We start from the raw sequence: 288,358 nt of genomic DNA on the forward strand, positions 1-288,358 counted from the left end.
AGCAAGCAGTTGAGAGACACTGGGTTCACGTTTGGAACAAGGACAACTCAGATTAGACATCAAGAATAGATTGCCTGGGGCATCTTCAATGCTGAAGGTCTGTAAGAAGGAATTAGATAAATATCTGTCAGAAAAGCAATAGATGTGGCTAATCCTGCCTTGGTGCAAATGGCTGGACCTCCAGCAGCTTTCCCAGATTTATGATTTAAAAGACAAAGCTATGTATACAAAGTCACAGCTTAGGTCAAAGCTGTATATTCCATAAACAGTAATCAGAAATTCTTCCCTATTATATTCTTTTAACACCTTAAATTAATCCCAAATAAAGATTTTAATTGTACTCTTCAGGTTTTAAATTTGACCTAAAGCATGTACTCTCCTATAAGTAAATACAAAGATAATCACAAATTCTTTATGTTTTTGAACATGGATGCCATTGCTTTATGCTCAGAGGTCTACAGTAAACGTTTAGAATTCCACTAAGGGCAAAATCTTTCCCTTGCATGCAGTGTTCTCAGAAATGAGGTCAGGCATTTCTCAATCCCTGGCAAGAAAACTTTCTGACTCATTACTCCACCACAAAGCATCCAGAATTTCCCCTTGGGTCCCAGTTAAATTGTTCAAATGCTTTGGAAAAATATATCTTCGACATCCTGAGAAAGGGAATATAGAAAAGATGTCCTTATAGCATGAAAGGATTAGAGTCCTCTTAGATTTGAAGCGGAATGCCTTACAGTTTCCAAGCTATTATTATTTACTAATTCATGCAATGGGTTTCACAAGCACTGAAGTACTTTACAGAATTACACATTCTACCATAAAAACACAGATGTGAAAGTCCCATTGTTATAGACACTGCTGACACATGACCAGTTTTCTTGTAGAACCCAGAAATCATCAGAAATCAGCACTAATTTGATATGGAGATGATTGACCTCCCTCTCCATGATTGCTAGGGACTTCCAAATTCCCCAGAGCTTCTTGGCCCTGAGTTTAAGATGTCAGGTGCTTGCTCACTTCAAGCACTTTGAAGACCTCCTGCGTTTTCACTTATTGAGTGATCCTATATGCTTATGTCCTGAAAATAATGCAGCTCATCCAAGCCTGCCAAGAAGTACCTGTCTTTTGGGAGCTCTAGGGACTTTTTCTGAATCATGAAGCCTCTCATTCCTTTTCCTTATGACTAGACAAGATCTGAGCTGGGCCTGTCCATTACAAAAATATGTTGATGCATTTTCACTCCATCCCTCCTTCTACACTCAGACTCCAGCAGGTTGGACAGGACTTCTGAAGGTCCTCTGGTCCAGGCCCTGCTCAGAGTGGGTCCAAACATAAATCTGCCCTTCCAGTTTTTTTCCTGGGAGTCTGGCTTAAAAACTATCTTTGTTCACTTTGTCTACTTTGATTTTTTGGTTGCTAATACATTGTTTAAGACTTCTTAAAGACTTCTTGTGGACAGAAATGGACTAGTATCTCCCACAGTCATAACCAAGAGATCATCTAACTCAGGTAACTGGCACTGCTATTCACTTAGGTCTTTACCTAAAGAGCCTATATACTCTGAGAATGGCTTACACAAGAGGCATCAGAAAAAAACACTGTGAGGACTCAGGTCTAGAGCGGAGGAAAGACAAATGGCACCACTGAGTTGGTGATGGATTCATATTCCTATATCATGTATCCACCTCAAGCAAAGGGGAAGAATGAGGTAAGCAAGGGCCACTCTCACTGTCTTGGCTGGGAGAAAAATGGAAACCTACCCCTCAATAAAATGGCAATACTGGAGTAAGCATGCAACGTTTTTGTTAGTGAGAAAGCAGGCAAGATCTCCTGCCCTTTGAGGTGCTACAAAGCACCATAAACCAAGACAATTGTCAAGAAGAAGCTTTTCCTGAGAAGGGAAGCTCTTGTCTGTGTACATGGCTGATCACCATCTCCCTTCTTCTGTCTCTTCTGCATTGCTCCTATAAACTCTAACATTGACTTTGGTACTGCAAGGCAAGGATAAAATGTTTGTAGGATCCCCAGGTGTTCCCAGATATCAGACAAGCCTCTTCAGAAGCATTTGTGCACCTAAATGATGACAATTCTGTTTAAGCTTGAAGTAGGTAAATATACTAAATCAATTAGATCAATTTGTAATCTTAAAAATGCAGAATTATGGTTACACAATTAGCTGTTTCTGAGCTATATTTAATAAGGCATAAGACAGAAAGAAAATAACACTGCTTTACTTCTTGCACAGCACTTGTCCTGCCGTTGGAAAGCCCGAGGACTGGAGGGCTTCAGGGTGGCTTAACACCATTTCATACCTCTAGCCCCACACGCTGTGCAGGCCAAGCCCTCCATAGGTACCCCTGCTTCTGCCACCTCCAGTAACCCCATTATGCAATCTCATCTGCAAATTTCTTCCTCTCTGACAAAAAGAAAGCTTTTCCACCCCATTCATTCCATACTGCAAAGTGGTAACAGAAAATAATTTGTTTAGTGCATGATTATATATCAAGGGCAAGCGGTAACAGGCTGCTTTAGAGAAGGTGAAGTGTCATGTTAACATATTATATTTTAATACAAATAATTTGATTTCATATTTAATATTTCCTTTTTGTGCTTAGATAAGAATTCATCAAGCTTTCTCAATCATCTCCCACACTTCAGCTTCTTGAATATTGTGTTCCCTGTCCCTCACAGCACTTATTCACATATGAGGAAAATATTGACATGGTGTTGTTATCCTATTTGTGCAAAGGTCTCATCTGCTGTTGACACGTCTGTTCCTTTAATCAGCCATAAGAGTGCCAATGTGTTGTACAATCAGTGACAGACATTTATGAGCCCGACCCAGTAGCTCTTAAGTATGCACAGCTCCCATTGAAGTGGGATTTTTGTATCTTTAAGGGCAGCAGGATCAGAGCAATTCAAGAAAATGATCCCTGCCTGCATTCAAAAAGGACAAAGTGAAAACTCTTGACTTTCAAACAGAGTTTCACTTACTGGGACTTCCTACTCTACATTTGTCATTACTTTTTGGCTTTATATAGCCAATGATTATCCTAATTAAGAAAGTGCTTGACTTTGTTTTCATTCAGCATGGCAGAGAAACATTTTTTGTCATCATACTATACAGTGGTTTCTGGGAACTCAACCCCTTCCAGGTTTCCAGGATCAGGCCCTAATCGATCTTATTTCAGGAAATCTTGAGACTAGAAAAACTGTCATTCTGCCAGAAAATGAAAAGCATAGATTTTGTTGCGTAGACCAAAAAGATTAGGCCCACCCTCCAGAGCCTTCTGATCAGTTAAAGATGTGCCTCTTCAAGACACTTTTATCCCAAAACAGCATTAATGTTTCCCCACTTTTTACAGCTCTGCATTTATCCTTAACAAAATCTGGCATATATTTGCTTTCTCTTTCTGAAAGAGCTTGTTTCCTTATTTAAAAAACTTTGTCTCTCCACTACCTCTCACTAACGCAGAATTGCAGCCCAGACAGCCAAGCAATTGTAATCTGGCCAGTAATTCACCGAGTTCCTGAGCAGACAAGTCAGACAGAGCTCTCATGGCAAGCTACGCTGGTATCTATTTCTGAAGCAAGGCTTGCAGGAGAAAGCCATAAAACCAGGAATATCAAGCTGTTCCACATTTCAGCTTCTTCTCCTACTCTCGCAGAAGAGATTGTTCTTATACTGGACACCGCAGAAGACAGTAGTGGGTATTTGCTGCGCCCCTAGTGACTTTTATAGCTACTGAGATTTTTCAGAAATTTATATGAGAATGAAATCTCACCAGTTTATTACTATTGTAGTTTTGCTGCATCATGATAAATGCATGAGCCATACCACAAGGCAGACACATTACATGTTGTTTGTGTTAAAAAGGCAGGGATACTCCTCCCACCTTAGGCAACAAACTGAGATGCTTAAGTTAAAAGCTTAATTTTCCCCTTCTTACTTAAGCAATGGATTCAGGCAGACATCGGGGGGGGGGTGGTCCCTGGATTTTTGGGTGAGCTGGATAAGCTAATGGAAAAGCCTCTCTCTCTTCCCTAACAAAGACAGCTTTGCCTTCTAACTTATTTTTGGTGAGCGACTGAATACTTTAAGCTCTTCCCCCACATCCAAACTGGGTTCAGAAGTTGTGCAATGCTGAAGCAAATTAAGGGAGGAAAGAGGGCAGATAACGATGGAGTGTCAGATAACAGACTTGCATATACCATACTGAACAAGTACTATTTTATTTTTATGGGGGGTGTGTGTGTGTGTGTGTGTGTGTGTGTAATTTAGACTTTGTTTAGATTTTGAACTGCCAGTGAAAGGACAAAACAGGGAGCAACTTGAAGTACACATTTACTTGGGCTCATCTCACCATCAGAACTCTTTTGGTGCTTTGTTGCTACATTTTAAGAAGAAAAACTACCATAAGAATGATTTCAGAGCATAAAGCTTAGATATGGAAGTGAAATTTCTCAGAGCTTCAGAGTATGTGAAGTGAAAATGCTTCTCACTGTTGTGGAGGTGAGGAAGGAGAGTGATTCAAAGGTAGACCTCAATTTTCTTCACGTCCTGGCATAGTCAGGGAGCTGGGTTTTCATTTAAACGCACACGTCTGTTCAGCTGCTCTTTTCTCTCCTGGGCATGCAAGAAGTGGAAGGGTTGAGGGGAAGAGGAATTTATTTCATTAACAAATGGAGAAATTTTAATTTTTTTTTCCCTGAAGTGTCACAAAATTAGAAAATGAATGGAGGAAACAATCATTATGACATCTTGTCATTTCTACTCTGCCTTTCCGCCAGCTCTCATAGGCCGTACTGACATCCAGCTCTCTGCAAATCTGTAAGGTATGAATCATATCACACATTGCCTGGGTGAAACCTGGCAACTATTTAACAGCACCGCTGCAACACTATGGAACATTTTAAAACAGGAAATTAAGACTACCCGAGCCAACTAAAGCCACAGGGGGAAGTTCAGATGGACAGAATTTAATTACCTGTGTTGGAATTTGGCCAGGACACCAAAACTTACACCCCAACCCTCTTGTAAAGTGTCATCGGACCTTTAATACTAACAACTGGTCAAAACATCAGCTTTAGATCTGCTCAGAACGAGAACAGCACTAAAAGTCAGCTAGAGCCTGCTGAGGTATTCATTTACTACTGACTGACAGGAAAGGGTACAACATACTGAATCACACAAGCCAGCTATAGCACAACAAGAAAAATACCTTTCCTAGCTGCACTGGAGGCTTTTCTTCTTTAGACCTCAGCTTAATATTTTTAGGAGAATTTGGTGTATTTTCAGAAATGCATCAAGTGACTTGGAAAAAAACCCAACACATTTCATTATCTCGGAAGTCAAATTATCCTTGTTCTCCCCTTGCAGAGCCCCCCAAAACACTTCAGTGCTCAGCCTCATTTATTGCCATTTGTAGTGTGGAAAAGAGACACACTATAGTGAATAACAGTGTGTTGACTTTAAAGGGAAGTTTAAAGCCTGAAAGTCTATACTTTTTCACTTCTCACGTTATTTTTCTAAAGAAAGCTGTATACTATTTAACATTTATTTGTGGTGAAGATTAAAACTTCTGTGGGTTATCTTTTCTAGAAGAGTAGGATTTCTACAAATCACAGTTCTTGAAATTCCTTAGGCTGAGGAATTGTCAGCCCTGAAAAGCATGGGTTCATTATTCACATCGCGTTACTCTGTTGACATAATTCCCTAACAGGCTGGGACATGAGGTGTCCCAGTTTGATACTTCGACCTACAGTCACTGCTTTTGCCTTCTCTAAATAGTAAACACTTCTGTGTCTGAGTTCCTGTTTTAAAAAATCCTTTGAGCAGTATATCTATATAAAAAAGAAAATCTGGGTTAGCTGTGGGCCACCAGCAATTTATCAAGCAGTATTAGTTATATCTGTGGGATATTTTTCATTATCTGAGGATTATTAATAGAGACACTATATACATAGTGATTGTTCCTTGACTAATAATTGAGATAATATCGATATGAAGCCTAGTTTCATTAACACCTGAGTAAAGGGACTATGATATAAAAAGTATTTTTTCCCTCCAATTTGTAATCAAAATTTATTTAATAGTAAAATCAGTCTTTACTTATAACACAGATGCGGACTTTGGGAGTTGGCAGAGCCAGCTGCTGGGCTGCTGGGAGCCAGACTCTTTTTGATCTTCATATTGAATGGTTTCCTTTGATCACCTAGACAATAGATCATAAAAGAACAGAGCTTTTACCCATATCTCCCTAAATTTGCAGGTAAATAATGAGATGGTCTGAACTGAAGCTGGAGTGTAAGATTTTTAACAAACAATTCTCCCCTTTGAAGTAGACTTAGTAAAATTAGCATATAAATGAGCAATGCTGCTACATGAGGACATGTGGCTGAAGAAGAGGGATAATTGGACTGAGGGGGTTAGTTTCTAAATGAGGTCGTTTGCTAAATGACCGGCAGTTAGACTACAGGTGTGTTCATTTTGTGACTTGGAGATGAGATTTGAACAATGGGGTATGCTCAAGCTGGGTACCCCTGGCAGCATGGGCAAAGACTGGAGCTTTGTAGCTGTCCTGGAAAGCACAAAGTTGGGTGGGAGGCAGGGCAGACAGAGGCCATGCCTCTGTGGGAAGAGGTGTTCTGAATGATGCTGTAAAGTCAGGCTGTGGTCCATTGCACCAATATTTGTCTCTATCAGCTTCAAGTATGCAATGATATTCAATACATTCATCCATAAACCTCTTCAGAGCTCCATTTGCTGTGCCTGTGAAGAAGGACCATTATGCTGAAGTATCTGCACTGGTGGTTGCTGCCAGGGGCTGAACTCACTGAACTTGAAAGGATCAGAACAAGGGTTTAGTGTGGTGGTAGCAGGTTAACACTGGGATCTTTGAGCCTCACAGATTTTGATTTTACCAAAATCAGCAGAAATACCTACCCCAGTAGGAATCCCCCACCTCATTACAGGGTACCTTGGGCTCTCTCTCTGCACGGCCAGGACAGCCCCCCTGACACAAAATGACCTTCCATGGCAGTGACACATGGCTGGAGCTCTTTCAGTAGTGGTGCTCCTTAATTTACTAAATGAAAAAGCGGTTAAATTAAGCAATATGTGTTTGAGTTGGCTTTTAATCCAAAGTTGTTCAACCCAGAGTTCCGTGTGCTTGAAGGAATCATGCTCACTCAGTTCACTGGGACTTACTTCTTTATTCAGTCTAACAAAAAACGAACTTGAGATTGACAGGGGAAAGTAGATGGAAGGAAGTGTGATCCCAGTGGCACTTGAATAGCCAACAGAATAGTGTTTTCTGTGCAATAAAAAAAACCAAGCTCAAATTCCTGCTGTGACTGGTTTGGAGGAAAGACATGGACTAAGTTTCTGGAGAGAGTGACAGCCTCCTCTGGAGCCACTCACTGTCCTCTGGCTCAGGTACTATTGAGATAGTCTTTGCTCTTCAACAGAAGATGAGATTACCCTCACTCCAGTGTAACCCTCATGTAACATGGGAATCTGAGGACCGAATTCAGCTCTTTTACATCTTAAGTGCATGTTAAGGGCAAAATTTTTGCCAAGATATAAATGGTATTTCAGTCTCTTGTGAATGCAACCTGAAAAAAGAGGTTCTGTACATCAGATTTTTCCCCATCATAATTCCCCATTCCTGCCCTTGGAGACCTGTTAGGACAGGATTCTGTACTACTGCTTTTGATCGCTGCAGGAGCAATCAGAAACTCTTTCAGGAAGTAAAGATGGGCATAGTGAGCTGCAGCAGCCAACAGGGAAGAGCCAAGTACCTGTCCTGACATGGATGTCTGAAGCAAGAAGGGGGTTTCAAGAGGTTTTGTAGAGGTGGTTGAGGTTGAGAAGCTCTGGGTGGGTTTGGGCAAGGAGAGTTTCATGCAGAGCTTTAGAAAGAGAGGCGTGGCATGGTAGAGGTTGGGGGTACTCTAGCTGGGACCTGGGCATTTTTATGAGAATGACCGAGGGATGTGGGAGATTGTAATGGATGGGTTTGAAAATAGAAGCTTTGGCACAGGAAAGTGGGAGAGCTGGGGTAAGGGCTCAGGTGGAAGAGTGATGGGCAACAAAGGAAATGGATTTATTAAATGCCTCTGCTTAGATGTTGGGTTTGGGGCAAGAGAATGTCCTGCCCTTTCTTCTTCCCTCCCTCCTTTTTTTTTTTTTTTTTTTTTTTTTTAATATTGGCAACAAGAGTAGCCTAACCCAACTAAACAGCTGATTTGTTTCAGAAAAATTGATATGAACTTTTTCTGCACTTCTGAAATGTTTCTGTCCTCACCTCTTATATTTATTAGTTCAAAGTCATTCACCAAAAGTTGACCTGAATTCTCAAACTACTTTTCTTCTGGCAAATAAACTCTTCACTAAAAACATATGTGCCCATCACTACACTAAATATGTGCAGTCTATTTACTTGCTGTTTGGCTGATGGCTGGCCCCTTCCCAGCAGTGCAGAGGAGATGGAAGGCATTAAGAAAAGCCTTGAATATTGCTGGCTGACTAGTCTGCAAAAAAAAAAAGGATAGGGATGATAGGAATGAAATTCTAGCACTGTTAGGCATCACTTGAAAGATTCTGCTACAAAGTTTCTATTAAAAAAGAATAGAAAATCAAGGGAAGTCACACAAATAAAAACCATGCACAGAACTTCGAAATCACACTAGTGTGCCTCCATAAATGCATGAGATTTAAAAAATAAATAAATACAAAAAAGGACCTTAGTTGTAGGCAATGCACTTTAATGGCTCAGCTCAGCATGAGATAACCTCATGAATATACATTCCAGAACTGGTCTCTCTATCACATGGAGGAAAGGGTCAGACAGAGCTGCAGATACAGAAGCACAGCATCTGCTAAGGCTTCACTGCCTGGCTACTGCTCTAGCACACCTACCTTCCATGCTGAGCCCCTTACATGGCGGGACCGAAGCCAGCCTTGCACTGCTGTGCTTCTCTGCAGGCGGAAAGGCTGGGCAACGGCATCGCTTCTATGAAAGAAGGTGGCAGAGTAGCTGAATGTGGAGCTGCTGTTCAACAACTCCCTCGGGACAAGATGTAGGGGCCCTTGACGAAGCTACTGGGTTGGCTCAAAGTATTTAAAATAGCAAATAGGGGGTGAGGAGGCAGAAAGTAATAATGGCTTCAAAAAGGGACTGAACTAAGCTGTGCTAACAGCCTGGTTTGGAGGCACCAACAGGAAGATTTGTATAAGGGTCTACCTGTCATTAGGCTAATGCAGTAGAATTGGAAGAAGGGTGTATTTCCTCTAGATACCTTTCCCAGCGCAAAGGTCAGGCTGGTGGCTCAGGCAGGTAGGTGCCAGGGCAGAAGGGGGAGTTTCCATTCAGTGAGGTACGAGGTGTTTTTATGAGGGGTTTAAATCAGGTGACACCTGATCTTGGGGCTTCTCTGGAACTGAAAACATATCTCAAGGGATGATGAAGAGTGGAATAGAAAAAGAGTTGTTTGGTTTTGGTTTTTTTTTTTGTACAGGAGGATCCATTTGGTGGTACAGGGAGGGAAATGTTTCACTAGGAAATAGGAATAATCAAGGGAAGATATGAGAAACAGAGAAATCACAGTCTGAAGTAGGCTTAGTAGGAAAAAAACTGGGGGTTTGAAAAATTACCAGAAAAGTGATATTCTCAAGAGTGCAAGCAGTAGCACAAGTTCCACTGAAAATGAGGTTAGTTTTGGAAATTAACATCACATCTGTCTAGTTCCAATAATCATTGTCCATTTTAAAATGGAGCTCACGCCGCAAGATATCTGCTATAAATAATCAAATACATTATAACCTGGACATATCCTCTACATCGAATAATCCTGCTATAAAAACTGAGAATAAAGGAATTTGCTGGATGACTAGCACTTAAGAAATTGTTCCCTGGTGGGTTATTTGCAGCCTATTCTCTACTTCAGTAGGAGTTTATGTTGAATAACTCACAGCTGTGGAAATACCTGCACAATGGAATTTAATACTGCTAATAACGGGATCCAAATTGGCACAGATCCACTCAAGACTCACTGATGTTAAGACATACAAGTGTCTTGGGTCATGTAAAAGGCTGAGTGGCTTCAGTGCAGAACTGTGGATGCTCTGGTGAAGGAGTGACACCAACTGAAGAAGGCTGGGACAGGGGCAGCTAATGGGATGGGCAGCCCCATGCTGCAGGAGCTGTGCACAACAGGCTCCACACCAGGGACTGCGGGCTCCCCATGACGTTCCACGGATGAGCCACAGGGCCAGCTGAGCTCTGAAGACTTTTATCTTTGTATGGAAAGTGGGGTCTCCCACATAGTCCTTTTGTGGGAATTTTAGGGAACTTTTTTTTTTTTTTTAGGAACAACAAAGTGCTTGCTGCGCTGCACACAGAGAAAAGGCAGTAAAGCCACCTGGGTACACAGTGGCCTCATTACAGTCAGGTTTGTTCACTTCTGGTCACATTTAAAGCACCAGCTGCCAGAGGAGCATCCCGAGATGTGCAGTTGTAGCTGGAAAGACAGAGTTGACAACTCTTTATGTTGTTGGGGGTTATTTTGTTGTTGTCGTTGTGTTTTTTTTTTTTTTTTATTGCAACTCTCCTGGATTAGTCTATTTTCAAATATTGAAGGGAATTGGGGGAGGAGAGAATAAAGATGGAATAACCGATGCTTTGGTTGATCTATATAATTTGTACATCCTTCAAGCTACCTCTCTGCAACGTTTACAAGCATATTTCTGTAGAGAGCTGGGCAGGACGTGATCTGTGTAATTCACTCTGCAGTGTGGTGGCTGAGTCAGGAGCCTTGAGAAGGGACCCTCATTTGTTCACCCTGGCTAGATCAGAGGTGCTTGTATTTGATATTTGACTTTTAACTCCAGCATTTTTTAACTGTTTGTTTTAAATCAAACCCAAATTTGTAGTGCTTGTAGCTTCATGAAAATCAGATCTGGAAAGAAAAATGATCAAAGCATAAGTTAAAATTTGAATACCTGGAAGGAATCAAAAGAAAAAGTGCATTTAAACCAAAAAAACCCCTTCTGGTTTAATAAAATAAAATATTTAAAATCATGATTTTGAGGGTCAATATTTCTGTACATCTATTCTAGATGTTTTACAGTAGTCTGCAGTCATGTAGCCAGGCATTCGGCAGTGAAGGTCAAACGGCCACAAACCTTCCCACGAGGAAGGCACTGGTGTGGAGGAGATTACAATGTACTCAGGTGGAGGGGGGGGTGTAGGTGGACAGGTATAACAGTCCTGGAAAAGCTGTGACTGCAGCCAGACCTTTAATGGAACAAAATGACTACTGGTTTCAAGGTAGGACTGTCCATATGTTTTGTTTATTTTACCTCAAATGTTATTTCAAGTTAATCCATCTGTTAAAGGAGATTGTTGCAGTTAAGAAAACACAACAGTTTTGGCACTGACCTGCATTATCCCAGATTACTAAAAAATAAAATAAATTAATGAATAAAAAATAAAATAAAATCATTTTTACAGTTCCCTTTTGAGTCTTGACCTTGCAGCTATGTGCCCACCCTGGTACCTGGCAGTGCCTGCATGAGGCCCATCTCTGGAAGGTTTCCTTCATTACTGATTGCAATTTTCTTCTCCGGTATATGGGCTTTTCTTGGAAACTGCTGTCTTGTAGATTGCCACTTTCTGAAGTGTCAGACTGTTAGAAGGCAATTACTATACAGACCACTCCTTCCTTCCCCAACAGTTCCCCTCCCTACTTGAGAACTGGTTATGCCGCAGGTCTTGCAATAAAATCATAGGACTTGACAACTCTGTTTCTATTTTAAAAGCCCACATCCCACTATTACATGGTCTTGAGCTTAAAAATGTTGCCTCCCTGTGGAGTGCCACTGTTCAGTCACTTATTATAAACTGGTCATTAGTATTATTTTTTTCCTCCCTCACAGGAATGCAGCTGGCATCTACAGTAAAGCCAAATCCTACTGCATGAAATTTGTTAGACCCTTCTCAAGGGAGTTCTGACTTAAAAAAAAAAAAGAGGGGGGGATATTTAAAAATATTATATTTTCTGTGAGAAAGAAAGCTCATTTAGGTTATATTTTTCTGGGCCCTTAGGCTGAAACAACAAAAAAACTTGGAAGTTTGCTAACAAAGGCAACTTGAAACTCCCCATCCCTGTTGACACAATAGCAAGCAGAGGAGATAGCTGTGATACGCAAAAATGAAATTGCATTGCTCCTACAAAGCTCAGGAACCACAATAAAAGTTCTTGATCACTGTCCAGGGACACCTTAGCTCTAAGCCCAGCTCCTATAAATTGAGCTTCTGTAGCACTTCACACCTGATTCACATCAGAGGAGCTGGTGATTTAAGCACAGAGACAGTCATAGAGCTGCTGAAAAACCTGTATGAAAAGATACCTGTCTCAGTTGTCCTTTGGAACATCAGTTTAACTTGGAGGAGAGACTTCAAAGAAAATAGCTGAAAATTCCCTTTCAAAATGGAGTTTGCAGTCAAAGACAGACACAACCCCCAGTATCCATCACAGTTCCTAAATTTCACACCTTCTGTCTGCTGAATTTGATCTCTCTTGGCAACCCAGGAGCAACCCACCTTGGCTTTGATGGGTTTGTCTGTGTGGAGTACAAGTGAGTCCTGCGTTTTGTTTTACACATAGCCAGAAGATGGAAAGTTAAAAACTTTGGGCAAAATGGCAAAGAAATTTTCATAAGCTATCAAAGAGATGAAAGAAAATTGAATGGAAAAAAAACCCTCAACCCAGCATCTGAAAGCACCAAACACAATTCTTAAAAGCTTTTCCAGTACTCAGACTCCCCAAGAGATCACTCAGGGAGGATGAAACTTCATGTGTTGAAATGAGAGTTGCAGTTGAATGTGATAAGGAGTGTTAAATGCCTGCTTCATATCACGCATTTGCTAAAACATCTCCTAATGCACTTAGAAAGGAGATGCTAGCCTTACGCATTATAGCTGTTCAGTACAAAATTGTACATACTATCTCAGATGAATTCAGAGTTGTTGAGACAGAGCTATTAATTAAACCAGGGCGATACACAACTTGAGGATCTCCAGAGATCAGGCAGAATTCCTTTTAACATAATATAAAATACAGCTCTCACACACACACTCTCTAATGACTGTTCTGCATGCCACCTTCCAACTGGCAAGATCCTGGACACCCGAGAAGTATTTATATCATAGAGCACTGTACACATTAAAAAAAAAAAAAACAAAACAACAAACCCAAACAACAACAAAAAAACCCCTGATGAAATCCCACAACCACACAAAGAAAGAAAAGAAAAACAACCTGAAGAATTTTGGACTGCAGCTATGAGCTCAGACCTACAGGATCCTAAATTTGGGTGTCCAACATGAATGGAGGCACGTTAGGTGGGCATTTACCTGGGTTGGGCTGAAGCACATTCCTCTGCTAATGTGCAGTAATGGCATTCAGCACCTGCACTATCAGGGATGCATTTAGTAACTTATCCAAACTGAAGCCTATCAATCTCATCTTGCTCCCTGTAAAACTGATGGAAGCACAATCAGGAGTTTCTTGGGAAATCAGAGTGTTTGTGATCTGTTGTGGCTGGATGCTTTTTATAAAGTTTTTGATTCTGTATGCACAAATGTATTATTCTCTGATGTCGTCTTTAGTGCATTATGGTCTTTTAAAACATGCTTCTGGATTAAGACTGCCCATAGAACCATTATTTCTTGCTGTAAGGGATATAGTTCTTTTATTTCAGAAGTGACTCATAGGGTCATGGTAGAAATGCTCCTACAGTTAGATTGTTCCATCACTGTTCCTAATAAAACCTCTCCCTTTGAAAGTACTGGTACTAGTCGCTGTCAAATTATCATGCTAAATTAGAACAGATTTTAATACTGTGAACATTCCACGGAAATTCTTATTTTCTCATGAAACACAGCAGCATGGTCTATAAATTTAGAGACTACCATAAGTGACTCTTTATCTAAAGGTACCATCTGCCATTCTGCAATGCTGTGGTACCACTAGACTTCCTAATAGAAGCATAATGATATACTAGAGTAACATCAGCTCTATGGGATGTTAAATATTCAGTAGTTTCTCTTACATAGTAGAAGATTCAGGCCTTAGCCCCGTATAAAAATATGCTGTCACAAAGATAGAAAAAACATACAAATCATCCAGTCTTACACAGTAAAACCAGCTGCTGGGGTTACTTGTGCCCCAGGGCAGCTTTAATTTGGACGTGCAATATATCACCATAGGGCTACTTGATCAGAGTTGCAGTCTCAGGAAATATTTTCAGGACTATTCAATTTCCATTAGCAGTTTCTCCAGGATATATTAGGCACAAACTGGGTTTCCTTCAATATCAATCATTCATGCTTTCTCTTTCATCCTGTCTTTACTAAAATAGGATTTTCATGGAGGCCATGAAATTGCAAAATTTAGTCTGTTCTTATGGCTGTTCTATCATTTAGGCTCCTTTAATGGTGTGTCACAGCAAAGGCTGGGTAAGGAACATCTCTCCATCGTGGTGTTAGAGAACATTCAGTAATGCTCAGTATTTTGCCTTTCCATGTGCTAGTTCTTTCCTCTCTACCCCCATCTCTTTCTGCACACTTCAGGACTGATTCTTTTGGCAGTTCTCTGGTCAGGGGTGCTTTCACTCTGTTCCCAAGGACACAAGTTGGTTACACTTCCCAAATGTGTGAGAGTAGTACCTACTCCAGGACCAAGGTTAAAAATTACTTGCTTACGACTTCCACAGAGCCCTGTGATGCTGCAAGCATACAAGCACTAGCTATACCTCCCAAGGTCCCTTTCAAATTGAATTATCCCACAGTGTTATTACATTCATACACACCAATGCATAGATGATGAAACCTGAGGACACCTTCTTTCTGAAAAGGCTACAAAGCTGCAAATATTGCTTATTTTTGCTTGTTGTGAAAGGGGAGAAAGAAGGAGCTTTAAGAACTGAAATGTTCTCATGAGGGGCACCTGGTGAAACCAGCTGATGACTCATCTGAGTTGGAAGCTCTCTGAGAAGTGGACTTTGCTGACCCAAGATCAAAAAATATGAAATTCCCAAAGCAATTCAAAGAACAGCCAAAAACCACTAGTGCTTATGATTCTTGCATGTTCCAAGTCCTTTGTAAGAGCAACCAACTTAGTTATCAGTGTTATTATTGTTACTCTACTAATTATATGATTTTTCTTTCCTAAGTAAACTCATGGAATTTCCTCCCTCTGATTTGTCAGGGCACTTCTCAGGGCCAGTATTTCCCTCCATTTAGCTAAAACAAACAAGAGCTTTCTCTTTGAAAGTATTTCAGCATCATGAGATAAGTTTCCTTCCTTCTTTCAATAACTGCAGGGCTTCCCAGAGGAAAGTGTCAACAACATTATTTCCTTCCAAATTCTAAGAGAGATACAATGTTCTTGTAGGTGGTGAGATTAGATTACAGTAAAATTAATTGTTGGTTTCAAGCTTTCATTCTTCAGGCAACAATCTCGACTTTCATGGACGTGTTACTTCAACTCACCTGTGATCTTTACTTACCTTTCCCACATCTCTGCATCAGGCAGTCACAAAGCACACAAATGCTGCAGTGTCATTTAACTGCAACCCACAACTGAATGGTATAAAATCCAGGAGTTAATGACATTGCCACACCTTAGTTCTCTACCTGTAGGGAGTGCTCCTAAGGGCAGGGCACAAGCATATGGGAAGACACAGCATCACAGGTTCTGTCTTGACAAGTTTACCACATCATTTGAAACACAGTAAGAAAAGCCTGTGCAGCAGCCTGGGGCGTGGAGATGAGGGAAGTAGCAATGATGAGAATGTGTGGTCAGCTGCTGTGCATCTCAAACCACTTCACTGAGCTGACCCATTTGGACATTTTCTTTCATGAATAAATAAGTGAATAAATAAAATCAGCGAGCTTCGTCTGTTATTCATCCTAACCACAATAGGATGGATTGATAGCTTGTAGACAGGGTTTTTGAGGAGATATGGAGAAAGCGTCCTTCCAGATTAATTCAAGGACAGCACTCTAAGGAGTCTGTTAGCCATTTTTCAAGTGTTCCTATGTTTATTTACTGAAACAACAGGGTAATACAACATCATAAATCTTTTAAAAATTGAAATAGTAGTGCCAGTCTTGAAAGATTAATAATAAGGAACGCCTTTTAGAGTGTGTTCATGGAAATGTAATATGAATGATTAGTGTTTTTGAACATTAGAATTACAGCGTGTAATTGTAATGTTATAGCAGATATATAGGAGCCAGTGATTCCTTAATGGAATACAGTGTGAATTTAATTATTGACATGGAAAAATCAGGGCTGATATAGCCAGTGAATGATAGACCTAGCGTTTCCTGTATCCTGGAAGTGTTATGAAGGAGCAGCATTGCTATCTATGCAGATACACTCAGTCCACATTTGTTATTTAGCTAGATTTAAATTCTACCCTGAAGTTGATATCCTTTGTGCTCTAGATCCTACAGAAACCTGATATGTCTTTCAGGCTGTCTTCCTGTGAGCTCTACCTTAGGTGCCAAAATTCATCAAATGAGGAGTGAGGAGTTTGCTCGCAGGAGAAAGGTGCCCACATCAGAGGCTGAGGTTCATTCTTCAGCAGGGAGGGAGCTGCCTCCCACGGAAGAACCAAGTGGCAACACAGGGTGCTTTGCCCTGTATTTCTTCTGTGATGGTGGTTTCAAAACTATTTGGTGGAATCACATCCAGCAAAAATATGTTTAAAAAATTTGTACATATGCTTGGGAGACACATTTCCCTAGAGTGGCTTCTGGGTACACTTAGGAAAAAAAAAGTGTTCTTCAGATACTTTTATAATGTCAGTAGTATTGAAAGTACAGTTTCAGTCAAGAACAAAACATCGCTCCACTGCACAAAAGGCAGGATCATGTAGATTCAGTATCTCTGTGTTGGTAATTCTCTCTGCAAATACTTGCCACCCGCAGGGTGCACCTTGCAGGGCTTCTCAGCCGTCTCAGGATGCAGGCGTGTGCCTCGGTGCCTCCCAGCTCAGCCGAGGGGCTTTACACACCAGGCTGCATTCAGAGCGGCTGTGCCAGTCCAGAGGTTTTGCTTGCTCCCATGAACAATTGATTTGATAGCAAAAGGAAGAAAGAAGGAGAATTTTTAAAATCCTCTCAGCCCCAGTTGAGGGACTCATCGTAAAACTATCAGATGCAATTCAGCAGAATGGAAATCCCTGCTCTGATAAGCCCCAGTCCTGGAAAGCAAGGGATGCAAAGTTCAGGATGGAGGTGCACTTGCTGGGTGCCCTGCGCTTCCTCATGCTTGGCTCTCATCACTGTTACTGACCCGTGCTGTTACACGTCATTAATGTTAAAGAAAGAGCATCTAACCGAACTGAGCTATAAGCAGTTCACACCTAAACTACAGACGTCCCTTTTTGCTGGAAAAAGATCATAATTCAGTGAAACCCTAATTCCAAAAATTCATGGTGCATGATCCTGCACATGGGCATGTGTCTTTTGCATGCAAGTAACTGTAAATGCACTATATAAGAGCACATTTTTTAACACAGTTTATTGGCACACTTATTGGCAAAGCATACATAAAATACAGTTGTATTATATAACACACTGACTCACTGTGTCTTTACATGATGAGTTGAACATATTAATATGTAAAAGAAAAAATTAGTTTCTTTTATAAAGTTTCACATAAATACACCGGAATCAAAAAAAAAAAAAAAAAAAAAAAAGGTAAAACAAAACATAGTTTGAGGGCTTTACAAAAATATTATACAAGAAATATACTATGAAAAGAAATAACAACAAAGCCAACTCAGATACAATAATAAAAACACAAAAGTTTTAGATTTATTAAGCTGCCCACAAAGTTAATGGATTACATGGCTTTAAAATATCTGGATCGACAGCAATTTTACAAAGCATAAACTCTCATAGGACTGGGTGTCTTTTTCCACATAAAAATATTTCTCATGTCTTTGATGAAAAAAAGACATTTCTTGTTTCAGCATTTTTATTAAATGATGGAAAGAGTATCTACTGGCATCAGCTAAACGTAAATTAAGAATGCTGGATCCTTTAAATGATTAACCGATGAAAGAAAAGTTAAAGAAAGAATAAAAGTTACTTTAAATTACTTTTCCTTAAAAGCTGATTTTTTTCTGAAACAAGAAATTTCAGGTGCAAGTTGAAAAGCAGAAAATATATTACAATTGTAAAAAGTTTTACATAGTTACGTTAATGAGATCCTGAGCACTGATGATTTGTTAAAATATGGCCATTGTTTGATGAGGAAAAAAACAACCCCTTCCAATAAATGCATTGTCAGAAATTTGCCATGAGATGCTATTTAATTTTCAATTATTTTCATTGAGGTCAGTGCCAGTATCAGGTTGTATGTGAAGCTTCCAAGTAATGTATATGGAAGATTATATAAGAGTTTTCCCTAATTAAAAAAAATCAGATAGCTTTAGTTTAGAAATAGATACTGTATCCATTGAAAGGTGGGTTTTTAAATTTTTTTTTTTTTTAGAATGATGTGAAGCAGTAATTAATAACCCACTGACATACATTGCAGTGGGTACTGCTGCAGAATAACCTATTGGGAAGCTTGTGGTGTGGGGTTTTCAGATTTAGTCTCCTGGTTAGCAGGAGGTTTGCTGTTCCACGGGCTGTTATTTCCCAGTGCAGGTGAATTGTTGAAATCTTCTTCATCATCCATGCCATTTGCTGCATCATACTGTGTATTCTCTAATCTAGTGATAAGCCTTTCGTCTTCATCCCCAAATTCGCCTCCCATCAGAGTTGGTTCTCCTACCACCATCACATCCTGTGAACAGCACCCAATATTTGTTATATGGAAACCTTGAGAGAGAAAAAATCAACTTAAAAAAATTATGTTAGAGAATTTGCATCTCTTAACTTTGTGATATTTGAACAACAGGTTAAAAGTTTCTGCATAGTAGGAACAAGGAGACAGGCTTACACTTTATTTCTAATTTAAATGAAAACCTGTAACACATCTCTCTAGCTGCATGCTCAGGCTCTGGATCTCAGAAACCCCAGAACTGAAAAGCAGGTAGACTGAAAAATGTGTATGATTTTAAGCAAATAAGCAGGCTATGAAACTACCTTAAACTCCTGCTTGAAATATTTAGCCATTATGCAATAATTCTTTCCTGAGCCATTTTATTTGGAAAGGCACCAGCGTGCATCTCAGTTGGAACTTGGCAATATACGTATTTTGAAAGTAGTTTAAAAGAACCGCATTTCTTATCCTCAGACTTCTCAAATGTGGAGCACGGCACTCTAATAAAGATGGTAACTCTCTTATCCATAGCCAGCCAAGCCCTTTTACGCATCCAATATACTTGACATTCTGCTACTTAATTATGGTAATTAATTTAGGTAAAGTTTTCGATAAAAACAATGTTCACACTGATTTGACAATTTGCATAGCTAATTAAGTCATTAGCAAAAACCTGCTGATTGCCAACAAGCCCTGAATTTACCATCTGTTATTTCATGGTGCCTGTCACCTAACTCCATGTAGGCAACCCTGCCACCAATCTGTGCAGTAAGAGGACCAATCTGTCCAGCTGGTACCGTAAAAGAAGATGAAGAGTGCTAATTATAATTACACTGATGAAGCTAGTAGTCATCAAAAACTGAAGCATGCAAGAAAGAAAGAATTCATCTAATCACTGCTTTAAGTACAAATTGTCCTTCCATGAAAACAAGTAAACCGCCTACTGTACTCCAGTGCATCACACATTTGCTGCAAAAAACCTAACCAGCATGGGATAGAAAGGTGCAAACTTGAGATTGGAAAGCAAAGGTGCAAAGCCAGAGAGCTTGCTTGCTCTCTCTGTTCAATAGAGAATCAGGCTGCTGTGCTAACTGCTGAAGAAATATGTGGGATGCATCTTTTCATGCAGCTCAGGTGGCAGGGCATCAGCTAGCGTCTGGTGAAAGTGCAGTAATTCCAGATGTCTAGCTTTGTACCTGCTGATTTAACAATCCCTTCCACGAATCCTAGCGAACAACAGATTCATATTTTAAAGGATCTGTTCCTCCTTTTGAATGTAAAAACATTTGTAAAAAGCAAGCAGAAGACAAATGTTTGCATTCAATAAGGTTTCCTTTTAATCAGATATGTACTTCCTTCGCACAATTCCTTGAAACAATACAAATTATTGCCTGTAAGCATACTGTTTCTCAATATCCCTCAGAAAAGGCTGACGTGCTACAGAAGAATGTTTATATCACATTTTCAGCCTGTGCTATGTGAAAAATTTGTGAGTAGATGGAAACTGTTACATGATTTCTTCTTTACATTGTCTATATTTTGTTATTCCATATATCCATAAAATATTTGGTTAAATAAAACTCACACACAGCTTTGCGACATAGAAGTTTAAAAGACAAAGGTGTTTATAACCAAAAGTTTATTCTAATTTATTGAATTCTTCTAAACAACAGACAATGTATACTGTGCACTGCTGAACCAGAGCTGACCCCATTGTATTGCGAGAGCATTAATGACAAGAGAGACCTGGCAGAGGACAGCAAGTTGGGTTTGAGCGTGCAGTGTGATACGGCAGGCAAAAAGAACCACAGTGGCTGAAATACAGAATTACAGATCTAGGTGGCAACAGTTCCTCTTACTTAATGCTCTTGAGCATGGACCTGAAGTTCTCCCTGTTGCCATACCAGCAAAGAGGTCAGCAACTTGGATGAGACTTAGAGAAGTGCATCAAAAATAACTATGGGGCTAGAACAGCTGGCTGGGGAGGCCATGTAAAAGAATTAAATATGTATTACATCCACCAAATGATTGGGAGGGGCAAATATGCTTAATAGCTGCAAGTGCTGAAAGGAAGAGGACCGCTTTAGGCCAATCTGATGAGATGTGAGCTAGGGTACTAAGATGACATTAAGTAAACGAAAATGTAACCCCCACTGCTAAGACAATATTCCTATTACTGAGAACTGCAGACTGAGGATTAATAACCCCACTAGAACAGTGCTAGCTTTGCTGCTCAGGTCACCTAACACTGGGCTGGGAAAAATCTCAATCTGTGGTAGAAAACATTCGTGCATCAGCGGGGAGATGCTCAATGACCTTGTAAGTATTTCCATCTCTAATTTCTCAGATTCTTTGCAAATATTATTCCTTTAATATAATGACACCCACTGAGAGGACAGTTTGCACTTATATTTCGCTCCATGCTATTGAGTATCTCTCTCTCTCTCTCTCTGGGAATTAAACTACAATTATGTTGAGGTTAGTGGAGTTTTCCCTCATGCTATTTAAAAGATAGATATCACAGCATTAGTTACAGGACATTTAAAAAAAAATAAATATATATTCTTGACAATCCTGCCACTTATAGTTATGTCAGGCAAAAATAGTGTCTCAGGAAGCACACATGCTGGTTCCTCCCCGGAGAGGATTCTGCTCCTCAGACTGAAAGCTGAAGACCCCACCAAGTGCACCCCATTGAACCTCCACTCACTAGTTCCCGTGCAATGACCACCAACCTCTGAGGAGGACTGGAAGTGACTCCTTTTAGAGCCCCTCAATGCTTCTCCTTAAATTGGCCAGTGGGGGTCACTGCTGTTGAATGACACAAGGCTCCATCCCTCCCAGGGTTGAGGCTGCAGCTCTGGAGTGCTCCTAGCTCCTGCTCATGGAGTGAGAAGCAGAATCCAAGAATTAAACCCTAGTCTCTTGCATGGCAGCACACACTGCTATGGCCTAGTTATGGTAGCACATATTTGACTAAATTAGTTTAAAAAAGATTTAGACTGTAGTCACTCAATCTTATTAATTTATTCTGTGATTAGAAACAACATTTTTTGGTCAAGGAATTTCTCATGATAGTAAAATATGGTTGCAGTGAAGCACTGTAAATAAAGCAGTGGATGTTTTGCATTATGTGATAGAAATGTATTATTTAATAATATAACCACAAAAGCAGCTTTCATGTATATCATACCTTTCATCCTGAAATAACCCTAATTGCCATCCAAACTTAAATTGATGCACATAAACTATACACAGAGATCACTTCATACACAACTCAAATGCAAGCACTTCTATTTAACAGACTGGTTATTTCTCAGGCTTCATCTTTTTCATAGCTAGCCTCAAAGTTTAGCTCTTGTATGCCCAGTTACATAACTAAACTTTTTGACTTGGGATTTTAAAGGTCATCCTATGGCTAAACAATGTTTTACTGGAGTCTGGAGGTAAAAATGTCTGGTGGGCCATGTAAAATTTCCCAACCCTATGACTGTCATCTTTGCAGCTGTAAATACCTAGCTCTGATCAGTGTGTTACAGTGATTAGTTTGTAGCTCAGGTGTCACAGTCCCCAGAAGTAGACAAACAGTGCTTCATGAGCCTGAGATAATTAAAAGTGTCTGAAACTATCAAGTATATTGTTCAAGCAAGTCTCATACTCCAAGGATTGAAAGTTGCACTAGTTTTAGCAGCCAGCATATCTCTAAGTGCTCAGTCAAAAGACGAAGGGTACCTCCTCCTGCCTCCTTTCCTTCTTATGGAATTGTGTTAGTGGTGATTATTTTAATAATTGAATTCTTAGTTCCTTGCCACAAAAATTATTAATGACTGAGAGCCTCATTGCTGCCCACACCTATAATGGTCACTGCTTCTAAGACAAAAACATCAGACTGACACTGGTGTTGAAATGATCTATAGAAACAGAACTGACATTTTAATTAGGTTTCAGAGTAAACACTTTCTAGAGGAAAATGGCTATCTTTCACATCTCATCATAGTCCTCTCTGTTAACTTGACATTCTTGGCGTATTTTTCCTAAAGCACAACAACTGGAAGCCATTTGTCCACTCTCATCTCCTTATGGCTAAATCTTTGATTCTGTATTGCACAGTTCTGAGACGCAGGATAATTTCTGACACTAATCTTCTGGCCCTGGAACTGCAGCTCTGGTACTACAACATCCATTACAAACCACCTAAATCTAAAACCTGTTTCTAAAACATGTAAGAGATTGTATTTCTCCCTTCCCCATTAGCAGGTTTATTTATGGATTTGGCTTTTGAGGAGCTTACAGAGAACTACAAAGAGAAAGAGAGATTACTGAGGTATGTAACTTGCTTAAAGAGTGCAAGGAGGCTCTAATTAAGACTCTGGCTGTAACAAAGAACATTTGATTTACTTAGTGGCATGTAGTGATGCTTTATTCTTTTCAATACAAATCATATTTCACTGGGTTCATGGTTACAGTATTACACTCAACAGGATCTTCATTAGTAAATGAAAGCAAAATCCACCTATTAATTTCTATGGTTATGACTGGGAGCAGCCTAGAGTGATGGTTCTTAGAGTTTATGAGAGTTGTGTATTGTTGTCAAATTTCCAAATTCAAATAGATGAAAATGGATCAATGTGCACTATTTTTATTAAACTTAACAGAAAGTGATATTTAAGTGATAATGGCTGTATGAACCCCTTCTGATAATCGTGCATACACCTGTAATCCACAGATCAGAGTGTACCAGTCACTGCTCTACGTACAAAGCCTGGGCTTGCAAGAAAGTTTAATTTCAAAGAGAAGAATATGAAAAATGCAAAGGAATAAAATTTCAGCCAGTAAAGAGACTTGAAAACTGAGCAAAGACTTGGGAAAACACTTCAAATATTAGAGGAAATTAGTACTGTGTAAGTGATAAGGCAATGACACACCTAAACTAGATAACTAATTTCTTTGAAATCATAGGAAGGCAAACATTAATAAGGCAGGTTTTCTCCGAACCTTTAGAAGGAGCCTTGCCCATGTTTACTCTTCTTTTAGAGGAAAGGGGAAATCAGTAATTCCAGTTTCTGCACAATGGGTTAACATTTCTTCCAAAGATCAGATGTGATGAAGAACATGGACAAATCTAAGAAGAGTTCAGATGACTGGCATCTGCTGAGACAAAGACAGCTGAGAACTACATTTCTGGATCCCTGTTCTGTCAACTTTACACACTGAAAAAAGCCAACATGCTTGTGGAAACTACTGGCAGTATTGAGACTGCACCAGTGAGAGCCTGAGAGAAGAAAGACTTCTGGTGAGAAAAATGTTTCTGTATTTGTGCTATTGGAGTGACTTTAGTGGCACCTGGATCTACTTCCAGCACACTACAGTGTGTTGCCTCAGCACCTACAGATTCAGGTCAAAAACATCACTGGACAGGTAAATGACCAACCTAGGCATGAGTTGTGCAGTGTAATCACGTAGCACATTGGCTAACTACATTTGTTTTAAGAATGTAGGAAATCTGTAATATGTAGAAAAGGTATTAAACAAGAGACTTGGGCAGGAAGAATCATATTGACAGGAGATGCTGAAGGTCTGCTATCAGTAGCATGAGAACTAACAGAATCACAGAAACCACTGTTTTCCCCACCATTATAACAGAAAATGAGTGTAATAGAATGAAAGTGACTGTCAAAAGGGCAAAACTTTGTATTTTATTGAGCAGGGTTGAGAAAGTATAAAAAATAGTTAAGAGATATGAGGACAGACTGAAGCTGACCCTTCAAATTACTGATGAGAGGGAAGATGCATACCCACCCACTGGCAGAGGCCCTTACGATGTTTTTGAAGACAGTGTTATTAAAGATGTATCAGAATGTGTCAGCCCAGTCAAAGTGCTAATAAATTTAAGGCAACACAAAGGGCACAAATGATCCTGATTGATTAGGCTTTAGCAACCAAACTTCAGGGTGCAAAGCCAGCCCGACCCACACGTGGAAATACAACCACATCGTTTCACATTCTGGGCTTGGCTCTCTATTGTCAGTCCCGTCCCTGACTGACGAACTGATCAGAAAAATAACATAGGTAGAGGGAATGGCACAACTTCCTATTACAGAAGAAGAATGTGTATGTGACAAATACTGTTCCATCTCATTGATCAAGGTTTGCTTAGCCCCATGTATTTATCTGAAGATCTGTAAGGGACTATGGGGAAAATGACAAATCTCTCTGAAGTTTCAAGCTTTGTCATAGCTGATGGTACCCCAGCTGCTTTCCAGTCGCTGTCCTGAACATGGAATATTTGCCTCTCCAGACATGAAGACTTCATTAAAGAGACAGAAGTTAATGGTGTGAGTGAGAAATGTGGATGAGGTATACGGTAAGTTCACACATTTGCCAGAGTGTACACAGCATTACTGCAGGAACAAAACAGAATAATTACTAATATTCTAAACCAAGAAATGTTACATAGAATAGCGGCTAAGAAAACATTCTCTAACTGGGATTAATTTACTATCAAATAGAAAACAACACAGAAGCATAAAAATGACAGGAAATTACGACTTAGATTCTATTACGGTGGAGAGACTGTCTGCTGGCTGGGAAGAAATCACTGGAGAAAAAGAGAAAGCTGAAGTACATGACTGTATTAATCCAGGTTTGGTATGGATATGAGCTCATTGTTGGGATTCTCCAGAGAGGAGAATGGTAAAAATGGAACAGAAACTAGCTCTGGTTATGTGAGTCATCTGGACAGAAGATGCAGTGATTTTATTCCTATTCTCTAATAATGAGGGGGAAAATGCTTTTAACACTGAAAATGAATTACTTTAGTAGTGGTTTTTCTACTGAGCCAGAAAGTCCCATTCACAGAAAACTCTATGGCCAAATTAATCTTTTGGTTAGTTGAAAACTGTCAAATTGTGTTTGAAGATATCTTGTCTTCTATTGCATATAAAGGAAATCAAACATTAACTACCGAATGACTCTCTTTAAGGAAAAGTTAACAGAAAGAAACAGAAAGCAAGATACTGCTACCTGCAGCTACCTTCAGAAAGCAGTGGCATGCCTGTAATAAGGCCTACTTCAAAGAATGCATAATTTTGAAGAAACATGGTAACATCTCTCCATTTAACTAAAAAGTGTTGAATCCTTTTTACACCAAAATATCCTACTGCTAAAATTATTTTGAGTTCTGTCTACTCTACAGGGTGGCCCAACCACCAATTCCATCTGGTTTACTATCTTTGCTGTGGGGAAGATGGGAAGAACTGTTAGTATGTCAAATCTAACAGCTAAGCATTTTCCACTTCGCTGAGAGAAAGGAGAAGCACCCTAAAATTGGAACCTGATCCTCCATACAAAGGAGTTTGGACCATCTTGCTACTCTGGTACAGAAAGTGAACCATATTGAAAAATATTGACTATGCAGCATTCTGAAAGTCAGTGAAGACTATAAATCCATCCCTCATACCATGATAAACTTCATCATTATGTCTCAGATGCTCATGTCCATCAGGAAGAGCAGCCTTGACTACATCTGTCAGAAGTAGCCTTTCAGTACCTGAAGTCAGCTTGAGTATCAGTGGGAGTGACAAGCAACTATCAGAGGGCTCAATTACACTCAGACATACAAGTACACATGGCTACCACTGAAGCCAACAAAAGTCATCTCCCCAGGGAGGAGCAGGCTAAAGAGAGGCAGGGGGTCAGATTCTGGTCCTACTGACCTGAACTCAAGGCAGGGAGTAGCCACGATAAAGTGATTTTACTGTCTTTTAAACTTGGAGACAGCAGGGATCTAGCTGGTTGCTCAGTTTTGCACCTAATTGCTGTTTTTTCTTAAATACAGTTGATTATTGATCCAAGGGGTTTTCTGGCAGACATGGTCAGTGAGGCAGAGTGGTCCCTGCCACCAGGGGATCAGGTAGCTGGCCTTCTGACTGCTTTGTGCTGCCAGAAAACCCCAGAGATGCCTATATTAGGGAAAGAATCTGACTCCAGGGATGCGAGCCATGTGAAAATTTTAATATGACAAGAAGAAAATATGAGTTTAATGTACTGAAGCCCAAAGCTTCTGTAAGCTAGTGGATTGCTGAATCAGTTGCTAAACAAAAATCTTCATTTCATTTCACTGGTGTTAGTCTACTCTTCTTTTTTATCTGGGTATTCAAGCTTCGTAGGAGGTGCCTGCTTTCTGCTATCAAAAGGCCTATATTCTTTGACAGGCTTCAGAGGAGACCTGGCCCTTTCCTATCTGCTGATCAGAAATCCAATAAAAATCCCTGCATGTTATTCCCAAGATACCACTTTGTAGTTCCTACAATATCAAATTAATTTCCTTAGCTTTAAAATGCATAAGCTATCTCCTTATTGACTAGGGCACACTTTGTCACAATTTGGGGTCTGATTACCCCTATATTGTCACTAAGGCAATAAACATGACATTATTAAAGTGCTGGTACAGTTCTGGAAATGACTTGGTGTTTCCTTATATAGTTAGGATGTCAACAGTTACATCTGGCAGGGTGGATAAGCTGAGACCCATATTCCAGGGGATCTATCCTCTGCAAGTGGAGTGGTTGGAAAAAGAGATAAACTTTGCAGGTCAGTTATTCATAACCTGTTCCACTGAAGCATCTGAACCCAGCACCAATTAGGAGTAAGGCACTAATGTACAGAGACCAGCACTCTGCCCAGGTTTGGCTGTCCTGTTCCACAGGGACTCACCCTCACTTAGCACCTGGCAGATGGAAGTCTGCAAGACTCATGCTATGTCTAAAAACACCAGGCCCAACCTGAGCACCACTGACAAGGAGGGGAGCTGGCACAGCCCTTAAAAAAAATCACATCTGGTCCTCAGGATACTCCTGCTTGAAGGTCATTTGTTAAAGCTGCACTGCAGAATGGCTTTTCTTCACATCTCTCCACAGCACACTGTGCAAGATTGCCTTTTGCTTGTGATAGTTTAGGCTCAAGAATGCACCTTCTTTACAATGTAAGGAAAGAATTAAAGCACTGTAAGAGATTCAGGCCTAAAAGGAAAGTGAGACTTACAGGTACCTGACTTGATAGACTCAGGTTTGCAGCAGCTGACTTTTTCTTGCTGTTGGTACTATTTGCGTTGTTCCCAGCACTGCTGTTGGAAGTGCTGCTGGTAGAGTTTTTCCTTTTTCTCCGTTTGGTTGTCGGTTGTCTTGTGGGTTCTGCTGCAATAAAATGGTAAGAAGGAAAGCAAATGGCACATATTGTAAAGCATGTTCTAAAATGATCCATAAGTAGAAGTGCTGAAATATTTTTCATCTAGATTTAAATTTCTATGTTTACTAGTAGTAGTACTAGTAATACTAGATTTAACATATGAACCGTAGAATAATATTTGGACCCAAACCAATGGAATCTGCTTTTAATTGTGTATAATGGACTAATGAAGCTTATTCTCCCAGCATTATCTATAAAGATATTTGAAAGCATTTTACCAATGGGAATATCATGATAACTATCATGATGCTCAAAGTGACCATGTAACTTGCTGAAGGTCACACAGCAAGCAACAGTGCTAAACAAAAATCCAGGTCTTATTCTGATCTAGGGTACAGCCTCAGCTGACCCAGCCAGAGGCAAAGGCTAAAGGTAGCTTTCTACCCTACTGCTGCCATCAATGCAGCATACAAGCAACTACCATTTGAGTTGCTTCCACGTCTGATCTGGGCTTCATCTTTAAAACTGCCACTCCCAAGAGAACACATTAGAGCATGCTGAATGCCACTTCTCTGTGAGTCTTCAAACTCAGATCGAATCAGGACAATTACATAGCTTTGCTTAAATTGGCAAAGAACAGAGGGGCAATTGTACTTCTCAAAATTTGGCCTGGGGACCCACGTGAATAGTCTTAGATATACAAATCTTTAACAATATGAAAAAAGAATTATTATTTTGAGGTGTAAGAGGAAGGAGATTAGGTCCAGGCCTGTAAATAACATTATATTAGTCTCAAAGACAATTAATTATGAATTGTAGCTGTAATTTCAGAGTCACAGCAGGAAGCTGAATTACACAAACGATGAATTCTAATGGAGCCAGTAGGCATTTTGCATTCCATCTACACATATTTTTGTACTAAATTATATCCTAGTCATAGTGAAACCATCTGAATGTGCACATCTATAAATCAGTTGGGTCAGACTGAAATCATAAAACATCAGAATAATTTTCAGCCTCATTTTTGGAACAATGCTAATTCTTATTACTTTCCTTTGTAAGTAAATTTGCAGTAAATTTTCCCATTTAACTAAAAAATAAGTAAAACACTGGAAATGAAACATACCTGGTGGGGCCACCATTCTCTGCCATTTTTGAAACAAGCAAGTCTTCAAGCAGTCTCTAGGACTTAGATTGTATGTTTTATGTCTTGACATCAGTTCCTGCATTGGCTCCAGTATTACACACAACTGAAAGAAAAAGTCAGAACAGAATTATTTCATCCAAGCAAAAACTCAGTTGATCAGTATTTACATAACTGGAAAGTATATTCCTGGCTTTTTTTTACCCTTGCTAACAGATTAAACCTTGTAACAGCACAGTTTAATCTGCACTGGGATTGCAGGATGAAAACTCTGAACTGAGAAAACTTTTGCTCACAATTTGCTATCTTAAGTATTTAAAAAAAAAATCAGATAAACTTAAACTCTGGTCTTCCAGACTACAGATATTTCAAAAAAGTAAAAAAATTCATGCTTGATGGCCAAAGCTGCAAAGATGAATTAATAAATAATAAAATACCCACAGCAGGTTATCATTCCCATATAGCAAAATGTACACACAGTGATCTTCTGACCTGCTGCACTCCACAATGAAGACTTTTCATAAATGAGGATTGTAAACATGATATTTTATCTTGCTATTGCATGCAAAATAATTCAAATAATTTTGTTCCTTTCTTGTTATGACAACTGTACATTCTCTTCCCATCACATGAATAACATGTCCAAGAAAAAAGAGAAGCATTTTATTTTCCTCATCAGCTTGAACGGCCTATTATATCAAAGCTGGAGATTTCTGAAAACATGATATTTCAAGCAAACCTCTTCCTTCAATAGTCTTATATATTTTGTATCTGTTCACTTAGTAATTAAAATCACTGTTCACCACTTTTTGCTCCTGTTAGCACAGCAGATCTAGCATAAAGAACAGTGAGATGGTTTCTATTCCCTCCTGTTTATCACCACAGAATCATTTCCAGGCAGTAAAACCTTACGCAAAACCATGGAAGACTACAGAATTGCACATATATAACTGAGGGCTTACTCTCTCTTGCAGGATCCTTGTTTTTTTGGTCATCCTACATGAGATGAAAAAAATCCAGGCTGACCTCTAGGTTCTACCTGAAATTTGCAGGGCTGTCACATAGGAAGAAAAGATTTCTTACTTGCTAACTGAGCACATTTGATAAGAAAATAGCTGACACAGAATAAACATGGCGCCTGCATGCCACTTCTAGTCACTTTTCAAAGCAGAACTGCATTAGAATCAGGGGAAGGGTTGGCTTTTTTTACCAATGGAAGTAAAGCAAAAAGTTGGTCAAATTATTAGAAGTCAGAATGGCAACTGCAGAAAGGCATAACTTAAGCCGAGACTTGGTTTGAGTTATTTACTTAATTTTAGCAAGTCTTGCTGAAGGAGAATCTTGGATTTACTTCAACAGGCGTTGTTTTCCTTCCACACTTTTACAAATATGTAAGACATGAAGCAAATTCTTTTCTCTGGGCTGCAGAGCCAATCAATGTTTGCTCCATTCTCCCCATGTGCACCCCACTCTCATTCATGTAAATGGAGATGCAAAGTACGTATGGAAAATAGCTGAAAGGGAGCTGCCATGAGGACTAAGAGATTAATTCAGCATTTAAATATTATTGTGTATTGGCACTGCCTTTTGATGAGCCTTTCATTAACAGCAGTTGAAACAGAGATAACATAAAGCAGCAGGGAGAATGAAGAGCTTCATATGAAGAATTATGTTTTTTCCAACTGCAGAAATTGCATCTGCAGTTGCCTCATTGACTTTTTTCTTACATAGACTTTTTACATATATTTCTGTAGATAAATATCTGCAAGGTAATCTACTAGACAGAGAGCTGCTATCCGATTGTGCACTTTGGGCTCAGGTTTTCCTCTGGTTCAATATTGTACCAAAAATTAAGAGCATCAGGTCCTCAAGTACAGGATCCAGTTTATGCTGTGAAAGAGGTGTTGTATTTTGAGTTCTTATTCAATTTATTCTGAAACCTGCAGGCACTTGCTCAGGTTTTGTGTGTGAGAGAGAGAGGTTTGTGATCATAATTGATACCATTGCTTTGGTTCTCAAAAGTCTGGGTTTCTGGCAGGGCTGCCTAAATTGTCTCATTATGAGCAGATAGTGACTATCATGAAGAAGAGAGCTGTGCTAATTCTTAACAAACCAGTTGGCCTGGGCAGAGCACTACACTCACACAGTTCTGCTGCTGCTTGGACTAAAACTATGTAAATATACATGTAGGGTCTTCCAAGATTTCCTTAGAGACATTTTATTCATGACACATTTACTCCTCCATATATATTTATTGTTGGCAACAAAGAGAACGTTTCTTTATCATCTGGCAATGATGTTTCCTATTGTGCTCTAACTGTAATGCGCACTGAGAACTACACAGTCCCTGCTGCCTGGGGATATCCTGACTGCTAATCCCGTCTATAATATCTTTCACTTCACACACGAGATTAAAATGTGATACGGACCCAAAATGTAGCAATGCCTAACTGATCTCACACACAGGAAGTCAAAATTACAAGCGCCAGGGTCCCTACACTGGGACATGGGACACTGTCATCTTCAGGGTATTTGGGAGCTGTATGGACTCACGTCACTTTCTCTTCTGGTTTTGGGGAATTCACAACCATTTTCTCCCCCTGAAGTCTGCAAATTCTAAGGTCAGCTTTGGATTCCTGAGTAATAAGAGGGCATTGTACTCTATAGTGACAAGTCCATTTTAAATGCGTCTAGATCATGTGAATTGGGTACAAATGTAAAATGGAACTGGATTAATGATTATTGATACTAGATCTCACAGTCTTTTTCAGTGACCTTTGAGATATATTTGAAATCTAAAGTGACTCAAAAACAAATCCCTGAAAGAGGAAAGGATTGTGGTTCGATTATCTTAAGTCTGAGGAACCTGGCAGTGACAATCAGGAGCTTGTTTTTTTCAAAGAGCTAGATTAAAAATGTGGGGACAAAATGCATTCTAAGAGCTAAGTTGGCCAAAGCCACCTGACATCTTTACCTGCTACTGAGCAGGGTAACTGGCAGGATGGTTTGACTGCATCATTTTACAAAGTGACTTCTTAAAACAAAGCTAACAAAATGTTTTACATACTTTTGCATTCACTGGCATATATAGAAGAAGCCTGAGGCTTAGACTGCCTATTTCCCACAGATCACCTAAATTCACTCTGTGAGATTCCTTTTCAAAAAATCTATTTTAACATTTTTTCAAGCATTGGATAATATTAAAATGTACAAGTCTTTACTGTAGTACTAGAATAATAATATTTGGAACACCAGCATAACCAATCTCTTCTACAATCATTCTCTGCACAACTCAGAATCAGTCACCCAGGAAAACACCCTAAAGACTTAAAGACTTTAGTGCAGTGAGGATGTGTGATCACAGAAATAATTTCTACATTTCTAGGGACCCAGAACTTTTAATGGCAATGTTTGACAAGACATAGTTAGAGATTTCCAAGCTCCATGTTTTGACAACACAAAAGGTGGGACTCATTTGTCCGCCCATAGTTGTCTAGCACCAGCTGAAATGCCCTGAATTATCCTGGATCTGATCCATCTGATCGCTCTGGCTGTCCCAGAAGGACACAAAGCTCCATGTGAATGTTTTCAAGCACTAGAAGGTGTCATTAGTGTGTGGGCAACTGAATGAAGCCCGAAGTCAAAAGAAAAATTATGCTTCTTTTAGCTTTTAAAACATATTTGGAAGAATGTGTATCACAACAGATCATGTACTTTCCCTCTGCAGTACTAAAACATACTGAAAGAACTCCACATGATGCTGAGTAACCCAGTATTATTAGAATTAGTTTCCAGTCATGGTTTCTTATTTGAATGCATCGCAGTGATGTCTGACCATTGCTGTTTCACTGTGGATAGCTGTGAATTGGATCCAGTGCCAGAGACAAACACAGTGCTTTACAGTGAGAGAAGTCATTGGCATGAGAAGTTTATACTTGTGGGTACCCAGCACACACTGGGACACGTGCATGCAGTGATTTCACTAGAGTTCCATATGGACCCTATGGACAATTCATCAATTACAGGGCTAGGATCCAACTCGAGAAAATGGTAATGTTATACCCTTGGGGCTCAGGGAAGTGAAAGTAGGGAACATAATAAAGCACATGGGTTTTTTGCATTAGTAAAACACATCTGGAAGGATTTGATTTTTTTAATGACTTTTTTTTTTTTTTTTTTTCTTAGACGAAAAGAGTAGCATTTATAAGTTTCAAAAAGCAGCGTGTTTTAAGAAGGGAATTATATGAGGAGATACTGGAGGCACTGCAGACAGGAGTTAGAGGGTTCTGAGAATATAGATCCACACGTAATTTCCTGTAATACTTCAGTTATTAGCAGAGCCAAAATCAGGCTTCATAGGTAAGGGGTCAGATTGAGCTCTGAGATCACTCCAGTCACACCAAGAATGGTTTTAGCCTTATGATTTTTGTTTTAACTCTGTATTCCTATTCTATTCTGAGAATAGACATGCATTCTCATAGCAGTGAAGATTAGCAGAAAGACCAATGTGAAAACTCTCTTTTGCCTTACTTTTCATACCATAAGCTTATGTTGCTTATTGTTAATTTAATTAGCAGTTACCCTCTTGAGTGAAACCTCTTGTCTCCATAAGAATTTTTACATTTCCAGTAGCAAAGGTTTGTTACGCTGCTGGTGAAGACATTGTGGTCCTGCCGGCTCTGAGCTGCAGGTGGCAGAGCCAGCCCAGCTAACAGTCTTCCCCTGCTTACAGGCTAGGAGCACAAAAGAACTGCAGCCTTTCAGTCTTTCAATGCCTTTTGCATTTTAAAGAGAATTCAGTGGGACCGAGCCTTGCAATACCTAGGTGGTGAGACTGACATAACTACCAGCCAGTTTCTTTAAAGCATGAAACATATCTGGTCAATAAGTGGTTGGCAGCCACCGAGTCCCAAAGTCTACCAAAAGAAGCAAGTTTTGAGAACTGTATCTTCCCATGGTAACCAGTTTTGTCTGTATAAGTTTCACTAACCACAATTTTAAAAATGGAATTATCTAAAATTTTCATGTAGATGACACTTACAAATGTTAATGTATAATGTAACATCAGTTTTTCCGAATAAAACCAGCAAGGAACCTGACAGTGGTGAGTGTTTTCTGAAGTTTTACTGAAATTTAGTTTTAATTGAAATTTCTCCTGGTTGAATGTCTGTATTAAATCACTTGAAAAGTATAGAAACTGTTGCATAGTCAAAGCTCACAGAGATCTACAACCCTTCCTAAAAGTGACAAAAAACATTTGAATGAGAGTATTAGTCACTGTCTAATGTTCAGGTAGGATGTTGACAGTGAAGGTTATACCTGGAATACTCTATGAAGCCTTGAAGGGGTTCAGTATTTTCTTTTAGAGATCAATTTTTATCCTCCACAAATATTTCGAGTTATTAAGTAACAAACCTGAACACAATGCCATTTTATTTCTATGCTGAAATGTAGTCTTCCCTCTGCATGCCCTATATGTGCTCTAGAGACAATAGCTCCAGTTAACGCTGCCAGTGAAAATTCTGATGCCAGTGCATTTCTCTGGGAAAGATCCCATTGATTTCAGTGGGGCAGGATTTCTGAAAAGAACTGCACACTGTTTTATGGACATCCACAGATATGTATTTCCAGTGGTCCATCATATTTTACTGACACAACTGTGATGAGGAAGGGGACACATTATGGGTATATTTTCAGCCCCTGTGAAAGAGCTATACCTGAAAGTCTGACTTCCAGGAGTGGAGTCAAAGCCCTGTACAAGTGCCTTGCACTCCCAGCAGTATGGCACTGAAACAGTAATGCTTTGCTGCTGTCCTTGATATGGTTCATACTTTGGTGTTAGAAATAGCGAAGGCTTATAGCCGAGTTTAAATTTCTCTGCTCATGCTTGTTTTTCACAATTAATGTAAGTATCATTCCTCTGCAGAACAGAGGGAGGAATGAAAATTTCCTAGGAACATATTGCTGCTTCTTTCACTGGCCGGCTTGCAATTCACTGCTGAAAATAGCTTGTGTTTTTTAAGAATCACATGTGAATACAGAACATTTTCGTCTTAAAAACCATCTTTGTTTTCCATTAAAAACATGGAGATATAAATGAGAAATTTTTTAGGATTTTTATGAACCAAAAGAAATGAGGGTTTTTTTACATACTTGTTTTTCTGGAGGGGATTGCTTTTGCTTTGTTCTAAGCTCTTGCCCAGTATGTCAAGTCAAATATAAGTCTCTTCCATCAATGTGTTTCAGTGGATCAACTATATCCATGCTCCTTCCCTGCATAATAAACTTTAAGCCAAAATAAGTGGTTTTGAGATTCCCATCACTGAACATACTAGTCTGCTACCTGCTTTCACTTTTGGAAGAGCCACCGTACACTCCTGCTGAGATGTGGACACTAATAAATGTTCATTGTACTTCTCATGCAACGTTATACACGGAATAAATAAATGATCAATTTTGAAATTTTGCAGTACTTAGTGTAGCAAGCAGCAAATTCAGTAATCACTTCGATTTATATTATAAAACTAGTTATTTTAACCTGACTATTCAAAATCCAGTCTGCCCAGGCTTTTAGTTTAGTGAAACCTTAGATGATTTTGGGGACAGAATGAAAAGGCAGCTCTTAACCCCAATAGCTTAAGTAGTCCAATACCATAGGGTAAACCCCTGCCTTGTTTACCATGACTACTGTTCTCTCCATATTTCTAATTCTTTCTGTGCCAAAGATTTTTAAATTGGCAGTGTATAAGCAGATTGAAGTAACTGGTTTTGCTACATAGGTAGGGAACAATATGAGCTTTTGGTATCCAGAAGGAGGTGGGAAACTGCTTGGAAATATGGTATAGGCACATTTACTCTATTTACTCCTAAATTAAGTACATTTGCTTTAAACAGATAGTAATGAAAAGGTTTTAAAACTGTCACTGAAATTTCTTTCTTTAGGCTTTGACTTAAAATCTCATTGAGATGAATGTGATCACACCTCTCAAAGAAACTGTTTTAGACTAGTTCAGGACTCAGCAAGACAGTGTTGCATCAGCTTGAACTTGGCTCATATTTTAAGTACGTCTCCAAAACCATATGGAGTGGATATTTTGTGTTAGCTTTTAAAAATAAGACAAATTCATCCTGCAGCACAATACATAGCAAGAGTAGATTCTGGGACAAATGCCATAACCTGAGATCTACTGGGTCTGGGATATACTTAATAGCCATCACTGCACTGGAGAAGGTTCCACGTTTTGTGACTACTCACCGTGCTGAGTGAAGAAATATTTATACTTGCAATCACCTAAGAAGCTAGGAATTAGAATTTCTAGCTTAACACTTGCAATATTAATGATCATTAGCATCTACAGCTTATTATTTATTATTTATACAATGCCAGAGATATATACAGATATTTTACAAACTACCTTTGTTCTAAAGAGATTCCTATCTCAACTACATAAGAGGGAAAATACTAAACCAGGCGTAATTTGGCAACAGTAAGGTACGCACATGAAAACAACAATTTCATGTAGCTATCTACAAGTCCCTTGAGGACTACTGATATATATTTAAATGGTTCTCACGTGTTGTCACTTAAAAATATAGCTGTTTTGCTATGCAGATTGCCTGCTTCACATTAAGCAAAATGTCATTCATTTCATTGATAATTTGGTTATTTCGGAAAAAATATAAGATCAATTCTGCCACAAGGCTCCTGGAATTTGCTATTTCTTTTCTGTGTACTGACAACCCTGCAAGATGCAGCGAGATGACATGCAACTATTGAAGCTCCATGCTGGATTCACTAGTAAATACTCAGCACTCAGTAATGTTTATTCATCCTATGCTCTGCCCTGAATGCCAGTCTAGGACTCTCCAGTTTCTCACTAACACCCAGAGGTAGCAAATGATTTCTCAATAATGCAGTATTCAGCTGCTCAATTGCTCCCAAGCTACATAGCTCATCATGTTTTTACACTGCTCTGTATCTGCAGCCATTTCAATTCCCAGCAACAGTGAGAATGGAGAGAAGCAGCATTCATTTCAGGTAAGGCTAAGCTTAAAAAAAAATTTGTGTTTTTCCAAGCAAATACTATGAGTGGGTAGGAAACAGAAACAGTTCTTAACATAGCACAGCTATCACCAGTGCTGCAGCTAATCCTCATAATTGGACCCCAATTTAATTTCTTTCTCTCTCTCCTTCCCTCTCTTTTTTTTTTTTTTTTTTTTTTTTTTTAAACATATCAGCTAACATTTCAGTTTCTACCAGTGCCCTCTCCTCCACACACTCCCGAGCAATGCAGGTGATTATGGAAACTTTGCTAGCTCTCACGGCCACTAATTCTGCCCTTTTGTATGGTGGCATCAGTAGCAGAATCAAAACCATGTGCCTGGTCAGCAAGGAACCCAACCTCCTTTACAATTCAGAAAGCTTCTCCCTCGTTTCCTGCATCCCACCCGGGACTCCAGGTTCCTCACTCCCTTGCAGCGTGCCCATACTAGCAAAAGTGCTCCGGTTCAACACTTCTGTAAGCAGAAAAGCATTCCTGTAAACATTCTTGTTCTTGCAGAACTGCTGCTGAAATGCTTTGCAGACAGCTGAGCACTCTCTCCCCTGAGGAGAACCTCATTTGAGGGCCACCTTAGCATTTATATTGTACCACCCTAAGTATTTCTTACACCGGACATGAGCAGTAACATCTTCAGTTTATATGTAATGAATGGTGTGAAGCACCTTCAAGATGCTTCGAGATTTCATGTAATGAATGCTGAACTGGACAGATGTGCTGTCCTTTCCCTGTCTGAGGGGAAGCGCTCATGCTGCGGTTGCATTTGTGGAGACAAGTTTGACATCTGCCTTATTTAGTTATCACTTTGCCAGTATGCTCATCATTCCAGTATGTGCTGGAAAGAATTCTGTTTCACAATACTCTTAATCATTAAAAAAATTATTAAGATACAGCAGTCATCGCTGTAACTATTTGATAACCCTCTCCTGTCAGATTTTTTTAAAAAGTAGCTCTTTTTACTTTCCTTGTGATTTTGCTTAATATTTCTATTTAAGCCTACAGTTTATGGGTTTAAAAAGGAGCTCTATTGTTTGTATTTTTGCTTTTATCTTTGAAGTTTAAATACTGTTTTTTAATAAATTAATATTTTTTGGATTCTTTGCGATAACTTTGCAACTTTCGATTATTCACTCTTTCTCTCATTACCCAGCCATTAAAAGAATGTCTTTTCAGTAAATGCTCTTTTTCCTATTCAACCTCTGTACAACAAACATCTCTCTGGGAGATATTTTGAAAACGCCTTCCTTCAACAGCATCACACAAGTCTTATGAACTTTTAATATTGCTTGCACCAGCTGGGCTCATGTCTCTTCCTAGATCCTACACCAAAGTGAAGTGGTTCCTTTCCTTTTCCCCTGATGACAAATCAGGCAAAGTAAGGGCAGTTGGTTTCAATCACACAAGTGGATATTCCTGGAATCCCAATGGCAGAGGCAAACTGCATCCAGTTGCTGTATGTATTTTCAGCTAATGAAATCAAAAGGATTTGCAGGAGAAATCTGATCTTCCTCCTGATGGACTTAGTTCTGAAGGCTGTGAAAACCCAGAATCTGAATAATTCACCATCTATCTCTTCCTTATGGACTTCTTGGTGCAATCTGGCGTCATCCAAAGAATATAGATTCTTTGGTGTTTTCTGCAGTGAGGTTGACCTGCTTAAGCCTTCTCCTTGAGCAGAGATCCTAACTACAGAAAAGGATCAATACATCAATCACAAGCCTGTATCATAACAAAAAGTCTTGTACAGCCCATCATATTGTGTGATTCTTCTCTCACGATTATTTGTATATTCAGTGATCAATAGGCAAGATTTGTGTCTTACACAACTCAGATCAGAATTAAGCTCTTAAATGATTTTGAGAGACTATAAAATTAATCTTTGTAATTTAATTTAACATTAGTGTTAAATTATATTGCAAAGTGCATCATGTTGACTGCATGATAAAATCCTTGATACTGCACTTGCTATTACAATGAGTATCAATTTCAAAGAGCTTGTCAGGACAAAATTAAATTTTAATGTAAATCGGAACAGATCCATTGATTTCAGCCTACACTGGATTTGGATGGAATTCCACCATTATGTGGGGGTTAAGGCTGGTCTAGTAATTAAGAGGAGAACTAAGCACTTTGGACCAAATATTTTTTACTTGAGCCTTGTCCTGTGAACTAATCTCTCCTTTTTTACATCCAATTATAGGTTATGAATCGACACAGAAACCTGGCAGCTGTTGTTTTACCTCACTGTGTTTTGGTGGCCTAGTGCAAAGCACATGGCATTTGAAAGCTTTCTTAATTTCATTTTCTCTAGATAGTTCAAAAATCATACAGCTTACAATTTATTCTCATTTCATTATTACTGCTTCTGCTTCTAACACAATCACCAATTTTATTTCTTACTCAGTACTGAGTTAAGAACAAAACAAGGGTGACATCGGAGACTGTCGTGCACTTCAAAAGAGCTTCATCTTATTCTTTGCCAAGTGCAGATATTTAATAATCAGAATTCCTTAATAATCCACCATAACAGCCAGTCCAAACAGTATCTTTAGGAAACAGCATGGGAAAGGTCTATTTCCCTGTTTGCCATCTCCCATCACTATCACATGTGATGTTGCTGCATGACATTTCCTTCCTCTCTATTTCTCCAAAGGCAGACAAGCTACTATTCAGCAGTTCTGAGTCAAATCCTAACACCTGATATTTCTGATATGCAAACTGTTAGCTTTTTCTATTTGTGCAACAATGAGACCTTATCAGTTTTGCCGCTTTTCATTTTGACTATGAAATGCATCCACTATCACTCTTCACCTGTGTCCCTGGCAGCTCCCTTAGGTTCAGATGGAATCCGGTATGTTGTTTGTCTTGTTCAAACTACTGCTGATCCAAAACAAATCACAGCATTATAAAAAAGAGTAAGAGTGTAGGGGACTGCATTTAGCGTGCAGTTGTATTACAACTTGGAAATAAGTTTAGCAATGTTTTCATGGTGAAATGGTCTGTAGACAGCAAATGCTGCCTTAAAAGATACTGAAGGCAGAACAATAGGAGAGGCTATGCTTGGCCAAAATACAAGCCAAAAAATTTAGTGGTGCAGTTGAAGTTTCAGTTCAGTGTATAATTTTCCAAGGATACGTCAAAATATGTGCCACAGATGAAGATTGTCTTTATACTGGAAAACAAGTATCACCTTTGCCTTTGATTTTACAAAGTTGCTTTTGTACATTGCACTATTTTCAGAGTTCCTCGTACAAGAAATCGGCTTCATACAATAGATACACATGAAGATTCATACATACTGAGGCAATACCACAACTGTGATTCATCCTTCAGAGTAAGGTGTACATAGCAACTCTAATCTTATTTACAACCATGCAAAAAGAAAGCTTTTTCCAGAGTATAAGCAGCTAGCTCTTCTGTGTCATGAATCTCTTCCCCCGTCCATATAAAATCCTCTTGTTTCTATACTGCAGCTCAAGCACAAATGCAGTGTTTTTCACATAACCAGTTCTATTTTTAGCCTGAATTGTAGGAAGTCTGCAGCATTAATAAATGGAAGAGAAGTACAGAACTACACCGCATGGTAATGTGCCAATGCAAAAGCTAGCTTGGCCTTTAGCCAATGAACTGTGGTTTGATGTTAGAGCAATGAAAGTAAAAACACCACTTATAATGGAATGATTAATAAGCTGACAAATTTCCACACATTTATTTCATACTTTCTGAATGCCAACCTTATTAATACCAAAATATTTTCTATTTTATTAGTGATATCTCTCAGCCTGAAGCATAGATAGGTAAGAGATATATATATATATATATGTATTTTTACATATGCAATTGAGGTTTGCTTAATTCTGTGTTCAAACAGAAAGGAACAATATAAGAAGCAGATGATACATCGCAGTGCAGAGCTTGACACAGGAAAAAGGAATAAGGAAGGAGCTTTTCTATATAAATTAATAAAGCAACTCCACCAGACATTAAACCATTGTTTCATGATTTTCTCTCCTATTGACTCTGCAATTCCCTTGTTTGGTATCAAAATTATGAAAGCAAAAATCCTCCAGAGCCATGAGGACAAAAGTTCACAGTTCTTACAGGGACACAGAGTCTTCTGTAATCTCTCCACTTCTCACCCAATCCACAAAACTTGTCCCAGCACTGTTACACTGTGGACAGATGGATGTTTATATAAAAGACCTTGAGCCTCAATAAAATTCCATTTCAGGGTTATATAAAACCAGCAATTACTGGAAAATGGAACTTTCTAATTAAACGTATTCAAAGAAAGTAGGGATTAATGATTTTAAAGGAGACAGTATTTAATGCTTGCAGTCATAGATCATCCACTAGTGAAGCTGTATTACCACCATCAGGCAACAATGCTTTTAAGTACTGATAGTGCATGCGTTAACAATGCTTAAACTGTTTTCATAAGAATATCATTAGTAACAAAACTAATGTATAGTATACCTATTATTAAAATAATGTTTTAATAAACTTAATTCACAGCAACATCCTCAAAACTGATCAGGATATACTTCGGATCAGGCTAGTTGTCCCTCAGTCCAGTGAACTGCAGGTAAGCTAAATTTTGAATCTTTTTGCTAATGCTGATATAGTTGGGTACAGATCCTGACGACTGCCCCAGAAAAATGTAATAACTGCCCATCTGATTCTCTGATTTATAGGTAGGAGCAAAATTATTACTTTGCACTTCAATTAAATACAGGCAATAAAACATCGGCAAAATTATTTACTGGTTCTGAAATTGTGCTTGCAGAGATCAGAGCCTGGGTTATGACCATCTTAGAAATCAAGCTCTAACTCCGTACTTCACATGGATCAAATACTATATGGTGAGTACAGAAACCTACGCACAAAAGTCGAAAGAGAAAAACAAAAACAAAAACAAAACAAACCACCAACATTAGGTTTGTTTTTCTGTTACAAATTCTGTTCAGGTACAGCAAAATCAATACTTTTCCTCTGACTGTACACAGTGTACTTGAGCTGTTCTGTCAGGATCTATACAAAAAACAGGGATGGGATTTAAGGTGGGTGGATCTGACGGTCAGGTGGAGGTATAACACACCGGCATGTGTGGCCCCTGCTTCCCAGAAGAACTGCACCTCGCAGTGCCATGGGGGCACCGTGTATGGCGATGGCACCGCCTCACATCACCCGCTCACAGAAGCGCTCGGTGGTCTGTTGGTGCTGCAGAGGTAGTCCCTGGGAAACACATCTAACGTGCCCCTTGAGAGGGAAAAGTGCCATGACACAGTGGCCATAGTCAAATGGGGACAGTCCAGCCTCTTCCCACCCACCCTGGACTGCAGCATAGCATAGACAGAAAGATGGAGAAGTACCAACCAAACTGACAGTCATGCTGCACTTAGAAAAATCAGATAGCCCAATCTGCCTGGTATAACACAACTCAACTTCACCTCCCTTGCACCAATCTTCAGTGATGTGAAATGACTAAGATCCTTGCTCCCTCTTTCCCCATGTATGTAAAAAAGTGAGCTAAAAAGCAAAACAATCTTCTTAACCCTTTCCCTGCTTCTGCTTTTCCCTCCCCAGTTTTCTACAAGCCCATCCTGTGGCAGTTCCTGAGATGCACCAGCATCATCACATGCTACTTGGTGTGGTTGCTGTCCGGTCTCAGTGTGTGTCTTCACATGTCTGTGTTGAATTTCTGGGTTAGTTGTACAGGTGAAATGGAAAATGGAGAGAGCAATAACATGCAACTGTTTCTCAAAAAGAAACCTTTCAATGGTCATCAAATTACTTAAATCCACAGACTACTTAGATGAATAACTGAGCTGCCAGCTGAAAAGGAAATGTATTTTCTGGGAAGTCTTTCAAATGCATCCATTCATTTGATGTTCTCAATAACAGCAATATTGAAAAAGGTCTTCTATGCGTGTGTGGGTGCTACCAACTGCACTGCAGCACTGCTCTCAATGCCGTTAATGTGTGACTGAGGTTGTGCTTCAGCAGCACCGGAACCCTGGTGTTAAAGCTCCTGAGTACCAGTGATGCAGAGAGCTGTGCTTGTAGAAATTAACTTGACCAGTTCAAATTTTTTCAAAAATATTTGACAGATTACTTTTGTAAGAGCATGCTGTATGCCATAAAAGGAATCATCTGTCAGTTCCATTCCAGCATCAGATCAGGTATTGCCCAACACAAAGAACAGTTGGTCTAAATTCCACAACGGATGGTCTGTTAATATAACAGAAATGTAATTTTGCTCCCATCTGATCCAGGCTAAGTTTATATGACTTGGTTATCCAGCACACAAAGATCCATTACTAATGGGCATGGAACCACAGACTTACGGGTACATTTATGCTCCTAAATAAAATGGGTGAGGCCCATTCTCCAGCCTTCAGGGCATGTGACAGAGGAGTACTTGTGTGCACACAGTCAAAGTGTGTCAAAGTGCACTTGTGTGCACACAGTCATAGGCACTGGAATGGGCTGCCCAGGGAGGTGGTGGAGTCCCCATCCCTGGAGGTGTTTAAGAGTCGGGTCGACATAGTGCTGAGGGATCTGGTGTAGCTGGGAACTATCAATGTTGGATTACTGGTTGGACTGGATGATCTTCAAGGTCTTCTCCAACCTAGCTGATTCTGTGATTCTGTGAAAGTCTGCCTGCTGCCAGTGGAGGGTGGCCCCACCTGCACTTCTTACTGGAAACCATCCCTTGTCCAGGCTGCTCTGAGAATGGTACCAAGATGCCGTCTGGAGAGAGCAAGGTGGCATGGGATAAATTGTCTGAGAAAATGTGTCAATAGCTCACTTGGGTGAATATTTATATGCCAGTTCTTGCTCAGTGCTGTAGCTCTGTTTGGTTTACTAGCAGAAACGCAGCCAGAGAGACGTATGCCAAGAACATTGTCTACCTAATGACAGCTACAGGTCTGGTGACTGGGATGACCTATATATTTTCCATGGTGAAGAGGAACTGGACTAATTGCACAGACCTGTGCTTCTGGATTGGGACGCTGAAATCTGTGATCACTTGCAGATAGCACTGTCCATACGTTACTGATGCACACAGACAGTATGCAGTGGTCCTGGTGCTGCTGGGGACGGTGCAGCTGTTATTTCCAGAGTGGCCACAATGTCCCCGGAAGCTCACAAGACACGGTGTCTCTCTGGAAACTCAAGCCACAATAGTTATGACTTGGCTTTTTATACTTTATTTATAAAAAATAATTACAATTTACATCTTCTTACATGAGCAAGACAATGTGAATTTTACTTCTGGCACATGGTTTGAGTAATTTTGCTTATGCTAACACATCAATTTTCTTCAGCTAGTTCAGTGCTTTTAGAGAGCAAGGACAGATTTTGAACTTTCTTGCTAGTGTGATCACAGTAATGTATCCTCTATCTTCAAAACAGCTTTTTAATGTGTTCCAGCCAGGACTGAAAATATCACACAAGTCACAGAACAATCGTCAAATTCTCATTATCACCAGTAGTGTCAGGAGAAGTCAGTTTTATGGGAAAGGAGTTACTGAGACCTTAAGATTCCTGTGGTGGTTTTTTGTTTGGTTTTTTTGTTTGTTTTTTTTTTCCCTGAGAAAATACCCTCCTGGTAGAGCATGCGGCATCCAGAAAGACCTTCCAATGGTTCCCTGAACTACTCTATGTCCCATCTATATAATAAGGAAACTAATAATTCCATAATTTCAAATGGGTACTGTGAGGATACTTTCCACTCTTGCCAAACATCAGTTATGTCTCAGTGAAATGGAAGCCACTGGGCTCAGTTTGGCAGTAATTCAGTAAAATATAACGGCCTATGATATACACAAAGTCTGACTGGATTCTCTGATGATGCCTTATGTTTTGGTTGCCTTGATCTATCTATGAATAGATCCTTTTATGAGTAATTTTGAAGTGTTCTGACACTATAAGAACTGAAAATTAAACTATCTAAACAATTACTACTTTTTACTGCATTTTTAAGGGACCCTCCTAATTTTTAGAATCATGCTCCAGCATACTGTCCTATTCAACACCAAAAGAAAGGACACAAAATTCTTTCTTTTTTTTTTTTTCTTCTGGCAGCTAAACCAGAATTTTCCAAGTCTTTAAAGACAGGACAGTATTTGCAGCTCTTGTATGTCATCTCACATTGGAAGTCATTTATCACCAAGTTAAACTTCTGTGCAAACGCCTTTTGACTTCCACAGCCATTATCTTTTGCAGCACAGATTGTTAAGTACAATTATTATCAATTAAATACGTAACAATTCAATTATAGTTCTTATAGCAATTTATATTACAAGGGAAAAACTGTAACTTCCAATATTTAATCAGTCTTGATGAAGAAAAATAAACACATATTTTCAGTGGTTGAAATGGGTTGGTATATGCTAATACACCATATGACACTTCAGAGAGATACACCAGCACTTCCCAAACTACTGAAATACTGGGATCTTTTTTCCTTATATTACTGTTCCTATGTTTGGCAACACATAAATCCAATATAATCTTTTGACTAATACACATATTTCACAATAGTACCTGAACAACTGAGTTTCTCAGCTTTTGATCATATTTTACAGGAAAGCATCCTCAGTAACTTTATTGATCCAAAGATCAGCTGAAAGGATTCAAATGCCTATCACTGCTCTGATCAACACAAGACATTCTTAGTAAACAACTGCACTGTCTAAACCACCTAAAACACAATCAGTCTGTGGCCGTATCCCGGTGACTGTGTTTAAGCCCAAACTTTGCATGCACTCACTCACAGTAACCAAGCATGTCTGAAAAACCTATGCTTCTTATTCTTTGCATAAATTCTACACTTGAGTTTCCTACAGTTAAATAGCAATTCCTATCTGAGTCTGAACTAGACTCCAGAGTAGATAATATTAAGCTCCACAACCCTGCCCACTCCTAAAAATGGTAAATGAAAAAATCAAATCTCTGAGGTCTATGAAATGACATCATTTTTCCTTCCTTTTCCTGGCTGCAGACTTGTAAGCACCCAGATTTTTGTTTTCATAGCTTTCTGAAACCATTTTCTTCTTCCAAATGTATTTCAACACACAGTCCCATGTGTCTACTATCCTTTCCCCTTCTGATGCTTGGTTCAGCAGATGGTGCAAATGAACTGGCATATACAGTATTTGCTTAATCCTATGCTCCTTTGAATTGCTGTTTTGAGACTAATGCAGCTACTTTATTATTGTGAATTGTCTGCATTATGTCCTTGCCTATGTTGTTTGATTTATCTTGTTCTTCCCGAGTGGGTTCATTCTGGGAGCTGATGATGAAGAATCGTACAGCTTGGAGAGCCCTTTAGTTAGCTCCACTGAAAGGTGGAAACTCTTGCTAAGAAATTTCCTGGTCTAAGAGATGACACAAGGCATAAAGTACAGCCAGAGCCAGAGACTTCCAATCATTAAAAATATTCTGAGATTGAATGGGAAAAGTATGAGATCATTATGGCATGAGTCAGCTGATCAACTCATGAGGATGTTAGTCTGCACTGACCAGCAAAGCTTTAGTAGGAATACGGTCTTTTCAGACCCCTTGTTTTTAAGCTTTTAACTGGTTTTGCAGACTGCAAAAGAACCCTAGTCTTGGTGTTTTGGGAAACAATACAGTATGTTCACCATGGAGTGAACATTTATGGTGTGGAGAACACAGAAAATGCTGGCAATGTTTTTATATTCTCTAAGTATGCCCCAGTTTCCCCAACCCTTCCATAATCTGTGGCTAAGTGGATAAATGAGTTAAACTCAACTCTTGTTGAGAAGCAAGAAGACTGCAAGTATTTGTATCCAACTGTATAACCCGTGATTGAATGACCCATCAAATATTGAATAAGTTGCTACTTAGGAAAAATCTTGTTTCAGAGACATTAGTACTAATTTATTTCTCTCCCTTCTCCCCCTCTCCCAGAAAGCAAGGCCAGAAGAAATCATGTGGAAGCTTTAGGAAGGGACAAGATCCAAAGGACACTGCACTAAGGCTGCTGTTTCTTAGGTGGCAATGACAGCTTAAGCAGCACCATGCTCTCCCCACTGCTGTGCAAGCCCAGCTATTTGTGTGGCTGTGCAGCAAACCAGCTGCGGGAACAGATCCATCCAAAAAAATAACCAAGAGAATAGGCAGCATGTGGGCAGAAATGTGTGGCTGAAACTGGTGATGTGGGACAAATGCTGCTTAAGAAACTGGTACAGACGGCCAAACCATGTGTGGGTTTCTGAAAGCAATTGGAGAAGGTTTTTTGCTTGGTGATAGACAAAGGCATTTTTAGGACTGTGTTCTGAGCCAGATCCTTGCTGGCTTGTTTAAGGAAAGCTATCTTACTTTAGCAATAATTACTGCTGATTATCTAGCTCCCCAGAAAGGGTGATTTTGGAGCAGAGACTGATGGTACTGTGAAGTCTTGTGGTTCTCAGGCCCAGACTCAGAAGAGCTCTTGTGGATCACTCTCAACTCTGCTATGACTGGGCTGCATAAGTAAGATGACATAACAGCTGGGGACCAAATCTCTTTGGCTGGAAGCCAGGATAGATGACAACAGAGAAAACTACATCTAGTTCTATATTGTATTTAAATTTCTTTTTATCTGTGTATGAATCTTTTAGATTTTCCAGTAGCCAAGTATGGTGAAAAAGAGAAAGTGGTTTTTAGAAGAACCATTTTCCTCATGAAATGCCAAAGAATGGCTATTTATCTGTCAGGCTGAGCTAAAGCAGTTTTTTCTTCTTATTGTAACAGAAGCTGTCCCTTGACCCTGGCAGAGTAGCAGCACTGGGAATTTACCTTCTGCCAGGGTTTGGTATTACAGTACCGTGTAAAGTATTAGAGACATGTAAACAGACCATGGAAGTTCAGCCATTTAAGATTCAAGAGACTGTGACAAAGTATTCCCTGAGCCTTGATACTCTGCAAATGTTGTGTTCTGTCTGATCCAAGATTTAACAAACCTCTGGGTTCATGCCAGGATGAGAAGAGGCTGCACCTGGGCGCAGGTAAAATTAAATCTTTACTTTCTATGGCAATCGTTTGTAACCCTCAGGTCTCCCCTGTACTTATTTGTTTAGTACCAAGAAGGCAAATTAAAACAGGTTGGCCATGGAAGGAGCATAAGCATAGCTGAGGATGCACAAGCTCCTCTCCCAATCACTGGGTTTTACTGCATGCACAACACTTCATCCACTCTGAGGAGGATTAAACCCTATGCCAGTGCCGCTGACACCCATGGAGTAACAGGTTTGCATAGCCCCTTACATCTGGCAGAGGAAAGCCCATCTTCTGGGCATGACCATGTCAAAATATCATTCTGAGGGGGATTCCTGGAACCTTCCCTCATGCAGAAAAGTCAGCTTATGTCTGGCTGCCAGTGCGGGCAGCACCCAGCAGATTGTCAGCTCCACTGAGTAATGGGGGCAGCAGGCAGGGCCACAGTGTGCTGCTTCACCCCGTCAGCAGAGCAGGGCCCTTAGCTAGGAAGACTGCTGTGTGTTTGTTACAAGATGTGTGTAAGATGTCTAAATCAAACATTCAGGGAAGAATCTAAATCGTGAATGCTCCCTACCATTTTATGTGGGGAGATCAAGCAACACTCTCTGCTGCTCACAGAAGAAAAAAATACATAGAAACTCTGTCACAGTCTCTAGATAAGACTTTGAGCCACCTATCAGACTAGCAGCAAAAAGAAGCAGTTTTTTTTTACTTCCATTGACTATAAAATAGCCCAAGGTCACCAATAAGCAAAATGCAGGCTCAACATACTGGCTCAAAATACCAGCTCCATGTGCAGGCTTGAAACAAAAGTTAAAATTATATCAAATCAACAATAACTCATTCCCATGGTGTTCCACCTGCCCTCATTAGGTTATAGAGAACAAATGTCAAAGAGATAACACTCAGGAAAAAGGTGTTCTTCTGATAAGGAAAATAGCTTTGTAGCAGTTCCTTTGGGGGGAAATAAATAGTCTTCCTTCCCTCCTTTTAAAAACAGACCAGCTGATCTATTACTAGATTTGTGCAAAGTTTTGCACAACAAGGTCCTTAAACTGCTGTTATACTTCATTTGTGTCTTGGTAAAATAACATCATAAGGTCCCAAGATTATTATCTCACAGTGATTTCCAGGTAAGACTTGCAGTTTACATGTACAAATATCTTTTTCCTAATTGCTAGCACTGCAAACTCTTGCTTGGAGTTTTGAAAGTCAAGCTGTGTTCCTTCTGTCTCATATATCATCACAATAAAACACTGCACTCAGTGCTTAACAGTTCTGTTGTAAAGTGCGACTCAGAAAGAAGGAACCCCTCTAATCTTTGCAAGCTGAATGACTTTGCAGCAGGAACAAAAGAAATCAAAGAGTAAATTCTTTACTCAGGCAGGCACACAAAGACCAGTGGTAGTCAAAAAGGAGCAGGCATTTTTTTCAGATTTTAGCCCCATTTTGTGGATCCAGATACACACTTCCAAGAGTTACAGGTTCTCCATGGCATTCAGGAGCTGTCCTCACATCCTGGTACATGTTGTGCTATGGGCACTTTGATACTTGGCCATTACATTCCTGCCTCCAATCTAGGCAGCTGGCCTCTTCCAGAGAGGCAAGTAAAGGTATCTCTGTCACTACTAGAAGTGTATGTGGGAGTGGAGTAAAAAGAGACTGCCATTTCTCCTGCTAGCTGACAGAGCAAATTGTTATTACCAATTGAGATCCCAGTACACAGCACAATAGTAGATCTTTCCCTGTGACAGAAAGAATAGGTACAGGCAAACGTGTATTTCTGTTAATATAGAAAAAAAAGAATGTAATAGTGGTACTGGTATCAGGCAAAAAATCAGAAGAGCTGGTCTTCAAGCTTATTCTTGGTCTATGACCATGGTCATACCACTAAACGCAACATCAGACAAAAAAAACAGATCCAAAAGTACCTACATTTAGGCACTCAACTCCAAGAGTTATGAGTCATAAAAGTCCTGCTGAGGCACCTGTGTTTCACCTGCCTTGGTTGAGGTGAGCCTGGCACATACTCAAACAATTCAGAATTCACAAAATAGTGTGCATAAACTCCCTGAAGACATAGCAACCTTACTAAACTAAATGTACCAGCACTGTTCTCTGGCAGGGAATGTCCCACCTTCATAATGTTAAGCCTTCTCATGCACCAAGACAGAAGACCACATACAAATTGCCTCCCAGAAATGGACTCCACATCATGCCAACTCGTAAACTGTGGCCAGAAATTATCTGAGAGTCAGCAAAGCAGGCCAGGGACAGCTCTAAAAGAGTACAGACATTGCATTTGGGTACCTAAGAACATCGTTAGATGCTGTTTAATATACGTGTAAGTATGGACATAACCCAAGGGTCTTGAATAGACAACTGAACTCTAAGTATGACAGAAATGGATGGCTTAAGTACATAGAAGTATAAGTTGAGTACACAGAAGAGCAACCACTGGCACCTTCATTCCAACTTGCTGTTCAGTGGCTCTTCAATAAAAAAATGAATCCTGAGAGCAAAGACTGGAGCATAGAAGTCCTCATTCTTAGTCAGACACGTTCCCTATCAGCTGAGACAATCTGGCTCCTTTTTGTAGTCTTCTTTCTGACCCAGGGAGACATGCCCTCCTGGCTGCATCGTGGCCCAACTTCAATAGGTTTATCATAGCACACACTATTTTTTTAGCCTGTTTATGGTGCAGCAGCACGTGAGGCTTTGAACTCCCTCAGGTTGATGAGGACATTGACCCATATGCCAAGATTTCTGGGCAAGGGTTCTGGAATACCAGATAAAGCCAGGCATCACTTACCACCTCCAATGCTGCACTGTAAAAATAAACAAAAGAATGGCTGCCTGAAACCGGCATGGCACGGATGCCTGTGGTGTTGCAAGCAATGAACTCCAGTCAGAGATAAGCCTCTAGCTGAAGGCTGCAGTGAAGCCCGGATGTCTGACTGTGGCTTTATGTCCTTCTGATCATCCTAAAGCTCCTCACCTGTGCAGTGGTTATAAAGGCTTTTATAACAATATTGATAGAATAAAAATATAAAAATTGCTAAACGATCAGATACTATGATGATGGGAGTGCAGGTAAATGTAGATTTTCAGAGTCCACAGGAAATATGAGAAGGCATAACAAAATTCATTATAGAAAACGGCTTTACTATGCTAGAACTTTCAGGCATGTTTTCAATGATGTCACAGACATATACTTTCGTAAATGTACATGGATGAACTTTTTTCCCTTCTTCATAATTATTTCTATTTTATAATAGCTGCAAGAGCCTGCAGGCAATGCATTTTCTTGTACTTTTTGGATGGCTGAAGTCATCTGGTTTTCCTGATGCTATGCAATTCATTCAAGGTGTTTAATACTGATAACCAACCACAGATGTACTCCCTGGACTTTCCCATCGTCTCAGTAACATGCTGCCTAAAATGGCCAACTAATATAGCAGGGTTTTTTCAACTAAAACTGGGGAAAACATAGAATTTATATTCATATAAAAATATCTATGTGATAAGCAAAAAACAAAAAAGTCATCACAGATTAATCCCTTCTCGGTTTTGTTTAATTTTTTTGAGCACTCCCAAGCGGGAGGTTGAATTGTTCATCACCAAAGGCGTTTTCTGCACAATCACAATTTCTGTGATATTCTATAGATTCATACAGCCTTATTTATTAAAACACAGAGAGTTGAGTGTTATTAAATGCATGTTACTGACAGCCCCTGCAGATATGAATAAAGTAGCTAATGAGAAGAAAAACTGTCCATATTGCCTTATTCCCAAGGCACAGATCGTCTTTAAGCTAGGTTGTGATGACAAATGGTTGTTTTCACCTTTATATACATCACCTTCCATGATTGCAAATACAGATGAATAAGTTTTTGGACTGTATCCATAACTAGCCTCAGACACTGTCTCAAGAAGTTGATTCCAGCAAAGATGAACTGTATTAATTGTTTGGGAAAACATATGTTTATGTGCCTGAAAGAGTGTGAGCAAACTTTAAGCATCTCACCTTTTAAAAGCTTTGTCAAAGCAAGCTTGAAGAATATTAAATGCATGTACTCTTCCTCTAAGTTTTTTTTCTTTGTTTTAGCCTGATTTTTTTATAACTCAGTATAATTCCACTGAAATCAACAACCCTCTTGCAGTTGATATCCTCTGAAGCTCTTTCTAATCTAATTCTTGTCCAGAAAGAAACTATAAAAGAACAAAACTTTGAACAATGAAATCAAACACTGAAAGTTAAAAATGTAAGCTCCCTTTAGGTTTGTGTGAGAATATAAATTAGGGGTAAAAGCTGGCGTGATACATCCATCTCAAGAAGAACTAAACAGCCACAACTTCCATTTAAACAACGGCATTATCAAGGACTAATAACTGTCTTCATAGCTGGTGTCAAAAAAAAGACGCTTTCTTCTTTAATTTCACTTAAAGGAAATGGAGAGAAAAAAGCCTAAAATATCACTCCAAACCAATTAGTATTTTAAAAGTATTTTGTTTTATATTTTGACCCTTCCTATGATTGTTCTGGTTTTCTATCCTTTCAAGGAAATGGTCTTTAGCAGAATTTGGTGCAAGAAACGTGGGAGGACAGTGTAAGCAGAGAAGTGAGAGCATCTTCATAGACAGCATCCTTCTCAAGCCCCCTGGAGGGCTACTGTGCTTTGGCTTATGTGGGTAGATTTTGTTTCTGCTTCTTTTGCTTCATGTACTTCTAATCCTTGCTGCAGCAGTCAGTGAAAAAGAAAAAGAAAGGTCTTGAAGCTTTCGTGGTCTTTTTTTTTTGTTGTTCTAGAAGGGAGGCAGCCTTTTCCCTCTAAACTGGGTTCATACTCAGAAGTCCTAAGCAGTGCACAGCTGTTCCCTGTGGTCTCGGCAGAGCTGGGCAGATTGGCAGAGGTGTGGGAGCAAGCCTTAGGGGTCAGAATATGACAATGTCCACGTGTCCTTTGCTGCTGTGAAGTTCACTGATTAATCTGATAGTGTTCATACCTTGTATTTCAAAAGGTAATGAAATACATAAATACCACAGGAGAAGCTTTGCACCTACTTATGTCACTCTGAAGAAAGGCCACCGCTTTCTGAAATGTTATTCTAGTTTGCATACTTGTGTAATTGAAAGTAGAATTCTTCCTCATTATTTATTACAGCAACAGGAAGCTTTGAGTAGCAAAGTAGCCCACAGTAGGAATCTAAATATTAAAATAAGACTATAGGAACCAACCTGTCCTTATGCTAAGATAGAAAGAATTTGAAGCTGAAGCTGAAGCATTCGAGGCTGAGAAATAAAGAAACCAGATGGTCTTCAAGATACAATTAGCCACCAAGAAAGTGCACAAAAGAAACAAAAAGTGTCATGAATACGATTTTAGTGATAACATTGAAAGACTCCAAGAACATACATTTGGGTCTGAATCACTTTTCATTCTCCTTACACTGTTAGCTATCATAATGAGCAAGCTGTATTTCATGTTCTATTTCCTACTGCAATTATTTTCATAAAATTAATTAATTTTTAAAATTACATTGTTCAAGGGCACTTAGCAGTAGAATATATGATATTCTCTCTTTTGTGTGGCTGAACATTTCTTCTCACACACTGGGAAAGAAAATCAGTAAGGCATCCAAGGATACACTGGAATACCACCACAATATGGGAGAGTTATAAAAGACAGAGACTTACTATTAAATAGGTCATAATATTTCAAATGACACCACAACTCTAATACATCCTGTCAAAAGCTAATCAGTGGAAAGGTCCAGTGTAGTGTTTAGAAGACTGAAACTTTACTTCCTTCCTTTGCATATTACTATCAGAAGACTATTCCATTTTATATTTTATTAAATTGATTGGAAGGTCTCTCGAAAGAAACCTCTGTCCTAGACTTGGGATCTACCTTACATTGTGATATACAGAGTGGCAATACTCCTGATGAAGCTGGTGCAGCGAAACACCAGAGTGAGAAAGGTCTGGTTCAGAGAGTACTGTGATCTCTGCCTAATCACCAACACCATTTTGTTTAGACAGTGCTTGTGTTTACCTTGGAGGTTTTGATCCAGCACGGCTGGGTCCAGTCCTACTTTGTGAGATGCTATGAAATCTGGGTACAGAATATGGATGTGGACTTTTTTTCAAGTGCCTCATACTTTATGTAAAATCATCTTATCTTGGGTGGAAATGGTGCACAGTCCTTTAATTAAATAAGCTCTAAGTTTTGCCTGAATGATTAATAAAATGAGAAAATTCTGTCTTGCTATGAAAGCTCTCCTCTTTTGTATTCCTTCATTCTTTTCTATTCCTAAACCCTTTCTTCAAATCAGATCCTCAAGTTGATATTTGTTCCTTTGTGTTCACCTAAGAACTATAATCTGTGGCTAAATCAAGTTAATTTTCTTTTGTCACAAAACTCCAAAACAAAACAACAACAAAAAATGCAATAAAAATAACCAGTTGTTGTTGTTCATGAAGCATGGCATTTTCGTGGCTAAAATTGCCCAAGGGAACGGAGAAATTAATTTCAATAAATTGGATTTTATGGGTATAAAAGACCTCTGAATAAATGAAAAACTATGAGATGACATTTGGATCAAAGGAGATATACCCATTGACTTTAATGGATGTTGAACTGGATCTTTGATTAACAAACTGCCTTATTATGAAGTAACGGTGAGGCAGCAACACCAACTGGAAAAGGTAATGAGGCACAGGATTAAGGAAACGATTTGGGGTAGGGACAAATATTCAATATAGCAATTTTCTACCTGTACAGAATACAGTACCAGAACTGACACAATTCAGATGGAAACCCACGCTATCATTTTGATAATGTCTTCTGCCTCCACTCTGCTCACAAGCCTCAGCAGCAGCTCTGCTCATTGGCACTGCCTGTAGACTCTACATTACATCCTACAGGTCTACCTTAGGCAAGGTAAACACAAAATCACGGGCTTCTGAGTATTAATTTGATATACCTCTTGATATTTTCTTTAACATGAACAGAAGGTATGTTTACAAATCAAAGGCAGTGCACAGATTTGCATATCAATGGCCAGATAGACACTGATATTCATATATGTGTCACTGATATTCATATATATGTGTACATACAGCAGTGAAAAAGTTTACTAAAGTAAATGGAGAATATTTGCAATTAATTAGTAAATTACTAAACGGTATGGTTCATAGGGTACCTACAAAAATGTGTGTTCTATTTATAGTCATATGTATGTATATACAGATAGAATTTTGTTTTTCACTCAGAATCAGTGCAATAAATCAATTCAAATTTTCCAAATAATGGTAATCTGGTATGAGCAAGTGTCTGCTCTAAACTGTACCACTGAAAGTCAGCAGTCATTCTACTGAAATGAATAAATTTAGAGTGTTGTGAGGCATTAATAGGCAAGGGAAATGTACAATTTAGGATCTGTAGGATTCCCCAACACTTTCTTATCTTTTCCTTTAAGTGCTGGTAAAGTTGGAGGTGAGGTCCAACTTTAAGACCGATCCCAGCTGATACGAACCCATACTGCTGTTCTCTCCCCTGCTCAGCACACGTAGCACTTGGGGAGCTATTAAGATGGTCATCATCTGGGTGGAAAGGACTAGATTAGCTTGTTCATCAGATTAGTCTCCTGACCTAGGTCTGACAGTGCTTGCACCAGTACAAATGAGGTGACTGGAAGATAAATTTAGCTTTGTTTGTGCCAGTCTCTAAAACCCCCAGAAACCTAGGACTACTATTTGCTTTTTAAATGCCCACTCTATTTTACTGTTTAGAGTCAGGTTTTGATTTTCAGGGTTTCTGCTGTGAACATAAAATGGTGAGATTACAGAAGAAAAAGTGGGAGTATATGGACAGACTGAATGACAAAGCATCCTCCATACAGACAAGGATCACAGGGCATCACACAAGAAAGATGAGAGCTTTTTGGGAACATTCTAGAAATAGGGTCAAACTCGAGAGCCCAAAGCAAACCTTCCAACATAGATAGATGTGGAAAAGCCGTATCTAATCTTGAGATGCAAAGAAAATCTCTCCAGCCGAGATGGGTAAGCAGTAATGCCATTTAACATATAGAAAGAGTGGCAGAGGGAGCAGAAGGGACAGGTAGGCTAACCAGTAAAGTTAACTACATATAGAAAATAATTTAAAAAGACTGTATGACCCAGTTGCTTGTGATATCACAGTAAACAGACTTATGAAATAATCTTTCCGAAGACTAAAAACATGAGGTGAGGGGGTATAGGATTCACTTTCCAAATCAAGGGCAGACCACAGAGCTGCCATAAGCTTTCCACAGTGAATACTTCAGGTTCTAAAATAAACTGCTTCCAAGCAGAAAGATTTGAACACCAGCTTTGCATTAAAGCCTATTTCTTGACCTCTTCTGAGCACCCACCCCTCCCTGCATAACAATTTGCACCAAACACCCATGGATATTCAATATTAAACAACTAATTAAAATTTTTGCTGTTTTCATTGCTTTGAATGAGAAGCTGGTTTTGGCGTTTTCAGGTCTTCATACAAATCGTACCTCTGCAGCTCTCATTCCTAAACTTAATTAATAGTTATTATTATTTATGACTGCACTGCATACTAGTCCAAGCTTTAATTTGGTCTTCTAAAAAGAGAGCCTGTGGCTGTGTTCTTGGACTTTTTGCTTCGACTCTCTTCTTTTCTGAAATAACATTATTAGTTCAAATCTTGTAGCTTGTTTTTATATGGCTCGTGCTTTGTCTTTGTCTCTCTTTTTCTCCCTTTTACCCTTCTGACTTTCTTATTTTTAAACTGCTCCAACCTAACTTCATTCTGATTTCTTACTCACGGATGCTTCAAGGACTCACATTGCTGATTATCATCCTTCTATTCTCATTAGTCCAGACCTTAATTTTATTTCAAAGGTCATATGGTCTGTATGTCCAGTGGGCACAGTAGCTGGCTTGTGTTCATACACAATATATCTTTCTCCTTAACTGATACTCAGGAGCCTGGTAGTGCCCTTTGTGTGAAGGCTGGCCATTACAATCTCCAGCATATTGGTAAAATTTGCCATTTCTGCTAAAGTCTCAATTTGTTCTCTAATCACTTGCGCTGTGCCCATTCCCCATTCTTCACTGACTTCTGAAATTCCTGCTATCCGCAGACACTAAAATCTGTTTCCAAGAGAATCAGAAGTGGTCACTACTGCACTAGCTCACTGTACCCTCCAAAGTCTGGTTTTAAATTGCCATCTGATTTTTTTAAATGCTACTGCATTTGCTCCATCTTGTTCTGCTTCTCATGAATCACAATTTTCCCATCTGTAAAACACTTCATTTGTTTTAATAAAATGCTTATAGATCAATCGACAAAAAGTCCACCACTATTATCGTTAGCAATATGAACATTATATTTCCAACCCATGTCCTATCTAGAGACTGCTTCAGATTTCATCTTCTCTTCAGAACATTTCTAAGTTGGTGCTTCATTCTCCACCAGTCCCATCTTCTGCAGCTTTCTCATCCATGCTTTTAAAAAAATTTTGCTGTACCATTTTCTCTGATCTTTCCTGCTTATGATGGAGTAACTCTTGATATAACTATTCTGTGATGTTGTGTCTTTATTAAAAAAGTGAAAAGCTAACATTTGACTGTATGAGCTATTGCAAAGAATACATTTCTTCTCATTTATTATTCTGAAAGTAGCATATCACACTGTCTTAGATGCATAAAAGGGAGGAACAGAAACCACTGTGATCATTACTAAAATAAATGCTAAGAAATTACATTACCAGAAAACCTTGGCAGAATCAGCTAATTATAACTGGCACAGATAGATTAGGGATAGCCAGCTATTGTCATCTGAATCCTTATGTGAGAACCCTCTGATTTTGACTGCATTTTCCTGGAGAGAACTGCCCCAAGCTGAATTGGTTTAGGTTGAAAAACTCCACCATTTTTAGGAATAAAGTCTACAAAATGTTGCGTCTGCTTTCAGCTCTTCTAGTTCTGAGGATGCTTTAAAATTTTGACAGCTTTCATAAGCAAAGCTCCAGAATGATTAAATGATCCAAACTCGCTCCTTCAAGTGTTTGTGAACCCTTAATAGAACTTTTATTTATATCCATTAGGATACAGCATATCACTACATGAACACATACTCTGTCTCCCTAGCACCCCCCATTCAGTGCACAGCACAAAGTAAATGAAGTTGCTGGTGTAGGACTCCATTCATACCAACGGAATACATGGAAACATCGCAGAAGCATGAAGCCGGGGACTGCAGAAAAAGAAAGGATGAGCTTAGAGTAACCCGCTGCTGCTTTAACAAACTGCTGCTGTCCCCACACTCTACTGTGGTACTAAGTCACGGAAAAAACATTTTCACCAACGTGTTCCCAGAAACACCATCTGCTCCTTTTTCAACTATATAGCTAGCCTGAGACAAAAGACTGCATCCAACAGCAATAGTTTTGTTATTAGTGTACCAGGTGAGATGAAATTCCAAGTGCTCTGCAAAATCAGGCTGTTGCTTTCTCAGAATGGCCACCTCCCCTTAGCTAAGCCCTCAGAGTGCCCTGGTGCTCATCCATGGACCTCAGTGACATATGTGCACTGTTGGGAATGACAGCGCCTCTTCAGCAGGTAGGTGCTATTGCAGCCATTAACATTCGCAGTTGAGATACTAGAATGATGCTGCAGAAAAGCCTACAAGGAAATGAGTAGCACTGGAGCACCTGCCACTGAGTGAGGGTTAGTCATCCCATGCAGTGCGTGCATCGGGGAGTCTGTGGCTAACACAATGAATGATGATGTAGTAAGAAGATGATGACATAATGTAACTCACAAAGGGAAACGAATTCATGTTGCATGGGTGACTATAAATATTAAATATAGCACTTCTTTTCCCTGAGTACTTGACTTTGCATCCTTAACACACTTGCATGCAATCTTTCTCCTTCTTCACTGAAGATACACATGCAGCTATAAAAAACTGACCAGATAGCTGGCACAAATTGTTACATATTAGGAGCAAAACAGCTCCCAAATTATTTGAGCTCATATCCTTTCCATGCATGAAACTGTATTCAGACAAGCAAATTTCCCTGCGCATTAAAGGGAGCCGTTGCATGCATGTCTATTTTGCATGTGCAAAAAAAAATTTTGCATACACAATGGGTATACATATAAATGGCTTCCGATTACAGTGGAAGTATTGCATTTAGAAAATTGTGTCCTATTAAATAACTCATGTTATCCTACTAGCAGAAGAAATCCAAAAATGTCTAGTGAGGAACTAAATTAGTGAAAGTGGGGATTTGGAAAATATTGTCCTCTGTGTTGCAATAGTAACACTTCATCAATGGTTTCCATAGAAAACAAAAAAATGGATAATCTGTAGCTCAGATAAGCCTTGGTTAATATAGGCATACAGGATGTAAGGGGAAATGGGAGTGTGCATTCCCCTGCCTAGATACCTCTCTTGATGCAGAGCGGGTGGGCTCTGCCGCGCTCTCACTTTGCAAAGGGCAGATGCATATTCAGCTCCATTAACACCAATAAACTGGCTACCAGCGCAGACCACAGCATGGGGAGGATGCAATAACTACACCTGGGGAAGAGCTCTAAGAAATCACTCCGACACAGTCAGTGGAAGAAAGCAGACACGAATTTTGACAATCCTCTGGGCAAGATACAACTATCTTTCAAGGCTCAGGCCAGGTAGTCCTGCCTAACTGACAGTAGGGGTTGGCTTTATTCTCTCAAAATTTCTGACATTATAATAAACTATTTTACAGAAGACAGCAAGAAAAATTTGAGCTCCAAATTGTGAATACTGCTGCTGGTATAAAGCTACTGGTTTTGGAGTTCATTCAAATACATTAAGCCTTGAAGATGTAAATAAAATAGCTGAGCAACTAGAAAATTACATAGAAAAAAAATAAGGTAATGTGTGTGGACTAGATTATTGTAGCTTCATGGAAACTGCTCTTCTGAGTCTTATCTCCATCTTCAAACTCTGTACAGGATTCTTGTTCCTGGACTCATACCGACAGACTAGGATATAGGTCTTGGCCTTATTATCTGATAGTTCATAGTATCTACTACTTGAAGACTTGATGAGAAATTACATTTTAAAAAGCTTGATATTAATTTAAAACCTACAAGGTTTTGCTCATTATTTCTGAGACAGCCTATTCAGCTCCTAGTCAGCAGCTACAGCAAAGTATGCTGACCCCATTGATGAGGTAATCAGTTATGCTGGATCAAAACAAACTAGTAACTAGAAAGAAAGGAAGTCTATGGGTTTACACAGAGCCAGAGAAAACAGAGAGAAAGAGCATTTAGCAAATGACACAGGACAAAACATTACATTTCCAGGTTCCAAGAAGATATATTTTAAATTTGTATGAAATATGATTTACAAAATCAATGTTCCTCTACGCTGGACAGCTTTACTCAGAGTGAATGAAGACAAACCAGGGCACACATCCAAAGCTGTGGTTCTACAGACATGTGGCACTCTGGAGCAGAGGTTTACATGCCAGCAGCTGCATATATCCCAACTAGCAATGATTTAGCATTCTGTGATGTCTAGAGCGTAAAAAACACAAGCTATACCTTTATATCACAACTATCGGGAATTCAGGTTTAAATTTTGCCTTTAAAGAGACTGTAGCACAGCTTGCTGCTGTGTGCACATTGAAGAATAAAAATGATTAATTCTGCCCATCAGTGAAGTTTTCGCTTATGAGTATCACAAGCCTTTGCTGTGTGCAGCAGAAAAAAAAATGAAAATCATTTTTATGCTTAGTTTCAAATCCTTATTTAATACCATGTAACAGTGCTAATTACTAAGCACTGGGAAGACTGAATAAAATATCATAAAATGCTGACTTAAAAAAACCAACCACAAAACAAAACACCTTAAGCCTAAATGCATTTACCGCATTATTTTAGTGCACGATTTTACAATCACGAGTTCAGAAAATATTTTAATGTTAAAATTAGCAGAAGAAAGTAATTGGGAAAGAAGTAAATCAAAATGGAAATACATCATGTAATACGAGCTCCCAGATGAGCTGAAAAAAAGAGCAGAATGATCAATTCCTCACTGCAAGAAAGACACGCAAAGATTGGCTTGGGAAAAAAAGATTTCCTTTTGGAATCACCACAGCGGGAGCCAGAGGAAGCTTTGCACCCAGAGACCTAATGTTGTCTGTTAAGCTAACAAAACTAGTCTGGAAGAAGAAAAAAAGTAAGACTTCATCTTTTCATCCCCTTCCACTTCATTGCTCATCTCCCTAGTGCTTATCTTGATCCCGGTTTTCTTTTTCTGAGGATTTTTTTCTCTCTCCCCCCCTTCCTTTCTTGCTTTTTTGATGCTGACAGGGGGAGCAGCATGGGTGCCTGATGCCAGCTGCGTACTAACAGGGACCCTGCCTTTCTCATTTGCATTGTCACATTCAGCAATTACAGAATATACCACAAAGGACCCAGAAGGGGTCAGTGATAGTAACAGCGCTGCAAATTCAGCATGGTCCTCCCAGCCTCACAAAGGATGGGTACTGAGTACTGCGGCTGCTGTAGGCCAGCCCAAGCGCTTGCCCGAGAGTCCAGTCATGCTAAGGGGATTGAAGACCTGAAAAAAAAGTCAATGCCTTGTGCCACAGGACAATTTGGAAAGAAAGCATGGAAATAGCCTACCTAAGCCAGCTGTTGGCTGCCCAGTTTGCCACGAGAATGTGAATGCAAAACTTGGTGTGACTGAGGAGGAATCCCCACTGGGGATTTCTGGAGAAGGTGCTCTGGGATGCCTCACCATGAGACAATGACAGCGTGGCTATAGTGATGTTGCCAAAGCACAACGGTCACTGTCTTGTACCAAACCACAGACTAAACTAACCATGAGAATACAGTATGCACAACATAGACATATTCTTGAATTTATACATGGAAAAATTCTAATGCAAGGTATTATTCCTCTGAAGTTTTATGCCATATTCTTCTTGCAGTTATACTACAGCAGACCTGCCCTGCACATCTCAGACTATAATTTGAACAGTACATTTTACACTAACACCACAGAAGCAACAATCAGCAATGGCTTATATTGGGAGAGTAAGTACAACTACAGGCTGTAAGGATGCAGTGAGAGAGATCTCATCACACATCTCAGTCCAACAAACTGTCACTCCTGAAGTTCAAAACACTCTGGGGGGTAGGACTCCATCCATAGGGAAGGTATTACAAGGTTCATAAGATAGACTGTCAGGTACAGCTCTACGTTAGGCAGAAAATAACTGCATCTCCTAGTGTCTTGTTATCTCAAAAAAGCATACTTACTCACAAAATTAAAAGAAAGAAAATCAGATATTGCTGGCCAAGTTAGCTTGGTGTATCATTGAGCAATTTGCCTCATTTTATCTACTAATGATATGTCTAGAAATAAGAAAAATCTGAATTTTAACCTTGAAATATAAACTCTACAAACCCATATTTCAGTGTATGCATTGTAAGCCCACACCAGGGAATACTTTCAAAAATAAAAATAAACTTCCAAACTTTGCATGCACTTTAAGGGTCAAAAAGCAATGGGAACAAATGCATTATTTAATCCTAAAAACCACACTAGATTCAGTGCAAGGCTGAGGAGCGAGCTCAGGCTCCCAGAGGCAAGTGAGGACTGCTTTGAGGGACTGCTGCAAAAAGGGCTGGAGCTGAGCTTTCTCTCAGCCCTGCCTCTGCCTTGAAGAGGTGGGAAGGTCGAAGAGCTGGAGAAGACAGGCAGCTCTTAATAAGAATGAGCTGCCATTTCTTCAGGAACAGTGAAGCAGAGAGGAAAAATGGTGGGGAACTTCTTCCTTACAAAAAATAAATCCATTATTCAAATCTCAGAACAAAGACTGTTAAAAACAGGGGCTATTGACACATTGCTTCCACTCTATGGTAAAACTTTTATCCTTTTTAAAGAAACATTGTTAACACCTACATTTTTATTACAGTCTCTGTGTTTCTCCTTCACCCTCATTAAGGGTTAGGTCCATTTCTTACCTGACCAACACAGGCTCTGCTTTCATTACCTTGACTCAGAGCTAACAGTAACTTTTAAAAAAATGCTCACAATAATCATCAGCTATGGTATGCTTACCCTGAGGTAGTTGAGGGTGAAGTTTGTCAGACCCATGCGAGTGATGTTTTTGGACAGCTGCTCCAGCACCTGAGGGTCTTGTGCCTAAACAACAGAGGAAAAAAGAATTTTCACTTTTCTTTTGGTCTATTTGTTTTTCTTTATGTGCTTGGTGGAATGCAGGGAGGGTTCTCTGAAAAGAGGTTCCACTCCTATGGAAAAATTACACATTGATGCTAAATTTATGTAATAAGCTACAGACTTCTGTTTGCATAGGAAAATGTAAATATTACGAAACTGGAGAAGAATAAAGACTATTTTCCAATATCTTCCTTCTGTCCCTGCTCATTCAAAAGACAGACCTAGGAGGTCCTGTCATGCACAGAGGTGCAAGTGAGCAGGGCCCCACCAAGGACCTTCCTGAGGGATCACAGCACGCTTTGAGCCTTCTGTTTGCTGGATGGGAAACCCAGAAGACTAAGCAGATAATGGCAGGAATAAAGAAGGTATTGGTTTCCTTTTGTGGATAAGAAACTGAAGCAGAGACAACTCATCAAGGCACCTTCAGCAGAGCTGATCACATAAGTGGCACTAAGCACCGTCTAGAGAACCCTTCTGGTCTAAGTTATTTTCCCAGAATTAAAGAGGAAAAACACCAAGTACAGTCCTCCTCTGACCCCAGCCAAGAACTTCACCTGTGAGACCAGCCTCCTCCTTAAAATGAGATTGATCTCATTACTACAATTAATACCTGCTGGTTGCTGGCTAATCTGCTTCCACTCTCTTTGAATTGCAGCAGCCCCCTAAATACATATTGTTGCTCATAAGACATCCTTGCTGTCCCTTAATGGGATACTGTTGAAGAGTTCAGAAGATCAGCCCTCTAAAATAAAAGATAACCTTGGGACAGAAAGGGTGGAGTAGGTTTTCAAAGGTATTTTCTTCAGGCCTGTAATAGCATTTTCAAAAAACTCCAAGCTTCTTAAGTTATTTAAAACTCCTCACTAAGAATGCATCAGCAATAGCATGGCCAGCAGGGACAGGGAAGAGATCGTAACCCCTGTACTCAGCACTGGTGAGGCCGCCCCTCGATTCCTGTGTTCAGTTTTGGGCCCCTCACTACAAAAAGGACATTGAATGACTCGAGCGTGTCCAGAGAAGGGCAACGAAGATGGTGCAGGGTCTGGAGCACAGGTCGTACGAGGAGCATCTGAGGGAACTGGGGGTGTTTAGTCTGGAGAAGAGGAGGCTGAGGGCAGACCTCATCGCCCTCTACAGATCCCTGAAAGGAGGGTGCAGAGAGCTGGGGATGAGTCTCTTTAACCAAGTAATAAGCAACAGGACAAGAGGGAATGGCCTAAAGTTACACCAGGGAAGGTTTAGACTAGTTATTAGGAAGCATTTCTTTACAGAATGGGTTGTTGGGGGTTTGAATGTGCTGCCCAGGGAGGTGGTGGAGTCCCCATCCCTGGAGGTGTTTAAGAGTCGGGTCGACATAGTGCTGAGGGATATGGTGTAGCTGGGAACTGTCAGTGTTGGGTTAATGGTTGGACTGGATGATCTTCAAGGTCTTTTACAACATAGACGATTTTGTGATTCTGTGAATATATCTTTATCTATGGATATCTAAGTAATTTAAAGGCAGGTGTTTGGGCCTGTGTTCTTACCCTTTATAAAACCATAGTCCTACAATTAATTTTGTACCTAGAGCACTACTAGTTGGTATGATTCTACAGTGCAGAACAGTTGCAATAAGACTCTGTCCTTTATTTCTCTGCAAAGATTTACCTCATAGTATTTTGACTTCAAATTGTAGAATATTTAATATTTTAATGTTCTGTTGTGTGTGTTTTCATTCAATTACAAAAGAAAAGTGCTGAAATGTGAAAAAAATCTGGATTAGAATTCTAAATATTTCTAAGTGAATATATGGTAATTAGTTATTTTCTGCCTCATGCAAGGGTAACATTAGTTTGTTTCATTTAAAGAGTAAATATAATTTATACATACAATGATGAAAATTCACTGACTTCAGTGTAGTTCATATCAGTAAGAACAGATTTTGGACCCAAATCATACAGAACACCAAATGGGATTAAAAGGAAAACTATGTGCTAAAACAAAATGAAAACATAGCAACACTGGCAACAATAGAGCACTGAGAAACAGGGGAGTGATGAAAGAACTTGTAAATGGATGTAGTTGCAGGCAAAACAAAATATTTATAGTTAATTGCCTTGGGTGTGGAATTTGCTGGAGTTCTTCATAAAACTAATCTCATCTCTTTGCATTAGGTCAAGTGAAAAAAGGATTACTTACATGCATGGCTAGAATGCTGCGTGGGACTAGTTCTCTGTACTGTCTAATAGTAAAGTGCCATGTTTTTATTCTCATAAGATCATCAAAAGTAAACTCCAAGATAAGACGTCCTTCTGTGCATACCTAGAATACATAAAATGCATGAAATAAATTCCCAGGAATTCTGTTTTCAGTGGTATTGTATCATCGATTAAACAACATTCAAAAATATCAGAGCAGTATTCTATTGTTCATCTCTGCTAGATTGTTTCTCATTCTCTTGGGGAGAAAAAAAACAAATGTGGGAAAATGACTTCATAGGCCTTACCATGGAGACAGTAACTTATAATACTATAGATTTTATAGCATTCTACAAACAGAATATTGTGTGCGCTAAATCTTATTTATTGCATCAATTCTCTTTCCCTCACAGTTTGCTACTGCTAATTAATGACTGAACCTTGCAGTGGAGGTGGCTGTGGTGCAACTGCATGCACTTGATGTCAAATTGCTGAACCAGTCATTCCCAACCTGTTTCATTGCCCTTTCCTTACAATAGCTTGGCATATAAACCTTCCTTTCATGTCCAGTTGGAGTGTGCAGTATCCTGAATGCCTGTGGCCAAGCCTGATTTTTTTCTTACTTTTTCCTTGTCTTTTCAAAGTGTTCTTATCTTTTCCAGGCATTTTATCCCATTTTTATTTTTCTTACATTTCTTATCTACTTTTATTAATCCCCCCTTCCAAGGAAAGCCAGATGGGGTGTCTGTCATTGGGCTGTATGAGCGGCATTGCCATGGCAGGTTTGAGAGCCAGGGGAGCAGAGGAGAGGTTGCAGTCATGGACAATGGAGCTGCTTCTGCAAAAAGTGGCCCGTGCAGCTTTGAGAGGGCTCTTGTTTAAAAAGGAGAGAAAATATGGAAGGAATAAATGCAGCAAGTGGATACTACTTGGAAACGAAAAATAAAATTAATTACTGGGGACTTTTAAACAATTGTCCACAACTTTATGAGGAAAAAATGCTGCAGCTGTGATCTTCTTTAATGTGCAAAATACACATTCGGCATGGTATCTTGACTAGGGGTACCATGGAGTACTGTAAATGATGCCTGATCTGAAAATTAACTACCTCTGTCGTTGATTTTTTTTTTTTCCTAACAACTCCTGTTCAAAGTAAACTTGCAAGTGCAGAGTACAGAGATACTGTGGAAACAGGGTGTAACAGCTTTCAAAATAAAAGGTTTCTGCAACTTTAATATTCCGCAACTAATATTTGATTGAACAACTAGCCATCCCAGATTCAGTTGAGAATGTTGAGCCTTTTTACAAGTCCCAGCTCAGACTTGGCTAGCTCCCACTTGGGCAACACATGGCTTTTCTGGTTAACAGTTCACTTAACGTCATCATAGTTTTTCCTCTTGGTTGTTTCTGCAAGAACATGTAGGTAATTTTAACAAGCATACTACATAGACAAATTACTGTAGACCTATGAAGGAGAATCTTGCAACAGGTTCTCATCTGCCCTTGTCAACACACCTTAGTGATGACTTCAAATTTTTAATGTGACTTATTTTGTCATTTGACCTTGATTTCGATTTTCACAACGCTTGCACTATGATGAGAAATTACACAGGGGTACACATGCAAACACATAAGAACTCATACAAGAAGAAAAAAAAATTATATTAATGTTACTGTGTTGAGGCCAAAGATCCTGATTACTGACCAGTTATCAGGTTTAAACATTTTTTTAATAATACTTGTGGCTTCTCAAATGTTTCTTCTCTTAAACTGAAAACCCCACAGCTTTTAACAGATTTATTTTATGCACTGGCATTAACAAATTTTAATAGAAAAACTGAAACACATTCCTCATAACACAGTGGTAAAAATTTATATATCTTACAAAGGAATTTAATTTCCTTATGTAGAGCAGAATTTTACGCATTGCTTTTAATCAATAAAATTGGCGCAGTTCTTATTTTAAATGGGCCTCTTTTTTTTTTTTTTTTTTAAAGCTGCCTTTTACATAGAATCCAAAAAATCAAAAGGGTCTCCAATTAAGAAAACATTTTCTGTTGTGCTGAATTCATGTTACCGTACTGTGAGCTCTGACATTTTGTTTCTGTGGTAACCAAAATCAGCTGATTAGTTGGCATGGCAACAGAAAAGATGTAATCCCAGCAGACACACTCTAATCAATGCCCCCAGCACAGATGGTCTCCGGAGGATCAACAAGAAAGAGGCTGGCAGGCATTCAGTGTATCACGTGGTTGCTCTAGACTAGGCCAGGAAAAAACTAAAAAAGAACATTTCTCAAACTAACCAATAGCTTTTTAACCCCTTCACTGCACTTATTAATTGTAGGAATTTCAACTTAGGTGTGAGCAGCACCTGTGAAAACCAACTTTAGTCCTGTGCCTTTTTTCTCAGAATCTCACTTTCCTAACACCAGGGCATGTTTTACAAGTCTTCCCCTTTTATTAACTACCATTTTTCAAACCTGAGTCGTTGCTTGAAAAGAAACCTAAAGCTTATACAAGTCTGGGAAATGCCTGAGATTGTTAGTAAGAATTAAAATCACCGAGTTTCAAGGGCTTCACCTATAAAATCCATCTGATGGCTCCACAGTTGGGCACAGCAAGAGAACCGTTCAAATACGGGCTGCTCACTGCTCTAGTGGTGAAGGCAAAGACCGCTTCTGCCAATCTACTGGGAAATATAAACATCACTAACTGCAGAAAAACAGTTTGCCTGCACATGAAGTTGGACTGTCTGTTAGCATGGTGAAAACGGAGACTTAGGAGGACTCCTAAAGCATTCCTTTACCTGGAAGAAAAAATGAAGCACCTGCCAGGTAAACAAACACAGTAGTCAGGGCTTCAGTCTCTTCTTTTACAACACTTAATTAATGCCATTAAACTGTATTAAATTCTTTATAGTATTTATTTATACCTTGGTAAAACAAGTTTTAACTGTGTGACACTTTACAAGGATCTCTTGCCCTCTAAAGACAAGCTGGACTATTGATATTTTTACATGACATGTTCTAGCAGTATTTGTCTGAGAAAAATTGGAAACACCATTTTATATATTTGTCCAATACTGCAGTATGCAGCGAGTTGCTCCAACTAGGAAAATGTTGAAATGAATAAAGTGCAGCTGTGGGTTCCTGGTGCAATACACGATGAGAACTGTTTCAGTCCATTAAATGAGAAGTTAGTGAACGTGCAGCTTAGAAGTTTTTTGTGAAACTGAAACAGCTGTTAACAAATATAGTTAGTTTTTATTTTTGCATTAAAAAAACCCTTCATGGTAGTTTCACTGGGTCAAATTCATGATCTAAGGAGCTACACAGTCCATTGGAGTGCTGCTTATTATGGGAGGTCTGCTTTGTTCCACTGCTGATGCTGTGAGAGTAGGAGTTTACCTTTGGGTACATGATCTATGCCCTTGGTATCTCTGCTAGAAGTTACACATGCACAGCTGAGACAACATTCAGCTCTAACTTATTTCTGAGAGAGTAATATATTTTTTCTCCTTTATTCCACCAACTACTGTGTTTTATTGCAAATATGCTCTTACTAACACACACATTTTTAACACACAGCTATTAAAAATAAACCCCCCTCACTTTTCTCCTGGAATCCAAATCACACCCCCACCTGAACTTTTCTACTGGGATACAGAGGTTTATATAGGAATCTGCAACAGAAACTGCCAGGGCCGCAGCTGACGGAGAGACTCACTGCACACAACAGGATGGTGCTACGGGAGGCGACTGTGACCCCCCTGACACAAGGAGCGCACCTAGCCTGGTCCCTGCTGCCAGACTATCTTTGACTTGCTGGATACTGGCCTCCTTTCTAAAGTAAAACCACTGTAATGTGCTGCCATGATAAGTAAAATAAGCTAATTGAACTGAAAAAAACATGTTGTATTCACTGATTCAAAAAAACCCTACCTTTCTATTTGCTATTGCATTAAAGCTAACATGAAGGGAAATGACACAGAAGTTGCTTTAAGGAGCACCACAGAGAAGCAACTATTGTATACCCTCATCGCGTCCTCTGCACATGGCCAGCACGCACAACTCCTCATGAGCTGTGAGGTGGCAAAGAGGTGCTACCTAGGAATGTCTGGTCTCTTTGCATCTCTCTCTCTGTTTGTGTCTATGTAAGTCACAGGGGGCTGGAAGGGGAGAGCTGAAACGACGACACCATTAAACACACACCTCCCAGCTCATCAGTGCTCTGCACACCAGCAGCTTCCTCTCCCTCTTCCTTAAGCCCCACTCGAGGAGCCATGAGGATGGCAAGGAAGACCTTACAAAGGGATGGGACTCACATACATGCTGAAACAGTGTAAGCCATGTGGGTCCTAGTCATGATGCTGTCAACAGCTGGTGCCTTTTTTGACTCTAAAACCTCCACAGTCCTGCAGGGCAAGGGCAACATAGATGGGTTATCTCCTCCTGATGCTCCTTTTCCTTTTGTGCTTTTCTCCATGAAAAGGTTAAAATTCATATAGATGAACAAGATAGAAAATCATAATTTCCTCTTAATTTATGAAAGGGGACATTTCCATTTTAAAAATCAGTTTACTGATTTTTTTAATATAAGAAATTTTTTATTTTAATTTGTATTTCCCACTTTTTTTGGTGATTTTTATAAATATATGGCATTCAGTTTAATTACAGGACTAGAAGAGGCCAAGATAATTCACTATCAATTACAAATATTGAATATTCACTAACTGCCTGATCCAGAGCATGTTTAAATCAATTGACTCCCTCCATTGACTTCACTGCCCTTTGGACCAGCGTCCTACTGTATTAAATCACTATTTTCCTAGAGATTTATAGTCCTTGGGCTGGGTAAGTATCAAATGCGACACACACCATCCCAAATGGTAGGTACCTGCAATGCAAAATCTCACTGTTGCTTTAAAATCAAGCCCAGAGAAAAGGAGATGGGCAGGTTGAATTTAATTCATGTACATCTGATGGTTCTGGCAACCTGGCATTATGTGCTTCTCTTGCAATCTTTCTGGGAGAATTGCAGAGGATGCCCACAGAATTTTCCAGTCACGTAATGAATATAGAAAATAGTAATTAAATGGCTTCAAGGGTTTTCAGTATTAGAAATAATCTCAGTCTACCAGAAAAATGCAACAGCCAGTATTTTTCACCCTTATACACACTGAAAAAGAAAAAGAAAAACCAACAACATGCTTTATTGAGTCTTCCCTGTTACCTTGGTAAACATGGGTTTTCCATGCTGAGTGACCATGGTGCATTGATCACAGTCCACTGTGATGGATGAGTTGTGGTATGACTCTTTTGAGTGCTTGAGAATGTAATACAGGTCTGTTACACCTCCTTCAAAGACAGTGCTAAAATAACGAGGAATGAGGGTCCTTCCAATTGCTGTGAGGAAAATACAAAGCAGAATTCAGCAAATGCTCTAGGTTACAAAATCTCAAACCATTTGCTAACAGAACATGAATAATTTTAAGTGCAATGAAATCAAACTTTCATTTAACGAATATAATACATGTTCTCTGTCTGCTGTAGAAATGAAGTTGCGCCTGCTCCCATTGAAATCAATGAAAATGGCTTACTCCATTCAGAGGGAGCAGGCTCATCTTATTTAATCTTTTTACATTGATGGTGAGTTAGAGTCACTCTTGAAACCATCTGCAAGGTTTTTTGTCCCAAAGTAATTATTATACAGAAAGCCACATGGTGTCAATTATGACTGAAAGTTGGATATTACTCATAAATGTATAAATACAAGTGGTGAGCATTTACAGAAATATACTCATATACCCAAAAAGGCAAAGCACATTTATATAGGGGGGTTGTGTACACATATATGTTTGTCTGCATGTGGGCACGTGTATATTTATATATACCCACCCACACATACACACACACACATGTGCACACACACTCTGGAATAGGAGGCCTTACTGCTGAGAAATCAGAGTTCTGGGGATCAAAGAAGGATCAGAGAATGCAATATGATATATGTTACACAATATATGACTACCCAGAGGTCTATCTGAGATGTCTCTTTACACCAGAATTATTTATGTCATAGGCTAGATAGCCTAAACAGATGCCTGAACTAGCCTATATGCACACTTAAACCCCAAACTATGGACTCAATATACCCAATTCTGCAGTACTTACTCAGGCAAAACCCTCACTGAAGTCACACCTCTCACTTCAATAGAGTTTCAAGTAAGTACTACAAGGTCTAATTCCAAATAAGTAATCGTAATAGTGAGCTTCTGAGTGTACTTCAGATGCACAAACAAGCAGAAACACTGACATCAAAGGCAATTATTTCATATGCAACCGATGTTTTCCATCTTCTTTTTTACAGATAAATTTGGATGCAACCACAAGCCTGGTATGACAGAACACTTCAGTTTATAATAGACCGATACTTCCATACCAAATGAGTCATTGCTTTGTATGCATTAATCAACCTACAGTAATTCTGAGTGGTGGATACATAAAAATTGCCTCAATTTTACAGAGGGAAAAACCAAGTGATCTAAGCTGTGTTTTGGAAGAATGGGACAGAAAAGTCACCATCAATAGGCAAGATTAGAGTTTATTAATTCCTAATTCTTATTTGTCTATTAGGACTATGTGGTGACTCATGCCTCCCTCATTTGCGGTGTACTTTTGAGAGTAATTTCTAAAAAAATTATTTTCATAGGAATTTTGCCAGCATATGAACAAAGGCTTCTGACCCTAAAAATGTATTTGCAAGTGGGTGTTGTAAATTAAAAAGTATGGCGTTTTCACAGTAGTTCTGTGAAAACGGTTTCTGCTCTGTGCATTACAATGTGGAATATTGCATGTGCAGTCATAACGCACATTATATAATGAAAATACACAAATATAGAAAATTAGGACTTCTTAAAGCTTTTGCTGTAATATTAGACATTAATGCAATTTAATGTACAAAAATATACCACACTCTCTGGAAGTGGCTGACAATTCAAGGAATATGTTGAACAACTATTTTACGACTCCAGCTCCTAAAAATACCCACCCACTCACCATGCATATATTAATTTTCTACAGTCTTTTAATTTAATTTAGAAAAACTGAAGTCCAGTGTATCAGCATAGGACTCAACTCAGACTTTAACTCAAATTTCTCCATGTTGGTATGGCATATACTAAAACGTGAAATTTACCCATCAATTTAATTTCTTGCTCCCCTAAGGCTAATTAGTGCAAATTAAATTTCCTGCTAATCATCTTAAGCAGCAAATGTGTGATATGAAAATCCAGCATTCCTACTGATTGTGATAAACCTCTATTCACATGACTTACGCACTGCATAAATATCTTGAAACTATTTTAACTGCAGTTTACAGACCGTTCCCAAAGTAGCATGGTCATATGGTGTTGCTTTTTGCCTTGTATTCACAGCTACAACACATTAAAGAAGGCTAGAAATACATTAAATGCCTTATTCTAATTTCTTTTCCTAGTAAGCATTATCTGTGTTTGCCACGGGGATATGCTACTGTGAACAACAAAGTGGAGGACCAAAAGGATGAAGAGGAATAGAGGTGCACACACGGGTATGCCCCATGCAACCTGATTTTCAATGACAGATGCACATGCAGACCCTGTGTGTAGAATTGAAAATAGCTAGTGCAAATGTCCAGTATAAATGATTATAGCTAATATTCAGCTCCAGAAGAAACAATAACGGAAACCTGTATTAAGAAGCTGACCTGTCCTCAGCTCATCATGTTGCCTTACCACAGAAGACTGAAGCAGGTTCAAGGTTTTGGTTCTCTTTTTGAAGCACTCAATGGCTTAAAAAGATCACTTAATTTCTAGCATAAACATGAAACTCTCTATAGCAGTAACAAAGCTTATTTGTGCAGGAGATGGCATTTCCAAAAACAACAGGCTGTAGAACAGCTCTTCTAAAGTCTAGGGATCATCACAAACTTTATGCATTTTAAGTGCAAAGGACTTTTCCTTAATTTTTTTCTCCTCCAAAATACAATTGTGTATACAAGAATTCAAGCACATATGTCTGCACACCCCCATCTCTGATGCATGCATACATACAATCCTTTCCTGGCCATAGGAATATGAATATGGCAAACATGCTTTTCCTTCCTTTTTTGCAGTGGATGGACATGCTCAGGTGTGGATGTACACACTCCACCTGTGTCTGCCACTGTACATCTCAACAGGATTTTAGCAACACCATATATCTTCTGCCTAAATCAGCTGAAGCTACGTCCTAGGAGGACTCCAAGTAATATGAAGGCCACATTATGGGACAACTTGATACTTGTGGCCACTTCAGGACGTAGTTTAGCCACCCTTGTACCAGTGAAGTGAACTCACACCTTGCAGAGCACAGAGCAAGATGTACGCTACCTTAGTCTTGGGTTTGCAATTCCCCAGAGGCAGTTACAGACAATAATGGAAAGTATAGTCTAAAGAGGATATGGTGTAATATCTAATCACACCAACAGGGCTGAATGAAGCTTTACGTGCTACTGCTGTTGGGATTCCTTCATGGTTTAAGAGTGTGGCTTTTAGTCCACAGAATACACTTTTAAGAATGTATCTCTGTGCATGGTTTTGTAGGGCTCTACCTCCTACACCACACTTCCCTAAAGGAGCATCCTATGGACATTCTTAGAGCCAGCACACAGATCTTTGCCATAGGAGCTCCAAGACATTTGCAGTGGCAGCTGGAGTATGGGGAGACTCTTGTAATTTCCTTTCCTGTTGTCAGGGCCCTGACAGCACCCTAAGAGCACCCTTGCTTCAGGGTTGGGCTGGCAGGCAGGTTTTCTTTCCAGCTTCTCAGGGGGGGATCCTTGCCCAGCTACTGCAAGGCTTTTTGCCTACATTCTCATGGAGCTCCCTGCAACCGATCTTCTTCCAGTCCTGTTTCCTATCCAACTGTTGCTCTTCACTCTTTCTCCAATCTCTTTGCTCACCTACTCGCATGACCCAGTCCTACATTTTCTTACCTTATGGTTGGTTGCTTTGCATGGTTATCTTCCAAGTTCACTGTTCAACTCCCAGTATCTCCCTGTCTTTTCTTCTCTTCCCCTCCCTGCATGCTGCCCCTTTTTCTCTTGCTGAAGGAGGCTCACTAACTCTTCCCAAATCCACGCTATTTCCTCATTCTCCTTACTTAAGCAGGCACAGCTATCTAGTCTCAGTCTCCTTGTTCTCCTCCACTCACCCCAAAATGACAGCTTCACACACACTTTCTCAGTGCCCTTCCTACCAAGCCAGGCTGCCCCTGCTTGTTGTCCCAGGCTCCCTGCCTGAGCAGCCTAAGTCCTGCTTCTGGATCTTGATTTTGTGTTTCCCCCCCAGGATTCTCTCTCTGTCCTTTTCCTCACTCTGCCTCCTCCTAACAGCAGATTCTTTGCCAGATGAACTCCATCTCCCATTCCTTCTTCAGCTTCTCATCCAGCCAGGGACCAGACAAGAGGACCTCTTCCTTCTGTGCCCCCCATCCAGCCAAACATCTCCCTGTTCCCGGTCTTTTTCTCATAGACTTCCAACTCTCCTTTGCTTAATCATCCTTCATCTTTTCCTCTCACCTCCCAGTTACTATTTCTCTCCCCTCTCTCACATCACAATGTCACCTTGCCCTGATTTTTTCCCTTCTTTTTTTTCCCCCTCATTTTCCCTCTCTTTCCTCCACATTCAAGTTGCTTCCTTTCGAGGGCCACCTGGATCCCAGGCACATCCGCCAGCAGTGCAGGAGAAGGAAGGGCTTCCTGCTCTCGCATGCAGCACGGGCTGAGCCTTCCCTGCCGGCTTTGCAGTGGAAATGTCCATGACTTCACACAGCCCTGAGGTACAAGCCCCACTGGGCTCCTACGAGGAGCCTTACTATGCTCCTGGAAAAGGGATTCCTTGGAAATTCTAGCTGTCAAACTCTGGTAAAACCTGCACCAAGTACTTGAGAATTGGTGGGTTTTTTTTCCCCAAAAGATTTATAAATTTGCTAAATTCAGTCAGATTTTCACAAAGAGGACAAAAGGTAAACCCCTGCTTCAAAGGTGAGCAACCCTACTCCAAAGCATATGGATTCTTGGGCATTTAAAAAACAAAGTTGCAAGACTTTTTCAGCATGGACACAACAATACTTTTCCATTTAGGGGGGAAGAAGAAAACCCTTTTGGCTTAAATAAAAAAGAACTATCTAAACCCCAAAACAATTTCAGCTTTATTGGCTTAAATTTGGTGATATAATAAATAAGTAGAAAGAAGACCTTTTAATGGGACTTATCAAACAATATTAATAATAGATGCTATATCATCTGCCTGCAAGAATACATTAAAACAGCCATGACTGCTGGGGCTCTGAGCCTAATATTAAGGTTTAGGAAAGCAGATGTAGCTTCATACCTGAAACTATAAAAATACTAACCTGCTCTTACTGTCACATTACACAGAAAAAAACCTTTTTATAGTGTGAAATATGACACTCTTAATTGTAAGATACTGGATATACCAGAAAGAAAATTCACCTGCCCCTCAGCATTCAGGCAATAATTCCAGATCACTGGAATGCTGCTTTAATTTATCATTTTGTTCTGGGCAGCATCCTTCATCCCTAGCTGAGTATCTGAGGATATACTATTTCCCATGAGAAATGGGCACTGCCCCTTAATGTTTGCTTCATTTGTGCTAATAAATCCCGAGACAGCAAAGCAAATTGACAAAGATCAGCTGGATTTAGCAACAGGTAATATTTATATCAAAATGTCTATAAGAAAGGCATATCTGAAGTGACTACTTTGCACAAAACATAACACTGTAATTCACTGGAATGACGTACCTTTAGCCTATTCAGTGCTGTAACAGCTTGACTATATGTGATTCTGTATACTTTTTCAGTGGATCAGAGACCTAAAAACAATTTTGGAACTGAAGTAAGACAGGTAGATTTGTGAGACTCCCCCAAATATGAGTGGTCCAGAAATCAATTAATTCAATCTATGAATATAGGCAAGAAGTTTTATAGGTCAGTAACTAACAGGAATTCTAAAAAAAAAAAGGGGGAGGGGAGGTGTGCACTTAGGTCATGCTCCTGCTTTTTGGCCTGAGCATGCAACAATACTGATTAGGGTGCTCCTCCGTCATTTTGATCCTAGCAATCATTATTTTCATGCTGTCCTTTTATTTATTTCCCCTTTTAAATACGTTTGCCTGAGTGTAAAATACTTTATTCTCTCAGGAATATGTTCAAGTCTAAAATTATTTTTCCACCCCAAATGGAGCCAAAAAGTTCAGTCATCTCTAGGTGGCAACTTGTGAAGTTCAGGGTTTTTGCAAGCCTCAGACTAGCTATCGGCAGAAAGCCAGTTTAAAAAATAGTTTGTAATGTAATTGTGGTACCACCACACACCATGTGGTGGTGATGGCACTGTTGGTTTGGGTTATTTCCCAAGGAAGATTTGAATAAAATAGAAAGTAAACATGTTTTTCTAGTTCACAGGAAACTGGTATTATTTGTGGGCTAGGAATAGAAGAACACTTCCTCCCTTTGTGTCCCAAAGATAGGCTGTCAAAATCTCAATGGCCTCTCTACAGAATGAAGGTTCATGGCCTCTTTGCAGAAGCAAGGCTTGATAGTAAACCCCTCCTTTCTCATTAAACCGCTCATATGTTGCCTTTACAGTATAAGCTCTCATGGGCAGAGACTTGGATTTAGCATATACACCATGTAAGATAACTGCCAAGTTGGTATAGAAGTGAAACAATGGAAGTGTTAATCAGTGAAATAAAAAAATTGAGTTTATTGTTTCCAGGCTGGTTTTTGCAGCTCTGAATCCTGTCAAGCCCTATGTATTCAATTAGAGCTAGGATATAAAATAAGTAATAAAACAGACACAAATAAAAACATAAAATATAAAAAGCCTTTAAAAGTTCCACAGAATCAGCAACAGAATTAAAAAAAATCCTTTGCCTATAGTTTAAACGAGTTCTGTCTGGAAGCTCTGGTGAAGCCTGCAGCTGACTATCTCATCAGTGTGCTATACATGGGCTTGAGGAACTCCACTGGTTGGGGCTGTGGGTTTTTTTAGCTCCCAACACAAAATGTTGAGCTGTCCTGTAAAGCTCTAGGCAGACCATAAAAGTCTCTTGCTTGAGAGATTATCATAGTTTGATCTCAGTAATTAAATGGAGATGCTACAACTAACTCTCCCTCAGCCAGATGTGTAAGGGCTAGGGAAGCCAGGAGATGACTTCCCATTGATTGCAAATGAGCTTTCTTGAGCACCGCAGAAAAAAGCATGAGCATTCTGTTAATTGTCAATTGACATCTCTGGGCATGGCTAATTGACATCTATGTGGGCCAGAGCTTGGCATGTTCCTTTATGTATGTTTTTTTAACTGAAATAAATCAGTACACACAAAGCAAAACTTAATGGAGCTACATAGTGATATCACTGCTTTTATTCTGCCTATACTTCTATTTGCCCAAATTTTTCCCAGTGAAACAGCACATCAGGTGTATTCCCTCCCAGACACAGTCCATCTGACTGGGACGTGGAGGGAGAGATCCCTCTGTGGAGCTAGACAACAGTAAAGCCCCAGTTTTCAGTACTGTGGCTCTGGAAGAGCTGCAAGGCAGGCTGCTTGTGGGAATGCTCCTCCACCTTTATAAGACCTTGTCTGGTGAGTGTATTCAAACCCAAACAACATGAATCTGTCAATTCCCAGGAAAAGCTACTGTCAGATGGCACAAAAGGCAGTGAAAAGACAGTCTAATAAGTCCAAATTCTGTCTCAGAGACGTGTGGGCCATGTTGATTAAACCACCCACATGTATCCAAGACAGAATCTGGCAAACATAGACCTGTCCTTTTTTTTCTCCCTATCTGGTGGGTATGATTGGGCTCCTATCATTTAGACTACTTACAGAATAAAAATTATAATGTATGATTAATTTCCACTTATATGAATTTTCTAGTTATTTATTCAAATTAAATATTAAGTAAAATTAAATGGTTTAAAATCTATTACAACAGTAATAACACACTACAGTATACTAGTAGACTATCAAGAGATGTATACTAGTAATATACTACATTGTATTTAAACATTCTGAAAACTTCTGTATAACCTACAGACATTAAATTCTATGAAAAGCAGAAGACAGTGAAAGTACTACCTCCATATAGGTAATAAAGCACAGCTTTTTAAGAAGTAAAATTTGCTGTATATACATTCTTCCTATGTCCTTACAATTTTGGTTTTATCTTTAATGATCTACTTAGCACTTCATGGAAACTGGGGAAATCTAAGGTTTCCAACCATTTTGCCTTTGTTTTCAGTTTTGTAACAAAACTCCGAAGTGGGATGAGTAACACGGATTCAGCACTGTGACTGAGTGACGTGAATCCTTAACACATCCAGAACTCAATGTTCTGGAGTGTTTTTGTTTTGATCCATGATAATTTAATGGTATCTGCAAGATCTTATTTATTTTATGATACTGCCTACAGTTAAAAGCTATAACCCAAATACTAAAACTTACAAAATTGTAAATGTCTACATTTCCCTCTCCAATCCCTTCTATCTTGTGTAATTCAATCATTGTATTAGGTTTGACTCTGCCTTTTCTCCAATAAGTATTTCCTAACAACATTTTACCCTGGTGAGGATTTGCCTGTATAATTGTGATTCAGTTGACATTGTATTTCCTTTTCTCAAAAGTCTGTAACTAGCACTTCAATCCTCTAAAACACACTTGAGTCAAGAACGAGTAACAGAAACTTCATGACAATGAGACCTCATCTTAACTTCCCACATCTTATGACCCTTATTCTCATAGACACATAATCTGCAACTCAGTCTTATATCTATCATCTCTCTGCGGAGAGACAATATTTTCCTATAATTCATTTTGGTAAAAACAGTCAGAAAACAACTACAAAAAGCTCTATATGTCTCAGTACAAAGTTAAACTGCATCAGCACAGTTTTTCATTAAGGCTCAGCCAGGCTACTTATTACAGTAAGATTTCCTACCATCCCTTTCCTTATTATACTGGCAGCATGCTACCAGTCTTTAAAGAATTGCTCACTCCAAAATCAGTCTTCAGATCCTGAGTATTTCAGCCTCAGGCAGAGGTGAACCAGGGGATGTGGAGAGCAAGCAACAGAGTCCAAGATCCCTTTCACAGGATGGCAGCTGGGCTTGGAGGGCACCTCTGGGGATTGTCTGGTCCCACCCCCCACTCAGAGCAGGGTCACCTGCAGTGGGTTGCCTAGGACTATGTCCAGCTGGGTTTTGAATACCTCCAAGGATGGAGCCTTGGAGTTACTTCTCTGGGTAACCTGTGCCAGTGTTTGACCATACTTGGAGGAAAATGCTTTTTCTTATGTTTAAATGGAACTTTCTGTGTCTCACTTTGTGCCCAGTTCCTCTTGCATTTCACTGGGCAACACTGAGATGAGTTTGGCTCCATCTTCTTTACTCTGTCCCCATTATATATTGACACACATTGATAAGATGCCCCTTCTCCATGCTGATTAGTCTCAGCTCTCTCAGCCTCTCCTCATCTGGCAGATTGTCCAAATCCTTAATCACATTCATAGTTCTTCTCTGGACTCATTCCAGTACATCCATGTCTTTCTTCTAAAGGTGAGCCCAAATTGAATATCCTACTCCAGATGTGTCTCACCAGCACTGAGGGAAAGATCACCTCCCTCAAACTCTTCCCAATGCAGCCCAGGAGGCTGTTGGCTGCTCTACTGCAATGGCACATTGCTGGCTCACAGTCAGTTTAAACTCTCAGCTCCTTTCCTGCAGGTGTCCTAACCAGCACCTCAGATGCAAGCAGAAATAGCAGAGCACCGGCCCTACACAGTCCTGTAACAGCTTCAAGCTTTAAGTTTCCATTCTGTATCCAGTGACAACACTCTAGTAACTCAGGTAGTCTGCTAAACTATCTTAAAGTAAAAATTCAAGAGCCCATACAATTTGTTGATTAAACAACTGAACTAGGTTTTGAGTAATACAGAGCAGGCCAGACCCTTACCTTACATTGAAAAATTCAGAATTTCTCATGGCAGGTACATTTCTAAGGAAATCTGTGGTCTAAGATGATTTTTTAGGCTGGAAGGGAGAAGTGTTTGAGGGGGTTACCCATATTCTTTTTCCACAGAGAAAAGACATACCTTAGATGAGGAAGCTCTAGTTTTAACTGTAAAACTTCCATATCTTATAAATAAAAACCATCACTCCCCAGCAAAGATCTATACACAAATATTTCAGCAAACAAAATATTTATATCTGCATAAAAAATCCACACTCTGAATGTGAATAAAGCCAGAACAAATGTTTTGCCTGGTTGCAGTATACAGCCACTCACAGTTCTGTCTGTGCTAATCATTCTGTTTGAAGAAACAATATTTCAGTTAACTTTGTTCAACAGCTGCAAAGAAGAAAGTTTTAAAGGCAAGCCAAAGAGGTTATTCACAGCTGTATGACAAACCGCTGTCAAAACATAACAAACCACAACCAAACTCAAGCAGAAAATGACAAAATGTAAGACCGTAAAAATGATGGAAATTGTGCAGGACAGGCATTTTAGATGAACAAATGCAATCTGTACCAGCATAAAGGACCAACACAGCACAGAAAATGATACCCAGAAAAGTCATCTCAAGAAATAAAGGCAAAAACATAAAATTCAAATGACAGGATACCAAAAAGAACAGACAAAAACCAGGCAAACCATCCAGTTGTATTAAATCAAGCACACCCCTGACCCCTGACTTCATCTGACCTAAAAGAATACTAAATGCAGCATGAAACAAAAAATTATGTAAAAGCACAAGCAAAATGACATTAAGATAAAGTGATATTGGCTATACCCTCACATACTGCCACAACTCTTTTATGCAGGTACCCAAGCTGGTCTGGGGCAGAACCTTAGCTCAAAACCAAAGCTTAGCTGCTGAAGAAAACAGGTATCTGTCTTTCTGGTGTGTTCATGCTGGTGGTGAGTTAACTGACCAACACACACATTTCACAGCAATCAACTAGATTAATCTCATTGGTCTGAATCCAAACAGTTCTGCGAAAAACAAGCAAGTCACTGGAACAACACCAATTACCACCTGCAAAGAACTTGGCCCTTATGGTGGGGATCTTCCCCCCACACTGCATTGTATAAATATTCAAGCCATTGCCATGAAAGCATGTAGCAAGATCTGTTGTGCTGTATTTGCTGGTGCAAAGTTGTTCTGAAAACAGATGTCTACAAATGTAATTCTACCAGTTTCTGATCTCCACTCCCTGCTCTGAACCATGTTGAGATGGGAAGCTGAGGCAGAGGAAAAAAAGAGATCTCACATGTATTCTAGAAATACTATTAAACATTTACAGCCTATATGAGGTAAGAATAAACAACTGACAAAGTACTGATCTGAATAATGCATGGGTCCCTTTCACCCTTAGAAACACTGAAAGAGAAGCTGTGAGTGACTGAGTACCACATATAGTGGTTATGTTTTTCATTTCTAAAGCTCCTGATTTACACCCAGGCAAAATCAGCAGCAACATACACCTTTCATTAGCTGCAACTCTGATAAATCCTATTTTTAGTTTCAGTGCAGTTTGTATCTGCCAGAATAACACCTCACATCACCATCAACATGCCTGATGGGAAGCCTGAAGACAAGCACAGGCTGCCGGGACCTCAGACAGCTCAGCTCAGGCAGAATATACCTGTCTTCTTGGATGCTTTCTGCAGCTCTCCACAAGCCCCCTTCTACTGGGAGAAAGCTAGTAACAGTACTCATGGCAGCTAGCTTAAGTTAGTTAAAGTCACTCCCTTGCTGTGGTTAGTACAGTGTAAACATAGCCATGAATGCGTCTATAAAACATACTGTAGGCAGACACCAGCTTGCTCTGCTAATAGTCCAAGTAACCCAAAAGCTACATGTTTGCACAGCATGGCATCACATCCGAGCAAGTAAACCCTATGAAGAGGCAGAATATATTCTGGGCTCCAAGCCAGATGAAAATGGCCACGCAGCATCTGGTCAGCTCAGTGCACGGGCAGAACAGGCTCGTATGGGCATTTGCCATATAGGCATAGCTGACCTCCTCAACACTGGAAGACCTCTTTTCATGGCAAGTCTGAAGTCCACGGGTAGGTGATGTGCAGGAGAAAGATAGTCCCTTCCCTGAACACAGGACTTCATACTCAAGCACTGTCAGTCAAGCATCACAGCATGGTCTGCATTCCAGTGAAAAATATCTGAGGTGAAATGTGTTGATATGTGCATCAAAGGGGACATAACATAGTGGGGAGTGTGTCTGGAGAACTGGTGGGAGGTGAGGGGTTACGGTGATATGATAAAAGATGCACATGGCATTTTCAAAATCCTTAAACTGCATTGAGCACATGTGGATTGATAACCAGCATGATTTTTCTGGTAATTTTATGCTGTAGATGTATGAACAATATCTCACCAGTGGATAATACCAGTTGTCGGTTATATACATGTTTTATAACAACCAGAACACTCTTTTTCAAAAAGCCGTTGGTGGTTGGCTTTGATTTCTTTTTTTCTGCAGCAAAGCTTGCTTTGCCACTCTCTTTCTCTTTCTCTTTCAAACTCATGGAAGCTAACTGCAGAGAAAGTAAAAAGGTATTCAACACACTAGACAAAATAATTAGGAAAATATTCTACCATTTAAAAATGTTTTGTTAGTTTTAAAAGTGCAGCTTGTTTATTACCCTTAAAACGAAGGCAAGTGCCCTGTGTTCAGCTATACAAATCAGATAAAGAACCACTTTACAAAAAGGGCAAGCAATGTAACACGTTTATAAGCTTCAGTCAGAATACACGTTATACATAGTTTTTAATAAAATTTTATGCAGCAAGTAATGCAGAATGCTCTTAACTTGAAAAAGGTAACATTAGTAATAAGTGCAGTAACAAATCTGTGCTGAAGTTGAAATAGCCTCTTCCTATGTTTTCTGTCCTTTTAGCTGTACGATACACTTTTTATCCACATTTCACAGAGAGTCATTATATCATCTTCTTGATATATTTTTCCTACAACAATTCACTGTGGTTTCTGGAACTACTACAGGTAAGATACAGTTCCTGTGACAATGCTGAACCGCCACTGTCAGGACAGCTTCAGGGACCTCCCTGAACATAAAACATTAAACCACCACACAGGATCAACCCAAATGCCCACCCAGACCAACACCTGTGCCTGACAGCAGCCAAACTAAAAACCTAAGAAAAATAAGAAAAAAAAAAGGACAAGTGTGACATGATCCTTGCCCTGGTCCATCATACCTTCTTCCAAAAATGAACAGGTGGAAAGCTACAAAGGTGATGGCTGCATTTAATTACACATGGAAGTCAAGGCTACTAATACCTATCAACATCCAAGTACAAAGAGATCACAGGGAACCCCATGCTTCAAATATCAACCTAACAGGTCTTAATTTTAATTATAGAAAAATATAGACAAACTTTATGATCCCAGACTGGAAACATACCAAAAAATTTTCTCTTGGAACATACTTTCTTACAGAACTGAAGAAACTAAGGGTGAGAAGTTCTTCTCTAAAGGTTTAGCAATAACATTTATCTTTCAGCAGTGTTGATAGGGTTACAGTGCAATGCTGCCAATAAGTATCCCTGTTGACATCAAGGATGATGATCCAGATCGATAACTCAGTGTTCTGATATCTTAACATGTATATGACTATCTAATTCAAAACACTTTGACAAATTAAATATATTTTTTTTCAAAATCTACTGAATTTGAAAAATGTACAGAAGTGACCTAATGTGGGAAAATCAATTTAATTTGGTATCTTTCACACTCATTTTGGTCAAATGGGATTCTCAATAATAAGGTATTCCACCTTGCAAGGTAAACATGCAAATATGGTTCTGTATACATACATACTTGAAATACCCCCCTGACTTTCAAATAATTTGTACACATTTCACAACTAAGAAATTACTTTTTTTAACAGCAGTATCGCAAACTCAACTCAGGATCTGGAAACAAATTTGTATGCCAATTACTGCAGTGAATAGTTAGCTGACTTTTGTTTTAAAAGACTAACACCATTTAAGAGTAAGCTTGGTAGGAACCAATTCATACTTTTGTTGTAAGTCAAATAAAGATGCTGGAATAAAATGCAGAAAATACCAGTCCAAAATTGTTATGTTGTGGGCATCCATTACACAGAAGAGTAACAGAAAGTAACATTTCTACAAAGTAATTTTTTCACCATAACCATAGAAAAATATCTCTGCCTAAAGTCAGTCTTCCTTCACTACACTCATAGATGAATATTTTCAAATTACTTTTCCTCTGTTAATCCTGATCTTACTTCAGACATTATTCAAGGACAAATCGTGGTCCCTCATAGATCTCCACTTATACAGCAGGAATTTTGCTTGCATAACAATAAGAAGAATTGAAGAAAATTATTTTCATTTTTGTGAAGTTAGTCATCTAAGTGGTAAGGCCAGAGGAGGAGTACCATGTTCTGATGCAGGGCAGGTAGCTGCACTGTTTCTCCTCCTTATGTGCCTGAATCATGTCAGTAAAGCACAGTGTGGGCAACTTGAAAACTGCAGAAAACATGGGCTTTGCTCTGCAACTACTTGCTAATACAAACTGAATTCTGCATAATTCTTTTTTTCTGTCAAAACTGTGGATTAATTCAAAACTAAAATGTCATTTTGCTACCAAAAAAAAAAAAAAAGGTGAAAAAAATCACCCACAGTGAGGCATAAAGCAATTTAGACAAATAAGAGCTGTTCCCAGACCTCTGCACAAACCTTGGACTGAATATGACATTTAAAAATTCTTTTGGATCAGCATTCTTGTATTTTATACAGAACTTTACCCACATCCCTCCTATCCTCCCATTCCTAGAATCAGCACAGATAGAAATATAAATTAAAAGGCTATTCTTGCACACCTCACATCTGGTTAGAGTTAGGCAGTGCTAAAAATCATATAAAGGCGTTTATTCTTGCAGGCGTTTGAGCCTGAAGTTCTTGTTGTTTCCTGCCTTTGCCAGAACCTCAGAGGCAAGTGGTACTTCAAAAGGAATGGCTATTTTGCTTGACATTGGAGAAGAGTGAAATTACTTTGATGGTCTGAGCTATGGCTTGGAACTTATAACTAACTCATTAAATATTTGAATGCTGGCAAATTAACATAGAAAACAATTCACAGCAACCAATGTGATGCTAAAGACTCTTCTCCCCCGGGCTTCGCACCCAGTAGGTGTCCACACTGACTGCACAATGTAACACAATGAATGTCAGGTAACTGCAGGAAAGATTGATGGGGTGATTTGGTTTTGCCACACCATGCAACTAAGTCTCACCCATTACTGCAGATTAAACCTATATCAGCATATAGGGACCTATACTTCTGAAAGAAGAAAGTATCGACCCTCTCTTGCGGTACGTGTTTTGAGTCGACATAACGTGCCCACTCCAGGAGCAACAAACATTTACTAAAGTGATTCTGAATTTCTTCAGGCAAATCCTCTATGCCTACACACTCACGCAACATCCTACTGGGGTGGAACAGGAGCTTCTAAACATACGCACATTGTGCCGGCAAAGCAGCATGAGTTTGATTTCCCAGCGCTATTCCCATAAGGTGGTGTGCAGCATAGTCACAAGCAGTGGCTCTGAGTGACATTTCTCACCTTTAATTTCTCCTAAAAATCCGCCACTTCCGAGCCAGATGGCAGGCTACACCCCCAAAGAGGCAACTTCACAGGAAGTCTTCACTCTGCGTGGGGCTGCTGCGTAGGGGAGCTGAACTTTTGCTCCTCCTCTGTTATTTCCACCTGCTCTTTTCCCCTGAGTTTCATCACTTGTATGTCATCCCATTCACATTTTACTCTCCCATGTCGTAAGCCGTCTGCTTCATTCAGTGTCCTTCAGAAGGGTACTCACATGGAAGTCACTCACAAGAAGGTCACCCAAAGCCTTTCCATTGAAGAATTTGTGTTTGCCACTTGTTTGTTAAGTTATTGGTGCTGTGTATGTTCTGAGTAGTGATAAATGCACTCAGAACTGCAGAATCCCAAAAAAGGTGATGGGAATGGCTGAATTTCAGAACACAGGTTTTCCTGCAACTGTGAGAAGATTTAAGAGCAAATGGTAGTACTAACAAAACAACATTTTTGTTTACTGCATCAGAGCTACAAGTTACACTTGAGGAATGACATTCTTAACAGTGTCAAGAAAAAGTGGTGTTTACTTTATAAGGAGTAAATTTTAACTCAAATGCAATCAGAAACCAGGAAAAAATCTTACTTTTTTTTCAGAGAAACTTCTATGTTTACACTCCAGTGTCACAAAAAAAAAAAAAAAAAAAATCTATGTTGTGGGTGTCTTTTTTGTCTCCCCAGTGATTTCAGAAATTAGAAGTATTTTGGTATATTCTATAGTGATTTATTTGAAATACAAAACCTTTATATAACTAGCCAACTGATGTGGAATAATCAACTCCTTCCCATACGCCATACTCACTACACTGACCATTGTACGTTGGGTTGACATATCGTAGGCAAATGTAGCAGTGCTCCCTGCCAAGTCTGCAAACTAGTCCCAAGAAGGTGACTGCCAGTGGATGTTTCTTAATGGGCACAGTGATATAGCAACTAGGGGGGACTCTTCCAACTACTTATCCATCTATGTATGAATCACACTCCTAGATTTACCAGGAATTGCTATGTTGCCTTCTTTAAATGTGATACTAAACAGGAATCTTGCTGAAACATTGAATAAAAACTGTACTGCTGGCAACATTAGATAATGTTGAATGAAAGAGTCATCAGCCACTTGCATATCTGCTAACCACAGGAATACACTACTGCAAGATGGATGATCCATATTATTGATACCACATTGATGTCACTGTAATGGAAGATTATACAGGTTTTCTTTTTGTCTTTTTCACTATTTTTTCTCAATACATCACTGACAGTAACAATACGAAACTGCTCTTGTCTGAAACATAGTGGCCTAGAAAATATATAAACTGATGCCAGTGTGTCTTCTACAGAGCAGAAGGATCCCAGTAGGCTCCCTTACAAGATTATTCCAGTATGGGTCAACTGTTGCAATATTCAGCAACCTAAATATCATTAAAGGTGTTATTCTCTACTGTGTCCTTTCCTATCTAACACTATTTTGAACAAAAGCTTGGATGCTTCCTCTAATACATATTTTTGAGTATCCCACTGTTCTTGCTTGTTCTTGGAAAACACCCTGGCAATCTGCAGAAATTAATCTCATGCTGCAGCATTGCTGTTTTCCACGGCATGACAGTCCATGCTACAAAGTGGTGTGTTCATCTGGTTCACCACAGTTCTACTTCCTGACTCCTCAGTGTGATTGAAAGAGACATTTATTTCATATATATGATTTTGGTGGTAAAGTTGAGATCCTCATTACCTGAAAAAGTTTCAGAAATGTAGGCTCACTTTAAGGGCAAATCTCTGTATGATCTGGCACAAAGTTATTGTCATGAAAGACACTGACAGCAAGAAACAACTCCCTTCCAGAGTTGCAAGATACATTTTGAAAATAGGAAACAGACCATTGTGTTTATTTACTTACGCTTTTGAAATGTGTAATACAGAAACCTCCCTCAGCATCACTGGGGAGAGAAGAGCAGTTCAGTCTTTGCTGAGATACAGAAGGGACCCTGCCTTTGAGCAGACAAACTTTCCTGTAACTCTTCGCAATTTAGGCTGACTACACGCAATACCATTTGTCAGTGCAAAACACTGTGAATTAGCATATGCAAATTATGAATTAAAACATGCAAACCATATGTAAATCACACATATTTTTAAAAGGCTTGCCTAAAGAGGGGGATGTAGCTGTCACTTTTAACAATAGCAAACACCTAATAGCAAACGCCTACATGTAAAACTACTACAAAGACACAGTAGTGGTTCTGTGTTGGAGCACATCTGAACCCACATCCTCTTTCAAGACACAAAATAAGTTTTTATTGGGGTTTTTTTTGGCATTTGTTCATGGTGTATTGCATACATATTCCTACTAGCGAATGCTTTAAAACAGGATAGCTGGAAATATTGCAACAGATAAGCTTGAAGAGAACAGCCTTTCTCCCTGAATATGTAAGCAAGCACATAATGCTTTGTGAGAGAGATGGTAAGTACTTAAAAATCCTTGTACCATGAATAACAAAGAAAGACTTGGTCCACATTATTATGTCACTGCTTTTCTGTGGGTTTAACCCTAAAATTGCATCACAAACTCATGAGCCCCAAAGTCTTTCTTAATCCATCATCATTTTCCCTTGAAAATCTTGAGAGCAGATTTCAAAGCCTTTCCCATGTCTTCTAGAATGTCCTGTGGTGCACTGTAAACTGAGGGCAATTATTTGATCAAGCCGCAATTAATTATTTTCACTTATGTCACGAAGATGGGTACTGAACATGTGGGAAATTGAAACAAAGCTCACTGAAAATACTTTCACTGAAAATACTGTTCTTACAGCCTAGTTCGTAATCCACACACAGTCTGACAGAATTGTAAGTGTAGGACTATAAATATTATTGAAATACTTCTAACAGCAGCATTCAAAGAGCAGTCACAGTAATCGTGGGTAAACAGATATCAATCAGGTAAAGCTTATCCCCCCTTGCATACAGGCATTATGCCATTATAAAAGACCATGAAAGGGGTTAAGGATGACTTCGCCATGGGAGCAAAGGCCTGTGCTCATAGGCAAACCCACACAGCAAGCAGAGCAGGAGCACACAAGATGTGACCAACCTCAGCCACTTGCTGTCATCCTGCTGGGAGTTACAAGACCACGAGGAGACATCACAATGCCCCCCATGAAGGCTCCTACTCCACTCGAGGGCTCAGTGACTTGGCAAGGCAGTCCTCTCTGAGGTCAGGCACCTCCAGAGGATGAGCAGTAGCAAACAGCAGGGATGGTCACTTTTAAAACAACTACAGCTGTTTCCACATGTGACCGTGCTCTAACAGTGTGGTTTGAAGCCATTATTTAATTGTAATTTCAGCTAACCATTTTGCAGTAATTGATGGCTGAGTAAGAAATTCAACAACTGCCTATATGGCTGAACAAATTATATTCTGCTTATAATACTTTCTTAACTCAGCCACCCACTATGGCTGAAATATTTGATTGCTAAATTGATTTTTCATTAATACAATCTTCAAGGATGATTATTATTCTGAAGGTGGACCACACACAATAAAAATAGCCTTTTTATTAGTCATATAGGCATAGGACACATAGGGAAAAAGGCATGTGCCCTGGCTGATGAATCCTAGTTGATGCATAATTTGTTGTTCCAATGCCAACTTGCACAACACAATTACTTCATCACAGTTGTGATGTGAAAAGAAGTTTGGGTCCCATTAGTCCTTTTAAAAAATCCTGACCTTGAAAATATGAAACTACTGGGAAGAGATTATTAAATAGCTGTAATAATAAAAAATAATCCCAGTACTGAAATTTTAAATGAAGAAAGGCTCTTTCTCATTTCAGGAGACATTTGTTATCAGGAAGACAGTGTGTCCTCAAAGTGCTCTGTAATAGTTTCACAGCAAATAAATGCTTTTAAAACCATGGCATGTGATTACCACAAAATACATGCTTGTAAAAAATATAATCAATTAGCAAAAAAGTCTTTAACACAAGACACTTTACAAATACATGTCACTGAAACTACTCACACAAATAAATGTTTCTGGGAGAGCAAGAGGGAGACCTTAATGCTTTCTCAGTGAAAACTTGCTAGAAAGCAGCTACACCTACTCCAGTGAATAAGAGCCGTGGTCAGCAACATAAATCAGTGGTCAGTGCAAGACATCTCAAAACTCCTGCTTGGTAATGTTTTCAAATTACCTCTTTTTTTTGGCAGTCACCATTTTGCAAGTCTTAACTATCCCAGCCAAAGCAAAGCAGTAGAATACTACTAACCTCCTCACGGTCTAGAAAGGACAATTTTATTTCTAAGGTTAATATTTCTCCCTTTTGGCAAGATTTTCCTTTCATTTCTGAGAGTAAGCCAGGCCCAAAAGACTTCAGCACGATTCCCATCAACTAATGAATTAATCAGCTATACCAAAAATGCCTAAAGACCTGGCCTGACCTGAAACTAGCAATGTCTCAACCAGTTTAGACCCATCAGGAACCCGTCTTTAATACTAGTTCTTTAAAAAAAGGAAATGGAGAAGAAATGGAGGAAAAACTAGCTTCTGTGTCATTTTATCTCCATATTATGGGTACATAAGAATCACAACAGCTTGTGTGATGAGGGTGTGAGAAATGGAAGTGCAGTAATACAAAAGACATAGATGGCTCTTGACATATGTCCTTTTTGCTGCTTAGCAACATGTCAGTGTACTGCATTCTTTTTTTGTTTCAACTTTCTGCAAAAAGGATGTTTATACTGGAAGAACTGGTTTTTTGCAGAACCCTGGGCACAACCTTCTGCAATGTCCGTAATGGTAAAGCAGCAGATACTTCGCACTGAAGAGAGCCCAGAGGGTTCTGTAATTGTAATACTAAAATATTTTTCAAACAAGGCTTCTCCAGTAGTGTGAGCCAGACAAACCCAAGATGCTCCCCCTAAGTATTTTCTTCTACTTACTTTTAATAACAACTCTTGTAATTTAAAGTGCTCTATTAAGACATGCTTCCCCCACGCCCCCTCCCCAATCCATTACTGTAGGAGAATAATGTGAAGAACCAGTTCACAGCTGAAATAGATAACCTGGACTTGCTTTGTTTGCCAGAGCCCCTATCCTTTCTTGCATCGGTTCTTAAATTATTTTTATTTCCTAAGGTCAGAAAATAATTTAGCCCATTACAAATATTTTTAATAGGAAAACTTTTCTGTATAGTTAATTGTTACTGACAAGCATCTAAAGATCAACATTTTTAGCTGCCCAGAACATTCACGTTTATTATACTGCTAGAAATTATATGCATTTGAATTTCTACTGGTGGAAGTCACATTGCAGGCATCATAATGTCCAAGAATTTCATTTTATATTCTGAGCCAAATTCAACCTCTTACTTCTGTAAAACTTACTATCACCCTGTTTCAGTGAATTAGTTGTGGAAGTGAACATGCAATGGATAGAGCAGATACTATGTTTTTCATATTTTTTAAGGTTTACAGTTGTGTCAGCAAAGAAGACCAGAGTTTTACTGGTATTAAAGGTGTTTTATGTCCTCTTAGCAGCCCAGCGGTTTTATTTACACTCATTTTGTGTTTCCTTTGCCAAAATTAACATAAATGAGAATAATTGCATATTTTGTTTAGAATAGAGTCCAGCTTTTGTACAATCTAAAGTATCTCTAATAAATACATAAATCTGAGTCTGAATACTTTTGACCAGTGTTTTAGGTATGAATGTACCTCTCAAGGAAAGGTTGCATCTTGCTGTTCAGTATCAATTTGAGAATAAATAAGCTACCATGATCTAAGCAAGCTGTGCCACATATGATATACACGTAGGTGATTAACAGCAACCAAGAACATAAAACCTCATAAATCTGTAGATTTAGTCCCCTGCTGACTCAGCAAATCACATCATACAATCTCTTCCACAAGCTGACTGAGCTCTGCCTTAAAATTGGTCCATTTCTTCATCCACTGTTACTACTGATTCAGACTTTATTGATCTGATGACTAGAAATGTTCTTCTAATTTCAAGCCTGTATTCACTCATATCCATTTGTTTTAGCGTCAAGTGCCACTTTTTTCCCCACACTGCTGTTTCTCCCCTGAAGATCATGTGGACAGCAATCCGGTTTCCACTCAACCTTATATTACTGGACTCAACAAGCCACAGCCTTTTTACTTTGTGTGCACAACATAAGCTTCTGTATAATTTTAACCATCCCTATAACCCTTCCTAATTCTTGCTTCACTGGGATTTCATCTTAAAAATGATGTCCAGTTTCTGTAGCAAGCTCTACAGTACTGCTGCAACATTAATATTTCCCTGTCTCTGCAGGAAACACCTCATTTGATGCTTTCTAGGACCACAGCTCTTTCTTCACAGCTGTATCATGTTGGTGACTCACAGTTATTCTATGACTGATTGTTACACACAGGTCTTTTGCCTCCTCTGTCGTTTTCACCTGCTAAGTCTCTAGCAGAAATTCTTTTTAGCAGCCCTTAAGTGCCATCTGTACTCTTAAATTTCATCCCATTTCTATTACTTGAGTCCTCAAGGTCAGAACATTTTTCCTGTGTAATATTCTGATCATCCTTTATATTAATGATGCCTCACAATATTTTGCCACCACCAAATTCCATTCCTCCACTTCTACATTTTTTGCCAACATCATTAATTAAAATGTTAAGTAAGTCAAGTCCTCTAGATTGATCCTTGAAAAATTCTGCTGATATTTTCCTTCCAGTGTGACAGTTCTCCATTTAACAAAACCTGTTGTCATCTTCTTTTTATTCAGCTCCATCCTATTCTGCAGTACCATTACTAACATTCACTTTGTTGAACTGGACTAACAATTGCCCCTGTGTGATCAAATGCTTAACTCCAAATAATATCAGAGCTACCACATTTCGTGCATCTAGGTATCAGTGTAGTTTGGGATAATAATTTTGATAAATCTATGCTGCATTTCTTTGAATGTTCTAATATTGTGGTTGCTTAAAACTAATTTAAAGGTCAGACAAAATGAGATGGTAGTAAATTACCTCTTAAGAAAATTGTCGTTAAATTTTATTTCAGAGAAAACCGTGAAATAAAGACAACTTATATGCAAGAAATGAACTAAAGCACTAAAAAATCAGCTATTAACCAACAGTGACCTAAAATGGTTGTAAGAAAAAGGATAACTTATAATGGAGATTTGGTATAGAGCCTTAGAATACAGTGTGTTACAAGAAATAAACATTCTTACATGGAAATCTGTAACATAATTATCTTCCTATATCAAACTAACAAACTTAAACTATGCATTCATGTGTCTTCACAATACAGGAAAAGAAGTGGAAAAGCAGGTATGTGAGAATATATCAGGCTTCTCATAGAAGATGGAGCATATCAAGAAAAAGCTATTATAAGTAGTGCTAGGCAGAAAGAAAAAAAAAAAAAAAAAAAAAAGACAAACACATGAATTTCTGCTCTTCAAACAGATAACACATTTTCCAGGCTGGTTAAAGACTTGATTAGAGACTGACTAGCATTGTGCTCTAGCAAGGTTACTGAGCTTGCTTTGCTATTGCTAGAAAGTAAGTCAACACTGTTGGTAGCTGTTAGCATAAATTCAGTAGTTAATATGTGGCTGTGGAAAGCGTTTTAGAATATGTTCTGTGCCACTGGACCCATTTTTTCCTGGAGCTTTTTGGATCTTTACTGGGGAACTGTACTCACCCAGGAGGCAGCCACTATGAACGGATAACAAGGATGTTTCTAAGAGCATGTAACTAAATTAACATGCCTATCTGCAGCTGAAAGAAACGTCTGACCAGACTGTAATGCTGCACCTTGCCTGAGCTTTAAACATCCCTGAAAGAAAACACAAGTAGCAAATATGGCAGTATGCTGTCTAATTTGAAGGGATGCTCTGAATTAAAGTAGAGACTGCCCAGGCCCAGCCCAGAGGCCAGCTGTACCTCCTGGGATTCCCTCACTGCCTTCTCCTGCTTTCTGGAGCTCCACAGCCTCCCCGTCCATCACATGCTGGGAGTGCTCATGCCCTTCATGACATGATGGAGGCTGCTTACATGTGCCATCATGGCCCAAGAGACATATATGACAGGCATGTGGACACTGTATGGTTGATTCCTGCTTTAACTGGATCACAGGACAACCACATCTGTAGTCAGACAACAGGTCAAGGGGCCACCAAGCACCTCCCAAAAGGTCTCTAGAGGCTACTCCAGACAAAAGGTTGGAAATATCACCAAGAATACATCAAATCTATCACCACTAGCTATGCCAGTTCCCTGTAGAATACTACACTAAGGTCAGTTCCACAGCCTTAGCTCCAAATCACTTAAAGATCTGGGTGCAGTATGTTTAAAAGACTGTTTAAAGCTCCAGAGTGATGACCCTCTTCCGCTGGTACAATGTCACTATCGCATGAATAAAGTTAGTTTCTGCAGCAGCATCCTTCTCTCCTCAGGTAAGACAGACACACACCTCCAGGCCTGAAGAGCAAGGTTTTGAATTTATTTCCTCCACCCTGCACTTGGTTAATATAGACCTGTAATGTAAAATGTTTCTACAGATGTGATCTATTCATGACAGTGAATGGGTTCCTACATCATCATTGCACTAAATTTAACCTTATTTCTCAGAATCATTACAGAACACTAAGAAATGCTGTTACCACCTCAGAGATTACTTAGTTACTAAAATTAGTCAAGACCTTCTGGGATACACTGTAACATACATGAAGGCAAAGTTAGAGTTAACGGCAGGGATAGTGGATAAAATAACTTAACGACACATTTTTTCCAAGAAAAAAATCAAGGAATTAATTACAGACAACAAGAGCAGCAAAATAAGAAATTGAAAAATGAAAAAATATATGTGGTCTGGATACTGAATCAGATCACATTAATTAAAAGATGAAAACTTTTGTTTTCTGAACAAAGCTGTCAGTCAGACTATCAGGCAGATCCCATTTTCCCCCACACTTTCTATATCAGAAGTGAAAGTGTTAAGGTCCAATGCCAACTACATTGCTAAGGAACTGCTGAAAAAAATTGAGGAAAATTATCCAGTTCCTAGATGACCGCAATAGCTTCTCTTACTTCCTGTTAAAATGTCATTTATCAATAGCAATACACAATATTCACCACAGATACAGATAAATATAAGACTAACTTATGTTTTTCCTATGTGATGAACTAGACTATACACCATTTTCTAGAGCACTAACTTGCATGACTGTGGGATTAAACTTCTTCTCCATATACTTTTGAATTACAGTACTCTGAGAGGGAAAGTAAATGGGGACAGGCCCCAATATTTCTCATTATGGATGGTAACAATATAAATAAATACAAATAACAGAGTTCATTAATGCATGAGATTCTTCTATTACTACAGAAACTGCAAGCTGCCAGAATAATTCCTCATATGCTGTGCAGGGAATATCACTGGAATGCGGCGGGCGGAGGAAGCAAGCAGCCGATTCAATGTGAATGATAGAGCAAGCTTCGACTTTATTGAAAGCAATCACACCTTATATAAGCACTCTACAATATTCATGCGTACTACTCACAAATCTATTGGATACATCTAAAAGGCTACATTATAATATCCCAGCCCCTTGTGGCATTTCAGGTATGTCACAACATCTTCCTTCTTCTGGCCTGCCTTTCTTTCCCAAGGTTGTTTTCCATCACACTCAAGGCCGTTGTGTACCTCAGTTTCTCTCTTTGTTAGCAAAACAGTCCTATGTTAGCATAACTGTGCCCTGAATCTCCTTCCTTGTTAGCATAACTGTACCCTGGGTTTTTTCCTTTGTTTACCTCAGATGACTGTAATCAGCTCCTGCACAGACCCATGGCCTTGGTCTGCAAGCTGTTCTCCAACACTGGAACTTGCACTATCTCTAATGCCATCCCATGGACACATACATTTTACTGATCTCCCTCACAGAAGGTAGTATGTGTTTGCTCACTCGGTTTTTAAATTCCTTTCCAAAAGAAAACCAAATGGGGGAATACAATTCTGTACAATCAAGAAAGGCTCAGACTGAAAAAGAAAATCAGTTCTGTAACACGTTTCCTTAATTTGTATGATGTCTCTTCCCCTCAGCCTTTCCACAGCAACTGGAGGGTTTCTCTTTATGACATGTACAGACCTCCATGCCAGAGCAAGGCAATGTGGCACAAGATACCACTGATCTGGCTCCTGATGCCGCACCTCAGTTGGAGTCAACATGGCCAACGTGGCTCGTGTCTGCCAGACCAGATTCTGTACCTCTATCAATTTGCAAGGGGTCCCCTTGGTGGTGACTGGACTCCTGGAGCAGCTTCTTGGAGCAGCCCCTGATATGGCAGTTATGCACAGATGCAATATAATCTACAAAATCCTACTCTTAGATTATTTTAAACCTGTAATAACAACTGTTTTCCTGCAGGTATAGTGCAGAGAAAGGTTTGCATGAAGTCTGTTTACATCCCCTCACAGTGGAGTGGTTGTGAGTTAAATGGGAGAATTTAATTCACTAAGGTGAACATCTGGTTAACTACTACTTTTATTTTTCCACTGTTTAATTATTTTAATAATATAGTCTTATTTTGTTATGGAAGAAGAATTATTCATGGTTTAAACATACAAATATAATGGTGTCAAACAGCATAATGAATCTGTAACCAACATTTAAGCATAAATAGCTCACTATTGTATAAACTGTTAACTCATTATTTTATATATATGTCTAAGGGCATGTGTCTGTGTACACCTACATAAAAAATATTCCAAATATAATCACCAACAAACCTTGATTACAAAACAAAGGAAAAACTTTAAAAATCTACCAAGTATTATCACATAAATTTTAGAAAAAGTACATATAACAGGCCAACATGCCAAATAGCTGACAACATTTTATATTTGGCACTCAAATGATGAGTACCACCTTGTACTTAATAGTTGAAGATGTCACCTAAGCAGAATGCTCTTCAGATATTTTAAGCAGTGTAAAATTCAACATACCCTTTCTAACTTACAGCTTTTTTCCAAGCTATGTGACAAATGGCCATGCAATTTAAATAAAATAAATAACTTGCATCTAATTTGCAGATTCAGCATGCACAGAACTCTTTGGAAAATTCTTATGTAGTGCTTTTACCTCCATACATAGCATGTGAACACACACATTGTAACCACCACCAAAAATATTTTTATAAGTTTTTCATCCCTCCCAGAGGAGTTTCAAACTCAGAATTCAGGACTTGAGTTTTACGTCCTTCCTTTGAAAAATCTAACGCTCCCTTCCATTTATTAGGTTTTAATTTAAGTATTAAAAAATACATTCATTAAAAATCTTATGTAGAAAAGTAGCAACATATACCTGGACATAGCCTAAAGGAAGAGTTAAAGTAAAAGCTAAAGTAGAATCTACAATCTGAACATTTTAGTAAGTCTTTCAGTGTTAAACTTTGAGAGAGAAGCAGTTCCTACTGGGATGTTATTTAATATACCCAGGATTCTACCCAGCTGCTCCTTTTATATCCAGGGAAACAGAAAAACCAGACTGCAGATGACTTGCTATTACTTTTGCAAGCTATTACTTTGAACAAGCTACTTTACAATACAGAAAACAGCTTACAGATTCTTTAATGAGTGGACTACGTAGCACAATATTTGATCTTATACGCAAGGTATTTCTTGTAATGGAAAGTTATTCTACAACAGAATACAAAATTAAATAACCTATGAACAGGAAAAATCAACAGCACACAGATGCAAAGACCAAAAAGGAAATAAATGGATAATACCATTCCTAGGATATTTGTGAGAAACATTACCTGCGTTACTATATTAATTACATTAGTCATGTAAATCGTAATTAGGTGAAAAGGTTTTTCAGAACAAGTTTTTTGCTTTCTTTTAAAATACAGTGATAGTCTCTGAATTAAACCAACTAAAAATCAAACTTCAAATGCAACAGTAAACCATATGCTGATCCATAGCAGCAAATCCTGTTTTCCAATGCCAAAAAGTTTTAATTGCATATATTCAAAAAGTTCTCGGCTATCGTAATTTCCCAGATATCAAAAGTAACAAATATTATCAGTACATTGTATTCTACAGCCTTACACTCAATTTTATCAATCCAATACAGAATTTGACCCTGATAGATAGAAGCTGAATATTGTCATAAGTATCTAGTGTCCCTACCGACCACTCACTTGAAAGCTGATCATCATTTTTCTAAGGAAACCCAAACCCTCCCAGTTTTAATTAGCAGATTGTAGCTAGCATGCTTCCTGACTGAGGGTGTAAAGAATCTTGTTAAGTAGCTATTGTAATCAGATAAAAACTTGAAAATACCAACACTATTTCCTCTTAAAATACCACTGCTGCCAGCAAAACTGGCTCTACCTTGAGAAGAGCTAGAAAACCATCTGTCCTGTTGCAACACAAGAAAAACAGACTACTAATTCTCAATACTCGTAAACGTTTACAAGATACCAAAAATGGCCAATCACTACACTAATGTACCTCCTCCTGGAGAGACTGAGGGTTTTATTTCCACTTTTCTATCACACTGAATCTCATGGAGAGTGCTACATGCTTCAGTGCTGGATACACATTAGTCCTGCGGCAATTTTCCTGAAATTACACATTACAGAGGCTCATAGAGCCTGGAGATAGATTTACTATTATCTGATATTTGTTTTTAAAATCCTAGGTTGGAGTGCCTGAATGTTGACAGAAAACAGATTTGTATCTAATGCAATGGAGGACTTACTATTTAAATATTTAAACTGTAGTTAGCACTGGATTTTCACCTGCAAACCAGTCAGTAATCTAGATTTGCTTTATGAGATTACGGAATGTTCTTTGGCATTATCAGGTATAAAACAGAGAGGCCAAATTGTTGGGTGAAGTCTTTGTCTTACTTTTCAGGGACAGTTCTTACTTCTCAGGGGCTTTCACACATATAGCTAAACTTGAGTACACTGCTCCATTTCAGTGTGTGTAAATATATCATCTTCCCTCCTGTTCCACAGAGAAGTGACATGGGGATAGTGTATGTTTACAGATGTGCTCACAGTAAATGTCGTTTGGAGGAAAATACTCCACTTTCTGAGCAAGATATATGTAAGAGTGTGTTACTTGCCACTAAGTACAAACCCCAACAAATAGCAGAATACAATTCTTGTTCAATTATATGAGGTATCAGGTGTCAGTCAATGGACAAGATCCAACATAACAACATGACAAGTTGAATGTGTTGGGATATTCTAGTGAAAAGCTGGTATATAAATTTGATTTCAGCTCAGGGATGATGAAGGTACTTTCTAAGGCTTATGTGCAGGGAGAAAAAAGGAGTTAGTAAATGATGGCAAGAAACTCCTCTTCAAACACCAAAACATGGTGTTAGGTACTAAGAATCCTGGCTAATATATACCATATTCCTGCTGTCTTTGTAGCAAGATCATATGACTCCTTCAGCGTTTTGTGACTATTTTACCTTTCATGAGACTTTAAAATTAAATGTAGTTTCAAAAAGTTAAACACTCCACCGAGGTTTTACATTCTGTATACATCCAAAACAGCTGTCCTATACATTCCCTCATTAAGCACAAAGGGAATGCCAATATTAAATTCAAAACAGACACATGTTCCATTTCTCTTTCAACAGTGTGAAGTTCAAAAGAATAAACATTGCCTATTGTTAATTAAACAATATATACACTTATTTAAATCCATTTTCAGAACACATGGGCTGAGTACTGAACTGCATAGCTGAGACACACACCAAGACAGAAGTCAGTAAAAATTACAGCTTGTCCACTGCAGCTGTAGTACCCATTATGCTGGGATTTAACAACAGATAACAATAGAAATCCCACTGCAGGCCAGAAAGCTAGGGAGAAGAATGGACTATAATTCAAGCAAGTACCATAGCTGTTGCACTTTTAAATGACATCTCTCCATTAGAGATGTCTAAGTAATAGATAGGCAAATTGTGACAACATTATAACAAAATTCTTAAAAAGGATCACTTAATGTCACTGCATTTTTTAACAATACAGCTAATGTATGAACTTCACACTTGTGACTTTTTGAACGAGCCTAATTTTAATGTAGAGATGCTTGGGTGGGTTTTCATTCTGGGAAGGTTACATACCTGAAACTCATCAACTTTGAGATACACCATGCCAATGGGTGTCTTAACAACAGCTGGACCGGTGTCTTGCCACATAAAACCAGAGAGGCTGGTGGGTGTATCTGTCCTGTGTCTCATGCATCAGTCAGAGAAGGGAGGAACAAGAATATATCCTTTATGGATATAGTAAGAGGTTTTATAGTTTTGCATGAAGGAACATGCATATTCCCCAAGGATATAACCTACAAATAGAAACCCCTCTAAAAGAAAGGTGATGCACAGACAAAAAAGTTACATGCCTGCAGTTCAACTTTACCTTAGTTGGCTGTTTTTGTGAACGAGTAGATGCTCAAATTAAAAACATCTAATGTATTGGCCCAACTGTTTGTCAGTAGGAAATTAGGATGTAACCTCAGGTGATTACTTCAATTTTAAACTCCATAAGAGACAGCAGTTGTTCACCTGACCCAGTCAGAGAGGTACTTAGAATTTTAGGGGCCTAATCTGACCCTTTGGTTCCCCAAAAACTGTTGGAGATTCTTCCTTTCCTATCCCACAAACAAAATTGACCTTTAAGTAAAAAAAGCCACCAGCATTCCTAAGTTTCTCCTTGCTCCCTTACTTCATGTCATTGTGAGATCTATTCCCAATGGCTTTACCTGCAGGCAACCTTCTGCCTATGCCCAAGAAGACTCTTGAAAATCTAATTTTTCATTTTAGAAGATACCTTTTGGACTTGAGATGGCATCAGTGATTCCAGAAGGCAGATCAATTTTTTGAACTCATTAAAATATACATTGAAAGTCACTACTATTTGTGATAAGTTTCATTTTTTCATGGTTGTAACCCATTTTTTCTAGAAACCCAATTCTTGAATTTTGGGGGTATTTGCATCATCATAAATCTTACAACTAGAATGCAACTGTGATGAATTTATAGCTGCAGCTACTAGGAGGCTGAAAATTTCTAAAAAATTCCCAAGAATGTACAAGTTAAAAACAATATAAAAGTTTAAAATAATATAAAATATCAAGGAAAGTAAAATAAAATCAGAAATTACTGTTTTGAAAGTTAAATTATGCCCTAGAAAATTCTGCAGAAATTATGTGTCTGAAATTATTTAAACACTGAAAAATAATTCAGAGACATCTGATAACAGCTCTCTTCAGTGCAGTCTGGGATTGCAATAGCTTTGGTTACAATTTTCATAATATATGTAGGATTTTTGAAGTTCTCAAATTAATTTCTTTAGGGATATTTCAAAATATAGCAGGAGATTGTAGGAATTCAGAAAGAAAACTGGATTTCCTGTGGTGTCTTGATGTTTAGGCTCTGGTTGAACCTCAGTGAAATCCATGGGATTAGCAAGTACTGGTTGTCACCATTATATCATAGGTCTTCGCCACAGTTCATATGTGCTGTTCAGCACCAGAAAAAAGAAAACTACAAATAGTTGAGTAGTTGAATGGAAGTCAGTTTTCCCTGCAAAATCTTTGGGGTCTGTGTCAGGTTCTTAAGATTACATTCATGTAATCTGGCTGATTCCACAAGGTCTCAGCCTGTCCTCTCCTCAGACTAATCATGGCTGAGCTGTGCCTGAGAGGTCTAGAGAAAGCTCAAGCACTGCAAGATGGAGTGGCCATCAAACCAACCAAAGCTTTCCTTTCAGCTGACCTGCTGCCTGGGCAAGGTTTCAGCCTTGAAGGACTATGCCAATGGGGAAAGCAGATCCTCCAAAGAAACAAGTGTGCTCAGTGAAATGGTATTTCTCTGGACATATTTCCACGGTATCTCTCAACACCAGCTCTGATTATTAATTCTGCCTTCAGGTTGCAATTTCTTCCCTGCAATTTCTGTTATTTACCTCCTGTTCTGTCCTATCCTAACTTTGTTTTGTGTTGTTTTATTATGAGTAGCATCGCTGTTTCACATGACTGAGCACAGTCACACGAGACAGGACCTGCCAGCATATTTTCTCACCTTTTTAAGGTCTAGTCAGTGCAATTGATTCAATTGCTATCTAAGTCTGCTAGCAAATGCCTGGCTGAATGGGATATATGAGCGAGGGATCATAATTGTTTAATTTTCAAAAAATAAATTATTTGTTTTCTTGTTAACATACTTTGAGTTATCCCAGGTTTTTTGTTGTTGCCTGACCACTGTCAGAACCATGTGCAAAACACCTAAATGCTAAGAAAGCTACTTCAATTGAGGAAGAGATATATAAACATTTCTATTTGAAATAGACTTCACAGCTTAAAGACCTGCTGTTAGTTGGGTTTATTTTATGTAATTCTTCACCCTCTTGCTTCTCTTTTCAAAAACCTTAATATGATTTCAGCATGACTACAAAACCTAAAAAATTGCATTTTTGTTTTTATAGAACAGAACCTTTTCCCAGTACTCACCTATTTCCACTTATGTGAAAACGCATTGTATGGAGAATTCTGAGTCACTATGATCTGCAGTATAATAAAGCTCTTCTAGCTTTGTTTTGAAAAGTGGTTGGAAGTTCTAACTTTCTGAAAATAAGTTCACTGTTGTATTCTGTATAACTTCAGAACCAAATCCCAGTCTCAGTTCCCCATCCATGCACAGACTTGAGTTTTCCCTTTAACTTAACAGTCAAGACAGTTCAAACAGATCAGAGTCTGGGTCACAAAACAGACTTTCAGAGTATCTGTTTGTGGAAGGTTCTTTATTCAAGTAGGGCTAAGTCAACAATGGCCCCAAACCAGCCTGCTGAACATCTGCACCTCAGCACAACAGCAACTGGGGCTTCCACCCTGACCTTGCCAGTAGAGGATTCATGAACCCAGCTGTCGAAATACTCCCTAAACAAGCAAAATGTAAAATTTGTATCTTCCTTTGTCTTTCCCTTCCAGCAGAAGAAGAAGGAAAAAAAATACTATAAGCCACAATAATATATTTTGGGAAAAAACAGGAGTTACATGTTGCCTTTTTTGCAATATAACACAACTGTTTTACACAAAGAAAGCATGAAAATATAGAATGCTAGGGCTTGTAATTTAATTGCCAGTATGTGTGCAGCCATGTTTTAAAATATTCTGGATTTTAAGGCAGGTAAATTCATAATGTGAATACTGCATTAATATTGTAGAATAAGATCCTGGAAAAGAGTTATGCATGTATTAAACTTTACATATACAATGAGCCCCATTGAATTCAGGAGCTGGCTTGAAAGAGTACTGCAAATGATACAGTTCCAAAAATAATGAACTGCATTATTCATTACATATATAAGAAAATAGCACAGTATATACATATGTATGCCTGCGTACATTTTTATTATAGACAAGAGCTCCAGTTAAGTTTGCTTAATATTTTTTAATATAATACATTGGTTTCAGTTGCTTATGTCTTTGCCAGGCTGTAATTATTTAGCTGAAATTTTCCGTTTGCCTCAGATGAAATTTTATTTTCTAACTTTCAACAAAAGCAGTTTCTGACTTTATGAAAGAAATAAGAATGTTAGGGAAACATGTTATTTGCCTGTGTTAAAAAAAAATAAAGTCAAAACCCCTTTTTCTTTACTGGGAAGCTCAAATGCCTTGATGCGTTGAAGCAAGAATAGGCAGTATGGTAGGATGAAGAGAAAGGGTAAAATGCAAAGGTTTCCCTAGTATGCAGGATATGGTTGTTAATGTTATTGAAAATCCACTTCTCAAAAATCTGTACTTTTCACACACACAAAAAAATACATGAGAGGCCATTAGATCAGTCACGTCTGTCACCAAATGTTCTGTCTGTAGTGACCATGCTCTCCCCTTTGGATCTGGCTGCTCAAGTGCATCTCTCTTGGAGATGGAGTTTTCTGTAGCCGCCAACTGCACAGTTCAAGAAATGGAAGCTTATTCTGTACAGCAAAAGTTTCCAACAATTCTAAAGACTGTTTTTTAACTGTAGAAAATGGGATTTTTTTTTTTTTTTTTTTTTTTTTTTTTTTAGTTCAAGAATATTTCAATAATATCAAGGTTGCAGACTCAGGAACAACATAAACCTCACAGTAGGGCTTGAAATTTTACATCTAAAACTGTCCATCATGCAGGGCTTGACTGAGACAGCCAATGTTAAGTGTCTAGTGCCATCTGAGACGCTGTAGGGTATCTGAGACACCCCCATGGGGCTGGCACAAATGCCACAGACCTTGGGAAGACCAGAGGCCAAGGCAGGCAATGCGAGGGCTCTTTGAATGGCTCTGGCCATCCACGTTCTGTAACTGAAAGCAACCCACAGCATCACAGCTCTTCACAACACATGAACTAGAAAAGATGAAAAGAAGGGTTTGATTGGAAGGGTTCAGAGCTCGTTTCATGAGAAGAGATTAAATAAGAGCTAATGTTTTCAGTACAGAGAAGTGAAGCCTGAAGGTGTTGTACCACGGCAGCTTAAACTGATGTAATTCACAGCTACCATATGCCTGTCCTTTTTTTTTCTATATATCTATATTTCTCTCTCTGTCTTTCTATTCCAGCCACATGGTCCCTCCCTCTCCTTTGCACCACCACTAGTGCCTGTGGAGTCAGGTGGTGAGTGAGTTTAGGGAGCTGCTCTGGCAAGAAAATAATCCAGCATTTAAAGTAATTAAATTCCACAGACCTACACTTTGAAAGATGTGATGTAAATGAAAGTGGGGGGAAACATGGGAGAGGTAAAAAAACTATTTAATCTAAAAGAGAATGTTGATGTGACAAAAAAATAGCTCTAAGCAATCATGGAGAAATGTAATCTAGAAATTACAAAAGGGTTTCTAAGCATTACTGCCTTGTATTCTAAAATAATTTTTCAGCAGCCGTAATGAGAAAACAATCCTAAATAATGGAGCTTGACCAGTTTAATAAAGGGATTATATGATGTGGTGGCCTGTGGAATCACACCACTGGACTTACTGCATTTCTCTGTTATACCCCTTTAGTACTGACATTCAAAGCCAAACTCCCTGTTCAATGTGCAATGACAAGTACCAGCGTGATCTGTTGATGCCCTCTAGAGCATGCGAGAACCTGTGTGGGATCGGTATAATGTGAATCTTAGTCTGCTACCAGGTGTGGTTGGAGCAGTTGTCTGTAGACAGCTTGTAACCCGCCATATGAGGCTCTCATGCGGAGAAAGTCACAGGCTACCAAGTGTGTTGTATTTATGCCCTCCTTGCACTTACCACTCAAGTGCCATGCATCTACTGCTCATGAAGCATGAGGACCCTTTCAGCACCACATCAGAAACTCAAAAGTTAGAAAACAACTGTGTTACTCTTGCTTTTTCAACCCTAAATTTAGGTCCTGTTCTTGTGCGCAACTTTTAATTACATGAGCTCCATTTTAAAACCATTTTGTCAATATACTACATACGTCCTGACTTACATGTGAGGTGAAAGTAGTTACTACCTACGAAACTTGTTCCAGTGCATTTCTCAGGCCGACATGAAGGTAACTCTCTACTCCAGTTCCTCATTCCACTGCATGCTATAGTTCATGCATTCCCTTAGGACACAATTTTTATTTTTAGAGAAGCCTCTATTTGCTGACTGTTGTGAAAGGAACACTCAGGAGATGCGATTAGCAGTCACTTGTTTCAGTAAACATTGAATGTAACATATGCCTCTCAAGTAATGTGTATCCAAACATACAATTTACAAATAATTAACATCATGTTAATTAGTCACATTAATTTATGCCACTTTGTGGAATTATTTCCTCAGAGTCTTTAGGAATGCTGCCAGCAGTTTGAGCCAAAGAGTGTGAAAATTTGCTTGAAGTAACTGTTGTGACTGGCTGTGACACACAGCTTGAACAACAAGCAACTAGGGGCCATAAAGACTGATTGAAGATCAGGAAGCCGTCGAGGTGGATTGCTGCTGACACCACACAGCGCGAGCAGCAGCCAGCGAGCGCTCCCCGGGCAGGGCCCGCACACACGCGCACACTTCCTCATGTCCTGCCCCACGCCTCTCTCAAAAAAACACATGCAGGAGGTGATCGGCAATATCCTGACAAATTCTTGTAATTACTGCGGGTTATTTCAGATGATGAATCTTAGAAAAAAAGCTGTTGAAACCAAACATAACTTCAGAACTGATAAATGCCAAAATTAAGCTTTAACTTCTCAAAAACAAAAGAGAAGCCATTTGGAATACTGGCACAATCTCAAAAAAATCAGGCACGGCTATTCTTAAACGTGTGAGGATGGAACTACTAAACACAGCTGTACATTTCAGTAATACAATATGAAATGTGCCTTGTACAGAAGAAGAAAAAGAGTTGCTGTCTAAGAATTGAGATGGTAAGGCCAAACACAGTAAGAAACAAAAGAATCTATCTGCAGTCACTCATGTTTTGCAATCAATAGTTCTGCATTCATAAGTAATGATATATTAAAACTATATAACATTTTTTTATACATTTTTACTGGGATTGCAAATGTTCCATTTTTAGGAAAAATAAACTGACTTCAGATAAGTAACTGACTGGTCAAGGAATAGCATCACCAATTTCTCTTAATCCAACTGAACTCCAAATTATGGGGATATTAGAAACACCTCAATTTGCACTATACATTCATTACAATTCTACAGAAGAAAAGCAGACTGGAAAAGCAGCTCAAATGATAAATACACACAATATTCTAGGAAGGCCACACTACAACTGATAACTAGACACCCAGAGAGGCAGGCAGGTATACAGATAATAATGAGAAAACCAGTGGGCCCTGAGAAATGTATTAAGAAATTTTATTTTTTTTTTTTTTGATCCTTCTTCCTGTGCCAAGGACCATGAGTCAGGATCTTAATACAAACTGACTTATACAGCCTTTGAAATTACTACACTGTTGGTCCTCCATACTTGGGGTTGCAGTGCAGGGAAAATCCCCGTTGGTGCTTGTCTTGCCTTAATGCACCACGAGGACCTTTGCTCTCCCTCAGACAGACGCAATACTTCTAGTGAATGAATATAACTAGTTGCTGGGAAATACAGATTTTACAAACTGCTGCTGTTTGTAAAACTCTTCAGAAGCAACTGCTGGGACTTTAAACAGGAATGATGACGAATGGTACGCGCCTGATCTGTTGCCCACTGAAATCACTAGACAAATTCCACTTTTCAAATGATCCACATTTCAGTTTGTACTTCTGCACAGTATTTGTATATGTGAGCATATTAGCAAACACTGCCTCTGCTTCTTAATAAGCTCTAGGAATAGCTACAGATAAGAGTACCATATACACTGCACGTTAAATGCCATCTGAGATAGAGACGATACATTAAGGTTTGAAGCTCTCTATCACCTTTTTATACACATCCCACATACAGCTACAAAGGTATCAATATGCATACAACTGCACGTATTCTATGATGATTTTCCACAGTCCATCAAAGATGCTTTCCCAGAAATATTGGAATCTTTGTAGGTTATCTAGCATAGACAGTTGAGCTAGCTACAGAAATAAACAAATAAGTGAAGAAATACACTATATAATATACATTGTATATGACTTTTTAAATAGATATATGAAAGCCATTATACTCCAAGTATTACAAGTTGTTTTGAGGGATGATTATCTGGCTCATTTTGTCTTTTAGTGTCTTTATCCTTTAAAAATAATTAAACAGACTCTTGTAGAGCACAAGATGCCCCTGAGAATTTGAAAGCAGGTTATCTGTCATAGGGTTTACATACACTCTGCCCTTCCAAGTCACTGGGAAGGAAGCAATATGACTCTTCTCAATCTAAAAACTCACTTGGTACAAGCAATCAATCTCACTGCATACCCATTCTAAACTCATTTTAAATGGTAGGAGAGGTACCCACCTTTTCTTGGAGGTGATGATAAAACATCCATTACTGCTCAGATATTTTTGTAAGTATCTGTTACAGAAGTATATTATTTCTAGGAAGGGTTTTCAAGGAATAACTTTAATGACTCACTTCAGCTTCTCTAAGGATGCCAACATCCTCACATTCAAGATCCCCTAAAATAAGGACATTCAAAATATTTAGATTTATGTGGGCCTGGATTCTGTCATGTGCTCCCTGTATTCACAGGGTTGTGGTACCTTACTCTGTTGAGTCTGATTCTTTGACAATTAAATAAAATTTTCTCCTTGTCATTTTTAATGCTACTTCTGAGCCTTTCACTAAAGCAGCCGGTCTCACTGAAAAGCCCCCACAGTACATTCAGGCATGTCTGGACAGATGGCATCCCTGTTATATTCAATAGAAACACTTCAGTTCTACCTGGTATTGTACCATCCCTCAGCCCCCTTCAATGTGGCTGTTGTGCCCACCTGTTGTCTCTCATATTATCTTTTGAGTTCAAGCTCTTTTACAGTCCTTTTTTTACATATAATTCATTACATGTGCATATACAGCAGCAACACAAAAGGAACCTAAGTACTAACCGGCCACAAAACAGACCACATTAGAAACATGTGCCATTAATTACTAAAAATCAATGGCGGTTATGCTGGAGACATCATAAGAGGGAAGAGTCTAATGCAGGAGACAGTAAATTAGTTTCTAGTTTGGGTTGAAACATGATTTTCTAAATTAGTTTGAGTTTAATTTATAATTTATACACTCTCTGGCCAAAAGGGACTCCTCTGATCATCTAGTCTGACCTTGTCTACACACAGGACAGAATTTTCCTGAGATGCGTCTCTTTTAAGGGTTATCTCATTTCATTTTAGTCTCCAACTGATGAGTCTGCCAGCTTCCTTGGTGAGCTGTTCCCATGCTAAATTACCTTAATACAAGGAAAATCTGTCTCCTTCAAGGCTGAATTTGTCTAAATTCAACTTTTACCCACTGGACCCGTATTGTGCTTTTGTTTGCGACATCTAAGCTTCCATCAAGTCTGTCTTCCATGAGTAATTATCCATATCCAGTCCTAAAGTTATGTCTCAATCATCAAGTGATTCAGCTCTTTCTGCTCCTTGGATAATTCCTTTAAGACTTCTAATTGTACGTTCTCTGGGCCTTTTGTTTCTATAGCATTTAATTATAGCAGATACTGTTTCACATTTTCTTTCACTGCAGATGGTAAACTTCACATTTCATCCACCATATCATCTCCTACTTTTCAAACATTGAACAGAAGTATTAATTGAACATTTCTGACTTTTCTCTATTATTTGATTTTACATTCTACATACTGCAATGGACCTAGTCTTGGATTAAGGTGATTTTTATTCCTAATATACTTTAAAATCTTTCTTACTATTTTAATTCTATTTCTACTTATATTGCATTGATTTCTTTAGCTTCTCTTATCCACTGCATTCATTTTTCACCTCTAATTTAAATTCACTGCTTCTACTTTCACATTTTCCCATTATTTCAATATTTACTTGTATTTACTTTTTAAAGATGATTTTTCATGTCTTTTATGAGGGACTTTTCAGAAATTTTTCACATTTTTACAGTTGTAGCTTTTGGATCAACCAGTACAATCTCTTTCAACAATACCAAAGATTTACAATTCTCATTTAAAATATAATATTGCCATCATTTATGCCAGGAGAGATTTCAGCTTTGTTAAGGAGGTAGGGTTTTTAAAGTATTAAATGTAGATGTTATTGGCTGGTACCAGAATTTCTATTCACGCATATAACAAGTTCATGATCACTAGTTGCATATGCAACAAATGCTTTTTAGATAATTAGTTAACTCCTGGTTCATCAGAATCCCCTGTACTGAGCAGTATTTCCTGCGCTAATGAACCAGCATCTTTGCTTTAGGAATTCAAAGGTAACTGATTCTGGTTACATCCAAATTCTCCACCATGCAGCAGCTGGGGAATCTTAATGTTCACTAGGATCTATGTGCCTAATGGGGAAAGCCTTTTCTTAAGAGTGTATCAGGTTTAACAGTGAGTGCCTTAGTTGGAGAGAAAGAATGAATATGCGATTTCATTTCTGTCACCTACATACACTCAAAAATGATGAGCCATGTGCCTCTGAAGAGCTTTTGGCTCATATCAAGATGAATCACTGAGATAAGAATGAATGTATTATTCGGTCATTTCCTGAAACCATGTAAAATCATTCCCTGAGGTACACTTCTATGACTTTTCCCAACCCCTTATTTACTTATTTTTTAATCCAATGTAACTGTTTTATTTAACCACTTCTCAGTGGAGAGCACTGTAGGGCCCATGTGACATTCTCCCATAACATTTAGTCTAAACCTCTTTTTCACTGTTGGCTGCAGTTCTCACTCAGACCATGCTCATCTCTTCTCTCCCTTTCAAACAACTGGACTTGCCCTTTCACGTAATGGCGGTCAGTCCATACCCACTCGATGAAAAGTTTCTTGCAGTCTCCCAGAAGCCAGATCCTGCTTTGTCAGGGATCCCTTTATAGTTCTGCTGTGGCAAAGAGTTGTGGCAATGAATTTTGGGGCAAAGACACAATGTCTCTCAACACTCTGATGATCTAACATCTAATGATCTCAACATCTAAGAACAAAAAATATGTTTGGAGAGAACAGCATGCTTGCTTCCTGGTGCATACAGCTAGATGTGTTTCTAAAGCTTACATATGGAAGCAGAAGAGAAGATAGGCTTTAAATTCTTATGTAAGCAAAGGCATAAATAAAGCCAGACACAGGCAAAGAATTCTTACAAAGGACTCAAAACTCTGGCCATAGGCAGCTGAATGAACAGAAATGTGAATTCTCTTATGGGTGGGGGTTTTCGTTGGTGATGTGGTAGTATCTCTATCACAGAAACAGGCAGATGCATGTAAACGCACAGTTACACAAATTAGTTTAATGTACACAGAGAATCCTCAGAGTTGTATGTTTGCATGTGAGATGTGCATTATTTACTTGATAGTCAGTCACAACTGAACTTGTAAGTCCCTGTTAAATATATTAAAAACACAATATTTAAAAGTTTCATCAGTGCCTTGATGTATATGCTTTATAGTTCATATTGATGGAAGACTTAACTATGTTAAAGTCCACACTGAATTAGTCCAGGGCACAGATTTGTTGTAGACACTGTATATTCATTAACTTCTGGGAAAGGTTATAGTCCAGATATAGAAGATAAATATTTGAAGTGTGTCATGCATGTTTGTCTGGAATTTTTGCTTTGTTCCATTTCTGAGACTTTTCTGAAGAATGAAGATTAGATCCCGTTTCTTTATAACACTAACAGACAGCATTTCTGCATGTCAGGGTGAGACTGGATTTCATAAAGGAGAGGACTAACAAAAAAAAAAAAAATCATTCTTTTAACATGGGACTATGTGCCTGTGTGGGCAATGTGCACCTACAGTTTGAAAAAGCCTAAATTCACTTTAGATCTTAGGCTATCAAGTTATCTTTGTACAACTTTATAGGCAAGCATAAATTGCAAAAAATAATTTATAATAAAATCACAGGCAGTGGACTCCAGCATAACCAAAGTGGGCAAGGGAGATCAGCAGTGACCAAGGTGAACAGAAACACATGGCCACATTCTGTCCCACTGATGTGGGACCACACAACCTGGAATCCAAGGTTATTTTTAATGTGTCAATGCAGAATTGAAAAGATACTTTAAAAGGTATTTATGTTGTGTGTTCATGTCTTCATACTGTTTTATCTCTATATGAAACATATATAGTGAAGAGAGTGAAGACAACACAGGTTTAAAGGAAACTTGTATTTTTTACCGTTTGGTTCTGTTTTGAAAGCCTCTTTAGACATATGTTTTTGCTTAGAACAAACAGAGGTGAATAAATCAGCTGATCAGCATTCCCCTAGAGCTGCCTGTATTAACTTTCTTGGCATGATCTCATCACGTAAGTCAATATGACTTAAGAGTTTCTCTGACAATTTATTCACTTCTAATTCTATACTGTTCCTTAATCTAAACTTCAGTCTACTGAACTGAAAAATGGAAAGTCTGTAGGAATGGAGAGTCCAGAGATCTACTGTCATAAGAAGCAGAAATTCCCCTTGCAGACCTGAATTAGTGAGCTGCTTTTCTTCAGACATAAAAGTTCTCCAGATGGTCAACTTTGTGTTTAGGAGTAAATCAGAAGTATTCCAGAAGGAAAGTAATCTTTGTACGTTTCCTATGGTCCTCCATATTACTAAATCCAATACATTTATCTCTCTTCTCTCCAGACTTTGCTGCATATCGCTGGGCTGCAAAAGCCAGACAGTCCATTTGAAAAAGTATATTGTGAGGAAATGCCACGCGGATGTATTTGGAGACACTGGCTCTTTTTCTTACCACTTGTGAATGCATTCAGGGAACAAGTAGATGCAAATCACCAATTTGTTCACTCAGATGTTTACTTATCGGCTTATTTTCCTAAGTGACTACATACTTACAGCCAATAATGAGGCCTTCGTTTGCACCTAACAAAGGCGCGTTTGGAAATGAACAGATGTAGGATGCAATTTGGCAGCCGCTGCCTGTGCCCAGCAGCGGGTTGTACAACCAGGCAGAAAGAAAGGAAGAAGAAACACGCTCGTACTCTAATTCCTGCCTCGTCCAAGTGAGGGGACTGGGGGCACCCACATAAGTGGATCGGCTTTTGTGGAGACGTAGGAGTGCGGCATGGCTGGAAAGCGTCAGGGTCGGGCTGCGTGGCACTGCCAGGGCTGGGTGTTGCGACAGGCAGCAGTGCCAGCAGTGCCGGCAGCTGGGGTAGTGCTGAGCTCCAGCAAAGCCACATGGTGGGAGGCTGTGTCCCGCCAGCCATGCCCCCGGGGGCACACTGTGCCAGGAGCTGCAGCCAGGCAATGCAGAGCCGTGCAGCACGCTCCCCGGTGGTGCCCGAACCGCTGCAGAGGAGCCTACAGTCAGTTCAGGAAACAAGACTGAATGAGCCGGGGGACTTAACAGAAGAAAAGACTTTCTGTGTCAGTGAACAGATTCTTTTCCCCCAGAACCACCCCTGGCAAAAGCTCAGCTTTCTCCCAGGTCTGCCTCAGTCTGCTGCTAACTAAGTGCAAGCCGGTAACCCCACAGCCCAGTGAGCAGTCTCCAAGGGGCCCTGCCTTCCCACAAAAACTGACCATCAGTGAAACAAACATCAACAATTTTTTTTCTCTAAATCAGCACTCTCTGCTGAAATGCCGGCTGAAAAGAAAGGTTTACAATGAAGTGCTACAGCAGCGGGAGCTAACCAGGGCCCCCTCAGCTGCAGCAGCACACGGTCCTACATGGGCCCTTCCCTCCTGTGAGTGCCACCAAGCTTAGATGAGAGGGGTGGCATTCATACAGCTGAGAAGTACCAGAAACCCTAATAAAACACACATTTTAGCATTCATTCAAAGAAGCTAACTGCCTGATTCCCTGTCTTTGATCAACACCGAATTTTCATAAAACAGCGGAATGTTTCTCAGATCTACACACAGAATTTGGTTTAGTTTTCTAGGCACACATCTTTGTCCTCTCCTCATATAAATAAAAGTGCTTCTAGTTGTTTTGTTTTGCTTTTTATTTTGGGTTGGGGGGGGTGGGGTGGAGGGGGTGTCCTGTTTGACTTGTTTTCCCCATTTTCTTCTAATTCACATGTTTTGCCCCTGGACACATGAGACTTCTGACAAGAAATAAATCTAAGGTCCTGACCTTAGACTGCAAATCTTGCAAAAAAAAATTGAGGGTACGGTGGTAGTTTTCCCCAGTTTGCCACAATTTGATTTGGGTTGTCACATTATGCTTTGTAACCTTCCCTTGTAATTTCAGCTGGATAGACCTGTACACTATTACCATCCTTTGTGTAAGAGCTGCTATCTGTGATGGCATTTCTGGTGAAAGGAAGTCCAACCCTTTACAGGTTGGATCATACCTTCAAATTTCTTTTGTCCTAGTGAATTCTTTCTAAACCCTTTCTGTCCTAGTGATTTTTTTCTGACGTCCACAGACACCAACAACAGTGTTACGGAAGCAGTGAACAAAAACTGAACAAGAACAGTAAAATCCCATTTTAGCAAAGTAATCATACACAGACTTAAATTTAAGCATTTCTCTGTTGAACTGATATATTGATCCAAAATTGATAAAATGTGAGTACGTGAAAGTATAATAGTGTCCTATTTCATCTCATCAACTTGTATCTCACATATAAGAAATAAACCTATTAAAACATGAATAATAATAGAATGCATAAACTAAAGTAAAATTTAATAGAAGCATGGTCTCCTGGTATTCTAGCTAGCTCAAAAAGCAACCTGTTCAGGGCAGAGTATTTGATTTCCTGGGGAAGAGTTAAGAATAGCTTTGAGTTTTTTACAGGCATTTGTAAAGAAGCATTACATATAGTTGATTATTTTAACTTTTTATATTCCTGAGCAAATTCCCCATTTCCCACCAAAGAACAGCCCAACAGCACTCATCTCCTTCAGTGGTTCTTTACTCCAGTTTTAACAGAATCATGATCCAACTTCAGGACCAATGCTCTTTTTGATATTTAGTCTACTTAGCTACAAATACAGAACTCTTTGGTAAAGGACTGTTACAAGTCCCTCTATGGTGCATTTTTTGGGAGAGCAGCTGCACTTTGGAGGAAGCTTTCATAAACTACTTGTCTGCATTAGGCTTTAATCTACAAATCCCATTACGCAGATCAGTTTGTATTCCTGTAGTTGCATTTAGAATTACCCTTCACATTGTACTGGAATAAGCATAGGACAGACACAAATATTTTCAGATTGCTATGCAAAGTTTTAAGGCTTGCATTTTCCAGAGTAAATTGCATGGGAGTTACATAGCTACAAAACCACACAGAGATTTGCCAACACTCTGTTCAGCGTCAAGCTGATCTCACACCTTTCAGTTGAAATTTTTTACATTTTTTTTAATACCTGCTTTGTTAGTACTTCATATAGCCAGCAAGACAAATTCCTTTAATCCTAAGTGATTAGACTACATTACATTTGGAACTTTTTTTTTTTTTTCAAAACAAACTGCATGGAGTAGATGGGTCTGCAATAAATCAGGATAACAAGAAAATAAAAATCAAAAAGGATACAGACCCCCAACAGCTTGCTGGACTAAATCTGTTGCTGAAACAAAAAGCACACAGTTGCTCTGCCCATCTCTTAAATATTTCCAAACACTTCATGCTAACAATATACAGCAGGTATTTTATACAGTTCCTACAGACTGTGAAATGCAAGTCTTGTTGAAAGCACCGATGAAAGCAACCTCCATTTAATACTGTGTGGTGATAATTGCTCAGGAACGCCGGCACAGTGCAGAAGCACGGTTTGCACGAGGTGTCAGCACCACCTCCTCATGATTAGTATAGAATTAGTAGTCAAGGATTAGTAGTCATTTGAACCTGTTTTCACCTACATCTGCTTTCGGTCTGTACCAAAAGAATATGTCTGATTTTCAGCTTTACCTATGACATCAACTTCCTTCTGCAGAGAAAATGTTAAAGAGCGTTTCAGCTCAGTTTATGGGCAGATGAATCTCTACATACATTTGTGCTGGAGAGAGTTGTGCTGGAACTTCACCTGTAACAGGCATTAATGGACACTTGGGATAAGGCTTTGCATCATGGGAGTGAAACAAAAGAGCTGCAGTTTGTACAGCAGTTGTTCCTACCTGCTGCCTTCTAGCTGGACCAGCATCGAACACTTCTGCAACCACTATGTGAGGCGTTATGAGTGACAGAAAAGATGACAGCTCCTACAGGTGTCAGATCCACCTATATTAACTTTTCATATAGCATACCATTGGTGTATTTTCCCATAAATCACATTTAAATATCACAGGCAGCACCAGCACCTGGGCTGGAAACCTGGAAGGGAACCTAAAGGGGAGCAAAAGGGAGACTACAAATTCAGCAGAGGCTGCTCCTCCCCACGAGCTGGGACTGCAGGCCTGTTTTCCCCCTGCGATGCTTTGGGCCATCGAGCTGCTGGACATACTTTTGCAGGAAATGTAAAAGCCAAGGCTTCTTGAAAGGTCCATGCCACTCCATAGCTATCAGGAGCCCTATACACAAATTTCTCCATGGGATGGTGATGTTACTGCTTTCACTGAACTACTCCTAAACTTTCTGTGTCAAGAGAGGCCTTGTTTCCTCAGACATGCTGGTTCCTGCATTGTGCTGCTTTTCTGGGCATCTTTAAACAGCTGTCACAGCTTGCTCATGAGCTGGCCACTGTGATTCAGTTTTTATTCTACAAAAATAAAAAATTCTACCTATTCTCCAATAATGGCTGAAATCATTTCAGTAGCACTAATGCAATCTGTAGTGTTTCAGACCATTACTCTGAAAACAGCAATTGTGTTCTGTTTTATAAGTGTCATCTATATAACAGTTTAAGTTTGTAAATCACTTCTGGATCCTTTGTGATGAAAGGTGCTATATAAACTCGGGCTATTATAATTCCTACATTTCACTGCTTCATAAATGAGAGAGATACTGCAGCAGCTCCACTCCAGCAGTATGTTTGCAATCACATAAGTCCCCCTCCCCAATATTTCATTTTTACTGGAATTAGTTATTAACATGAACATCACACCTTTTCCTATATGCCACCCTTCTGTGGGGTTTGGATTTTATGTCTGGCAACACTGCACTGCATTTCTGTAAGTCGTTTCATTGGAATCAGAGTAGAGCAATTAAATTGGCTATTAGGATGCAAAGTGTGCAGGTCAGTGCAGCCTCTGCCAGGCAAACCCACCTTAAAAACACAGCCTTGAGAGTCCCACCCATTTCTGACATATTCAGGAGACTATGGAAAAACACTTCATGCACAAGCTGCAGCAAAGAGCTCCTTTACAAACAATGGGATTATTTCCATTATAATTGCTTAATATGGGCAAAAGTTAAGGAAAACAATTGCTGATTTCTATAGAAGGTTTAAAATAGGAGGTGGTTGGTGTCCTGGTCTTCATTCTCCTCTGCTTCCCCCACAACTCTTCTTTTTTGCTTCAGAAGGTTTTCTCTCACCAGGGCCCTGCTGAGCAGATCCCATTTGGACAGTTTGCTATTTCCCGTCCTCCTTTATTGACATACCACAGCAATCTGAGGGAGCCAATAGTTGAAACAGATAATGAGCTATGACAAATAATGCAAGAAAAAATGGCCAGGTAGAAGTTATTTGACAGCATCCAGTTGATGATTCTCGGCATCGAGGGGGAATGAGGTGCACCAGGCACACTGCCTAAATTTCTGTCATCAATGTAAATAAAGGAACATGGCAAAAGCAATCGGAGGGTTAAAAGAATCCTGTCTTTGCCCTTGTTTGCCTCATTTCTTGTTTCTCTCTTAAACTGCACCACTGGGATGAACCACAAGACTTTCCTTCTCCTTATTAAAAAAAGCAAAAACTGCTTATGCAGCAACTGCAGCAGGGCTCTGTTGTTAGCAGATAGTAAGGACGTATGGAGATGAGCTACAAACGGTATCCATATCAGCGGAGACACTTATGGGGAAAAAATTGTTCTGTGAACATTACAAATTCTAGCTCTAATTAAACATTCATCTCTCACTCTTCTGGGGGTGGAGAAGAAAATCATTGTCCTTTTATACTGCAGTTAAAAGTGGAAAACATTGCATTCAGAAATACAAAGAAGAAATATTTTTCTATTCTGTGACAGCAATGAATGCTGAGGGTTATGCTGACTGAAGGTAATTACTACAGCTCTTTGCTTGTTCTTTTTTTTTTTTAAAAAAAAAAAAAAAAAAGGACTGTGCATGCCTCAAAATACTGCCTTTTAGAAAATATCTGCAAATCATTCTGTCCTATAATTTGTTTAAACTGTGGGTACAAGTGAAGACATCATTCTCCCCTTGCTGAGCTTCCTGGCCTTAAAAACATCCTTGAAGATACGTAGACATGAAGTTGAACAAAGAGATAAAGATAGAGAAAGAGAGGTGTTCCCAGCTGAGACTGGGTTCATTGAGGGAGTGAAACACTCCTCCTTTCCAGGTCACTGGTGAGGTAGATGGAAGGCACCACCAGGTTTCTTAAGTTTGGAAAGAGGCAGGTGAATATTCCAAACATTAGATAGGGAATGACCAAAGAACCAAAAATAACCAGTCTCACCCAGGCTCTTTCTTGCTCTCTCTCACAAAACCATTGGATGAAGAGTGCCAGAACGTAGAGCTAAGTTGCTTTATGAAAATAACTTAGTGACGTTTTGGAAGGGCTTATACACTGCTTACGGAACATCTCCTTCCCTTCTCCCCTGTTTTAGTTCTTTTTCTGTTATCTGTTATCTGTGCTTTCCTCCTTTTTCAGATGGTGAATCCTCTAGGGGTTCAGTGAAGCCCGAAGTTCTTCCTTCTGGAGGGGAAAGAGAGGGGGGTTGTGTCTATCATTTTTAATAAAACAGTCCACATGATGATAAAATTGTTTTTGACTTCTTCCATGCATTTTGGAAAGGCCTCAGCTGCCAAAACCCATTGTCCACAGTACGCTTCCATTTGCCTTCAATATTCCGGGAACAGGAAGAGTCCCTCCAGTGTTTCTGAAGATCTGATGGCAATGAACTCAAGCTCAGCTCTACAGAAACATGTGGCACCATCAGACGGAGAAGAGAAGGAGGAGAAGCAGTCAGTGTACAGTTAACACAGCTGGTCTCTAGGGCCTACAGGCTCTGAGATCAGTAATTTCTATGTTCTTAGATCACCATCATGGACTCTGTATCCCCGTCGCATTTTTCGGATTGCTCTGCAAAATTTAACCAACATAAAACAATGCAAAGTGACCACTGAGGCCAAAAGATATGAATAACTGTTTTCACAGCTTCCCATCTACACTGCCACTGAGGAGGAACACACACAAATCCAAGTCTGAGAAATAACTGAAATGTAAAATACTCTTATTCAATTGTATGATTACAACTGAAAAATTAAGATAAAACTTTACTGAAAAACATTGGTGTTAACTGCAGAAGATTTGTTCATGCCGTCAAATCAGTAAGCTCAATTTCATTTCTTTTTCAGCCCTGTCTTGTTCTCCTGTTCTGTCAAAAACTTGGTTATCTTGTTTCTTCCATGCACTCTCAATTTCTCACCATGGCCTTCTAATACCAAACAAGTTATACAGCTTCTATATGAACTAAGAGCTAGATGGAAAAATGACCAATTACCTGCTATTACTGTTACTAGACAGTAGTGAAGGAAGCAAAAATCTGAGATTTTATTTCTAGCTATGGGAGAAGCAGGTATTTTAGTGTGTATGGGCAGGACAGCCAAGCAGAAAGAACATGGTTTTTTCCAAACAAGTGGATAAAAGTTGGATCTATCAGCTCGATTCCTGTCTCTGCCTGGAGAGATCTGCAGCCTTTCGGATTATTTATCTGTAAAATGAAAAGGAATGGTTTGTTTTCCTTGATCTTTTAGCATGTGTAGCAAGCTATTAATCACACCACTAGTCTAGCATATTAAACATACAAAATGATGGGATTTCACTGACAAGACTGAGATAGTCCAGACTGTTATTCAATACAAAACCGTGTGCTTTAAAGACCCACTATTTCATTTCTGGAAGAACTGTCACTTATTTTCCTTTATAAAGGAAAATTAAATAAATTTTTTAAATAAAATTAATAATTAATAGGTTATTTTGTCAGTGACCAGATCATAGACTTATATCTTTCAGAATACCTTCTCGCTTTGATGTTAGCCCTGCTTTGAGACAAAGTTTGGACCAGACATCCTTCAGACAACCCTAGCAACCTAAGTATTTCTATGATTCAGTTGACTAATTTTTGGTTTAAAAGGGCAGTAAGCCTATGTCCATTTTCCCCTATCTAAGGACGACAATCCTCAGAGTTTGTAAACTGAGCTAGTAAATGAAGCAAAGTGTTACAATTCCATCATATTTAAAGGTTCGCGCCACACTAGGAGGCTAAATTAGCCCCCAAGAATTGACACAAAGTGACTTTTGTATGACCATGAGTCAGATAAATTATTAGAATTTATTTCTATAAATAACCAAATTTCATATAAATATGAAAGCAACTTCAAAATGAAGAAAAACTGGCATTAGCTTAGGCTACAGATTCATTTCTTAAGATAATCTGTGCTCAAACATTTATTGGTACTGCTAAATTCCAAGAAACCTTCATGTGAGGTAGTGGAGTGTATTACAAAGAAATAAAAAATGAAAGTAATTTGTTTTCACCTAATATATACAAAAGAGAATAAGATTTACTAAATAAAATGTACTTCTATAACACAGAATTCTGTGTAATTCTTTGTCACATTCCTATTTTTTCCTCTTAGATAACTAACAACACTTGTATAAAACATCAAGAGACTGATATAGTCTTCCTCACTTTTTAACCCAAATCAAATATTTGTTGAAGGAATGTGTTTTCAAATTATGAGAATACATTTGCTTTACAGTTTTCTGTCAGTTTGATAGTAGAAGGAATCACCTGATCACTAAACATGAAAAGTACTTAAGTAAAATAGTTATAATTTATAATTGGAATTATTATTTCATTTCATGGGTAAATATTCAGATAAAGGTCTTCATTATGTAACTTCCACTACTGTTGGAATTGTTTTGATGGACAGGAATTTGCAAATACCACCCTAACTTTATCCAAAGCTTCAAGAACTACCACCATAGATAAGTGTGCAGAAGTGGAGACTCTTAAGAGATTAAGTGTAGGTACTGATCACAAACTCAAAATTAATCATGGCAGAAACAGATCCTATATGCAGTGTCTTTATTATGCCTTAAAGATACAAGTGCTTAGGTCTGAGCTCAAATCTAAAATTAAATTAAATTAAATTAAATTCAGAGTTTAGGTCTTGATCATTGTTTTGATTTTTAATTTTCTCCACTTTTGATATGTATGCAGCAAGTACAGTTTTGCTATTTCAGGTTTCTAGTAAAATTCATGCCCTGCATGACTGTATCAGCCTTTGTCTCATGGGAGTCACAAATGGTGGCCTGTGGCTCATTGACAGTGCCCTGAAGAATACAGTCTACCATAAATGATTAACAGGTAATTTTACTGAAAGTCTAATGATAGTTGATGACTTTCTTAAATAGCAGGTCCCGGAATAAGAGTCAGCCTTCATGCGATACGAAGAAAATCCTCACAGACTTAGTGCTTGCAGAAGAAAACCAAAAGTGAACAAGCACACACCCAAAACATTTGAAATCAAGTTACAAAATTAAAAAATATTATGTTCTTTAAAGTTTGTGCTATTTTGGGGAGTGATCTATCACATACAAGCAGTTAGTTTTGGCCATGCTAATTAAACATTTGAAAACAAATGTGTTTTCTGGAAAAGTAAGTTCATTAAATCAATTCCTAACCTTTTAGAGCTCACAAAAACAGTGTCTTGTATTCTCTAGACACTGGATGATATCTTCCCTATTGCTCTCACTCTCATAAATAATCCCACTCTGCCAGATTGCCTTAATGACAAAAACAATGCAGGAATAAAGCTGCTGTTGGTATAACACCCACATTTATTACTCTCCACCTTCTTCCAACAATCATGCCAGATTCTTAAATCTTGGGGGCTTGTGTTTAGTAATTTTTTGTTGTTGTTGTTGGGGGGGGATGTGTGTGTTTGTTTGTCTGTTTTAATCTTTTGATGCTAATCTGAAAGGTTTGCATTAATAACCTTCAGAATCTCATTACAGCCTTCTTGTTTCAGCTCATAGTAATGTCTGGTGGACACCAAGGATGCTGCTGCCTTCTGTGAGACCAGCTCAGGCAGAGAGAGATAAAAATATAGACATTTCTACCTGTAGGCTACATAAATACTTCTAAGGCAATTATGCACCTTGTACCAGGGTGCCCTCTTCTTTCTGCAGGGCATTACAGCAGAGAGGCTCAGCATTTACTAACAGCGTAGTTGTACCTAAGTCCTATCTATCATCTAACTGAGCTCAATCAGGAACTGCCGGATGCAAGAGGTAAAATTTCCACTTTTACAACTTCTACAGACAGAAACAACAGAAGAGTTCTAATTGAGCTATGGTCTACCTACCAAAACATGGCACATAATCATACAGGCACACCTCAGTTGCCCTAAACATGCCAAAATAATCAGCGGAAAGTAACATTTAGATCTGTTCCAGAAGAAACCTGGATTCTAGTGCCCACTACTTCTGAGGTGACTTTACAATAGTCTCACCGACTTCAAGGCAAGAACAATGCAACCTCAGAGAGGTTTGCCATCATCTGTATTTCAAGCAGTAGCCCAGAGACCTGAAAATCACATTGAATTGGTTTGGTTGAACAACTCAACAGTTTTGCATCACTCCTTTCCGTCCCAAATTTATCACATAGGTGGAATTATACTACTCACACCTGGCACTGTATTATATACGCAAGCAATTAATTTCTCCCAAACCCTTTCTCTAGTCACTTATTTGCTAAGAGTCCTTTGTGAGACAAACATCATTTCTGTTGTTATATATACTGTTATTGTTATATTGACATATTGTTATTGCTATATTACTGTTATATTGACAAAATGATTGGTAAACAACATTACAGCAATATTTATTGCTTAGCATTCTAACCATTACTTTCTCCTGAAATCCACTGGAAAAATAATGGCAGGGAAGCTACACTGAGGACTCAAATCCCTTTCAGGCCATCAGCATTTTTAGTGGAGGACTGAAAATAAGATTATTATCATGGGTATATTTAGCACATGTGAATTTCTCATCAGATAGTGGTCAGAGGCAAAAATAGCTTTGAAGCAAGTGCATACTTTAAAGAGACAGACATGCTAGGGAATATTTAAGAACTGCTACACAAATTAAATATGAAATTTAACATCTTTTCAAATTGTTGTTCTTGCTTGTGGTACAATTAGTAAAGCTATTTATGTTTATCCAAAATGGTACATTTTCTTAAAGATCACTGATTCCTTCTGCAGTAAAGAGAGAGTAGTGAATTTAAGAGTTGGTATTAATTTCTCCAAAAAGAGTCTTACAATGCCATACATAGAAAAGATCCATTCCCAAAGCACTAATGCACAGAACAATAATTACGTTAGGAATGTCTTGTCTACAGTATTATTTGACAATCTACTTAGTGTGTTTATTTATTTAAATAGGGTAGCATTTACCTAAATTATGGGAACATGAACCAGCCCAAAGACAGCTAAAGATTATGAAGAAAATGAAAGGACATCATTATTACTGGCTGTAAGCAGCTTGCAAAATGAAGACTGGAGACAGGCAGAGAGATGCTAGAGTGTGTGGTTAGGACATCATGAGAAAAAGCAAAAGCAAAGTTTGATCCAATGTGTAAACTCACTGGAGTTAGTGGAGAAGTAGAAGTGAAGCAGCTTTAAGAATTTATCTACAGTATTACAAGAAGAAATACAACAAATTGCACAGTATCCTTGTTGACTTTGGCTTACAATGGAAGTTCTTCTTCAGCATTGTAATCTGGACAGTATGGGCTAAATTACAGATAGATTTTATGTACGAAGATGTTGCAGATGCAATAAATGAGGAAATAGTCTCTCTACTGCTTACACAAGACCCAGCAGAAAGCTACACATGAGCTTAAACCATGTAGGAAGCATATCTGGGAGCATCTCATCCTCTGCAAGAGCAGTGCTCAGCTAAAGTCAAGTTCATGAAAAAGTAAATTCCAGACAACATTTACTGGCTGAATGTCAGCACATTGCATAGTGCACATTTCTTGTCTTGATCAGCAGGAGAGCCTGCTTTCTTGCACACTCCATTCCTGCTTGTATGGGTCCTTCAGATTTAGGACATCTCAGCCAAGGAATTTGGCAACTCCAACTTCCTTCCATCTTACATTACTCCTCCCAAAGGACCAGTCAGAAGTTCTGCTGAACCATGTCAATGAAACTGGACAGCATATTTGTCTCAGCCTTTGAGAAATTCAGTAAAAGTTCACCATTTCCTGAATCCTGATTCCTTCTGCTGCTGAATACGTATACATCAACTAATCTCTAATATTCAGTAAAAGTGAAGGAATTATGAAACATCACAAAATCTGAACTGAAGATACTGGGTTCCGTTTCTTGCTCCATCTCTGACTTGTCAGGCAAACTTTACCAAGTCATTATTTCTCTCAATGCTCTAGAGTCCACTTTGGCACAACAGACATGAAAACAAGTGTACATACAAATGCCACAAATTATTACTCCAGTGAGTGCACCTTTATGATAGGATACTTTCTCCTTAATAGACAGGGTAAGATTTGACTAAGCAAGAATGTTATCCTTTCCTCCCAACACCCAGTATCTATGAAAGGGTTAATTCAAAAACACCCTCAGAAACCAGAGAACTACAGGTACTCTTGATACCCTGAACATGTAATATTTATAACAGTCATACAACTTTAATTTTACTTCTTTGCCTTAGAAAAAAAAAAAAAAAAAAGAGTGCAATTTTTCTAAGCACAGCACTGCAGAAGGAAAAAAAAAAAAAGAAGCGCTCGTTAGTTTGGAATTTTCCATTCCTTTTTGCTTCTGCCTGAAAGGCAGAGGACTGTGGGGGTTTCATAGCGGAAAGAATTTAGGCCTGTCTCCCTTTGACTTGCAAATTTTAGAAACAGTGCGCTATCCATCTAACCAGTTGGCAAGGATTTAAGGTTGATTTAATATCCCTTAAGCCAGTCATGAAGCTCTATACAGCCCTGTCTCCTCTTCCTCCTCCCTCCCTCACCCTTCAAGTTCTACAAAAAATCTCAGTGCATGTAGAATTTAGACCCGCAACAGTGGCGGTCACTAGCGTCACTCTGAAGTGTCATGGTAAGAGCAGTTAGAGGTCTGGCAGTGATACTGCCATAAACTCCGTATTTCCTTGGGCAAAATGATACCTCACCTGTTAAAACTCATGTTGGTCCAAAATATGGTGCCTATGCATCAAACACCACAATTAAAAAATTGTATTTTCACAATACAAACTGGAAAGTGATAATCTTTCCCACTGCGTTTTCAGTACTGTATGTCCTCTTTTCATATTTTAGTTTATTTTTTCAGATCTCTAGAGTAGGTAGTAAAATGAGAGACCTAGAATACTAAATATAAATTATGGGCAAAAATATATCATCGTTGAATTCACTTAAAAAGCTCTTCAGAAAAAAAATTTCTACAGCACTTCCATCTGTTGTCCTCAAACCATATAGGAGTTCTTCTACCCTGCTCATCACAGTGACTATATATATAAAGACACTTGTCCAGTCTATGCTTGCAGGTTTTTTTCTTCTTTTGACTGACTTGTGCTTTGAAAAGCTGACTTTTTTGGGGGAAGGATCTAATTAAAGAGACAAGCATATCTAAGCTAAGGCTGTGTATATTTTTTAAAATTGCTTGAGTAGTCACAGGAACAGGTAAGATTGAAGAAAAACCTGCATATTTATTGTATCAGACCCCCCCTGTAATTTCAGGGGCAAAAGGTAATTTGTACCTAAAATCCCATTTGTACATGTTGCTCTCTCAACTGGACATGACCTCTGAATGTAAAAAGGCAGGCTGGTGCAGACATTATCTCCCACAGGGGGAAACGGTTGGCTACTTATCATCCCATCAACCTCAAAGCCTAAGTCACATTTGACATCAAACTAATGTCTCTGAGATGAATGACATTCACCTATTAGATGATCAGAACCAGATAAGCTAGAAAGCTAATGTAGTGAGATGGGGCCATTGAGGAAATATTGGCACTCTCTTTCATGGCTACTGTGCTGACTTCAGTCTGTGTAATGCAAGGAAAATAATATTAATACTGCAGAATCCATATATAATTTCATCAGAAACCATATAAAGACAATAAGAAGTAGTTAAAGGCATAGTCAGTAACCCAGCATTTTATTACCATTGCTTACACACTACTAGAGTTTTGTATGCACCTAATTGTTCCACAAATCAAGATTTTTTGCACAGTTCATGATTTTAAACAATCATCTGAAATGCGCAGCATGTTCTGTATAAAAACACTGTGTCTTCACATTAGGTGTTAGGAGTTGTCTTGTACAAACTTTCAGTTATGCTCCTCTCAATTTTGTCAGAGGATGAAATAAAAAGTCCTACAGCAGATTCAAACCAAGGTCAGTCCCATTTTGCAGTCATGTTAATGGACAAGGTATAGCAAATCAGCAGAACAACTTATCAGTAAATCACTTGCTACACTCTAAACAGTTGCCTTTCAAAATGTTGTCTGCAATACTTGAAGAGTCATATTGATTTTATATCTATCCCTGAACTTGTTTGTGTTTAAGTTTAAAGTCTTCAAATAACAGTTAGCTTTTAATAAAGTGCCATTTATATAATCATACTGCAAACAAGGTTGAATTTCACACATGCACGAGTGATAACCTGCCTTCCTCCCTTCCAAAGCAATAAGGGGACTGACAGCTAAGAAAGAAAATGTCTTTTTTTTTTATTTTTTTTCCATTTTGGTGGTATTGTCTGTGTTTTTATTACCTGCTATGGATCAAAGAAGGAACCCCTAGTGGCTTTGTTTCTTCTCTCATATGCTCTATTAGCTGAAAAGAGTAATCTTTGCATAACCAATTATTTATTTACTGACATTTTAAAGCTCTGGGGCTAAAATTATTTGGGCAGTTTAATTAGGCTTTTTTCCTTGCAGCACATTGTTGAAGATGTTTTACCTTTGGAATTTTTTCTAGCTTTCTTTTTTTTTAATGCTCACAGTGGCATCCTGTCTTTCTGCTAGAACCAGATTTGAGGCCCAGGATCCAGCTGTTGCATTTTACCATTTCAACTGACACCACCCCATTGCCATTTTGTGCCATGCTGTCTTCTGTATGCTAGACAGATAGGAGAATGGTAAAACTGTACCCACTAAGCATGAAAAAGCGAAGACACCATAATTACCTATGCTCAGTCCTCATGTGTGTCTGATCGAGTTCCAGAGGTGGTTGTATTTTCAAATACTATTAGCAACATTTTACAACATTCAACTGTACATCATCTTCCAGTGTTTTACAACGAAAACGTCCCACTGTCATAATCTATACATCTCCACTGGCCAGCTCCATCCACTCTTGCCAACACATATTAAGCATTTTTTTTCCATAAGGTCTGCCCTAGGTTAACCAATTAACAACATAATTCATTTAGCAGTGAATAAACTGGCATTCATACTGTGTTGGTCTGCACTGGGGAAGCCTGGCAGCTAGAGGCCTAAGGAAGGAAAGCATCCCTTCTCTGAAATCTCCATGGGGACCAAGTCCAATGGGGTCAAGAGTGTTACTAGTTCTGACAAAGCAGGACAGGCCAACAGGCAGGCCTGAGCAAGAGTGAATGATCTGTCTATTTGGCAGCTTTTCTGCAGAAAACAGCTTTGTATTAAAGACAAGGGAAATATGAAAATCAGATATTCTTCTACTATAGGTAGATCTATGATAGATCTGCCCTTGGTCTGGCACTCTGATCTCTACCCACAGCCTTTGAGGAGGATGCTCTGGTGAAGGAAGGTCCTGCAGGGAGGTTTTGTTCACCTCACTGCACACAAGTGAGAAACGCTTTGCCCTCTCAGCACTGGTGTGACTTCAGTACCCATGTTTGTGGGCAGGGACTCAAGCTGGGGTTGATGGAGGGGTGTTTGGGGGAGACTGGATCTGACCCTGTTGGAGGGCAGGTGTCGATAAAGTATCTGTCAGAGGAATTGTAACTGGGTAGTGGTTCGGACAGTAAAATTGCAGAGTGTGAAGCGCTTAGGCCTGTCACAGAGCTGGCCTTTTAAGTATACATTGGGTTCAACAATTTTATCTTCGTGGGTGATGGAACTGAAGATCTACTCATGAAATGACAGGCAGGTGACACAGCCACGCATGGAAGGAAGCTCAGGGCTCTGTAAGCGCGAAGGGCAGGGAGGTGCAGGGGAGTTGGGGCCAGGGCAGAAGCTGCTGGAAGTCAGGAGAGCTACTGTCTGCCCAGGCCAGAAAAGCTGTTCTGGAAGGAACGTGCCACAGATCCTTTCTTCTGTCCTTCTGTGCCATCAAACCCAAAGGAGCAGTTTGAACTTTAGGGAAGAGAAGACTGCAGAGACCCTATGGGAAGTCTATGAAAACAAACAAACAAACAAAAAGCTCTGTTAAAGAACTGGGTGGAATATGCTGGCCTTGGAAAGATGGCTGGAAAAAAAGGAATTTAAAGGAAATTACAAATATGCGAGATACCTGAAGATTGATTTTCAAAGATTTAAAAGTGGGATTGATATTACCTAGAAGTGAAGAAACTGAGGCAGCAGATGTGGCAAGCAATAGATTGATACAGACCCTGCTACCTGGATCAGGGGGTGTATGGCATAACAGATCTGCTGGATTTTCTGAAGTGTGACCAGAATGTCATTTCAACTCAACAAGAGGTTAAAAACATTTGCACAAAGCCTTTTCCTTCTTTTGTTTCTCTGGGGCAGAGCAACATGATTTTGTCTGTGCAGGAAAACCTGCTTGCTTGTATTATGAGCATCAGTTAGGAGATCTCTAGGAGCTGAAGAGAGGAGGAAGCCTTTGGCTCAGTCCCTAAAAACTGAAAATTCTTTCGATGTGTCCCTCATACCTTATAACGTCTCCGCCTCAGGTGCCTCCACCCACTTTCAGAAGCATATTGCACTGTACTCTGCACTTTCACTAAATTAACCATATGCATAGTCTTTCCTCTGCTGCACACCCTGTAAGCTCAGAGAATAATTTTTTTTTCCACTTGCTCAAAGGCTTACAGCTCAGTCAAATCAAAAGCAATTTTCTCTAGAAAAAGCAACAGCACTTCTCCTTCATGAGAGCTATTTCTATGCCAAATTTCAAGTTTCTACCTACAGCCGAACAAGCTGTCGAAGTCCACAAATATTCTCTGTAAAAGTGAAAAAATATGTTTTATCTCGGTCCATATTAGAAAATGGCTCAAACCGTGTTCAGACCAGAAAACAGGATTTCCAGGCAGGTATGCAGCAGAAGCATTTTTAACCCCCAAGTGAACAGCCTGGTAACTTATAATTGGCTAAAAACAGGAAGTTCAAATGAAAACTGTTATGCAAGTTCAACACGTAATGCAATCCTCAAGAGATTTTAATTGCGCCTGAAAATTTGCTAGTGACCCTTGCTTCAAATAATAACAGCAAACAAAAGGCATTTGGGAAAATGAGCTTTATTTTCATGTTTGTTTTGCGTACGTGGCAGAAGTTGCACATCATCAGTTTTACTCTTCCCTGTGCAGAGGAATCTACTTGCTCAGCTCCCACCATTTGTTCAGACATTGCAGGCAGTAACCAGGAGGAGTGAAGTGTTTTGAGGTTCAGGATAATATGTTTTAAAGCCACAGAAAGCAGCAGCAAAACAAATGGATGGTTTCTAGAACTGGTGGGCACCCTGAAGTACTCCTGGGCCTTGGATTGCCACTGCTTGCTCCACAATATTGAAAATCAGGCCACCTACTTATGTCCTAAATAAAATTAAAATCCAATTGAGGAATCTTTTTTGGAAAATCTTTTCCATCTCCTTTAAGCCTGTGGTTCTACTCCTTAAAAAAGCAAATCAAAACAACAAAAATCTTAACACCAACCAAGCAAACAGTAAAAATATCTTGCCTTTTCAAAGACTGCTTGCACTTAAATCCTATCTGACATTTATCTTATGCAATGTGGTCTAAGATGAAGAAGGGAACATTCCCCCCGTCCCTGTCCCCCCCGCCCCCTTCAATCTTTCATGTTGTGTGGAAAAAAGTTACAGCTAAAATTCTGTTTCCATTGAGTGCTATATAAATTTTGAAGTCAGAAACCAAAGGAGTTAATTTACATCTAAAAGCAAATCAGCACACACAGGATCTAGAACATATGAGAAGCCCTGAGATAGTTGTTTGTTTATGATAATAATTTTATTTATTTTTGTGGGCTGTATGCTTCCTCTGGTAGCCAGAGCAAAGGCACAATTGTAACAGATGCAACCTCACACAGTCCATCTATCCTTCTCTGATCAAACAGCAGTAAAGATGAATACAACCTCTTCCACTTGGTGATTTTTATCTGATGTTACTGAAACCTGAACTAATATTAAATTCTGTATTATGTACAGTTATTCCTAAAAATGGTATATTATATAACCAGAAAAAAACATAATTACAATTATAATCCAGAAATAATGAAAAGCCTATAGAAAATGACATGAATTCACTCTTGGTTTAAATTGTATTTTCATCTTTTCAAATATTTTAACTTCTAATATCTAACAGGAACATACACACCTCTAAGAAAATACATGTGTGTATATATATATATATATAAATAAAAAAGTAAATTTACAAACCCCTAAAATTAATAAATCCATCTCATTACTGACAGTTAACAGAATTTGCTGGACTGGTTCTTTTCAATGGCAAAGCTGAACCCACTTTCAGAGTGATAATTTCTAGGGTTAATTGTCATAGCTTCCTCGACGCAATCTTCTCCACCAGCTTTATTTTATCTGCCAGAGCACCAATATGCCATGATTAGCATAAATTAAACTAAATAAATTCGGTGGGTTACTATATTATTTTATGCTAATCCGTTTATTTATTTATTTTAAAACATTTCAAGGTTAGGGATGGGTGAGCAGTGCAATGGCAAATTCCTAATGGCAGCTTGTTCAAATTCAGCTCAGAAGTGCTTAAAAACTGTGATTTTTTTCAGAAATGTTTAGGAGAAAAAATCCGGTGTGAAAAACGTCGTCAAGTAGAAACTGCTATATCATTATATACTGACCTTTTACAGATGTACCCATGGCATGCTAGTGCGAGGCAAGGGACTCAATATGTGCAACTCAGTAACACAGAGCAAGAGGACAAGAAGCACCAAGCAGATTTTCTTGCATGACTCAAATGAGAGGCTTTTCTGGTGTTAAAAAAGATACATCTTGACCTCTTACTGCTCCAAGTAATGTTTTTTCACAGACTTTAAAAGGGAGTTTGGTCATCTCGAACAACTGGTGCATGCCAGCTGCCCATGCTGGTACTCACAAAGGCCTTCCTTGTGAATCTGCCGACTGCAAATAAACCAGCGGCAGCTAGAGGATGGGGCAGTGGTGCACATGAGGAACATACAGCCAAAGCCATGCCAATAACCATCCGGCCAAGCTGGTGCCTCTCTAATACCATTCTGCTCTGAATAGAAACCTTCTCAAAAGAGATGTGAAGAACATATGTAATGTGTTTATCACTGACTGAATCTCTCTCTTCAGGAGAAGATCTAACTCAACCATAGCGAACCAACATTTGATAAGACTATAACTGTTCAAGGTAGGTATATGTTCTCCATCCTATCTGTCAGCACAGCTTGTGCAAACACACTGTACCACATCATGTAGAAATGAAACTATCAGTGAGATTCACAAAACACTTTAATTTGCTTCTTGCACATGACAGCACAGTAAAGACATATGCTGATCTAGTTTGTCAAGTGTGCAGCAATGTAAGAGGTGATGGGTACAGAAGCAGACCTTAAAGGAAATGGAAAGCCAGGATGATATTTTCGCTGAAGAGTTTTCATAGATTAAGAGGGTGGGTAGAGTAGATGATTTAGAGAAAAGAGTGAAATTGTTCCAACTGTGCTTGAACAAACAATTCAACTTTTCATTTATGGATTATGTTAAAATTATCTTTGCTCTCCATTATCAAACTTTAAAATAGTTTTTTGTTTGGTCAGTTATATCTAATACAAATTTTAACTTTTACTTCTGTTCCAAATAAGATGAAAAAAGAGCATGACAGTACAGATACAGAAGAGGCACAGCCCTTATATAGGCAGGGACAGAATTAAACACAAGGTTCTAACCAGTAGCAGAAAAACTAAAGGCAAGGCCAGATCCAGAATGCACAGCTAAAACAAGAAAATGGAAATTTCAAGTGCCTAGGCTTGAGAAGACAAACTGATCACTTAAAGTAGGTCTGTCTAGTCTTGTCAAATTAACTGATAGCCACAGGCATCTTTTAAGGTCTCTGCTTCAATTAAGTGTCAAAGTGGCAGATGATCTATGCACATTCTGTATATTTCACAGTAGCAGAAAACAGATGATGAAAACATCCAACAATAGCAATGTCCCACTAATAACTTACAAATTCTTACTAACCCTTCAAAAAAACATTGTTGCCACCTGACTAGTCCTGTCAGTGAACTGGCTGGTCTTATCATATGTTCCCTTTCTGTATGCCACCAGAGCTAATGTTTATGTGGCAGAAGACATACATGACAGCACCTTCTGCCATCCAGAAGCACATGCCAGCAAGACCTTGAACTGAAGGCCTCCAGTTTGAAAGTCAGAATGGAAAGCAAGGAAGGGTTTGAGCCTCTGTTCAGACCTTCTTCATTTTCAGGACTCATATGCTGTTGATGCTGAGTCTCAGACAGATCTCTTATTTTGCTGTCCACCAGGCTGCTCCCTCCCCGAATGCAGCAGCCAGATGTGAGCCCTTCTGCTAGCACTGCACTACGTCAGTAGGGAACAGAGAGGCACACTCAGGTTAAGGCTGAGGTAACCCTTATGAGATCAGCACCTCGTAGGACCCAGACCTTGGTGAATTATATAAAAACTGCTGTCAGTAGTAACTGTTGACTATGGAAACCAGTTCAAAAATACATGAGTTTAAAGCACTTGAAAAAAAGACAGTTAAAAAAAAAATGCACGAAAGCAGATACCAGATGCATTGTATCACATACATTATAGAAGCTTTCCTTCACAATGATTTTCAAGATGATATCTTAAAGGATCAAAACCTAGAAGAATTAAGAAGGGTGTTAGATGCTGAAAGCCATCAAAATCCCTTGTTCTATCACTCTGAATACATTATTGCATCTTACTTTCTAATGCTGAAAATGGATAGATTTTCAGATAAAAATTAGGAGAGCTTGAATTGCACTCCCTCTCTGGATTGTTATATGCATTTTCATAATGTTTTCTGTAAAGCATTTGGGGAAAAAAATCGCATACATTTATGGTCAAATTACTGGCAGTTTAGCTTCACAAATGCTGTAATTTAACTGTTTAACAGTAAATTAAATTTACAGTTTGTAATGTAAATAAGTTGTTCTTTTTAATTCAAATAATAGTAAATAATGTGTATAATAGAAATGCCGTTTAACAATGATAGACTATTTCCACACAGATCAAATTTACTTATTTCGGCTTCTATTTATTGCTAAACAATCTCACAATAATGGAGATTGTTTCCAACTATAAATATGTGTTAAAACATTTAACTTTAATAGCAGAATCTTGTCAAATTGATGTACAGTAATAGAACGTCATAAAATCTTATTCCAAATTGTAAACTGAAGCATTAAAAATTAACTTTATAGACTAAGAAAGACAGGTTGATATTACTGCTGTATGTTCAGAAAGTTAATTTAAAGCATACGTTAAAAATTTGATTCTGCTTAATACATTTAAAACAGAAAAATACTAAAATTGTTGGACATTTCTAAAAGAATCAGAAAGTATTTAGGCTTCAGTTCTGCCAGATTCAGGATGATCTCTGCTCACAAATGTTGCTACCCTATCAAGCTGCTCTGACTTTAGTCCTCTAGAGTGTGCAGAGGCAGACAAGTTTGCAAGATAAGGGCCCTTATGTTAAAAATTCATGGGAAAGGTCATGTTTCTACCATTTCTGAAGTGCTGAGTGGATCAATGGAATGCATGAAACAAGGCAGTAAGACACAGAAATTACTTCTTGCTGACTGGCACTCTTGGAAGCAGCACTTGGGAAATGCAGAGGATTGAGGATTGCCACCGCTTCCCAACTTTGGGGCATTCTCTACTTCTGGCCTGCAGCAAAGCGGGGGCTGGATATGTAGAGTGCCTATTCCACTAGCAGGAGCAAGCACGCATACACCTTCAAAGGCCCATCTTGAAGTCAAAATGCTGAGCCAAGTCGCGATAACTCATTTCTTTAAAAAGGGGACATAGTTACACGGGAACCTTCTGGCTAGCAGCAAGGCTAAATCTCTGGTAATTAATTCTGCGTGGAGCAGGGTGTTCCTCACACTGCATGGCAGGGGCAGTTTAAAAGCCCACACTGGCCAATGACCATCACAAGCCGGCAAGGAAACACCGAGCTGTGCAATACAGCTCTGCTTCAGGTCCTACAGTATGAATGTGGCCATACCAACCCCTGTCCAGTCTGGGGCTGCAGCCTGTACTGATGGAGCCACTGCCACTGGAAGCTTTTCCCTTTGGTTTAAGTCCTCAAAATATGCCTTTAATGTATCCAGCACAACCTGACCCTGAATTTCAATGGCCAGCTCTATGAAAGTGAGAGCAACACAGGGTTTGCCTCACACAATCACAATTATCCTTTTGATACTAATTCTTTCATTTATATCGGAGACTCTTGGCTTGCTTTCTATTGCATCTGCTTCCCAGAGACCAAATTTACCTCCCTTAGCAATGTTTTGCCCCATAACTGAACACTTCATGATAGATGCACTACTATACCTTAAACTTGACATTTCCCACGGAGCGAAAAACGCCCTTAAAGGGACTTTGTAACTTTACCCTACTGAAGCTGAGGAAGGCCAGATATAATAAGAGGACGGCAGTTGGCTGGCAGTCCCTCAACAGCTGCCCCACTACTTCCCTTCAAAACGAGCAAAATAAAAAGCAGGTTGTTCAGAACTGTTTTGTGTCCAGACACTTGCAAGGGAACTGAACATGCTCTAAACTCACAGCCTGGTACTATTCAAAAGCACACCACAAAATACAACACACTTATTGATGATTTGGAAGTGGAGATCGTAATAGCTGTTCTTTTGAAAGCTCTGAATATTCTGAGATTTTCCTCTTCATGTATGGTTTTATAAAAGGGATTGGTTTTTTTAACCATATCTATTATATACTGATGTGCATTCTTTTGAGGATTACGTCAGCTACCTTAACTCATGTTTAATAATATTGCATTCCACACACATAACCCCTGAAGTTGATACAGGATTAGGTACTAGCTAATATGAGGACTAGCATCAGAGTCTGACCCTTAGCACTGGAAAACTCAGACAGCATCTTAACCTCACTAAGAACCCGAAGTGCTTTACAGATTGAATATGCAGTAATTGATCACTCAGGCTGAGCCGTCCTCAGAAATCTCTCATCAGGGTGTCAGTTGTACATGAGATATGATAAGACTACAGCAAAGATGGCAAATTTGCAAACATAAGCTGAAAATATCTAGCAGTCTTCTAAAACGAGGGACAGTCTAGCTATTAAGAGCAAAATCAGCTCCCATCCTTTAGCTAGCTGTTCTAAGTCACTGACAGCTGGTTCAATCTTCCTACGAGTAGCTCTAGTATATTTAAGAACACTTCGTTTTGCCTGTACCACCTCTTTCAATTTGCTATTTCCTGCTTAAAGGAGGGGGAGAAAAAGGATGGCTTATTGAAAGTGTAAGGTATATAAATCATGTATCAGAAAAATTAAAGCACGTAAGTCAAAAGCATTGCTTTACTTGTTTTACAAATTACAAGAGTTGAGACCCATGTCTCCTCATGCTCCCCCCCCAGAGCTGTGCCCACTATATCACACTGCCTGAAAGAACACTGCTGAGTTAATCCTTGCAGCTTTCTCTGCAATGAAAATAGTCCCTGCAGATTCAGGTTTGTTTAGTCAATTTTTAGTCAACCGAATTTCCAGGTGGTCATGTACCTGGTGGATGAAATAGTAGTTGCTTTCTGAGTGCTTCAGGGAAACATGATTTTATTCCTATATTTGTTTCTTTTGGAATTTGAAAATAAATGTGACCAATGCTCTATCTCAGGTTCCGAAAGAAGCTAAATTCTACAGCAAGCTAAAAATGAATTTTAAAAACATCCATTTTTTCCAACACTGGACAAAAAACCTTAATCAGAATAAGAAAAGGAGTACTGCTGCTACAATGATGTGTTGTCCTGCCGCTCCACCTTGCACTTGCCTAGCTTTCTGCTACGCATTTAAAAATAACGAAGATACTTTCACACAGGGTATCTCTGTGATGCTTTTTATTTATCTGGTTCTGTACACTACCAGCTAACATCCAATGCAGGAGGTCCCAGTTCTGTTGTGAAGGCATCTTGTTCAGCTTTTCAAGAAAGCAAGCTGTGAACTGCAGAACCTGTGCAGGAACCACAGTGCTGGACTTTAACAGCAATTCTCACTTGGTTCTCAGCATCCAGAAGCCGCTTTGCATTCTGACTTAAGCATAAACTATACAATGCTCACAAGAAATTAAATTAAAAAAGGGAAAATACTACTTCTGCCTGCACTGAGAAATCTGTTGGCAGAGCTGTGCATTCCATTCCTGTACAGGAGACAAGGCAGTACAGTTTTCATCAAGCTTTCTAACTGTGTCACAGAAAAACTGGAGCCATGCCACCAACTTATATTCACCCTCCAGTGAAGACTGCAGCTTGCTCCACCTCTTGTTTGACTTCAAGGATTTTATCCAGAGCAGTGGCATTTTAGCAGTGAGAACTGTGCCTGCTAATATCATGGTGGTCTAAATTCAAACCCTGTTTATCACAAATCCAACAGTGCCTAAGCATGGCGCATTCCTGAACACAAAGATCAGCCACAGTCAAGGAGCAGGATTTGATGAAATTCTGCCACAAATTCTGTTTTAAAACTCCCTGTTTTCATGTGGAGTGGACACACGAAAACCAGTCTGTGTGGGGGAAAAATTAAAAAATCTCTGAAAAAAACCAAAGCTGCATAATCTCCTGTATTTCAGTTGGTCTTTATCCGCAAAATCCCAGATCTTTGTTTAAGCTACAAACAGACTATAAAAATCAGCTCACTGGCCTCTCTCCTTATTATCCACATCCCTGCACAAATCAAATGAAGCTTTTGCTGTAAAGCTGATAAAAAACACCACACACATGAGCAAGCTGATGTATTTAAAAAGTGGTTATCATTTCTAATCCTTTCCTCTCTCTCCAGGAAATATCATCTTTCTAAGGAACACACAAAACTCCACCACTGAGCACACATCAGCACTTATACTTGTTTTGATTAGGGATTTTCTAAAATAACAATGAACAAAGCAGTCTAGCATTATCATTGATTTTTAGCACCTAGGGAAGCAGTGTGACGGTCGTCCAATTGTTTAAAATCAGTGAATAGCCAAGACCAGCTCTGACAAATATTTGCACTCAAATAATCTATTTCAGAAGCCTCACAAAATGAACTATAGTACCTAGTTTGATAGCATGTAGGTGCTTTTGCCATTTCTTTGTAGATAACCCAGAACCCCATCTATAACCCAGAACAAGAGACGTGGTCATAGATGCTAAACTTATGCCTCAGCTCTCCTAGCAGGCACAGGAATTTGTCTGGGATTTGAGGTATCAGCTGAGATGCTCTCCAGTTCCAGTTCCTTGCCAATTGTGCCAGGAAAACAGTAATTTTTATCTAATTACTAAAAAAGTAATTTTTATCTAATTTTGACATATCCAAATGATATATCTAAATCCACTCTAGAAAATCAAGTTTAGATTTGGGCATAAAAGGACTAATACCCATTTCATACAGGTGTAAATCTAGTCTTGCAACTTGCCCAAGCCAATGAGTGACAGCACTGAGAAACCAACGTGGTATCACATCCACGTCTCACCGCCTAGAATTCAGTCTTCTAAATGGGAATGTTTCCCCATAGGATGAAATTCCTCTCAAAAGACTGTATTATCAGCCATTGCATTCCCTGATTTCAACCTGATTTGTTACAGAGTTGAGCCAGAGACTAGGAAGTTTGACTTCTAACTTAAACAGTGTTGAGAGGTTTAAATGTCTCTACATTTTGCACATTAAAGCTTTATCCATTCAAACGCTTTGCTTTATAAATAAAATTGCAGACATGTTATGATTTTAGACTCTTGAAAATATACACATACACACACACATGCAATGAATAAAGAACAGAAGTACAGCACTTAATACACAGCTTTCTGACTGCTGCAGAACGGAAAAATGTGCTGCTCCAATGTGGGCTTGAGCTGAGTGAGTCACATGCATAGCTGCCATTCCTGTGTCAAACACCGTGTGCATTTCATGTTGTGTGTGATTTTTAACTTGTGTAACACACCACTTGCATTATGATTAGTTTCTGTCAATTTAACTGCATATTAAGAGTGTCACCTTTTACATGAAGGCAGTAGGCAGTTTACATAGTACGGAGCAGGGTGAGATAACAACATATTCCCTGCCAGGCAGGGGCTGATCTTGAAAACAGGAAAGGACAAGGAAACTGAGATGAATCTACTAATGCAAAAACTCTGTGCTCTTTATAAATTTTTAAGTGCTGGTAAACAGCAGGAACAGCACTTTAGAAGCTGTCGCAGAAGTTTGGGAATTATGAAATATCAAAATAAAATCTACTCAACTGATTGAAGCCATTTACATCTGTAGAACTTTCTCCTGTAAATACAGTCCTTGTGTTTAAATTTTCTTTGTTCCTTTTTGTCTTTTTTGGACATTAGAATGCATAAAGCAAAGACTCAAGCCTTGCTTGCTTCAGAAACAGCACAGACAACTATTTGAGAAAATTAAACTTAACTGAACACTGCATTCCAGCAAATTCTCCTCTCTTTATCTAAAAGAAGTTGTCAGGGTTTTTTATTTGGCAATTTCTGTTAAATGAATAATCAGATAAAACAAATAAAACCAGAAGTAACACCTGCTTAGTCTGACATGAGCACAGAGGTGAATCGGATACAGCCTCTAACAGCCGCCCTCGGGTGCCTTAGGAATCATAGCAAGGTAATTCACACACCGTTAGGCCAATTTTCAATGGACTTCTGTCAGTTGAACAGTTGATAAAAGCCGTCTGGACGATCAAATACTGCATAGTGCAAGGTACAGAAAGTGGTGAATGTATGTAAGCCCAATCAGTCTGAATGACAGATCTGCCTCTTCACTGCCTAGTTTTTTGTTACTGTTTTTGACAGCTATATATATTCCATTTTCAACAGAGTTCAGAAGTCCAGGACCTATCTATATGGCATTTTTAATTCACATCTACACAAATGTCATGGTATTTCTCTAGGGGAAAAAAAGTGTAGAAGTTGATTTTTGTGTCAGCTAATAAAATTATTGTATAATTCATTCAATTATATTTCCTTAGCCGTGTATTTATACGGATACCTAACAGTTACAAGACAAATGACAGACACAGACAAGATGATGCAGTCTACACAGACTGTCACTACTACCCAAAAAAGATATGAATGAAGAGTGGTATGGAAGAGGCTCAGTCTTTCAGAAGGACCTAACAGGTTACCTCTTCTATCCAAAATGAGACAGCTAAACTAACAGTTTAGCCTCACAATGCGAAATTGCCATGGGATTGAACAAGCATTACCCTTTTCTATCAGACATTTAATAATGGAGAGAGACACCAGCATTTATCTTCTGCCTCTAAGAGGCTTCCTCACCTATAAGAAATTTAGAAATATGTATCCCAGATGCTAAAAACCTAATGGGTGAAAATGTTGGTTATCTGCATGACAAGCTTTTTCTGTGGCCCAGATTTGCTCTTAAAACGTGCCTTGATATTCAGGTCTGCATTTTCAACTGCACTAATAGTATCAGCCACCTAACCTCACACTGACTTGTCACATGTGTGCAGGATTTACCTCCTTTGTGTGCCTACGACAACCCTCCCCTCAACCATGCAAGTAACTTTCACTGACTTTGTGGAAAATTAGGTGTTTTGGAATTTTGAAAATGAGGGCTATTTTTAAGACTTTAAATACATGTTCTAGAACATATTCTAGGACCCTGTTCATGTTCACCATCCTCACAGTTCAGCACTAAAGCACTGCCTCGGTAAGAAGGAACACAGATACAAGAAACAGAAAAATATGACTGGTGTTGTAAGTAAAGACGAACACTTTATTGCAAACGATTGAAATTCACGTCATCTACTTCTATCTAAGATGTGGATGGACTTGCCTTTGGAAAAGGCTCAACTAGAAACTCTTTACAGTTGATTTGCGTGGAATACAACTCTCTGATGAGCCCGAAGCTCCCAGCACCTGTGCATGTGGAAAGGCAGTTTGAGCTGTCAGATACCGATCTCCCATGTGTGGCAGTGTTTAGGATAGGCAGTCAAAGAAGGCATCTGAACTTATCCAACAGAACAACCTGAATTAACTGTCACAATCGGAGCAGACAAGATTTTGATCCTTTGCTAGCTGCATCCCTTAGACCTTCTCCACTTGTTGAGGTATAACTTCAGTCACATATCATAGCAGAAGGCAGCAGCTTTATTTAGCGTATACATTACATTGTTTGTACAGTATTATTATCTACAGTAGGCTTTTGGTTATGAATTAAAGAAGAAAAATCTCACTATAGAAGTATGTAAAAGCACAAATTCTCAGCTACTGGACAGGAATCACTGGGTACAGAATTTTTCACTTCCGGGATGATAAAAGTGGCAGAGACAAAATAAATGACAGCATGCTTAATTTTCCTCATAAAAACAAGAGGTTATATGATAAAAAGCTGAAAAAGACTCTGTGCTGACATGGAAACTGTCTTCTCTCCATTGATAATGTGATGCAGTCAGACACACCGTAGAAGATTAGAAGTAACCTGCAAGGGTTTATTACCTTTGATTTTTAGCTCTGCGCTACATAAAATTAATTTGTATTTTGCTGTAGAAAATGCAGGATTAATGATGCCAATGTGGAAGAGAGATTTTTTTCCTGTGCAAATTCTGTGGATTATTCTCAGATCTCAAGCAACACAGCAAAAGAAAAATATCCACTTTGTGTTTATGGTAACATACAACCCACAAGCAGTCCACTTTAGATCATGCAGGCTTTCAAACTTTTGGTTACATAGCCAGACCTCACTGACTCTGATCTTAAAATCAGATTGGATCTCTTAGAATGACAAGTGAATTAGCATGGTATTTGGCAGTTTTCCACATCTTGAGAAAACAGTGGTTCCCATGCTATTTCAGTGCCTTCTCTAGAAAATGAGGCAAAAATGTGGCGAAGGTGACAATACTAGAAAAATAAGTGAAATAAATAATAGTAAAAGAAGAGGTTATCTACAGAAATAATTTTCTAACTAGACAGATCTTGTCCAAAGGTTTAGGAAGGCTGGTCTGAAGAAAAATCTGATTTTGTAGTGGAAGTTCAGGAACTATAACTCAGAGGATTTGTGTTTTCTTCCTAGCATCTATACATAACTAGAGCAAGACTATTCAGCTTGGACTCATTATTTTCAGAGTTTTTAGAATACTACTTATCCAGCTTATCGTGTTGCTTTTCGTAAGAGACAAGACCTCAGAACACTCAAAAATGATATTAAGACAAAAATCCATCTTGATGTTTACTTAAAAAACCCCCACAACAGTCTGGAGAAGATCACCGTGTTTTTCAGGTGCTAGGTTTCCCGGCAGGTCTGCTGTAAGCCAAGGAGGTCTCCTACCACCTTCTTCAGTGTTTACCCCACTGGCAGACATACAAACTCTTACAGTCCTTCATTCTCCCTCACACCAAGTGCCCCTCGGGGCCTCAGGCCCCAGTTCCCTGGCCAGCCTGGGCAGTGACCCTCTGTCGCCAGCTAGAATAAGAATTTGCTCCTGTGGTAGAGCCCCTGCTGGCTCTTTTCATACACTGGAGAGGAGGGGATGAAGTGGCAGGTAATAGGGAGCTTGGAGGAGCTCAGATGTCCAAATACTGTAGAAGCAAGAACAGGAAAACTGTTCACAACTGTGTTAAATTTGCAGACTATGACACTGAGATTCTAAAGCGTGGCATTCTTATAATTCCAAAAGACACTGTTCTGCCTACAGGACATAGCACTGATGAAGCACCTGTATCCCACTAAACTTGAAAGAAATAGCACAGTCTGACCAAGTTTCAAATGAAAGGCAGGTTCAGTAAACTTCTGCACAGCAATGCAGTGCTATTTGAACAGGGAAGGAAGGTCCAGACTGAATCTTGTAGGAGATTTCTTACTTTGAGCAGAATTAGAAAAAAAAAATCCCCAAACCCGAAAAATCCAGATACCTTCTGACAGATGGCTTAGTTGGTTGTAATGAATCAGTCAAGCAGTATTTCCAAAGCATTTCAGGGATCCTTGTAACTCTAAGTGTAAAAGTGCATGGTGAGGGGAAGGCAGGCTCAGTGCATGCCTGTAAATGTTCCTGAACAGGAAAAATGGTTGGTTCTTCCTACCAAGAGGCAGGGAGCAGCTGCTAGAGCCAATTCAGCTTCCATCCACATGGGAATTACGGTCATCCCAGAGGCTGCAGGGCAGCACTTCTGGATGTCACGTAACACGGTACTGTGCACTGACAGTTTAGGAGCTAGTGAGGGTAATGAGGCCTTCACAGGGGGGATCCAACAGGCCAGAGGCCCTTCCTGCCCCATCCCAATTCCATGTTCTTAGATTATGCACAAGGTCAGGATGTGAAAGTGTATGAGGGAACCAGGCTCTCAGCTACCATACAAAGTCAAAAAAGCACTGACGACTTAAGATGTCATGTTAAGCAAAAGCAAAGGAGGACTTTGAAACACCACTACCCACCTCCCCCGTGCCCCTTTTTTCTTTAAGTAGAAAATTGGGCTTTCCTACTTTGCAGCGTGTCTAGAGGACTGGGTGGGGGACTGATAAGATACATCTTTAGCAAAGCATCTTATGACCTTTCAGCCATCCTGAACTAATTTTCATTGCACTTTTGGCAATGGATAAAATTGGGTTGATTTCAAATAAAAGGATGCTCTCATGTGGTCCGTGGGAAAACAAATAAGAGCTTGAGTCACTCCTGACATGTCTTGAGGAATTCAAGGCATCAGATTTAATAGTCTATATTAAATGTATTATCCCTGAAATAACTTCTGGCAGTTTTGAAGCGCCTGAGAAAATACTGTGGATTGGAAACTTGAGGAAGATCATCTTTAGTGCCACTGCAATTGTAAATAGTAATGATGGCAGACAGATGAAAGCTTTTCTGCTGTTTTGAAAGAGAAATACATTACAGAAATCATAAAAGCATCTTCAGTGACAGCAAAGAAATCTATACAAAAGCTCTGTAAGAATAAACAGGATATTAGCTGAGAATCATTACTGCTGTCTTTGTAGATGTCTATATTTAAGCTAGTTCAGCAACAGGATAAACCTGACTGTTGCTATTCTCGGTGAGCATGAGGTATCTAAGATATGAAACAGGAAGTTAGATTTCTTCTGGAGGAAGAAAAAGAAGAAAATGTAACTAACTTGTAAGGTTTCCACTGATCTAAGTCTGTCAACAGCTCTCAGCAATCCCACCAAACAAGTGGAAGCTGCATTTGAAATATCAAAGAAAGGAAGAAACTTCCCTTTGAGGATTTGTAGCCCCACTCACATCATCCAAAGAAATTTTTACATGTTTTGTTAAAGGATTCTTGTGTTATCTGCCATCCCTGCAATGCGAACCATGTCTCTCTCTAGTCTGAAAAATATGTGTTGAGTTAAAAAGGTGGTGTATATATTGTTCTTGTTTTTAAATTTTAACAAAGTTAGAGGGGAAATAGAAAAAAAAAATCACATACCTTGGTTTGTACTGAGACAGGGAGTTCTTGCCATTTATGTAGCACTGGGCAGAACTCATCCAAACACAGGCAAGTAAGTATGGCCTAATTTGAAGTATAATAGTAGAGATAAATGGAAAAGGACAGTGGCAAATTATCTAGAGGGAATCTCAGAAAGAGCTGCTTACTTCAGTCCAGAAAATCTAAAACTGTTAAATTTCCAGGCAAATATTTTGATGAAGAGTGCTGGAGCTCTGCCATGAATTAATGAGAAGGTTGTTTTTCTTTAACAGATACAGAGCTAGCTGGACACTAGCTTAGTAAGGTAATTATCAAATGAAAGAGAACTGTGGTACTGCTGTGAACCTGCATAAAGACTCTTACAATTACTGATGTTTTGGCCCATCTTTGTTTTACAAGAACCATGCATTTTAATGTTTTTGCACAATATACATTCAGCTATGCTGTCTGAAATAGTAGGTTTACTCATAGATAATCAATTATCTATTATCTTTCCTAGACTTGCTTTTCAACTAGGAAGGCTATATATGCATGACATTTTACCAAGTTGGTTGTGCCAGAAACCTGGGAACACTAATTCCATGAAAAAGCAAAAGTTTAAGTTTCATGAATAAATTTCATAAATGACGGTAAGACTCTAAATACATGGCACAATGTTTTTAATAGCAATTTTTCTTTTCCTCAAATGGTTGTATATAATGGCAGTCATGGATATATTAATGAGAAGTTTACACGAACACTTGTAAAAATCACTATAAGCATTCTTTGCTTCTGAAAATTTTGGCTTTTGCCCCTTTGCCTCATCATTACATAGGTAAGTGTAACACAAAAGCACTGCTTTGTACTGTTGACTTGAATATAATCAGTAAATTAGGATGCTATTTTCTCGTTGCTTCCTCCCCTAATAACTAAACTAGCTAGACATGTCAAATAGCATCTTTCATAAAGTAAAACAGTGAGAAAAATCAGACTATAACTATGATTGTATGAAGAAGTCAAAAAGAAAGACATTAAGTGCTTGAAAAGCTTGCAAAAAAAAATCTATAATGTTCTTGAGTGAGAATGAAAATTGGATGGTAATGTGTACATGAAAATCTGTACATGCTATCGTAACACAGCTGTCTGATCCAGGCTCCCAGCTCCTTTTCTCTAATATTAGAACTGTTTCAAAATTTCATGGTAAAAGACTCATGGTTGTCCCTTTCAATCCTGCTGACTTTTGCTTGCAAATTCAAAGAATTCAAAATTCAAAACACAAAAGAAGTATAGTTTAGATCCTATCAACAGGTCTAGAGAAATACATCATGGTCTGGTGAGTAGATGTATCAGTTTCATAAGGACAAATTATAAATGCAGTGCAATTGCAATAACCCTTACTTTAAAAAAGAAGTGACAGAAGTGGAATACTCAATTAGAAAGATGTGCAAGCCAGAAAATTCTCACATGCCAATATTATCTCATTAAAGCCTTGCTTAAAAATGGCTTTAACATGCTCTCTGTAAATAATATTTTTTGTTTATCATTACTGCATATTAACCAGCACTTTCAGTAGATACTAAAATGTCTTTAAACAATCATTCAACTTAGAATTGAATGACTACCTCATGATACATTGTACAAACAAGCAAAAAACAAACACTGACATTCTCCTCCTTTCTAGAAGGAGATCTAAATGCTGGGTCAGTCCTTTTTCTCCAGAAGCGGCAGTTTAATGATGCAGTCAAGGAGAGAACTGGTTCTTGCTAACTGTCTTGTGCAACACAACTTCTTTTTTTCTTGTAGCAAGGTGCACTGGTGATGGCCAGGTCCAGAGAACACTCTGCTCTGTGTACTTGTGTCACAGCTCTCACTGACAATTTCTGCTGAGAAGCTACACTGCCATTTTCTGTACTAGCTAATGTTCCCCATGGACATTACTTCCATCCTAAAACTTTTTTTGTGTGCTGCAGGTGACCAGTACACTGATCTGAATGACCAGGTGCACATACCTGGGTTTAGGATAGCAATGACTTGCCAAAAGAGAAGCAGGCATTGATCCTATTTCTAGCAGTTGCAGCAAAAGCTTCACCAAAACCTAACATTCAGATGCCAGGGGATGTTCAAATTGAAGCTGACAGCACAATCTTAATCCTGTTTCCCTGTGCATCTGTATTGCAATAATGCAGCCTGTAATTATATGATCACATATATTTGCACAAATGAATTTGATAGTATACAAATTTACTACAATCTAGATATATGTGTGCACCTTCCACAATCAAGAGACATATCAAGGTATATTAATACTAATTTGACGCTATGGCAGTCCACAATATTTCTACTGACATACTGGTTTCATTTTTTTGAAAAAGTTATTGCTAGGAGCAGCTAAGTTATATTTATTATATCTGAGCTCTACACTGTAGAATCACACCATCAGATTCTAAATAGATCTTTCATCTTTTTTATTATTAAAGAGAATTGATGGGGGAAAAGAAGCTTCAGAAGATGACATTTTGGGATATAAGAGTGGCTTTCAAAGTATGCTAAGAACATGCATCACCCTCTTCCCTCAGCGATGGGGTTTCCGTGCAGGACTCTAGGACTGTCAGCTGGGCCTAACTGCTTGACCCAACATGGGGGAAATGGGTCCAGAGGAGAAAAAACAGCTACTGCCAAGCCTGTCTACTGGCTTACCCTGAGAGAGGTCAGCAGCACTGGAGGGGCAAAGACATAGCTGAAGAGCAAGTCTGCAGACCTCACTCACAAAGGCTAAAATAAGTAAAAAGGATGGGAGGCAATGTGCTGAATAGTCTACCTCCTCCACACCTCTGGAAGAAAAAAATCCAGCAGGTGTTTGGGGAAGAGGATTTGCTATCAGACCAAAGAAGAGCATTATGATCAGTGCTGGATATGTAGAATAGACTCCTCCAGGACTAACATGCTGGGTTTTTTTGGAAAAAAAAAAAAAAAGAAGCATGTTAGTCCTGGAGAAGAGCAAAGGGTTATTTCCTCTATGCTATAAATTATATCAAAAGTAAAATTAAACAAACTTTTTTACCAGGATGCTAGACAGGGCACCTGGCAGTGCGCCTAATTAAGGCATTATCACAAAGGGGTTCCTTCTCCAGAGCTAAATTCACACTCACTTTTTAGCTCAGTTAAGGACTGCTTTTCTGAAGACAGCAGCCCAATCACCCTGATATCAACTGTGCTATGGAGTGGTCTTCAAGCTCACAAACTGGATTCCCTTCACAAGAGAGGAATCAGATGGACTCCAGGAACACACCTAATGCTTGTCAGCCATTAACAGGCATTTAGTTCATTAGACCAGATTGGACCTAGTCCAAAGTAAACCTCTACAAAACACGTGCTGTATGGGCGTCATGTCCTCAACACCAGCTGTTTTGCTTTTCAGATCCTCTCCTAGTGCACTGCACTGCTTCATAACATCGAGGTAGCCTCCAGCTACTACCACAACAGATTATAATCTTAAATCAACAAACTGCCCTGGAGAGTGCTAAGAGTGCAAACGCTACCTTTCTGAAGGTGGTTGGAGATGCTGGATTATCAAGTTGGAGTGTATTGTCCACTTTTCCTATTTACTTGAGCACCTTCTCCCTACCCTAATACAGTTCTTAAATTGTACACAAATTCACATTACAGGTCATGCAAATTTTACTAAACTAAGTTAAACCCTTCTCTCAGTATAAAATACCCTCTATTTCATTTTCATTCTAAAACTACTAACCAGTTCAATCAATTTAGTTGTGCATGCATGATGAAGAAAAGCAGCATAATGAATAGAAACAGCCTGAAAAGGACAGATAATCCTTTGTTTTCCAATTTGATAAACATTTTCTCGGTGTAAGGCCACATTCTGGTTCAACATCTCTTTGCCTGGACTTTTTTCTTTTCTTTTTTTTTTTTTTTTTTAATAACTATGACCTGAAGCATCCCTTCGGATTACAGAATTTGATGCATAGCCAGCCATGCATGTGCAACTGTCCCTAAGAGCCAAGCCTCAGCAGAAAAGCTGGTGTGCATACAATCCTGAAACAAAAATAGCTGTCAAATCAAAGCTAATTTGCCACAAAAGAAAACACTGATCCTCCATTAGGGAATACCAAGCTAGTTTGACTTCAGGATTGCTTAAAAAATATATCACAGTAATTTGATTTTATAAAAGAAAAGTGTATTTTTAATCTCTCTAATTTAATAATGGATGAGCTGATTTACCTTAAGGCTGAAAGGCAGGGGTGGGGGGCAGTGAGGAACAAACATATACTGGTTCTTAAGAGAGAAAAAGTTTTAAAGTCTCTGAACAACTGAAAGAGGGGAAGGAAACACAAACAGTTATACAGCAGGCTGCTACTATCACATGTGCCACCAAAAATATGTTAGTTCAATGCTCCCTGGACCAGGATTTCATTTTACCTCATTTTAGTGAATTAAATCAGGTACTACAAAGGAATTTGGATCTGAATGAAAGGAACAAGATTGATATCAGGATGAAAAGTAATGCCCTATTAATTCAGGTCCAGACATTAAAGACAAAAATAAAATTGAATTACATAGTATTCTAATATTTCTGGACTAGATGAAATTGTATATAAAAGCCTTTTTCATAGCCAAATGGAGATGGGAGCAGTAATGGATTTTTAAAAGATACAACAAAATGGTCAACATCTACTTTCAGGCACCCAGTACACTGCACAGATGATGTTGATTCAAAAGCTGCTGCTGAAGAGATAGATGTCCGCTGGTGCTTCTCGGCACACATTCCTCCACCATTATCCAAACTGGTAAACTTTTAAGATTAGCCCAGGTCACAGATGAAAAGCAGCTTTTACAAGCTGAATGGTACGAAAAAGGCAACACTGATAATGAAAGAATAGCACTTTCAAGACACTGTAGTCAAGGCCCAAGCCCCTTTGGCTGAAAGAACACTCTTACAAATTGGCCATTCATTCTGGAGTACAGGTATGGAAGAGACATCACCTAGACTTGTCCAATGCTAAGCTTCATGTGTTAGGGCCCTTGGGCAACAAACTTTTCTCAACCAGCGAATGGTGATCCTCATGTCTTGGCTGGGTGACAGCAATTAAACAGACCTACACAGTGAAATAACAAGGTTGCAGCTAACTCCTTGTGCTGCAGCATTATCTCCCCAGCAGTCCAGGCCATCTCTAGTGCATCTAGCTAGCCTGTACTCCTTCTCTTGGCTTTCCCATACAATATAAAATCATCATATCAACACTCACTTTCAATCACCTGGAGTGAATGTCCTTCAAAAAAGAGTGGGTCTGGAACACTAGACCTGGATTAGCACTTCTTCCTGGGCAGGCAGAGTTGGGCACCAAACAATGTCCTTCAGGAGACAAGGCGTTCCCAGTAGTTCAGTAGAAGAGTAATTTGAACTCCACATATCCAAAGGAATATCACAAATCTCAACCATTCTGTTCCAAACCCAACACACATTCCTATAAACTGTCCCCTCTGGTGTAAACTTTTAATAGTATCTATATATTGGCTGCATTTTTCTTGAAAAAATCTAAGCAAATACTCCACAGAAGCCACTTCTCCAAGAAAACAAGGAGAGAAGAAACAAGAAATGTAAGGTACTGCTTACACTGCAATATGCACCAGAATGAACTTAAAATACTGCGGTATGAAACCTGTATGAACCAAATAGTGGAAGAGCAAAATGTCAGCAATACTTTAGAGGTAATATAATTTGGAGTGCAGAATTCAATATGATAAAGAACAATAGCCACTGTATAATATCTCAACCTTCTCATACACAGCAGAATTAAAAAAAAAAAAAATCATGACTATATTAATTCTAGGAAACTTCCAATATGGAATTGGTAACAGTATCTCACTGTCCAGCGTCAGCTTTTGGTTCTATTTCTACTAATCATGGTGCTGCAGCTGACCCAGTTTAAGTGTATTTCTACAAAGACTCCGTAATTTTTGGTGATGTTGCATATTGTGTTTTCCCAAGCCATTTAAAAATATTGCACTACAATAAGTACCTAATGCCTAAAAATAAGGTGCATCATGTGGAACAGCACTACTGCATCATTGAAATACAATGTAAAAGTTTTATTAAAATGTTATTTGTACAGTAAATGCAAACATACACATTTGTGTAATAAACCCACCACTGTATTAGGATGCACACTTGCATATTTGACTGTGTTCTATCTGTGCGTGCATACGTGTCTGCGAGATTAAATTTGTGGGTAGAGGTCACATTTTTCAGCAAATTTTTTATTATTTGAACTTAAAGAATATCATCTACACTTCCAAGCCTTGTACTGCTGGTGTCCTAGATCCATGAGGTCTGCAACACCACTACCTGCAGTGTTAAGTGTATATGCACAATATAGACTTTTCAAATGTTTATAAAGTTATGATAATATACCTAAAGCTCCCAGACCCATTAGGACTGATATTCTGAGTCACCTACACCTGAGGATTCAGAAAGGGAAGAAAAAAGTCTGACGGTCCACTGTTTAGCTATTCAGTGCTCTATAAAAGGAAGTTCGTTTCTAATACCTTCAGGCAATCCATATGTTCCGAAGTATTATAGTTTGTACTGGTGTTGGGTAAAACTACTATACTCAGTTAAATGCCTCTCTTTGGTCTAGAAATGAGATGACAGTATGAAAATATGCTCCACCACGAATGGTATTGCTTAGGTCATTCACGGAGTGGGGTGTTTCACTTCTGGAAAAGACGTATCATTGTAATAAAAGAAAAGAAATAAAACAAAAAATGCAGAAGAAAAAATCCTTCCTGACTACTAAGGGGAAGACACATATAATTCTAGATTTGGATGAATATTCAGACTGAGGCTTGTTTTTTACAGGAATTCTTTAATTATGTTAGAACATTTTTCTGAAAGAATGTAACATATTATTTAACTAACCATCTTAAAAATCACCTGATAATTATAAAAGCTGAAGTAATAACAACCATTTTCAATTTCATATTAAAAATATTTTAAAATACTTTAGTATAGCAACATTTTTATTTCTCAGTTTTTAAAAAAAACTATATTTGATGTACTGATGCCATTTGAAGCCAAACACTGATCTGCCTGCCAGTTATTTAGCAAAGCAGAAGAAGTCCTGACTAGTTCCTCACAACTGTTGTCACGCTATGCAAAGAAAGAAAGCATTTACCCTGAGTTTGTCATAGTGAAAAGTTGTTTAATATTTTGGTGTAAAAAGCTATTGATTTCCATTACTTTACACGGATTTCCAGCATTTTATTGACATTGTCTCCATCACAGAGAAAGAACTGAACGCTACATAGTTTGGACCAAATGCGTGAACAAAAGTCAACTGCAAGAAAGGGATGATTTGTATTAGGCAGGAAAAAAAGCCCATAAATCACCGTGATTCTCTCATGTTAATTTTGCCTTTATTTTCCCTGCTCTCTGAATGGACCCTAGACTCCCATAATATCCTTTTATATTATGATTTCTCCCAAAGAGGGCCTATCACTTAATTTATTTATACAGCAGCAGGATCGATCTGATTGACTGTGATTTTGGTGTGGCATTGCAATTAGAGGCTATATATAATTGTGCAATATTCACATTAGGAGTTTAGTAGCCCTTTTCCAGGTGCCACTTTACAGACACAGGTTCATCGACATTGATTTCTATAACATGCTTAGTAACAAGTAGAAAAAATTTGAGATACCCATTTGTAAGATATCTGAAATCTTGTATTTATTTGTAAGACATCTGAAAAAGAAGTTGATAGGACAGTTTTCATTATTAACTTTCCATGAAGTACTTAACTGAGGTTGCGCATGAACACACATGTTGCACATCTGGCACTTTTCACTAAAGTCCTTTTGTATTTTAGAGGTATCAATAACTCAGAAGTGCAGAAACATTATGGTAACTAACAAGCTTGCAGTGGGCAGAGATAAAGGTCTAATTCATATCTGCTTATCGCAAATCAGGAACTAGAAGGAATTATTCCTTCAGCACGTGTCAGTAATATGGAAAAAAAGAAAAATGCATGTTCTGAAGGAAATTGGTGGAAGATTCATGTGGGAAGTCTTTCATAGCCAGCAGCATCAGAAAAACAATTTTCATATTGTTAAAAATGAGAAATAGTAGCGTGCTTTTAATCACAAAAAGTTTAGAACCCAAGATGAGAAAAACATTCTGGAACTTGTTGCGATGGCTGAGACTGAACTGAATAGGGGGCTGAAAGCTGGCACTTGCTTTGGGACCAGCAACTCTCTGTAATCAGAGATGCAGGTCAGACACAGCCCCTTGGCTGGTGGAGGCTCCATGGTCTCCCCATGGAATCTGTTCCAGCATCTCATTTTTCTTACCAGTAGGAACTAACCCCTCAATGTACTTTTTGAATGCAGTTTAAGGCCATCATCTCTTCTCCTGTTCATCACGGATATGGAAAGAGATCACATGCCCTTCCTTGATAGGTCTTGTTACTAGTCCGACTTTTCCCTCTCCTTTTCCCCGTATCTTCTCTTCTGTAGACTGACCAACTCAAATTCTTTCCTTTTTCTTTGTAAGTCTTATTTTCAAGGCTTTTGCTTTCCTCTGCATACTCTCCAATCAGACCACATGTTCCTGTACAAATACCATCCAAAACATGCATTCAGTACAGACAAAGAAAAGGCAGTCCCAATCAGTAGGAGAGATAGAGCTGGTGCTTCAAAATACTGAATTCACCAAAGCTCAACTGACTGGGACAAAATATGGATAAAAACTATGTATGGAAATTAAGACTCTGTTAAACACACTTGCTAAAATATCCAAAAGCCACAACTCTACAGTGAGAAAGAAAACAACTTTGGTTAAAAAGTTAGTAGAAAAAGGAAGGCAATAATTAGGAGAAAAAAATCCTAATGAATATAGAATGTAAAAGCAAAGAGAAAAAAGGGGAAAGCATTCTTTAAAAATACATTCTGAAATATAAAATATTAGAACATGATGCTGAAGGTGTCAGTGAAAAATCCATGACTGTATGGGCTAGAAAAAAAAGAAAGACCTTGAATTTTATTTTAATTTGGAAACAGATAATTTGTTAGCATCAATATATAAAAAGCTTTTTTGGTCTACTTTTGGAAAGAATGTTGCTCTTGAGATGAAAAGTGCTTCCTAGTCAGCAGCTAAGAAGGATCTTAAATAGTATCTATGAGGAGTAAATGTTTTAAAATTAGCAGTTCTAAGAGTTTCTTTTGCACATTTCTGTCTGGTGTTACAAAATAATAATTATAAAATAATTTAAAAAAACCCCAACCCTACTGAGGGAATTAAAAAAACCTGCTACTGTTATGTTGATATTTAAGAAAGGACACTATATAGTCAGGTAAGTGTATAACATAATACACTTGCTTGATATCAATTCAGACAATATAGTGAAAAAAATTATACAGGATTTAACTGACGAAGATTGAAGTGAAAGGGATGTAATTAATGCCAGTCAACATGGGTTTATGTAAAATAGGTCTTGTCAAACAAATCTCATTTTATTCTTTGATGAGCTTCCAGAAGTTTGGGTGATAAAGATCAGTGCATAGGTGTAATACACTTACATACCTGTAATGCATTTGACTTATTAGTGCATTGCTTATATTCTTACAAAAAATTATGAATATGCTGTTTTAATAAAGCATATGTAAAAAGGATTGAGAACTCCTTAAACCGCTAATTTTAAGAATTAACAATTAGAAATCATTAACTGGGGGCGTGGAGGTGCTAGTGGTGATCCACAGGCACTTGTGGACCTGTGAGACTTGATTTTAATGCAATCTTAATCTGTGTTCTGAAATTGAACTCGAAAATATTGCCAAGAAACTTGGAAAAAACAAAAGTAGGAGAGTGGTATATAAAGATGAAGACCAGGCAGTTGTACAGAATAATCTGTCTTTCTTACTAAGCTAGGCCAATTTACTGTGTTGTACCTGAATGCTCAAATCATGTTTAATGACTGGGATTTCTCTGGGAAAAAAATAAAAGGAAGAAGAAAGAGCATGTTCCTGGAAATACTACAATCTGTTTCTCTTGACAAATTTAATTTTCTCTGTAAGAGTTATGTGAGAGAGGCCAGATGACAGTTTTATAGAAACCTGAGGTGATAATGTAGTGTGCTAGCCTCTCAAAATCATCTTTTTGACGATAGTTAAGCAAGTGGGTAATGTGTGGTGAACTTTCCCTGTTTATTCCCAAACCATGTTCCCTGCTTCTAAGAAATGCCTGCTACATGTAGCTTTCCACCATTAACCCCCAACAGAAGTTATCCAACAAAGGACTGTAAAGTTACCTGTATCAAACAGGTTATCAACAGGGACAAAGGTAGAATGAATCTGTTTCAGCTCACTCGCTGTGTATTCACTAAATAATTTGTAATAAATTCTAGAATACACCTATGTAATATAGTCTAAAGGCACACAGAGAAACTTAGATAAGCACATTAAAGCTGATCTTTTTACCATTTGGCCCAAAGTTCACTGTACTCTGAAACTACTGCCCAAAAACCTCGGCTTTCCAGTTATCAAAAAATCAAGAAATGAAGAAAAATCAAGCAGGGTTCACGCACCAAAGAGAGAAAATAAACAATAAGTGCATAAAATGCAAAGCATGAGTTATATTGTACATTCCAAACACAAACTGCAGTAGCAATTATAACACAAAATGCATATTCAATTATCAGCTACAGATTCAGAGCAACAATAAAACTGAAACCATGATATTTTTCTAGGGATATAGAGAGCAAAAGAGCTCAACTGTCTCCTTCTGAAATTTCTGCTGTGTAGCATTATGCGGTGCCATATAATATTGGGTGATGGAAGCCCATAAAAAGTGCCTGAAATTCTCAATACATTCTACATCTATAGGCTTAAATAAATCCATTTTGAGGACTCCATCATACCTACCACACATGACATTTTTTTACAGCTACAAATGTGATAGCTTATGCTTTTGCTTCCTCACAGTATATAGCTCCTCCATGAACAGAAAGCATTCAGTGAACAGAAGAGAAATGTAGACAAGGTCTAATTTTCTGTACAGTGGCAACTGCATCCATTATGCGTTACAGTGTCACTTTGCTCTGAAAGAGTTAACTTTCTAGCTCCTATTCTCTGCAGTGCTGCATAAACACTGCACATTATTCTTACTGAGCATGCTTCATCTTTCCTGTCTCCACAGTCTTGGGCTGTCAATCACCTGTCAGTCCCTACCACATCAGCACAGTGCGCATCACCAGGCTGTCAGCACAGCAGCTGATGAGACTCTGCTAAGAGCTGTCAATCAAACTTGTTTCTCTTATCTGTTCGGGAAATATTTTGTCTCTAAGAAACAAAGAACCTGGGCAACAATGGATCAGAGTCTAGTATTTACTCTTTTACAGGGATAGAAGGCTCTTAACAGGAAACGAATATGTTTTATCCACAACAAGGAAAAAAAAAATCTGCTCCATTAGGTATATTTTCTTTTTTTGGTTTTGTTTAAATCATATTTACTTCTCAACCCAATAGATCAGGACATAGTAAATTAAAGCAAATTTCTTTTTGCTCTCACTGTAAAATGAATTTCACAGGTTTACTTCTTAGTTTCTGTTTAATATAATTCAATGCAGTTTAAAACAGGTACCATCTCTTTGGTTTGGGGAATCTTTACCTTTAGGCATTGGAATGTGTGAGCTTTCTTTCCATCTCGCTGTAGTCAAAAAGCCAGACTAGAGAAAACACACATAATTTACACCTTTGTTACATTAAAATATATCTTTATTTTCTCTAGCCTTTCTCATTAAAACTGAATTTCAACACAGAATTTAATAACATGAGTAGGGTAGCAGACCAAAAGAATAGCTGAGGGGTATAAGCAAGCAGGAAAAAACCATACATTTTCAGTGGATGTATCTTCTTTCTGGAATGCTGTACCAGGGAGGAAGAACTGCAGAAGGTAAAGTTCTTGCATCTACAGAAATAAAATACTGAAGACAGACAAAAAGAGCTGTAAAGATGGGCACAGCAGTGATTTCAGGTCTGACAGAGGATTTCCACGTGAAAACTTGAGCTGGGCTTTCAAGTACACATCTATCTGAGGCAGAATAATGTTCTGCAAAGATAACTGGTGGAGGTCTAACAAACCTGGCAATCAAATTAATTAGCATTGGTGAATCACTGAACTAACAGACCTCTACTCTTCCCAGGGCATAAGTAAGTGTCCTGGTTACAACAACAGTGAGTAACTTTACATGCTGTGCCATACTGATACACAGGCACATTTAAAGCTAGCTCAAGTATCAGTACATAGTGCTGTCTTGTGTAAAGTAAACATCACCCAGTGACTTAAAATCCTCACTTTGACCCATATCTATTTTTCTTTACAAATAAGAATCTCACAGCTGACAGTCAAGGAGAAACCTTGCAGACCCAAGAGGGAGAGTAGCAAAGGGAAGAAAACCGCTTTTCTCAGTATAGAGAGGATGCTGTAAAACACAGTAATGTGAAAGGCAGGCCTGAATATTTGGTGTTTTTCATAAAGCTTCAGTTTGGGGCCATGAAATTAAATAAGCAGCTTAGTTTTCTGACACACACACACAAAAGTGAGTTTACAACCCTTACAGTCTCTTGGACAGAACTGTATACTAAAAGTTAAAAGAAATTGGAGGCAAGTAAATTTAGTATTTTTAAATCTTGTAACACTTAACACAAACTATGATTTACAGGCCTGATTCATATGGTCTGAACATTTGCATTGGCTGTGGGATTGGGCTGTCCAGGTAAGAGCAGAGTGCAGAGAGAGCCAGCTGGGGAAAAGGCTGTGATAGGAAACCCATGGAAAGGAAAAGTTTAAAGCAAGCATGGAAAAGAAGCCCCAGAGGGGTTTGGGGACTGCAGTCAAGATTAGAAAAGAGCAGAAGAGGATATGCAAGTTCCCAGCAGCCTCTCACAATGTTCTCAAGGGCTCTGAAGAAGGAACCGGGGCAAAACAGCATGCTCCTCGCCGTCTCTGGCGGCTTAAGGCAAGATCTGGATAGTCCCTGAGAACAAGGAGGGAAAAGGACTGGGAATTGCCATAACCCAGAGAAAAGCTGTGGCCATGGACGATAAAAAACTATTTGTCTATTTGTCCTTTCCCCCACACACACACTTCCACAAGATTTTTTTCTGGAAATTGTTTGCTCCAGAAGACAAGGAAACCATTGCCCAAAGGAAAGAAAATGAGGTGGCAACCACAACTGATGTCAGAGATGTAAGCAAATCTCTGAAAGGCTGAAGCAAGACAAAGGCAGGCAATTTTGAGATGAATCCTGGAGCAAAGGTAAGAGGTTGGCATCTTTCATTACTTTCAACTCTATAAATGACTTCTCAAAGGATGCCTATTTCTCTTTTCTACGGTCTAATCTTGGTTCCCTCCAGTATTGTTTGTGCCTGCAAGAGCAAGAACAATTTGTCTTTTCTCTTCCTTCTCAGCCAGCTCCAATGATTTTAATGCCCACTACATACTAAGGAGTGTGCATGCTGGGCAAGGAGGCAGGTGTCTTGCTGGGAACAGTGCAGATGGAGACCAGGCACTTTTGTTTCATCTCTTCCAAAACTCCACACTTGGTGCTGCCACCACTCAGCATACCCTGGCTTCCCTAATAGGAGCCCCTGCCCACTGGTCAGCGATTTCACTGGTTGCTTGGAATAAAGGTACACAGTGACATTATGTCTTTGGGAGATGCCATAGTAGTAATGGAGCATGTGCTCGGCTTGGGCAGGCAAAACGGAGACCTCAGTCAGGTCTCAGTGCTTAACAATGACCTGCTGCAGGTAGAAGCAATTTTCTGCTAATGTTTTCACCCAAAGGAGAGCAGACTGCTCTGATCTCAACTCCTGGACATGTTTTTGGGCACAAACTTCCCTGTAGGAAGAGAGGGTTGCTCTTAACACACAACCTCTACTCTGCAACCTCCCCAAGCAATGCTGGACGTGTTCCCGAGCAGGAACTTGCACAACCTGGCACCCTCAAGGCTTCTCTCAAAACCTGCTCAGATGGCAATGGAAGTCCCAGACTGGAACAGCTCAGGCATGCTCTTTAGAGTACCACTGAACAGGAATACTGCTCGTGTTAGAAAGAATCACTAATACTGTAGTTCGGAATTACATGAATATTTACTAATGAAGGAAAGGAAACATGAAAAAGAGCCCAAATGATGTGCTTTAAATCCAGACGCTGATAATAACACCACCAAAAGAAACAACAGTTTGTGCAGAGACCAGAAATTAAAACCAGAGGAAAAATCTCATGTACTAGTTGCTTTTGAAAGTGTGCCTACAGTAATTTGTTCTTTCAATCACACTTATCAGCAACAATGCTAAGAATTACAGTATTGCCCCATACCAAACTGTCCCAGTTATAGATCGCACAACCATTATCAAGCATTTGTGACAACAGGAATATTTTACTCTTTGACAAATTCTTTCATATGCAGCACTGTTTTCCAGAAACACAACTCCCTCTGATCTAACTGGACATTAATTGCTTTTTTGCTGATGTATCTGTGCCTTCTGGACTGATAACACAACTAGCAAATCTGATATCTGACAAGTTGACTCAACCTAATCAGGACAGATCAGCTGTTACCAGTGTTGCTATAGGCTGTAATTTGACGACCTTTACAGAGTTATCACTTGCTTTGAAAGGCAAGAAACTGTAATTCTGTCAACACTAATCCCAGAACGTGCGTTCAAAGTGGCTGTTATTTTTTTCTCCGGGAGAAGGTAAGTAACACTTGTCAAATAAACACCTGAGATAATTGATAAAAGGAATTAGAAGTATGTGAGTGATACGCTGACAATCAGTCACTCTCATGAAAAAGAAGAACCTTGCAAGATTCAGAACATTAAGCAGAGAGCACAAGCTGTCACCATAAAGCAGGGGTCACTCTGAATGGAGTGAAACAATTGGCAATGCAGTTTTTCAATGTTTACTTATCTCTCTGTTGCTTAGTGCTAAAGCTGAGTGAATTATTCACTTCAAACAATTTGTTCAATGAATTTTACTCCTCTTTCCTGCTGAATGTATGCAGGCAATGGATACCAATGCCATCAGATTTATTCACTGCATCACTTTTATTCAAGCTTTCATTTAGTCCTTGATAGAGTATGCTAAACTTCCACTGCTGTTCAGAAAAAACCCAGGGCAGGTCCTTAATGTGTGCAAACAGCATAAATCCACGCAGCTGATGGAATAATGATTATCTACACCAGCAATGACATAGCTTTTGCTATTTTTTTTCTGATCCCTGTTTAAATCTGGAAGCCCTTCCAGCAACAATACTGAAATTTGCTACAAAGTTCCCTTCTGTGAACAATTTTGCCCACAAGACTCAACACCTAATGTTTGCAGAAACCAAATTAACAAAGAGTGCAAGCACAGCCAAAGCAAATTAATTAAAAATTTCCGAAGATTATATTGTATTATTTGCCCTACTCCACTAGGAAATAATTTATTTTCATGTAATAAAATCCAGAGGAATTCCACAAAAAAAAAAAAATGGATTCCCAACCCATGCAATTCTTCAATGGAACTTGATGGTCACTGAATACAAACAAATGACTTTGTCACTGCCAGGGCTGCATCTGTACCTTGTAGATAAACTGTATTTAGAAACTTGAGATTAAAATTAGAACAAAGAATGTATCTCTTACTGTATCGCTTTGGTCCATCTTCCAAACAAAATGAAAGGGTTAAGGTTGCATCATCTTCAAAAAATTCAGTTGCAAAGGCATCCCACCAGAGGTTGTCACTATCCTAAGAAGCAACAGAACATTCACTTAACAGGAGGCAAAATTAAAATATGTTCATCCTTTGTAAGAGAAATTCAATAGGATCACACATAGTCTGCAATTCTTCACCTATGATTTTGGGGTATAGATGTCTATATGATATTTCAAACTAATTTTCCTAAAGTTCTAATACTAATTTAAGAAAAAAGCTAAAATGTTTCATTTATCATACAATAAACTGGCTTTCATTTTATCGAGCACACTAACTATGTAAAACTTTTACTCTCATAAATGAATATTTTTCTTCAAATGTTAAAAATGGTTTTATAACTCAGTTGCAAATAAAGTAATTATGACTTCTTGCCCCTTTTTCTGGGCTGTGTATCTCAAATGACTGGTCCTAATAATGAAAAAACCTTGGTACTTAATTCTGTAATGCTACATAACCCGATTATCAGCATGAACTGACAAGAAAGTTATTTAGAAACTAAATATGATAGCCATTCCATTCCAATGCATTTAATATAAATACAATGGTTAATTAAATACCAGCAGGTTAATACCAGCTAGTTGCTTCAACGTAATTGTTGTGAGAAATCTTTACCTTTCAGTGTGATACATGAAGCAAAAGCTATATTTTAAGATGGCCTGTGTATACTTATACTTAGACATACAGTAATACACATAGCTGGAACACAGTCATTATTAATACAGTGCACAATGTAAAGCATGTATCAGTACACCATTACAGGTGGTCTGTTGGCATTGACAATCGAACCAGGCATTTTCAGACCTGGGTGATCAACAACAGACATCCAAACCTCGATGTCTAGCACCTATGCTAGTGGTCCTACTTGCAAGGGTTTTCACAGAAGTCCAGCAACAACAGCATCCACCAATTGTTTCATTCAAAAACTACAGATATATTTAAGAGCTGAATTTGAAATGTTTGGTGTAGTCTCTTCTCCTTTGAAGCCCTGACATTTAAATCACTTGCAGCACACAGGATCAGCAACAAAGCTGGAATACACTTCTGAAGATGCCCCAGCCGCACTCCTCAGAGCCACTCTATCCCACTCACGGCAGCTGCCTTCCCAGCATGCAAGGCCAGGTTCATTCAGTGTAGTGAGCACTGAGTACTTCTTAATGCTCAAGCAATATATAACTAAGCCAGAAAACATTTGTTACCTTCACAGAAAAAAAAAACCCTCTGAGATAAAACACCAATTTAAGACAAAACATGCATCTGTCATTGTATGTACACATGGAGAGAAATAACTATCTCTGTTTTTTAGTTCTGCTCCTGCTTTTCCTGAAGACATTACTATTGGATTTCACTCCAAATTGCTGAGCAGGATATCTTTCCTGCCTCACAACTTTGATTTTTGCCAAGCATCCAATCAAGAAACGGTAAGGACAGCTTTTAGCATCCTGGCTTCTACCAGAGACCCCCAAAAAATCTCTTGACTGGGTTAGAGCCTCTAATTCACCTTCCTTGCCAAAGCTTGTCCCACTCAGCAGCAGCAGCACAACAAGCATCCTAGCCCTGTGGTACTTGCTTAAAATTCTGTCATACAAAGAGTATCAAAACCATCCCCATGTCTTAAAAATCTGTTGTCACAGAGAGCTGCTGCTCTTTCCCCTTTATTGGTGTAAACCTGATGAGTGTTTCCACATGCAAACTTCATCTCATTAACTACCTGAGTAGCCACAACAGGAAGTACAGAATACAGGTGTTCAACAGAAGCCTGGCAACCAGCTTCTAGCAACATACCTCTGTGTGCCCACCCTTCACTTGGGATAGCCTCATGGGTGACATTATGAGCCCATACGAGAGTGTATTGTCCAACAAGTAATTACGAGCTACATGCCCTGCCATTTGCCAAAAGAGAGGCTGCAGGATCGCTTAACTGGGATCTTTAGCACATATTTGTCATAAGGAAGGAAGAGGGGAGGGAAGGATTGAAGAGATGTCACATACCACATTTGCAGCTCTTGTTAACTCAGTAGTTGAGTATCACTGGAGCTACTCATGCAGAGTTCAATGACATGGGAGGCAAAAGGGGAGCACCACATAGTTGGGGTACAAGTGCACATGGGGAAGACAGAGAGCAGCAAGGAAAGTGCAGGGCCTCACCTCAAAACCACACATAATTTCACTCGTTCTTGCTTCCAAGAAGTCTGAAGGCAAGGAAAATGTGGAGACAGAATTACTGTGGATTCCCTCCCTGGACAGAAGAAATATCCAGACTCTGTCACAGTTGGATACTGTCCAAGGTCTTTATCTTATGCTTTTTCATATTTTATGTCAGGAAGAAGGAAAACCAGAAAATGCAACACCCCACCCTCACCCACTAAAAAAACCCCAAGCCTTAATGGAATATATAAATCCTCTGTCAAGACTGGATATGCTCTGCTGACTAATTCTCTGCTCCACCCTTGTCACAGGTGGGCCAAACTACTCTCACAGCCAAATGGTGAACAAAACCAAACGAGGTGTCCTCTAGCCAAGCTGAAAAAGGATCCAGTTATTACTAAAAAAAAAAAAAAAAAAAGAATAATAAAATCACCCCCTTTTTCTTGCAAAAAGGGGATGGTGAAGGCAAGGCTGCCCCCAGGCATCTTTAACTTATGCTCTGACAGGTTATGGGGGATTTTGCCAGAGTAATTATTTTTCTATTCAACAATAATGAGAAATTACCATGGCAACCTCCCTTTCACGTAGTGCACTCACACGCTCAAACATTGAAATAATGGCCTAAACATAACCAAAAAAAAAAATTAATACTTTAAAAATATTTTGTATTAAAATAAGCTTAAGGAATGGGTCAGAGGAGAGAAGGCAGAGTACAGCCAGCAAGTTGGGTCATAAGTGAAGATGCCATGCTGCTGTAGCCAGCTACCCAAGCAGCAAAACGTCATCTGCCACAACTGTCATTGCTCCCTCTGATCCCCTCCACCCCCAGTATTATTTGTAATTTGAAGCATGGCTCAAATCTGAATAGGGTCTCCAAGCAAATGGAATCCTAGGGTTTCAGTATTTTTTCCTGACTCTGATTTCTTTGGCAAATGTAATCAGATTTTAAGTACAATGATGTTCTTTTTCCCCCTCCATCTAATAGTCCCACATGTTCACTGTGTGATCTGAGAGTCAAGCTGTGTTCTTCTTTACACCTTACACACTTACATGATTAAGAGTCTGCAAGCCAAATGAGGCTTTTCTACTTGCCTGTGATGGTGATTGCTGAACCAAAATAGATCTTGCAACTGGAATATAAGGCCAACTGAGACTATGGCATTTTCTCCAAATTCCTGTATTTTTGTTTAATGACTTGGAAGGCAGAATGGAGTTCATGTAAAAAGTCAGTACATGAAACCACACTTGAGAGAGGATGCAGATACCTTGCAGGACAGAATTGGAATTCAAAATTATTTTGATAGATTGCCGAAATGATCTGAAATGAAGATGAAATTCAACAAAGTGAAGTGACAAAAGCATAAATAGAAAATGGAAGAATAACTGGCTAAGCAATACTGTAGAAAATGGTCCAGATCGTAAAGCAAATATGTCAGAAATCTGTTGCTCTTGCAAATAAGGGAAAAGTCTTAGATATAATTCCATTCCATGCCAGCAAACACATCTCTGAAAAGACTTCAGATGGATTATTGTCCATCCTCTTCTGGAATACTATGGCCAGGTCTGGGCCACCCACTCTTAAAGAATTTATCTGAGAACAACAGGAATCATTGTTTAAAGACACAAGTAAACAAACAAGCCAACCACAAAAGACTCATAGGAAGCAAAGCAGAAGGACCTAGCTGTGTATAAGACAGAAACAGCTCACAGGGAATACGATGACAGTCTTCAACCATATGAAAAAGTTGCTATAAAGAAGAGCAGTCACCTGCCCTTGGTGGCTAACAAGGATAAAAGTAATATTCAGCTCAGTTTGTTCCCATTACAGACTTCTAGGCTAGTGTTTTGCAGAGGGGAAAGAGCTGCAGAGCATGGCTACTGTGTTCCCAAGAAGAGTGGATGCAGAGGTCCCGCTGCCTACACGCCTCAGGCAAGAGCTGCCCCATCACGGCTTGTACCTGGCAAGAAGTGGATTTTTATTTTCTCCCTCACATTGCTTTTGGCTGCACACATATAACAGGTGTAAATAGTATATTAAAAAGACAGTCATGGAAACAAATAAATGTTATTCTGAATACATACAGGAAACACATCTGTTTTGAAACAGGACCTTTTTTTTTTTTTTTTACGTAATCACTTTTCAGGGAAAGAGTTGAATTTTAAACATCAACCTATGTGGCTTGGCATTGGACAAGGCAAAAATAAAAAGAGATAGAGCCTTTGGGAGCGTACATTTTTCTTCTGGCACCTGAAACCCTTCCCTATTGACACTTACTATTTTCAGAACTCTATATGTCCGCGCTCCTGTTGGCAACATACACACTTCTCATATTCTTTCAAGTTAATGCTGCATGAGGAAACTGCTGTCTCTCCAAGGAGAGAATGGTATTCCTCCCTCCTCCCATTCCTAGCAAATCAAACTACATTTGAGCTTTTAAAATGCAGTTCAAGATAACTTTTTGCCATTAAATACACCTGTAAAAACTGCACAGCCATTACAAATTATGAAATCACAAGATAAGTATCATAAAAAAATTCTGACACTAATGTTTATACTCAGAGCACACTGACAGACCATTAAAAATAAAATGCCTGAGTACAAGAAGCCAATAACTTTCTCCATTAGCTTTAAATTAGACCCATCTTGAGTCTACCCAACATATTTAAGGCTCTGATATAAATTTCACAGGAGTAACAAATTAACAGGGATCCATATATCTTAATTTTATACATTTGGACATTTGAGTACGGATCTGTAGGTCTGGCCTTGCAATGCACAATGTTTTTATGATCTGGCATAGTGGTTTTGGCTATTTATATAAATTCTATATGGAACACTGATATTATGAGTCTTAAATTTCTTAGAAACAGTATGTAGGTGAGAAACCTATTTAGTCAAATGGCTGTCTGTTATCATACAGGTACAAGAAGATGCACACCTTTCTTATATTCAGAGCACCTTTGCTATCAATATGCAGTACCTTGTGCAGTTATTAAAAGCACCTGAAAAAGAGGACCAATCTGGTTGCCCAAGGCTGGTTTGTAAGGACCACTCCCATTGCTTTTGCATTTGTTATTGTTTCTTATTTATTTTATCTTAAACATATAGCATGTTTTATATAGCATTAAACATACCTTTAATCTTGCAGCTAGTGGTATGCTACAGAATCTCCAGCTCCCCTCTCTCGGCCAGGAATGCCCGATTATTCCTTCCATTTGTTATTTCACACATATTCACAGTTTTAATGGTGTTGCTTGCTTTTATTTCACTTACTAGTGTGGCTGGATGCCATCTCTCAAACAATGTGTAGTAAAACTGGCAGAAAGATTTTAAGACTTGGCTTTGGTCATAAGTAGTTTTCTGTTCCATTATATACTTGCAACTTTTTGCCAAAACTCTGCTCAATGCCCAAAACATATCAGTTTCTTCAGCTTACTTAATAATTAATTAATTGTTTACATTCCACTTCGGAACTTATCTTTGTACAGTAAAGAAACAACACCAAGTTTCTGTTTTATTGAAATGGCAGAATATAGTCACGCAACAAATCCCCACAGCAGTACTGCTTCAGAGAGACTGACTCGGGTGCAAAATGGGGGCAATGTCTCTGCTTCTCACATAAATCTGGAATGACTTTAAGAATCCAATGGAATTACAGGGAAAAGCTCATAACAGAAAGCTACTCTTACAGATTCACTGCAAATTCTTAATATATCAAGGATCCTATTTCTATTGCCTATAAACCGCTACACTCTAAGGCAACAAAATACTGGGGGGAAAAAAGCAGTAACAGCTCATATTCTGAATGGGGAACTGGGAAAATCAAACACTAATTATTTTATTTCAGATAAAAATGGGAGGGGAAAAAAAAGAGAGAGAGAAGCTTTGCAAAATATACAAACTGATTCATGCCATTTTCTTTTACTCACAACCCAGGGATGTGGAAATTGGCATTCTACAGCGAAACAATTATGCTGTAATGATACTGGCCGTACACCTCAGCTTTGCAGATACATTGCTTTGAGATAGCGTCACTTCGATTCTCAAATAGCTAGTCCACACCAGAAAATTACACCAGGGGTTCATATTAACTGAAACATGCTGATACTGATATGAGGAAGAGAAATATTTTCCTTATATTTAGAAATATGGTTGACCTCTTCCTTGTTATTTGGCCATTAACATATGCCTGAATTAGAGACTTTTTGTTAGAGTAGTTGTGGCAACTGCTTGCTAGGCTGGCAAATAGCAAGACCATTCTACAAACAGCTATAAAAGTATAGTCGTTCCATTACATATAAACCACCCAAGTTTTCCATCTACACACATGCTACATGTATATCAAGTTGGATATCATTTTAAAATTGGAGTCCTTAAAATTATAGAGATTTTCAAACTTAAGTTGTCAGGAAAGGACAAAACAGAGAGCTATCTGGTTTAGTCTAATAACAGAATCAACGAAGAGCGCCTGGTCTCAAACCTATTATTTGTCATTGTTTAAATTTTACTGCATCTTATGGACAAAAGAGAAATGAATCCTTAAATATTCATTCTATGCATGTTTCACTATTCACCTACAGCAAATAGACAAAGATTGGAGAGTTTAATACCACATTGTAAGCAGTACAGAAGAGAAAGAGTTAATTTATGAAATGTGTCATTTCACCTGCTTCTTTAATTTGAATTCATTATTTCCACTCCTGGAACTTGTGCACAAGAATGGATAGGAGAAAGAAGGAGGAAAAAAGAGCAATGAAGCTGAGCTCAAGACATATTCCACTGCCAATTCCTTATAGTCACCACAGCATCATCCTTGATATTTCACAGCAATATTATCAATATCTAGCAGAAGATGCTCTTTTGTCCTTTTTAAGTATATAGGGTAAGATTGCACTTGGTCTCTATGGATAAGACCTATATTCTGGCTGTGCGAACAAAAATACTGGACATTAACAACTAAATCATGTGCAGTTGTTAACAGAAATAGACACTTCCACCCGTAGCATAGTATCTGTTTGGACTTGGTGTATGTACAGTGCGTGCCCAATCCATATTCAAAGTTGTTTTAAATTTGATCCCTCTTTTCAATAGGCACGAGGATGTCTCTAGCTGGCTGGGATCAGTAATGGATTTCCTTAGTAGTATTCTCCATCCATGATCATTGCAGACAAATCACAGACTTGAGTTTTGTGTTTATCAAAAATGAACCACAGTTACACTTCTCTATTCTGCCACAGAATACCCCACAGCCTCAGCCTTTGAGAATGGTTTATAGAGATGGAATATTAAGTGTGTCTATTATCTATTGTACTACCGTCAGTCATATGAATGTTCTTATTTTATTCTGACATTTTGACCTGGTTTCTTTTTTACCTTGTTTACTTCCATCTGTATGAGTAAATGGAAGCTACTGTGCCATCTATCCCAATGAAAAGGCAATAACTAGTATTGCCATCAGTGAATATAGAGCATCAAACGTTGTATGTCACTAGGGCACAGAAAAAAAGTCATATTCCCAACAACATCAATAAGAGTCTCTCTGGGTCTATCTACCCAAATGCACCAACTCCCAAGGCTCTAAAATTTAGTGAACATAAATGCCTTCATCAGTTATTATAGTGAAAATAAAATTATTACTGACAACATTTAAATACTACAATGGGAAGATGATGAAGACAGTCCTTGATGCCTCCATTTCACACTGGATTCTCACCACGTCTTTGCTCACTGAAGTCTCACAAAAGCACCACACATATTAGAGACAAGTACAAAGCTGGGGTCTTCAGAGCCCCCTGCCTCTGACCAACTGCAGACAAAACTATGATCTAACAGACTGTATTTTGAGAGGTAAGAAACAGTTAAGAAGAGTTAAGAAAACATACTGCTGTTACCTCTTGTGCCTTACTCTTGTGCAAGTCTAGTGACCCAGGTAGGGAAGGGAAACTCGGTAAGACAAACTATGATTCTACCTACATTCCAGCTTCTTGGAGAAGTATCCTGTGACAGCTAAGTAATGATGCAATGAAGAGTTAGTTTTATCATACAGGGAGATTATATGGGTTGAAAAGACATATAGACGAGGAGATATATCTCTATATGACACACACCCTCTACTCTACAGGGCTTTGAGAAGACTCTTGCTAAGACTCATCAAAAGATTTTTAAAATTAAGGATATGCTTAAATGCTTTGCTGGACTGGGATCCAAGTATGCATTTGTTAGCTTGCAAGTCAAATTAATTAAAGATTATGATTTCCTATTAGGCTTTGCAAACCAGGTAAGAGCGTAGCACAATGTTGGACAGCTCTGTCTAACCAAAGAGCTGTTATTTCTTGGAAAGGTACATGAAGTGGAAAAGATCCAGTGTATCATATGTCCCATCTCCTTTAGAGGACAGGTAATGTCATGGACAAAAGCTTAATTTAGCAATAACTAGTCAGAAAAAGAGAAAACATTTAAGAGGGAAGCATTTAAGAAATCACTCCCTTTTGTTACTATTTACAAGCATATCTACACTTTAAATTGTATATTGTTGGCTGCATTTAAGTGCTTAATAATATAACTGTGGCTCTGGGTGTTCAGATATCACCCAAAGAAATTGTAACAGCACTATATAATTCCCGGTAGCACAGAGAAGCAAATCTTATGGCACTTTACAGAAATTCTGGTAAGAAGCAATAGTAAAGCACAAAATCAAGTTCTTTTCTATGTGTTATTAATTAAAAATAATATATATCTTTTCTATATAAACAGTGCATATTCTTTAAGCAAAACAACACTGTGGGAATTAACGAATAATTACATAAAAGAGATATAGTCACCTGAAAATTATGTTCCTTAAAAGTTCATTCACATTTTTTTATTCAACGCATCTCAGAAGCCCCCCCCCTCTTGTGATCTTTTTAAAGGATTACTTCTTTAGTATAGCAAAAGAACATTTCAAGTTAATTCCTGTACACATTCTGTGCTTACCAGGATTAGTAATCAAAGCCATTTTTGTCAACTGGCAGTGTTACTCCATCCACAAATATTATCTGTGTTAAGTGTGTGTTTCAGAATCTAAACTCTACTTAAGAAAGAGACAAGAAAAAAGGTAGCGCTTAAGTGTTATTAAGTCCCTATTTTAGACTCTACTTACTCGGTCCAGTTTTCAACACTACAAAATAATTAGTATCATGTGTATCAGCCATTTGGGCAACTAAACAGCCGAAGTTTTCAGATGCTCAGGTTTATAAAAATAATATAGCTATATGTATTGCTTGTAATTTTTGATATACAAACACATGTGCATTGAAACTTAATCAAATATTAAGGCTGAGATTTTCAAAACTAATTAAAGGACTTACTTATGCATTTATTTTCCATTAAATTCAGTGGAAATCAGATGTTGGCATATTCTGTGCAAGGCTCCAAATCCCAGCATTGAAATGGAACTTGTTACTTTTGCTGAATCAAAGCTGGAGGGTGACAAGAGGGCTGGGATTCATTTCACCCCAAGACAGTTGTCTAAATTCATATGAGATAAAAAGCCTCCTGGAGATACCTGTCTCTTCACTGACTGTAGAGGGAGCCTAGAGAATAGTTCAGTCTAGCAATGTAATGTTTACAGGGATAAAGGTAGGTAAGATAAATCCTATTCTATGTACCTACCAGGAATTTAAAATTCAGGAAGAAAACTGGTTTAAGTTTTGGGAGCTTACATAGTGAAGGACAAACATAACTGAAAAGCTGGGTGAAACAACCGTATCTACTTCATCTAGATTTTTACAGTCTTGGCAGGAAAACCTATAAATGATGTTCAAGTTTTTTGCTCTCAACGCTCAAAGATCTCCAGGCTGCCAGGTTCCTGCTGTTTCATATAAAAAGCTCCGAGTGGCAGACAGAAGTTGGAGCACTGGTTAAAGATTTCTGCCAGTATGAAATGTTTTAAATGAAGAAGATGTGATTATTTGCCTGGCTTCCTAACTTCACTCCCTGGCTAGCCATAGTTGCCAATAAAGGCCCTCAGGTCCTGTGTTTTATCTCATCCTGTATTTGGATACAAAATTCCCTTACAAAATACAATTCAACTAGAGGCAGAATTGTTCATATGTATTTTCCTACATCCTCAGAACTCTGAAATATAAGGAATTCCTAAATCAAGACCACACATATCAAATATTGCCATTTTTCATGTATTATTCTGCTACTGTCAGATCACTCGGTTACTCCCTGTTTCCATCGCATAGCACTATCCTTCTCAAGCACGTAACACTCACTAACAGGCATGTGACAGACAAATGTGATTAATGAAGGAATAATAATCAGGAGTCCAGGTTGTTCAACAAAGCGAGGATGGGTTGTGCTTAAGACACTCACAGATTCTCAGCATACACCATGGTTTACGAATTTTGATGGCGAGAATCACAGAGTAGTGAACTATTTAAACTGACATTTGCATTTACAAATTAAAAATCTGATTCAAATGGAGACGTCTGAATCACCTGCTTACAATAAAAAAAAAATACTTAGAACCAAAACTTTTACTGTTATTGCTGCTATAATATTGTATAACAGTGTAATAGATCACTGACAAGAGTGTTAAGGTTGCTAAATCAAAGGATATTTAGTTCCTGTCCTGAAAGGCACTGAAAGAAATATAGAGAGAATGAAGCACAAATTGGGAAACCCAGAGGTTGTGATAACAGAGTGGTTTTGTGTGTTTGTTTTAATTATTAACTTTAAATTTTCACTTCAAAAGAAATGGGAGAATTTATGTGTTCCAAGAAGAGCGCCCTTTCAAAACTCAGTCTGCACTAAGCAAAGTAAGTACAGCTTTCTTTTAAATGTTGTATCTTATCTTGTCAGCCTCATTTATAGTAAAAAGGCATCAGTAGTAATAATAAGGCGGCAGTTTGGTGAACAATTCCTTCACAGAAGCCAGCTATTACGTACCGTAACAAATTAAAAACTCCAAAAGTCTATGCGGGTCCCCAGAGAAATGCTATTTAATAAAGCAAACACTGATATTGAATGTGACAGAATTCCATTTGCTACAGAATCCCATCCAACTGAGTTTGGCTGCGGCTGAAGCAATTAGAGAAAGCTGTGATTTAATGATTATGCTAAAACCCTAGACAAACAAAGCTCTCACCTACCAAGTGGCCACTTAGCTGTATCACTACCACCAAAATGTATAAAAATCCTTGTAGGATTTCATTTGTTGTCAGTCAACTAGTAGCAACATGAGTAATTATTTACTAAAAATGTCTACTTACCAGCTACCCTACTGCTTAAACATGAAAAATGTATAAATCTAAATTTAAACAAAGTAAGCAAGGCCAAGTGTGAGCTACATATGTCAGAGAAATCACCCACTACGGTCATCCTTGTAGCTGAGACCTGATACGATCTAGTTGAAAGATCATAACAGGTCAGTGTTTAATCCTTTTTTTTTTTTAAAAAAAGTAAAATCTTTATGTTGTATATGACAATCCACTGGGGCCTCACCTCTGGGTCCATAAACATCTAATGAAATTTTAAACATCTTTTCATCACAGCAGTAGCCTCCTATGAACTACAATCTATCGCTTCAGACTCTGTGGACCTGTTAGATCAGCAGTGAAACTGATTCACTTGAGATTTCTTAACTTTTGTTAGATGGTTATTTGGCTTCCCTATTTCCTAATCCTTTCAAAATTTCTTTGTATAAATTTGTAGGATGTAAAGCACTATAAAAAGGACTACATGCATGTGACAATTTGGAAAATTTGCTTATGGAAAGCTTGTGAATTTGCTTGGAAACTCTGGACTTTCTTAGTGGGTTCACGCCAGTCAACAAGCCCCACTGTGAAAAGTGATTAATGGTCTTTCTGATTTTTAACTTCCACATTAGTCTGAGAGCCGAGTGACACCTAGGACTGCTGATGTAGATTTTTAGTCTCATTGCCTTCCAGGTGAAAGCATCTTCTGACAAAGAGCAAGCAAAGCCTCGAGAAAATAAGTTCCATTCCTCCCTAACTTCTTTCAGGAACAGGATCTAGAGACATGAATATCTATAGCCTAAACAAAAATACCAGTGTTGATACAGCCTTTTAAATCCATAAAGAATATGATGTCTGGGAGAAAACTCAAAGACACAGGAAACTATTTTAAGAAAGAAAACATTTTTGCATAACATGGTGAATCATGCACAGAATTGCTGCAGAGGAGAGTGAAATAACTTAAAGAAGCTATGTATAGGAATGCACTTCTCAGGCAGCTCAGACCTATTTTCAAAGATTTAAATCGTCATGTCTTAACAGAAGCATATAGTGTGGGGCTTGGGGTTTTTTGTTCGTTTGTTTTGCTACAGCTGTGCATTTCTAAATAAGAAATAACATGCTCAGAACCCTAAAATTTTTTTAAAGTATTATGTGTTCCTCAAGAGTGCTCTAAACCCAGAGCATCTACAGTTTTTCTGGAAGTTTTGTGTTCAGACTACTAAATAGCCTGAGAAGGCAGCAGTAGCCTTGACAAAGCCAAGAAACTACATGGTCCCATTTCTGGGAACGTGTAACTGCCAGAGGAGCTGTCATCTGAGAGTGAGACAGAAAATCAGAAAAGATTCAGTGCTAATGTCTTCTTAGACTAGGGGAAGCTTATGTCAGCTTATGTCAAGCTCAGCCCAGAATATATGGATCCACACCAAGCAGCTTGGTTTCTACCAGTGCAGTGACAACCACTGTGAGATGTTACCATATTTCTGTGTTTAATCAGAGACTACAAAATTGATCATAGCTGGATCTTTCTCTAGGTCCTCAAATAAAGACTATATCAAAGTACCACAGATCCTCTTCTGAGGGTGCTAGGTGCAGGTGCTGACGGTTCAAACATCTTAGGATTCTCCTCCTCCAAATAAGTTCCTCCACAATCAGCTTGACTTTCACACCTGGTTTCTGTATGCTGCACTGAAGGATCACGTCTCTGCTTTAGACCAAATTATTTCTGTTCTTTTTTCTCCCTCTTGCTTGCTTAGTTCTACTTTCTGATTTTGAAGAGTTTTTTCTACAAGCAGTGATACAGACATGCATACACTTGCTTTTTGTTGATAGTCTCAGCTTTTGTACTAGTGTCTCCTGGATCAGGCCATTTGTCTCTTAAAATCATATATTAAGTTATCCCTGGTCTGAGGCACTCTAGAATGAATGTGAACTTTTTATAACCTCCACAACATGTGAGGTCTGAAAGCTGCAAGAGGCCCATCAGAAACTGCCAGGTCAGCACAGAGCCCACCATGTATCTTGCAGCATATTAGCAAGGACAAAGGAGTGTATTGAAGATCAAATATGCTTTGTATTAAGCAAGCAGGTCCTTGTTCAGACTCCTGTGAATGTTCTAGTTCAGTAAGGCTCAACATCTGGCAGGGGTCAGATCTGGTCTGACTTCCTTCTGACTTGATTCAACACTCTCCAGTACAATCAGAGGCCTTCATGTCCTAAAGTCTCGATGGACTCGAAGAACAAGTACAGAATCAAAGCCGCTTCTCCCTCTCTCCTTGAAAATACTCATGCACCTTGATCTGAAGGGACCACAAGCAGGATTAAGCTGTCAGTATTCGGATGATCAAAATAATCTTACTGATACCTTCCTGATCTACAGGGTCTAACCCAGCTGATATGCAGCAGTGTCTGTTCTGCATGGTGTAGTGCTGGGAGCAAACAGATAGACCTTGTAACTTAACATTTGAAATTATCAGTCTTTAGTACCTACTTTCTTGCTGCAAGCTTACAATAACTAGGTCCTCTATTCTTCTGGTGTAGACTGTGCACTCTGTACCTTCTCCTATCAAAAAAATAACTTGAAATCAAAGCTCTGAATAGATATTAAAGTGTGGGGTTTTTTTAAGAACAGGAGTCTATCCTGATGGCAGCCATGGTTGCAGAGAGAAACTTGAGCATGACAAAATGCATTTAAACATGAGCAAGGGAATAAAGGGAATTACAACTCTTTCTTCTTCAATTGGATGATATTTAAGCCAATTGCATGATCCTTCAGAGCCTGGCTCTGCTTTGGGTAGAAGCACTGAATGGCTTACCTATTTTAATTGCATATGTTCATTCTCATGGCCATCAACATCAGATAACTGGAAGTTCACTTGGACGCAGGGTGTTAAACAAAGTGAAAAATTCTCATTTGGAGCAGAAGAAACTGTGATCATCTTTGATATTATCTTTTCTCATTCAGCTTCTATGATTTGAGTGTTGGTATCAAAAGAAAGTGACCTGAACATACTAAAGACGATGCAAGTTTTACTATTCCCTGTTGCATCTGACTTAAAAATTAACCATTCATTAATATCCAAACAGACACGCTTTGGGGAGACCTGATTAGAATTCAACACTAGTTTATCACAACCATATGAGAGCACTGCCAACGTGCTTTTAAAAAGGCCCTGAAGAAGCATGTCTTGTACATTATTTCCACTGCCTTCACCTGCAAAAGTGGTATCTCTGCTTCACTGACAGAATAAATCCATGGAAACTTAATTTTTTTTTTCTCCAGTTCTCAAAGGGACAGCATTTTGCACCAATATAAGGAAAAATCAGCTTATTTTATCTAATTCATGACATACTACCCACTGGTAGGAAGAGAAGGATGGCAGCTCCCCTTCCTTCATGCTTTGATAGAAAGTCAACAGAGAAGTAATACAAAGTGACAGGTTTTTATGACTGACCTCCTGATACCTACCGGTGCATAAACATACAGTTGTTAAAACTTACCACTAGGGCCAGGGTTATCCCCTCTTGACTAGGAGTCTACCAAGTTGTAAATAAATAAGCTAAAAATAGAGTTCCAAAATAATGTGTTCTATTTAGCAGATTCTGCCACTAAAATATCATGTCCCAGAAAATCTCCAAACAGGAAACCTGAGATTTCACAGTTTCATGTCTTTAATTTCCAGATGTTGTACAAAACCTGGTAAATAGGAAGGTCATCTACATGTCTCTTCAGTGACAAGTGGTGTCCCTCGGGGGTCTGTACTGGGACCAGTACTGTTTAATATCTTAATCAATAACATAGCGGGATTGAGCACACCCTCAGGAATTTTGCAGACTACACCAAGTTGAGTGGTGTGGTTGATACGCCTGAGGGACAGGATGCCATCCAGAGGGACCTAGACAAGCTCAAGAAGTGGGCCCATGTGAACCTCATGAGGTTCAACAAGACCAAGTGCAAGATCCTGCACATGGGTCAGGGTAACCCCTAGTATTAATACAGGCTGGGGGGATGAAGGGATTGAGAGCAGCCCTGTGAAGAAACACTCCGGGGTACTGGTGGATGAAAAGCTGGACATGAGCTGGCAAAGTCCACTCACAGACCAGAAAGCCAATTGCACCCCAGGCTGCAAAAGAAGCATGGCCAGCAGGTCAAGAGAGGCAATTCTGTCCATCTACTCCACTCTGGCAAGACCCAAACTGGAGTACTGTGTCCAACTCTGGAGTTCTCAGTACAGGCAAGACATGGACCTGTTGGAGCAGGTCCAGAGGAGGGCCACAAAAATGATCAGAGGGATGGAGCACCTCTCCTACAAAGAAAGGCTGAGAGAGTTGGAATTGTTCAGCGTGGAGAAGAGAAGGCTTCAGGGAGAACTTATAGCAAAGGGGACAGAATTTTTAGTAGGGCCTGTTTCAATAGGACAAGGGGAAGTGCAATTTTAAACAAAAAGGAGGTAGATTCAAACCAGATATAAGGAAGAAATTTTTTACAATGGAGGTGGTGAAACACTGGAACAGGTTGCCCAAAGAGGTTTTAGATGCTCCATCCCTGGAAACATTCAGACTGGACAGACCTCTCAGCAACCTGATCTATTTGAAGATGTCCCTGCTCATTGCAGAGGAGCTGGACTAGATGATCTTTAAAGGTCCCTTCCAACCTAAACCATTCTTTGATCCTATGCTTCTATGATAGACACCCTGAAGGTGATGGGTTTCTGGTAAGCACTGATCACAGTATTTGGATGCAGAGCAAGACATAACAATGCCCTTCCCAGGTGATCATTTCTGCTCCACTCTGGGGCCAAGCTTCTGTTAACAGGATTGCATTGTTGATTTTGCCCAGCCCTTTTGATTAGCTTTAAATCACTGTGACAAACATCACCTGAACCCCACCCTCAAAAAATGATGGTGCTCTTTGTATACAGTTATTGCTATATACTATTTAGAAATAAAAGTGGCTTTTGAACAGTAAATATTCTGAGAACACTTCTATCAAGGCAAGGCCCATAAAATTCAGCCAGAGAAAGTACATCCCACTTCTCAAGTATTCAATTTCATGTCTTGCCCTACCACTGCACTGTTGAAGAAACTACAAGCAGTTGTTTGTAGTGTAGCAATCAGTAGAAGCTGCTGAATAACGTAAAAGTCTTTTTGCACAGAAATTTTCAAATTAGAAATCTGATGTCAATTTGATTTGTTTCTGTAGATTTCTGTAACCAAAGTTTAGTTCATACAAATGTTTGTGAACAATGAATTCAGAGGCAGGTTGCTAAGATTAATGCAATCGTCAAAAGAAAAATCATTTTGTGATTAAATTAAATTCATTTCCAGCAGAGATAGAGGTAGCATAAAAAAAATGAGTTGCAGAATTAGAGAATAGAAAAAACAGCATGATAACCTACTATTGCTACCAGTTAGTCTACCACATGATAGGATGTCTATTTGCTTTTAAAAAATACTAGGAAATTATGAGTAAAGGTGACCAACCATAAAGCAAGAGTAGCAAATCTGTATAGAGATAGGAAATTTGTTACAAACAGTTCATGAACAATAAACATGAGATATAACACTACTCTGAACAATTTCCAAAGTCAGTAAAAAAAATTTTGTGAATGAAAATATTACAGATATGTCACCTAGAAAGAATAGGAAGTCAGAACCAAAGAAGGCCTTTATCACCTAAAACAGACTAGGTCAACTGAAGTCCACCCCCATCCATGTTTTTAATAAAAGAGCCTCCACAATGTCATCTCTCCCTCTCTGAAAATACTGTTACATCCACACTGAGAGATCCTAAATCAGCTGGATTTTGGCTCCATCCTGCCCAAGACCTCTCCTCCCCGAAAAGCCACAATGTGGTTTGGCAAGTGTCAGACAGCACCTAAGCCCCTGAAGGGCTGGGCCATTATGGGTAAAACCGAGAAAATTCCTACATTAATCCGATCAGTAAAGTATTTACCAAGAAGGCCCAAATTCAAGTCTCTCTGCAGCTTGCAGAAATTCAAAACTGCCTTCTTTATCATCCAGGCAGTGCTTTAATTTCCAAAAGAGCCCAAAAGAGTCACCATTTATCCCTTTTTGGCTGCTCTTTTGAGGCTCTGCCCCTGTTTTTAGAAAGGAACACAAACTGCCAGAGCCAAGAAGGGACTAAGCAAGAAGAAACTACTCTGGAGTTGTGGGAGTTGAGCACCTTTGGAAGATATGAATCTTGTATTTCTGGAGACCAATCAATAGCTTTTCATACAGGAGGTGTCTCGTCACATCTGCATTAGCATGCTGCAATAACAGCACAACAGCTGGTGCTGATGATCCAATGCCCATAACAGGAATTTGGGGAGGCGAGGGAGAAGGAGAGAAGGGTTTCATTTCAGTGAACTTGAGACTAATCTCATGGCCTGAATGCTGAGGAGCAGAGAGACCTTAAAGTCCAGTTCACACATGCCAAGACTGCAACATGACCCAACACGCAGTAAGTGCAGACATTCAGACAATTTGCTTCAAAAGTGGCAATCCATGTACAAACTAAAACACTAGCAGAGGTGAAGATAAAGTCCCTGCTACCTTTTCCAGACACAATTAAGAGGAAAAATAGTGCTCACTTCTATGCCTGCTTTTTGAGCAGAAAATTTTAGGTTTCTATCCTCAGGGATTTGGGTGGGCAGCTGTGTCTGGGCAAATCCCAGATCTGGAGGGCTGCTGAGCTTTCACAACAACAACAGAAAAAAAATCCCCCCTTCTAAAGACTACCCCATCATGAGCTTACTGTTGAGCTTAGCAAATGACTTGTTCAAAACTGCTCTGAGGTGCCGGGCTTTCACCTTACACTTTGCATAGAATCAGCCTGTGGTTTTACTCCATTCTGGGGGCCAGCACCTAGCTGTGAGATGACTAAATCTTTTTTTTTCCCACTTAACTGGTTTTAGCTAACTGTGTCAGCTAGGCCACTCTGCACGTGAGAAATAATCACTAAAATAATCAACCCAAGAGCTTTTAATTATGTAGGGAGTAATACTCCAACAGTACTACACACCCAGCTCATAAAAGAGATCTAGGGCTATATTCTGAGGGCAATTACGCTAAAGCAAACCCCACCGACTTCAGAGAATCCCTTCACTTTCTGTGACAGAATCTGTGTGACAGAAATTAGAATTTGGCACTTAGGGCAAATTTAAGCCTGACATGGCTCAGAAATTCTTGACAGGTGCTGCCGATGAGAGGGTCTTCCTCCTCGTTCCTTCCAGGGGGAGAGCAATAAAACCTCTCTGATAGCTTAGCTTTAGGCATCTCTTTGCCAAGTACCCACCATATGCCTAAAGGCATTAGAGAAACACAGTTACATTTATTATCATGAGACCAGTTGGCTCTGTTAGAATATCTGAAATAAACCCCAAATTTTTAATGGCTTGGTTTGTTTTTGCAGAAAGCTGTATCTTGGTATATGAGCTGTCATATCAGATTCTATTTTATTCTTTTATTTTTACAAAGTATTGCATAAACAGGAACAGCTGGTGTTGATTTATAAACACCAGAGTTGTCTTGAGAGTTTAGATATTATTTTGCCAACATTTAAGCCTAATCATTTGCAAGCAATTGTTCTGTACCATAGTGGACAGCGGTTCTTCTGCTTCCTGGAGAAAAAGATATTTTTTAATAATACTAATAATTTCATTCTGAATTACATTTAGAAGAAGGATGTTATGTGCACAGATCTATCCCTCCATATATATCTGTGTCTTCTTTCATCCAGAACTTCTTAGAGAATGTCACAACATTCTGAAATTATTGTAGCTATTGGTACCTATGAGAACCTGCGTGTTATTTGCATGTGTGAGTACCTGGAAGTAAGATGTGAAAACGCAACCAGTTGTTCAGCTTAATATTTAACCACCTTAACCAGGGAACATTCTTTCCCGTTTTAATTCACAGCACAGTTGCCAAGTTCTGTAACAAATACTCTCCACACAACTGTCTCTTCCCCTGTTCTCCTGATTCATTCCCATTACAGGGCCATGCTGTGCACTGAAGAGTGCAGGAATCACGTGATTCTATGTGATCAGCTAATTAGAGAAATTATTATAAGCTAAAAGATGCCCGTTGAAGTTTCCTGCATCTCCAAGTGGTGGCATCGAAGTTCTCTATGAAAGTCAGCCAGTTTTTATCTTCAGTTTTAATAAAGGAAAGCCAAAGACTTGGTTAATAAAACATTAAAGACAGCAAACAAAGGGTAAAAATAACTAGCGAGCTTTCACAAAAGAGGAAACCTACCAGCCCATCTCCCAAGGACCTGAGATGTTAGGTATAGTCTTGTAGGACTTTGAAAGAAGATGGATAACAACATGAAAAAGTTTACCAGGCATGGAGAGTCACTCTGGCTAGCTGATCTGAATGCAAAGAGTTGTGGGAGGCTTAAAACACTCAACAACAATAAAACAGCAGAGGGTATTGATGAATGCAAAGTAATGCATATGAGGGAAAACAATCCTAATTAGATCTAAACCACAACAGACACTAGCTATTATCGCTCGGCACAAAAATCTCGGAACCATTATGGATAATTCCATGGAAATGTTGGTTTGATGATACGTAGTGATAAAAAAGGCCAACCACATGCTTTCAGCTTGGAAAAGAGGTAACTGGGGATGGGTACAACAGAGGTTTGCAAATCATAAAAGTCCTGGACTTTCTTGTCTGTGATTAGGAAATGATTATTCAGTCTAATAATCATCATTGTAATAAATAAATTAGAAAAAAAATCTGGGACACCTAATAAAATGAGCTCACATTTTTAAATGCAGTAGGAGGAAGTAATTTTTCATACAATGCACAAGCTGCAGAACTCATTGCTGCAGGGCTTCACAGAAGTCACAAGCATAAACAAATTTTAAAACATATTAGGTGTATTAGTGGAGAGAGAATGCACTGGTAATTCCTGAATGCAGCGTTCCAGGTGCAACCTCCCATTTGGGATGACCTGATATATCAGTAAGAAGCATTTTGTCCTTTCCCAGTTTTGCCCACTTATACTTTCCCAAACCATCTGCTGGTAGTGGCAGGATAGTGGACATCTGACCCCTCTTTCACACAAATCTTTGTTTCTACAAAGGCCTGACGTTTTGTGTAGGAAATACCAAATCCTGTAATTCCCTTTGGTTTCCAGTTTCATATCAGCGTCTCATCCCCAATAAACTGTTGCTCTGTTCAAATCCCCTTCCCCTTTCCTTCCTCCATTATTTCCTAATGGCACTAAACAGAGATAGCACAATTTCTTCTCTCACCTAACTCCACTCTCCCACTTGTCTTCATTAAACTTTCTCAAAGATTTATAACTTTAACCAATGAGATGCCTTTCATAAAAATTTTATAAGACAAAGATCACCCTTCTGCCAAATTTCAGATCCTTATTCTAAAACAATAGGATGGCGGAGGGAGGGAGGGAGGGAGGGAGGGAAAGCTACAGCTATTCAGAGCAAGGTTTGCCAGGACTTTTCAGTGTGGTCAAAACAAGTATGTTTTCCCCTTGCCTAATGCCTGGAAATGTTTGAATCATTTCTGCTGAAATTTTCCAAAACAGATTCAACTAAGAAGAAAACCAGCACGGAAAGCTTCACCCCACAGAGATGCCAAATGGTTAAAGTCTGGCAAAGTTATCAGCAACTGCAAACAGGGAGTTATCATGGAGAACGACAGGCAATCTTAGTAAAACCTCATCTATTACACCACCAAAGAGCACAAAACATAGTATAAAACATGTGATTACTGATGCTTCTGATATAATGAAAGCATAGCCTTCTGTGATAGATTTTGGCAATCATTTCACTGCACATTATTTTAAGAGTGCATTATTTTATTTTGCAAGATGTCATCAAATTGAAAAAAACCTTTTTGTCATGGGCCAAAAGGACTTTTAAAACTAGAAATAATGAGAACATCAGCCCTGGCAATGACTGCAACAAATAATGCCCTGCAATTCTCCTCGTTTTCAAGTATCCACAATTTTTTTTTAATGGCTATATTATGATTGATTTTCAAAAATGGGAAAACAGCCGTGTTTAAAATGTGTCTTACTAACCTTAGAAGACAGTTTTAAATGCAGATAAGTGAAGGGATTCACAGCTAAGACTGAGGCTTGAGGCAGTAATTTACCCCACTGAGTGCAGCGAAGTCTGTCTACACCTTTCCTGGCAATGAGCACCAAGCACCAGCTTTCAGGCTTCAGTGTCAGGCTGCCCACATAGCTCAGCACTGGCACTGCAGAGCTGAAGCAGGGCACACCACACTCAAGGCACTCGGACTCAGCAGCACCTACAAGGCCAGGCGTGAGGCCAGGTCCAAGGGGATGCCAGCTGCAAGGCTGTGTACAAAGTGACTCTTTTCTCGGGTCTGTCATACATGACTATCAAGAGATGCCATATAGGAATAACCAAAAGAACAAAAGACAGATTTGCAAATGTGACTTCTGAGTTTCCTGGTTTTTCTATGCTTAAATAACTAGTGGTCCATTAAGCTTCATCTTCTTTAATTACTATATTTAAGGAGATAAATACATTCCCAATATAACTAATAATGGCCAAGCTCTTAGTTCCCTGGAGAGTGGTTCAAGTGTCTTCTTTATAGCTCTGTAGGCCAGAACAGCTTTATTTTTCACAGATCAAGAACACTTGATTGAGCTCACCTGTTTGCTTTCTGTATGTAAACTGAAAGAGTTTCCAGAGATGAGAAAGACTACTCACCAGTTTACAAGATCTGACCATTAATGGATTTGCTCATTTTAATCCAGAATTCTTGTAGATCTTCACATCAAGACCTGTGATGTATCTCCCTGCATTTATGGCACAGGGAACCTTTCAGTAGAGCACAATCTCTCTGCCACTAGCCTAAAGGTAAAGCCAAGCTATGTGCCATGTGCTTTTTCTCCCAATAAAAGCTTCTAAAGAAAAGTCTGTGATAAACTTCACAGAATTTTATAGAGATAAAAAATTTAAATCTCCAGGGGCTCACTCCAACTGAATTAGTACAGGGGTGATTCAGGCTGTTGTAAGAGGGCTCAGTGGACAACTGGTCTGTGATTTGCATTTGAAACATGAGAAGTTACTCTGCAGGCTGAATAAATGATGCTGGAATACAGGTGACGAAAATACTACTCAGAGGAAAGCCTATCTCCCACCCCACAGTTTACAGTCCTCAGTTTTCCCTGTGAACCAGTCAATATATTAACCTTTAAAAATAGCCTTGCACTGTGAATTTGCTGTCAAGTAGCTTCAGTTTTTTCAGCTGAAAAGAATTTTAAACTCTAACACAGAAGAGCCGTTCTCAGCTGGGTTTGACTATTTTCACCGGTAGTGTGTATCACCAGCGCTAAATCCCATTTGACGAGTATTTTTTTCTCAGATTTAGGAAAGAGAATTCAGGTTGGTGCTCACAAAAGGAGTCTGCTGGGCAGGTAATCAGGGATTTTATTTCCCTTTTTTTTCCTTTTTTGGTCCCCTTTTTTAAACGGATCAAATTTCATACAGCGAATCATGAAGAAACAATAAACATGGGAGCCTAGAATAGCATTTTTGCAGAGACAAGTTTCAGGATAGAATAACGCTTTAATTTTTTCCAGGCTTCCCACAGTATTGCTGGCAAGCCTTGAAAGCTGTAGAAGAGCAAGCAAATGGATTCCAAATCTCTACCATGGGCCAGATTGTATTTAGCCCTGCATGGGACTGCAAGGAGTGAGCATGAGGGGGGAGAAAACAAAGAACCTCCTCCTGTGCCGAGGCATAAAACAGCAGGGAAACATGAGCACTGCCTCATGTGAAGATGAATCATGACATCAGTTTCTCCCAAAAAGGGCTGGGAAGAGTTTGGGAGTGATTGGCAGTTGTCCCTTCTCAGCACTGGCCGTCAGAGCTGTTCAAACATGAAGAAACATCTTTGCAAAGGACCGCTACATTTCACCTACCAAATTTCTTTATGACTCCTGAGAGAACCTCAGCCAAAATGCATGCTGAGATGTCTTTAAAAGCAAGCCCTTCCTCTTCCAACCTGTCTCCAGCACAGGCCCCTGTCTCTGTCAGAGTACAGAAGGGCTGTCTGAATCCCAGGAATTTCTGAATTCCTGGGAACAAACACGTGTAACGGGTGAACTGACTACACAGCCTAGGCTTCTGCAAGATTTTTGGTGGTGTTTGGTTTTTTTTTTTTGAAGTCTGTTCTCTTTATGATTCTAGAGGCTGAGGCAATACTATTTCTAGAAGAAAAAGGCTTAGAGTATTTTAGCACACTACCATCATATACTTGAAAATAAGTAAAATATTCCGTCATTCCCACTGTGCAAGGCACAAACTGAAAAATGAGTGGTTTGGTTTTGTCACACAACAGCTGAAGGTGAAACCAAAATGTGCTTGTTGCTTCCCCATCTAACAGACTCTCGTATGCTTTTACACTTTATCATTAATTCAGTTAAATATCTATGCAGCATTGTCAGTCTTCAGCTATCTCTACTAGTGGATTTACAAACTCACTAAAGCAACTGATATAGTTTTTCTACTGAAATATAACCTCTTCTTGCCAAAACACTGCTACTTATTTAACATATATGTTACATCACTGTTCATGTAAAACAATGAAACAACTAAAGCGAAGAAAGGTCAGCTTAGAGGGCAGGAATAAAACCATCTTCCAGGCTACCAAGAAAATCCCTGCCTCTGAAATTCTCTCTCTTGCTCCTTGCCATTTGTTTGTTAGCTCAAACTTCTAACTTTGCTCCCAACCCAAATTGTCAACTATAGGGATACTAATTTTCTGAAGAGACTTCACGGTCATGCAGCAATACTTCCTAAAGGGATTTTTTTTTTTAACAGATTTCTACCACTGCACTTCCTCTGCATCAAAATCTGATCAAGATGGACACAAACAGCAGGACTGACAAAATTTCTCTCTGCTTTTGAAAATAGCAAACAGTGCTCCATGTAATAATTTCTCAGCCTATACATGACAACAATCTCTTCTTTAACTATGCAATGAGAAGACTCAATTATTTTCAGCATTATTACAAATTAACAGTATTTTTACTAGTGTGCTTTTTTAAGCTATAAGGCTTATTCTTTTTTAAAATAAACACATCGGAAAATAGTTGTTCAGTCTTAAATGAAGATATACACAAAATGCTTCAAACAGTAGAAGTGATTTTGCAATTTACTCTCGTAAGTGATATTAACATTTAAAACTACTAAAACATCAAAACACCATGGTAACACATTTTTATCCTGTACAGCTTAGTTCACAAGCATTTGACTCTTGTTGATATATTGTCACTTTTAAAAGATTTTCTCATGCAACACAGGTGCATAGGGCACATGGTAGTCTGCAACAAAACCACCACCGAGCAACCTTCCTCTCTCAGTTGGCCAGAGTTTCATCATTTATACCAGCTGTGGATGCAACAGCAAGATCATTTGTCATAGCCAAAAAAAAAGGCAAAATTATTATACAATAAAAAATTCATGCAGACTTTAAAATTTTAAAATAAGATGAATTCACTCATCCTTTGTAAACGAATAATCAAATAAGTAGCTTTGGTGAGACAGAACTGTTGACAGTTTTGAACTTAGGTCTCTAAATGCATACTCCTTTCTTTCCCTTACACTGGCCCCTGGTGTGTTTTATGTGAGGATGTTTAATAGACCCCATCAGCTCATAGTACACAAGGCTCAGAATTGGTTGCCTTTACTGAATAGGCTGGGAAAGCTGCCTCAACAAATCTGTTCATGCTTAAGGTCTTGTTGCTGCCAACTGACGTGCTTGAAACGGCTGCCTTTCCATCCTCTGCTGTTAGTTTAACTGCACATTCACAGCAGAAAGGGCGAAAGATATACTCTACAACTATGCCAAAATGAAAAGCAAGACCGCTCTTATGCCCAAAATTCAACCCTGCTGGTGCAGAACTAGTATCTGATTTTCCCTGGCTCAAGCATTTTGAAACAAAAAACCCAACAGTCCTGAATTTCATCAGTGCACTGGAGTCTGAGACACTTGTGAGAGCTCAGGCATACTTAGAGTTTCCTTCTATTAGCCATAATAAATACATTTGAGCAATAAATACATGTGCGCAGAGAAGAAAAAAAGACATAAAATAACAATAGATGCAAGGTTGACACTGGGGCAAAAATGATGAAATTGCTGGAGGATTCTGTCCTTATATAAAGACCCTGTCACGCTGCCAAGGTCAGCTGGAGCTTGGGTTATCTGTTACCCGAGGCTATTCTACCTTGTTTTTTTATTCAGGGATCATTGTTCTTTGGTTGTTTATGTGGATTTTATTCCACCCTTTTCTTTATGCTTTGCTCACTTTTCAGCTTACAGTCCCTACTGCACATACCAGAAGCCCATCCTGGTAGTGCACTGAGAAATTCAGACTACTCTAACGGGAAAGAGAAGCTCTGAGAGAAAATAGAGTTTTCCTCTTTAAAGGGGAGGCAGAGAGAAGGTATTTAACAAATCCCTTGTGAAAAGAGAAAAATTCACTAATTAGTTTTAAGCATAGTGAATGTACCAAAACTGGGGAGGTGATGCCATCTAAATATCTTTACCAACATAACAAGGTAGTTAAACAATACACAGTTTTCCCTGTATTTTAATGCTATTTAATACATTACATTTAACAGTGTTTCAGAGATTCATCAGAGAGAACAACATAAAGGAGAAATGGAGAGGTGAGGAAAATAAAAGCGAGAAAGAAAGGGAGATAACACATTGTATAATATCATACACATAGCAGAATAACTGAGATTTTACAGTCAAGGCTTTAGGTAAGATTTTTACAGTAAAATGTCATATAGCATGGGGCAGGGGGAGACTGAGAGACCAGAACCTCCCATCATGAGTATTACAGGTATCTTTTGCATCAGTTCATTTAAAACCATCACAAAGTATGCCAGAGCTTTCTTATTCCTTCTTTTAGGGTCAATATCTGTAGAAAACTTTACAGGAAACATTTGCACTGAGTAACACACAATACATTCAGCTTTCATGGGAAAAATTACATGAAATGGGCAGAATCAAACCCTACCATTAGCAACGCCAGCTCCCGTTGACTGAAGTGGGAGTTGGATTTGCTTCTATCAAAGCTGATGTTGGCAAAGGTACTCCCAAAGAGCCATGTAATAGGCTTCCTTATCCTTTCCTCTCTGTGGGGTTTGAAATGGTTTTTAAGCTGCTGCATGACTTACATGCCCCTGAAAGCAAGATACAGAACTAATTAAATATTTTGCCTACCCTGGAATTCAAACTGTTAATTTGTTGTGTAAGAAAGGGGGTAAAGAGTTTAGTCTAAAAATAGTAACAATGTTATTAATGTACCTACTATTTTCTGTTCAAATTTTGTTTCACATATGTTTCTGTATTTTAGGGAGATTCTTTTTCCATTGGTCCCCAAGGTTATTACATTCTCCAGGACAATCAGAACTTACTGGTAAAACAAGTAATGTATACAACTCCAGGATAAAACTATAAAACATGTGTTTGGAGTAAAGTGTGCATAGAAGGAATCACTGTAAAAATCTAAGTAATCTGTTACATAGACATTAAAGATAACCAACCATTGGAAGTCTAAGGAGCCTAGATTTTTAAAAGATTGCTTGACACTTAAAATCAGACGGGATCAGTTCCTCAAGCACTAAATAAGAACCAGCTAAAAAAACCTGTCTACTCTGCCGAAAGTATACTTCTGCATTGTACATATATGTTTTAAATCTATTTTTATAATGCAATAAAGTTTGTATAGCAGAATTAATACAAATCACAGCCCTTAGTGATGGTCCTTATGTTGCAGAAAATAGCTTAGTGAAAAGGAAACACCTGGCAATTTTTTATCAGCAGAAGAGAATTCTTTTTCTTTGAGAAGAAGTGTGTGTATACAGAATTCTGTGTGTATACAGAAAGTTCATTTGCTTTCACAAAAAAAAAAAAAGTTGCAGTAAAAGCTCTGAAAAGTACTTTCCAAAGGATGAACCTCATCAGAAATGGTTTTATGTCCCTTGTATGGGATTTACAAAATTCTCAGAGTGAACGGCATTAATCAAGGTCACTATTTGATACAAGATCTGTCCCTACACCCTGTCAGTTGTACAGCTTTGGGAAAAGATCTTTAAACCTCTGTAGAAAAGACTACATGGAAATAGCTGATAAACTGGTATTGATTTTCACATATTGCCCTTGTCAAAAGGATTTATTGATGTGTCAATGCATGTTGTGGCAAGGATCATAGCAGGGTAGCTGTAAAGGATTTATGGTGATCTATAGGCTTTAATACACTCTGTGGTAAATAACTAACAAGTACTGTGTATATTGATTCTTGTCATGTGGTCAATGGAATCTTTAGCCCACTAATTGTTAGTATTGACGAACAGTTCATGATCTAAATGAGCAGCAGAACATCATTCCTAACCAGCGCTGCTCCAAACACGCTTTTCTTCACCATTTATCCCCGCCAAGAACAATGCTTACTCACCGAAGTATGCATCAGGACTCTGACTAACTTTAAGTGGAGCCTGCATAGGCTCTTAGAGTTGAGAACCCCATCCTCTATCCTGAGGTGGTTCCATACACCTTTAAACATCTTTAACTTAATTTAAAATAGTCACAGGACAGTTAATTGTGGCTACAACTTTTACCTGGATTATTTCTCATTAGGATTTCTAAGTGGATATCTTACTCCAAATTCAGGCATCTGCCTGTACTATTAGAGGTTTATTATTTTAAACTTTTAAAGAATTGAACATTTAGATACATGTGGGTACATAAATCAGACTCCGATTTGATGTCTGCAAAGAATTTTAGGAAAAAATAATTATTATTTGGTTTGTGTAGGTGTGTGCTCATTCCTGGCAGCTGAACGCCTCAGCCATGACTTTTATTTTTATTATCTACAAAGAAATAAACAATTAAATAGTTGTAAAAAGATTTATCAAATTTCCTGCTAATGTAAAATCAACACCCAGAACTAATATAGCTAGTTAATTAATTATCAGTTAAACAATAAGTAAAATTTCCATTCATACTTATACAGAACTAGGTAAACACGGGGTGTGTATCTATTAGCCTTGCATCTTACACAGAGTAATAAATACAGTTTACAATGTTTCTGAATGCCTAGCAGATACCTCAGAGACCTGCTAGCCTGGCTCTCAGCATCTTAGAGACATGTAAAAAACCTACTCTCATAAAAAATAAAACCCAAAACAAAACAAACACCCCAAAACAAAACAAACAAGAAAGCAAGCCCTAAAGCTTGAAAATTGGTCTTCACTACACCCCTTTCTCCCCAAAAGTTTGAAAATATCATAACATTAATTTTCTCAGAGCTGGATTAATTTGGGACAAAGACAGAAGAATAAATTAAAACCTGAAGATCCTTAAGAGCAAAAGCAGGGTTTTCTCTTTTACATATTTATCCAAACCAAAATGTAGGAGGAAAGCTAGGGATGAGATTTCAACCTTAAGTTTAAATACGGACAGATCATACTGGACATTTAACATTACCTTCTTTGGTTGGTTGGTTGGTTAGGGGTTTTTCTATTTGAAGTTGTAATTGCCTTTGTGTGTTTCTGCAGCAGTGTTTGCCCTTTAAAAAGTGCTTTTGTCTAGGCACTGCTGATAACATTGCCTTCAGTTTGCTATGCTTTCCTAAAAGGGCAATTTGTGGCTTGTGGTGAGCATTTGAGGTGACAGTAGTAAAACAGTCAGTGTGGCATCTAGCCTGCTTTAAGGAGGGCTGGCTTGAGATGGCACTTCTCTTCACACCAGACCTATACTAGCCAGTCATCAGCTTAATAACTAAAGAAAAATCCAACAACTTTGTAAGCAAATATTTATCAGTTCAAAGCATGGAGCCAACCTGGTACTCATACATACACTGAATGTACAGTCAGAGAAACCATTTCTAGTACATAACTGCTTCTTTCCCACACATAACAACAAATGTTAAATGAAGTAATTTTTAGCAAAATGCTTTAAAGTTAAATCTATAAATGAATATAGTGTTTGTGCTCTCTTGAGAACTTGAGCCAGTCTGCTGCTGAACTCTTGGATTTTTTATCCCAAACAACTTTTGATTAAAATGATGTGATTGCAGCACACAATTTACTGAAGCCATAACAAGTCAAGAGAAACATACTCAAACATTTTCCCTTGACTCAATTAGAAACTGCAACAAACTTCCTGATCCTGATTAATAACAACGCTGTGGTACCTGTTTAACTTTATGTATATGCCTAAATCCCATTTACTTCAGCAGATCTTAACACCTCTACAGGGATCCTTTCCTCTGAAAGAACCTTCATTATAGGCTAGCTCTTGGCCTCATTTCTTATCCTTATAAATTCTTACCATTATATTATAAAATTATCTTTTTGCTACATTCAGGTCATCTGTTTTAGAAGCAGTGGATATGAATATAACACACAGCCTGACTATCCTGTATCTAGGGTAACAACATAAACAGAAGGCAGCAAAGTTTTTAAATCTTTCCAGCATTCATTAATCCAAGGTCTCATTTCAGAAACAAAAAGTTACCTTTTATATCACATACACTAACCTACCGAGCACTGGTTTAGAACTGAATAAATAAACTTTTAACCTGTTCAGTCAAATTGTATTATTTAATTCGTATAGTACCATCATTAAGATCCAGCAATCCTTCTCACATCATAATATATGATTAGTAAAATAGGAAGTTATTAATAAAATACACTATGAAGGGCAATATAACTAATAGGTTCTGTTTTGCAGGGTTGGAAGGCTGACTAATTATTGGTATTGTTCTTTACAACCTCCTGATGAGATTAATAATAAAATACCACATGGGACTTCATCATCTACTGCTCAATTCAATATTTAGCTGGCAATTTAGCTTCATCTGAATATCATTTTCAGCAGGTCCTTAAGACAGCCAAATGATACAACTAAGCAATCTAGGCACCCACTGCAGGCAGTGTTGTGTATCCTATGCGAGAAGCAGGAAAGGGACTAGATAAAAGTGCAAAAAAGGCAGTACAGAGCAAGGAGATAAGTATCCTGCATCTGTGTTACCCAAAATCCAGTAAAAAACAGTAAAAAACCACCAGTTCTCATAAGTTATTTGATAGGCAGAGGTGTACTTGAAGAAATCAGAATGATATGTGACCTTTTCCTGAGATTTATACCATTATATCATAGTTGTGTACAGTGCTGGACAAAAAAAATATTTTTTTAAAGCATAAACCAAATGAAAAGGAAGATGCAAAAAGTGATACTTAAAAGCAATGCAAAAGAAAAGGTTCTAATTAAGAGAGATTGGGAGGCTCGTTGATACCCAAATTTTCTGTTAATTATGATTTTTTACCCTTTGAAGAAGTTATTTTCTTCTTCATCTTGTTCCACTCCACCAGAGCAACATTCAGCCCTATGGCACAGAAGAGCAAAGGTGTGGCTAAAAGGTGAAGATTAGTGGTATAATGCTGATCAAAGGTAGCAAGGTTTGGAGAACAGGTTTAAACCTGGCATGTAATTAATATGCCTGCTGCACTCCAGGCCAGAGCCGTCAGAGCAAAAGGCAACCTCAGAAGGATGGGTTATCTATCCCTATCTTACACTTCTCAAATGTCATTAATATTCTGTAAATTTTAATATGCACAGATGTACAATATTTTAAAGAATAGGAAAGGGATTGAACTGAGACTATCTTGATAAATGCAGTTGGCAATGGTGCATATGGTGTTTGCTGGGGACATCACCCAGGCTGATCAGAGAAAAGGCACTGAAGCTCCACCATGAGATATTTTATGTTTTCAGTAACTATCAGCACTGTCACTAAAGACTGATCTGCAAGCGTCTCCTGTGTCCAATTATCACTACCCATTTTGTAAATGACAAGCTATCAGGACAAATCTGTCTTCCAGACTCCTTCTGGGTATTTAAACATAGCAAATTTCCCTGTTACAAGCTAAATCTGTGGGCATAAGCACTATAAACGCAGTTTATCGAACTTAACGGTAAGACTGCCTTTCTTCTTTTGAAGAAACCAAAAACCTTTTTATGGTTTGAGTACAGTTTCTCTCCTTTTTCTTTAAATATAAAGATTGTTTGATCCTTTCTACACCACTACGGGTCACAGAATGAAAGCAGGACTTCAGAAGAATCAGGTGAATCCAGTCACTTTCAAACTGGTTCTAATTTGCAGCAGTAAATGTGTTTCTACCTAAATACGATTCATTCCCCCTGCAAATCAGCCCAATGTTATAACCAGGTCTCTTCAAACTACACTGTTTGATGAAGTGTAACTACTCTTTGCTAGCACAACTGGGGCCTAGCTTCACGCTAGTTTCTTCGAGCAGGTCTCTGAAGGATTTCTTAGATCTCATGGAGGAAAAACAGCAAATTTCCCAAAGAATCCCAAAACCTGGATGTTTTGTCCTGGGAATGCCATCTCCACTGGGCTTTTCCTCCAGAACCAGAAAGCTTCCCTCTTCATCCATTCCTATTCTTACCCGGGAGAAGAGGGAAATGATACTGTAAGATTTACCTCCTTAAATACTTCCCTGCTGATGAAAAATGTCTGGTTTTAAACATTCCCAATGTAACAATTTCAAGCGGAAATTCTTTTTCCACATTTTAAACAATTTTTATGTGCAACCTGTAACACATTCATAATGAAAGGTGCCCTTAAAGATGTGTGCAAAATTCAAGTGTGCAATTAATCTTACTCCAGCCACTGGAACACACTGCCCTGAGGTGGCTGGCAGGAGCTGTAAGGCTGGTCCCAGGGACACTCTCATTGCTGCTTTCTGCAGTGGCCATGCTGGGGGAAAAATAGGGCAAAGAGGGAATTTCTATACAAGGCCTGACTGTCGTCAGTGTCTTGGTTACATCTTTCTATGTCATCCTCCTACATCCCAACTAACAGTGCAGAGAAGACAAGACAAGATGCATCCTAGAAAGAGTCCCCATTTGTTTCACTGTCAGCCATGTGAGAAGCTCCTCGAGCAAGCCTTCCCTGCAAACACCAAGGCACACATCTCAGCTACCTCCTCAGGCTTCTCAAAACCACTGAGGAAGCCATCAGTTCACAGTCAGAGTTCAGTCACGTCAAGGATTTTGCTGTGTAAGTACAGTTGAGAGACTGCAGTCAAACGCACAGCTCTAGGCAGCACTACAACATGGAAGAGCTGCAAATTAAGCTACCAAACTTATTCGGGAGGCCACAGAATATCCCCAAAAGGGCATAAAAGTAGCTGAAAGCCGTTAATCCCCACAACCTCTGGGATGCCAAGTTCTGTGCCATTCTTTCTTAGCTACCCAAGCAGATTGCAATGTTTATTTTTCTTGAAGTACGTTTCCAACTGTTTTCAACTTGAAAATATTTTCCAAAAACCTCTGCCCTTGCCAGGAGCAAGCATTTCGGTGCCTGTCAGGATTGGGGCTCACTGCTCAGCTCCTCTCACTTTCTGGTGCTTCCTCCGTGAAATGGGGAGTTACTGCTTCTTCCCAGCCCTGTTAACCTTGTTTATTTAGTTAGAAAACTTGTTGGGAGAGGAACTGTCTCTCACCATATGTACGTAGAGTACTCCGAACAATCAGGCCTTTGCCTCTCCAGGCACTATCAACGTTTAAGTAAGAAAGCCAAGTGATGATAATTCTTAGAGAAAAATGCAGGGAAAATAACCTAAAAATCACCAGAATTGACATAAAACTCTCCAGCAGATGGGGGCCTAGCACTCCCTGAGGGCCCTGCTTATGTGAAGACCAGTTACTTGTAAACATTTATAAATTCTGGCAAATACGTACAGACTTCCACAGAAGTAACTGCATTCCCCTCCTCTTGCATCAGAGGCAGCTGGTGCCATCTGAGATACACCCCATTCTTACGCCATATCTACACATGCATATACATCTGTAAAATGAGTTCTTTTATCTGCTGATGTGTTGAGGGCAAAGAAAAACCGCCATGAAAAGGTTGTTCTAAGAATCACTATTTTTGATGGCAGTGTCACCTGTGTAAGATGCACAAAGCAAGCCTTGCAGTTGGCTCACTCAAATTACTTTAGACCTCCCAGTCAAGGTAAGTCATGCTCTTCATTTACTGTTAGGGGCACTTTAGCTTAAAATTTGCCTGACAAAATAATGAAAATCTGTTTTCCAAAATATAAAACGACAAGTTATAATGTCCCACTCTAGTGTTTCAAGTCATAAGTCATTTATATTTATAAAATATAGTGACTGCTGAATACTGTAATAAAGTAACTAAATCAAGATTCAAATCAACAGAGACTGCAATAAAATCAAATAGCAAATATAACACTGTCTCACTGAAAAACTAAAGAATTATTAACATGATCTTTATTGATAACAACACTCACTAAATTAAATCAGTCCTTTAAACCCTGTATGACAACTACACTACAAAAAGGACACCCAACAGGACCACAGCTGCAATACACCAAAGCCAATGAAACCCAAGTGGAATGAGACACCCAGTTCTCATGTGCTGCTCTGAATGTCCCCTGACCTGACAGAAACAGGTGACAATGAGGTTTTCATTAGGGAGTAGGCCTGGATAACTACCTGGATAAATATGGCCTACCTGTAATGGCAGGCTGCAGCCAGAGCATGCTAACAGCGCATTTCTAGGGAATATAGACGGTGCACAAAAGTCACCGTATAATCTGAGAATAAAACCTCTGCCTTCATGTATCTGGGAAGAATAATACATAATAAGGACAGTGGATAAAAGCAGCCAAGTAGTTTCCTTACGCTACCTAGTGGGATCTGTCTGCAAGCTTTGAATCCCTGTCCTGAGGCTCCTGGAGAAGCCCTCAGCAGTTTGCAGGGCTGCATCACGAAGCTGGGCTGGCAGCCCCCCAGCTGCCAAGCTGCTGCCAGGGATCAAGCATCTCCTGATCAAGCACACTAAAGGCTCAGACCTTTTCAGCTCTGTTAAAAATGAACTTTCCAGCACCTGTCTCTGATTTCGTATGTTTGCCAGCCTCCGCTCCTGCAGGTACGCTGTCAGCACAGCGCACAACAACTCATCAGAACAACAAGTTGTTATTTCCATGTTCGCGTTCCCAGTCCTTGCAGTGCACTGGAGGCTGGCGGGGGTTTGCCAAAGCATTAACTGTGATCTGGAAAGAAGCACCTTGATCAGAGAGGCACTGAAGAGCAGTGACAGGAGTCTTACTACTCCAGTGTGTTGAAGTGTGAAACCTGATGGCTGTTTCCTCTTTTCCCATCAAGATGAAGAGGAATCTCACTTGGTACTTCTAAAGTACAGTTTTGCTTAATTATGCAGCCTGATCACTTTAAAGCACTATTTGCACACAAACACTGTAGAAGCTAACTATATGAGAACTAGCTGATAAGGGCAGCTATGCAGGTGCGTTTGAATACCTTTCAAGACAGAAGTTACTTACATCTGTTCTGAAACACGGTACCTGAGGCTGTGTTGTATACTTGCCTCATGTCTGGGTCTTACCTGGAGAGTCCAGATGTCAGGCTTTGCATGAAACTCAGCTGTGCCTCAGACTGCTGCTCAGAGAGCAGCTCCTCCATCCCAGGGAGAGAACAGCGCCCTCAAAACCAAAAAGAGCATCTAGTTCTGTCCCAGTTTGGGTCCAGATCTCTCTGGCGAGACTCTCTTAGCGAAACACAGCCAATGCAGCTGTAAATAACGTGTACTAAAATTTGCATGCAACTCTTGGGTGTTGCTTAACACGCCGAGGTAATGAGCTACTGGAGTGGGAAGGCAGCAGAGGGGAGGGAGGGAGGGAGGGAGGGAGGGAGGGAGGGAGGGAGGGAGGGAGGGAGGAAAGGGAAGTGAAAAACCAGTACCCCCAGGGAAAGGGAGCCATTGGAACAGGGAGTGAGGGCTGCTTTCCTGATGCAGCTGCCAGAGTGGATGGTTTGAGCAGCTCCACTGCTGAGCAGTGAAGAATGAAGCACATGAAAAGTGCATTAAGAGCAGGAAGAAAAGGCCTGAAGGGGAGCACAGGTAGGAAGGATGGTACAAGGAGTAAGGGAAGGGCCATGAAAGCAGGGGTAGCCAGAGCAGGGAAGACTGCCAGGAATCATGCTGATTACTTATTTTATAAGCAGTCTATAGTTTGTAGTTAGAGGCTGTACTTCTACAGGCAAGTGGTGATGACTATTGGAAAGTTTGTACTCCACCTATATAGTAAGCAGAACCCTTGAATGGAATCACCTATAGCTTATATAATTTGTTTTCTGTGTAATAATTATCTGCTTCATGCTATTACAATAGAAACTATTTCTTCTACTGCAGGTGATTCTTAGAGTTTGCTTTCTAGACTACAAATACGTGCTGCTTCGGATCCTGAAAGCCACTGTCTCTCCCTTGTCCCCACCTTTCCTTCTATACCAAGTCAAGCCAGTATAAGTGATTTTACAAAATGGGTTATATATGAGTCAACAGCATGTTACATTTACATTTTAAGGATTTTAGGGGAGGTATATGTAAGAGTATTGTTCATCTCAGCTTGTTCTATGTAGGAAGGCTTAGAATAACGTTGCAAATGACATGTCTACTCCGATAAAACGCTAGAGGGCTTGGATGCCATCTCGCACTTCTGCAGAACAGTAAATACAAAGAGCCCTACTATGGGAATATGAATATTCACTAGCAACAGAGGGAGGTGAATTGCTATGCAAGTGGCAATATCCACTGCATACACTAAAATTCCTCTTGCTTTACTCTAATGCACAATGTTCCTCTGCTTTTAGATGGATGTATCTGAACATACTTTGTGTCTTTAGCATTTTTATAAAGTCTGACATGAACTGATACAGCTTTAAAAAAAACCCTGAATACCACATTATTTGTAATATATTACATTAATCAGCTTTCTATAAACAGCTAAGAAAAGACACAGTTTTCTACAAGCTTAAATACTTTGCAGAAAGTAATAGATGAATTAAATACAAATAGGAAAGCTTAGTGAGGTGTAAAGTCTCATATTTGAACTAAAAAATGATGTCATTTTAAATCGATTTAATACTATCCTAAGTCTGACTGTTTGAAAGTCTCAATCATAATATTTGTTAAAGTATTTTATAGTATTAAAGGTCAGGAAATAGGGTTAGAAATTCTCTGAAAAATTACTAAAGGAGATCCATATCCATCTCTAGCTTTGGTACTCAGCATAGCCATTGCCAAGCCTCCAGGAAAAATTTCAATAAAATAGCAACAAAACCCGCCCAGTAGTAGATCTACTGGAAAAATGTCCACAAAAAGACATTATTTCATCGCTTGGACACAGTAGGAAAGCCGAGTTCTAATTCAGCCGACGATCATTGGATGGAGTTCGCAAACAAATAAACCACTGAGAATGGGCTAATGGAAGAGAATAATCTGGCCAGAGGAAGTAATACAGAAAAAAACCCAACCCAACCCATTACTAAAATGCATTATATTATTAACTGTTACCACATAGTATGACAAGGCAAATAAGGAGTAATTTAACTGAAGCATTTAGCCATTTCTCCTGCTTGCAACTGTCTGCAAATAGGCTCCTATTATTACTATTACTCTTCAGAGTTGCTCAATGAACAGTGTATCGAACACATCTCAGCATATAATGTTTGCAACTGTTCACAGAGCATACGCCTTAGATAATTCATTAGATGCAGTTCAACATTTGCACTGTAGAACTGGCTGGCTAAAGCACAGGATAAAGTTTATGATCCCTGACTGAGTAATATAAGCTTATAAACAATTTCCATCTACAACAAGTTGCAAAAATAATTTTGTTTAATTCAATCTCGACTTTATCTTCAACAATAGATTTTTTCAAAACTTCAACAACAACTCAGCAACAGAATTTTTTATTGAAAATCATCACAATGTCTACATCTGGAAAAAAAAAAAAGCAGCATACAGGAACATTGTGGTGGACTTTAGTCTCTTTACATGTAAGTTAGCAATAAAAATAAGCCCCAAGAAGAGGCTTCAAGTGTCTTTGTTGTGTTAGGAAACAGCAAGGAAAAACACATAAAAGCATCGAGCCCCAAAAGCCACTTATGTGCCATGTTCTGCACACAGTAGCAAAGCATTCAGAAGTGAGGCAGATAATATTCTACAGAGATGCATTAGAATACTTCTCAATTTAAATTTCTCAAGACCTCCATTACAGCAATAAAGCTCACCCCAGTAATTTTACCCTTCTGAATAGGCTGAACATTAACTAAATCAGTATCAAGCCACTGTGTGAAGCTTAGAAAATAAAAAAAAAAATAAATTTTAAAAAAACCCAAACAGATAAAGCTGCTATGTAGGAGCAACTTCCAATAATAAACGTGTAACTTTTCTGTTATTCTTTCCCAAAACTGTGACTCACATACAGGGAAAATAAATGCTTGAGGTTTAATTAATTAAATTACTGTGTTTTTCACCTGTTGCTTCATTATGATTAGTACTGTAGTCACTACAGAGCAACTGTCATTTGATTGAAGGGGACTGCAGTTCATGACACTGTGAAATATAAATAAATACTGAAATTTGATTAGTTGTTCATTAATTCATTTTATTCAGATGCTTGTAATAATGGATATCCGTCGTTCTTAAGACTCCCAGCCTATTTCTACTGAGCTATTACTGTTTTAATGAAAAATAAAAATGTTGATTTTAGACCTAAATTCTGAATTTGAGAATGACATTGATGTGAATATATCACAGCAGTGCCACTATGTGTCACAGCAGAAGCAATGCTATGGATAATCTGTGGAGGGATCTTTACTTGCCAGTACTATTTGGCTTTACTCATATGCCACAATCCCTGACACCAACCCTTCTGTATCACGACCACACCTTATATAGATATGGATATGTTTTTAACTGAATGAATTGTTTATCTCTTTCTGCAAATGAATTAGCATGTATTAGATCTGTTTCGGTGAAAAGAAACCTTCATAAGACTTTCAAGGGTCATGTCACCTCACAAATTTTAGAAAAACAAAGTATCTTGACACTTTACAGTTTGAAATTTGGTGGCTTCCATACAGGAAGGGATGCAAAGCAGCACAGCTACACCAGCAATGTTGCTTTTTTCTCACAAGCTCACTTTTTCAATATTCTAATTCTCTCATAATTTCCATAAGAGGTCTATACTGAGCAAATAAAACCAGAATTAAATTGAGATACTATTTAAGAAAATGGCACAATAACTTCTTGTCACTACACCTTTACTTTTAGATACAGCCAAGCCCTCTGGATAGAAGGGAATCATTCTCCCTTTCTTTCTTTCTGTTTGTTTTTGTTTTGTTGTTTGTTTGTTTTTGTTTTTGTTTTTTTTCCTGTGCACACACAAGTATATGACCTAATATGCAGTAACAAACCAGTTTAGAGGGGAAGAACTTGCTTCTGATGCGCTATGGCCACCTTTCTGTTCACGGAAAGGCTTGTGTACTACAGTCAGCCATTATCTTCCCAGCCTGAAAACCAGTTTTGTAATTGGAAGGATTGAGCTGCAACATTTCAAAGGAAATTACTTGATAAACATTGCAAAGATTTTCCCAGGTTTGTGGCTAGCAGACTATTGCTCAATATGCTTTTTTTTCTTACACAATCTAAATAATGTATGCATCCTAATGATATGAAAAAGGTTCAGGTTGACAAACAGTTGCACAAAACAAATTCTGCTTACTGTTTAAGTCGGTAGACAATTATTCTCTGACATTTGATATCTCCTCTGTGATAGGCTTTTTGCTAAAAATTCCATGAGAATGTGCAACATGAAGCGCACTTTTGGACATGAAAATCATTATACTCTGGGAAACAAAGGTCCTATCCTGTAAGGTAACATGACCCCGATCCACTAAAATTCAGGCAACAATTTGTAAAGTGCTGTTCTCAAAATACCCTTGAATTCCTCAGTTACCTTTTGTAAGATTTATCTCAATCAGGCTCCTTCGGTGTAGCCATCTACCTATGAGCTGCTTCTCTAAACTCCTTGTAGTTGGTGGAGAGGAGATGCTCTGAGGCTGCATTTCATCTGATCTATTTTAAATGCCCACATTGGAAGGAGATAAATTGTTTCATATGCAAACATGTATCTCTCCAGTGATTAGAAACTGAGCCTAGAAATGTGACTTAGAGGTAGCCATACACATCTGGTCAGGTAAATCCCATCCCTCATGTCTGCAAATGTCTCTTCTTCACGTAATCAGAAGTCTGGCCAGCATGCTGGGAGCAGGGCTGGATTCCAGATTTCTTTGCTTCCAGGTGAGTGCTCTATGCCCTAACGTGAGTTCCTGAGTCCCTTCTCCAACCCCATCCTGCCTGGTAAGCACGGGTGTGGCTCTTGGGGCCCATTTGCCCATAAGCAAGAAAGCTAAGGAACCTCTTCATCACCAGCACCTTATGCAAAGATGAGCAAGGAGTAAATTGGGGCTGGAAAGGGATATGTGGCTGCTCCAGGAAGTGGTAGAGCTGACAGTCCCAACCTGAAGTAAGTCTTTCCCTGCAGACCAAAGTGAAGGCAGGATTTATAGATCCTGGTTTTACTCCTGCATTACCCTGTGGCTAGGCGAGGAGGTTCCCCCAACAAAGGCCTGGTTGCTGCAAATCCCATTTTGATTGAGAGTGTGGTTAAGCAGCACAGCTGTGCCTGTCCAGCAGATCCTTGTGTCAAAATAAAGTCTCTTGGCCTCCTTCCCCTCCTACCTTGTCCCTTCCTGGCTCTGCAGGCCCTCCACCTCCCATGTTTGAGCTCAGCTGACTCCTCTGTAAACCAGGTCAGGTCATTCACCTGGCAAAACACTGGGGAAATTTGTCTGTTGGTTTGCTGGGGTAGCTTTCACACTCACTCAAAGAGTTGTGGTCAACAGCAGAATGTCCAAGTGGAGAGCAGTGACGAGTGGCATTCCTCAGGGGTCAGTATTGGGACCGGCGCTGTTTAACATCTTTGTTGGCAACACAGACAGTGGGATTGAGTGCACCCTCAGCAAGTTCACCGACAGCACCAAGCTGTGTGGTTCAGTTGACATCCTGGAGGGAAGGGATGTGCCATCCAGAGGGACCTGGACAGGCTGGAGAGGTGGACCTGCACAAATCTCATGAAGTTCAACAAGGTGAAGTGCGAGATCCTGAACATGGGTGTCATGGTGATTAATGGATTGAGAGCAGCCCTGTGGAGAAGGACTTGGGGGTATTGGTGGATGGAAAACTGAGTATGAGCCAGCAATGCATGCTTACAGCCCAGAAAGCCAACTGTATCCTGGGCTGCATTAAGAGAAGTGTGGCCAGCAGGTCGAGGGAGGTGATTCTTCCCCTCTACTCTGCTCTCATAAGATCCCACGTGGAGTTCAGCTCTGGGGCCTCCAACATAAGAAGGACATGGACCTGTTGGAGCAAATCCAGAGGAGGCCATGAAGATGATCAGGGGACTGGAGCGCCTGCCTTATGAGGACAGGCTGAGAGAGTTGGGGCTGTTCAGCCTGGAGAAGAGAAGGCTCTGGGGAAACCTTGGAGTGACCTTCCAATACCTGAAGGGAGCTACAGGAAAGATGGGGAGGGACTCTTGATCAGGGAGGGTAGTGATAGGATAAGGGGTAATGGTTTTAAACTGAAAAAGGGTAGATTTAGATCACATAGAAGGAAGACATTCTTCACTGTGAGGGTGGTGAGACACTGGAACAGGTTGCCCAGAAAGGTTGTGGATACCACATCCCTAGAAGTGTTCAAGGCCAGGTTGGACGAGGCTTTGAGCAACCTGATCTAGTGGAAGGTGCCCCAGACTGTGGCAAGGAGGTTGGAACTAGGTGATCTTTAAGGTCTCTTCCAACTCAAACCATTCTTTGAGTCTATGATTCTTTAGCAAGCTGGATCAATTTGTGGAGGGGTTCAAGATGTGCCATAGCAACTACAAGAGAGGACATGGCTGGAGGGAGACCCCTTAACAAGTACCAGCAGCTTAAGAGGTCACTAATCAAACAGCCCAGTCAGCAGCAGACTTGAGTTATCACCATCATTCAGCCCTCCCTCGTTCCCCCCCATTCCCCACCAGTGCCCTCTCTCTGCACTCGGCACCACAGATACACCGCACAACCATTACAGCCAGCCAAACTGTTTGTCAGGCCACTTTCTAACCCAGTTCTGTGAACCAATTCCAGTTAAAAACCAAAAGCCACCCTTTTCATAAGAGACAACAGTTTCACAGAGAGGGGTCAGAGAGCAAACAGAGAGTTAAATGGATATAACCTCCAGCTTGGGGATCCATTTGCTCTGGATCTGCAGCTGCAGTCCCAAGTGGGACAGAAGAAAAACAGGCATCATTGTGCCTCCCTCCCAGCTGTCTCCCACAAGGAAGGAGTGATGGAGATGCTCAGTGCTATGCAGGACTGAGCTCAAAAGAACATTTCCTAGCCTGAACAATTTTGGCACATTTTTTCACCTCTACCACTAGAAACCACAAGATATCCTCTAACTATTACATACAGTTAGCATGGGAAATTACATACTTCTTGGCAGAGCAAGTACCCTGAAAAGTTACACTGAATTTTATTTCACAGAAACGTGCTATCCATACACTTGTTAAAATTCAACTGAACTATAACTAGCTCTTGCATTAGCATTTAGGGGCAGACTTAAATTTTCAGGAAAGCATCCCTAAAAAGAGGAGAATATTATCTGCAGTTTCAAGTGTTAAAAAATATGGTTGAATTCAAAAAACTGTGCTGATATAAATTTCTGTTACGTCATAAGTTTGAAATGGACAGAATTATGCAGCTTTGAATGAAATATGGTCACCTCAGCTTTCTTGGATGATTTATTTTATACTATTACATACTACTTACACTCTGCTCTGCTGTTATTTTTTTTCTCTAGCAGAAAAACATTGTTAGCTATTTATGAAAGGGTGTATACATATGCATATATACATATATATACATACATGCATATGTATATATATTGCTTAATCAAAAACTGAAAATTTAACTCTTTGGACTCTTAAATATTTTAAGATTCAAATTTCTGGCTGACAGTTAAACACTTAATGCATGAACTCATATCAGATACACAATTATTATAAAGCATAACAGTTTTGAAAGTTAAGGATGCTAGTTTGGATTTAGATGTAAACAACTATGGTGACTTTTATTTTCTGTTTTAAAATATTTTTAGAACTACATTGTTAGCTACAGTTGTTGATATAATGCTCTCAGTACATCAAGTCTCTCATCTTCCACTTCAGACTTAAATAGTTTCCAACTGAGAATCCTTCTGTGGGATAGTAACTTTTGTTTCTTAAATAATGTCGTAAACGAAAAAAAAAAATATTTTTTTCTTTTTTTATGCATTTGTAGCTGATGTGAGATTTCACTGGAGGCCTGGGAAACTCCCAGGCAATCTATATGTTTTGGCAAGTCTCTGGCTACCACAGGAAAGCTTGGACAGATTTATAATGCAAAATTTTGCACGTTTTCTCTGGCAGTGAACACAGGGTTGAAGCATTCGCTATTATCACAGAATCCATGAAAATAAAATAAAACCACAATTAATAGAAATTCCTTAAAAAGAAGGAACAAATGAACTTCAAAATTTTTGCATTTGACACACGCCAGAAAAGTCAAATTAGCCTTCTGTTTCCCCCAGTTGCTTTACCTGAAATCTTTCCCTGATCTGGGAAGTTACACAAATGCTTCTTCTAGCATAAGGAAAGAAAGGCTGGGTGGGCCTAAAGAAGAAAGTTACCATCTTCAGTGACAGCAGTGGCTTATGCCTGCTAACAGTGTTTCTTGGGAACTGCAGCTTTTCCCTGCTCTTCGAGCTTTGCAGGCACTAATTTTGTACATTATGAGTCACAGAGATGAAAAGTGTGGGCACTGCTCTGTAGCAAAGAGCATGCAGTGGAGCCAGCATTTTATTCTGCCTAACTCAGCCTACCTCCTAGGAATTAAACATAAGTGGGGGGGGGGGAAGAGTATCCCAAAATCGGAATTCGGAAAGACACAGGCTGTTCATACAGAGGGAAAGGAAGGTGAGAACTAACTGACAAATTATGGTCAGAAGCTTGAAGACTAAATCTCTGTGTGGCTAAATGAGTGTAGGTGCAAACTATTGCAGTTTTTTGTCTTGGCTTAGAAAAGCAGTGAGTTGATGGAAGAAAAATCGTAACTGAAAGGATGACAAAAAGATATAAAAAGGCAACAACAACAACAAATAAAACCAACAAAAAAACCAAAGGAAACCCGAGGGGGAATGGTCAAGATTAGGAAAAGCAGGGAGAGGAGGTGACTTGGGGGTGGGGCTAGAAATGAGTTAAAGGAAGATAATATAATAGTGGCAATTGCTCTCATGGATCCTTTCTCAGAAATCATTTGCCAAAACAAACAACTGAAAATCTGGGGATGGGAAAAAAAAAAAAAAAAAGGTACATACCAGTTTTCCATCTCCCACATTTGAAGAATTAATAAAATGACCAGCAGAGGAGGCCCCTTCCCTCAAGAAGATGTGCAGGTGGGGGGGAAGAACACCATCCCTAGGTCTAGGAAAGTAACCTACCGTCATCAGCCGAAATTGCTAGAAATACAAGGGGGTGAGCTCAAACACTGACGGTCATGGACAGAAACTGGGGAATACAATCAAGGACACAACTATCACAAAGATACAAGCTGTTTCTGTGGAACCTTAGCTACAGCTCTAAAAACTTTTCCACCTAGTCAAAATAGTTTGTAGTCTTGCCTTGCAGGACAAAGTTTAGCAGCATACTTATTTCCAGTGATTCTCTAGGCCCTTCCTAAATGAGCTTTTCCTCATTCCAGTTAAAATTTAAGTTGATAATGATTCTTTTTCATTTCCTCAAACAATTCTAGACTAAGCATTGTGCACACCCATAAAAATCCATATACACAGTAATAGCAGAGACAATGTAGCATATGATCTTTTAGCCTCGAGGAAAAAGTAGACTCCAACTGCCCTTAGGTTCAGACTGAGAGTTGAAGTTGGTTCTCCTGTAGTACCATCCGAGGTTGACCCAAAACATGGAAGAATACTCCAAAAACTATCTAAGAAAAACATTTTTTGAAAGGTAGAAATAGCCACTTTCTAACTCCGTTAGTCCAACGTCAGGCTGCAGCCAATGCTAGTTCTGTCTTAGTGGGCTGATACCTGTGATTCCCTTGAACAGCCATCCTTAAAGGAGGGAACTGTATCATGTAATTACCTGTATCACAAGCAATTGCTCTGAAATAGCATAGTATTTTAGAAGTAACTGAATCCTTGTTTAGCCATCCTGAAGGTAAATAATGAAATAATTCAGTCACTTCATGTTGAGATAAAGTTGGCCGAACTTTCTGAAACTCTGCAGCAAACAAAAACTTGAAAATACGGTATTTCCTTAGCAGGACTGCTTTATAATACTGATGAATTGATATTTGTTAGACAAAAATAGCCTTGTGTGAGAGAGAAGGAGAGCGATTAACTTCCCCCCCTCCCCTTTGTTATCCATTTCTAGATCTACAGCCACTGCAAACACTGCATCTCCCGTCTCCTCCTATACCTTCCTGACTCCATACAGGATATCCACCCCAAGGCAGCCTGCTTTCCTAAAACAAACTGTTTCAAGATTCTTGAATTTCTTTTATCTGCCTATAAAATGCCTTTCTGTAAACAATGTACTGTCCCAAAGCAGAGACACTAAGATACACTACAGCATCTCTTTGGTACCAGAAAAAGACATGTGCAGAAGCCTGAATTTAAGCAAATCGCAGAGGATTCAAGTGAGGCTGAAAAGGAGACCCTAGAGATGTATATATAAACCTAAATTTTAGTTTGTCTCTTGCTCTGATTCACCTATGTGAGAAGCCTCCTTTCCTTATTGACAAAACAGGAAACTACACTAAATTTGGTGCTTAACATTAAGCAGAGTGTATACTGTTGTACCCATCAAGACACTACACTGTTATTCATCCAACCAGTTTAATTAAGCTCGTCATCTCTTGCAGAGTTTTCTGTTTACCCAGGACCACCTTGCCAGCTCTCAATCTCCCAGAAAAAGTTTTGCCAGCCACACCGAGCATGCCATTGCTGATTCCAGCAGGGCCTTGCAGGGCAGGCTTATGCAAGTACCAAGACCAGCTTACACACTGGGATAAACTGCAACTAATCACTTAGTACTTGCAGATGGATTACGAGAATTAAATAGTTAAGAATTTCATAGCATTTTCAACACATCTATGGCACTACAGCACTGCACAAAACATTGCAGAAATGCCTTCTCCAATAAAAAGCAATCATGCTGCATGTTTACATGAAGTCCCCACAAGCCATTCCTCTCATCTTCCTATTTTAATGTATTCAGCATCTCCAGTTACCACTGCAAAGCAACACCTCCTTTCTGGATTAAAAAAAAAAAAAAAAAAGCCAAGAGGAGAAAATGGGTTTGGATATCTGCAGTCTTACCCACAGCCTCAAACAGTTCAGTGACTAATTATCTTCTTCCTATCTAAGATGAGGTACGCTGGATATGGGTGATGAAAAGCCATTTGTAAAAAGGCTAAAATATTTAACAGAATCAACTGTATTTTGCCCTGTTCCTATATATTTCAGTAGCATAAATGCAAAGAAGAAATATCATTCGAAGTACATGATTAGTGTATTCTCTTCATGTGCTTGAAAAAGGTTTTTGATAGATTACCTGAGCTCTGTGAGTCTATCGAAAACACAAAGTCTTAAAGTTGCTATCCATTAACCTCAGAGACAGAACAATTAAGAGTGGTGGAAGGAGCAAGAATGTAGATTCTGCTTTTCTAGTACACTTAACTTTTAAAAATATCTTAATGTCACATCATTTTGCACAAGTAGATACAAAAACATTTGTAAAAATAATCTTTTGTATTAAGATACTAAAAACATATCAACCAGACAATACAAATCATGGCTAGGAAACATCCTTCTGTCATAAAAAAAATACGATTTATTCTGACAGTTTCTGAGGATCTTTGATATCAAAGTCTCTTTATAAGACACTGACAGTCATCAAGTGGATGTTTGTCAAAGTACATTTTCCAGATGTCTAAATAAAACTGGTTTACTTTGATGAGTTTTACACTGATAGCTGAAGGTAGAATACAGGCATTGCATCTATTTGCAGCTCTTCAATGGCTTGCAAATTTGCTTTAATGCTCCATCTATTTTTGTTGTGTTTTTTGACAATTAATTATTAAAAACATCATAAAATGCTGAAATCCCCCACTGTATTTTTTAGGGAAAAAAATTACACAAACTCCTCTGGCTTGCACACTTATTACAGAAGAAGTAATAACTGTGAGGTTGGGATGGCACAAGGTGGTCACACCAGAGGACAACCTCCAGGACGTGTAATAGAGGGTTCAACTTTGTTCCTTCAAAATACAGGGAAGCCCTGGCATTGATTTCAACGGGAGTAGGATCAGGCTCTCTGAGAAAGGTTTTGACTAAGCTGATCAGCTGCCTCATTTCCCACAGCTCCACAGCCCCATGTGCCAAGGAGGGGGGAGACTGGCACACCTGCACTGATACCTATTGGCATCCTGCACGTGTTTTGGGCACACACACGACCTCCACACAGCGTATGGAAGTCTCTCCTGTCTGTCCCCTTTAATCCCATTTGGCCTGGGGCCAAGTATTGGGTGGTAAATCAGGCATTTTCTTGTTTTTTAATTATAATATATACTATGAAAATTAACCTTCTTCTGACTTTTTTTTTTTGTGTGTGGTTCACAAGTTCCTTTCTTACACAGCTTGAATAAAATACATTTGTTTTAAAACCTAGTGGAAGACATAGCTGTACACAGTAAATCTATTTACAAAGGTAACAACTCTGTTATCAATAGTTACATCTCACAAGTTAATCCAAATAATTTAAAAAAGAGGGTTACCATGTCCAACATTTTTTATAAATATTTATCTCAGTTTACATAAATCAGGATTTGGGGAATGGAAAAAAAGCAAAGACATCTCCATGTGGTGACATTTTTACTCTATTTTCTCTGTATTTATAATTTAACTGATGAGGATAAATTCACTTATTCTTCATTAGTAGCCAGTCAGAAAAAAATAACTTGGCTGCTAAGTACAGGCTGAAGCATAAATAACCCTGCAAAATGCCTGAGGAAATTAACTGAGTGAGCAGAGGCAAAAACAAGGGACTATAAAAGTTCCCTACCTGTAAGGAGAGCGTAACCATGGGTATGTGCTGATGGAAGCCACAGCAAGTCCCCATGGACCCCAGCATCACTCACCCACACCAGAGGCCCCTTCTTGCCCAGCAAGCAGGAGGCAAAGAGTTTCGTTGTACCCTCATGCTGCAGCCAACTCCTAATCCACACTGCGCTCCCTGAAGTCGTGCTTGCAGAGCCCTGCACTGATGGAGAGGATTCAACCTAAACATCATTCCTTAACAGATAAAACAATGGCCCTATTCTAGGTGAGACACCAAGGACCTCTAATGCAAAAAGTCATGTGCTGCTGCTGCCTTGGCTGGAGAGCTGCGCCAGTTCCACTGTGCCCAGAGAACAGAGGGAGACAGTTAAAACCCACATCCATGGGTGGGCAAAGAATAGGGGGGGTGCTCATAAAGACACATATACAACCTCAAACGTTCACACGTAGAGGACTACATCTGCATTTCAAATACTGCAAGATGAAATGGTTTCCCTAAGTCACATGCAATTTGGAAAGCACTAGTGGTAAATCTAACTGTTTCAGGAATAGTCAAGACCCAGAAAATCATAAAACCTAACTCCAAAGACTTTTTTCTTCAGTAGAAACAAAGATGAACAACTTTCTTATTCAATCACAGTTAGCTTATGAGATACGAATTTACAAAGTAAAGAAATTTTTCGAGCTTGTCCTGCCAAAGTAACACTTGCACTAGGAAATGATGCAGTGTTTAAAGTTAAAAAGAAGTATTTTACTAGATCAGCTGTAAAGCTGAGTGGAAAGGGTGTTGTTAAGATCCATTTTTAATCAGATATAAATTGAACAAAAAATTACTCTATTTTCATTTGGCACAGGATCCAGCCCACAGCATTATCAGTTATCTGTGTCGCCTGGAAGGAACTCTGGGTAAGTCACAGGAAAAAGGTGGGAGCATTGTCGTGGTTTCCTGATGGCCAGAACACTACAGTATTGTTTTGCTTTGCTTTTTTCCTTTCTTTTTTTAATTTTTTTTTTTTTTTTTTTAAGATGGGGTTATCACATCATGTCATAATTATTTCTGCAACATCCTCTTTCCATACAGGAGCTGATGCACTATTTACTGACTTTGAAAACTGCATCAATGTACACGTGCAACTGAGTACTGCTAACTAAAAAACAAAGTCTAATCACCCAGTAATGCTGCTTTTTAAAGATATTTCTGGCACAGCATTTTGTACTATTTCACTAGAAATTCTATTCTATATAGTGGGGTTTTTTTTCTAAACAGTATCTTAAAGTGCCAAATATTCCACATTTTAGTCAACATGTATGTTACTACCTCATTTTTACTGAAGCACTATCATTTAACTAGAAAAGAGCTGAGGTATTTATCAGTGAATTAAATGCCTCCTGTAGAGGTCCAGAAGACTGTATAGTCTACAGAAACCTAAGAGGCATATTGGTTTTAAACAAGCCCTGAGCAGAAACATAGGTGGTGGCATACACTAAACCTGAAAAGATACAGGAATAGGCAGTACATGTTCTATATACTTATTTTGGATGGTATTGCAGTTTTTTCCCCCCAGTTATTTGTAGAGGACATATAAAGGCAAAAAATTACATTAGCACTTTAAGATACATTCTCTTTTAACAATGTTGATGAATTATTGTCTCAGGCTCAAGGGGCTAATTGAGCTTTGTTTCTTGTTTTATAGGACTGAAGCATGGGAAGAATCCATGTGATTCAATAGTGTTTCAATATTTTACTGTTGAATTGCAGTATATGATGAGGACTGCTGCTCTGAGTAGGGGAGAGATCCAACACTTCAAGAATATAACAGATCCAACATTCGACATATTCCTTTAATGTGTGAAAAACTGCCTTGTTAGTGAGAACAGATTCAATATTTCAGTGCAGTATGAACATTATGGCCAAGATATTTAAATCTGACTGATGATACTTACATTACTAAATCTGAATTAGACACTTTAAATGAAAGTAGCCTGATTAAAAAAAAAAAAACCACACCACCCAGAACACCAAAAAACCCCAAACAACAGAACACTAACAATACCGATTAACATGATCCAAAGGTAATCTAGAGGAGGAACGTAAAAGCTAAGAGGCATGCAGAGCAGCAGATGTCCAACCCTGATCAACAGGCTGAAGACTTAAGTAGGGATGCCCGAAAGTGACCAGTGGCATAAAATGTCTACAAAACACAGTTTCTTCCTGCTTTTTCTTTGGCATTTTGGGTTGCTTAATGAAGGATCATGGCAGGATTTACATGGGCAATGCTATGTTGTCGCCTCCAGATTCTCTCATTCGAAGAGAGGGTAACAACAAAATCAGACAAAGTTAGAACAAAATATGCTTTTACTATATGTATTTATATATAACATATGTAATATGTATTTGGGGAGATACTAGTTAGACTTAGAAAAATCAGTTATGGTCTGGAAGTCTCAGACTGAATCTTAAGTGTGAAAAATAGGGCCATGAGAAAAACAAGGGTTATCAGGTGTATTTATTCTTTCTCCAGGTTCCAAAACAGTTTATTTTATCTATCTAATGGATTGTTACCTCTTCAAAAAGATGTTTTATTATTTTTTTGCCAACTAACCTGTGTTCATCATAGAGCCAGGGAACCTTTGTCTTAGGGAGCTCATACAGCAGAAGTGCCTGTAAGAAATGCCTTTATGGAACCCTGTTTTCAAACTCAGTCCTCTAAACACAGGCCATTCTTGCTATATTACCTGGGGTTTAGACGCAGCCAATGAGTAACCACCATCTAGCATGTCTCTACATCAGTCCGACAGTAACCGACTGGGTGCAAGCTGTTAGCCGATCACAACTTCTAGGTAAGGCACATTATGGGAACTGCTAACACAAAGCATTTAAGCTGATGTATTTTATTCCATGTTGTGCAGGTTAGGAGTATGCAGGTTCAGTCAGGAGCTTGTCTAAGCTCTCTGCTAAAACTGCCATTCAGTCCTAAAGGAGGAAGCTGAATTTGAAATGCTCCTGTGTGGCAGGTCCTTTTTTTGTTTCAATTGGTCAGCTATGTATTCCCTATTTAATCATACAAGCATAGCATCAGCATTTATCAACTCTGTTGATGCAGACTAAGACGAGCATGTTTAACAGCTATACACCCAGAATTTCCCTCAGTTCTCTGTGTGTTTTAAGAGACTAATTTTAAAACTAACAAAACATTATTTATTGTCACAAGCTAACAGGAATGGTTTTGCCTTGCATTCCCCACATCCAAATGAACAGGTGTTGTTCCACCGGGAAAATGCTGAGTGATGATTAGCGATGGGGCTAGTTTACCCTAATACTTCTAGAGACTATGGCAGCCCCCAAGAGAGGAAAGTCCTGTGGGAATGCAGTGTAGGAACAGCCCAGGGTTACACTCCACCACAGGGAGAAGGGTTAAGCTGGATCATGACCAAGAACAAAACAGTTTGGACTAACATTTCTGTGTAGTGGTAATTCAAATACACATGCTAATAAATACAATAGACTGCAGAAAACATGTGCATGTGTGAGGGAATTACATTTATTATTTGAGTAAGCTTCAGTCTGCACTCAATTCTGTGAACATAAATAAACATTTGCTGAATTTACTAAAGCAGGAGAGCTATTTTCTGGATCATCCTCCTGAACTATTAAAGCCAAAGTTAACATGTAGATAGGAAGAAAAAACTGTCTAGATTGTGTTAGTCAGTGTAGCAAGTAACTGCCTATAATTAAGTCATTAAGTTCTTGGTACTTCTGTTCTTGGTCTCCAAGGCTCAGAGGATCAAGGCAGCACCTCGGTCAACAAGTAATGGCCAATGTTGTTTTCCACCACATGAAAACAGAGTGGTCAGGTGACAATTCTTTTTTCTGCCATCAGCAGTTTTGCCCAAAATACTGCACAGGTTAGTTCACACTCATGTAAGAATTCTCTGCTATCACAGCCACACACAGATTTCTATATGAAGATAAATCGTTCTCGAACTGCATAAATCAGCTTCCCATTTCTTTCATGCTATCACTTAGAGTTATGGAGGTGGAGAAGGGCTGGCTTAAAAACTCTCCATTCCCAGGGGTGTCTCATCAGCATCAGAGAGTTTGAAGTTTGAGCAGTTCAATAGAAAATGTGGGAAATATAAGCAAAGTTTGGGTGTGTGAAAACTGTTTAGAGAGTTGCAAGAATATAAATTAAACAATTGCAAATGATTGTCAGATGAGGGGTTTTGCCAGCCAACCAGGCTGTTACGGTCATTGAGGGGAGACTATCACAGGGAGTGGCGTGGAAAGAATTGCCTCTGATATTCTGGCTACAGTTTATGGAAGAACAAATATATGAACCAAATCCAAAGTCAAAAGGAAAATGGGAGAATGTAGTCGAGTCTAGCTAGCAAAGCTGAGACAGAAGACACCTAGAGAAAAATATCTCTAACATAAACTGGGCAGAGCTCTCCAGAATAGTGCAAATCTCAGCAAAGGTGAGAGATGACACCACTGCATGGGCAGCTGCAAGAAGGAAGGCATTTCATTCTCTGACAGCTTTAGAAGCCCAGTAAGAGGTGGATACCTGTATTTTCTCATCTCTTTTGATATTGAACAAAACATCTTTTTTCAATCTCAATCAAAAGCTCTGAATTGCATGATGAAGGAGATTATAGGAGATATTCTGACTGCTGCATTCATAGTACAGGTGAATAGTTGTGCAAGTTCCCAGGATCTAACTCCCAATCAGTCTGGCAAAGCTGTTCCTTGTGAAAGATGTCCTCTTTCCCATAGGTATTCAAGGAAATTCAAACTCTAGCAGAAAGTAAGAGGAACACAAAAGTCCTCAACCATTCTCTTTTCCTTTCCAGAACTCCCAAAACATGTATATTTGAAGTATTTTTAAAGCCAAAGCAGTGCCAAAGACATCCGGTTTGGAAACCACTGTATAGTCAAGGGGAAAAGGAAAAGAAACACAGAAAGGAAAGGGGATGTAGAAAGACAACATGAATTCAGTAAAGGACCTATCAATCACCAGCTAGCACTGGGGCATCCTGTGCATTGACAGTTACTAAGGACATCAGCTTTTGTGAACCAAAGGTGAGAGAAACCAAGGAAGTATTAAAAACATAAATGGAGAAACAAGAAGGAAAGAGCTTTCAAAGGCCAGGCACTTTTCTTCCAAAAAGAAATAAGGTAGATCTGTAAGAATCCTCTACTACCAAAACTGAGAGAGCAAAGGGTTCGTATTGCCAGACATCAAGCAGCATATGCTGGTAAATTGGTTATGCATGAGGGAGTCCCTCAAAAACTAACACAGTTCTCAGATTTAATCCAATAGTAAATTTTGGCCCTTGGTATTTTTAGCTCTCTGCTGTTTGCTGCTCTAGCAACAACGTGCCTGTAGTTCTGACAGCAATTCCTACTGTAAATACTCACTGCATTAAGAATCCTGCAGAATTACTGACCATAATGGCAACATGATGCCTAATGCTGCATTGTTACACTTAGTCATACCACTCTTGCTGTTTGTATGGAGGGCCAGGGTGGACACAACGCACAGAAATATTACATTCTCAAAGAAATGCAAACCCCCTGCATTTCACACACTCTGAAGAGCCTAACAAAATTTAATGCTTAAGGGTGTGGCATTCCTCTGATCTGACCATGCAACCAGCACGTCTGACATGTTTAAGCCAATGTTGTACCCTGCCTTAACAAGGGAAATCCAATGTGATCCGCAGTCCCCCAGCTCAGAGCCTCTCAGAACCACCCTGTCTTTCCTTGGCTACTTCCCTTCTGCCATCAAGACCATCTCAGGAGAGTAAAGGATGAAATGTCTCTGAGCTCTCATGCAAAGGCTACATGGACACTCCTAAAATGTTTTTGAGCTAAATAAATAAAACCTTTGGCCAGCAGCATAGTGTCAGCAAGGGATTTTAATTTTCTTTTTTTTTTTTTCCCCCCCACAAATATTTTCAGTCACTTTCTGGCAGCATGACCTCCCTGCTAGAAGGACCCTGCTAAAGTCACTGTCTTTGGGAGAAGAAGTTAGTAGACAGCACCCAACTGCAGCAAAGGCTGGGGCTTGCCCTCAGCTATATGACCTCCACCATGCATATTTGCCCATACAGTTCAGTGGATGACTCTCTCTCTCCACTTGTTCGTGAGAAAGAACTAACTCTCCTTCCCTGCTATTAGGCTTTTCACATAGTTGTCTGCACTATAAGCCCACTCCTATGGGGCTTCATAAGAGAAAAACACATGACCTCTTGTTACTACAGTAAATCCTTCCTTCTCAGCAGATCTGACTTTACCCTTTTAAAGCTCCTCTATCTGATCATGTCATCAAGCCTCTTCCTTATCAATCTGCTTCATGCAACATCTCACCTCCTCCCAGCCTCACTTCTGCAACCAGCCACTTAAAGCCTTCCTTTCCTCTTTTGAGTTGTGCCAATGACCAGGAAGGGAAGCTGGCAAGCGAGTGTGCAACCACCACAAAGCAGGAAGAAAGCAACAATGGATATGAAATCCACCCATCCAGCTAAGTTACAAAACCATATTGTTAACCAACCTGGCTCCCTGACCCCGTTTAAGTTTCCTTACGAGGAAAGAACAAACTGTTTCCATCCCTGGCAGGGAAGGAAGAGAGAGATATCATTGTTGTTCTGACACTTGGAAAGTGCTCATATACAATGGCAATGAGTATTAATACAAGATCCTAGACAGGCAGATTAGGACATTCTCCAAAAACTGTTTCACTGTAAGAGAGAGATATGCTAGCCCATCAATGAACTCATCAGGGGCACCCAAATAGTTGGACAGGCTGAAGGAAGAAGCATGTAATTTGTATGTTAAAGAGTCACTGTACGCTTTGAGAGCTTCACTCCTTCCATTTATCCAGTCATCCAACTTAATGTTTATTTCTGCTGATCCCAGCTGAAACAATGAATTGTTGTGTGAATGTAGAGGCACAGAATGGGGTAAGTCTTCTAAAAGCTCAAGTACGATAAAAACTATAACAAAAGTTATCTTCACTGCAGCAATCTGTGCTGAAAAAGCCCATTTAGGCCCCAGATTTACAGTGAAGTCAGGCATCAAAAAAGACTCGTGTGTGGGTGCAGAGCTTCTCAATGGTAGATCACTTCATAGGTGAAGCTCTAAGAGAATGCAACATGCAACCCCATCCCAAACTGATCTTTCAAAATATTTTATTCAGGAGAGAATGTTTGAGGTCTGAATTTTCTATCTAAATGTAACCTTCTGAATGGGAGCAAGCTGGAGGATGGATGGATGGATGGATGGATGGATGGATGGATGGATGGAAGGAAAACAGCAGAATTTACCCACTTCCTTTGTACTCTTACCCACAGAGATGAGTTTTTCTTAAAATTTCATGCAATGTAGAAGGCTTGCGTGCTTATGCTAGCTTGTGACATCCTAAAAAACAAAACTGCAAAGCCTCTTCTGACATGCCAGCCTGTGAGATCACTGACATGTGAGAAAGTGTTCAGTCTATGGATGCTCTTTATGAGTTTCTATGCAGATCTCACTCACTGCCTTCGAGAATTTAAACAGATAATGTCTGGCAGTTCAACTCAGGCATCCAGGCCTTTTATCCTTTTGTTTTTTGTTTTTGATGGGGGTGATGATGATCTTTTAAAGGCTTTGTTTAGTATTTTTATCAATTAGCAACTAAACTTGGAAGCTACAGTCAGAGCCAATGAACTTCAGTGGATTGCTGTTGAGGTCTCTGTGCCTGCGTATTAGGACACAAGTAGAGGACAATGAATCAGTTTCTTTGTAATCTAGACGCTGCACCATGGAGTTAGTGTTTAAAATATGACAGTGAAACCAAACAATGCATAATTTTTCCTTTTCTTTTTATATGCAGACACCTACAAAGTTTAAACAGAAGATATGCCAACCCCTGTAAGGCAAATAAAAGGCAGTCAACAGGGAGTTTGCTCTTCCTAGTTACCTTTTATGAAGCCCTTATAAGTAGCCCTGCAGGTCAACCAGTCCCAGAAAATCCCTTCCAGAAATCCACCACAAAAAAAAAGGATTAATATATTTTCACTACCAGGTAGGAAACACTATGCAAATTTGAACACTACATAATAAACAGTGCTAGGTATATCAGACCTTTTTTTTAAAAAAAAAAGTTTCTTCTATTTATAGCACCACTGGCAAGGAATTCTGGTTGCTTGATTTTTATTTTTTATATAGCTGACAGTATTATTTTTAACTAAAATTTCAAATATGAATCTTAAGACAAAATCAGATGGGGAGTGTGGATGGAAAAGTGACAACAGAATTTTCTAGGGTTTTGGTTTTAGTGCATTTTCAAGTGCTCTACACTCTCCTAAGTGATACTGGATTCAACTACGAGAAATTCACAGCACCTAAACCCATACTTTTTATAGAATATGCATTCAGTTGCTCCTTTTGGCAATATTCTCCCGTTGAGAACACACTGCCTATTCTATTTCAGTAAGCAGAATTGCCACTTTTTGGCTGCAGACCATCCTAGAAGTTTACAATGTTTTCCGTTCTTTACACATACGCTTTTTTCTTACATATGGGGGGTGTGGGGTGTGCAGAGAATGATCCTGCAATACTGTCTCCTTTCACAGCTATTTACAGCTGTAAGTCTGTCCTTCACCTTCTTCTCTCTGTATTAGAGCTCATGGAAAATGATCAAGTAACATATTTCAAGTCATGTATCAGTTTGGGCCTTTGTATAAACATGATGCTCAGGCCAATTGTACACACTCATCGATAAATTAATGTTCCTTAAAAAACAAGAGTTACTCTATTGATCACCACTAGGTGACCCTTCTTAACCCATCTGTTAAGTCCAGAGGAAGGTTCTTCTATGAAGATAAAAAAAAAAAAAGACATTTACTTAAAGATATCCTTAGCATATCTCTTAGAAAGAGAATATCAAAGCTGACTAATCTAAATAGCAACTATCAACTACCTTTACTCTTACTGCCTAATGAAAATAAGAGCCTCCAAGCTGTTCTAAAACCAAAGGTGTTACTTTGCCAGTATTTTCTTTACTCTGTACCCTCAGTATTACTGAGTTTGAATCTGTTTTTGCATGGTGTTCCCAGGAACTGAGCATGAGGGTTTATGCCAGTCTGTCCTTTCTTGATCTCTCTTTCCAGGCAGGCTGGCCAAGCAACGCAGAAGGGATTGGAACTGTATCTCCATGTTTGTGCCCACATGGCCAGGACAATTAAAGCTAGCTTTAAGGTCTACTTTAGTTCTCAGAGATTTGCTGGCATTTCTGTAGAGTGAAATGACTCTGACTAGTTTACACAGCAAGCATGTATGATGCCTAAAGTTTAAAAATGTGTTCATGTACTAAACTGACAGTTGTGAAAAGGATTTCCAAACAGAAAAAAAAAAAAAAAAAAAAAAGAAAGGAAACTTCGCAGTTATTTCAGTGTTTCATCTTTATTCACAGTTTGAAAATAAAAGACTAGATTTGTTGCTACTATAAAAGCAAACAGACGGTTGAGTAAATATTTCGGGGTTTCCATGCTGAAATAAATAACCTCCTTTTTATCAGTGCATATTATTGATTAAATAGTAGCATCAGTTGTGTGGACACAAATATTAGCTATTGATGAAGCATTTAGTCTTGATGGCATTATTTTCTCCCCCTCCTCCTTTCCCTATTTTTTTTTTTCCTCTCTCCAGTTAAGCAGCTTTTCTCCTCTGAAGATCACTGGATCACCAGATAGCAATCTACTCATAAGCAAAAGATGCCCTAGATAAAAGATTTGGGTTATGATTCACAATATGTGCAATTCAGGACATTCTTCACTGACACCACTGTACTGCATATTCATTTGCAACATGGACATATGATAATTATGATGATTTTCAGAATAATACTGAAAGAAGTTTCTTATTTTGCTACTATTAACAAATCTGCAACAACATCATTATCAAAGTTGGAAAATTCAGAAGTGTGAATATATTGGTCTTTCGGGTACTGCTCCAGAAAGCCTAAGAAATGATCCAGAGAAGTACAATATTCGTTATTAAACTTCACTAGCAAAAATGTAGTATCATGTTATTAAAAACCTTACCAGGGCCAGAGCACAATAGAGTTAGGTCAGAGCATGGCATTGAGGAGGTCTAGGTCTGGATCTGAAAGGAGGTTGACAAGGACAGGGTGCTGCTCAACAAATGAAGGACAAGCAGCATGGCTCATACAAAAAGGCCAGCAACCAGAAGGGTTACAGGCAGCCCAGACATATTTTTAACAGGTGAATCAGAAAACAGGTGAGATTTGAACAAATGAATCTTCTGGTCATGGCCACATTGCCTCCAGTGGTCTTGTCTATTAAACTTTAATACGATCTGTGGTAGAGCACAGCAAGTTACAGGTACTGATTCAGTCTCCCTGGCGCACAAGCCAAAGGTTTCAGAATGGACTGAATTAACTGCCAGGTCTGTCCCACATTCCTCCAGAAAAAATTTGCTCTCACAGGAAGGGCAGTAAGCAGGTAAATACTTATTATTTAATTTGCACATACAAACGCTTTGCCAGTTCAACATGGGGGACAAAATGCAAAGGTGACATTTCAGCCAGTACTGTGAAAGAGGGTTAATCTAACTTGGCATTCAGTCACATAATTTATTAAAATATAGTACAAGATACATCATTATTAAAGTGTTCATTGGGTCTGGATTAGAACTGTAAGAATTATTTGTGGAAGGGAAAGGCTTTTGACAGTCCTTACAGATCTAGACTGTAAAGTACCAATTCGGTAAGAGAATATATATATATATATATATATATTTTTAAATTAAAAATTGTAATTATCATTACAGACTTTCTTTTCCATTTCAAAAGAAAAAAAACCCTCTTTGCTCTGTGAAAGAATTCTTATAAATCTAGAATCATTCTAAGTGATTCTATAAATCACCTTGGGATGACATGCTCTAGCAATAACCAGAAACAAAGGGAATGTCACAGAGACAGAAAAGTCACTACAGTCTTTTCCTTAACTCACGAGCAGAATTTTAACAAGGAGATTTTACAATTCTTTAGTACCCCTTTCTAGATCACAGATAGCTGAGTCAGGTCTGTGGTACTGGTTTTCAGGGCATCTGTTTGTTCTTTAAACAACTACATTGTAATATGAAACTATGTTTTGCAAATCATAACAACAAGGACCTAAAACATACTTTAATGAAGATGCACTAATGTGCCTTCAACATTTAATTACTGAACTTCATTAAAAAATACCAACAGTCCAAGGAGAGGTTAGTTAATGTCATAGACTGATGGTTGCAAGTACCACCTCAAAAGGCAAGAATTTTTAAACTGGACTAATCACAGAAGATAATGATTTTCCATGAATTTTCTTTGAATCACATCTCAGGAATACACAGCTCATGGGCCCTCTCCCTTTTAAAAGCAAACGGATATCACAGCATGATTAGCCATGGCTCCTACACATTTAAGAACTAAAAAGTCTTTGAGGATGGTTTAACCAATAAAAGTGCAATGCAAAGAGAAATGTTTAGGTTTTACTCTTAACAGAAGCTATACTTTGTTAGACAGCATACAATTGACTGAGGAATAGCATAGTAATGAAACTATTACTTGAAATATTAATACATGATTTTTTTCTTGGTTTTAGTACAAATCAGTAGGCCATGATTGAAAAAACATTACAAATACTGATACTTAAAAGGGATCAAGTTGTGGGAAGAGCATTTGAGAGAGAAGCAATGACAAAAAAAGTCCTAGACACTAAAAATGTACATATACCTAAATAAATGTTACAAATTATTACACACAAGATTATCTATAGTGAAGATGGTAATAGAAATACGTAAGGAGAGTGTTTCTAAAATGTGAACTTACAAAGGGAATATGACAGGTATAAAAATGTACATGAAATTTGGTACTTGATTTCAGAAAAAAAGCCCATCCAAACTCAGATCAACCAAGGCCAACTAATGAAAAGTGAAAATACTCAGTTCTGAAAATACATAGTTGTTCAGTTCTGTAACCTGTGTTATTTTATGCTTTTATATTGTATCTATCTCATCAGGTGTATTCCAGTAAATTGTTTTGATTTTCAAAAGCTTTGCAGTGGTTTTTGATTTTGTGAGTTCCTTCAGACTCCCTACAGCAGCACTATATTTAACCATTTCTTGTTATTAATGTAAAGAGAAGTTGGCCTAATTAATATTGGTAATTGATCATAATTCATGAACACTGGTGCTGATGTTGGCTCCAAAGATTCACTCAAAAACTGAACACAAAGCATGAATGACAGGCTTTTCTAAGACATTTGTTCTTTTTATTGTTTTCTTGTTCTGAACCACTGCACTTAAAATATGCAAGATGCCTAATGGAAGAACAACTTTACAGGCAAGGATATGACAGGACTGGGGAGTGAGTTGAGATGTACTCTGTAAGGATGTGGAGCGTGTTCTCAGTATGAAAAACAACCTGGGGACACAACATTGATGGAGAAGAGAGCACCAATGGAAAGATGAAGCAAGAGAACTTGCAAATACTCAGACACACTGACTGAAGGCATCATTTGGAGGAACTTCAAAGCAGTCTATGAGACTCTGCAGACATCACCATCTGCCACATACTTCTAAAGATTTGAGCTCTCAAGGGGCTACTTCCTGCAAGACATGAACATCTTCACAGAAGAGATTAGAGATACATCATGAACTATCTCATCCTGACCATTTATCATGATAAACCTGCCAAGTGCATTAAATTTGCATAAAAGGATGTGGTCGCCTTTAATAAGCCACCTATTCCTCGATTTCTGAGTGACAAAAAATGAATTGAAACACATTTAGTAAGAGTGCTGCAACTAATCGTTGAGTGAACAGTCTTTCACAGAATTGCCACGCTACTATCCAGCTCTAGGATTTTCTAAATGTGTTTTTTCATTCATAGCATAAGTTTAGGTTGTCAGCTATTACAACATTGTGCATCTCTCTAAATGAACAAGAACTGCCAATTTAAACTTGTGGAAAAAAAAAAAAAAACAACCCTCTTACATGTCAGAAGGAAAAATCCACAGCACTGATATTTTGAATGATGATCAGTGATGGAATCATCTGCATTCACTGCAGTTCCCTGTATCAGCAATGGAGGTTCTGGGTGAAACCAACTAATTTCACTTTTAAGTTTCTATGCTGACATGTCTAATATTTTCACATGTACATTGTGTCTACACCCAAAGGGAAATCCTGAAGGATATTCAAATCTTTGTAATCTAGTGAACATTTTTTGATAAATAATATACTAGTGTTTCACTGAGTTATGACTTCAGTATAGTTTTTTAGATACATCCTTGGCAAGTTTTAAATGTAGCTCATCAAGGTAATAGAAGTTAACTAAGTAAATTGTCCTCACTACAGGATATTAGCCAATCTTGAATTTTCACATTGGGTCATAACAAATTTCAAAATGTCCTTTTACAGGCATTATATGCTGCATCAGCAAACCCTTCTGCTTTTACTGTTCCCTTTGGGTTGGTACTGTCTATAAAAGTGGTATTTAAACATTTGTTCTGTTCATGGTCAGTCAGACTGGTATATTTGCTGGCAAGTCACTTCTGAAAACCCTTCCCTTCCTAAAGCTAACTTTCACCATTTACTATATTATTCTCTTATTTCCCTGCGTCCAAAAGTAAAGAATGGAAAATTCTGGTAAAACTCACTATGGGAAGCATACCTTGTATGCATCAATTGCCTGCAAGTGTGCATCCTTTTTCCTTCCTCCTCCTCCAAAATGACACGGTTTCCAGTTAAATCTTTCCAGATACTGTGTTCAGAGTCTCCAGCAAAATCAGCAAGCCACAGACAAAATCCCAAATACATTTTATAAGAGGGTTTCTGTGGGATGGAAGGGACTCGGCCTCAGCTGAAGAACTCCTACCTGGTAATGAGCTCCTCATTCCACCAGCCACTGTAAATAGGATTTACAATCTTCCTCCAAAATGCCTGTAATACTCTAGGTTAATATATGAGATCTCACCCCCTCTAGTGACTGGTCCCAGTGAGAATAGGATAGAGTTACTTACTGATCATTAACACAAGCCATTCCTTCAGCTTTTGCTTTTGCTGCTAAGAATCCTCGGTGCTGTGTATGCTGCCGAGGCAGGTGTGTGCGCCCGGCAGCGCTGCCATACTGCATGCGCTCTGCTGGAGGCTCCTACAGCAGGAACCCTCCAGGGCCTTCTCCTTCCCTAAGGGCCATCTGCAAGTACTTGATTAAGGAGACCAGCCTACATGATTCTTCAGTTTAGAAATTAAATGTATTGGCTGAAAGAGGAGCAAGGCAGAAAAGTGTATTCACAAAGCAACAAGATGAGCCTGCAGACTGGAAGATTTAAGCGCCAACACAACAGTTGCCTCCTTCAGATGTGGTCATTCCCTTCCAAGTGCAGGGCTACCTTGAGGAAAACCTGACAGCACTTGAGCTCAGACCTTTCCTTAACTGACCTGCCTATTGCCCAAATGTCTGTCTTTTATAATATATTTACAGTCTGCCTGGTACAGTGGTGACAAAGCACCTCAGAGACCTTATTCCCCTTGTTCTGTGCCCTGCTTTCTCCACAGGGTCCAGAGGAGCACAGGGGATCTGAAGAGAATCAGCAGTTTGTGGAAATTTGGCCAACTTCTGATGAGGCCTGGGCTACTGGCCTAACAGTCTCCTTCCCCCTCCAAAAATATTCATGATTACAAAGGCAAGCTGATAATAATTAAAAAATGTCCTTTGCTGAGGGTGCAAGGATAGACTTATTTGAAATGTGGTAGTGAGAAAATTTTAGGCCATTGCTTTCACCAAAGACTCCAACAAGGTTGTACCTCAAAGGCAGAGTGTACAGAAAGCAGATAAAGGCAATGGTGAAGCATTTTCTGCAAGAAACCACATGAGAATTGAAGAGTCTGTTATCTTTGGGAAGAACCTGGTTAAAGCCTTTCTAACACCACAATGAATAAACAAACCTGTGTTCACTACAGTCATCGCCTTCCTTGCAATTCCTCTACAAGTACCTGGTGGGGTCCCAGCTTTCTAGCCCAAATCACCTTACCATGCAACTGTTTATGTTGTGAGAGCTTTATTTAATGGATTCACACTCAAAGCATAAAAGGCAAGCAGCAATATGCATTTCAATATTTAAAAGCATAAATAAAAATGGTAATAGATCCCAGACATTTAATTTCCTCCACCCCTTGTCAATGATTGAGTTGGTGCTGATGTAGATGACTTAGATCAGTGGCCAGTTTGATGCTGAAAAAGGTTTAGATGTCTGGGAATTTCAAATGCAATTCCTAGAAATAAATAAATCATTAAGCAAATGCAAGGGAGACAACTACTAATGCAAGAGGCTGTTATTTCGTAAACTTATTTTATGGTCTGAAATGCACCCACGGGTTTTAAATGCAACCGAGTGTGAAACAGTAACATTTTGTCAACATATATAAAACCTTGTAGAGATAATTATGTCACTCATTTTCTTAGCAAAAGAGCTCCAAAGATTCATACAAATAACAAACTGAAGAAATCCATAGTTTAAGGTAGGCATATAGTGCTGGTGTTGAAGCTAATGAAGAATTTGCTTTTTGTTTCAGCAGAACTCAGATTTGCTGTTGCATTAATAAGTGAAAAATGGATGCAGCTAAGTTATCGTTTACTATATCAAACAAATAAATCACTATACAGAAAACACATCTACAAAAAAAAAAAACAAACCCTGCTGGGCTCAGTAACTCAGGCCATGCTGCCAAGCATACAAGTTCACAATTGTAATGAGCAGCTCAATTCTTTTGCTCTGGGAGAAGTCTTCAGTCTCCTAAATAAAAGTGACCAGGGAGAGAGGGTTTGAAGCTCATATTTAGCTTGCACAGACCCATGATGTGTACACGTGACGTCATAAAAATGCTGTAAGTCTGCCAGGTCAGCAGCCACAAACCCCACATGCTGCCAGTCAGAGGCTGAGCAGACACTAAAAGGCTATGAATTTCATTTAATCATCTCCTTTCCCCTTCCCAGTAAAGCAGTAGAGGCTAGCAGCTGCTGGAGAAAAATGTCAAAAAATATTAACTATGAATGTCCAGGGTTTGGTTTTGATTAGTATTAAAACCAAACAAATGAAGAACAAACCTAATGACAAATCTTGCAAAATTCGTTATTTATTAATACAGCTAACAATGTAGGCTTCGGAGTCCACTTCCAAGGAGCATGTGGATAAGCTCAGTTAAATGATGGACTTCATATAGCCTGCCAGATCTACCTATTATTCTGCTAATTTATGGGCCATATATTTCTCTCCAGCTAAATTTCTGATTGAGAAGAACTTTACCCCCTTCCCGCTGTTTGTTTTGCTACACAATTTTCCTTAACAGCAAGTGCTGCTTGTTCTTAACCATGCTTTCTATTATACCTCTGACATTCAAGAAATGATAAGTGCAAACATAACCTAAGCCCCTGAGCATGTGGTTTTATCACATAGCCAGCTATGGACAACACTTAAAAGCTGAATATGTTCTTTCTGTCCTTTTAAGGTCCCTCAAATTCATCTCCCTGAACCAAGTCACCTAAAATTGCTAAACCCATTAAAATAGGTAGGTTCCACGAAACAAGTTTTTGCTGTACCAGCTTCTGCACCTTCTTCTAGCACCTTGACGTACAGGGCCAAATGCTTAATTCGTTGATGTAAACAGCAAAGATTTGCATGGGATGAGGAGTTGCAGCTACAGGATTAGGCTGAAACAATCCTAGGAAGCTTGTGATACTTTTTGTTTGTTTGTTTAAATCACAACAGCACCATTGGCCCACAAACTGTGTTATTTGCAATCGTGCATCTGTGTGCCATCAATCTCTAAGGAAGGGAAAGACTTCTGGGGTGAGCTCTCAATTTATGTTTCTCAGTTGACTCTTATAATCACACTCAGTGTTCTCAAGCTTAGTGCAGCTATTCTGGTAACAAAATTTGCACACCAGGTGGGTTTATACAAGTTCCCATGGTCCTAATAATTTCATATACTTCCTAATAATAATCTTGAAAATTACATATGTAATTGTGTTTCTAAAAGGCCACCTTCAGCAAAATTGGGAGAGCTCTTTCCTCTCAACAGGAGAAATATTTTAATAAAGTAGCTAGCAGACACCTATAAAAATGGCGAGAAAAAAAATAGTGAAAAAATCCACCTTTTTTTGATGCTGTCTCTAGATGGAGTGTTAAACAAAGCTAAGGGAATCCTGGGGTCCACAGATGACAGAAGGTCCCAAAATGGGATAGGCACTGAGCAGGACAAGAATCCCTTGGTCCTGCAATACTGCAATCCAGATGAGGCATTAATATTCATATTCTAGACTGCAATTAGAAAGAAGGCTCTAGCTCCTATGCAGGGGTGGGCCTAACCCAGCAGAGGTGCAGCAAACTGCTTCTCTTCCTTATTGAAATTCAGTCCATCTAATTGATACTGCAGAAGGCAGTGGCATAATGAAATAGAGCAGAGATCTTTTCAGTAGTTTTACCCATCTATGCTTTCCTGCTCCTGATCAGTGTAAAACCCTGCACAGGACTTCACTCTTTCCAACTTTAAGCAGTCTCAGGAATGATTTACATTTCCATAATATGGGAATCATTAAGATACTGTTATTAGATCACCATTCAGAAATGTATCAAGACTGTGACTACCTTCATTTGTGTAACACCAAAAATGTTTTAGTTTTTCTTAAGGTATCCCAGTTTCTTTCAAAATGACAAAGAGTGCCTTTCCCTCAGAAGCAGAATAAAATATTTGTAACTACCTCATTAATTTGCAAGCAAATACAGGTAATGTTTGTTAAAAAGCAAAACCTATGAGACTCTGTGTAGTTTTGGTACTGTAAGTAGTCTCCAAAAGGCAACAGATGTGGGGACGGGGGAGGGGGGTGTTGATTTTGTCTTTTTAATATTCAAAGTGGGTCTGTTCTCACTGGCTAATTAAATCAGTAGAGTGCAAACAATAAAAGAAAAAAATAAGTGTTGCCACTCTTCCCTAGAACAACCTCTCTGGTTCATCTCTACTTATTTATTACAAGAACATATTTATTAGAAGCCTTTACAGTATTGCCTCACCAAATCTTCGTGAAATAAGATACATACCCCACAGTGCCAGTTCCCATTGAGAAGAACATGCTTTTCCTGTGGAATTTAAGATAGTCTTTCCACAGTTAAGAGAAAACGGACTTGGAATGAGCTTCTTGACTGACATGAAACTACTGAAGAATCACATTAAAAAAGTAACAGATTTAATAACAATATCATATGTACAAATCAACCAGCAGAATGCTGCCCTAAAATATATTTGTACTTGCTTGGCAAAGCGAGTAGGTTTGCACAGGTGTACTGAATTATTTGAGAAGTAAGGAAATGTGTTAATAACACTAAACAGTCATATTCCAAGAATGTAGAGTATTATGGTATTTTCTAGTCAGATAATTCTTTGTAGTGCATAAATACGTGTAATATCAATTAAAACATTTTGATTTGTGAAATCAAAATGAATGTGGTATATTTAGATTCTGTTTTGGAAGTATTTTAAATACTGCTATCTACTTTTATCCTTGAGTTAGTTATGCTACATAGCACAGTATTAAAAACAGGCTGCAGATACAAACCAGAACTCCACTGTGCTAGTACTGTACAAGAAAAGAGAAGGTGGTCCCAGCCCCAAGAATCTTATAATAAATGTAATGTTACACATCATGAAGACAGGGTTGTATATGAGAATCGATAGCTACCTGACTTTAAGAGCATAAAGTTCAGCAAAAGATCAAAATCCTATGCTTGAAATAAGGTAGATTGCATGCCCTGAGCCCTGTGCTGCTACTGCTTCCCACACCAGCAAGTTAAACGCAAGTTTGTGCGTGTATGCGTGTGTATTATATTTAAGTGACATCACTGTGGACATATCTGAAGATAAGGGACAATAGAGGGATGCAGACCCCCTGCATCATAAGGGAGTGTATTCATCAATTTCATCAATAAGTTGGTATTTGGCAACAGAAGGCAACTATTTCAGCCCAGTTGTTGCCAAGTTTTTGAAAGCATCAGAGCCAAGGAAAGCGTTATGGGACATAATGCGTGAGTTTACAGGAAACTCCTCTCAAATGCTGAGGATCATCGTGGAAGGAAACATGGATGTGCTCGTTTGAAGATGTAACAAGTGACAGTCAAGAGACTGGTGTCAGGCACTGTGAGGTTCTGGGCCTTTACAGATGTAGAGTTCCTTCTCAGCTCCATGCATTATTGGCCCCATTTTGAGTTTATTGAGAATTTCCCCAGCAAAATACAGTTTAATTGTAGTTAATGAATTATCCACAGCTGAAACACTGATGTATTTAACCCCAAATTCAGGGTTTTATAGAGTTGCATGCCCATTGCCAAATGCTTACTATATCTTAGTTACTTTTAACTCTGCTACTGTTTGAACATACTCAGCGCCAAAAAGTACTTCAGTCCCTTCAGGCATTCTTTTGCTTAACCAAATTAATGGTTGCAAACAAATAAAATATTTACTCTGTACTGCAGCCAAAAATGTGTTTCTTTATGTAATCTGAATGATGAGCAAACACCAGAGCACTGGAGATAATAGCAGCAGATCAGACTTAGGGAAATGATGCCCCATCTTATGACACTTGACAGTAAAACACAAAGATCCCGAACAGAAATGAGCCCACTACCACTTAATTTAACGGTATCTGGAAAACACAGTAAAGTAATCCAGCAAAGCAATTTCTGTTGATAGTTGTATGAGAGGCATTTATCAATACGCATTAACCTCTGGCTTTTACCTGTTAAGTTTTCTAAAAGATGCTTGTGTTGCTTCATAAGCCACAAGGTGTCACAGTGGCTCAACTGGTAGGACTCTTGTCAGTCTAGACACGCAGGTTGTGGCTTCGGGTTACATACCAGTGCTAACACCGCTCTGTACCAGAGGAAGTGTGTGCTACGCGGCGTCTTTAGAAGTTCTGTCTTTGGATGAAACAATCAGTCAAGGTGTATCTCAGTTGCTTCAGGATGCTCTTGATGTGGGTGCTAAATAATCTTACAGCACCGTCACAAGAGATGTACTTGGTGTGCTGGCATCTTGGCCAATCTTTTTACATTATTAACCCCAACAAAGCGTTAAGAGGTACACTAAAAAGAGCTGAGCTAATCATTCACGTCAAATAACAGATTTTATGAATTCCACTTCATTCTACCCAGATTTTCTAGGAATTAATAAAAATTTATTTGAACACATTAATTATTCAAATTTAAGACATATTTTTGCTCATCTCGCATAACAAGCAGTGTGCTGTAAGCAGGTAATATTCTGCTAAGACTGTATTCTGTGATTGGTCATATATTGCATGTTACTGTTTCGGATCCTTGGCTGGATGAGCACAGATGGAGCTAGAGCTTAAAATGCCAGGAAGCTTTGAATTTTTTCACCAATTCTTTCTTACTACATTTTTCTAAAGTAACTGCATGGTAAACAGAGTCCTGTCCCACAAAAAAAAATGTGCATGTACATCATATTTACTGACCTGTAACTTTCCCATTGCCACCAGTCATTGCCATCCATTTGCTTTACATTCATACACCAGTCAGTCCTCACTGCAAAGCAGAGTTTCTTCTCTGGTGTATTTAATTTCTAAGCATCATGGTTCTGTCTGGGAGGTTTTGGAAACTCAAACCAGGAAACACTGCCTCTCAGCTTAGCCCATATAAAATAAGCAACTTCTTTCCAGAATGCTTAACAAATTGAAATTTGCATTCTGCAATTATTTGTAAGAATAAAACTCCATTGATCAAACATTCACATAAACGCATAAAGAGCACAAGCATAGCCAAAGCAAATTCACTGCTTAACTCAAGTGAATAGTCATGGAAATTTTGCGTGTAGTATTTGTTGCACTCAGGTAATGAACCTTTACCCAGTGTGTTGGCTTTTCATGTCCCATTATTCATGCCAACACATTCATTAAAATGGGCCTATGCTTTTTAACATAATCAGCAATGTGCATAGGTGTGGCCTTCAAAGAGTTATTACCATAGTTTACAGGCATGCTGTTCGTAAATACAAGCAGAGCTCCAGTCAGTGCAAAATGCCAAGCTTCCCACAAAACATATGGTAATTTTTGCTCTGTAAAATGGATAGATGCGCTATATAATGCATAATTGCATCACATTATATCTGAACTTCTAATTGCTTAAAATGATACTTCAAATCACATCAACAACATTATTACCTAATTACCCTAAGGGTTAACTGATGCTCCAGTGATTAAGTCTAGGTAGAAGTGATAGAGCTATTGTATTGCCTTCATCCACTACAGCAAGTGGTAGGGTTGCAAAAGCACATATAGAATCTATATCCTGTCAATGTTTTTAACATCTTGGTATGGTGTTGAAGAGAGGTGGAAGAAATGCTGGCCAAGTACCAAAAGGAAGGAGGGTCCCTCTTGAAAGACACTGAACAGCTTCAACAAGAAGAATTTTCATTTGCTCTAGAGGAATGGTTTTACAGTAGCAATTTTCCCTTCTAGTCACAATAACATTATTGTGATACAGAAGGAGTAAAATGGAAACATATTTGGTACTTGGATCCAAGAACTGTGGAAGATGGTGACACTGATATGAAAAGGCAAGTTACTACCAGAAAACAGGGGACAGAGTAAAACAGACAGTTGTGGGCCTTCTGCCCCTGCCACATAACCCACACAAGAAACTTTTGTGAACTGTGTGAAGCAAACCTAGCATTCTAGGTGCGAGGCATTTCATGTTCCCCTTTTCCAGACGTAAAAGACTATCCTGGTTGCAAACCTAGAAGCAAAGCAGGTCTTATATCTGCCTTGCCAATCGCATCCTGGAAGATCTCTAGTTCATAGAAGAGGAGATGGTTAAGAATACTGGTACTGCTGACTGCCTTCCTGAGGCATGAAGTATGCTGAGGGTGCTTCAGCTTAAACAATAATAAAATGAAAATGTTTCACTCTATTTACTTTCTTGTTTTCTGAGCATTTTCCTCTCTCCACGTGACTACTGTATTTAAAGATTTAGAATATTTCTTTTTGTATAATGTGGTCATTAATATTTCAGAAATCTCTTTGTAACCTGCTCGAGGACAGATGGCGACGCTTTCTCCAATACAATCTTCTGCTAATGGCTGAGGCAAAACTACACAACTGAAACAAGAATCACAATCAGGTACATGAAATTCTTTAAATGCGCAATGTACCAGAAGCCATAATTTTCTCAATCTATTACTTTAGAAAATAACTTAATAAAAAATGTAGTTAGAAAAAGCAAATGTTTGAAAATCCGAAAGAAAAGTAAAAATAGCCCGCTGCACAGGTGATGTAAGACTGCACATAATACTACTCGAACAGATACAGTTGTTTTTTCCAGGTATTTATTTTTGAAGAATGAGCACAGTGGATCTATGATTAGGTCTATTCTTGGGTCTGCCTTAATCAGGGGTTTCCAAATGTGTCACTTCCATACACATATGTTTTATTTGCCCTCTGAATGCAAGGTCATCCACCTAGCCCATGCAATTCTTCTGCATCATGAAGGATGCTCTAGTGTGCAGCTAGCAGTTGTGTAAAATGGACAGGATCTGGACAGATATTGAATCTGCTGGATGAGAGTAATCTGATGGCAAAACGATACCCAGCAATTAGATTTTCCTGTTCCCTTTTTAAACACACACACAAATGGTACAGACAGATTTGACTGTTTCTGCTGAGCTAACTAGCCTTGGCAAGCTGACTCCGTGGCTTAGAATCAGGAAAGATGGGTATCAACAGGTATTGCTGTAATGTCTATCACACATGATCTGCAATGTTCTAATTTGTTAGCTGCTTGGAAGGGTGCAGGGACCTATCTATCTAGTCTGCAGGTAAGCAGGCAGTAGATTTTAAGTACATTTAGAAACTTAATTAAATTAGTAGCTTTACTGTGTCAGTTGTGAGCTTATGACTCTATCCTGGCCAAGTACCTGGATGTGAATATTGATAACAGAAAGACCTTAGGAAGAAGTTCTAGGCTGATAGTTATATTTTGGCTGTAGTTATCAAAGTTTATGATTAAAGAAGTCTGCTATGCTCAAGTTTCACGCTTTATGTCTGTATGATGCAGATGGGAACATCACCCTGGCTAGGAGCTTCATCAAGAGTATGTGTTCTTGACAGTGGTGTATAAACAGCAAGGTGGTGTCACAGCAACCTGTCTCATGGAGAGAGGACAGCCTGATCCTGTAAAATGTATGGCCTTTGCAAAGAATCTACACCATCAACACTCTTGAGGCCTGAAAAGGTGAGAGGCTTAGAGAGCCACCAAGTCCTAGTTCACATTTAGTTCTGCAAAGGTCTCATTTTTCCAGGTCAGTGATTTTTCACTAGCCCCATAAAGCACAGAAGCAACAGAGCTGTCTCCAGAAGCATCAACTGTTCCCATAATGAGGTTTATGGTCCGCAAGTGGCTCTAGTTGATCCCCAGGTACCTCAGGAGTACCAAGTGTACTTACTACTTGGCCTAGATCAGTAACTTACAGACTTCAGTTTAGAAGGGCATGGCGGTCCACCACAACATAACAGAAATGGAACCAGTATTCTGACCATAAAGTGCTTTCTCTCTGAAATTCTAACAGTAAATGAAGACAGAAAAAATGTACTGGGGAAAAGAAAGCCACAAGCCTAGGGAGAAGATTTCAGCCAGGGGTTTGGGGAGGTTTATTTCACTACTATTTTTGCCTAATAAATAAGATGACTGAGACCTGAGACAACAGACCCTGCCCTACCACAGTCTTTTTTGGAGACTAATCATCAGCTGCTTTTGGACAACCTTGATCCTTCCAGGATCACCCCTCTGAGGCTTCAAGTAGCCCAGAAACAACTTTTAGAAAAGGGCACCCAGCACACTGAGGATATATGCTGGCCTGTTTACACAGCACAGTGCAGGAAAGAAATCTCTTCTTGGGGAGGAAGCATCTGAACAAAGTATCGGCACGGTTGGAATGCCTGTTTACAGCAGATATGCAACTTTTGGCAAAAAGAGACAAAAAAATACCATTTGAAGTGAGGAGTCCAACTAAAAAATATTGCAATGAGTTTAGCAATCTACCCATTCCTTTTTTCTGTAAACAAAGAAAGTGTATATACCAAAACCTTTTTTTTTTTTTTTTAATCTGATCTTGCAATCCTACTGCAGGCAAAACTCCAGCTTAAATAAGAGCACAGGACTGGGCCCTTGTTATGATCTCTATTTTGTTCCTTCTCATCATCCAGAGGCTTCTATTTTTGAGACTGGATCTGCATAGTAAATCTTGTTTATATCAGGGAAAGACTAAGTTTAAGGGTTTTTAAAGTGAATTCATGGTTTAAAGAGTAAGGAATGAAAAAGAGAAAAGGAAGGGTTGTAAAGGTTTCTTTATAGAAAATGATCCAGTAAGCAGAGTGATTTGCAGACAAGATCCATTTTTACACTTTCACACTGACTCTCTCTCCCCCCTCACCAGACCCTGCCCCCAAAAGCTCCCTGTTCCTTATGCATGCGGTTTACATTCTATATTATAACTTCAGAGGGGGAAAAAAGGGCAGCAAGACATCCCTGACTGTAAGCTAAGGATCAGCATGGAAAGGAAGTAGAGTCTTTTTTTTCTCCCCCAGCCTCATAAGAATTGTTAGTTTGTAACAATTTTAATTGAAAACAGCTGCAACTGAAATTTTTAAAAGGGATGAAAAAGCTTTATGAAATAAAAGACAATCAGTAAAAAGAGCCTTGAATCCATTCTGAAGTCAGTGTCTGCCTAAAGGAGTTCAAGGGTTTTCTTTTAAAAATGGCCTTTTAGTTTCAGCAAAGCATGGTTTGTAAGTACTCTTTTAAAATACTTTACTCATGTTCCTAGAATTGCTAAGTATTAGTATATTTGTGGGTGAAAGGATATTTCCTCAAAAATACTCTGAGACAGAAGTTTATGTGTTTTCTCCTCAACAAAACAAACTCATTGGACAAACTCAGACTTATGTACACAATATGAGAGATCTGTTTGCGATACTAAGTTGCTATGTGAACAAATGTGATGTCACAACATAGATTTTTATGACTAATCTATTAAAAATGCATCAGGAAGAAGAAGAAAATATAATTTCATCACATAGTAATGTAAGGAAGTAAAATAAGATATTTCCATTCAACTACAGAAATTTTGTTCTGCTTTGATTTGCTTTAAATATTTAGTTGAATATGAATGTCTGTGTAAGCTTCCAATTCATTTAGTAGCTTTTAAAAAATCATAACATTCTCCTTTATTTTAATTTCCATTTTCTTTACATTTTCTTCCATCATGAAATCTCTACTTTTGTTAAATTCACTATACAGTATTAATAGGAGTTTAATATGATTTGATTAAGCTGATTGTCTTTAAAACAAATAAGCTACTAACCAAGTCACCCTTAAAACACCACTCTCTTAGCCAGAAGGAAAGCTGTGTTTTGCACATAATGGTGATGTAAAGCATAATCTCTTGTAGTGACAGAGATACAGGTGAATTTAATATACTGTGATACATGGAAGTTCTAACAATATAGGGGACTAAATAAACAAGTGAAAGGCTTCATACATTTCTTTGACTATTGGCAATAAAGCAATGCCTCAAACTTTTAGCTGTCAGCAACTTTAAGTGATCTATCCACAGCGCACTGTAATGTTACCGAAAAATAATTACATACAAGATATAATCACCTTTTGTTTTCTTTTAAGTGTGAGCAATTTCAAATGATTAAAAATTAGAACAAAAAAGGATTTACAACATCAAAGAGGAAAAGATGCTTTTTTAAAAACATCGATTTTTATGAAAACCAGAGAAAATATTTAAGCTAATTTACCTATCCTGTGTATTGCTAGCTAGAACTTTAGAAACTGCTGATTAGGCCACAACAGGATTGTTAAATGTTAAACTAACACAGATATAAAAATATTAAGATAAACTAAGTTTGCGTGAACAGTAATGAAATCCTTAAAACCACACACAGAGCAAGGAAACAGCTGCATTTTGGTTAACCAGAAAGTTAATCAACTATGATAGAAGTAAATAAGATTTATCTTTATATCTGCCAGAGATTATTAAACATTTAAATATTCATTTTGCTACTTTAAATCAGGATTGTTGATGCATTACAAAATGGCACTAGATGCTCCCAAAGTATTATTAGGAAAGCATATATTAATTTCCATGTAGAAAAAAAATTATTACCAGATTGGATTTCTTTGAACAACTTTTAAGGAAGGTAAGGTACACTAGTTAGTAACTCAGGCTCCCTAATTTACTTTAGATCAAATAAGAATTAGCTAGGTGGTGGACTTTTGCCAGTACTTACATCATAAAACCACCCCCCTGCCTGGGTGTGATTGGAATTCTTTGCCTAAGACTGACCCTGAATTTAAAAAGGCAGTTGTAGGTTCTGCCTGAGGAGCCCATAAAGTTGTAAGAAGTCTGGAGAGCAAAAGTTTGCACATCTAGCACAGGCTAGAGTTGCTAGTTCTTTACTTTCATGACTACCATTTCTTCCTAAGAAAACAAGAACAACAAAGATAGCCATGCTGCATCTAAATGACCTTTCTTTATCACTCCGTACTTTGTCTGCTTAATACACTGAGCACATCCTTCACACCGACTATTATTCCCTTCCACCCAATGCTGACACAAACCGGAGTGGAAGCAGTGGATTTCTCAGGGAGGGTCTCCAAGCACCGAGCCACTCTGAGGACACTTCCACCTCCCCCAACATACTGTAGACCCTGCTGCTGGCAGTAAAAATGGCATTTACCGGTAAATTCCCTAATGGTGTCTCTACCAGCCCATTGCTTTTTTTGAATCATTTCTCACCTACCTGCAAGTTCTGGAGAGCAGCTACAGGAATTCACTACAAAGGTGGGCTCTACACATGGAGGGGAGAAAACAGATAGATAGGACATACAGATACTTCTTTCATAGGCTCTCTATCCATCCTCTGCACAACTTAGTGAAATTTTGACTGTTTTGCTCTGCCTTGGAACTTCCACCACTGCAAGAGACAGCAGAGAATCTGATTCTAAAGGATTAAGAACGTTTTTATTTTGTAGGAAAACAGTAAAATCCCAAAAGCTCTCCAAAGATGTATTTGGGATAAGAGCTGTAGGTTCCCATTTTTTAATGCATTCTCACTTGCCACCGTCTCTCTCTCCAGAAGTTGGGTCCAAGTGGAATCAGCCAGCTTGCTACCCCCAGTCTTTTAGAGAGTTTCTTTGTAATTCCTTTCCCCTTAAGCTGCTTTGCTTGTGCTCACCTACCCCCTGGGGCTCACAGAGTACAAGCAGCCTCCTTCAGAGACCAGTGCCTACATTATGCCAAAGACATTATGAAGAGAAACGTTTATACAGTAAGCCTGTATCACCCACAGCACAAGCACATTCCTTCCATGACATACAGGGCTCCATCGGTCCAGATTCAAAAAATTCAGAGCTAGTTATACATGCTCCAGAAGCTTTCAGCTACCAATCCCAAACATGCTTGGAAGTGTGTAAAATTAATGTGAAACTTCAACTCCCAACCTGCCCCAGAAGTCAGCATGATTCTTTGCAGGCTGGCCACACCTAGTCACAGTAAGTGTCCCAGGAAACTAGTAATTTTTAAAAAATTATTATTAAGGAAGGTGTTTTAATTGGAGAATGAATGAGATGAAGCTAGCAAGAAAATACATTTCAACAAACAATGCTCACAGAACAGAGCTCAGAAATTAAAAATCAGAGAACCAGAACGTAGTCACAACAATCACAAGGCAAAAGTATTTCTACTCTGTGCAAATAAAAGAAATGCTGGAGCATAAGGCCTTCATTAACTAAGCACTGTCAAAGTAAAATGCTGCTGAAACCTATGGCAGTACTAGCAAGGAAGAGTAGATTATTGCTTTTTGCCCACAACAATCGATGTGAATGTGCACAGCAAAAACTGCAATTAAATGCAGTGAAGTCTAACCCAGCACACCTCAGCAATGAAGGAGGGGGAAGTTGTCTCAGAAGTCCCTCAAAAACTTTTCTAGTGTAACATTTGTAAAGGAGCTGCAATCAGAAACTGGCCAATGATTAAAAGCACCACTAAATAAGTAAAAAGGCTAAATGAGCACTGACAGCTTTTCAGAAAAGCTTGTATATAAAACACTGAATCACTTAATGATACATATATGTTCTTTTGACCCGAAAAAGTCTAGAAATTATTACATTAATAGGTACAGGAATGTAAGGAACAGAGTTGCAAGACACTGACAAATAAACACTAGCAAATAAATCCCCCAAGACCCCTCATTCTATCTAAATGGCAGTGACCCCCTGCAGCCAAGAACTTGGGGCAAAACTGACTAACAGTTGCCATGATTTTGGGAGCAACGCGCTGCTTGGAGTTTTCAGCCAGCACTAAGTGTATTTACCAATTACTCCACAGTAATGTTTTAAGACTAGCAGTGGTAACAGTGTTAGAAATGCAGTTACCCCGTAGCGGCCACCCAATCAGAAAGCAGGTCACATCTCGTTAGCTGTATCATATACATTAAACGTCACAGATTCTCCATGGCTTAGCTGACAATTCAGACATGTGTGTTTTATTTTATGATAACCTCATGTTCTCTGAGAGAATTACAACAAACAGATCAATCTGAGATCCTTTACCATGCTTTGTGGCACAAATTTGGCAGATATTTGCCTCTATATAAGCCCGTTCGCTATAAAAGATTAGTACTTTTAAAAAGTGTTTTCAGGACATGACTAGTAAACTACTATGAAAAATTGCAGCACCAAGAATGTTTGCTGCACACACACAGACACATGGACAAAAATGCAGCCTGATTCAGTCCATACACTTTTCACTTCAACAGACTAAAAAGTGTGCTTTATATAACCACGTAAATAACAAGATGCAGCCTCCACTATTTTTTTTTTTCTTCTTCTTTAAGTGACAAAAGTATTTCCCCTTCCCATTCAGCATATTCTTTGTGGCGGTTGATCTGGATTTAGAAGCCAGGGTGTATAAACCACTAACAGATTATACAAAGCATAACCAACAGTGAATGTAGTTTACATTATTGGGTACTTTTGACAGCTATATGATGAAGTCGTGAACCGATCGTCTCTCCAGCTAAAAGCAACTGCATTCTAAATGTAAACATGAATTTCTCTTGTCGGTCGTCCTGAACATGTGTTCTTTAAGTGGAGCCTAGGAATAAGTTTTTAAAACTCTGCTCCTGTTTTCTGTTACCATTCATTTTAAATTTTAACGAGTTTACAAAACAAAACCAGAGAAACGTTCCTCTCTTCACCTAAACCTGCAACATTTCTGAATTAGTTTTGTGCAAAAGCTCAAGCGATACCTGGCAATATTATAGCTGCAAATGCCAGCAGGACAGATCCTGAGCAAACAACACAGTAAGGCAAAGAAATTTCCTGAGACCAGCATTATAATCAATCCTGAAGTGCTGTACTGTAATTTCAAGATTTCAGCCTAAGCTGGTATCTCCTCCAAGAGTTGCTCTGCGTGGAAACATAATGAGGGATTACCCAATTAAACTACTAAATTAATTAGGGTTCGTGCCTGCATATACTGTACTGTCTAGTGGGACGCTTCAGCTGGAATTCGGGCTGAAACCTACCACGGTCCATGCACAGGAAAACAAGGCTGAGGGACTTACCTCCGTCCGCGACTGCAGCCTCTTGTTCATTTCATATATTCGGTACTCTGGTTGCACCATGTATGGTGTGTGTCTCCTATAAAATGGGCCAAAAGGAGAAGAATAGAAAGGGTCATGTGGTGTGCTGGACATCTTGCCTGCTTGCAGAGATTCAAGCTACACAGAGTATCATCAACATCCATACAGAGCACATGGGCTGTGTGTTCTTCACAGTACAAAGTAGCAGCGCGCACACACACACACATCCAGGCTGCACGCACTGGCTGGGAAGTGCTGTGGGAGCCCTCTATAGCAGGAGCCGGGGGGGGAGAGGGAGCGGGAGCGGGAGCGCACAGGCTCCAGAGAGAGGGAGGCTGGAGAGCTTCAGGCACCACCGCTCCTTTTTAAAGCAGCAGTTGCTGGAGGGGTCATTTCCTGTCCACGCTGTAGACTAGTTCAAAAATATAATTTTCCCCTCCGCCTGACAGAGGTCTAAGGTTTGGGTTTAATTTTTCCCAGCCAGGACCCCTCAGGAACCTGGCAGCAAGGCTTGTTAGCATATAGGTGGTTTAAAAGCTGCCTGAGCCAATCACCCTCTGCGAGGAGCACGCTTGGGTAATGTCAGAAATGTGATTACTACAAAATACATAAACACAGGCCACGACAATCCCCGCCGCTTGCAGCTGGTGATTCACCCGCGCCGAGACGGCTCCCTTCAGCGCAGCTCTGCCAGCTCCGAGTGGCCGTGCTGGGCTACCGAGGCTTCGGCAGCCCTCGCCACCCCGGCGGTGGCCCGGGGCGGGGGATTGGGGGGGGGGGGGGTGTCGTGCCGCACGTCAACAGTTTGAGGGGACGGGAGGGAGGGGAGGGGGGCCCGGCTGCCGCACCGGAGGCGGGATGGCCGAGGACGGGGAGCCTGCACAAAGACGTAACCTCCATACACCACACTTCACACAATGGAGAGCAGTCAAATGCTAATATCAGAAACCTCCCGGAAAAACGTAAAAACACAAAAGAGCCGGGTGGGAGAACGAGACCCCGAACTACTGCCGGCAGTCCCGTTCGGCGGGGTTGCGAATAAACGAATGGATCCTTTGAAAAGCAGCTATCCGGCTTAAAGGCGGCGGCAGCTAGGTAGGAGCCGGGTCCCTATTTTCGGGATCAGTGCCGTGCATAAATCCAGTAGCGGTTAGGGTACGCTGCGAAGGAGAGGGATCTAAAACCGGGGGGGTGGACGGGGGTCCGAGCGAGGAGGGGAGGGCAGAGGGGAGCTAATCACCCTCTGGAGGTGAAGGATGAACTTTATCTGTTGAATCATACTTGCAGGAAAGTGCTGGGAGTGGATACCACGTGAACAAAAAGTCCTCAAAATATAGAGGAAACAAAATGGGCTCATCCGCTACATGGGAAAGTGCAAGGTTTAAGAGGAGAGCCTTCAAATTACCTGTACAAAAAAGCTCTTGAAGCACAGGCTGTGTCTTTATACACAGCTGTAAAGTATCAGGCATTATTTACAGTACTGAATAAATGTAAAAACAACAATAAACAGCACTGAATTAATCTCTCATGTAAATTCATTCAAGCAAATGGAACCACTCTAGGAACAGATTTAGTTAACTAATAAGATTAAGAGAATAACAATCGGCTGCAGTCACAGTGGTTCTCAGCCGGGGTGCTTTACAGGAACGCTGCGGGATCACCCATTTCACAGATGGGGAAATCAAGGCACACACCATTACGTTTTCTAAATTTATGCAATAATCCCCAAAAATACTTGATCATGATACGGCTTCATCCATTGCCAAAAAATTCATTCGACTCTGACTGGACGTAGGAATATTTTAAGACAGATTTGAAAATTTCCAGTTTCACTGGCACTTGGCTAAATCTGTAAAATCTGAGTTCTCGTTTCAGGATAAAATACAAAAGTTCGTCGTTTTATTGTAGTGACCGCTGACTGGGATCACAATTTATCTTTGACATACCAGTCGCTGTTTAGCGAAACTATTTCTGTACGCTCTTGTGGAATAACAGTTTCCATAAGAAGTGACGTATTGAGCTGTTTTATAGACTTCCCACAGCTTCTGTCACTAAACACAGAGCCAATAGATAATACATGGGGTATTTCACTTCTCTCTTTAAATGCTCCCCAGCTATGCAGCAATGCTACACTGTCGCTCCAGTACCATCATAGGAGGTGCTGATTTTAATAAATAGCAGGCGTTTACTGGCTGCACAGGAGCCTGTGGCATGACTGCATACCTAGCAGAAAACTTCCTCGTGCTCTTAACAGTTTCCATCAAGGCTACCTTAAAGCCTAAAACCACAATGGCCAGAAAAATTACAGTTGCAACACTAATATACACAATTTTGATGGCTGAATACCACCTATTTAAATAAAAGTGGAAAACAAAAATCAACCAACCAAACTGTGGATTTTACTTGGTTTACAAAGCAAATCCAAAGTAAAACATATTTACTGAAGAAGGGACACACTGCTTTTTGTAATTAAAATGGTAGAATTTTGCGTAGCTTGCAAACTGTGTATGTTTTAAGGACTTTTTGACTAGGCTAAAATTCAGCGTTTCAAAGAAGTTAAACATGGCGATAATATTTTTCATTTTGACTGCGGTGGGGGGAAAGGAAGAGGCTACGTGAAAATAGAAAAAAAAGATACAAATTAGGAGTACTGAAAGTGAACGAGCAATAGGATTTGGCTTCGTGATTAGGAACCCCAGATACTCCCCCACACCCCATGTAAGAGCTTCTGTGTATGGGTCTGGTGCAAAGCAAAAATATGCAGCGATATTTTAATAATTCCCATTGATTAACTGGCAAATTATCGCACACCTCCAGCCCACCGGCAAGAAGCAAGTCCCAGGGTAGGAACCTGCTAATTACAGGCTCCAGCAGCACTTCCAGTTGCCTGTTATCATCTAGACCAGTGTGATTCACACTACAGTAAAACAGAAGGCAGAATCAAAGGAAAATAAAGTTACAGGGATCCTGACAGTGTCATCTCGATTCCCACTTGGATCTGCTGCCTTTAAAGTTTCGTGTGCTCTCCGGGAATGCCGGTTAGGGGGCGTGCAGCCAGCCCTGCTGCCTGGGCTGCTCCAAACCGCTCCCCCCACTGGCATCAGCCACTACCCAAAGCGGCTCTGGGGTCAAAGGCAAACTTCTGGCCCAAGATTTAGGTCAATTCCTTGATCTAGAAAATGAGTTTAATGTGAGCAGAGAAAAAAAGAGGTGGAGGAAAACAAGAGAAAGAGACTAGTTAGTCTTCCCAAATCTGAAAATGAATATATCCCTTTGCCTGCATATGTACAGCTACAGACGGATAAGAAAGCAGTGTGCATGGAGTTGCATTTACATGGGTGTGTGCACATGTGAATACTGCTGCGCCTCAAAGTGGAGAGCCTTACCCCACCACTCAGACCCAGGAAAGAAGGACTGTGACACCACCTCGGTCACCCAGACCTCAAAGTTCCGCACCACCTAGGCTCACCGGCCCTGACGTGACCGGCATGTGGACCCGCAATTCCCAACTGAGGAAGGGGATCTGGGCAGAAGTGTGCCCTCAGACCCCACCAGCAGAGACAAAGCCATGCTTCATGTCCCTCTAGCCAGGCACTAACCACACAGGCCCCCAACACCCGAAGCAGCCTCAAGACGTGGTGTGCTGAGTTGGTTGACGTCTGGCTGCCCAATTGCCCTCTCCTGGGCAGAAACAGAAGGGCCCACCTAAGTCAAGGACTCTGCTTCAGACAGCTCTGGAGGACACTTTCCTTTCATTTCAGGAGGAAGTGTGGATTTTGTGGAGCAGAAGACCTGCACCCACCTGCGTGAAACCCTCAGCGTCTACAAGTAGCTGAGATGTGCTGTGATAGAAAGACCAAAAACCAACAGCAGAAACTTCCTCCAGGACATGAGCAGGAGCAAGAAGGGATGATCCAGAGCGGTTTGTCTGTCTTGGCTGTTTATGCTGTCACATGCAGTCAGGTGCTGCCTTCTAATTGCAGCTATTACTGGAGCCCCTGGCACAGGGGCTCCTGCAGCGCCAGGGACCCATGCTGCCCGCTGCCACACCACGCCAACCAGGCACCATCGACAGCCCCGTAACACAGCGCTGCCAAAGGCACCACATGCAACCGAGGCATGGTCCTCGCTTTGCCAAGCTGACAATCAAAGCAGCTCTGAAGGCTGCACTATTTTTAATAACCACTCAGTAATAATAATAATAATAATAATGCAGAGAAGAGATATAGCTGTAAATAGGTGTAATTGCTCTATTTATCCCCAGTATGCATTGACTGTTCAGTCTCTGTCAGTAATCAGGTTTACAAGAATACACTTAAGGTGGCTTGTAGCTGTTGAAAAGACAGGAAAGGAGAGACTGATCTTAGTTCAAGATACACAGAAATGAAGAGCTAAAAACTAGAGGTACTTGAAATGAGGTTTCTCCAGAATATTCAAGTAAAAGTGAATTTTTTGGAAAAAAAAATTACAAAACTACCTTTTCAAACTGTCCTTTGTTTATACAAAAGCTAGATAGAATTGAACACTTTTCATGGGGTGACCTCAGGTAAAACAACAAAAATGTTTTCCTGCAGATGCTCATGAGTGACTATATGAAATTTGCTTATCAAAAGTTGGGATGCACAATAAAGAACCACCAGCAATACCCCATCATCTATAATATGCACTCAGTTCCGGGGCTCAAACAGAGGATTTTGACAGGTTTCAGAACTGAATACTGCCATTAATTTCTACAGCTATAGAATAGAGTGTACCAGATGCTTGCAATTTATGAGAAATCTAGAAGCTGTAATTTGTTTGCATTAAATATTAATATATTGAAATAAAAAACATATTCCGGAAAACACTGTCCTTTCACAGACAATTTGTGGACAGGAAACTAAATAAATCTGTTTAATCCATTGTTAAAAATATTTGCTGGGCCCAGTACACACTTTCAGGCTTTTTTCATGTACACTGTTGGTTTTTTTTTTTTTCTGGTCATGATAATTGTCCTTTTCTGTCATTAATAAATGGCATGATTACGTTTATCAGAAAGGTTTTAAGAAATCTGTAAGTGAGGACCACCAAAACTACTGTGTTTCAGAGTTTACAGTGCAGCAAGAAGTATTCACATCTTTTAAATGCTTCAGGCTTTTTTCAAACTCAAATCTACCTTGCATAAATTACATATAATGATAATTCAATACATATGACAATTCAAAGAATTCTCTTCAGCTATTTAATGCTAGTAAATTAGAGTTACAGCTCCAGCACTCACCAATGATGCTAGAAGTACCTCTGAATAGATGAAAACACAAAAGGGATTTAAATATTTTTTAGTTCTGCAGTGTACACAACATTGTTGTCCACAATCAAAATGGATATTAAATTTTGTCTTGGAACTTTATAAATACTCAGTTGAATGCAGTCTTTGAGAAGCCTGCCCATCTCTGACCAGGCAGTCTGTCTGCTTTACCCATATAGTATATGCACAGCACCTGCAGCAGACAAAGTTGGGGAAGAAAAACATGAGACAAACTCGAAGTGGTGCAAGTCATATCTTGGTGTTACAGTGATGGGCCTCATACCAAGATATAGCAGACAAAAATCATCTCTCCAATTAAGGTATGGTAAGCCAGTGTTCAGTGTGTTTTAAGAGTCCTCCTTTTGTGCCTAATGCAGAGGGCATACTGGTCCATAGAAGCTCTCAGCTGCAGAGTCTGGCTCTTCAGCTCCAAGAGACTTAAACTTTAAGCCCTAGAGGCTTCATTTTGCTCCTCAGTGTGCTGTCGATGTGGCACTCTGAGTGGACAGTATATTTGGGAGCCCTCCATCTACCCAGCATCACACCTGGGCACTGTGACTACAAAGTACATTGTGACCATGCCAGAGAGGGCTCCTGTCGAGGGAAATAGGTCCATGAAGTGCTGGGAAGAGAGGAGAAGGTCCCAAGTGTGAAATATCCAGCCTTTAACCTCCAGGGGAGCTTCCCTGGGCTGCTATAGCTTCAGGATACCAAAGAACGCCTTCCCATTGACAGAACCAGATCATTCCTCAGGGGTCAGTATTGGGACCGGCGCTGTTTAACATCTTTGTCAGCAACATGGACAGTGGGATTGAGTGCACCCTCAGCAAGTTCACCGACAGCACCAAGCTGTGGGATGCAGTTGACATCCTGGAGGGAAGGGATGTGCCATCCAGAGGGACCTGGACAGGCTGGAGAGGTGGCCTGTGCAAACCTCATGAAGTTCAACAAGGCCAAGTGCAAGGTCCTGCATATGGGTCAGGGAAATCCCAAACACAAATACAGGCTGGACAATGAGTGGATTGAGAGCAGCCCTGAGGAGAAGGACTTGGGAGTAGTAGTGGATGGAAAACTGAATATGAGCCAGCAATGTGCGCTCACAACCCAGAAAGCCAGCTGTATCGTGGGCTGCATAAAGAGAAGTGTGGCCAGCAGGTTGAGGGAGGGGATTCTTCCCCTCTACTCTGCTCTCATAAGATTCCACTTGGAGTACTGTGTCCAGCTCTGGGGGCACCAACACAAGAAGGACATAGAGTGAGTCCAGAGGAAGGTGATGAAGATGATCAGGGGGCTGGAGCACCTCCCTTATGAGGACAGGCTGAGAGAGTTGGGGTTGTTCAGCCTGGAGAAGAGAAGGCTCTGGGGAGACCTTATAGCAGCCTTCCAGTACTTAAAGGGAGCTACAGGAAAGATGGGGAGGGACTCGTTATCAGGGAGTGTAGTGATAGGATGAGGGGTAATGGCTTTAAACTAAGAGAGGATAGATTTAAATTACATAGAAAGAAGAAATACTTTATTGTGAGGGTGGTGAGACACTGGCACAGGTTGCCCAGAGCAGCTGTGGCTGCCCCCTCCCTGGCAGTGTTCAAGGCCAGGTTGGACGGGGCTTTGAGCAACCTGGGCTAGTGGAAGGTGTCCCTGCCCATGGCAGGGGGGTTGGAGCAAGATGATCTTTAAGGTCCCTTCCAAACCAAACCATTCTGTGAATCTATGATCTTACAGACTGCAAAACACCAAAGAGATTTTATATACCTTGGTTTTGCTGTATCTCTGAGGACACCACAAAGGCTGCTTTCCAGAATCTGTGAGCCTTAAGAACACTTCTGTCTTGCTTTGTTCCATCTCCTCCTTGTTTCCATGTTCAGTGCATTTCTCCCATTTTCCTTCATATCATCCATCCCAGCCTATAGCCCCTCTTTGAGTACAGAGTTCCTTTTCCATGAATCATTTCTAAGTATCTGCCTTGGTACTTTCTCACCCTATATGTGCTTGTTTTTTTTTTTTTTTTTCCCTCTTGCCCCTATATATGCTGCTGAAGTTTGGTGTGGATTATCATGGAGGCTGATGTTGGTAAGTGCTGTTTGAAGCAACTGAGATTCTTCACCCAAAGTGCTCAACAAGTTTAACTGAGTGTATTTTCCCTGAAGAAAGCTTGAAGAGCTGATGCTGAGAGTGGTGAATCCAGAGCAGTCAAGCAGGGAAAAGAAAGGGATGAAATTCCTGTCATTTGCCTCTTGCAGCCGTCTCCCTGTGGCTGAGGAAGAAAACAGCCTTCAGCAGCAGAGAAGACAGTACTGCGGTTTATAGCACTGGCAGCCAGCCAAAAAAAAAAACCATCCAAAGAAGTAGTGGGGGAGGCTACAGGAGCACACTATGGTCTGGGAGACTGACCCTCCAGTGAAAAATCAGTCAGGCCCGCAGAGAGGTAAGGACATGAAGAGTCTGAGCCCCTTTCTGATACACTAGTTTCCCTTACAGACAAGCTATTATAAATATGAATTAAATGCAGGTGGCACAGTCACTCCGCTCTAACATATTACACAATGTGTTCTTCAAAATTTCTTAAGTCTATCTCAGTCCAAAGCAAGAATCATTATAACCACCCCTCAATATAGTAAGAAATAAGCAACACCAGACTTCAACACAATCTTTAAAGAAACCCTTCCTCCCTAACTTGCCCTCAGAAATATATGACAGTGTAGCCCGCCTGTGACAGATTACAAACTGGGCCTCAGAAAGGGAACAGATGTGTGGATATGAAAAAGAAATGCTCATTTTGGCTAGAGTTTCACCCAGAAGTTCTAGTCCCTACCTGGAAAAGCTTAATATTCCTTCTACATACTCAACTCCACCATACTGATTTACCTGTTACACACCTCACCCACTGCTCAACTTTTAGCATATTTCAATTAGTTGAAAGCTTACTTTTTAAAGGACTCAACTGGGAGCACTCAGCTTTGGAGGCATTTCAGTTGAGTGCTAATTAGCAACTAGCTGACTGTCAACTTTTCTTCTTCGAAGAGAGGAAGGGGTTGGTGATTCCCTTCTGAATTACCTGGCAATCAAACACATGTTGAAATTTATTCATTAACTTATAATAATCATCCCTAGCACTTCTTTGGCAATTTTCATCTTCAAAGCACTTTATAAACATTCATAGAGACACTGTGGTGATTAGCACTATGACAAACTCCGCAACTTCCTGCATATGGCTCTCTCTCCCCATTTTACAGGTGGGGAAGGTAAGGGAGAGAAGAATGGCTGAGGAAATCAGTGGGAGAAATGTAGTTATACCCCTGGAAGTTACGGTTTATGGATTTGTATTTGTATCTTGCCCAGCGCAGACACACATACTAAGCAGAACAAGTGATGGACAGACAGGAGAACTGATGTGAAAGGGAATGATGCACAGAGAAATTCTGTGCCTGGTACCAAGGTGGGATCAATCTGACAGCAATTTGGATCTTGTAATTAGGCCTTTATCGTATAACTGAGCCAAGTTCCCACCAAACCTATACTGCATTCACCTAGTTGCTTTGAACGAGCAGTTATGCCTTACTACAAAACATGCAGTGCCACTGTTTTATTTATTCAATTATTTTAACACCAAGTCCCAACCAATAGCAGAAAGAAAAGTACGTTGGAAAATATTATTTCCTACGGAGATTTTTCTAGAGTCTTTTATTTCATTATTCTAACTCTTTCTCCATTCTATATAAAGATTTGATCTTAAGCTTAAACATTTGCACTTGCAAAACACAAGTGAAAACTTGCCAAGAAATGAAAGTGTGCTGAATATGATCCACTGAGATTCTGGGTATGCATTGGATATGTGGGTACTCTGTACACTGTTGTAGACTGTACACCTAATATATGAAAAATGCCATCAGTTACCTGTATGCATATTTTGTAGACACAATATATTTTGTTAATTTGGCCTTTAAAATTTAAGTATATGTTATTGATTTAGATTTTATATTTTGAAATGTTACCATACTCTGTAGTGCTTGCATTTTGCCAAGGCCTTGTACGGCTGCATAAATGTGACTGAAATAACCAGGAGTTTTGCTTGGAAAATCTGATTATGCTGCAAGAGCAAAATGTTCCAGCTCATGAGGGTGAAAGACTGGCTGTGCCTTTCCTTTTAGTGAATAATGACTTTGCACAGAAAAATAGAGTCTAAGCAAAATACATACTGAATAAATCTTTCTCTCTTCTATGTCATAGATTCAGTTCCTTCTACATCTCACGTTCCAGGCATGATACTCAGTGACCTATATTCAAACAGTGACCAAAAAAGTAACTAAGTATCTAATTCAGTATTTTAAACACACCAGACACATCTTAGACATGTCTGACATGCACATATTGCAGAGAGCATGGAAAGATGCTGACATCTCTGGAGAAGCAGCAGATCTGAGCTCCCTCTGACTTGTAACTCAGCCCACATCAGGAGCTGCTGCCTCTCCTGGAGAGAGGACATCACCAACCAGCTGCTCAATGGCAGCAGCTGCATCTCCCAGCTTCCGCTCTCATCGCTAGCTTTGATTTTTGATTCTAAGAGTGCATTCCGCTCTCTGCTGCCTGTTGTCTTCCCAGCATTGTCCCACTGCACGGATTCTGCAGCCATGCGCACCCATTTATACTGGTGTATTAACAACCTGCAGTTTTAACAACAGCATAATGTTTTGTGTATGAAGTGCAACAGCTTGTGGAATTCTACGTACATTTGTCCATATCTCTTCACTGTGAAGTTTGAAGGTTATTGATTAGAAAGCTTTGTTTCTAATTAGAAAAACAGAAAAAACCTCCAGCATACTTTATTTCTGCTGTACCCAGAGAACTGGCACAACACGTTGTCTGTAGCAAGCCTTCTTCAGTACAAGCGTCCTAATAAATACTGCCTTGATTTCAACATCTGGTTCACATTAAATAAAACTACAGATGTGAATCCAATAAAGATAGAAATTTTGGAGGGAACAGAAGAGGCTTTAAATTAAACAGCAAGACATTTGTGTTAATTTGCAAAAGCAAAAAAGCAAGTAAAATTACTACAGGACTAGTAGTCAAACTTTACTGTGTCTTAGCTAGAAAGGGTAGCACAATTATTTTAAAAACACCTCACCCTTAATGTGATATGAACTTTCAGACCAAGTTCAGACATTCTAACTCACAACATTCTAGGTTTTTGTATTTTAAAACTTAAAATCTAAGATTTGTGGGGAAAGCTGAATGAAAGAGTGTGAGAAGGGACATAAAGTCACCTAAAGAATTGTGAATATAAGGACAGTTACAGGGCTATTTTACATTAACAGCATGAGCACTGAAAATTTTCTTAAGTCTTCATACAACCTTTGTATTTCATGTATATACATACAATTGCACCTTAGTTAGTGTAGAGATCAAAACAACATATGTGCTCACATGCCTTCAGTTAAATCTACACTGAAATTTGCTATTAAAAACCCCCCATTTAAATCCAATCATTTCACATTTTGTTGAACTAAGTTTAGATTTTCAGAACTTTGCATTATGGAACAGACCAAAGTGTTGCCAGCCATATCTAGTCTCACAGTTTTTTAGTAGACTAATAAAAACGCACAGTGGGATGAGGGTGTCAGGATGTTTACATGATCAGTATGTATAGTCAAGCTTATGGAGGGACATGTCCATGGGTTGTCTCCTTGCTGTTACCATTCCCTGTGCAAGTTAGGTGGCAGGTAGTTTGTATATGGTCTGCAGTCACACCGCTATTTTGCAGGTCAGGCTTTTCTAAGTAGGTTCAGGGAGCACATCTGATTGCAAATAAGTCAGACAATAATAGATTTTTTAAGTATTCCATACTTAAGCTTCATTTTTATTAACTGGTACAAAAGAAACATTTTAAAATAAAGTTCCCTTGTAAAACTTTTCCAGTCTAATTTATGTATGTTTATTGCTGTTACCTCTTTCGCACTTCGCAGAAGGTCTTCTTTGTAAATATATTAACTATGGCACAGTTTTAAAGCCTTTGTCAATTTGGAAACTCTAAAATTCAAATTCACATTAATTTCCTTGATTCAAAATAATCAAATTGAGTCACCCTGGGAAAATCTTAGTATTTTTTGTCTAAAGCAAAAGCAGGCATCTACCACTTCAGGCAAAATGCAAGCTTTTACAAAGACAGATTAACTTGTCCTTAAAGTCTCAGAGTGTGGCAACGAGGCCATAATATAAAAAGGAGAGAACCCTCTGCCTCCTCTTCCAAAATTTTTGTTTGCATGTATTTTGCTTCTTCATGCATCTCCCACAACCATTCTTCAAAGAGAGTGCTCACTGAGATGAAGAGGCAAGAGGTGAGACTGAGGTGGGAGACTGGGATAGTGAGCTGAGTGGCTGTACTAGTATTTCTTAGATTTTTACAGTATATGGTGGTGCTAAATGAAGTTTAGCAACCTAAAATTTACATTAGTGATGTTTCCTGTAAGAAACCGAGAGCGTATCATTGCATACAGCTTGACATAATTTATTGCTAATTTCAGAATGGCATTTCCATAGCCATATTGTGCTCAAATCATATTCTGCCATTCCTACACATATTGTAAGAGCATCAGATCAGTGGAATCTGGCAGTGCATCTCAAGGCAGATGATACACTCTCCAGTGTGTCTTGTGGCACTGATTGCCCAGGTGCCCAAATGGATGTCTTTAAAGTCATACATGGCAGCTCATGCAGCCAGGTCTTCTTCTGCTGGCAGTGAGGTAAAGGGGCAGACAGCATACCGTGTTGTTTTCCCACCACAGGGTTAGGACATCACTGCATGGCTCACCCATGGGATCCTGGAATGCACCTGTCCTGCACTGTAGATGTAATCCTCATCATACATTGGTTAACACTAATAACCTCGTACAGCAATGGACTGCAGTTAAGGACAGGCTATTCCACAAAGGCTGGAAAGTATAGTTAAGTTCAGCCAAAGGCTTACTTTATTAAATCATAATGAAGCTTCCTCTTCACCTTTATCCTGCCCTGCAATCATCATTCTCCCAATCCAAACTCATCTTTTTCTTTTCTTTCCATTCTATTGAATTCTCAATTTTCATTTCCCCCTAATAGCCCATTCCTTACATCTTATCCTGAACCAGAATATTTCTAACTTCCGTTCAATTTCAGATATTTCTGAAACACCTACTAACTCTTCCCCTGCCACTGTTTTTAGACCTCTCCTCCTACCCAACATCTACTCTGTTTCAACACTGTTCCTCTATCCCTCACCAACATTTACTCATCTTTCTGCAGCCCCTTGATAGGTCTCAGCACTTCTGGCAAAATGCTAGGGGAAGCTGCAGCACACAAACCTTGTTTGGTCACAGCAGTCCAATGATGTATTGTGCGTCATCAATCCCACAGAAACCCCGAAGTACATAAAATATGGTAATGGCAGCCAGCCCAGAAGAAACTATCAGATCTGTTGATATTCTGCCAGAGTTTTGTGGGAGATCAGGAAAGGTAAGAGGGGGTTCATGGGAAATCTGAGAGATAAGAAACTTGGAATTATTTGGAAATCAGTGCAGCCAGTCAAAAAGAGTTGGCTTTTTTGGTTTTGTTTATGTTTTTGAAAAGGCAGTGATTTAGGACAGAATATTTTTATTTTATAGGAAAGTAACGTGCTACAGGTTAAAGTTTGATATCAGGTTCACTGTCAATGTGAAGATATACTGAAAGTTTACTCTACTGCTACTGTGATCAATCATCTGAACTCAGGTCACAGTTCCTTGAAATATGTATTCAAGACTTGGATCTAGTCAGAGGAAAGAGAGGAGGCAATGGTGTTCACAACATGATCTGTGTGGCTCGTAGTCATCCCCATTCAAGCCAGAGTTATGTCCATTCGGGTGCTCAACCAACTCCTGTTCTACTGTTAAGCCAATAGGTTACAGACTTCTGTTTCTCATGAATACAAAAGCGTAGTGATTTTTTCTCAGGATATAAAAGGCTGTTGTGCCTCATCTTGTACATTTTTCCTACTTGAACACTGATCTTAAATTTAGTTCCCTTAATGCTCAAATAATGTCCTGGATTTTTATTTTGTTCTTACTTTTACCATGTCTCCGTCTTAAATCACAGATTGATTATCTTACATACAAAAAACATCGTTTCACAGTATTGCCAGAACTAACCTGGAGACACAGATGCAGAAAGCTCAGATGAATTTCAAACATCTGAAGTTTTGAATCATGATTTGAGTTAAAGATCCTGCCTTTACAGATTTCCTATTCTTGATGAAAACTGGACAAAGAGAACCAAAGTAAAATGGGAACACTTACATCAAGTAATTAAAACCACATGAGACCGCATAGTTTAAGAAAAAAGTAAAGAGTTTTCTGTTGACTGTCATAAGGCATCAGTTACTTTTTATTTCAGGTACATGTGTCTCAGCTGTCCTAAACCCACTTCAAGGTCCAGGTTTCTAAAGGATGTGTTTTATGGCTAGGCTATGAGGTCCTGCTTCATCTGCAGAAGGTCAAATGCTGTATAATTGCAAAGTGGGAGAAGGCAGGCCACAATGCAATTTTTCTTTACTCTGATCCTTGCTAGATGCTGTATGGGACGGGATGTGTTCTGCTGGTCAGCTTAGATGCACTGTATTTACAACGGCCATTTTATACAGATAATCACTCCTTTTACACCCACAATCATAACACTTATTTTCACAATCCTAGGTCCAAGGAAGCACTTGTTTTCCCATCTTCTGCAGCAAATGTATCTTACAGACAGTGGTATGTGTTTTAACTACTCATTCAGTTCTGAAAGTTGTGAACCTTTAATAAATCACATCTTCTGGAGCAACGTCCAAATGCAGACATTTAAACACATATTATTGAAAGTTAGTCTCCATTACACTGAGCAGTATATTTCAGGCAAAACCACTATATATTGCCTGATTGAGTTTAGAAGGTCTTTATAAGAGCATGTTTAAAAATCAGGTCATCAATACCTTAGCCTATATCTATATTTCTATACTCCTTGGGTTTTGGGTTTTTTTAATCTGATGATCCAGCACAAAACACTGAGTCAACCAGCAGAAACCTGGTACCGTTATCTCAGCCAGCTGTCATTATCACCTGGACGTTGTATCATGCTGCTTCTTCTATGTTCCACATTTGGTTCCAGGACTTCTCCTGAAGGAAGGGCAGAGCGATGCCCTCTTAAATGCTAAGCTCTAACCTAGTGTTTAGGGCACGCTCCTAGGAGCCAGAGTATGGACATGTGAACCTCTTAAGCAGAAGAGGGCAAAGAAGTTAGGTTTCCAACTTTTTAACCACATAGAAATTGTATAAACAATGGGTGGAGGCCGCACCACTCCTTATTTGTGTGGAGACAGTGGGACAGTGAAACACATACCAAGAGGGTGTTGAATATAATAATCAAAACCAACAGTGGTATACAATAGACCACCCAAAACACAGCTGTAATAGTTTTTCAGCTCTTCCAGAGAAACAATGAATAGAAACTACAAGCAGAACAGTTTTGAAAATAGCATTTCTACTTTTCAAAGTAGAATTTTAAACTTTGAACAAGCCAGGATAGTATTTAGAAACTTTTTTGCAGATACAATTTTTGCTGCATGAGGTCAACTGTGGTAACAGCTCTGGGGAGGTGCAGACCCTAACAAAGTGATAGGTTAGCAGGCTGTGTAGGAGTTAGGCATCTTACAGAAGCTGCTTTAACTGGGTATTTCCTGATATTTAAAGAATTGCATTCAGAGGTAATGACTGTCAATACTTAATAAGAACAAGCATCATTTTATATCAAATAGAGATTATTACATAGAAAAAAAATATTAAAATAGTTCTGATGTTTTTCCATTTTCATTCTGCTCTAGAAAAAACGAGCTTCCTGGTAGCAAAACCACTTTGTTCCAAACCAAATCTCTAAAATTACAGCTAGAGTAATTTCCCTAGCAGGCCTTGAAAGGTGTCGCAGACATGTGCTAAGAAAAGGTCCAGTTGATCTGCAACCTGAAAGAAACATGGGGGGATCATAGTTTAGATTTCTAGGCACCTCTGCAAGCCTGACCACATCCCTGTGGGTTAGCCTGCGGGGCCACCTCCTTTCTACTATTGCTGGATATCAGTACTCAGGAGTTTCTTCCTATAGGGGAAAGTTCTCAAGAAAGAATATTCATAACTGGGTATCTCCCAACCCATGTGTGAACCTTGCCAACCCTATCATACAATACTCACTACACTTTATCCGAAAGCTGCGCTGAATAAGAAATGATCTATTTTCTTGTGAGCTCTTTCAGGAACTTCATCGGTATAGTATGTCTCTCAAGTGAAGGCACCTCTTGCAATACTGATGAGCTTCCCTGTTAGATGTTAGAGCATAAGTGCTTCTGTTTTGCATATGGGCTCTGAAGCATAGCAAGATTAAGGCTAAAATTTGTGAATTCCTTAAGTTTGGTGTGCCTCGATGATTAGATGCCCAACTTCAAATGCCTAGGGTTTGATTTCCCTGAGCTGTTGATCACCTGCTACTCCTTCAGATTTTATCTGCAGTGAGAACTATCAGTGCTTCAGACACCTATACCTTGATTTTCAGAAGTAGAGCCAAGAAACAAACTATTTTCCTGTTTATTAAAGTTTCACAAAAATAATGGTTTTCCCCAGTCCAGGTTGGAGGAAACATTTGGAAACATTAGGCAGAAAGACTATCACCATGGGAAATTACTGGGTAGACAAATCCTTCACCTGAGCGTAAAAGCCTGAGGTGCAGAGTTTCTGCCCTGAACCTGATGGTTCAGATCCAGACGTTCTCTGAATATTCCCTACACCGTGGTATTGGTTATGGTACCAATAGGTGGTACTATATAGTACAATATAGTACCACAGGGTGGTACTATCTCTTTCTCTTACTTAGAAATTGACTATTGAACTGAGAGTTTCTATCAAAAGCAAGGGTGAATCCAATCCTATTAAAAAAAGTTTTGATAAGGCAGCACTGTCATGTGACCCTTTTCTTTCTTCCTGCTTCCTGAAAATGTCTGACCAAAAGAATTTCAATCTAAACTGGCTCTTAGCCTGGCAGATGAAAAAGCATTTTCAGAAGCTAGTTATCACACAGGCATAGAAACCAGTTCACTTAAGTTTTGGTAGGCCATATAACCACAAAAGACCATCTGCCATCTTTCTGCTGTCCTTTCTGCTCTACAAGAGCAGAGCACTACGTACCTACTAACTTTGTGAAGTCATAATGCTGGGGGGGAGGTTTCATTAAAAATGCACATTCCTTGTCCAAAAACCTTCCAGCCTGAGCCTGACATGAGGCAGAGAATCAAGACAATATTAGGTTGGAGAGAAGGGTCCTGAATCCCATCCTTAGTGAAGCTGCAGTGAGGATAGGTGGAGTTGAACAACTCAAGGGTGTTCAAGTTATTTTCAGCATTTGAAAACATTTAATGGTGTTCTAGGGAAAAAAAAAAGTAAAAATCTAGTATGTGGTGTGACTCGTATGGCCTGTGTGCAGTACTGTGACATTTATGGACAACAGAGCTGGAGAAAAGAAGAATTATATGATAAATTATACATATTTCTGTAGTAATAGAAATCTATAGTAACATAGATTCAAAGAGGCACAACATTTATTAACAAATTCAAGCTTCAATAAAAATGTAAAGATATTTTTTCTACTTTAACTAGAGGAAAAGAAAAAAAAAAAAAAAAGGACTAGCTCTCCCCCAAACTTCTGTGCCCTCTCACCCCCAACTTCTCAGTCTCCACTGAGCACACATAGATCATGTCTGCCTCAGAACGTAAATACACAGCAGTGCAACAGAAGAATTAAAATTACAGATAAATCCAAGGAACAAAACCAATTAACAAATGTATCATGTTAGACTGCTGTCAGACAACAAGATTTTTATCAGAAATGCTGTTTTTCAGAGGACACCAGGATAGTTTCCTCCTAATAAATTTCCATTTTATTGAGAGTGGCTAACATTCTGCCAGTCAGAGGGACTCTCCCAAGGGTATGGTTTACGCAGCTCTCCTACCACTGGATTAGATGTATGCACACATTTTAAAATACAGTGAGTAGAGAGTACCTCTAAAAGTACATATGGGTATTTTTAAAACAACACAAAAATGGTAGAAGTTTGCCCTGTTTTAAGAAAGATTCGCTACTTCATTTATTTTGTCTTTTCCCCTGAATTCAGAGGAAATGAGTGTACATAATTCCACGTTCCCTGGAAGGCAAAAGGAGAACATCACTCTAAATAGTTTGTGGTGTTGTTTTGTAATTTCCATGAATCAAAGCATATTTTTTTACTCCATCACCTATAATTTTTCATAATGTCTCTCCTTTCCCTTTAAAAATGTTTAGATGAAAAAAAAGAACTGTGTGTCATAGGGTATTAGCTGATTAGTTCATTCAAACAGTGCTAATTATAGGTTTAATTGCTTAAATGTGAAAGTCATTTATTTAAATTAGCAGCATCAAACATACAGTATGCTCAAAACTTGAAACATTTTGGTACTGGGAACCAGGGTTATTGTCTGTAAACAGACCATGCAAAATATAAGATGAGAAACAATGTCCCTCTATGTACTGATCGGCAAACTCATTTAAACCCCAAACTCCCTCCTCCCTGCCTCTGGGGTCGGAGAACAGCCTCATTTGAACAATGACTAATGGAATGCACTGAAATGTGCGGAGGGTTGAAAGGAGAAATACTATTCAAGCCAACAAACTCATTTCATTTGTGATTTAGAGGGGCGCTGCACCTTTCCCCTGAACTCCTCCTGAGAAAGAATGAATAGGCATCTCAAGGTTATGTAAAAATGGGTATTTTGGGTGGAAAACTATATTGGTTTTAAAATAATAAATGAAGAAATAAATAAAGGTTTGTTATGTCATAAAAATACTGCAGGGAAAAGATGTTTGAACCACAACAAAAAGGTAGTCAGAGCTATAGTGACTATAGCAATGACAGAAAGAGTATGCTTGTGAATTAAAAAAATATGCTGTATTAAATACACAGCATGAGAACTATGATCAGAGTGCAAAAGATGGGCTCAGTTTTTCAATCTGAAAAAAAAAGGAAGAAAAAGAAGATAATTTTAAAGAACAGAAAACATTAGATAATTAACATACTGAAGAATGCCTGGCTGCCAATCCCTCCATCTTCCTGGGTTGACAAAGGAATGCATATATACATATAGATAGACATTTATTTTTTAAGAAAGAATTTTTTTAAGGAACAAAGAGATTCAGAAGAGCTAGATTCCCCAGACATATCAGTTTTCATGTTCTGTATCTCTGTTCCGTCAGTAATCAAGTTGTATCTGAATGTTATTGCATTTTTCTAAACCTTCAAGTTGATATTAAGCCCCAGTATTCTCAACAACGTTATGGAAGTACACACAGCAGCAGCAGCAAAGGCTGGTGGATGCAGGAAGCTCCTCTTAATTTAATAAGGGTTTTTAAACCGAACGCTATGCACCATTGACTATGCAGGAAAGCTATTTTTTGCTGCAAAAGTTCCCAGCTCATGAATATCCTTGTACGCTTCTCTGTGCACAGCCTCTCTCCGTGCCCCCTTTTCCTGCTGAGAGGGTCATATGGCCACAGGAGAGCCTGACCCCCTGTTTACATTTCACTGTGCAGATTACACAGTGAAGAATAATACTACAGCTGGTTACTGCTTACAATTATTTAATTTAAAAAAAAAAAACAAAAACAAAAAACAACACTTTAAAAGCTGAATTTATATAAATCCATCTGTCTCTGTGTCTCTTTCCCTTTCTCCACATGCCACTTCTTGCCATTTAATTTTTACTTGTAAATTTGCTACACTCATTCATTACAAGGTTGGCGCTTCCTTTTTGGGTGGGCAGGGTGGGCAGAATGGTTGTACTTTTGCTCCATGCATTGAAGAGCCTTAACTTGGAAAGATTAGAAAGTAAAAAATGTTTTGAAAACATTATGGCCATATTTTAGATAAGCAAAGTAAGGCAGGAAGAAGGTACAATCCTAACATCATGCAGCAGTCAGCGACAGAGGAAGCAATATGTTCTCATACCAGAGGCTGAGCCAACAGTTTCATATCTAATTTTTAGAGACCCCTACCCCCCTGACCCACAGTGGTGCCCCCACAGAGAAGCAGGTTTTAGGATGTCTAAGCAAAAAATACAGCTAAACATAATAGTCCAAGAAAGAAGTGCCAAAAAGATAGTATTGCAAATTTAGAAAGAAAGTCCTGGATAGATTTTGCTGAGATTAAATCTAAATTGAGTGGATTTCCAACGTGATCAGGGAACAGCATGTTAAGGGAGAGAGTTGGAGACATATCCTTGGGGGATTTATGTGGTTATACCTCCAGATGATCCCACTGCAGTTGGAAAATGAGATACAAAGGGCTCTATTCTGCCCTCATTTACACAGCACTTAACTCTGATTTTCATGCCATTTAAACAAGAATGTCATGTAAAGTGTCTTGATCATTGAAAATGGTGCCAAATACATATTCTCCCCTCAAGATTACTGCATGCAATTCAGATCATGGGACATTTACATGAATAGAGCTGGCCTTTAGAAAAGAGGTACAGACATTAAAATAGAGGTTGCATGGAAACTAATCTGAATTGGCCTATTTCTCAGATACTTAGCCAAAATAACCATGTAAATTACCGTTTCTTTAGCAGTTTTACTTTTGTATTTGTCAGAGCAAACTGGTATTTATATACTAGACATATTTCATATAAATGTCCAGGATACAAGTGCAATGAATGACGTCCTTTAAGATTGTTGTCTAATGTGCTAATATATGTAAATCCATAATATTGCCGATAAGATGCAGTAAGAAGGATGCACCACATCTCCCATTCATCATATGATATCATGTAATATGTCTCCTCATTCTTAGGTGTTTTAAAAGCTTAGCATTTCCCAGTTACAGAGAGTTATGTTGCCCTCTGGATAAAAGATGGAGAAATACATGGCAATGCTGACTTTCGAAGGACAACTGTTATACAACATAATAAATACACGGTGTGTTAGTCTGTGCTGTATGTATTATGAACAGGCTTGTTTTACTTTATTCCCATTATTTTAATCCTCAGCCAAAAAATGAGACAGTATGTTATTATACTCACAGTTACATTTCAGTTACTAACTTTATTATCTCCTTACTAAACACCATACTTAAATTAAGGTGTGATACCAGCAGATATGGTCCTGTTCTGGACAGACCTGTACTTTAAAAAACCCCAGCAGATTCTGTGAAGGCACATGCTACATATATCCTTGAAAAGCATAAGCCACTATGAATGCAGAAGGCAAGATAAGGACACAAGAGTCTTCTCAACCTTTTTTTGACACTTCCTCAGGCTAGGTCAGTATTGAATTTAGGGTCTCAGGCAAAAGAGCCCAGAAAATTAATCCATCAAGTTCTCTTGTCCAGTTTTATGCATTCACATTGCCATCTTTGGATACTGTAGACTGACCTAAGGAGTGGGTATTAGTCTGAAATTGGCTCAAGCTCAAACCTTTTATACCTGAAACTACGAAAAAGCCATCATTTACTAAGTATGGATAAGAAGCAGACTGGGTCTCAAGGTTCAGGCTCATGCTCAGAGAATAAGGAGAATAATTTCTTTAGTTAATCAAGAACCTCTTCAATACATGTTCTGACACATTTCTGTATCAATTTATGACTAGGTTTTTAAAGTGCTGCTTGTTGCATATTTGACCACTTCAGAATCATGTTCTGTTTGCGAAATAGATAATAATGCAACAGAAGTGTACTCAGGCCTGTGCATTACAGCAGCAATGAAGCATTTTTGTGCTCCTCTGTCTTCAGTCTCTGCAAGTAATGCAGCAAATAGATCATATGGTGAATTATAATTTACGTGATACATAATAGTAATCATCATCACTACCCAAATGATATAGAACATAACAAGAAAATACTAGCAACTATTCAGTGAAAGCCAACTTTGAAATTTTGTGTCAATTTATTCTAGGAGTAAGTCCTAAAATAAAAGAACAGAAAAAAACACCATGTAGTCTACCTAAAATCAAAACAAACTGCAATATTTCTGTTATGTAATGGCTAAAACTGAACAGCCAAAGTTCTATTTTGTCGCCAGATTTTGAGCAGTGTGTATACTTAGGAAACTAAAAGTGTGTTTGAAAAAATTCATGGACGAGTGTAAGAAAGGCATAATCACTACACTGTTATTTTCTCTCTAGCCTATAGGCTGAACTTTGTGGCAATGTTGTGAGCACCTTTTTTTCCTAAGAATTCTCCTTGTGCTCTTCAGACTAAAAAAATGCAGATATATGTCCAAGTAGAAATAATGCCCACAGAGAAGGGAGAAGGTATTAACTTTCCTTCCCCAATCTCAATTAATTTTCAGTTTGGATTTGCTATGAGTTCTGTGAGAGAGATTAGAGGGATTCCAGCTGCAGTGATCTTCCCTGCAAGATACCTTACTATTTTCTGTGCTGTAAAATGACCAAAACATGGTGTAAGTTTTGAGTGAACATAAGGTCTTCTTTTTCGCATACTGTCTAAGAATTTGTACAAACAATGTATGTCTCAATTTCTAAAACCTGTTTATTTTACAGAAATAGAAAAGTTGGTAAAAACCAAGGCTAGCAAGGAAGTCGAGTACTACTTTCTTAGTCAGTGAGTACTGACTTGATTTTTATATCTCTAAACGTTATTAACTTTACCGACATCAAAGAAGGCTCATAGCCTTAACACAATATGAAGAAAAAAGGTATCTGGCTGCACTGGCCTCATGTTTCATTGTGCTATCACATCACAAGCTGCTGCACTGATAGAAGAAATCACATATCCTCTACAAAAAAAGAGAAGAGAAATGTATATATGACAGTCTTTGAAAGTTCTGTAAATGCACGTTAGGCACTGACTGCATTTCACTGGCACAATACACGCTGCTCTGCAGCAAAGGCACAAAGTCATGTGTCTTTAGCAAAGACAACAGAGAAGACAAAATTTAAAGTTGCCTTTAGGGAGCACAAGTGAAAAAGTAGTAGCGTTTCTGATGGGATCTCCCTCTGAATTTTTAAAGCACAATGATACAACCAGAGCACCAGCTATTCTCTTCAGCCATATTGAGCACAGGTAGAGTGGTCATTCCTAACAATATGCCCACTGAATCATTAATAGCTTATTTAACTCAATTTCTATATCAAATACCTGCAAAAGGAAAAAGAAAGAAAAAAGCAACAAACCAACATTACACTATTGCCACTTAAAAGAATTGCATCATGATAAAAATGTAACTGGCACAAGAAAAACAGTTTTGTGTTTCTGTAGCAGCACTGTAGAAGTGTACTTCTGCACCCCACACCATCGTTTGGGGCCAGACTAGGATTGCTAGAATCCCCTTGTGCTTTCTGCCAGGCAGCTAGGCGGTGCAGGGGCTGAAGGATGGGTTTCAAACAGCCAGCTTCAGACAGGCAAAGGTTTCTCCATTTACGTTTTCATCAAATCTCCTGAGACCTAGATAGGTACATTTTCCCTCTCAAGTAGGGACACAAATCATGGATGGAAGGAGATAATTATTTGTCTCCAAAAATTGCCTGTAACGATAGGAAGTGGAGGATAGAAGAGATACAACAAGTGGGGTTTTTTGTTGGTTTTGGGTTGGGTTTTTGTTGTTGTTGTTGTTTTTTTAAAATCTGTCACAAATATGGACACAAGTAACATATTAATTAGATTGTCTTGGTTATGTGTATATATACTTAATAGAACAGAGGCCATTAGAAGCCATATCACTACAAAAGGCCTCAGTGTTCCTGTGAATACAACTAAAAGCATGATCACAGGGTTATGGCATATACCTCAAGTATTGTGTGTGTATATGTGCTATTTCAAAAATACCATGAGTTTTATTGCCAGGTACAACCTTTCACAAACACTGGACAAGTGTGTACATAGGTGGAAGCACTTCAGTGGAATTGGCAGATTGCAGCTAATCTAATGGTGTAACATGATATGTGTTTTCTATTTAATGTGTTGTGAGAAATCTAAACACAGTTAAGATTTTTATTTTTATTACTTTCATTCTCCCTTTCCAATGGTCTTTCGGTAGCACAGGAACTGAGAGCTGAACAAACCCCATAATGTGATGTTTAAAAAAGTTACCATTTTTCAGGAGTATGTTTTAGGAGGTGGTAGAGATTGAGAGATTGTTTTCTAAATTAAGAGTCCAAGATTTATGGGCAATTTGAGTGGTACCTGGAAAATTGAAGGAGGGGAACGGAGAGAAAGAAGTAATGGTGTTGTATTCCAAGGCAGAAATAAAAAGCCTTTGTTGTCAAATTCTTATTACCAAGATTTAATACTTTTGCTTATTTATTTGAGCAAATACTTAAACTTGTTCATCTCAGCCTTGAAATACTGCTTGAAGAGCCTGGGTCAGGCTATCAACTTGACCACTAGCTTCTGATGAGGTAACAACAGAAAAAAATGTCACATCCCTTGAGTACTGCACTCCTGAAATTGTTCCCCCAGCATAGAGTGGCATGGCATACTAGCTAAAACACGAGTCTTACAACCTCAAGTATAAAGGGTTAGTTAGACTGCTGCGAGATCCAAGGTAATATGGACACAAGGTTCAGGCTGCCTGTAGCACAGGTCCCCATGTACTATCTCCACTGCTCATTCAGATGCAAAGAAGTCTGGGCTGACAGCTGTCTTCAGGGCTAGACCTTCTTCCAAAGGCAACCCAAAGCCGTTCTGTTATTCAACAGAGATTCCTGTGGCACGCTCTTGCTACTGTCTTGCTATGTTTGGAGAAACACCTACATGGGTACAGGAAGCACCATCACTAATACTGTGTGTCCTCTCACTTGCTCACCATGGGAAAAGCTTGTGCTCTGCTTGGTAAAGTTTCAGAGTTGTGGTCGCTGTTGCTTTTGACATATGTATATTGATAAATATTTACATTAAAGAGGATGGGGTCAAAGAAGAGTGCCTTGCAACTGGAGCAGAAGGCAGTGAGGTCTATGGGGATTTTTTAAAATTTCCAGAGTTCATTTCAGTGTGAGATCAACCCTGGAGAAAGTTATCCTCTCCACTGGGATTAGATTTCCTCTTAACATAGAGTGAGTGCTCCATTTTTCAGAGAAGTGTGGTGAGCAACAAATCCCTTCCATATCTTTTACAAACCCTGGACAAGGCAATGAAGTATGCCTTCATTGGCATACAAGGCAATGAAGTATAAGGCTGAATATAAGCAACAGCTCCCTGAATCTAATTTAAAATCTAAGGGGAAGCCAGTGAAAGCATCAGAGGGCAGTTCTGATGTGCTCACAGTGGGTTGCCTTGCTGAGAATACACTTTTTAAAAAGTCTCTGTTCCTGGAGTCTCTTACATGCTGAAGACAACATAATGGGTATCATATATGTTCAGAGTTCTTACAAGAGTAACAAATGTACAAGTATCCGAGTGTAGATCCTCAGCTGGAGATGACAGCAAGTATTTAATGTATGTTTTTAGTGTCTGCAAGGGATTCAATAGCAATGTCAACCTGCAGCATGAGTCCACCAGTTCCTTGATGTATGCTGTGATGTACACAGGAAGGTGGAGAAGAGATACCTGTAAACAGTGGGTGGCTAGTTGACACTACAGAAGTATGACACCCTACCTAGTCCATCCTGTGGATCTGAGATGTTTTCTGCCCTTCTGGGAAGCAAGTGCAGTGGAATGTCTTGGGACTACATCGCATCACAAAATCAAATGTGCACTTACATTTCTTTAAAAAATGCATGCATTACATTTTCTTTCAAAATTACAGGTTTAGTAGTGTGGAATAGATGCCTTCAGGATGCTATTATTCCTTGACCAAAGTTACTGATAACTTACCACAATCACTCACCCAGCAGGCCCCCACTGTTCCTTCAAAGAATCACTTTCAACATTCTTCTTTTGTCCTTCTTCCCCATGTAATTATTCCTGAAAATAATCTCTCATCAAGTAAGTAAAACCTGGGCAGGGCCAATCAAATTCCATGAAAATGAATATAGCATTTTCTGAAATCAACTAACTATTTCCTCATTTTGTCATGCTTCAATTCTAAGCTTTCCTTCAAATTCACACTCCATGCATGGTGCATTTTAACTCAAATATTTTATATTTAATAGATTATTATCTCTAGCTGTCCTGTTATTTGTTCAAAACTTGTAAAAAACATTTCATAGCTATTTCTTGAGGAAAAGGAACAAAGTTTATTTCTTTTAAAATATTAAACCTCAGCCATTTTAAAACATACATCCTACTTCATACTTATGCCACACAATGTAAGCCTTTTTGTAGTGTTTCAAGTGTAAACATCTAATTTTAACAGTTTAAGTAATTTATTTTACTATACATCCATATATTTTAACAATTAAAGATAAAATATTTAATTTTCATTTTCTCAGTATCCAGAGGGAATAAACAGTTATGAACTGTCTATAGTTGCATCCTAGTAAAAATGGTATATTATCAAAAACCCCCTGATACTTTCAGATTTTTAAGGGAACGTTTCTTATGAAGAGTTGAAGTTGAGGATTTTGGAAACTAGCTCACAGAAGAGTTCATCTGCAATACACAAAATAATGCTACAAAACAGTTACACATGATCTATTTATTATTTATCCCTTTATTTGGGAAAATAAACTCAGTCGTATTTCACTCAGAAAGTACAGAGTATAATTTGTATTAGACATAGTTTCATGCCTACCTGGTGTACAGCAAATTCCTTGCAGTGGTGCAATTTGACAACATTACAGCATGAACAGTCATGAACAACCTGGACAAACAAGCTCCTAGCAGTTGCCCTCTTTTCCTGTGAGATTTAAAAATGCATTTTATGGCAGTAGCAGCAACTGCCTCTATTTTAGCTGATCCAAATAATGTATTACTAGCTAATTAGGGAAGAGATATTTACTTACAGTCTTGCACATACAGTTTACTAAATGGTTCCGTTCACTGTTCAGTATAGTTAAAATTTTAGTATTCCTGATATGGAACCAAATAGGCTTAAACAACTGTGACAGCTGGAAAGAGGCACACTTTTTTGACTGTTTTGCAAGCTTCAATTAAATACCTGCAGTTGAGGCACTCTCATAAAAAATCATAAAATTCTTCTGTGGTAGAAAATAGAGCCAAAATAATGTTATTTTTTTAAGAAGAAGTTACAAGAAAGTTTAGACTAATTAAAAACAATCCAAAACATCCACTTTTTCATAGGTGCATGGACTGCGGGAGATGGAACGGAGAAGGGAAGACAGGAAACAGCCTCTTATGTACATGCATACACAAACCACAAGCACACTGTTACAAATTTTAGCTGTTGAGCAACATATATATTACCATTAGTGCCACAAGTATATCTTAAAGCCCTTACTGAGCAGACCACTGTGTCAAAACAAACAAGAAAAGAAGATGGGTGCCAATTCATGTGGGGAAGTGGATTAAGCTGGAATGGTTACAAGAATTCTTGCTCTGTACTCTGTGTCCCACCTCTCTCAGTAGTCATTGTCCCCAGAGCAAGGGCACACAGAAGTTCTACAATCTGCAGCCAACATTTTAATGTGAACCATAATTGGAGATTTTTTTTAAAGATCTCACTCCCCAACTGGATAAAATCAGACAATGTGAGGGTTAATACCAAGAGCAAAGCTGTTGGTCTTGGTTTGCATTTGACAGGCCCAGAGAGCAGGAACTAACTGTTGCAAGATGGAAAATGCTTACTTTTCTTCCTGTACCTAAACTGGTAAAGTTTACTTATTTGATATAACTCCTGAGAAATTTAATTGCAGAGCAAACTTTTTACTCTAGCTCCACATCTTTGCTAGCCCTTGTCTTTGCTAAGATTGTTGTTGTGTGGGTAAAATGGTGGAAAAAGATGTTCTCAGTCAACTTGCTGCAGAATGAACCTCAGTAGGGATACAAATAGGTTTGCTCACAAAGATCAGAAATTTGTTGCCTAAACCTGTTGATTATTCATTTGCAAAATATCTTTTTTGCTTTGACATGTGTCTTTTAGAAAGAGTGAAACAATTCAACATGAAATTGAATGTTTTATCTTAGTTTCATCTCGCAGTTTTAATTATTTGTTTCCCCAAAAGCAGACAAATTTTTGGTTGAATTCTGGAAGACAGGGTAACTAAATCAGCTATTTGCCTAGCTCAGTTATAATCTTATAGTCATTTCCAGTGAGAAGAAATCCAGCAACCCAGCTAAGAGTGAAAGGAAAATCTATAACTAGTCTCCAAAAGAGAATGTAGACAAATAATTATGTGCACTCCCAATGGTCTGTATTGCCACTAGAGATATCACATACAATGCAAGGAATCAAAGAGCAGAGAGACAGGAGTGTGGATCACAGTACATTGTGAAGGAAAGATGCCCCCCATTCATCTCTGACATATAAGACCAGCCAAAACTGAGCATTCGGAGATATGAATGAGGAGATTTGAAGGAAGACATCAAAATGCAAAATATATTGTGTTGTAAAACAAGTGACACTCATCCACTAGCAAATTGCCAACATGTCATTCCAAATTTGCTGTCTAGTTTTACACTATATGTGCAGATAGATCAGGCCTCTTTCACTGATATGTGTAGAACCTAAGGCAAAAATAGTATTAAATACAAAAAGTGTGAACTTCAATTTTTATTTCTATTGTTCTAGTTCACTTGCCCAGTTATGTTTGGGGAAATTTTTGATGAAATTATCACCTTCAAGCCACAACAGCTCAATTCTTCCAACAACTAAAAATTTACAAAATCTTAGAGTTTGTAAAAATCTTTGTTGTGCATCTTTTGAGGATTCTCTTTGCCAAGCATCAACACAAATTTAACTTCATTTCAAATTTGTACACATTCACACATCTTCTGTAGGACAAAATCAAACCTTCAGTGACCAAAGGGCTGTGAGTAACATGAGAGTCAGCTCTAAAATATGTGAAGGAAATGAAAAAGAAAGTAGTAAAACTACATAATGAGAGGATGTTATTAAACATCCATTAGATTTAGGAGTGTTTATTTTCTTTATGTCTCTTATACTGGTTTAAAATGGGCCAAATCCAAATGTAGAGGCATAAGCCTTCAAGAGAATTCTCCGTCTTCGGAGAATTCACTAATGGGAAAGGTTTAAAAGCCATTGAGTTAGTCCTTGGATTTCGAACTGATGTATCTGCCCTTTGCATCTTTAAGATGTTGCACAAACTACCTTAATTACTACATAAAACAGTTCAGATCTCAGAGGAGAAGTATTATGTATCTGGCTAAAGGAAAGGGACTCTCATGAAGCAATCTAAATGCCTTCAGGTAATGCAAGTACAATTGCCAGTGAGTTACATGCATGCAATTCAGAGCAAATTTGGGGCCTATTTGATGCAATTAAGTATTAATTATTTTTTTTTTCCCCCTAATATATCAGTAAAAAAAAAAAAAGGCTGCACAATGATGCAGAATCTGCCCTTCTGCCCCAAAATGAATGGGACTGTATTTAGTCAAGCGTAGTCTATTCTGCTTCACCTAAATAGCGTGATGCTACAAAATGATCATGACCAGAATATTTCCAAACAAGCTTCTGCAAAACACAGTCATATGAACCTGAACACTTCATATGCTCAATTAAAACTGTTAGTGAGGTAGAGAGCCCATAACCACCTTCTGAAAGACTCCTGTAAAGAAAGATAGCAGTGATCCATAATGGTTTATCTGATAGCAAGCAGTTTCAGGCTTCCCATGTGAAGGCTGATGCCTGAAAAGAAGCTGACTGCAGAGCCCCTACTCAGGAGTTCTGTAGATCAGCATACAAGGCTGCATGAAAAACTCTGTAGCATCGGTGACAAGAGCAAAATGTACCTAACAATGAAAGGCTCCACTTTCATCCAAGCAGCTATAACGTTCAGCGTTTATGGGAAAAGAATCAGAAATTCGAGCTTTGTGAGGTTCACCTCATAAATGCATGTCAGGTTCCCCTCCTCTTGCTGGGGATTATTTACCCCAATGTGAAGAATGTAACAAGGCATGAAAAGCTTCTACTCAACAGGTTGAAAAGCTTCCTTTCCGTCTGCCTTTTCCGCAGAAAGTGAATGGGATATAGATGCCTGTTTAATCAAAAATCAGCTTCAGCAAAGCAAGTTAACTTACTCAGGTATTTAAAAGACAAGTTTAAATTCTCTTCCAAACTCCTTATACCCAAACTTGTTTGTTTCCAGGACAGTTGCATGCATTTCTTTCTTCTAACAGAGACCTTTTTAATTCCTTATTGCTGTCAATTGCTTTTTATTTAAGAAGTGAAGCTGTGACAGGGAGTGGGTGTGGGAGCCATGTGACAGGAGGTTGTGCAGGCAAAGTGATTGCTAAACACATGCCAAACTACCTGCCACTGATTCTGGAGCTGCCTCTCAGCCCTGTAGTGACCAGGCCACTGCAGGCAGCGATGCATCCACATACCTTCCCTGTGGATGCTGAGCAGCAAACCCACTAAAGCAGTCAAATCTCGTTTTTTCCCTCCCCCCAGTATTGATAAGAAATGTGTAGTAACTTTTAAAAATATAGTTTTACCTGTTTTTTGGGGTTTTTTTTAACCACCAAGGTTTCATAAAAAAGATCATAAATGACCACAGAGACTATTTAATGTCTGAAGTAAATCTTTCCTGTTTCTTTATGCTGGTTTGTTTGCTGGCCTGAAAAGCCACAAAGCTAAGCATGTGATGAAGGTGAGGCACAGTCTGCAGTGACCGTGCATGGCAGCACAATGCTCTCTAGGAGAGGAAATGTGTGACGGCAGGATTTTCATTTTTAGGCCGGTATCTGGGACCTCATTTATCCCAAGGTTGGTTGGTTGGTTGGTTGGTTTGCTTGTTTATTTATTGAATGTATCTTAGCCTAGTGAAAAACCACAGTGATGTTCCCAAAGCTGCCCCTCCGGGTTCTGCAAGAATCCATCCTGGCAGATGGATCTGCAGACTTGGAGGAAGTTCAAGTATTTTCCAGTATATCAACAAAAATGACAAGAAATCCCAATATATTCCGAGTGATGCCATAATAAGTGAGGAAGAAATTTGTAAGATTAGATAATCCCCATAGAAGACTAACTCTTTGATCTCCAGCATTTACATGCATGCCTTTACACTATGTACTTTGTAAGCATTTGATTTCTTACCAACAAAATACAGCTACAACCTCCACTTGAATGTTCCAGAAATAAAATTGTCCTTGATCCGGTTATATGCCTTCTAAGTGCTGAGGGAGAAAACTGAGGCCTCAGATGACCACAATGAGTAAATGAACAAGTTATCAGACAAATGCCAAGTACTAATAATGTCTATTTGGTTTAACTGCTTCTAAATATTAAGTCAATTATGGTTCTGCTTTCTCAACAAGAGTCAGTGCATTATCATGATTTTAATACTTTATCTCCAAACACGTAGGCAAGACTGACACCAGGGCTTGAGTTGATAGGGAGCGTTAATAACATTTTCATCGCCCCATTTCTGTGTGCGATGGGAACTAAACCTACTTTTACAAATAAATTTTGCATCAATTCATCTGAATAAAATTCATTCTCCCTTGGGCCCTTGACCCCCCTAGGACTAGATTTCTTTTGATTTTGTTCTGTCCAGGAAACATTCACATACTTGAGCAAATGGGAAATAATGAGCTTTGACCTCTCGCGATACTGCTTGTCTGGTTACATCAGCGAATTTTCAACAAGGGAGCCATTTCAATGGGTGTCAGTGTAAAGGAAATGACTCACTAGGCTGGCTTACAGCTGCTTGTAACTACAGAGACTGTTAACTAAATCCTAAATAAATAGCAATAAATAATAGAAAATAAATCATGTTTCATTGCTAGCCCTAAAATCCAGTACATGTATTATTAAAATTAAATGGATGAAAATAGTCAAAAGTCTCTGAGCAACAATTTTTTTTTTTAAATGGAAGAACTGAAATTTTTGATAATCATCAAGAAGAGAGAGGAAGAAACAAAGAGAGAGAAAAAGCCAAAAGGAAGATATTTTCCAGGCTGTAGTGCCAGAGTAATTCTTTCACAGGCTTTACATCACAGAGAGCTGAGATTTAGAAGATGCTGAAAATGTATGTCTCCAGCATACACCCATCACCTTTCAAGATTTCAAACAGGGTTTATTCATGGTTGGGAGCAGCAGTAGTAAAAGGAACAGTTAGAATCAGGACACATTCCTGGGACATTATAATGCATATTATGCATTGTCTCAGCTTGACTGTGAACAATGCACTTGAAAATGAACATCAGCTAATTAGTTGCATACCATAGAGGAGGCTTGAGCCTGTTTCATTTACTGCACAAATGATTTCAACTTTTTTCTTCAACTCAGAAGAGGCATAGCCCTCCACCCCTTTCTTGGATGTGGAATTTTACATGTAACATGGCGATGCAATCTGGAGCAAAACAGAAATCCTGGAAAGCCACAGACATAAAAATAGTGAGAAGAGAATTTTAGCTTCCTTTCTGCTTAAGCAAGTGTCTGAGAAACTGAAATCTGGTTCCTGCTAAAGAAGTTTGCATCTACACCACAAATGGCACTGCAATGTAGACATACCCTAGGCAGCTGTTTAAAAAAAAAAAAAAGTCAGCTCACTCTGGTACCACATACTATTTAATTATAACAGCATGCAGTTTAGCTTCTTATCCATATGGATACCCCACAGTGAATTCTGTGCTGCCTTGGGTCCTCAAGCGCATCTCTGAGAAAGCTCACCTAAAACCCATTTAGTACCTTTACACTACAGTCAAGTCTGCCATAGACATACTCCAAGCTTATGCTTTCTTAAGCTAAACTGTCAACCCCACTCACCACTTTTGAAACATAAGTATTCCAGTTTCCCCTTTGACAGACCACAAAAAGGATACTGAAAAGTTGAAGTCCAAGATGGTAAGGGCACCAGCAATCTCTGCTAGCTCTATGAAACAGCTCTCATAAGAGGTAGCTGGCTACTGGAAAACTCTGTGAGTGCTATAATATAAATGTAATGAAATGACAAGGTTCTGCCGTCTCTCATCCTTGTCACTAATTGCATACTTTCACAACTTGTTCTGAGCCCTAAAACTCTATAAACACCAGAAATGTGAAAGTTTTAGAAGATGACTAACAGCCTGAGAAAAGTTGGAGTTACAGATTGGGAAGGCATAAAATGGAAATAATGTGTGACTGCAAAAGAGCCCTTTTTTAGTTATTCCTACCGCTACCATACGACTTAAGCAAAGTGTGCAGCAAAGTAATGTTCAGTGGACACAAGCTAACTAGCTGTTCACAAGGCTGGGCTGAAAGCCTCCATGTTCTGTGGTGCTGACCCTACGGTGACATCCTAGACCACTTACCTCACACTTACTAAAGAAACGAAAACGTGTCTCCACATCCTAGCACGCAAGGTGTGTACCATGGGAACTTCGCGACTAAAGCAAGCCTCCCATTCTCACGCTCACACACGGAGCTTTTCAATAAACATTGCTGAACATCACAGTAATTGTATCAAATTTGATTCCGTTGATGATTACAGAAATTCAGTAAGTGATACAGCTAACAACAGCAGTTCAACAAGGCCAGTATGTGACTGTACGTCAAACTGGCACTTCAAGCACATAATAGCATTTTTCATGTAAACTGAATAGGGGAATAAAAAGCGCTTCATAGAGGAACTTATGACTTGGCACTTGAACTTTTTTTGTGTGTTTCACTCATTGGTTAACAACACAAGAATTAAAATCAGAAAAATAAATTAACTATTGCTGAAATATGGCTGCATGGAGCAAACACAAGCACTACATTTATGTTACTGATCATCAGCTATGAAGGTGTTGAGCTAAATTGTAGATGTTATTGACAACTGTGGAGGTATAGTTAGGGAAGAGGGTCTCCGAATAAAGGAAAATTTCTTCTTTCCTGAAGTGAGTTCCTATCCAATTCTTGGGTAAATTCATTGGACAAATATGTTACTTTTGCCTCAAAAGCAACCTTCCCTCAAATCACTCTGGTGTTTCCTCACAAGTACTTTAAGGTCCTTCTAGCTTTGCTTGTAATTCATGTATCGGAAAGAAAAAAATAAATATGCGTATATTTAATGAAAGTCAAAATTCTCTTCCTACTCCTAAAACCAAGGTACAGTCTGACATCAGAGCTATGTCACTATTTTTTTCTCAGGAATGACAGTAGATTGTAGTTGTTGGTCTGAATTTTTTTGTAGTTCTCTCTAAAATATAATCTTTCAAAGCTAGAAGATGACATGTGAATTTCTTGTCCTGATTTCTCTGCCCTTGCTAATGCTCTCAGTTTTGTTGTTATGAGAATATACACACTAAATCCCCTAGGGAACCTTCATGGCACCTTTTTTGATACAGTAGATCCGATGTTTCTTACTCTTTCTCATTTGATCTCTGAAACAGTTTTTCAAGTTTTCCTCCAAAGGGACATCTTTATTGATTGCTGCTATGACTGTGAAACGTATTTTCTGTATTAACAGAAATGTTTGCATTTTGTTTTTATAAGTTCAGAGATAGGACTCTAGTAACACAATTTTATTATTTTCTTCTAACTGCTGTCTATATTAAGGATCTCCTAACCTTTAAGGCAAGCATTTTCAAATCAATTATGTTGTTTTTTCAAGAGGAAGGCTAGGATAGAATTGAGATTCCCAGTTAAGTTCTATTTACTCTTTCACAGTCATTGACACGTTCACAAGTGATCAGCTAGGAAAAGTCTGGACAGAATGAACTGAGGAATGTAATTGAGGAGTCTGAATCAGAAAAATAAAGAGAGACACTGTATAAGAATAATAAAAACTTCTAACCATGATTTAGCTGTTGTAGTGGTGTTGTAGCATACATGAGAAATAACCCATAAATATCTAATAGAGCTCAAAAAAAGTGATAGAAATGGAACACCAACAATATTATCTGTTACATACTGAGGGAATGAGAGAACTGGAAAGTAATATATTGAGTATATTTTTCTGTATTGTTTATGTTGGATAGGAAGTTAGGAAAGGTCTCAAGAAGAATTTTTCCCATATTAAGAAGTCTCAGGGACTTCAGCGTTTTATGCTTGCCTGTGATATTCTAATCACTAGAGATTAACAGTACTGATATTAATTAAAGAAAATTCAAATAAGTTTCCTTGGAGTAAGGATTAGACTCATGGTCTATGTGTTTGAAAAAAGCCTACCAAAGCAGTTCACATTGATCAGCTGTGATCTTTGCATCTTCTGTAATTACCTCAAGCAGAGCATACCTTATATGGGAGCTGCACATGCATAAATATTGACAGAACATGTCTTAATACCGTCATTACTCTAAGAAGACGACAAAGTGAAGAAAGAACAGCAACACTTTTGCAACATTTCTTTATCAGTTATATAGCAGCTTGAATAAAATAAATTTTCAGCCTCAGAGACAAAGCTAATGTTATTGTTATTTTAAGCTTGGACTGGATAGGAGCAAGTGGGGCTTCACAGAAGTGGAAGCAAGAGACAATACTACGGTCTCCTTCTGCCACTAACTGGAGCAATACATTCTGCTCTCCATCTCCCTAAACTAAAGCAAGGCCTTTTCCATGAATGATTGATACATTTTTCTCTTTTATTGTTAGAGTTCAGAGAATACAACGGCAAGGCACAAAAGCATACATACACAGGTTTTTTTTTCTACATAACTGTATCAGGTGCTTGTATAATTTCAAAACTCAGACTCATCTTAGAGAAATGCTAATCTTTCAAACAGGAAAACAAATGAAGGAAAAGGTAACAGTGGTGAGACCTCCAGCAGAGACCCTCTGATCAATCTGACCTCAAAGGGGAACATCCACTTTGCACATTGAACAGGGCTGTTCAGTGCACTTTGGTTTGTGAAGGTGTAGCTCTCTATTCCTTGTCTGCTTTATATTTTATTTTCTCAGAACCATTTTGTTACTTAGATTATAGTCAGTGGTAGCCATTTCTCAAATGTTACTAGAGTAATATGCATAGTTATGTGCATTCTGCATGTGAATGGAAGGGAAGATTGATCCAGACCTGAGTGTTAGAAAACACTTCCAGCTAGTTTAAACTGAGTATATCCCAGGTAGAGAAGCCTGTGGTATCCTTGTTGGATAGAGAGGTTTTAGGAAGAAATGTTTAGGCTTAAGGCTTAAGCTTCGATAGTGCAATATTCTATAGCGTAAAATTCTATAGCATGTATATCTGACCCATGCAAAATCAGGAAAAAAACCAACCCCAAAACCCAGAAGAAAGCATAAACAGGGCAAGGATTTTTAAACCTATTTTTTGCCACCAAGCAAACTCAGAAAAACACTGTAGACATGAAGAATTGTATTTTAGCCCCTTCCAAGTACCAGTTGCCTTTATAATAATTTCAAAATGATAAAGACTTCTTTTGTGGTAAGAGTGAGGGCTCCCCAGTGAGAGTTTTAAAGACATGAAGACATTAGAAACATTTGCAGCCACTTCACTGATTTTTAAAAGAAACCTAAACAATGCAATTCTGTCAGTTAATTTAAATGGTTCTTTCCAGTTGCACTGAATTTCTTTTGGAGGATCATTACTTTCCTTGAAGCAAATTTTGGTATTTTTGTTTTAAAGTTTCCGATTAAGGGACTTAAAGTTGAGGGGAGACAATAAAGCTATACAGCAACACCAGTATACATAGAAGCATGGACTTTTTGGTACAGCCAGATAAAGCAAATACCATCAGTTGAGCCAGAACTTGAATGCTTTCTGATGAAACAGTCTTATAGACTAGTATTTCCAGAAAGAATAATATCATAAACTATACAAATAAAGGAAGTGATATTTATCTTTCTTCTTATGTCACATATTAAAAAGAAATAGTTATGAAGGATAAAGTTTACAGTTCCTCTTACCCACTCAACAGGGGACAGCTTCTAACCCTGTCATTGTGCAGTACTTGTTAGTATTATTTCTTACTGGTATTCCCTAGGCACAAATGTGATTAAAAAGACTTCTCAAAGGTCACTGGGCAGAAAGTCTGTTCTCTGTCCTAAGACATGAATTACAAAAAAAATAAAGCAGCAAAGATGACTGAACCACTGACCAAGCAGAGGTACAGGACTTTGCAGACCTGAACTCAAGACCCTGCTCTGCTCTGGTAAGACAGGCAGATGGAGATAAATGTCTTCAGTAAGTCTCCAACATGCCTAAGCATGTCGGCATTATTTTTTTTAAATCCCATTTGATATTCCTCTGCTTTCTCAAGCGTCTAGACATCTCTGAAAACCTGTTACTTAGTCTCCTGGAGGGATAGTGATACTACCTTATTTAGGTGCTGAGACTCCTGAACAGTCATTTCAGAGACTGTCTAGTACAAGTCAGCATGGCTAAGTTAAGAGCCTAACCTTTTTTAAAGCCCATACTAGGATCCAAGGCAACAAAATGAGGCTTAACTTAAACAATTAAAGCTGGACAGTATGAATTACATTCAGTTTTCAAAACGTAGTTAATACCCACTTATTCAGAGAGGCCTGGGGCAGATTCACACATTAAAGGGTATGAAACTCATATATTATGGTAATGGGAACCATGAAAATAGAAAAGATAAATAACCACATTTGAAGTGTGCACTCTGTGAATCTCCTAAACATAAAGACAATTATTTTATTACAGTATTTTAAAAAATATATTAAAAAGTTAACCTTGTACGATAGCACCAAAAATTCTGATGTTTTAGGTTATTGAGATGAGAACCCTGGATTGGAACTGAATTAATTAATGCAATAACAATCAGAAGAATCAAATTTCTATTATTCCTAAGCATTAGAGGCTGAACAAATAAATCCATTCATAGTTGCACCATTTCCTGGTGCTCCCTTGTTTTGTGCAGAGCCATTCAGGAGTCTCTGGCTTGCACTCCTGGGTTAAACTGGGCTAAGAGATGTGTAGAGACAGAGACATTGTGTTCAGACATCTTCCAAAGCTCATCCACCAACCAGATAATCTTCCTGCTGGTAATGGACAGTTGACTATAATTGCTTATCCTTTTTCGTAAGCATATAAACCAGAGACAGCTAAAATGAGACAAAGGGAATGTCTCAGATGAAATCAGATGTGACCTTTTCAAAATGGGGAGCATTTCAGTGGTTTTAATTAGAAGCCTAGAACAAGAGTTAAATAAGCTTGAAGATACCTGCTCTTTCAGCTGAGCCTGGTGAGCTGGTAGGAAACTTTTAGAAGTCTGCCTGCTTTACAGCACATAGGTTTTATAGCCTCTCACTCCATTAAAAAAATAAATAAATTAGAAGCCCCAAGGCAGCCACATATTTAGAAGCAATGAAAACCCAACCTGTCTACCTCTAAAGCATTTAAAGGCAAATGTATTTGGGCTTACAACCCAGAAAAGAAAACATAGCAGAATGAATTAAAACATTGTGACTTTGCTGTAATCTATGTTGGTGCTTATGACACAGGTCTGAAGATCAAGAATTAATTCTGTGTTTCTTAATATTTAATAGAAATAAAGAATCTCAGTGCTAACAAAATTAACATCATGAACAAACATATCTCATTACAATGTCAAACTACATAAAACCACAATGGACCATTCCAGGGGAGTCAAAACCAATTAGTTGTATCAGAAAATCTAGCAGACTACAAAACAGAGAGGCCTGTGAACTGCAACTGGTTCAGAGATTAAAGCAAGTGCAACACAGCATGGGGACAAGGGATGAAGTGAGTAGGTTTAGAAAAACTCCAAGGGAACCACGAAGTTCATGCCCAATTTCAAAACTTACCAAAGTTTAGAAGACTTTCTTTTCAGTTCATAACTGACCTTCTAAGCAATTTTAGACTGCTTCTCTTTCTAGAAATAAAATCATGCTCCCAACCCATTACTTATATTTCATTTCACAAAACTGACCACCAGTACGGGATTCTATCAAGAGAATGATCTCTTCTTTCACCCCTTTGTGTCCATACTTCTATGCCCAGTGTGAATCCTGTAATGGAAAGAGGATAAGCTTTAACTGTAGCTTGAATCATTCATTAAAAGGAAAAAAATCTAAAGAGTATTTCTCTACCTCTTTGTTTCAATGACTGCAGATAGGTCTCAAGCTGCAGGTCAGACATGGAGAAGGTACTATGTCTTACTATGCTCATAACATGTAGCACAAGACATGTATGATCACAAAGTAAATGCAACCATAGACCCAGTGTTAATAAACACTTACTCATTGGAGGAATGTGTTAAGCCGGGACTGTAGGCAGTGAAGACTTGAATCATTTTCATCATAAAAATACTAGGTAAATGAAAGATTAATCTAAAATAAGATAGATCACTAATAAACTTTATATACCTGTCTCCCCATGTGCATTTTAAAAGTACATTTATGTATGTATTAGCTGTCTTTCACTCCTGGCAAGTATCCAGTATTGTCTGTAGGGTATATTAATCAAACCCCCACCACTGAATAAATACTTGGCACAATAGGATTGCTAGTAACTTGTGCAACATGCTTTATATTAAGGACTCCTTAGCTTCAAATATACTCTTGAAAATGGGAATTAAACACTTACGTTGCATGCTTTGGAAGTTTAGCTCTCTGCATCCTGATCATCATCAAAGTTACTCCACAGAAATATTTCTCCCTCAATATGATAACAGTATTAGAATTAGAAAAGATTCTGTACAGTATTTTAAAGATATTAAAGGGAGCATTTCCTAGAATAAAATCTGGCTCACTATCATACTGGTTTTGTGTTCTGCAATTCTAACAATATTCATAAGCCTATTTATTGAAGATGAGGAAAGAAAACATTGTAGGGCAATGTAGCTTACCATCTAAGACAACGTATTATGGAGACTTCTTTGGATTCTCTTTGTTAACTTTTTTTGAGCTAAGCATCTCGACTAATCAAAATATGGAATCTGCTCTACTGCTTCACAAAAGAAATATGGCTTGTTGTGTCTTCTTGTCATTTTCTCCCTTGTCCAATTTGCCATCATACAAAACTCACATCAAAGAGCAAACTTTGGAAATGTTCAGTTTTTAATTTCTCCTTCCCTCTTCCTTCTACTGTCTGTATATGAAGGGCGGGGTGTCTAACACACATTAGAAATATTAAAGAATTAAAAGACTTTTTCATGCCAATTAAAGTGAAGGACCTCAAATTTTTCCCAACACAGCCATTTCCCACAAGACTTGTGTTCTAAACAATGCATTTTCTAGAGCTTAGTGGGGAAATTAATCTTTCCATAAAATTTAGGAGGCAAATACCCTGCTTTTTGGTGTCTTAACATAAAGGGGTATTCCCTTGTATCAGGTATGCCAAACATAATTGAAAGATACCTATTGGTGTGTAAACCAATATTTGAAAATATGGTCAATTAACAGAAAATAAAGATACACATTTAGTGGCATGTACCAAAAGAGGTGCCCAGTGGAGTCAAAGAGAGTCATACATCAAACCTAGTTGTATTAATCTCATCAGACATCTATTTCCACAGACAGAACCTCATCTTAAACCCCCTCCCTTGCTAGGTTTCATCAAAACATTCATCAACATACATTTAAAAAAAAAATAATCTTGGGGTTCATTTTCTAAACCCAGGGTGAATGTTACTTGGTAGTTAGTAGGATTATAAACACCTACTAAATGGCATTGTCTCTATTTTCAGCTATGGAATTTGATAAAACCTATATTCTGCATTAGCTGCAAATTTACGCAAAGGGATATAGAGAAAAGCCAGCAATGTCACATTAAAACTCTTTTAAGTGACTATCTAATCTAGGCAACTTTCAAAAAAATGCATCTGAAAAAAATGTCACTGTTATTTAGCTTAAGATGGGAAGCTGAACAGAAATTTAAATGACAGGGGTCTTTTTACAACGAGATAGTGCCATTTTTTAGCAGAGACATTTCTCTTCACAAGTTTTTCAAATTATATGTTCTTGTGAAGGATGTTAAATGTCTGGGTTGTAAATTTCAAATTGTCACTGCATGATGAACTCCAAGATGAGAAAGGAAGGAAAGAATTACTTGTTTTTAATTCAAGCTGAACATAAGCTATTGAAAATTCATATTTCATTTGTGGATTTTGCTCAACATTCACAGGAGCTGGAAGTGCTACTTCAAGGCTAGCTAGCAGAAATAAACCAGAAAAAATTCTGAATTATGCTGTTATTATTTCAACATTTTGGGGTAAAAATTAGAGCCAGATGAAACTGAGAATTTCCACTTTTTAAGAAATTTTCAGTAAACAGTGTTTTACATCTGCTTGGAGATAAAAAATATATTCTTTATTGATATACTCCAGCTATTTAATTCAGTCTGACTGGTGCATGATGCATAGCATCAAAGCAAATTCCAGTGTTCTAACTCAAGAAGTTATAAACATTCTGTTATGATTCCATCAAAAACTTTAAAAATGAAAATTCATCAGAAACAGCTGATTTCCAATGCAAAATTTCATTCTCAGAAAACGTTAAGTTTCCAAGAGAAACACTCTTGGCCAGCTCTGTAAAGGATGCCATGCAGCCGTGCTAACAAAGCATAATAAAGTTCCACCTAAAATTTTATGTAAAGAACATGAAGAGCATGTAACATCAGTATCTTAAGGATTTTCTCCAAAATCTGGAGCCTCACTTTGTTTTGCAATATACTAAGTTGCAGACATTTGACAGGGAAATGAAAAGGACAGATTTTTCCCTGAGGATCCTGAAGACATACTTGGTAAAAATGTGTGCCAGGGGCCTGCACCAACAGGATCAGGCTTGAAATTGTTTAATAGTTCAGAGAACCATGATCCTCTCTACTGTTAAGTCAACTCATATGGCTTTGGGCAGGCACAATCTTTCTGTCCCTCAAGCTACCCACAGCTGTTCCTTCCAGGGCTGCTGTAAGGCTCATTTAGCTTTTCTAAAGGACTCTGAATCTCCTGTAAAAAGATGCAAGCTATTGCAGGCTGTCCAAATCGATCTTGGCTCAAGAGCTGTTTGTCTTGGAAACAGTGAAGTGTCCAGGCATGTTACTGCAAAAGCCCCATTCTTCGCAAAAGATTCAAAACAAAGTACTGCAGTAATATGAGGAAAACAGCTAGTTTAGTCTCTTGATTGTCTTGATAAGAGGAACTGTAATTATTCTGCCAATAACAGAGGCGGATAGAATAGAGGAAAAAATGTTTGCCATCAACACGAGGAGTAAATCCCAATTTACCACCATAGGAGAGAGTAATGGAGAGACTACTGATGGAACTGGTGCCTCTTTCCCCTCACTCTTCTTAGACACAACACAGGCTGATGTGGGTTTATATATTTGTTAACAGAATTTTTATGGATCTTTCATGTAGCGGAAATGTTGTGTACTCTAATTCAAATGGGATTTAAGGAAACCAAGTAAAACCAAGAAACTGGAGTGGAGAAGGAGGGGAAATAAACTTGAACAAGTACCTCCCCATACATCAGATTCAGAAAAGCATGGCAAGTAGTTTTGTGCAGATATGAAACACAAGCATATTTTACTTATAAGTGTGTTCCCCATGTGTTCACCTGTGGAATTCATTCCTGTGTACCAGAAAAAAAATATTGTAGTGGCCTCACAGCCACCATTTGCTGCACACTCCTGGCAGTTTCCAAAATGTCTCAGAAGAGAACGCATTCCAGCTGTCTCCTGCACTCATCCTCTGCCTGAGATGCAAGCGTAAAAATGCAAAGAGAACAAAGCTACTCCCCTAACAAAGGCAGCATTAAATACTGGCAAGGAAATAAGAAACAAAATATTCCCTTCAAACCTAGGGAAGGAACACAAGTTCACATTTTTATTTCTGCATGTTTTCTTAGTAAGGGTTTGTGCATCTCAGAGATTAAAAATGTAACACATACTTGCTTCAGTTGCTATGGTAATTCTGGGGGTTTTTTATTATTATTATTATTTAACTGAAGAGCACTGTAAATAGCTATATAAATGTCCAGAACACAAAACACAGCTTTGCCCCAGGCATCTTTTATTTACACACCCCTCTTTTCTGGCAAAACTTTATTATTGTTGTTTTTAATGAATATGCACTGTCTATGCATTGAAGCAAAACTGAAGCAGAGAGGTACAGGAAATTGAATCCCCACTAATGAACAGCATGGTATTTGAGAGTGTTTCAGAACCCAAATGTCACAGATGTTCAGGTGGAAATTATTTGTCATCTTACAAATTCAGAAATGGAGGGTTATGAACAGTACTTTCAGAGTAATCATCTTTGCAATATCACCAAGTCACCAGTAGTGGAAGGGGACCCCTGTGGTAGATGTCCTGGTGGAAGAGTCAGGACAGATTCAGTGGTTTGAAATGAGCATTTGCTGCCATGCCTATCTGTGGGGAAGAAAGGGATATTGCCATCCATCAGAAAACTTTTCAAATTAGAAGTAGCCAAATGCAACATGCTTACAGTTATTTGAGGCAAATTACCTAATTTAATAGGACACTGAGAGTACCAATCTCCTTTGATAGGCATTGGCCCTAGGCAAGCACCATCAATAGAGGAAGATGTGCTTTTCTAAAGGATTGGAGATATGCAATTACAAAAAAAAACAACCAAACAAACAAACAAAAAAACCACAAAAAACACCAAACATTGGGAATCAGACAGGACATGAGGAAGGAGCATCTCCCCAAAACTGGTTTTGATAGCAAAAGGTATTCAAGCACAATCATACAAATGCTGAAGCATCACTGTAAGTCTAGTCAGATCCATGTTTGCTATTGTACCAAAGTGTGGAAGTGCCTGCACTGTATGCCTGTGTGCATTCAGTGCTTTTCAGAGAGCAGGGAGCAGTAGCATATAAACAGCAATCCATCAAAGTGTGGGTGGAGCAATGCTCGGGAGAGCAATTTTAGCACGCAGAAAGATGCAGAATACTAAAGCTGCAGGTTATGGAAGAAGAGCTGATTAAAATGAATGGTTGGGACAATACAAGGAGAAAGGTAAAATGTGAGACAGAAAACAGCAGGCCAAAAGGAAAAAAGGCAATAAAGGGATATAACGTTTTTCTTACAGGACGTGTGTCATGGTTAGAGGGATATTGCACCACTCTACTCTTTTCCAATGAGTGTTATCCTAGGCCTTGTACATCTGCCTTTTCTGGAGAAGCTTCAAATAAATTTGTTCTTCTCAGAACAGTCCCTAGACTGCAGTACTTTGACTACATTCTGAGATCTCCTATGCAGCCTGGTTCCCTCCATTCCATCCCCCACAACTCTGCACTGGATAAAGAACAATCTCCTTAGCAAAAAAAAAATTACATTTAGCAGAAGGAATTATACCCTTAAGGAAAATGTTTTTGAAAATATCAGTCTATCTATACATATATTTATGTGTGTTATCTAAAGGTATACCATTTCTTGAAAGAATTGGTAGATCTGTTTTATCCAGCCACCTTGTTGGTCCTCCAGAAAATAACCCACCTCTCTCCTCAAAAAGTCAAATTGCCGGCTTATTCTTCTGCATTCTTGAATTTTCCCACCAAAGAAGCTCCCAAGTCTGGGCAAAACAAAAGTTAGAACTGACCAACCTGTATAACCAGAACTGTCTCTAAAGGCAAAAGGAAGTGGCTAAGGTGTGGCTTAGCTTTTTCATTCTTCTCTCTTTTCTCTTCACTCTCGCCCTACTATACTAAATATGTAAATCTATATTACAAATAATCTATAGATGGGATTCCAGCTATATCAATATAAATCATCAATTCAGATTAGCTACACAGAGTGTGCTTTTTGAATAAAAGCAACAGTACCGGTATTTTCAGAGCAATTAATAGATATAAACAAAAGGCAGTTTACTTTCTCCTTCCTCATGAAGTTGCTGCATGGTTTCTCCATCTCTCAAGCTTTGTCAAACTGTAAAAGAATTAAAACACACAATTTTATTGCTTCCTCTTTGACTGTCAGTTATTCAGTTGCTAAGGGAACATGAAATGCAACTACATAGCTCCAACATACCTTGGTAGGAGTGATAGAGAAAACTAATGTGCTGAACAACAGAAATACATTCCCAGGCAAATAAAAAGGAAAGTTACTATTCTATATATAAAAGAATCTCAGACATGGCTCTAAGTGTTGTTTTGGACCCTTGTGAGCAGCGCTGCTATCTCTATTTATTATTCAGTACCTGTATCCCAGTTACCCCCTTCCTCTCTGCTCAGGACCACTTTGGAAGACCTGTGCCGATTTTGCAAAGGTGTGAGGAACTGGCCGAACTGCAGTCAGAACCTGCACACTCTGGTCCCAACCTCCCGTGATTACAGCTTGATCGATTACAGGCTACACCCTCCAGCATCAGCCTCTATTCTGATCCCTGAGATGCCTCCTTCTCAGCCCGACCTCACTCATACCAATAACTAGAGTTAGAGCTCCCCTGGTTTGATCCAGTTTTACCACTGACCAGTCCTGTGGAAAGCAAAGCACCCAGAGTGGGTGCTACTTACAATTTCTGGCCAAGCTCTAAATATGGACAATTGTTTGGTTTTGAAAATTAAATTTACTGTACTGCTGATACATTTCAAATATCAGTCAGTCTTCAGGCCAAGAATACTGCTGCTTGAAAGGCAGCAGTCTCAGCAAAGATGAGTTTTTAGAGGCAGAAGGAAAGACAAATTTGGAGGACTTGCAGCTGCGTGCTCCAAACTTGATTTTAGTATAATTAGGATTTATTATTTGGTAAGCATTGATAATATGGTCAGCTAACGGGAAGACACAAATAGACTGAAGTTAGTAGGGTCTCAAAGAAATGGAATCCAGGAAGCCTATACTTGCTCACACCCCTACAAAAAAATGATCCAGGCTTGTGAGTGTATGCACATACGCTTATAAGAGGAATGCTGACAGCTTTTTATTGATGTTTATTGCTTTGGGTCTCTCAAAAGCAGCTAGATTTCAGGAGAGATTTGAATCTGTGTTGTTAGCCAGTATCCCAAGAGCTAATAATGCCACTGGCAAGGGCAGGCTAGTTCAAGAACAACTATTATCTTCAACATATTGGTGGTTGAGATTAAATGAAAGGAACTTAATATATACCTATGTCTGTTCCTTCTCAATCAGGAACTGGGCAAGCAAACAAGTAGAAACACCTGTATAAATCTTTCTAGTCCTTCACTAAAATTATGGCATTTGACATTCTTTGCACTGTATTTTTTAAATTTCATTTTATTTATCTAGTGCTGAAAAGTTCTTCTTGATAATCATGGGCATTTTTTAATGTACAAGAATTCAAACACTTGTTACAAAATTCGAAAATACATCAGTTAGAGCTCATATGGTGTCATGTCCCTCTCAGTGGGACATGACACATGGCACTATCAGTCTCACTTGCTCTTCCAGGATTTTCAGGCTATTTTAGAAATCTTTCTATTCCTAAATATAAACACATTCAGATATTACTTCAAATCAAACATAAAATTCTTAATTATATGCTTAGCGAGAATCTTTGATTTGTTCTTCATAAAAACATCCTTTCATGTCCTCTCAGTCAGAAAGAAAACAAGAGAAATGTTCATGCCTGTACATAGAGTAGGCACTAGTTTAACAGTCAGTTAATCTATCCATGGTATTTAGATGGAGTCAAACATATTAAGGGATGCTGAGGAAATACATAATTCAGAAGATAAAAATACTTTTATGGCATCACATTTATAATTCTGTTCTACACTATTTGTGCTTTTATGGCATTAAGTTCTAAATTAGTTCTGGTTTTAATTACAAAAGAACAAGTTTAAACATGTATGACAGGCAAAGATTTATATGGATCATGTCTATATAAAGGCATATTTTTCGATGAACAGCATTTTTAAAGAATTGTACTTATGTTGATTCACAGCCTTCCTAGTAGGCTGGTTTGGGGGTTTTTTGTTTGGGTTTTTTTGGAGGTCGGGTTTGGGTTTTTTTTTTGCTGTGCAATCATTAGCAAGATAAAGTTTCCAGTACAATAACCCTAGTTAATGTCTGATGCTTTCACTTTTCTTTTACATCTATGTTGTTCAAATGTCAGTGATTTTAGCGCTGAGTTTAACCTTTACACATTTTTCTCCTCTTGCTCTTGAAACCTTTCTAGTCTCTTTCCTCTGCTGAGTTTGGATGCCAGTGGACTAGAATGCATCATGCACATATATATATATACACATTGCTGTCTGAATTCCTCCAAGGCATTTCATGGCAAGTCTACTGAATGATATTGTTCGTTCAGTGCAGACATACAGAAAGTCACCTCTAAAAGCCTGTTAGATCCCTCAGAGGAATGTTACAAACAAGCCAAAAGCCCACCTTTGTGTGGACTGCAATGACCCAGGAGGCCTTCAAACACTTTACTATTTCTTCACAAGAGTTTCTGAGAGTGAAGTGGAGAACTTGTAACCCTTCTGGTACAAAAAGCCACATTAGCTAACAAACTAATACTAAAATCTGGAAGCATGGTTAGAAGCCATCTCTTGTGAATCATTCCTTCATTGGATAACCTCAAGCAAAATCTTTAAGATCAGATATAAACCAATATTCCCTGTACTAAAAAAGAAAGCCCACTTTCCTTAATGAAAGGCTATTCTGCAATCTAGTATCTCATTTTTAATGTCCATCTTATTTCAGGTAAAACTGACCCTTTTTTAGTGGCTCAAAGTAGGAAACAAACATAGTCTGAAAGTAGTCAAACAATTTTACATTCTCAGTAAAGGTCAAGTAGAGATAATATGAACACATGAATCATTTCTAGTTAATTGTAACTATATAACAGCTACTCTTTTTTAACACCATTTTTGTCCTTGTAGCCCAATGAATCTCACTTGAATGTTCATCCTGTTTTCTGATTGAGGAAATGATGCAAAGAGAAAGAAATGATCTGACTTTCAAATTTGGAGATGTACTGCAGACTCATGCAGTAAAGCAAGGCAAAAGTCCTAATCTGCTGTTTTACCCATTTTGTCATGTTGCTTCCATCATGAATTTAAATATTAATTATTGACCGTGCATGTCAGGGTGAACACACTGTTCATGATCTCTACCTACATGGTTGAATTTGCTTTTCCTGAACAACATTACGTATTGCTGCCTCTCTGTAATATAGAGCACACAGCTGGTTTCTGAGTTTCTCTGTTCTTTCTGGTACACAATTCTGATTGAAACCTCAATAAAAATAGCAGTTTATCAGCTGATGCTTAGAGCATGCATTCCATGGGGCTGGCAAACATCATAATGCTCGGTGGTAAATGGTTAGCATGGATGCTTATTTAAACACGGCCAAGCCTCTCTGGTTCTGGAAGCTGTAAAACTCCTAAGGCTAAGCTTATGAAAAAATTGTGTGCTAAGAGGATGAGCAAAAATTCCAGACAATACAAAGGAACTTTGCTTAGTGTAAAAGACAGGGACAAGTTACCAGCCTGGGACCAGTCTAACAATGAAATAATCCGGAAGGGGATTTTCTTACTGTGCTGCCATCTATGAGTTTGGCTAGGTCCCAGAGAAGCTGAAAAGAGTCTTGTGCACATTTTGATTATTTCTACTGCTAGTTTTCTTCCACTCCCAGAGAGAAAGATCACAAAATCCTACTTTTATTACTCCTAGAGTAGAGTATAAGCCCCTAAAATAAAAAGAAAAATGCAGGTGACCAAAAGGATACTGTGAGTGGAGCCTGAGTATCCCTTTTTTCCTGGCATCTTACTCATTATAGCCATACATTTTAAATGCTTCGGTACCTCATCCATTCAGGTGCTATCAGCAAGTCTATAAGAATTTCTTAGAATGTGCATCACTGGGGAACACTTTCTTTGGAGTTTCTATTGCTAAACACTGATAAAGACACACCGTTGGTAAAGTTTTAGTTCTCTCACACTACATCAAACAGCAAACTTTCAGTGATAATGCTTAACTGACAGAAATGTATTAACATATATTTTGATACACATATATAAGTATCTATACATGGCCTACACTGAGAATTCAACTAAACTTCCATTAAAAGAGATCAAGTCTCTTCTGAATTTAATGGGAGTGGGATCAGGCCTTTCCTATACTTATTCTGTAACTGACATTTGTATGCCTTCTCTTCACCCTGTTTCTGATCCAAACCTAGTGAAATCAATAGAAAATTACATCACTTGACTTCAACGTAAGAACAGTTGGTCATTTAGTCAAAACTGGTAGCTTGAGATCATTTCAACAAATCATCAAAAAACAGGGTGGGAGAAGTGAGAAGTCATCTAGTCTATTCTCTGCTTCAGCAGAGTATCAAATATAACTACCACATTCCTGACAGATGTTTACCCAATCTGCTCTTGAAATCTCCCAGTGACAGTAATTCCACAATACTGTGAGACAATTTCTTCCCAAGCTAAATTATTCCTGTAAGAAAAGAATCCCTAACATCTAACCTGAATCTTTCTCTCTGCAGTTTAGGACCAATATTTTCTCTATCCACAGCAAGGAGAAAAGTTTCTCTAGCAGATCCACATCTTTCTCAAAGTGTTACACTTGTAAATGGGCACAGTTCTCCAGCTGAGGCAACATCTGTGCTGACTAGATCAAAAAGATGGACCAGACAATAATCATCTCTCCATCTCAGTAAAAGAGCTGACCTTTCCACAGCAGTGTGCCATTGCTGATTTGTGCTACCCACTGGTAAATGTTCAGCTTGCAATGTACTGTTCCTTCCAGACCTCCAAGACCATATCTAAGCCCCTTGTTTTGTATGCTTTGTGAAATTGTTCGTACCATAACCTAATACTTCTCTTCCTTGATCTGCATGCTTTTTGCAGATTATTTCTCAAGATAAGTTTGAACTGTATCGCTTCCTTACCAAAAACTTTTGTTTTCTCCCAGCTAGGCACTGTGACTTTAGTACATATGCTCTTTCTTCTGTCATCCACTTCATTACTGAAAATATGCAATTCAGCCACACCCAGGAGAGATTCCTGCAGAGCCCTACTTGTATCTCCTCCTGGCTTAACATGTAACTACTATACATACTGTCTCCCACCCAGTATTTTATTCAGTTTATAGTGATTTCATCCAGCCTGTGCCACAAGACAGTGACAAAAGCCTGATTACAGTCAAGACATATGACACCTATTTCCTTCATATTTACAATGTTTGTTACCTTACCAAGCAAAGAAATTAGACTAGTTTGACACATTTAGTTTATTATTGTTAGGTCTTATTCTTTTCCATGTTATATGGTTGTTAACAAACCTTTTGTATTTGTTCCACCGCTTTTCCAGGAACTGGTGCTAAGCTGTATAGTATGTAACTCCCCAGCATCGCTGTCGCTGCATTTCACAGGTAGGTAATGCATGTTTTCTTCTTGCCACCACCACATCCATGAATGAACTACTCGCTCAGGACTGTGACACTGCTGACACCTCTTCTTAAAGTACTTGTGGCAAACTTTAGGACATCCAGCCTAATTCAAAATGGACCTATATTCCTTTCAAATTCATTTATTAATTATTGTTATGTCTTCCCAGTGGGGGGGTGGGGTCATTGGTTTTGTTGGGGTTTTTAATTCTAAACTAATCTTCAAAACATTTTATCTTGTCTTACCAGTATACCAAATACAATATGAAATGCCTAATGCATGCTCTGATTATTCCCTGCAGCACTATGAACATTACACTGACTGACACATCAGCAATAAAATGTTACACAGTAAAATAAGTCACTAAAAATCTAACATGTTAATTACAGAGGCACTTCTTTGCAATAACCCTGAATGAAAGACAGATTATGGAAGAAGTCACTAAAACGAGTGTAAAATTTAGACTCTTTTTACTTTGTCTTTCTTAAATTTTTTTTAGTTGAAAAATTTATTTCAGTAAATGTCTCTGATAAATTAAATATTTTAAGTCTAGTGATTTCCAAAATACTTATTTCTGTATTTTTCTGTTTTCTTAATAGTCATCCCAGTCTCAAAGACATAAATATCAAATTTTAAAAAGCTATCAGTGACAATGAAACTCAGAAAATACATTTCTGCCATGATACTATTAATTGTTTGGAGTGGTTATTTGAGTCAAACAAATTTTAGAATACAATTATCTTTAGCCATTGCATTCCAGAGACTGCTCTTTACTACAAATTTGAGTTTCCTTTAATTATTCATGAAATATGCCCTGATGATGTAAAATATATACCAAACCTACGTTGTTTTTTTTTTTTTTTTTAATACCAAGGGCTGCAAGTAAATTGGTAGCCCACAGTAACAACATATGTTTATAATTATGATTACCATCAGGGAATTCAACCTTACTGAAGGATAGAAAAGAGGCCCAAGCAGGGAAACCTCAAAAAGTGTATGGAAAAAAAGAAGGAAAGGAGGAAGCTGAAATGGGAAAACCACTCTTGGATAATGGAAAAGACTCAGTTATAAAAATAAGCACAGCTTTCAGCTGAGGCTGCTACAGAAATTTCAATATTTTGGTGACCGAGAAGTACTTAGTAACAAATTTTTCATTTCACTATTGAACTGATTTTGTGTAATGTTCACCTTCTAAGCCCTAAGCATAAAGTCTCTGAATTTGTTGTAAAAAACTACTAACAGATCAGCTACCTGACAGCAAGATTAAAATGCTACAAATGTTGCTTTATGTTATTAATACAGTATGCATACATTTAGAAGTGCCATAGTTAATGCTGAATTGAGGTTTCTATTACAAAACTCATTTTGAGCTCAGCTGTTTGAAATCACACTATGCTGAAGTTGGCAAGCTCCACCTGTGTGTGCACAGAAGATACAGATTTTACACCACATAAGTAAAAATCGCTAAGTTATGGGTGAATCCCGAAAGAATCCTATTTAGAGTTTAGCTTGACTGAGGAAAGCCCCCGAACCTCTTGGATCTAATGAAACAAAGTGGAAATATTCAAGAATTGTCACCTTCTATTCTATTGAACTCATC

General features: G+C 38.9%; 1 protein-coding gene across 8 annotated transcripts; it reads right to left on the reverse strand.

Annotated features, from left to right (window-relative positions):
• Positions 1-17,875: 17,875 nt before the first annotated feature.
• Positions 17,876-237,598, reverse strand: LDB2 (LIM domain binding 2). Of its 8 annotated transcripts, none has more exons than XM_074903770.1 (9): positions 237,131-237,598; positions 159,754-159,856; positions 70,939-71,111; positions 65,706-65,828; positions 63,408-63,491; positions 29,168-29,291; positions 27,898-28,046; positions 21,591-21,733; positions 18,745-18,876 (listed from the first exon to the last, which is right to left on the reverse strand). In XM_074903770.1, the coding sequence occupies exons 1-8, from the start codon at positions 237,260-237,262 to the stop codon at positions 21,629-21,631; spliced, it is 993 nt and encodes a 330-aa protein (XP_074759871.1). In that variant the 5' UTR covers positions 237,263-237,598; the 3' UTR covers positions 18,745-18,876; positions 21,591-21,628. The 8 variants fall into 8 exon arrangements, with proteins under 8 accessions (XP_074759869.1, XP_074759867.1, XP_074759868.1 ...); XM_074903769.1 differs by having other exon boundaries at positions 27,898-28,049; positions 237,131-237,597; XM_074903771.1 differs by having other exon boundaries at positions 27,904-28,049; positions 237,131-237,596.
• Positions 237,599-288,358: the final 50,760 nt, after the last annotated feature.

The sequence above is a fragment of the Athene noctua genome, chromosome 4, assembly GCF_965140245.1.
Source record: "Athene noctua chromosome 4, bAthNoc1.hap1.1, whole genome shotgun sequence".
NCBI classification, from domain to species: Eukaryota; Metazoa; Chordata; class Aves; order Strigiformes; family Strigidae; genus Athene; species Athene noctua.

Coding starts and splice junctions, on each gene's coding strand:
- LDB2 (XM_074903765.1), bottom strand. CDS start 237,262: ATGTCCAGCACACCACATGACCCTTTCTATTCTTCTCCTTTTGGCCCA. Junction 29,292..63,407: donor TCACCCTCAACTACCTCAGG/GTAAGCATACCA, acceptor TTTTTCTTTCAG/TTGTGTGTAATACTGGAGCC. Junction 28,050..29,167: donor GAGAATGGTGGCCCCACCAG/GTATGTTTCATT, acceptor ATTTTATTGCAG/CAGAACCCACAAGACAACCG.